At 38.4% G+C, this 288,358-nt stretch overlaps 2 protein-coding genes across 2 annotated transcripts; both read right to left on the bottom strand.

Annotated features, from left to right (window-relative positions):
* Window positions 1-1,964: 1,964 nt before the first annotated feature.
* LOC149138146 (threonine--tRNA ligase, mitochondrial 1-like) lies at window positions 1,965-240,060 on the bottom strand. Its single transcript, XM_089446457.1, is given in 22 exon segments — window positions 1,965-2,387; window positions 2,966-3,037; window positions 48,940-49,011; window positions 53,241-53,338; window positions 53,341-53,461; window positions 53,556-53,648; window positions 80,054-80,146; window positions 87,623-87,709; window positions 118,849-118,881; window positions 119,108-119,202; window positions 148,009-148,093; window positions 148,331-148,417; window positions 148,513-148,609; window positions 148,755-148,843; window positions 149,029-149,118; window positions 149,224-149,352; window positions 149,641-149,715; window positions 185,145-185,234; window positions 189,140-189,199; window positions 189,688-189,813; window positions 235,922-236,033; window positions 239,639-240,060. Coding segments are annotated over 22 exon segments (2,301 nt in total). The 5' UTR covers window positions 240,040-240,060; the 3' UTR covers window positions 1,965-2,291.
* A 17,776-nt stretch (window positions 240,061-257,836) lies between these two features.
* Window positions 257,837-258,931, bottom strand: LOC149138147 (uncharacterized). Its single transcript, XM_089450264.1, has one exon. The coding sequence runs from the start codon at window positions 258,929-258,931 to the stop codon at window positions 257,837-257,839; it is 1,095 nt and encodes a 364-aa protein (XP_089306390.1).
* Window positions 258,932-288,358: the final 29,427 nt, after the last annotated feature.

The following is a 288,358-nucleotide window of genomic DNA, read 5'->3' on the forward strand; positions in this document are numbered from 1 at the left end:
ATCAGGAATTCGGATTGCTAATGAAGTTGAAGAGCCGAATCCAATTGCTCCTATGGCTGCTCTGCCTCCCTCGTCCTCCAGTTCTGAGCAGGAGTTTCTGGTTTTGCAGGATACATACCAGACATTCCGCCTCAGAATTCCCAGCAGACTCATTCGGTCAGATGTGATTGTCAATTTCTCGGTCTATCTCTCGGAGGAGGCACCTGGAGATCCCTCCTCGTCCTCCCCTGCTTCTGCAAGCATCCAGGGCAGCGACATACTCCTGGGGGACATGAATGGCATGGTATATCGTACTCCCCGTCCCCAGGATGCCATGACGCAGAATGTCCAGCCTCAGCAAGTCCTGGCTCAGGAGGGCTCGGCTCAAGCCGCGTCAGTGCAAGAAATTCTGCCGCCTTTCAATTGTGCTTTGGGCAAGGAAGAGGGCCATGACTCCATTCAGCCTGGCTCGGAAGGGCAGCTTCAGAATGGCGATGAGCTCGTCATCTGGCTCGACTCGCCCAGTCCGGAGAAGGGGAAGCCACCAGCGTCTCCCAGCCATCCAGCGTAAGCCTCCACGAGTGCTCTTCTTAAGTCTTTTGCAAAGTTGTCAATGTCTTTGTTGGTGTCTATTTCTGTTTTTTTCAGTCCTAGTTCTCAGCCTTACCATGGCTGCATGTCTCTGGTCAATACAGTAAGCCTGTTAAATGTTAGAGTCAATGAAGTAAACAGTGTCTGTATTTTTGTCTGTCCATGTTCAAAATGTCTGCTGTCCAAGGAAAATCCAAATGGACAAGGTTTTGTAAATCTGTTTCAGCGGATCGATAGTCAGTTCCAGTCGCTACTGTTAGAGGACTGGCCTCGGCCTCCTCGGATGATGTAAACCATGTAAATATTTTTCTTTCCTTAATATAGAAGTAGACTTTACCTAGAAAAAAAAAAATATATTTATTAAAAGACTTATTAACTTTCATTTTTATATAATTAATTAGATTTATTTTTTTTAACCTTATTTGTAAGAGTTTTCTTTACTGCACGAACTTTGATGATACAACTATTTCAAAATGATAGGTTTTAAAGCATTTAAACTACCTACACTAATAAAATAATATAATTTATAATAATGAATTATAAATAACAAGAAACATAATAGTATTAAAACAATAATTTAAAAAAAAATGACCATTAAGTTCACAAATCACCATTTAATACAAAAATTCTGAATTTTGAATGTCTTAAAATAAATTGCTATACCGTTCATTTTTATACTTCATAAATTCCATTTAATTCCATTTTTGTTGTACTTTATAAATAACATTTAATTTAATTCCATTTTTGTTATAGACATTCATTATTATTAATATTTTTTGTTGGGTAACTTCATAAATATTTTTAGTCTACAGTCCCCTATAGACTTTGGTGATATTAAACATTACATAAAACTATACGTAAAGCCAATTGACTGCAAGTATTGATATCAAAATTACCTCTTAATTTACTATAACTCGATAAAATAAAAATATTAATCACGAGAGCTTTTCGCTAATGAACATGAAACCAAGAGACCTCACGTACAAAAGGCAAGGGAAATCAAAATTTTCATTAAGATTAGGCAAATAAAAATTTCCAATAATATTTAGGGACAAATTTACAGCCAGCACTAGCATTTTTCGGATTCAAAATTTAGTTTAAACCATGGAATTTTTCATTCGCAATTCTCTAATGAATGCCGATATGATTATTGGCGCTTCAAGTGTCGAAAACGTTTCATATATAATTTTTAAAAACTTGCGTTTTGAAGAATTTCCGAGGCCCAGATGTGTATTGCTGGTCGATTTAAACTGCCAAACATTATTCCAGTAACCGAAAATTCAGAAAATCAAGGATAGCATTGTCAGAAATCTCACAGTTTCATATTACATACAGCCGAATTTGAAAATCAATGATTTTGGGGGTCCTCTACCAGAAAGAAAAAAATCAGAGACTAAACAAGAATGGCGTCCCTTATTAGCCAATTCAAGAAAAAATATCGGAAAATATTTTTTATATTTCTGTGGTCACTTTACTCATCAATACACAAAATTTCATCAATAAGAACTTTGACTTGGTTCAGGTCAAACCCTGAACCTTGATATACATTTCCTGATCAGAGAACACAGGTTTTTACACTACATTGTGCATTTCTTCACTTCCAAATATGATATAAAATTTCTTTCCAATTCAGGGCAACAAAATTAGCTGAGAAATAAAGACCGAGGAGAATTTTAACTCTGAAATTTTATAATTTTCTAAGCAGCTTAGCCTGCCTTGAGCTAATGAAACGCTTCAATCTCCTCTCTAAACAATTTAAGAAGTTCATCCATACTCCTTACTTCATGTGTTGATTTATCTCGGATGCGAACACTAACCTGCAACCAAGTACATCACACATTAACAGGCAAATATGCAACATGACGCACAACGGTCAATATTCGACAACACAGTCATCTGAAGCAACACCATATCTCAGGGTATACAAGTTCTAGCAGAACATATAAAATGTGGGAATCTTGAAAGCGAAAGCCAGTCCTTGCAAAAATGAAAATCCAAAGTAACTCGAAACTCGACCCTGATATTGTTCCTATTCTTTTAGTTCTGCAAACTAAAAGTTAGTCTCGCATTTCCTTTATCAAATACAAGAAGTTGAAATTTAAGAAAAAATAACCACAGAAAAGGAAAATTTTGAGCTTGAGATTCTTTCACTTTTTACCATCAATAATTATTAATGAACGGACTAGATAAATCCTTAAATGATTCAAAAGTAGGTAACTTGCCTTCATTTCATTACTGTAATGATACAGATAAAAGACACTAGCTTGGAAAAAGAACTTGTACTGTAGCTTACTGCTCACAAATGATTGCAGAACCGAACACCAAATTATAGGAACAATATTTGATTTTATGTCAATCTACTTTAATTTTCAAGTAAATTGAGTGGGGGAAAAACCTGTCCAGTGTTTGCTTCCTCTTCACCAACTACTAAAATATAGTTGTATTGTGCTAGCTGTGCCTCCCGGACCTGCGAAACACCCAATTGTGATTTCTTCCAGCATAAAACTTTAATATGTTTCTGAATACAACTTACATCAGATGGTGTACAAAAACATAAAATATGATAAAATAAACTTCCTATAGTTGTCTTGAGAAATAAATAGCATAAGTTCCGTGACAGCATTAAAAAAAAAATCGATTATTTGCTAAACAGATGGGAACAACTTACAAAATGAAGCGTATCCAGAGAAGAAAATTAAAAAGACATGATTCATGGACAAAAGGTTTTTAACTTGTTACTTAAGTCTCTATTTCTGATCTGGATCATCCCTCTTTCAACCAAAATTGAGCACGTTCCAGTCCAATCCCAGTCTAACCATCGACTGACTTTGGTTCCAGTACCTGTTCTGATACCATTGGTATGGATATTAATGAACCAATCAGTCCAGACTAATCTGCACTCAGCAAGGTCTAAACCCTTTTGAACTGGGTTGTTGTGCTGGTTTCGTTCTGATCTAAACCGGCCCTCACTGACAGTTATTCAACCTGGTTTTTCCACAAATTCCAATCCAGTGTCAGTCTGACCCTCAACTGATTTTGGCTCTGGTTGGGTTCTGATAACATTGGTTCGGAGATTATTGAAACTATTCATCTTTGACTCCCCGACACATTTTAGGTTTTTACCACTATATATCCTAGTGCTTTTGTCAATGCTCATAGGCACACTTAAACAATTGTTGAGCGTTGTTTTCTTTATTTTCTAACATGGTATCAAAGCATGTTTTTCTAAAATCCAGAGGATTAAATGTGAAGTTGTCTCTAAAGGGTCTGTTGCATTCAATTTGTCAAAGTTCCAAGGAAGCGGGAGTGCCAAATTTTTTCAATAAGATTGGATCATCTATCCGCAGTCTACATGTCATTGTAAACTCATTCTGCAAGTTATGTAATGTAAATGAGGCTAGTAAGACCGTGAATGTATGTACCAACCTAGCTAAACTTATTATTTTGGCGAGAATTTCATCCTAAAAAGTTTTTCGTCTCACTGATTCAATTGTGTTTCTAAACACGGATGGTCGGTAGAGTTTTTCCCTTTAGCGTCACCCCAAAGCTAGGGTGTAATTCTTCGTCAAAATCTTAGGTGAGTCGTAGTGTTTTAGTAGAGCCCTATGTAAAAGTGATTTAGAAATAATTTAAGCTAATTAGCGAAATTATTTTATTACAAATCACTTGATCTACTAGCTCATATTGTGTCGCAAATGGGTATGTGTCTTCAGGGTCTAAGCCAAATATATATTTCCCTTTGAGGGTTGTAAATGTAAAAATTTTATGTATCATAGGGTGGAAAAAAATATTAAATCCCCTCATGTAAATTAATTAATTTTTCTGGCAAAATAAAAATAAATTCCAAGCTAGAAAATCAATTAATTAAAGTCAAATTAAGTTGTTTTAGGAAAATTAATTCTCCAAGTGAAAAAATTTGGGTCTTAAAAGAATCAATTTTTAAAGTTCATCCATCAATGGAATATTGGATATTTCAAGAAAATTTGGATCCTAGGACTGGTGGTTAAGTCAATGAAATTTTTGACGAAATTAACTCAAAATAATTAATTTTGAGTTAATAAAAATGAAATTAAATGATAAATTCGAAAATTCTTCAAAAATAAAAAATCAAGGGCCAAGATTAAAAAATAATCAAATATTTTTCAACGGTGTGTTATTTTGACAAGAATAAAAAGAACTAGTCGTTATTTTCCCATTTGGAAGATTGATCTATAAATTAGAGTCATTTGAGTCTCTAGCACAATGATCTCTGGCTATAAAATTGTTGTTGAAACATTCATGTAAACTATTGTCCCGCTGGAAACTATTTTCTCTATCATAATAAAGACTTTGGGGCGCAATTTCAAGGTGTTCCATGTTCATAATTTGTGGTATGTACTGACTACAAGCTTTCCTATGTTGTGTTGAATATTTATAAGATCGGTTTTCATTAAATGGAAATAAAATCATGCTATTGATAGTTTTGAGTTTTGATCTAGTCTTAGGTGGTTTGATTATCCATATGATTAACATATTGTCTTGAAATAAATATAATGTTTGCAAATATTTCAGTCCTTGGTCTCCAAGTTCACAAACTTGGGCAAGAATTATTTTGCTTGGATCCCAAATATTTGTATGGTGGATTTAATCTTCGCTAAGGCTATAGTGTGCATTGGGTTTCTAAAGTACTATTTGTCATTCATCAAAGAAAAAACCACATTTATCTTATTAATAAAATATTATTTTACAAATACTTGTGTGTTTTTTACATTTAAAGCACAAACACTCTTAAGTTTTGTCACTTCAAAGCCAACATTTGGCTTTGAAATATCCACCTTTGGCTCTAATACCAAATGTAGAAATTTTATCAAAGAGAAACAAATTTACTGAGAGGAAAATTTAAACAACCAACAACAAACATAAACACAAAGCATAAATACAATGAACACAATATTTACCTTAGGAAAACTGCAACTTTGGGGAAAAGCCTAAGCTAACGGAATTCCATTAAATCCTTGGTCAAATCTTTGGCCAATCTGGCCAAGTGTGCCTTCACCACTCACATCCCCTGGCCCATTACAAGAGTTCCTCACAACTTTTTAAAGGCTCCATTACATGAATACCACGAGCACAAAACCATGGACAACCAAAAAAACCATGGGCCCAAAACCACTATTGTTGACCCAAACAACTTTTACACTTTCCCCAAGTCAAGTTTACCTAACATTTAGAACATGGTTTGCATAATTTGAGGAGGCATTCACACCTAAGAGACCTCCAATCTAGACACTAGAGTTTATTTTGGTGAGTCACCACCTCTTTTCAACCCTACTAATACCACATATATGGATTCTCCTCACTTTTAGCATAGTGATTGGCATCTTTGTTGAATATTGAATTATTCTTCATGGGAGAGGTAACTTATCATGTTTAGAGGGCATCACTTATATTGTGAAGGGGCATTTAGCACTTTTGGACCTCACATTGACCACCATATTGGGGAAATCTCCTCTATTTTGGGGAAAATATTGTAGATGTGGCACATCTACTTTGCATTTTATGTATTACTTGACCTAGTCTCCTCAGTTGGAAGACAAGACAAATGTGAGATTTCCTAAGATAGATCTAAGGAAATAGAAAATATTATTGAATGGGATGGTTGATGAAGCCCCCTTAATAAATGAGATTCCTCCTCTCATTCTAATTTGCTATTGTGAATGTTCAAGACTACGACAAGCTTACAAGGTCAATTTTTTGAGGGGTAAGATTACTACCTGGACGATGACGATTTATGGTAACTCCACTCATTCCTTTATTAGTTTGATATTGGTTAATTCCTTATTTTGTCTATCCTTGGGATCCCTTTGCCTAGGGCATTGTTCTTCATCTTTGTTTTTAAAAGTGGTCCAAGTCAACACAAACTTAGTCAACTCTGCAAAGTCCACTGGTAGCCATACCGACTCACCCACCTACTCGATTCAAATGGGTCAGTTTGAGCTGGTTGGATACCAAACTAGCCCTACTCGACTGAGTACATACCTACTCAATAGAGTAGACACTAGATCCCACCATGGTATACTCAACTTGTTAATTCGATTTTTTTTTTAATAAAACCCAAAAATCTAACTTCTAAACCCTTCTAAAATACTATAAAGAGATACATCCCCACCCTTATTTGCCTCACACATCTATCATTGAGCATTTGTGAGCATTTGGAGTTTTGGAGTAGAGTTGAAGAATCGTGATCTAATTTCTAATTGTAACAAAAATGATAATAAATAATAATTAATTAAAATGTGTAAAGGTGTGCCTTATCAAAGAGACACATCTCTTCATATGAAAGGACACCCTGCCTAGTATATAGAACGAGACCCCTTAGTGTAACAAATCAACAATTCATCTCTCAACAACCATTACACAAAGCCAATCTGATTCAGCGTTCGACCATCAGCTTTTTGTGAAATTTTTATCTATTGCATCAACTGGAAATTATTCTTCTAACTGAACATTTTAATTATGCAGTTTATTTGCTACGACAAACAACGAATAAAATCACAACTGCAATTTTCACTATAAAAATATTGCGGAAAATAAAACACTGAAAGCTGAGAAATTCTAACACGCACACAAGAATTTTGGCATAGTTATTTTTGGACAATTGTCCCCGGAAAAACCCACTACGGGAAAACTGGTGCAACAAATGAAGGTTTTATTATTATTCTTCAACAACAATTCTGAGTACAATAATTTAGATGCCCAACTGACAATCTAATCTGAGGAAAACATTGGCAAAATTATTGTGAGCATTTTCTCTCACCCCATAGCTACTTTCTGCCACCAAAATTACCTCCCTAGCCTCTACGTTGAGCCTCCTGTGTCACCCTCTGCGCAGAGCTTACGTTGGCCCTATGAGAATTTCGGTCTTCCTTTGCCTCTTCCGAGAACTGGAAACTTTCCTCTCAGAATGTTGATGTCCTCCTCTTCCACTTGCTACTCACCCTCTGGCTCTATCTTCTTTGCTGAACCACTTCTACTAATAAAATTGAACTGCCTAGGCAACTGAGTATCTGCACTGGTGTGTTCTCCATCACCACATCGACCTCTTCTTATAATCGACTATTGGAGCACCAATGACCAAGATCAAAACTTAATCAATGGCTAAGATCATCTTTGAATCGATTTGCGTGAGTTTCTAGATGATTCTCACCTTATCTCAATTAATATTGATTAATTAACCATATTCCCTAAGTTTAGACTTAGGAAATATTAAAAAAACGGTTAATAATCTAATTGAGACACTTCTAAGCGGAATTTCCAAAAACGATTTTTGAGTTTTGGAGATCTCATGTATTCTAGCCTCTCCACCAAATTTTGTGGTTAGAACACATCCGATGCTACAAAAACTAACACTTTTTGACAAATTTGTTGCCATTACGATTGAGGCTTTTAGCCACATGAAGTTTTTTGGAGCTTCTCCATTTTGTTGTCAAGCCTTTGGCCATTAAAATATATATATATATTAAAAAAAGGGAATAAAAAATTTAATTGTATTAAAAAAAAAAAGTCGAAATATATTAAAAAAAAGGGTATAGCAAGAAAGAAATTATCTTAACGTCCACGAGACTAAAGATAGCTTATGGGACAGATTGCTTCTTCATCTGCTTGATGTATTCGACCCTTTTTCTGTGAAGCTTCAAAATAAATGCTCACAGCTTCTCGACAAACCCCTCGCTAAATAGATTATCCAAAGAGCTAGCGACCATCATATCTGCATAACTTTCCTCGTTGTCTTTGAAGGCCTCTGGAAGAACAAAAAATGCATACTCTTTCCTCCCACACTTCCTTTGGCCTTTTCCAATGCCCTATTTCACAACGAAGTTGATGAGAATTAATCCTTAATTGAGCAATAAGAATTTTGGCTCTCCAAGAGATATTGGCCTCTATGTATGCTTTTGGTTGATGACTATGAGTGGGATTAAACACTTCAATATAGTAATTTTTCTTTTTCCCTAGCTCCTTATTCCAAGTACGCTTGTGAAACTTATCCATAACAAAAGCTTTTATCTCTTTGTTGTTTATGAGACACACGTTCAAGCAAATACCCTATTTACTAAACCATTTGTTATTTTGTTGCATCCAAGTTTTTTTGCTCTTGCACAATCTATCATTAAAGACAACCTTAGGCCATCTACCCTATTCCATTTGCTCATTTTTTTTAAATACCTTATGACTCGCACCATAGCAATTGCTTCAATAGGAGCAGTCCCTGTTTCACTTAACAAGATTATTAAAAAAACAAACAAAAACAAAAGTTATAATTAAAAACAAACGAAAAACAATTAAAAACAAAAAATGCAATTGATCAACGAATTCTCGTCATCGCCGCCAAGTTCTCATTGCCACCGGGCTTCTTAACCCAGCCAAGTTTCTCATCGCTACTAGAGCTTTTCTGAAACCCGATCCTCGGCCAATTCATCTATAATTAATCAATTAGTGTAAATTCAAAAAATAAAAAATAAAATGGTTTGAGCTACCTGTAAACGAAAGGTATTACGCTCATGTATCTCCATTTTCTTTGCTTAACATAGCATTCATTTATAGAATTACATTTATAACTCTGAGTGCATTCGACAAACAACATGCTCAAATATTCACTTGGAAGATCGGGCAAATAAAATTTTCCTTCGAGTTTTATTTTGCTTGATGCTTGCTCGTGCCTCATGAGAGAAATAGTTGCTTGTGTGTATTTTGCTTCCACTGCTTCCATACTTGTCCATACAGACTACCTAGCAGTTCATATCGGACCATACATGCTATTGTTCTTAAGATTAAACTACCATATAAAGAGTTTGGACTACCTCTTATCAAAAAACATGTCATACATTGAAAGGCGACATCCGTAAGTTAGCAGGGTTATTTTATTTTAGTTAGGAAGCTTATTAACTCGAATTAGCAAAAATATCATAAAAAGTTTATTTTTAATTATCGGGGCATCACTATTTAATAACGTACAAGCTAAATAAAAGGGTTGACATTCACGACATCATTAAGATTTATTTTTGAAGTTAGTTGAGTCAAAAGACTACTAAATAAAAGACAAAGGGGAGTTTTAACTTAAAAGTTAGAATCTTTAAGTTTCATAGAAGATTATTTAATTGAAAAAGAAAAAAAAAAAGAAGATGAAGTAAATAGGGCAAAGGGAAAATTCCAATTCAAATTATAAAAGGACTAATTAAAAGCTTATTATATAAGTAAAGAAGGGCATTTGTTAGACTCACAAATAATAGACAAGATATGAAAGATAAACGTGAGATGCATTTTATTCACAATGATATGCATTTATACAATGTCTAATGACCCGTGGTTTTCATATTCCAAGTGGTTTGTTGGACTCCAATGACTCTTCACATCCCATTGAAGAGGTATATGTAAGTCCAAGAAGAGAGTTGAAATACAAAATAAAAAGCAAAAAATGCATGGCAACTATTAGCTAAATATGCTCGCTAAAATGATGGTAGAAGGTGGGAAAACTCGAGGTCTCAAATTGTGCTGGTTTAAGGATGACCACCAACACTAGAACGCTTAGTTTCAAAGTGTTGGATTTTTTCAAGGCGCTTCAAGACCCGTTTTGTTCTTGTTGTTGACAAACTCTTCCCAAGGTCTGATGATGGACTTGGGAAATGGAACCTGAACTTTTGCATCTTTATTCAAAACTGCTCCTGAAATGGGCACTTGATTTGAATTAACCTCAGGTTCAATTTCTTGTTGTTGATGGGAGTTTGTTTCAATCTCAAAGAGAGGATGTTCTGAACAAAAACCAATTCAGAATGATGTCTTTTTTGTTGTATCTCATCTTGTTGTAGTTGTGATTCAAATTGTAAAAAATCAATTTTGTCTCGTGCATTTTGTAGACAAAATCTAATTTCAGAAAGAATGTCATTGTTGATGTTTACCATCTCATATCAGTGAAATGTATTATAGTATATAGTAATTCTAATACATCACCCATTCAATCCATTTCACAACAAATGCACCTATAAACACGTAAAATGATAAATAGCTCACACTGCTAAATCGCTGCAATAATATTATTTGTACGAGGTAAACAAATTGTATCCAAACTGGTAAATAACGTGCACCAATAAACAATGCCTAGTGTGCAACAATATTAAAGCATTCAATATGACAATTAGGTTCCTATGTCAACTATTACCAATATCGCCAACCATACTCTTATAATATTCTTTGAGAAATTTAAGAGTGTATTTCAGCATACTTGACATGGCAACATATGCACTGTTGCCAAAATCTAGGAGTGGTCTTAGGAGGGGTACCTAAGGGACAACTACCAGACCAAATGACAACAATGGGACAAAGACCCAATGTCACCTTAGTCAGTGTCCCCTTCTCTTTATGGACTTGCACCGGTGGGAGGAGTCCCGGTATAAGGGAAATCACTTGAATGATAGGATCAATAGCAAGGTATGATGTGATTTCAAAGCCCACTCAAAGGAGAGACTCAAATAATGGCTCAATTGCTTCAGAGAGAAGTTAACAACTCTCCAAGAAAGACTTAATGAGGAGACCTAGACCTAGGAGGAAAGCTTGTTCAATTACAAAGGTTACTCCTAGACCAAAGGCTTCTTGAGGGGAGGCGGGAAGGGGGGACCTCTCTAAGGGGTTTGTAATATGGCTACCATACAAGGGCTTGACACCAATAGAGAGACCTATGGGAAAATCCAAACGAGACCTAAGGCTTGTAAAGAGGATGATCTTCAGTGTGATTACTAGGTCAAGCAAGGATGAGAAGGGTCAACAAATGATTAACTTCCTTCGAGTTTTCAAAAGCACATGACCCTTGAAATGCCGCTAACCAAAGAAGTTCAAGGATAAAATCAATTTTGGAGCTAGGGCTTGAGATTTCTCTCAAACTAGCCACGGGAATTGCTTCAAATTTTAAGGACAGCGAGAGGAAACCACAACTCAATAACCTACCAACTCGCACCCTAAGGAGACCTCTATAATGCAATTCACACTAGGCCCTAGTTGGCCTTCTAGGGTTAGGGCAGAAAATGGTAAAAGGTTAAAGGAATAGGTTTTAAGTTGATCACTTAAGATTAGGATTAGTGCCTTATCAATTGGGAGAAATGGAGTCAAGATGTACTTTGATGCAAGACCTTCACTCTATCAAGGAGACCTATACATCTATTTACTAGCCTTAAGGAAGCAACAACTTGGTTACAATGGGTATTTATACTTCGCTTGGCCGAAAGTGATGGAGATTCGAGGATGCTAGCTGCAAGACGAGCCTCTAGGACCATTCATTCACAATATCTAATGAGAAATGCATATAATACTTCAGTAATTCCAATGTTTCATGAATTCACATCAAATTAGGGCAGATACAAGAATATGATAAGATATTTCATACATTAGTCATGCAGCACTATAAAGAAATAACACTTACAAGATAAAGTGAATATATTCATCCATCACATTTGCAAATAGAAGCTCCAGGACAAGATAGGGAAAATCCCAAACATCAAAATGCATCAACAACTACCAATTTTGTCCATCAATTGCAAGTTCGAATTCTTTTTACAAGAGAAATCCCAATCAAAACAATGATGAGTTACAAATGAGGCTCTCATTTAATTTATATGAGTCTCCCACAAGTTCGAATGGACTAATTAGCCTAATGAAACCCCTAGAAATGTTTTAATGTGAAAAATAACAACCCTATTGGTGACAAGCCCACCAAATAGCTCAAAAGTATAAAATAAACCTTCTTGATGAGGCCGAAATGATAAAATAATGGTGCAATGAGCCAGCAGTTGGAAGGCCAAGATAAGTCCTCCATGTGCCATGATGAAGAGGAGGGCTCCCAAAATGATGACCAAGGGGGTGGCCCCTTGGTTTCCAAGCAAAACATTTGTGGTGCTCCCAAGTGGCTGTGGGGCACAATCAAGGGTCTCATGGGTCTCCAACTAGATCAAACATGTCAATGCTCCATCAATAAGGGCTAGAATGATGACACATGCCCTCCCATGTCTCTCTGGATGAGACAAAACCCCATCTGGGCCCTAGATCAGTTGCCAAGTGTCATGTGCAAATGTGTGGTCGGTTGGGCAACGTGGTCCAAGTGCATCATCTTTGTATGGCTGGGGCACGAACAAGTAATATGTGGTGTTAAAGAAGCCCATGGCATGGCAATCAATGCTTTGTTGTGGTGGAGGCCCATGGCTCTCAATGCTCACCCTACAAGTGCCATTATGACCCTCTGGAGGGCTTAGACCCTGTATAGGGAGACCAAGTCCAAATGGAGACCCACCTGCAATCCTGTATAAGATCCAATGTGTCTCCTCACCTTCCAGTACAACAATCCATTAGTGTAATTGAGTAAATAAGCTTGCTAACTAGGGGCAAAAGTGGACACTTCATAGTGGCATGCCCTTCCAAAAGGGCTTTAGTAGGTACAAGTGTTTATTTGCTCAACAAGAGAGGTTAATAAAGGACCCTATTAAGGTGGTTTCAGCCTCTAAGGAAGTAACAGGTCCATGGTACATCTGTCAAATGTCAGGTGTCATGTGAAATAATGGTGGAACAGAGTGGAACAACAGGGATGGCTCCAAACCACATACCATGGTACACGGGTAGCTATGATGGAGGAAGCCCACATATGGGTATATAGATGTAGGAGGCAACAATCATGGTACACAAGTTACTTCGGCCTTTGTTTTTCCACCCTTCTTCATATGCCTTTTGTCTTTTATTGATTTTTCTTTATTTTAACTGCTCAGGGGCTCCAGGGAATGGGAGCATGACGTGTATGATAAAGCAGTGATTACCCATTAAGGTTGGACAGTTCACTGCCCACCAATAGTTGGGACAATCATGGCTTCCTAGATGATGCAAGGGTCACTCATAAAGGCCCTAGGAACCAGGGTGATGGCCATAATGATAGGGGGTAGAGCTCATATTTGGCTTTTGCCCACGTGCTAGCTTCTTATGTCCCGACCATCTTTTTCATTTTGTGGTATATTTCCTGTTGTAAGTGGCCAAATTATACATGTAACTTTCTTTTTAGCCACATCAACCTTTGGGGTATCGTTCCAAGCCCGACCGAAGGTGTGGACAAGGGGAGGGGAAGGCTAACTCCTTGTGGACCGAAGGGGATAAATGTGGACCCAGATGGGAAAAGTGTTAAAAGGGGTTATAATGAGTGAAGAGGAGTGAGATATGTTGGGACACTAATTTGTCACTATTATTATCACTTTTTAACCTCTATTTCATCCATTTTTACCATTCTTTATCATGTTATTTATCTTAATCTATCATATAATTCCATTTTATAGTTATTTATGCTCTTGTGAGTAAATAATACTTGTTCTCTTTTATTTTTAATAAATTGATGATTATTATGCATGATTTTGCCAATGATGGTTTATTAATGAATTTGTTATAACATCACTCACTATTTTAGCCTCCAAGATCTCTTCCAGATTGTAAATTTGATCTCCAACTCATAATCAAACAACTCAGAAATTCGCTAAGATAAGAAGTTACAATTTTGCATTGGACGTTTCAAGCAAATGAAGATGAATCTTCAAAATCCGAGACATGGGTTTTGTGCAGAACACACCAAATTACTTTTCAAGTGAACAGTTTTCCAAAATTCGGTTTGGATTGAGAGAAATGCAAGGTTCTTTGAAGGTGATTTTCTCAGATTTGTTGTTGCGATCGTTTTCCAAATTCTTCCAATTGCAATACCAAATTCGACTTGTTCCTGCTGAATGTTGGTGGAAAGATCTTTCAGATCTGATCTTGCTGATCAATTTGTTTTGGGCAATCCAAATTTGTAATGGAAATCAGTTTGTAATCAACTTTGTTGTAACTTCCCTTTGCTCTCCGTGTATTTAAATGAAAACAAAGATCAAAGAGGGGGATGGGAGAGGCTGGAGAATGAACAATTGTTGAATTGGAGGCAAAACTAAGAACTTCAATTTTATGTAATTATTTGTAAAAATTTCTGTTTTCCCACCCCGGTTTTCAGTTTCTCCTTATTTCTCCCATGTAGTTAAATGCCCATTCCCATAACCATACATTTAACAGACTGAAAAAAAATAAATATTGCTGAAAACACAAATTCTGGAAATTTTTCAGAATGCTGGAAATTGCAGAATTAAAAATCAACAATCAAAAACAGCCATTAAAACACATTAAAACACTGATATTTTTGGTCAACGTGACCCTGGAAAAACCTCCTACAACTCTTGGGGAAAACCAGTTTGAGAGCTCTTCTTTATTTCTGAAAATTGCCTTTTTACAGTGAGAATTATTCAGCAAAAATCAGCAAACAAATTTACAACTTATCTCCTTTCCTGTGCCTCACAGCAATCTGGAAATTACAGCAAACAGGACAGCAATAAATGCTGTACGGCCTCCGTTTTGTGTGCAGAAAAATCAGCAAACTGATCCTCGATTTTTGTGCAAAAATCTGTCTTTCACTATGTGCTGAATCAGCTGTACAAGTCTGCTCAACTGCTGCCTTGGAATGTGTGCCAAGCTGCTGTCTCCTTCTCCTCCCTGCTCAGAAATCTCTCTTGCTCTCTTGCTCTCCTTCTCCCAATCTGCTCATGAAAGAATGAATGACCTTTTCCTCCTTTAATATAACTCCAAGTGACTTTTGGGTGATCTCTAAATCCAATGGCTGAAATAGATTTAGATCAATGGTTGAGATTAAATGCTCATTTAAATCTCACTTTCTATTTTTTAATTCACCCCACTTTAATAAAGACCCACTTAGTCATTTATTTCCAAAGTCACTTTTCCTTTCTAATTTTTCATTTACTTTAAAATTAGACTTAGTAACTTTATCACTTAAAGTCACTTTTAAATTAGATTTAACTTTATAAAATTATAAAGTCACTTTAGGAGAAAAATTAAATTCTTTTGGACACTTTTCCCTAGGCCAAAGATCAAAGCCTAAGGGAACCACCTGTCCTCCGGTACCAAATTTCAACACTCCCTCTTACCGAGGAAGGTGTTCCTCACCACACCCATCTTGTCTCTGAAGTAGACATGCTTGCCCCGTGGTAAGGCTTTGGTAAGGATATCTGCAACCTGCTCATCAGTGGAAATATACTCAAGTTTCACAACTCCCTTCTGAACATAGTCTCTGATGAAATGATATCTGATCCCGATATGCTTTGACCTGTCATGAAATACTGGATTCTCCGTGAGTTTAATGCAACTCTGATTATCACAGTAAATCACTGAAGGTCTCAACGGCTGACCAAATAAGGCAAACAACATCTTGCGAAGCCAGATGGCCTCACAACTAGCTAGACTGGCTGCCATATACTCTGCTTCCGCTGAACTCAGTGCTACTGACTGCTGCTTCCGGCTGAACCATGACACCACTGCTGAACCCAACCCAAAACAACACCCCGAAGTGCTCTTCCTATCAGAAGCACAACCTGCCCAATCAGAATCAGTGTACCCTGCCAATCTCACTCCATCTCCCTGCCTGTAGTCCAGACCATAATCCACTGTCCACTGCAAGTACCGCAAAATGTGTTTTGCAGCCACCCAGTGAACCTTCCTAGGCTCACACATAAACTGACTCATCGTGTTGAGTGCAAAACAGATATCTGGTCTAGTGTTGACCAAATACATCAAGGAACCAATCAGCTGCCTGTACAATGTGGGATCCACCAACTCGGAATCCGAAGCATGAAGCTTCTTCCAGTTGGTGATCATCGGTGTCGACATGGGTCTACAATCCTCCATGTGGAATCTGCTAAGGATGTCCACAATATACTTCCCCTGCCCCAGGAAGAAATGCCCCTCCTCCTGCCACACCTCCAAACCCAAAAAGTAATGCATCAGGCCGATGTCCTTCATCTCAAACTCCGCCGCAAGATCTCTCTTGCAGTGCTCTATGAGTCTCTCTGCACCTGTAATGATCAAGTCATCCACATACAGCACCAGAATGAGAGGCTCCTCACCAATCACAATAAAGTAAAGGTTCGAATCTGCCTCACTCTTTGTGAAACCCATCCCCTGCAAGTATGTATCTATCCTGGAGTACCAAGCTCTGGGAGCTTGCTTCAGGCCATAAAGGGCCTTCTTCAGTCTGCACACATGGGACTCCTTCCCATGCACCTCAAAGCCCTGTGGCTGCTCAATGTACACCTCCTCCTGTATGAAGCCATTGAGAAATGCGGTCTTCACATCCATCTGGTGGATCTTCCAACCCATCTCTGCTGCTATCGATATAATGGAGCGGATCGAAGTATATCGAGCCACGGGAGCGAAGGTCTCCTCATAATCAACTTCCTCTACCTGGGAGAACCCTCTAGCCACAAACCTCGCTTTGAATTTCTCAATGCTGCCATCTGCAGCATGCTTTACCTTGTAAAGCCATCTGGAAGTAACCACGGATTTGCCCTCAGGCCTCGGCACCACCTCCCAAACATCATTCTTCATGATAGAAGAATACTCCTCTTGCATGGCCTCTCTCCAGACCTGCTGGCTAGCTGCCTCCTCATAGCTAGAAGGCTCAGAGTCAAGGATGCTGGTAACCATCGCCATATAGCTACAAAACCTCTCAGGTGGTCTACTCTCTCTGACCGGCCTCTTCGGCTCAGCAACAGATGTGGCATCTCTCAAGGTGTCCTGAAGCCACTTGGGCTTCCTCTTCCCTGAGCGCACTTCTCCCACCGGAGAATGAAACTCCTCCTCCTCATCATCATCAGTAGCCTGAACTCCTGACTGTCTGTCTGCTGTCCTCCTGCCTGCACCTGAACCTGTAGAAGCTGAGGTACCGTGTGAACTGTCCATCAGTGGACTCCCTAGTGAACTGCTCTGCATGCTGCCCGGAGCACCACCCCTCTGGCTCAATGAGCCACTGCTCACTGACGGACCTGACATCCTCATAGATGTACCTCCTGATCCTTCTGATCCCTGCCCACTGGATCCCTGCGACTGACTCAACTGCTGCTGAGGGTCTGGCTGATCTAGATACTCTAACTCCCGTGACCTCCTAAAGGCCCTGTCCTCCTCGAACTTCACATCCCGTCTGACAACAACTCTCCTCTGTGCAGGAATGTAAATCCGAAAGGCCTTTGAGGTCTCACTGTAGCCCACAAAGATACCCTTCTCTGCTGTGGGCTCTAGTTTGGTCCTCTTCTCCTTGGGTATATAGGAGTATGTAATGCATCCAAAGATATGAAGATGACCAATATCAGGCTTCTTCCCAGAGAAAGCCTCCTCCGGAGTCATGTGCCCCAAGGCACGATGTGGACTCCTGTTCTGCAAGTAAACAGCTGTGTTGCAGGCCTCTGCCCACAAGAACAATGGCAACCCTTGATCATGTATCATGGCTTTGGCAGCCCCTATGATGGATCTGTTCTTCCTCTCCGCAACCCCGTTCTGCTGGGGGTTGTAAGGAACAGTGAACTCCCTCCTAATGCCTGCCTCTGCACAATAGTCAACAAACTCTCCAAGGGTGTACTCTCCTCCATTGTCCGACCTCAAGGACTTGATCTTTCGACCTGTCTGAGTCTCCACAAGAGCTCTGAACTCCTGAAACCGCTTGAAGACCTCACTCTTGGTCTTCAAAAAATAAATCCAGGTCCTCCTGGAGTGATCATCAATGAATAAAACATAGTACTCGTATCCACTCAAGGAAACATGAGACATCCAACCGCTCACATCGGAATGAATCAAATCAAGTATCCCCGTCGCTCTGCTGTCACTGCTGGGAAAAGGGGATTTGGCAAACTTGCCCATCGCACAACCTCTGCAAGTATCAAAGTGATCAGTACTGAAATCTGGCACACCTGTAGTGATCTCCCGCAATGTCCTCAAGGCTCCATGATACATATGTCCCATCCTGCGGTGCCAAATCTCACACAGCTCAGAACTGCTAGCTCTGCTGTCGGTACTACTGCTCAATGCCAAAAGGGGCTGAAATGCAAACTTGTACACCTTTGCATGGCGTACACCTATCACTTTAGCTGAATCAGCTGGAGTGCCCCTGGGATACATCAACACCTGTCCTCCCCTGAACAGTACCTCGTATCCTCTGTCCTCCAAAGCTGAGACGGATATGAGGTTCTTCCTCATCCCTGGCACATAAAGAACATCTGACACTTTCAAGGGAGGTCTGGACTCCCTCTGAAATGTCAGTGTACCCACCCCCACTGCTCTAACAACTCTGTCATCACCGAGTACTACCTCAATATCAGTACCACTCTCTGAAAGCTCTGAGAAGTACTCACGGACTCCTGTCATGTGACGTGAAGCCCCACTGTCCACATACCAGATACCTGTAGATGCTCCGCTAATCGAGGGAAAAGCATGCTCCCTCTGAACCTGTGTGGCAGGTGATCCTGCACTAGAGGACTCACATGTAGTGAACGCAAACTCTCGGTCAAAACGACCAGCAAAGTCCTCAATCTCTGCTGAAGCTGCCACGTCCTGGTTCTTCCCCTTCTTCTTCTTCTTCTCCGGACACACAACTGCATAGTGTCCCATCTTTTGACAATTCCAACACTTCACCTTGGAATAGTCCTTCTGTGTGTTCCCCTGTTTACTTTTACCTTTGCCTTTGCCCCCACCACTGCTTGTGGAAGCCTGCTTCTTTCCTTTGCCTTTCTTGCCTCCTGCCACCAGTGCTACGTCCTCATCCTGCTCAACTGGCTTGGCTGCCCCAAGCTGACCTTTCCTGATCTCTGTCTGAATGCAATCATCCCAAAACCTCTCCCATGTGGGAAGGGTCTCACGTGCACAAACCCCATCAGCAAAGTTCAACCATGAACGGGGAGGCCATTCACTGCAATCCGCACCAACTCAGTGGATGGAATGGCCTCTCCAATCGCTGCCAACTCATCTCTCACATTGGTAATCTTTGTGAGATATCCAGCTGCACTATCATTCCCCATCTTAATGTTCTTCAGCTTCTCCTTCAGGACCATCTTCCGGTTCTCATTGGTACTTTGGTAGAGATTGGACAATGTTGTCCACATCTCATGGGCATTGCTCTTTCCTCTCACATGAGGAATGCAATGGTCTTTGATTCCGTCTAGAATCAGCCTCTTACCCTTATTGTTCTTCTTTTTATACTCAGCCAACTGAGTAACATCAGTGGGCACAACAACAGGGTTCTGTGCGGTATGCACCATGATATCCCAGACTTCTGCCTCCTCAAAGATACTCTGCATTCTCTCCTTCCAAACGCTGTAATTTGTATGCCCATCCAACCTATCCTCCACCCTCAATCCTAATGACATCTTGCTGTCCTAAAACTGAAAAATAGCACTGCTGTGGTAAAGATAAAACTGTTGTTTATGAAAAAATCAGCTTGCTGGAATTTTCTGAGTGAAAAATCAGCAACTGTAATTTTTCCTTTTGCTGTCCCAAACTGCCCTTCAGCACTCAAGCTCTGATACCATGTAAAAATTTCTGTTTTCCCACCCCGGTTTTCAGTTTCTCCTTATTTCTCCCATGTAGTTAAATGCCATTCCCATAACCATACATTTAACAGACTGAAAAAAATAAATATTGCTGAAAACACAAATTCTGGAAATTTTTCAGAATGCTGGAAATTGCAGAATTAAAAATCAGCAATAAAAAACAGCCATTAAAACACATTAAAACACTGATATTTTTGATCAACGTGACCCTGGAAAAACCCCCTACAACTCTCGGGGAAAACCAGTTTGAGAGCTCTTCTTTATTTCTGAAAATTGCCTTTTTACAGTGAGAATTATTCAGCAAAAATCAGCAAGCAAATTTACAACTTATCTCCTTTCCTGTGCGTCACAACAATCTGGAAATTACAGCAAACAGGACAGCAATAAATGCTGTACGGCCTCCGTTTTGTGTGCAGAAAAATCAGCAAACTGATCCTCGATTTTTGTACAAAAATCTGTCTTTCACTATGTGCTGAATCAGCTGTACAAATCTGCTCAACTGCTGCCTTGGAATGTGTGCCAAGCTGCTGTCTCCTTCTCCTCCCTGCTCAGAAATCTCTCTTGCTCTCTTGCTCTCCTTCTCCCAATCTGCTCATGAAAGAATGAATGACCTTTTCCTCCTTTAATATAACTCCAAGTGACTTTTGGGTGATCTCTAAATCCAATGGCTGAAATAGATTTAGATCAATGGTTGAGATTAAATGCTCATTTAAATTTCACTTTCTATTTTTTAATTCACCCCACTTTAATAAAGACCCACTTAGTCATTTATTTCCAAAGTCACTTTTCCTTTCTAATTTTTCATTTACTTTAAAATTAGACTTAGTAACTTTATCACTTAAAGTCACTTTTAAATTAGATTTAACTTTATAAAATTATAAAGTCACTTTAGGAGAAAAATTAAATTCTTTTGGACACTTTTCCCTAGGCCAAAGATCAAAGCCTAAGGGAACCACCTGTCCTCCGGTACCAAATTTCAACATTATTTCTTCCATGTTTTAATGAAGGAAGTTATCCACTGAGTTCTACATCTGTTATTTGTAATCTGATCTGAGTTATTTCTCAAGGCAGAACTAAGTCTTGGGCAGTTCGGCCCACTACCTTGGACGAGGTGCTGCCTTGAGCATCTAAAGTAGTTTAGTTATGTATTTGTTTCTTTGAATTTCAATTGTTGTTCTTTAAAGTAAAATTCCTTTTTTTTAAAAGAATTTGTTGGACGCTGCATTTTCTAGATTTATTGTTTTCCTACAATTTCTAGATTTCATTTAATTCGCTGCTCTGGATTAGCATTTGAATTGTGATTATCATAATTCTTTTCTTGTCATTTACTTTCTGCTTTTTAATTTAGTATTGTTTTTCAAGTCTTACATTTTATTTCTTGTCAAATGAGCTTGATAGTGTAGAACATAATCATGTAGAACCAGTGTTAATTGTTAGTATTTGCTTGCATATATTTCGCCAATTGTCTTGAAATAAAAAGACGCTCCTCCGGTTGATAATTAATGTCTAAGTGATTAGTTGTGTTTTTATTAAGCAATTAATTTTACTCAACATTTTGGCGATGTTGTTGGGGAGGCAATCAAATAGCACTACCACACTAATATATGGTTGTAGATGCATCCCTGACTTCGTGAGAGCTAGATATTGAAGACAGAAAGTAAGAACCTATGCACACATCCTAGGGAACCAATGATGGATCTACCCACAATAGTCAGGCTTAGGTTATATTGCATGCACTGATAGAAGTAGGCATTTTAGAGGTAGAATTTTGAAAAGAAAAAAATCTCATGATTCCACTGAAGTGGTGATGTTAGCACCACCCATTTCACTAACCAATTGACAAGAACATTTGAAGGAGGATCCCCAAAGTAACACATGAAGAACATCTTCTATTTTGCGAATAAATGGCACACATTGCTACTTTTGAATTTCCTATCATAGATTTAGGAGGAGTGACACAAATGCACATCATTTCCTATCATAGTACTTTGTAGAGGATATGATTATTGTACTAATACTCAAAGGTTGAAAAATTTTCCTCTTACTTTAAAAGGAGCAGCTCTCCGATGGTTCATAAGCATTGGTGGGAACTGCATTCAAACATGGGAAGACATGAAGAATGTATTCTTTAAGAAGTATAAAGACTACTGCAAATCCAATGAAGATGTTTTCGATATGTTACAAGGGGAAGATGAAAGCTTGGAGGACTGAGTGGAGCGGTTTTGATACAACCTTCGAAAATCAAAGCATAAGCATTTGGCAAAAGACGCATTGAAAACACTCCTACATAAAGGAATCAAAGACGAATATTTAGAAATCTTAAATCTGATAGGAAAAGGTGATGTTTTTCAGTGATCATATGATGATGTTTGTGAAATATGCATAAGGTACTCAAGAGGAATCTCCAGGGTTGGTAAGAATTCTATAGAACTTTCTTCTTTCTTTTCCAAATCTACTACAAGAACAGGAGACAGAAGAGCTGAAATCAATGTTTTATTTGAAAATGTTAAATATGATTTTATTAGCTCTCTAAGTTCACAATTTGCATGTTTTGTAGGGTCAGAAAAATCAGGGAGAATTTGATGAAGTATTTTGCCCTCATTAACGAAAGAAGCATCCCATAGATAGTCACTCTTCCTTATCTAGAATGGAAGTAGCATATCAAAGAGACGGGAAAGTTGCAACGAGGTCAAAACCATGGAAACCATGGCCTACATGTATAGTTCAAAACACTTCCTCTCCATTTTCTTGCTTGCATAATCCATTACGGAATACACCTATGTTAGGGCAGTCATACCAATCTCAGTATAACCCCCACCAATATTGTCCACAAATTTGGCATGGCTTATCTTATGATTACATGGCTACTTTCCCTCATCTTGTAGCACAAACACATCATCCATATTCTTCACTAGCTCTTCCACAACATCTTGCTTGCCTATCAAAATTATCCACACAACCCAATCAACTACATCATCAAAATCCTCCATGCCCTACACAATTTCCTGCTCAACTCATTCCACACCCTCACAGTAATAAACCAGTACAACATGCTTACAGTGTTGAACTGCAAAATTTACCCACCCTTCCCACCAATTCTATCTCACATGCACCATTGCAGAAAACTTATATTGAGATTAGGAAGGTTTCAAATAAAAAAAATGCAAAAGTTATGGAAGAAAATGGCGTTTCTTCTAGTCTACATCAACAAGCTGTTGAGATCAATAAGACATTAGAAACTCACGAACTTCAAGAAATGAAAACTATGGGAAATCAAGAAAGTAAAAGCTATATTGAAGATTGGTTTCACTCTATCATTTGTTTGCAGCGTCACTCCATACTTCGACAATTCTTAACACCAGCCTTTCAAGGGCAGCTAGCCTCTCATACCCTATTATTTATTAGCATGCATTTTTCAAATTCGGTATCTACATACTTGAGGCCTTATTTCGAAAATGGCTCCATTCGAAGTACTCTTATACATAAACATATTTTATTTTTCAAATAGAGTAGGTTAGTGTAGCAAATAAAATAAATAAGGAGATAAATAAATCAATTTCTTTATATGTAAAAATAGTTGTTTTTGTTGCAACACACTGTGGAAATCAACATCGGTGATAAATGTTTGAATTTATTTATATATGTAGATGTATTATATTGAAAATAACATTTCTACAAACACTCATATTCATTTTGATGACCATTTTGGAAAAATTGTTTGATTATCATATCTTACGACATGCGGGCTTGATGAAATTTCTAGAAACATAGTTAGGACAACCATGTTTTGAGGGACCAATGAGCATATTTTTAAAAGTTGTTTCTATACTAAGTAGCCCTTGATGTCTACTTTACAACCCAACTTGAATTACTCAATTTAGATTTGAAACGAAAAAGTTGTGATCGAAACATTGATAGTGTGTCTAGTAGGTAGCTTAGGGATAGTTGGGATAGTCCATTTTTGAAAACCTAAATGACCATATTTTGAAAACATGTTTCTATGGTATATTCCCCCATGAATCTAGTTTACAAGGCAATTTGAATCACTTGATTTTGATATCTTATGAGAAAGTTATGACCAAAATATTGACTGCCTATCGTAAATCAACATTCTTAAAACTCTGTTTTTCCGGTCGTTCCTTAGCACATTTGACCCATCAATTCTTTTTTTATTCATAACATGTTTTGATTGGAGATATATACATGTATCTACTTTCATTTCCAATTTGAATCAGCTCAATCCGTCATTAAACGAAAATGTTATGCTTAAAATATCCATTGTTGGTCTAAGCTAGGAAATCGAAAATGAATTTGTTATGCAAGTCGTTTTAAGTAAATTTGACACATCATCTCATGAAAATTTTAAAACCTGTTTCTATTGGAGATATCCCTCTGAAATCACTTTCATTTGGCTTTGGAATCACCCAAATCGGATGAAAAGTAAAGAAGTTATGATTAAAACACTGCAGCTTAACATGATTGACCATTGCTCTCCTGCATGTAATAAATTAATTTTACTTTGTTATTTTTTCCATGGATTTGTTTTACAGAGTAACTACTTGTTATTTTTTTCATACTTCTTGAATTAGGAGAGAAGCTTAATCACCTCTCTTTCTCCATGATTTCATGTTTTATTGTAGGTAGACGCTCGTTTTTTTCCAGGTCCCAGGAGAATAAACAAAGTCAATTTATGAACGAGTTATTCTTGAATAAAATGTTAGTGAAATGAGGGAATTTGATCCAAACCCCTGTTAGGAAATTTAATATCATATGATTTTGAATTTTTCTAGGTGTCACGATCTAAAAATATTTTGAAACATAATACTTTGTTACAAAATTGTTCTTGCTCTTGCTCACCAACATGGAGAAAACAACGTTAAGACTTTTTCATTACTTGACAGATTCATAACAGAAGAAATGAAGAATTGATCTCCATTTGAAGATCCAAAACATTGCTATCAAAACATTTTTCCAAAAGATCTTTTTGTTTCCATTCATTCACCATTGACAGATTGTTGTTTTCTTAGGAAACAACATTGTTGCAACCGAAATCACCACTGTTGTAACTTAAGTTATTTATTTATTTATTGTTTTTCAATAAAGTGTTGTTTCTTTTTTGATTTCTCTTATGTTTTTCTGTTTTAGGTATTGTTTACTTCAAAGTCACCTCTTTTGTTTCTTCATCAAAATAAAAGAAGGAAGTTCTTAAGTTTCATAATGTTGCTCCACATCTATCAATTTGTTCCCCAAGTCTTATCAAGTATATGGTTGCCTCATATTTAATATTAGACATTACTATGATAAGTCTTGTCATGAATGATTTACTCTTAATTCCTCATTATTTTGTAAAGTGACTATGACTGTTGGATGGCTAATCTTTTTCCATGTCACCTTGCTAGGATTTCCCTTTGAGTTCGTTTTTGGGAAGGATTGCAACAGTGATACTTGATACTTTATGTCTACAAGCTTAAAATAGTATGGGTAGTTTCGAGGTTGTAACATGCAACAATGGTTTTATTGGATAAATAATCCTCAAATCACGATTGCCATTCCTTTGGGCACAATTGTTATTCCTTATAACTCAGTTGTTCTCTCTTTATAGTACAACCTTTGTTCCTTCCAAAGGTACAACCGTTGTTCCCTTTGACACATATGTTGTTCTGTTAAAAGAAACAATTGTTGTTCCTTTAGTCACAGTTATTGTTCCCTTGGTTGCAGTTATTGTTCCCTTGGTCGCAGTTGTTGTTCCCTCAGTCATAGTTTGTTAAAATTTGCAACTAGGGCAAAACTTCATGTGAGTCATCTTATTCATGGCTGATAATATTTTTATTAGATTCCTCTCGTCGAGAGGTGTATGATTGATATAAAGATCATCCGATTCCGATAAGTATTTTGATTACGGAATTATTATCAAAATGACCTACAACTCATGTAGGCTCAGAAGCCCAACAGTCGCATCTATTCAAACACCAACGTTATGTATAAATATAGTAGGACTTCTCCTCATTTGTATTCACTCATCTCATCACATCTCTCGCTCTCTACTGCGCAGAAAAGAGTCTCTTCTCTGCTACGCAGAAAAAGGTCTCTCCTTCACACATGTGAAGCCGGAAGCTGCGGAAACCGAAGTTGCAACTGCAGAAGTAAAGTTTGACTTACGTGGACTAGAAGATCTCCTCATCTGAACTGTGTTGTAGGTTCATCTGAAACTCCTTTGAAAGCGGCAACTTTTGGTGGTGCAATCAAGTCAATCTGACAGACAGTTTGCAAGATATCGACTGCCCTAGTTTGAAGGAAGCTGCTGAAACTGAAGCTACAACTGCAGAAGTGAAGTTTGACCTGCGTGGACTAGAAGATCTACTCATTTGAATTGCGTTGTAGGTTCATCTGAACCTCCTCTGAAAGCCGCAACTTTTGGTGGTGGAATCAAGCCGATCCGACGGTCGGTTTGTGAGATATTGTCTGCCCTAGTTTGATGATGAAGCCGCTAATGCTGATGCTGCTGATCTAGGGTTTTCTACTGCTGATATAAATAAGATTTATTGTATTATTTCTCTAAGCTGAATTATTGAAGATAAAAGGAGATTTGATCAAAGGGTTTCCCCACACATTGTGGGGTTTGTCCCTGGCTAGCCGCCACATCTTGTGTCTCTTGTCTTGGCTTGTTTTCTGTCGATCGCTTAATGTTCCATCTGCACTTTACTTTATGTACATGTGATTGCTAATCTGTGGAATATAATAAGAAAAAGAAGTAAACTGTCATAAGCATAGAACATACCATAACTTAACATGGAATCAGAGCTGAGGTGAAGACAAAGCCCGAGCAAGAGCAAGAGCAATCATCGAAGAGAAGATTGGCAAGGCTATCCTAAAAGAACTATGGGGTCCTCAACACTCTTTCCTGCCGAAGACAAGCTCCGTGAGAAAGCTGACTATCACGGATGGAAGATGTCTATCGATCTAACCCTAGAAGATCAAGGAGTGTTGGACCATGTAAGAGGCAATATTGTTGAGCCTCCATCAAATGCATCCACTGCTACTTGGAACAAATGGAAAAACGGAGAAGTCAAAACAAAGAAGATCATCCGGGACTCTATCGACAAGCACTTGGTGGCCTACATCTCTGAACTGGACACCTCCAAGGAAATCTACGATAGACTGGTGAGTTTATTTAAAGTTAATGATGCAAATCAAGTTTTGTTTCTTAAAAATACACTGAGAAAAATCAAGAAGGGTAAAAATGAGAGTATGCAAACATACTTCTTAAGAATCACCGAGATCAAGAACGATCTTATATCTATTGGGGAGACTATTACTGACAGAGAAATGGCACTCACGACTATTGGAGGATTACCATCTGAATGGTACGTGTTCAGGACTACTCTTCTAAACAATAATATAATTCCTGGTTTTGAAGAATTAATGGCTAGATGCATTCAAGAAGAAACAAGGGTAGAAGAGCAAGAAATACCCATGCCTAAAGGCCCTCCTGCTGCCTTTTTCTTCTCATGCTAAGAAAAGAAATAAGTCCGGGTCTAAATCGAAAATAAAGGCTGGACCTAAGGGTGGAAGAAAAGGACGATGTTAAATTTGCAATAAAGCAGGTCACTATGTAAGGGAATGCCCTGATAGAAAGGACTCTCACCGTGACGATGATCAAAATCCCTCTCATAGTAATCGAAGGAATGGAAAATTCAATAGCAAAGGTAAAAGGAATGTTGGAAATCAAGGAAGAGGGCAACCATTCAAGAAGGCTAGAAATTCCAGGATGTATTAAATGCACCTGACCTCTGAAAGAACCTGATGTCCATTTCGACAATGGAAGACAAAGGCTACAAGTTAACATTCAGCGATGGCAAGGTACGTGTATCGAAAAAAATAATGTTAAAGAAGCCTTTACTCTTGGGTTTCGTGTTGATTCATTATATCAAGTCGATGGAAGTCCGCTAGGTGTCATGTCTTATGACACATCTCTTTAGTCCGAACTTTGACATCGGAGGTTTGCCCACCTTCATTATAAAGCTCTACTCGTTGTAAGACAAATGGTGACAGGGATGCTCGAATTCCAAGTAGAGAAAGAAGGTGTATGTCCAGGATGTGCCGAAGGAAAGCTCAAAAGGGGACCATCCCCTCAAGCCAAAGCAAGACCTCTGATATATTACAGTTGGTTCACTCAGGCATATCTGAGGTTGGCATTAAGAGGGAGACTACTACACCACATACTCTTGAGCAGAATGGTGTGGCAGAAAGGAAGAACCGCACGATTATGGAAGCTGTCTGGTCCATGCTACATTATCAAAGACTTCCGAAGTTTCTATGGGCTAAAGCTGCAAACACCGCCGTATATGTACAAAACCGATGCCCTCATCAAGCATTGGGTTCCAAGACTCCTGAAGAAAAGTTCACCGGTAAGAAACCTGATGTTTCTCATTTTAGAATTTTTGGAAGCCCTCTATATTTTCATGTGCCGAAAGAGAAAAGAAATAAATTGGATGCATCTGGAAAGAAGGGAATTTTTGTGGGCTATGGTGAAAATACTAAAGGCTATAGAATCTATGTAGTCGGTGAAAGGGAAGTCGTGATTAGTCATGATGTCACCTTTGACGAAGATATGCCTCTCAACAAGGTGGGCAATCTTCCGACTTTGAGGAGCTCTCAAGAAGCCGACACTAGGGAACCGAAAGAAAAGGATGATGAATCAATACCTAATGTAGAAGAACCCATGGATCCGATTGATCCTCCTCCACATGAGCCTTCCTCTTCTAGGAAGAGGCCTTCATGGCTTAGGGGGATACTTGATGATGCTGAAGGACATGCTGCACCCCGAGGAACCTTTCATGAAAGTAAGAAACCTAACAGGTATCAGGGATACCTGACCATCATGAGCACGATTATACAAAATGAGCCTTCATCATTCTCATATGCCGCCAAGCATCAAGTATGGAAGGATGCTATGACCGAATAATATGAGTCTATTATGAAGAATGATGTCTGGGAAGTAGTTCCCAGACCCCAAGACAAGACAGTTGTCACGTCAAAATGGCTTTACAAGATAAAGCATGCAGCAGATGGAAGTACGGAAAAGTATAAGGCTCGTTTTGTTGCTCGTGGTTTCTCCCAGAAGGAAGGTATAGACTATGATGAGATATTTGCACCTGTTGCCAGATATATGACCATCTGCTCGATCATAGCCCTTGCGGCTTCACAATGATGGAACCTACATCAGATGGATGTCAAGACCGAATTCTTGCATGGTTCGATCAAAGAAAAGGTCTACGTGGAGCAACTCGAAGGATTTGAGATTTATGATCGAAAAACTTATGTATGCAGGTTGAAGAAGGCTCTCTATGGGCTAAAGCAAGCACCCCAAGCATGGTATGAGAGGATCGATAGCTACTTGATGAAGCTGGGATTCACTAGGAGTGAAGCCGATCCTAACCTTTACTTTAAGGTTGAAGATGACAAGCCTCTCATACTGGTGTTGTATGTAGATGACCTCTTTCTAATAGGTGCACACCCTCTCATTCAAAAATGTAAGAGGGAGTTGGCTTCTGAATTTGAAATGAAGGACCAAGGACTTGAAGTGTGGCAGAAGCCAAGGGAAATTTTCCTATCTCAAGGAAAATATGTGGTGAAGATTCTGGAAAGATTTGGTATGGTGGACTGCAAGCCTATGACTACCTCGAGGATCTTAACTTTCAGAAGTTATATGGTAGTGATGTCGGACCAGATTTGGGAAATGCCTCTGAGTCTCAAAAACTCATTCGCGTTGATGTTCTTGGTGAACCTCTGTCCGAACATATGTTTTGCAGTTAGCATTGTGAGCTCATATTTGGTTGAGATTCACTAGATTGGTGCCAAGAATCTTCTGAGATGTCTTCAGGACACAATCTCTCATGGATTGAGATACACTGTTGAAAATATGAAACTGCATGATTATTCGAATGCTGATTAGGCAGGTAGTGTGGAGGATCACTGGAGCACTTTTAGTGTTGTTTCTCTTTGGATTCTGCTTCGATATAATAGATGAGCAAGAAGCAGAAGTCGGTTGCCATAAGCACCACCGAGACCGGATACATATCTACGAGTATGAACTCATATGAAGCTGCCTAGTTGGGGAAGCTCTTCAGTGAGTTGTTTGAACACATACCACTATGATTCTCTATAACAACCAGAGGTGGGATTCGATTATTGAGGAATCTCATATTCGTCGATTGCTCCAGCAGATAGACATCATCTGGGATATGGTAAGTCGATGAGCAAGGAGGCTCCATCGCATTAAGATGATGTACAGGTCGATACACCTTGTCAAAGCCCCGAGGAAAGATCTAATCTGTGATTTTTCCAAATGACTTGGAGTCGTCAAGAAACCCTTGTACAAGGGTCCTGCATGTTGCATACATTGAGCTCTGGGAGCTTTGAGGGCTTGCGGTTCTTACTGGAGCAACATACGACCATAGGGTGACTCACCCTCTCCTGGTGGTGCGCACTGGAACAAGATGATTCGCTCTCTTGTGGGACAAGATGATTCGCTCTCTTGTGGAACAGGATGATTCGCTATGATGACCACAAAATTGTACTTAAATATTTCCGTCATTATATACTGAATTGTTCCTCAACCCCAATCTTAACAAAACAAAATATATTTATCAACAATCATTTGAAGGTTATTAGTTTTTGAGAAGCAAAATTACCCAAGTTGAAAATAGTTACTACAAAACTTTTACGTCATCCCTAGCTTTTAAGGAGTTGACTTGTGATCCCATCTATTAAATAATATTTTGTTGATTAACAATAGCCATAGTTGAATTTTAAACAAAAATAGTCAACTGGAGGATAGGAGGTCTCATCACGAGCTGACCTACCATGATCATAGGTCATAATAGAGTGACATTACAACTATTGGTCACCAAGCCAAGGTAATGGCCTTCGGTCATAAAACTGAAGGACAAGAGGTCTCATCACGAGCTGACTTGTTCACTTTTGTTAGCTCCCATGAATGGCATTGTTATTAACTGGTTACCAAGCCAGAACAATGATCTTCAGTAGACATCTAAGTAAATTGAAATTCTTTTGTAACTATATATTTATTTCTAAAAGATGGGACACTGGCATCTCAATGGGCTAAAAAGGCATTCTTGTCGAGGCTATGGACGCTTGCTGGCAGTAGTGGCCATGCCTATGGTATAGAAGTTAATTCAATACTATGATCTACTTGGTTACCATGTTTTCTCAAAACTAATTTGCAATAAAGCTTATTGTTGCATATATAAGGTTTGCTAGAACTTATGGTTCATGAGGTAATATTTCATCAGTTCTTAGATGATGATGGTTATGATTTATATCTATTATTGAGTTATAAATGTTCGCTTTACATGTCAGGGATGAAACTTTTGTGATATTTGATATTTGACATTTTATATCATCTAATCTAGCATTCCTTTATTCTACAAGTTTCATGTCTCTAGCCAAAGATAGTTGCTTTGGCCAATCAGTGGCCATTTATTCCTAGCTTAACAACACTACTAGTATTTTGGGGTAAGAATAAAGAAGCCTAATTCTGATTTTGAATCCCATGTAATTGGTCAGACCTTGAGAAGAAAATATTGAGATAACTAATTCTCACAATTTTTGTGCTCATAGCAACCAAATCTTATGGGTATAAGGAATGATGTTTTACCTTCTGATCCATTATTATCCCATGGCATTCCTACTAATGAGATGTCTTATAGAAATCTTGATGACAAGGAAACTAATCAGTTTGGGGGAAGAAAACTCTGCTTTACTTTGTAATTACTTTCTTTCAGCTTGCATGCCTTCCACCTTTTGCATCACTTTCAACATTAGCTCAGCCTACATCAGCTTCAACAAATGTCAGCCATACATGCCATTCCACATTTTTACGGAGGTAAAATAGCATAAGTTTTTGATTTATTAAAAGTTTAGGAGAATGTCATGAAAAACTACTGAGCATTATTCACTCATATTTTTCAACCATTAGTTCCACTTCTTTACCACTTCCCATTTTTCAGAGACACAAAAGCTTTCAGTTTGGGGGAGTGTTACTTTCATTCATTTATTTATCATGACCATGCCATTAATATTCTTTATCATCCATCGATCTCCTTATTCATTCTCAAAACCTCCCTTATTCGATGTTGTTTTACACCAAGCATAGATTTCAACAACGATTGTAGCAACCACCTCAATTTGTTTTCTCGTATAGCGTGAGTGCATGCTAATTCTCCAATTTGGGGGAGGAGTTGCTATGCATGATGGATGTTTTCTCCTTTTTCCCTCATTTGATGCATACAATTTCATTTTTATACAGTGCAGAAATTGATTTGTATATATCTTTAAAACTATGAACTGAATTCTTGAGATTTTTGGACAACAAAGAGATATCATTAAAATACACAAACCTAGAAAATTTCAAGCTAAATCAGTTTGTAAAATTCCAAAAATCATGCACTGTCACCTACAACCATTTTGCTTATATCTCAAGATCTATGCATCAGAAATATCTTATTTTTGGATTAGAGAAGCATTAATATAGTAGAAATCTACTTGCAAAATTTCAGTAAAATCTGGTTTGTAGTTTTTGAGAAAATGGTTAATGAAGCTTGTTGTTACCTGTATCATATTTTGCTACAACTTCATATACATATGGTTGAAAGTCAATGTGCCAATTGTTATAGCTTCACCCAGCATCACTAGAATTGAATATTTATTATTTTAAAGAAGTATTTGAGGAAGAAGCCATTTGTTCCATCAATATCATAAGTTGGGGTGAGTTTTTTGATTATTGTATTACAACATGGCTAATACAGAGACATTGGGTTGCATGAGGACATGCAACATGTTCAGTTTGGCGGAGATGTTGGGCCACTAATTTGTCATTATTATTATCACATTTTAACGTTTATTTCATCCATTTTTACCATTCTTTATCATGTTATTTATTGTAATCTATCATATAATTCCATTTTCTAGTTATTTATGCTCTTGTGAGTAAATAATACTTGTCCTCTTTTATTTTTAATAAATTGAAGATTGTTATGCATGATTTTGTCAATGATAGTTTATTAATGAATTTGTTATAACATCACTCAATATTTTAGCCTCCAAAATCTCTTCCAGATTGCAATTTGATCTCCAACTCATAATCAAATATTCCAACTCAGAAATTCGTTGGGATAAGAAGTGACAGTTTTGCGTTGGATGTTTCAGGCAAATGAAGATGAATCTTGAAAATCCGAGACACGGGTTTTGTGCAGAACGAACCAAATTAGTTTTCTAATGAGCAGTTTTCCAAAATTCGGTTTGGATTGAGAGAAACACAAGGTTCTCTGAAGGTGATTTTCTTAGATTTGTTGTTGTGACCGTTTTCCAAATTCTTCCAATTGCAATACCAAATTCGACTTGTTCCTGCTGAATGTTGATGGAAAGATCTTTCAGATCTGATTTTGCTGATCAATTTGTTTTGGACAATCCAAATTTGTAATGGAAATCAGTTTGTAATCAACTTTGTTGTAACTTCCCTTTGCTCTCTGTGTATTTAAATGAAAACAGAGATCAAAGAGGAGGATGGGAGAGGGGAGAGAATGAACAATTGTTGAATTGGAGGCAAAGCTAAGAACTTCAATTTTATGTAATTATTTCTCTCATATGTTTTAATGAAGGAAGTTATCCATTGAGTTCTACCTATGTTCCCAGGAAACGTGGGTGCGGGGACGGGGACGGGGACGAGGACGGCATTTTTGGAAACAGGGTGCATGGGTTCGTCGAGTAATATAATAATATTAAATTTTAATAATTATATTTTATAAATTATAAATTTATAATTAATAATATACATGAAATTTGAATTTGTATATTTTTTCAACTTTAAACAAGAAAACTTTAATGATAATCATTTAAACATGCACATTGAACATTCAACATTGACATTGAAATGGTACTCGTGCAACACAGGAAATAATGGTTATCTTTGTGAAATTTTAGAGTTCTCCTTAGCTGGTATCCCAAGTGACATTGCTTCCTCGATTCTGGCCTAAATCCTTGACGATTATGACAATCTGACCGCACCTGGTAAGACGAGTAGCAAATTCCTCAATTGGAGGCAGCTTTGATTCCAAAAATGCAAAAAACCTTGAGATTTTGACTCTGATCCATGATTCCATGACACAAACTCAAGGGAAAAATAATAAAAATATCATAATCTCATAGACTCTAGAAGCATGCATGCTTTTCTATAGTAGAAAGATTCATATAATAGATGGATGACAGGAAATCCCCTTCATGGTATATAGTTTTATGGTTGGTACAGGTGCAGTTTCATCGCTGAGTCAAAGGCCGCATGCAATGTCTTTTCCCTCCATTGAATGAGGGTATAGAGCGACAATTAGTGTAGCTTGTGAGGAGATAATTGTTGATCTGCAAATATCACAAGTTGATTCTACAACACTCCACTATGACAATCATGGTGTACTTAATTGGCAAAGAACCCTATGTTTCATGATTGTAACAAACACGTGGAAGTGCATTGCCACTTCATTTGACTGATGACAGAGAACAAGCAAATTGAGCTTCAATATTGTGCAACCCATGTCAATTCTTTAGGGCACCTTCAACTTCATCGCCTTTTATTGAAAATGTATTGTAGTAGTAAATTTTTGCATTGAAATGCCGATGTTAAAACTAATACGTGGTTTTCACCTAGAAATGTGGAATACAATAATCATATTGAAATTTCTTACTTAGCTTTTTATGGAAATTTCTTGCTCACCTTTTTATAGAAATTGTACTGTGGATTCCACTTTGTCAACATTGTTATGTTTGTTGAAGAAAAAGAACTGGAGCAAGGTTTCCAAGTTATGCAAAGATTTTTTAGAGAAAGAGAACTGGAGCAGGTTTCAAATTTATTGATATGTGGTATACATAAAAAGAAGGAAATTTGTTGGGCTTATTCAGATACGATGATAAACCATCCACAGACAGGCTATTTTAAACACATACCCTGTTTATTTTTTATAGCTGTCTTGTTTAGACCTGCTTTCAATATTCTTAGTACACAGAAGTTAGAATTTGGAATTGTTCAAACTTTTACAAGTATTTTCTTAATCTGGTCAATGTCTTGGTCTTTCTTGTGTCTTGTTATATTGCAACATGTGCTTGAGCATGGCAGACCACATGAGCGCTGTGCTGTAATCAAGAAACTAGCAGGACAAATAGTGAAAATGAGTCAACAAAAGTTTGCCTCAAATGACAACAAATCCAAAAATGGAAGGAATTCAATTTCAGAGTTGTCCTATACAACAAATATCATGCCTTCCCCACCAACAAAATGATCCTAAATTGATTGTCACAAGAAGTATTAATTTGGACTAAATCCAACAAACCTAGAGGACACACATATTATCATGAAACATGACATAGTGAAGCCATATTGAAGAACCCATTAATTTTTTAATGAAGAACCCAAAGAACCCGAAGAACCCAAGAACCCAACCTAAAGAACCCGAAGAAGAACCTGTTAGCGCTTGGAATTTCACCTCAGGCTGAAAAAGGTAAACTCCAAGGCAACATCAAACCACTTAGCCTCGTAGCTAGCCCTACGGGGCAGGAGAGGGCTCTCTCCGGTCTATCTCAGTAAAGATCTTCAATGGGCGAGATGACCAATAGGGAAACACTGATTTTAGGCTAGTAAACTGATCAAGAGGTTTAATTTGGGATTTTTAAAGTTTTGGTGGAAAATTGGGGAATGGCAATTTCGGGTGCGGGGATTGGACACAGTTTTTCGCAGGAAGTTCTTTGGGGCGAGGTAGGAAACAGTATTGATGCCTTTGATAGAGATGGATGGATGAGAATGACTGGTGAGGAGTTAAGGAGAGCAAGCAATAACCTTGAATTCCCCTTAAACAGTAGAAAACATTGATATTAAGCAAACTTAAAAGCAGAGCATGACAGTCATGAGTTCTACTTTAACACTTCATTTGCCTAATGTGCAGAAGGAAAAGTAAGGAAATGATTCACATAACACACTTACAAATACAAAGAGAAACACACCATCAACACATGTGTCCACAAGAATCCCAAAGAGGACTGCAAAACCCTGGTCTTCCTTTGCCAAAAATTGCAGAGATACAGTGAGTAATACAATAAGAGCTTCTCCCTCAAGAGTCCAACCATGAAAATGAGCAAGAAAGTACATAATATAGATCATCTAACCTCTTTCCCTGCCTCCATGGGTCGAGCTCACTATCCTAGGAGTTGTTTCAACCACTTCTAAACTAAGCACTACAAACTAGGCAGTCAAAACAACTTGCCTCTATAAGCTAGGAAACCAATTCATTCATTTAATTTTCACCTTTTTCATGAATGAATCTTCTAGAAGAGGTACATAAGTGTAAAAGTGTCATAAAAGTACATTAATTACATCAAAGAGCATAATAATCCACCCCAAAAAGTCAAACAGGGTCAAACTGCGTTTTTCTGAGCTGTACACTGAAATTTGGAGAAGTTTGCCTGACGGGTCGCGCGCCTCTGGGACCACATTTGGGGCACTTCCAGGTGTCCAAATTGAGTAAGAGTAGGCTTGTTGGAAAGGTCTGTGAGTCTACTTTCCAACCCAACTGGAATTTCTGAATTTGGTGGTCATTTGCCCCTTCAAAATTGCAATCTCCCAAGACTGCTTTCTGTGTCTCAAAAATGTGGCAGAAAGTCAGTTTTTGCTTGTTTTTTGACTTTCTGGAGGCCCAAAACTTCACAAAATCTCTTGTCCATCAATGAGCATGTGTAACTTTGCATAACAAATCTGGAAATGCTGAGTTTTTGCAAAATGGAGTTGCCAAAATGAAGGGTCGCGCGGGGGGTGAGACCCGTTAATGGAGAAAACCTGTAAATTGCCTGAAAAAACCAAAATTTACCCAAAATGCTCAAAATTTCTTGGGATTTGTGCTGTGGCTGAGCTATTTAGTGCCATGTTCCTTTTGATGTGATGCATTCTCAGCCAGAGGTGGAGTGTTGCTTTCCACTCGAGGTGAAGTGTTGTTTTCTACTCGAGGTGAACCACTCTGAATACACCTGTTGACCTCTTCAGATGCCCTATGCAATGGAAACATGTGTTCATATGGAGCTGACACATTTGGGTATGGTCCACCTTGTTGATAGTCATTAGAAATCCCCCGAGTTGCATTGCCCTTCACCAGCCTTGTGTGTAATGTTTGAAAATTTTGTGGCTGCAAGTAAGCATCCTCTACAACCATCTTAGACCGAGAGTCTTCACGTTTTATATCATCCTGTGATATCCTGGTGTATAAAGAAGGATTCTGGGGCCCAATCACAGCATCCACTTGAGCTGCCATTGGTCCTCTAATTTTGTTATCATTAGATGCAGCACCACCTAGAACTTCACCATCCCTACACGACTTCATGAGACGATAAGCAACACCAACACGATCAAAACTTCCAGATAGTGGTGTTATAAGGAATTCATACCATCTAAAATGACACACAACAACTTTGTCTCTTTTGAGGAGATAACCAAGAAATGTCTCAAATTCTAATGATTGTTGCCGATTCTGGCCAGCTGCATGAAAATAAACCCGAGGCAACTTTGATAGTGGAAGCATTGCCGCTGGAGTCATCTCCTTAACATGCAAGGCTACAGGTATCTTCACTAGAGAATTGGAGCATGAAACTTGGCTGATTGGCTTTCCATCTTTGTACAACATAATAAAGGTATTTGACTCATCTTCTTCGGGGACCTTATTCAAATCCATCAACACCATTCTCATCCTCGATTAAGCAAACCTTGCAAAATTTGGCAATTTGTGGCTCCTTGGCAAATTTGCAGGCAGTTTGATATTGAGGGCGCTGACGGGTCGCGCGCCTCACCCAACGGGTCGCGCGCCACTGACGGGTCGCACCTGTGTAAATTTTGCACTGGAAAAGGCAGCCTGATGGGTCGCGCGCCTCTGACGGGTCGCGCGCCAGGCTCAACGGGTCGTGCTTTTTCAGGAGGCTTTTGGAGGCCTTCCTGGTGTCGGAATCGGGCACAGGATAGCTCGTTGGAAAGGTCTTTGAGTCTACTTTCCAACCCAACTGAAATTTTTCAATTTGGAGTTCATTTGCCCTGTCAAAAATCAAATCTCCCAAGACTGGTCAAAATGTGTCAAATGAGGCTGCTTCAAGGAAGAATGCTATTGCAGTCAACTTTTGAATGCCTTCCTCAACCCCAAATTGAGCTCATGATAGCTCATTGGAAAGCTCTTTGTGTCTAGTTATCATTTTACCCATCAAGCAAGTCATTTGGCCAACCAAGCTAGGAGAAAACTTGATTTTCCCAAGGTCACTTCAGAGGTGTCTTTGATTCTCCTGAGGCAACGGTATTCTTAACATTTCTCTCAAACCATGACACCTGTGCAAAAAGTGAAGGAGGTTTTTCTTCCTTGGCATGTTTTGAACAAAAACCTCTCTCAGTTTCTCAAAATTCATCTTTGATTTCTCTAAAACATCTTTTGAGTGAAACTTATCCCGATGTGTGAAACAAGGAATTCTGTCGAAATGAAGCGAAATGAAGGGGATAGGGGGCTTCTAAATTCTTGAGGAAATTTTTGGGAGTGGGGAGGGATGTTAGGAAGCAGGGAAAAGTGGAATCTCAGAGATTGAGTGAGGGGAAGGGATCCAAAAGGGCAAAACACAGGCCAAACCTAGAAAATTGCCAGGTTATAGCTAGAAACTAGGGTTTGTGCGAAAATGAGGAATTTTGGGGATCTAAGGGATGGGAAGCATTTGATAGGGTATTTTAAGGATAGGGGAAGGTGTATGAACATCTGGATACAAGTTTTGTCGATGACTTGACCATCCAAGAGAAATTGGCTTTCAAAACCCTAGGAGAGGAAAATGACCTTACCTAGGCGCAACTGAAGCATGGACAAGGTGTAAAAAGACTCATTAGACACTGAGATGATAATGAAAACCCTATGAATGATGATAGACTCAACTGAATGATGACATGGACTGACATTTGGACAACTTTGGAAGGACCAAATTTTGCTTGAAGACTCACTAAAATAACAAAATTTGACCTTGACACTTCAAAATCACTTTGTAAGAGCACATTTGATCACTGGAGGAAGGCTGGAAAGACTGACACTAACAAAACCCAAGAACCCAAGCACCTGAAGAACCCAAGCACTCGAAGAACCCAAGAACCCAAGCACCCGTCAAAGGCTAAGAACCCAATTTTTTTTTTGAAGAACCCGGTTCTTCATAGAAGAACCCGGTTCGTTTGGGTGCGTCTGAGAAGAACCCGTCCCCGAATCCGGGACTTGGGTGCGGGAACCCGGGACGGGTTCGAGAACCCTACCCCTGGGTGCGGGTACCCGTGCAACACAGAGTTCTACATCTGTTATTTGTAACCTGATCTGAGTTATTTCTCAAGGCAGAACTAAGTCTTGGGCAATTGGGCCCACTACCTTGGACGAGGTGTTGCCTTGAGCATCTAAAGTAGTTTAGTTATGTGTTTGTTTCTTTGAATTTCAATTGTTGTTCTCTAAAGTAAATTTCCTTTCCTTTAAAGTAATTTGTTGGTTGCTGCATTTTCCAGATTTGTTGTTTTCTACAATTTCCAGATTTCATTTAATTTGCTGCTGTAGATTAGCATTTGAATTTTGTTGGGTGCAATAGGTTAAATTTCCAATTCAGCAAGGTGTGGTTTAATTCAGTATTGATTTAATTCATGTGATTATCATAATTCTTTTCTTGTCATTTACTTTTTGTTTTTTAATTTAGTATTGTTTTTCAAGTCTTACATTTTATTTCTTGTCAGATGAGCTTGATAGTGTAGAACATAATCATGTAGAACCAATGTTGGTTGTTGGTATTTGCTTGCATATATTTTGTTGATTGCCTTGAAATAAAAAGACTATCCTCGGGCTGATAATTAATGTCTAGGTGATTAGTTGTGTTTTTATTAAACAATTATTTCCCCAACAAGATATATGGTGTCAAGAAGCGGGATCACACAATCAAAATTAGGGTTTCCCATATAGTGCCACTCATAAAGCTAGTAGCCACTAGAGGAGATCCCACAAGACTAGGATACAAGATTAACTACCAAGTTGGGACAAGGGGATAAGAGTACAAAACATGCCCATTCTTTCCGTCGAATCCCCCCACTAATCCATGTCCAAATGTGTCCCAGAAAAGCAAACATAAACACCTAATTACATGATGAAAAGCCATACCTTCAAGGTTGGAAGGTCCACCTTCAAACATACGATGATAACAGATGGCCAAGTGCACATAATGGTTGGCTTAAGTGGCAGAGAATAGTGGCACATCGAGCTATTTGGTGCTACAAGGGGCTACTGATTGTCAGCTAAAGGCAAATCTAGGATAAAAATTCTCGTATAGGGGTCACCCACTAGTGGTGGGTAACACATACTACACCTTTGAATTCCATTCGAGTATTCATCAAAAACTATCTCAGAGATTTGTGCACAGATTTTGAAAAAACTTGTGGATTATGCCACCAAGTTTTAAATGATAAGGTCAACAAGGTTGTGATAATTGTTCCTGCATATTTCAATGATTCTCAGAGAACAACCACAAAGGATAGAAGCCGGATTGCTGGTTTGAAGTCCTGAGGATTATCAATGAACCCACTGTTGCTTCATTGGCATATGGGTTCGAGAAGAAGAATAATGAAACAATACTTGTGTTTGATCTTGGTGGTGGGATGTTCGATGTCACAGTGAGTGAGGTTGGAGATGGTGTATTTGAGGTGCTTTCCACTTCAGGTGACACACATCTAGGTGAAGATGACTTTAACAAAAGAATTGTTGACTAGTTGGCCTCAAGCTCTAAGAAAGATGAGGGAATCGACTTGTTGAAAGACAAACAATCTCTTCAACGTCTACCTGCAACCGCTGAGAAGACTAAGATTGAATTTTCATCATTTACCCACAAGCATCAGTTTGTCATTCATAACAACCACTACAAATGGGCCCAAGCATATTGAGACAACCCCTACACGGGTAAAATTTGAAGAGTTGTGCTCTGATTTGCTTGACAAAGCTGAAGACTCCTATCGAGACTGCATTGAGAGATGTCGAGTTGTCTTTCAAGGACATTAATGAGATATGTTGAGTATGTGACTATTATTGTGAAATTTGTAACAAGTCCTTTGGCGGTGATGGAGGCGAAATAGGGACAGTGGAGCAATGATGGTATTGAACATAGTGGCTGGAAATACCGATTGATCCCTCGTCTTCCAATATAGTCATTGCAAATTGTATTATGCCTATGAATTTGTAGATCAACATTTGAAAGCTTAGTGTGTGTATTAGAGCAAATGACAAGCTTTCTACTGGAGAGTTTCTAACTATGGAGGATCTCTAAAAATTTCCGCAAGAGTGATGTGGAACTAACCAAAACAAGGATGCAAAAGCTTGGGACTAAAAAGAATGAAATATTGGAAGCCTCAACCTAATCCAAAATCTCATCGTTGTTGAACCGGGAGTCATTTAAGTGGCTACATAAATTCTAGGGACACAAATATGGAGGCGTAGTCTTCTTTAGGACTACACAAAAACAGAGATGACAAGATCAGTGCGTTTGGTAGCCATGATGGACGGGTGTGTTTTTGTAAGACGATGTAAATGTGCAAGGAACGTTTCTTAGAGCTGCTACAGAACTATGCAGAAATCACAACGAGAATTTAACTGATAGGACATTCATGAAATGCAAAATTGATGGCAAAACTGACATGCACAAAGAGGCCACAAAACCAGTTCTTCAAACTTGAGCAGGGAAGGTATTCACTTGCTATGATACCATGTTAAACTCACAAATAATAGACAAGATATGAATGATAAACGTAAGATGCATTTTATTCACAATGGTATGCATTTATACAATGTCCAATGACCCTTGGTTTTCATATTCCAAGTCGTCTCTTGGACTCCAATGACTCTTCACATTCCACACCCAAAACCTTTTGCAGATTAAGTGTCCAACAACATTATAAAAATAATACCCTATATAATAAAGTATTAAAAGTAAAATATTATGGTATTTTGATCAAACGTGAAATGGAGTCAATCATTAAAGAGAAATGAACGGAGTCTAATTTAGAAACAAAGGAAGATTTTCAAAAACTCCATATAACCATGCTTCACTGCGATTTAGAATTAAGTCAACTCTTGCAGGAAAAGAGGTTACTATTTCTATCTCACCTGCTAAAGATAACAATTATATAAACCCTAAACTCGCTAACCAATTGGTCCTTTAGCTAACAATTATATAAACCCTAAACTCGCTAATCACTAGGCTCCTTCAGCGTAAATATGAAGAAAAAACTGACATTTTCCTTCAAAAAGAAAAAAATAACGCTACAAGATGTTACATTAATACCAGATTTAGTAACACCAGAAGAGATTAAAAATTATCTCAGAAGTAATCATTCAAGAAAGTAGAAATTCAATTCAAAATATGCAAAAGGAAGTTGAAAAAATTATCACATACAAAAACAAAGAAGTTAACCACCTCAAGGACCACTATGAGAAGTTACTAATGCAAATTAAGAAAATTAAAAATGATAAAAAATCATTGAAAAATAAATTAGAAGAACTTATCACAAAAGAAGCATTGAAATCTTCAGACGTAATAGGAACGAATATTGATCCAATCAATATCACGACTCCAGAAGATGACCAAACAGTTGAAGTAAAAACATATTCAGATGTTGCAGTCCAAATGATGGAAATTTCAAGTGAAATTTTTGTGTTTAACCAAGCTACTTCAATACATGAAGGAAATCAGAGACTTCAAGTAAACCAAGAAATCACCATGGATAGGATAAGGGGAAATCAAATCACAAGAACTCCTTATCGACGCCCAAATCATAAAAGCAGATATATCAGCCAATGTGCAAACCCATATCACTCAGACCAGAAACATGTGAATATTTGTTTACTACAAGGTTGCTTGGGAGCGAGAGCAGAGAGCGACATTTTCAAAAGCTCCCGAGTCGGGAGCGAATTTTATATAATATATATTTGTATATATTTTGATGCATATATGTCAACAAAAGCATGTAGAATGATGAATTAGTAAAAAAAGGATAAAAACATGGATTAAACCATATAACATCAATCATCTAGTAGTTACAATCTTCATCAACAACAAGTCCACTAGTTACAAGTTTTTATTTATATAGCATGTAAGGGTCCACATAACCAAAATAACATCAAGTGCAATCCATCTCTGAATTGAAAATACATCAATAAACAGGCTCTATATGGGCTCTAGCATCCAAAAAAAAACATGCTACAACAAATACCTACATATCATCAAAATCATTGCCTATCTTGGGATCATTGTCATTAATATCACCCTCTAAGCATTAACATAAGATAGAAAAAATGTAGCATGTCAAGTCAATATTTTGTTTGAGTGATGGGTACATTTTCATTAGGGTTATGATAGAGGAGTTCGACAACCAATGTCACTAATATCAAGGTACATAGAGGGATTGGTGCTCTTGATTAAATACAAGTTTCATACCCTAGTACATGACAAAATCCAATGGAAACATTGCAATCCCCCCAATCCTGAAATCCTGAAAAAGACTGATGTTTATTGGATTTTGAGTAAGATCTAAATTCTACTTTCTCCATATGAAATACAATAAGGTCGGAGTCACTCTCAAACATCCTAAGTCATTTCATGACAATGTTAAAAATTTAAGTAAAATGATGAAAATGAAAGATAAAGGAGAATGTCACTTTTACTTTAAGAATTTAACATTACCATGAATTGCATATCAATACTAGGCCCATGGGCTTGATCATTAGGCTTTTCCACTAAAAAATTCTTGTTTCTTTGAAAAAAAAATGTGTTTGGAATGTGTTTGCAAAAAAAAAAAAAATACGAAAAAAAGTTAGGGAGAGCGCTCAAGTCCCCCGCAACCTTTGTTTACCACACTATCCCAACCAAGTATACAATATGTTCACAACTAAATGATAATATCTCCCTATGTTTACCTCTCATTAAATTGTAGATCTAATATCAGTCCCTTCCACTAGTTTCAACTTTAAAGTATGAACTTTGAATATTAAGAATTTATGATAGGGATTGCTCCTTGCAATGTTATATATTTAAATTTGCATATTAGAATTTTACCATGGCCACCACCCATATAGTCAAAGACCTTACATGGATTATGTTGATCTTGTTGATGAGGAGATTTATTGCCAATATTGCAAGAAATGCATTAAGGGGTTGGCACAGGATTTGTAGGTTTAAAAAACATGTGGCTGGTATAAGAGGCCAAGTTCCCCCATTGATGGCCACATTAGAGTAAATTGGACAGACTAGATTGAAATTGCAAAATCAGTTTGTGAAATTTGAAGACAATGCTTAGGAAAAAAGAGATTGTTGTAGCATTGTTTTTAGACTTTAAAGCCTAGAGGCCATTTAGAGGCTTGTTGATTATGTGTTTTGTTGTTGAAATGTATTACACTCGGTGGAATTTTAATTTTTTTTTATATATTCACCCTTACAGAGCATATTGATGACTAGACTTTGCATATTTTGTCACTAATGGTTTGAAATCTATCAAATATAGGTTTTTTTATTACAATCTAAATATTTTATGTATTTTTTAGTAAACTAAGTCATTGAAACTAGAACAATCCAAGACAATCAGAATCAAAGCCCGAGTTCGAGTTGACCCTCAACCAATTCTAAGTTTGAGTCCAAGTTTAAAAACATTGGTCTTCATAGTTTGTCTTGATTAAATAAGAGTTTGATCTTCCATTTAGGTCTTAATTCTAAAGCTAAAATAAACAAATTTTGAATAGAGGTTTTTGTAACCGAAAAACCCTGGTTGCAATAAGACACTCGTATTCTCCCAACGACCAACCAAAACTAAGAAATCCAAAATTCCCTTTCTCATTTTTTATAAGAAAGAAATCTAAGGAATAAACATTAATTGGATTTCTTTCGTAGTCTAGCACACATTTCATTTTCTATACTATAATAAGTTAGGGTTTGAATTTAATTTCTTATCTTGAAACCCTAAAGGCCAAAGAGGCAATTTGGCCCTTTTGTTTTGTGGCTTAAAGGATTATTTATCTTGAATTGGTTTGATTTTGAAGTTTATTTACATTTGGAAATTCCATAACGATCTACAAACACAATTTTTCATTAACCCTAAGACTATGTTTTCTTCTTTTAAAGAACATATATAACTAGACCTACCATCTATTTCATTCACTAGAAGACTATGACAAGCTTACTTTTTTTTCTCTAGTGGTGAAATACTTATGTATATGGTATTTAATTGCATATCTTTCATTTGGAGATTATCTTGGTAAATTCTACAACTAATCTTGCTAAACCCTAGAAGGCATTTAACTCTCATTTCAAGTTCTTGCTATGTTTCATTGATATATTTATTGTGAACTTGATTCTAAGCGGATTTGGGTTACTAAAATGGTGAATATCATAACACCCTAGCCAAACGCCCAAGACATTGAAGCAACAAAACTTATAGCTTGTCGGTTTTAATGTAAAAATACACAAGAGGTATTTGTAGTAATAATTTATTATATATAAAAATGTATAAGTGATGTCGAATTTTGTAATGAGGACCCGCATATATACTAGGCAGGTGTCCTTTCACGATTGGGCATGTCTTGTAGACATGCCTTTTCACTTAACTTAATGACTATTTAACATAATCAATATTTGATTATTTTATTTATATTATTTATATTAACTTTATTTTATGTAATTTATATTTGTAACATTGTCTTCCCCTTAAAAATACTTTGTCCTCAAAGCATGGGTAACGTCGGGTGTTGTTGAAGGAAACGTTCTGATTCCCAGGATGAATCTTCCTCTGGTAATTTCGTCCGTTTGATGAAGTACTCCCTTCTTGTCTTGGACTGTAGTACCTTCTCTCGAGTAGCAAGTATACCTTCTAGTTCTAGGACGATTCTTCCTTCTTCATCAATCTCTGGTATTTCTGTTTGAGCTACTTGGTTTTTCCCTAGTACTCTCTTCAAATTTCATACATGAAAGGTGTTATGGATTCGACAGTGGTCGGGTAACTTCAGTCCATAAGCCACGCTACTTATTTTTTATTATTATTTGATATGGACCATAATATTTAGGTGATAGTTTATTCTTTCCTTGTTTAAATGACAACTGCTTATAGGGTTGAAGTCTAACAAAGACCCAATCTCCTTCTTCAAACGCTCTTTCAATGCGATGTCTATCGGCCTGTTGTTTCATTCTATTATGTGCCATCATTAGATTCTCTTTTAATAAGTTAATGATTCTTTGGTTTTCTTCTAAGTGGTTTTTTTACTGTTGGAACCATAGAATCGAGTAGTGCAAAATCCTTCCATTTGGTTGGTTCATAACCATAGAGAGCTTGGAAAGGTGTCATTTTAGCCGACGTATGGTAGGTGGTGTTATACCACCACTCCGCCAGGTGTAGCCACTAAGTCCACTTATTTTTTTTATCAATGATGAAGCAACAAAGATATGTTTCCAAGCACTTATTCACAACCTCCGTTTGACCATATGTCTGGGGATGATAAGTTGAACTCATGTTGAGGGATATTCATGTCTGGTGGCAGAATTCCTTCCAAAAACTACCCTTGAACCTTGTGTTTCTATCACTTACTATGATTTTGGGAAACCCATGCAGTTTGTAGATGTTTTTACAAAACATATCCGCAATTTGCTTAGTTGTGTCAGTTTTTTTGATGGCCATAAAATGGGCATATTTAGTGAGTCTGTCGACTACAACAAATATCTTGTCCTTACCGTCAGACACAGGTAGTCCTTTTATGAAGTCCATCAAAATCTCTTCCCATTTCTTGTTGGGAATGTGTAGCAGGTGTAACAAACCCAGGGTTGGGATATTTTCACTCTTATTCCTTTGACAAATATCACACTCTGCAACATATTTCTGAATTTCCTTGCTCATGCCCTTCCAATAGAATGATTGTCGAATGTTGTAGTAAGTCTTATGGAACCCGACATGTCCAGTTTCCGGTGAATTGTGAGATTCTTTTAGAATTTTCAACTTAAATTTGGATGTTGGTGTTAGGTAAATTCTACCTTTGTACCACATTATGTCATTCTTCCACTCAAAATTGGTATATTCACTGATATTCTTAATCATGGAATCACAATCCTCATCCTTGGCATATTAGGCTCCTATTTCGTCCAACCATTCCGGAACAATTATCATGGCGGCACAAGTTGTATTGTCATCATCCTTACATGAGAGTGAATCGACTACGACATTCTCCTTTCCTTTCTTATGCAATATTTCTAAGTCGAAAGCTGACAGCTTCTTTATTCACTTCTATTGTTCTATTGATAGTCTTTTGCTGAAGTAAAAATTGAAGACTGTTGTGGTCGGTTCGGATTGAAAATTTACTCCCAAGCAAGTATTGGTGCCACTTCGTTAAAGCATGTATGATGGCATCACTTATAACATTTTTATAACATTCGACGTCACTTATACATTTTTATATATAATAAATTATTGCTACAAATACCTCTTGCATGTTTTTAGATTAAAACCAACAAGCTATAAGTTTTGTTGCTTCAGACATCCTGCATAAAAGTTGAAATATCACTCTTGGATCATTGTTTCTGTAACTTTAAATCTGGAATTCTGCAATAAGTCATTAATAAAACAGATTTGAAAGTCTAGGACAGTCTTGAGCTTGTCCTTAATCAAACATATGATTGATTGGCACTTAAAATCACATCACAATTAATTTATGCTAGTTGATTTCATCTCTTATGATTCTAATTAGCTTAGTGTGTTTTCTTTTCAAGTGGCACTTTCTAAATTTCATTTTCCTGGGATGTTAATCAATCTAATGAAAAACTAAAGTTATGCGTTCATGAACACTTTACAATTAGATTTGGCATCTATCCATCAGTTTCGAACTTGTAACTCTTTAAGTGGATAATTGTGATTCAATGCTTTGTGTCATTGAAGTGTTATCTTAAGGAAATTAATCACTTGCTGGAATCTTTGTATTGTTACATTGCTATATATTTGTTGGATTCATTCATTGAAGTAAATCTAAGCTTGAGTAGATTTAATTAAGATTTATTATTGATAGATAAGGATAAGCCCTTGGCCTCTGGGACCTGGCCTAAAATGAAAGGGATATTGTACTGAGGTGACAGTGGTGCATTCCCATTTTGTTACCTCAAGGTAGTGTTTTCTTTTCAAGTGGCACTTTCTAAATTTCATTTACCTGGGATGTTAATCAATCTAATGAAAAACTAAAGTTATGCGTTCATGAACACTTTACAATTAGATTTGGCATCTATCCATCAGTTTCTAACTTGTAACTCTTTAAGTGGATAATTGTGGTTCAATGCTTTTTGTCATTGAAGTGTTATCTTAAGGAAATTAATCACTTGCTGGAATCTTTGTATTGTTACATTGCTATATATTTGTTGGATTCATTCATTGAAGTAAATCTAAGCTTGAGTAGATTTACTTAAGATCTATTATTGATAGATAAGGATAAGCCCTTGGCCTTTGGGACCTGGCCTAAAATGAAAGGGATATTGTACTGAGGTGACAGTGGTGCATTCCCATTTTGTTACCACAAGGTAGCCTCCTTTGTTGGACCTTCTACATGGACGCTAGTATAGGCAGTATCACAGCCTATAAATCCTTCAAATGGTGGTTTCAGGTTCATAGGACTTTTCTATTGATTGCTCCTATGATGACATTATAGTGGTGAAGCTTTTTGGCAGCAACAATTTTTATAATATGTCGTATTTAATAGTTAATTTGAAGCACATTTGTAAAAAAGAAAAATACAGAAGAAAAACATTTGTGTACCTTCTTCTGAATCTTTCTGTCTGACGTATCAACATCAACATAATAACCAGCTTGATGAATCTGATCACGAACCTGCAAAACATATAAAGACTCAGCAAATAAGGACCAAACCAAATATGCCACGTCTTGATATCATATCTCCATAAATCTGCTCATATTCGAACACATGTCTAATACATTTCTAGTGGATCATATCATAAGAAGAGGTGTATAATAGCACAGCTGTCAAACATGTTATTCTTCAGCTCTCTTTTAGAGAGCACTGAACCTAGAACCAAATGCAAATAAAGATAAAGGACTCAGGGCCTCACCCAAGGAATATTGATAAGACTCAGGGCCCAAGGAAAGAAAAAATCAATCACAGAGCTTTTCTTGCAGTCATGACAGGAAAAATGCAAGTTAAAATTTTTGAAACTCAGAGTAAGCATTAAAAAGTAGGGATGTAACGATACTAGTAGATGTTGGCAGCACGCAGAATTGTGTAGACATCAATTTTGCAAAGAAATTAACCCTTTTTGTATATCCTACCAAGGATATCATAGTTACGATCAATAATGAATAGGAAGTCAAAGGAGTACAAAGATGGACATATAAAACATGTCAAAATGCAAATAGGGTCCTGCACTCTACCAATTCATGGAATGGATATGGTATTAGGTGTTGAATGGTTGATTTCACTGGGCATTTAAACCACAAATCTCATAGAATAGTTCATGGAATTTAATTGGCAAGGAAAAAATGATAAACTGAGTGTTTAAAATCTCATATTGCAAGCAAATGATTCACAACTAATAAGTAAAGGAAAATGTAACAAACAAAGTTCGTATATGCAGCGGAGAGATTCATAATAATAATAATAATAATAATAATATCCATTTTTAAGGTCACAGCCAAGCCAAACACCAAATTGGTGTATGAGACCCCTTTGTTTGTGGGACAAGGGACCCACCTCCGCGCAGCGATTTGACTGCTAAGTCTACGAAGGCATACATACTCTACCCCCCTCTGGTTTTGAACGTGTGACCTCTTAGGAGGAAACACATGCTCTTAACCATTAGGCCCACTCAAGCTATATATAAAAGTATCCATCATAGGTTAATAAATATATATAATTTTTTGAATACAAAAGAGATATGAGACGATAATTGATGCTACAAGTGAGGGCCCACTTATATACTTAGGCCGGTGCCCTTAGAGACATGCCTCTTCAATATTAATTATTAGTTAATTAATCATTATTCATCATTATTATTATTTATATCATTTTTATTATTTTTGTGTATATTTTATTCATAGCATTGCCTTCCTCTTCGAAAAGCTTTGTCCTCAAAGCTTTTCACCGACAAGGCGTGTCATCTGTTTCTTGTCTTGTAATTTGTTTGCTTCTTTTACAAATTCTTGGATTTGTCATCTTTGTTGATACAAGATGATGGGATCCTTTGAGTGATAAATAAAATTGTCTCAAGGAGAGGGAGAAGGGAGGTGATATAGATATGCAACTGATTGAGTTGTCTCTCTTGTGATTCTGATGACGATAAGGAGTTCTTGTGGCTTAATTTTCCCTTATCATGCATGTGACAACTTCCTGATTTAGTTCAAAAATGGGTGTTGTTGAGTTGGTTCCGGAATCTTCATTTGGATTTTTCATCGTCAAAACTGCAACATTTAAGTATGTTTTTCCTTCAACTGGCTTGTCTTCTTCTTGAGTTGTGATATTCACTAGATCGGTATTCAATTTCATTCCTTTCTCTTCAACTTGAATTTCTACATTTGAAGATTTCAATGTTTCCTTCTCAATAAGGTGTTGTACCTTGTTTTCCAACGAATTCTTGTCCTTCTTAAGCTTCTTAATTTGCGTTAGTAATTTTTCACTATGGTCTTTAAGCTCATTTTTGTCAGTGGTGATTTTGTCAACTTCTCTTTGCATATTTTGTAATACTTTTTTACCTTCTTGAAAAATTACTTTTGAAACATCTTGTATGTCTTCTGGTGTTACTAAATTTGGCTTCAATGTAACAACTTGTAGTGTTATTTTTTTCCTTTTGTATGAAAATGTCAAAAACTTCTTCGTATTTACGATAAAGGTCCCTAGAGTTTCCATCCAAGGTGAACCCAAAGTAATGTCACCTTGATCGTTCCGTAGGGTTTGAACAAAGAATTGAGATGTAAATGTATAATGCCCAATGTTTAATTGTAAATTGGTTATGATATATTGTTTTATGTTAAGACAGTCTGATTTTTCGATTATATTTGACTCAAGAATCACTAATTGGTTTGTGATTTTAGGGTTTATATAATTTTTACCTTCGGTTGGTGAGATAGAAATAATGACATTTTTCCCTGCGATAGTCCCCTTAATTTTAAATAGCACTGGAACGCAGTTAATTATAGTTTATGAAAACCTTCCATTGTTGTTTTCCATTTTGTGCTCGTTGATAATTTTGTCAAATAATATTTTAAAGTCAATGGTAAATGACATTTTTCACACACACACACACATAATTCTTCAAAACTCTTTTTTTTCTTCAACACCTTGTATTATAGGGTTCCTTGAGAAAGAAGGTTTGAGGACAAAGTTTTTTGAAGAGGAAGACAATGTTATGAATAAAATATATAAGATAATGTAAATGATAATAATCATAAATAATGATTAATTAACTAATAATTAATAATTTAATATTGAAGATGCATGTCTCTAAAGACATGACCATACGGGACCCTTAGTTGTAATCAAATCATCATCTCATATCAAATATTTTATACACTATTCAACATATATATATTTCTTATCCTAAATGGATGTCTTCATGTATCATGTGTTCTGAAGATTATTGCAGAATACAAGCCTTGTTCATTACAGAAAAAGAACACATACAAACATGCAACAACAACATCTAAAGACATTGGAAAACCAATTCTAAACTCCTAACCTTAATGAAGGAAGAAGGTATTACACAAATGAGAATTAAAGTTGTGCATTAAACACCCAAGTCAAAAAGAACTTGAATGTTTGATGCACACACTATGAAAGACCCTTGCCATTATTCAATAGCAAACTGAGAACCAGATCAAACCCTGGCAGCCAGATAAAGATAATAACTCCAAGAAAATGTGCTCAGCTGTAGCAAAATCCTATCAATTATGCTTCAAGAATAAAGCATCATCGAAGGGAGAGGCAGTGTAACATAAATAAAGCACATATAAATCATACTAGTACTTAATCATAATAAATCACGAAGGGACATAAGTATAACCCTCCACCTTTGTAACCAATCAACATGTATGTATGTATATCATTTGTATTATCAACAGATCAATCATTATTCAATATAGTCTTATAAATTGCACACAAATCCATACTGATTGCATCATAGCACTATTGTAATTTGTTCTTGTTGAAGCTAGTTAAAGCATTCTATCTTTTCTAGTTGTTAAAGTTATTTCTCCAGTCACAACTCAATGGTAAGGATTACCAATCATGTCCTACATAATTAACCATGACATCTGAAGTTACCATTGCTCAGTTTTACTCCAACTGGTTACTATGACCTATACATTATTATCAACACTTTCCACAAGTTGCAGTATTTAACAGTGAACTAACTATGTTACCTGCAACCTTTTATTAGTCAACAAAACACTCTGGTGACTGAATTACTTCCATCAGTTCACCAAAGAACAGTTTCTGCAGAAAATTCTGACAAAAAATAGCATAAAGTACTATATGGATCTTACATCCTTGCTGAATTACAATACATGACAATCGATCTCAAAGTATTTTGATGTCATCAGCAGAAATGGAAGTGAGACCAAGGCTTCATATCTTACATCCTTGCTGAATTACGATACATGACAATCGATCTCAAAGTATTTTGAGGTCATCAGCAGAAATGGAAGTGAGACCAAGGCTTCATATCTAAAACAGAAAGGCATAGTGGTCCGGTCTGGAAAGATAGAATGCAATTTCAAACACATTTCTTGAGAGTGAAAGGGAGTTTTTCCAAAAGACAAGCATATTCTATTATTTTGAATGTCTAAAGCCTGATGCATGAACAGTAGTACCAATATTTCTCGTTACAATCAGTAGGAAAGATTGGAACACAATCCCTATAATTTGCAAATAATCATTATACTTATTCTCTAACAAGTATAGAAAAGACGTGTGATTAAGGAACAAATGTTGTGAGAAAATGTATATAGAAACATTGTGTCTACTTTCCAATCAACGCATATTCTGAAGGCTTCTACCACCCTCCATTATTTCCTAGAAGAATGATTTAGTAAAATTCAAACATACTTACTCTCAATGCATACTCTGAAGATTTCTCTGACACCGGGCATACAATTGCCTGCCGAGGACTGAGCCAGAAAGGCCATTTCCCTGCATAATGCTCCAGAGTATTGCAAGCATGCGCTCAACAGAACCAAGTATGGCCCGGTGTATCATGACAGGCCTTTCCCTCTTTGCTTCATCCTCAGCTGAGTAAGATAAATCAAATCGAATAGGAAGCTGAAAATCAAGCTGTTACAAACAAGTCCCATCTAAACATTAGATAAATCTTTGATTCAATATGATAACTAAATAGTACAAATGAAACAAACTTCAAAATGAATACCTGAATTGTCGCACACTGGAATTTTCTTTTCAAAGCATCAAAAACGGTGATGTCAATCTTGGGCCCATAAAAAGCACCATCACCTTCATTAATCTGCACCATATTTGTTTCAATCACTGACAAAGTATAATACACTGAAAATCTACAGAAAGAACTACATTGTTATAGCATCCTTGTAACAGAACTAATAGTGGTAGAGCCTAATACTCTCTCAAAACAACCAGTATCCTTGTCTCAATTCATTTGCCTGAATTTAACATACTAATACTTCAAAATTAAATCACGATAAAATTGCTGAATTGCGATTTTTTCGCGTTGCGATTTTATTGGCAATTTAAAAAAAAAAAATCACGATATTATTTTTGTTATCGCCAAAAGCTCACAAGCCGACCTGTAAAAATCGTTGGCATGCCAAGAAGCGACTTAATAAAGGTTTTGACTCATTTTTTTTGTTCATTTTGCAATTCGAGGGCAAGTGAGAGCACTAGGGAACAGGAGGGTTATTCTACAAGGGAAATAAAGGAGAAAACCCACATTATTGAGGATCCCAAGCAAAAAAATAATTGATTTTACACCAATTTCTTCAGCAGGCCACAGATTACAGGCATGGGCATCAAATTTTGCCCCATTTTTTTTGTTTTCTTCTTGTTCTGCCTTGGTTTTCAGTCGCCCATATTTGTACCACGATTTTTGCTTGGGTTTGAGTGTGTTTTTTTTGCCATTATTGTTTCATTGAGTGGAGAAGGTTTTTCTTGGTCAAAAATTGAAAATACTGATTGTTAATTTTATTTTATTTTAATTCTTCTTGTGCCCTAGGTTCAATCTTACATTAACAGTTCAACAAACATGCCAAGATGTTTGGACCCTTAGTGGGAATTTGGTGTACCCGATGGGGAGTTTGATAGATCAAATTTGAGTTACAAATTGTGTGGGAAGCATATGACGGAGGGAGTATTCTGATTGAAATTCCATCTTGCATAAATTCTGGGACATGAAGTAGAACTTTGCCCAACTGCAACTCCAGAAATCATCCGTAGAGCCGTCAAAGCAATAGAAGAAATGGACTCAGCCAAAGTGAACAAGGAAGTTGTCAAGGCTCAAGTGGTGAGGGGTGAAGTGGCTACAGGGTACCTTGAGAGTGGTTCTTGTTGAGATTTGTAGCTTGGGAGGTATTCCAAGCCTTGAGGATCGAGGGTTTGCATGAAGGAGCTCCACAAGGTCATGAGCTCCACAAGTGGCCTTGTGGGCTTGAAACCCAAGCTTGGGGTTTTGTACCCATCGATGTCAGGGCCAAAACCGTGATGAATTTGGCATGTGAGTGATAGAGATGACAGATCTCTCCGAGAGCAACCGGAGGAAACGAAAATCATCAAAATCTGACATGTAGAAATGGAGTTATGATTTTTTCAAGGTTATGTGTGGGCATGGTGGCACAAAGTTTAGGTCGGCCTAGCTGTTAGGTGGCCTAATGACAGTTGTCAAGCCCACATGTGTCATTTTATGGAGCCCTTGTGTTTAGTATAAATACAAGGTGAGTGTGAGGTTATTTTAACACATCCATGGTGCAACATGTCTAAGAGAAGAGCTCTGTTTTGGCCGCAAAAGAGAAGAGCCCAGTGAAGGTGAAGGAAGGAATAGTTTATGCCTCCTTTGAGACTGTTTAGGAACCGAGTACCTATGGGCAGGAGGCCGAGGTTATGGACAACAATTCTGGGCAGAAATAAGGAGAAATACATCTCTGTTTTGGGCAGCAGGTAGATGCTACTTCAGTCAAGGAAAGAGCGGACGTTAGGGTCTCCCTTGAGACTGATTTGGAGTGTGAGTTACCTTGCAGCAAGGCCGCATAGGAGTATCTTGAGGTCAGATTGGTTGTCAACGAACTGACACCAAGCCCCATTTTTGTATTCTTGTACTAGTGGATATTTGAGGGCCATTATTCCCGGTACAGGAGCCCTACACTATTGTATTATTCAATTGGATTAATATAACGAAGTTGGGTTATTGTACAAATTTTATATAAAGTTGTGTATATTTTGTTCACTAGTAGATTTATTGTTGTTTATATTTTGTTGTGGAAAGTAGACTTGTTGTGATACTTGGTTTGGTAGCATCTGTTATCACATTTTATTTTTGAGTTTAAATTTTTTCAAGAAAACGCTGACAATTTTAGTGTCGGCGAAACAATTTGTAATAAACAGGAGAAATGTTGATAATGGGATTATCAATGCTTATTGAGTTCAGAAAATGATTAACAAGAATATGCTGACAATGGGAGTGTCAGCGTTATTTGAATTCCGATTTTTAAAATCGCGTTGACACATTCCACGTCAGCGACACAATAATCATTGCTTAGTCACACCACAAATTATCTGGAGGTGAAAGGTACGTATTGAAAGTGAAGTTTTCCGCCGCCGAAGAGCTATGGTGTGATTTTGTAATTATCGAAGGGTCAAAAATATCATTTCACCTGTCAATCAGTTATTCCGCTTGAAAATCTCATTGTTTTTACCGCATATTATTTTCACCATTGTCATTTGCAAAGTTGTGTTAGTTTAGCATTGGAGAGTTGTTCGTTTCAAATTAATCGGCAGAGATACAATGTTCGATCCCGGTCTCTCATTTGCATCATCGCCAAACCATAGGGATAATTGAGAAGAGCGGAAGCTTAACAAAAATGAACCCAAAGGTCCCGACCTTCTGGAGATTTATCCAGATATTCAACAACAATTCCAGCGGGCTAGGTGGCAAGAACTTTCCACCGATGCACTATTAAAATTTGGGTACCAGAGGACAAGTGGTTCCCTAAGGCTTTGATCTTTGGCCTAGGTAAAAGTGTCCAAATTTATTTTTTACTTTTCTCTTAAAAGTGACTTTATAAGTGGTAAAGTTACATTCTAATTTAAAAGTGACTTTATAGGTGGTAAAGTTACATTCTAATTTAAAAGTGACTTTATAAGTGGTAAAGTTAAATTCTACTTTAGAGGTGACTTTATTAAAATGAATGAAGAATTAGAAAGTGAAAAAGTGACTATGGAAATAAAAGGCTAAGTGTGTCTTTATTTAAGTGGGTGAGTTAAAAAATAGAAAGTGAGAATTAAATGCACATTTATTCTCATCCCTAGATCTAAATGAATCTCAACCATTAGATCTTAGGGTAACCCAAAAGGTCATTTAGAGAATAAAAGGAGAAGAGGAGAGGAAAATATCAATTCATTCTTTCATGAGCATTTGAGAGAAAGAGAAGAGAGAGCAAGGAGAGAATTTCTGAGCAGTGAGGAAGTGAAGGAGAGCAGCAAGAAGACATTATGCACATGAGATGTGAACAGCCTTGACCAGTCTTTACCAGAGCTCAAATGAAAACAGAAAAATGGTCCTAAAGGCCATTAAAATAGCTAAGACTGACAGTGCTACAACATACCTCACAAAGATCACTTCAGTGAGAGATGAGTTGGCAGCTATAGGTGAGATCATTGCACCCACTGAGTTGGTGAGAATTGCTTTGAATGGTCTTCCCAAGACTTGGGAGAATTTTGTGGATGGCATTGTTGCACGGGAAAACCTTCCCGATTGGGAGAGGTTGTGGGATGATTGCATTCAGAATGAGATCAGAAAGAACCATCTTGGGGCAGCCAAACAGGTGGAGGAGGATGACAATGTGGCATTGTTAGCAAGAGGCAAGAAGGGCAGAGCAAAGAAGCAAGCTTCCAACAGTGGAGGCAAAAGCAAAGGTAAAGGCAAGCAGTAGAACAAGGAGAAGGACTATTCCAAAGTCAAATGTTGGAATTGTCAAAAGTTGGGACACTATGTTGTTGTGTGTCCGGAGAAGAAGAACAAGAAAGGGAAAGACAAACCCATGGCAGCTTTTGTAGAGATAAAGAGCTTCTTAGAGAGATTTGATCAGGAGTTTGGGTTCATAGCTTATGAGGCCACTAGTGCAGGATCACCTGACATATAGGTTCAGAGGGAGTGTGCATTCCCCGCTTCTAGCAGAGCATCTTCTAGCATTTGGTATGTTGACAGTGGCACTTCCAGCCACATGACAGGATTCAAAGAGTACTTCTCAAAGCTTTCAGAGGGTGATACTGATATGGAGGTAGTACTTGGTGATGACAACATTGTTAAAGTAGTTGGTGTGGGGACATTGACATTTGATAGGGGACCCAAACCTCCCTTGAAAGTGTTAGATGTTCTATATGTGCCTGGAATGAAGAAGACCCTGATATCCGTCTCAGCCCTTGAGGATAGAGGGTATGATGTGTTGTTCAGGGGAGGGCAGGTGCTTATATATCCTAGGGGAACTCCAACTTCTTCAGCTAGAGAGATTGTTGTGCGCCATGCCAAGGTGTACAAGTTCTCATTCCAGCCCCTGATGGCATTGAGTAGCAACACCCGAGACAGGACCGACAACAGATCTAGCAGTTCAGAGTTGTGTGAGATTCGGCACTGCAGGATGGGGCACATGTATCATGGGGCCTTAAGTACATTGCGGGAGATCACCACTGGTGTGCCAGATTTCAGTTCGGATCACCTTGATGTATGTAGAGGATGTGCTATGGGGAAGTTTGTCAGATCTCCTTTTCCCAGCAGTGACAGCAGAGCGACTGGGATCCTTGACTTGATAAATACCGATCTGAGTGGTCGAATGTCTCATGTATCATTGAGTGGCTATGAGTACTATGTTTTATTCATTTATGACCACTCCAGGAAGACCTGGATTTATTTCTTGAAAACCAAGAGTGAGGTCTTCAAGCGATTTCAAGAGTTCAAAACTCTTGTGGAGACCCAGACAGGTAGGAAGATCAAGGTCCTCAGGTCGAACAATGGAGGGATACACTTGGTGAGTTTGTTGATTTTTGTGATGAGGCAGGCATTAGGAGGGAGTTCACAGTTCCTTACTACCCCTAGCAAAATGGGGTTACAGAGAGGAAGAACAGATCCATTACAGGGGCTGCCAAAGCCATGCTTCATGATCAGGGGTTACCTTTATTTTTGTGGGCAGAGGCTTGCAACACTGTTGTGTACTTGCAGAACAGGAGTCCACATCATGTCTTGGGGAATGTGACTCCAGAGGAGGCTTTTTCTGGGAAGAAGCCTGATGTTGGGCACTTTCGTATCTTTGGGTGCCTTACATATTCCTCTGTCCCCAAGGAGAACGGGACCAACCTAGAGCCCACTACAGACAAGGGCATCTTTGTGGGTTATAGCGAGACCTCGAAAGCTTATCGGATTTATATTCCTACATAGAGGAAAGTGGTTGTCAGGCGGGATGTGAAGTTCAAGGAGAGAGCTTTCAGGAGGTCAGAGGAGTTAGAGTATCCAGAGTCACCAGACCCTCAGGAGCAGCTGAGTCAGTCACAGGGATCCAGTGGTCAGGGATCAAGAGGTACGTCGATTATAGTGTCAGGTCCATTAGTGAGCAGTGGCTCTTAGAGTCAGGTGGGTGGTTCTTTGGGCAGCATGCAGGGTAGTCCACAAAGCAATTCATAGGGTAGTCCACAAATGGACAGTCCGCACGGTACTTCAGCATCTACAGGCACAGGTTCAAGCATGAGGTCAGTTGACAGGCCTTCAAGAGTTCAGGCTTCTGATGATGATGAGGATTCTTTCACTCCAATGGGAGAAGTATGCTCAGGGAAGAGGAAGCCCAAGTGGCTTCAGGATACCTTTCATGAGGCCACATCAGTTGCTGGGCCAAAGAAACAGGTTAGAGAGAGTAAACCACCTGAGCGATTTTGTAGTTACATGGCATTGGTAACAAGCATTGTTGACTCTGAGCCTTCTAGTTATGAGGAGGCAGCCAGCCAGCAGGTCTAGAGAGAGGCCATGATGGAGGAGTATTCTTCTGTTATGAAGAACAATGTTTGGGAGGTAGTGTCGAGGCCTGAAGGTAAATCAGTTGTTACTTCGAGATGGCTCTACAAGATAAAGCATGCTACAGATGGCAGCATCGAGAAGTTCAAGGCTCGATTTGTGGCAAGAAGGTTCTCACAGGTAGAGGGAGTTGACTATGAGGAGACCTTCCCTCCCGTAGCTCGGTATACATCTATTCACTCCATTATATCGATTGCAGTAGAGTTGGGTTGGAAGATCCACCAGATGGATGTGAAGACCGCATTTCTCAATGGCTTCATTCAAGAGGAGGTTTATATTGAGCAGTGGCAGGGCTTTGAGGTGCATGGGAAAGAGTCCCATGTATGCAGATTGAAAAAGGCACACTATGGCCTGAAGCAAGCTCCTAGAGCTTGGTACTCAAGGATTGATACATACTTGCAGCAGTTGGGTTTCACAAAGAGTGAGGCTGATCCAAACCTATACTTCATTGTGGTGGGTGAGGAGCCTCTCATTCTGGTGTTGTATGTTGATGACTTGATCATCACTGGTGCAGAGAGACTCATTGAGGGTTGCAAGAGAGATCTTGCTTTAGAGTTTGAGATGAAGGATATCGGCTTGATGCATTATTTTTTGGGATTGGAGGTGTGGCAGGAGGAGGGGCATTTCTTCCTGGGACAAGGGAAGTACATTGTGGATATTCTTAGCAGATTTCACATGGAGGACTGCAAACCCATGTTTACACCTATGATCACTAACTGGAAGAAACTTCACGCTTCTGATTACGAGTTGGTGGATCCTACTCTATACAGACAGTTGATTGGTTGTTTGATGTATTTGGTCAACACTCGACTAGATATATGTTTTGCAGTTAACACTATGAGTCAGTTCATGTGTCAGCCCAGGAGAGTGCACTAGGTAGCTGCAAAACACATTCTTCGTTACTTGCAAGGGACTGTGGATTTTGGCCTGGATTATAGACAAGGTGATGGAGTGAGACTGGCAAGGTACACGGATTCAGATTGGGCAGGTTGTGCTTCAGATAGGAAGAGTACTTCTGGGTGTTGTTTCGGGTTGGGTTCGGCAGTTGTGTCGTGGATCGGAAACAACAATTAGTTGCATTGAGCTCAGCTGAGGCAGAGTATATGGCTGCTAGTTTGGCTAGTTGTGAGGCCATATGGCTTCGCAAGATGTTGTTTGGTCTATTTGGTCAGGCACTGAGACCTTCAGTAATTTACTGTTAAATCAAAGTTGCATAAAACTCACGGAGAATCCAGTTTTTCATGACAGGTCAAATTATATTGAGATCAAGTATCACTTCATTAGAGACTATGTCCAAAAGGGCACTGTCAAGCTTGAGTACATTTCTACAAATGAGCAGGTAGCGAACATTTTCACCAAAGCCTTACCACGGGGCAAGCATGTATACTTCAGAGACAAGATGGGAGTGGTGAGGAACACTTTCCTTGGTAAGAGGGAGTGTTAAAAATTGGGTACCAGAGGACAAGTGGTTCCCTAAGGCTTTGATCTATGGCCTAGGGAAAAGTGTCCAAATTTATTTTTTACTTTTCTCCTAAAGTGACTTTATAAGTGGTAAAGTCAATTTAATTTAAAAGTGACTTTATAAGTGGTAAAGTTACATTCTAATTTAAAAGTGACTTTACTAAAGTGAATGAAGAATTAGAAAGTGAAAAAGTGACTATGGAAATAAAAGGCTAAGTGGGTCTTTATTTAAGTAGGTGAGTTAAAAAATAGAAAGTGGGAATTAAATGCACATTTATTCTCATCCCTAGATCTAAATGAATCTCAGCCATTAGATCTTAGGGTAACCCAAAAGGTCATTTAGAGAATAAAAGGAGAAGAGAAGAGGAAAAGATCAATTCATTCTTTCATGAGCATTTGAGAGAAAGAGAAGAGAGAGCAAGGAGAGAATTTTTGAGCAGTGAGGAAGTGAAGGAGAGCAGCAAGAAGACATTTCAGCAAATCTGGGCAGCAACATTTATTGGCACGCATCCCAAGGAAAAACCGTACAGCAGGAGAAAGGCACAAAAATCAAGGAAGAGGGACAACAAGTTCTGGGCACATTTTTCGAGGCTGGCCATACAACATTTAATGTTGTTTTATTGCTGTAAAAATTTCTGTTTTGGCTGTTTGCTGATTGGCATGATTTTCGAGGTGGAGTTCAAGCACAAAAATCGAGATAAGTTGTAATTTGTGGTTGCTGGAATTTTTACTGTGTATTTTAGTTTTTCTGTAAAATCATTTTCAGAAATAAAGAAGAGCTCTCAAACTGATTTCCCCAAGAGTTGTAGGGGGTTTTTGCAGGGTCACATTGACCAAAAATCACTGTGTTATTTTCTGTGTGTGGCTATCATAATTTTGCTGTGTTTTATTTCTGCAATTTCAGCAGTTATGAAATCTCTAAATTTGTGCTTTCAGAAAAATATTATCATTTCCGGATTTTAGAATTTTTATCACGCTTGGATTTAAAACTAAATGCATGGAGTGATAAGAAAAACTGATAACCAAAGTGGGGGTCTGATTACCATGACGTTGTGGCTCGAGCATTCGCCCAGGGGTTTGACGGACAACGTGTGGAGGTAGGAGGACTTTCGTTCCTGGTCACAGAGGAACTAATCACATAATTTACAGCCCTGCCTACGGATGGGGAAAAGGTTTTCAGAAACCACGTTCTATCTAGGATTGATGTCCCATTTTCCTGAGGGTCAAGTTCAAGGACAGAAACTGGAAGCCAGGGTTCTAGAGATCCCGACTAGAGGACAGATGGCATGGGCTGCTACGCATTACCCAGTCATACTTCACGTGTGAAGGGCATTTTAACTGGGTAAATCTTTACCATTTTCATTTCCTAGCTCATCTAGCAGGACAAGTAAGAATGAATGATTGTTTTTATTTATTGGAGAGTCTCAAGCACATGGCTGCTCGTTTCCAGGCCAGGGCAGACCCATCCCCTCATTTTGTTTATCACAAGGCCTTAATTAAGTTGTTAATTGAGAATCAGTTGGCCAAAGCTGGCAAAACTTGGAGCCATTTCCTGTTTTGGGGAGGGTTTCAACCCCAGCCCCCTAAGGCCAAACGAGGGAGGCAGAAGGGTACTAAACAAGGTAAGAAAACTCAGGCAGAAACCTCCTCTCAGGGCACCTCCACTGAAACCCAAAGTCGAAAAGAGAAAGACATTCCCTCATCCTTTGATCCTACAATTCCTAAGGTTTATGCCAGAAGAAGTGACAGACTGAAGAAGACCCAACCTACTGCTGAAAACCCTCCCACTGAAAATCTACCTCATTTTGTGAATTCCCCTCATACTGAAAAGCCACCCACTGAGAGTTCCCCTACAGAAACTCATCCACCAGAGCAGACCAAGGGAAAAGAAGTTGAAACTGAACCCCAGGATGAAGAAGAACCCTCTCTGTTTCAAATGTTCAAAGGGGGTAAAAGACCTCACACCAGGCCTTTAAACAAATTAAGGTTGAAGATAAAATTAAAACAAAATCCTGACCTCGCCAAGGAAGTGATAGATGTCGACAATGTCCCATTAAAGGACCTGATAATAAACAAAGGGAAAGTTGCAGGTTCTAAAATGTCAAAGGCCAACGAAACTAAAAGGAAAATCCCTATGGAAACCAGACAGAGCAAGAGATAGAGAATGGACAAGGTGGATGTGATTTTGGAGGCTGCCAGTACCCTCAGCTAGGAAGTTGATAATCCTTTTTTTTCGGGTTTTTGATCATTCACTGCTAAAGTGAATTTTGTTGATCTATCATTGATCACGCACCTATCAGCGTTTAGATACAGAACAACACAAAGGAGAGTTGACATTTCCATTGTCAGCGAATTTTGCACAGAAAGCATTGACATTTCCATTGTCAGTGCATTCTGAAAGAAATAGTTTGGAAAGGGCGCTGACAGTCGACCCGTCAGCAAAACTATCGATTCAGGCAGCTAAAGGACTGGCAACAATGGTATCATCGTATTGCAACAAGGATGACCGAGAAGACAACAACAAAACAAAAACCCGTTTATGGAGGTGACAAGGTTGATCTGCAGCAAGGGGAACACAATCATGATACATTTTCTCAGCCCCATTTTCAACAAGTTATTTTGATTTTTTGATATGTTTAAAAATATATTTTCATATGCATGTACCTAAGATATTTATTCTATTTTCGGATTACTATAATTATTTTTGAGGTACAAACATATTTCAGTTATTGTAATGCTTATATAAGCACAGACTGTCGAAGGAAAAAGGGTTGGTGTTTATTTGAAGATTTAGCATCCTTGTGTATTTTGAGTAGATCATTAATGAAAATAGTCTTTATGAGCATTTGTAGAAATTCTTGTGTTGTATTTCCCTATCTATTCTTTCTTTGTTTTATATTTCCTCATTTATGATAAAAAGAGTATGGGATTGGGATTCGTATTTTATGCTCCTTTTTTCTTTATTGCTCGGGCATTGATAATTGTTGTTCACTTAACCCTTACACTAATTTCCTTCATCTTCTTCTAAATCACTTAAGTGTCAAAGGAATCATTGTTGCCCTGCTTTTGTATTTTGCTCATCGAAACTGTGTTTGTATAAAACCTGATTGGGTTAGACTCCATGCCCAATGGTGGAACTTTCACATAGCCCAAACAAATTTCAATCATTTTTCGACAAAGCTGGCCATTGGACTCTATAGAAACCTTCTACTACAGTGACCTTGAGTAGTTGAGTTTTTAGGGAGAGATCCCTCTCCGGGTCGAAGGGCCATCTTTCAACCTCAAAGGTTTCGAGGTTACCTTAGAGGTTTTCCCGCAGTCAGGTTTCCTCTAAGAGATAACAGCGTCAATGATTTAAGATTCTATCCTAGACACCAGTATCGTGGAAAAACAACAGTGCTTCTTCAGCATCAGCTTCTATAGTCAACCCCATAGTTGCCTCCTCATTTTTTGTTCCTAGAACCACACTTGGCGCACAATCATCTATGGTCAACACTTAAAAAAATGGATAAGGAAGAAGTTGACAAGCTGGAAGATAAGTGTTTTCTATGGAGTGACATTCCCTTCAACATTGCCAGGAACAATCCATTTTACCACCCATGTTTGATGTTATTGTTGTTGTTGGCCCGAGGTACAAAGCCCCTTCCTATGATGACTTGAGAGGGCCTATTCTTCAAAATGAAAAGGTTGATTGCACTAAAAGATTGGAGCAATTCTAGGAATTTTGGGCATAAACGAGATGCACTATGATGTTAGATGGTTGGACCTTTATTAAAGGGTAGAACCTTTATTAACTACTTGGATAATTATCCTCGGGGACAATGTTTATGAATTTATTGATGCATCTCAACATATCAAAGATGCACAATTATTATGTGATTTGTTGGATGTGTTCATTGAGGAGGTAGGGCCACAACATATTGTCCAAGTCATAATGGACAATGCCACAAATTATGTTGCTGCTGGCAGAATGCTTACGTAGAGGCATCCTAACATATTTTGGATACCCTATTTTGCACACTATATTGACTTGATGTTGGAGGACATTGGAAAAATTCCTTTTGTCAGAGATATTGTTGAATCATCAAAAAGCGTAACAAAATTTATATATAATCATGCATATGTGTTTCATTTGATGAGAACATTCACCAATAACGAGGAGTTAGTGCACCCTGCGATTACACGGTTTGCCACTAGCTTCATATGTCTTCAATCCCTCTTGAATTCTATGTGTGGTGTGAAGGGAATGTTTCTTTCAGGGGAGTGGCATGCTTTATCATTTAGCCGCAAACCAGAGGAAGAGGCCATATGCAAGCTAGTCTCATACCGGGAAAGCTTTTGGGCAAGAGTGCAAGAGGTGTGTTTTATTACTGAAACTGTTAGTGTCCTTTAGTCTCAATGATCAAATTTACTCTTTTCATATTGTTAATAGAGTCCTAGGTCAAATTATTATGTTTTCAAATAAAATTTGACATCTTTTGGTTGTACAAAAAGGTTCTGAGTCATTGTCTAGGTGTAATTCTACTCTCATGCCATGGTCATCAAGGTCAATAAAAAAAATCAGGCCCATGAGTCTTTGAGTCACCAAAGGTCATTTTGTAGTGCCCACTCTAGTTTCTTGACCCTAATATGACATTATCTTAGATACTTTAGTCTATGAGGAACTCAGGTTGAGGATCCAGAAACGTGACTCTGTTATTAGTGAATGTGATGGTTATGTATGTTCTCTATTAATATTATGATTACAATATAATTAATGTTTATGTGTACTCTCTATTGATATCATGATGGTGATAGTCGTAAAGGATAGACATGTTTTCTATTGATGTTATAATGATGATAGCTTTGATCTATATGTATGGTTCGATTAAGGTTATGATGATGCTAGCCATGATAGAGGTATCCCCTATGTTAGCTACTTACATTAGTTCTGGTTCACAATGAACAATGATGTGAATGACCAGGTGATGGTAATAATGCTATTATGACAATGACTAACACTGAGAAACCTGGTTACTGATTATTATTGAGTATGGCAGGAAACCACCAGAGGTACTTGCACATAACGAGTTGACGACACTTGGTTTGATGAAAATTTATATTATTTTATCTTTGAAATTCTAAGTCGATTTTGAAAACTGCTATATATGTTTATCTATATTCTGATGATATGTTAATGGTTGCAGGCATAGATTAGTTGCTTGACTGAATGACTCACATATGGGTGATGGGGTTGTACAAGTGGATGGAACTACATGGGAGGGGTGGGACAGTGTCCCTGATCTCACCCACTAGCACTTCCGCCGTGACTTGGGCTGGAAGGGTTGAAACACCTTCGCCTTGAAGATCATGATGCCATGAGGGCAGGTCCCAAAGTTGGGTCACTCATGAGGATTTTACCGGGGGGCGCACATCAAGGCGGATTCCTTGATCCCTGACACCATTAGTCTCACTATAGCAGGCAACATAAGAGATGATAGCGGTCTATGACATTGCACCTATACTTTCCTCTCGTAGTCACTGAATGCTTGAAGGGCAAGTGGTGTGGCACCCTTGGAACTTCAAGGGAAGTTCTTAAAGGGCACAACCAAACTTGGCACCCTTGGCATCACAAATAAACTATTAGGCGTGGCACCCTTGGAACTTCAAGGGAAGTTCTTGAAAGGCACGACCAAACTTGGCACCTTGGAATCATTAAAAATAAATAAATTAATAAATATAATCAAGAAATGAAAACTAGGTAAATTTACATCAAGGGTAAATGATGTTAGAAACCGAGGTAATTAAATCAAGAATAAAACTTGGGTTAAGAGGATCATAGGAAGAAAGAAAATATTTTAGTTTAAAAACTCTACCCTCCCCATGTTGGAAAATATTAGGTAGATTATGTAGTTTAATTAGGTAAAATGGGAAAGAGGGACATAATTGTAAGGATAAAGATTAATCCTAAATTAAACCTAATTAAGAGAAGAGGAAGGTGAATTAAAATAAGAATAATAAATTAAATTTAGAGAGATGTAGAGAACCTCTTTGTGGCAACAACCAACATAAGAATATCCATCTAAGAGATAACTTGAGTTAAATTAGGGGGTAGATAGGGGATCAAATCTTGACTCATTAATTGACTTTAGTAATAAACCCAATTTAAGGAATAAAAAGGGGAATAAAGAGGCAACTAGGAAAAGAAATAGGAATCTTGTTGAGGTGAGGAAAATATTAGTTTTAAATTAAAATTTAAGTAAATAATTTTGGGAGACCCTTGATGAGAGAGTGACACATGGGTGGGTGAATAATCAAGCTATTGAATTATAAAAAATAATTAATTATGCATGACATGCCAAGTGTCACCTATGAGGACTCCTATAAAAGAAGGGGCAAGCCATGAGAGAAAGGACTTTTTGGGAACCCTATAGTTAGATGGATGAGACTATGTCAAAGCAGTGATTACAAAACTATAGTGAGTTTGGTGAGGTAGAGGATTTTAGAGAGGGGACTCTTGAGCCAAGGAGTGCTCTCCTCTACCAGCTATTACATTCCTCCATTGTACAACCCCATTGCAGCTCGGGGGTCCGCGAGGAAGAAGAGTACCCAAGGAGTAGGCTGGGAGGTTAACCGATGGGTCATCGCATTCGGATCAAGTACGTCGTCATTCACTCTCGGAGGTGACCGGCAACAAGGGAAAACAAGTAACGGCAAATCAAGTGGAGTCTCGTCTTCTGGTGAACGGTACATGTGTGTTGCAGTATTATTTTGTATGTTTTCTTTATGGCCTTAGTTAAATGTATGTCAAATTTTATGATATGTTCAGTGCAATGAAATTTAGGAATGTGTTAGACAGTGGCCGAATAAATTTGAATTCCCAATGTTTTTCTCTTCTGTTTGTATTTTATTGTGAGTTATTTAAAAAAATAAAAAATATATATACTTATAGTATAGAACTAGTCCTTACACATTTTTCCTTCATTAAAGGGTCATCATTAAAGAAACTGAAAAGGAAGAGTCATGGTGTCATAAGGTTGATCATCAAAGTGTCATCAATTTCTTGTTGGTCTTGTCTTGTTGGTGTGTGATCATCATATCTCCATTTAAGGTCATATCAACCATCATTTAAAATTAGCAAGGTGTCATGAGAGTTAGAAAGTTAGGAAATAAATTCTTTCAGAAAAAAGAATCAAAGGTACATTCATCTCACATGGACATATATCTTTCCTATTGAATAAACATGTTGCAGTACAAGTCACATCACAAAGGCATCCAATCAAAGTACATATGATGTCATTCTACTATCTAAGATGATAAATCGAATTCTCGAGTTATAAAGGAGCAACCAAGCATATCAAACACTTCATTATATCTTTCCAAGCTTCTAAGAGCTCCTCTCCATCAGTTTTATTCATGAATAGCTATCACAAGGTATAAATTCTCTACTGCTACTATTCACATTCAGTTGTTGTGCTTTTGGAGGTCTTGCTGCATTTCTGGCCAACTTGTTGTGCTTTTTCCTTGGAGGATAAAACGTACCACAAATAGCTCAATTCTTTCCTCAAATTTCTTCCATAGCATCTCTACACCAGTAAATGAAGCTCTACAAACCTTGCATGTTAATTTTTCCCTCAGAAAAATCATCAAAATTGCATGCCTAGGGTTTCTATTGCGCTTTTGCTAGTTTCTCATCCCTATTGTCATTTGATTGTTTTAAAGACAAATTTCCTAGTTTCTAAGTGTAGACATCTCTAATTACCCTAAATACACATTCCCCATCACTCTCCATATTCAAATCCCCTCATCCCATCATTTTTCTCCTCAACCCTAGCTACTCGTTGCGCTTCTAGCCAAGGACTATTTTTTGTCCTTTTTCACCCCTTTTCCTCATCCATTCTTAGAAATTCCACTTCCCTCCTCTTCCTAACACTCATCCCCATCTCCCAAAATTTTCCTACAAATTATTTCACTCCCCTTCCCCTTCATTTCTCTCCCCCAACTTGTTGCACTTTTTCCCTTGTTTTGCAACCTCATTCACTTTCCCTTTCCTATTTCAAACTAGGGTTTCTTATCAAAATCAAAGTCAAAACATGGTGAAAACTAATGACAAAAGCAGATTCAAGGGAGGAGAGATCTCTAGATATGAGCCAACTCATATGCAAGAGATCAATGCATCAGATTTCATTAAGGGTCATTTGAGCAGGTAGGTTGCCTAAGGATAGGCTATCATCATCAGCTAACAAGCCTATTTGCCACCAATTTCAAGAAAGATCATGTCATCATAACAGGGGTCAAATTCTTAGTGTCAAAAGAAGTTATAGCTGCAACAACATCTATCCCTAATCAAGGTGAGGTATGGTTTAAGGGCATGGACTTAGACTTGGAGCACTACAAACTATTTTTGAAGCCTCAATATCAGAAGTCACCCTCTCATATCTTTCCTAGTAGGCAGCTATTGGACAAGTACACCCCTCTAATGAAGACTATCATGAGGTATTTCACTTGTGAGGGTAGGTTCAGTAGGTTGTATCAGTACCACATCAGATTGTTAATGCATTTTACCTCTCAAAAGCCCCTAAACCTACCTAATTATTTGTTGAGAAGCTTAATGAAAATGACAGAGAAGGTGCAATCCAAAGGGAGGAATCATCAAGGCAGCCTCTTTCATCATGCATTGATCAAAATGATAGTCCTCCATCACCTGACACAAATCAATATGTCATGGGAAAACTTTTTGGAAGCAGCTACTCTTCCACCTGTTTCAAGCCACTCAAAGGGTCCAGATACACCCTCATCATCCAAGCCACTAGCAGCTGAACCATCAAGCAAGCCATCAGTGTCAAAACCTCAGCCTAGGGCAGGGATTTCAAAAACATATAAGAGAGGTAAGAGGTTAGTGTTTGCTCCTGAGGTAGATAAAGACATGCCTAGACCTAAGCCTACAACTAGGTCTCAGGCTAAGAAGTTACCCAAGGAGGTTGTTAATGAAGAGACCATTCATGTTGAAACCATGGTTGAGGAAACACCTAGGAGCATACATGATTCACCCATGCATAATGAACCTCCTGCAGTTGAGATGACTAACCTAGGAGAAAAGCATAGTGATGACAAAGCAGTTGATGACATGATGAAAGACAAAGATGCACAGATTAAAGAGTTGAAGGATGATCTAGCAAAAGCAAACTTCATGGTAGCTTTCCTACAGCAAGAGAACAAGCACTTAAAGTTAACCCTAATGCAACAAGGTAAACAACAAGAAGACCCCCAATTAGCAAGCAAGGTAGATCAAAAGGGCAAAGCTCCCATTGATGCTGAGCAATGGAAAGACAAGGAGGCCGAAGACAAGGGAAATGGTTAGGAGAGAACAACAGAAAGATGAACCATCTCCTCCTCAAGCCCAAGACCCCATGGTTGCTGACATTGCAAAGGACAAGGAGTATTGGCTTGAGAGGGTGAATGAGCACTTGGAGAAGCTTTTGAAGAAGGCCAACAAGGACATAACCATGCAAAGACACATGACCAGGCATTACTATGCTAGAAACCTCATTTGCAAGATTAGGGTTAGGAACATGAAAAAGAAACTTAAGAGGACCCTAAAGAAGCTAAAGAAAAGAGATAACCTTGATCTCTTGCATCCCTAGCAGTTTGAAGACAAGGTAAATAACAAAGGAGGCAACAAAAAATTTTGAAATTTTTGAAATTTTGGGAAATTTTGTGCACACAGTGAAAAAGGAGCTACAGAAACGCAACGACTAGTCGATGTACTTCTTCCCTGAGCATCCAAATCAAGAATTTCAAGCATCCATAGAAAGCTTAAGACATGAACATTCCAAAAAAGTACTGGAGGTAGCTTGTAAAGTCTTAAGTTTGCAGTAGCGATCAAAAAAGACCCTTTTTTATGCCTTTCTGCCCCTATTTCAGACCAGTCATTGCACTTCTGGACACATGCTTTTGGAGCAAGGTTTCAAGGGATCTAAAAGGCATTTTTGTGATAATGAATGCTTCCAGGTTGAAGAGGACAGCTTAAACTTTCGTTTTATGTCTTTGGGCAGTTCAAAACCCCATCAAAGTCATCAAAACATCTTGCCAAAGTTCGTTGCGCTTCTACAATCATTTGTTGTGCTTCTATGGAGGAGGCTTGTTTCTGCGTTTTGATGGTCAAGAGTTGACCTTGGTAGATGTAATTTGTCTCTCATTGATTTTACATGATGTAATTAAGCATTCTAGTGATGGTTAGAGTTGATTTCTTTGTAATTAAAGCTTTCAAAGTCAAATCAAATCAGTTAGTGTAAAAAGGGAATTGGTTTCTAACCTCCCTAGTTTTTGGCAATGGTTAGAGAAAATTGTGTAATTAGTTCCTAGGAAGGAGGATTCGATTCGACCCCTGAGAGGGGGAATGTTGTTTTGCATCTATATGTAGTCATAATGAACTCATAGAGAGGGTTGGATTCTTGAAGCTCATCTCTTGGACTAGTGTACTAGACATTTTTGCAGAAATATAACAGATAGTTGCAACTATTTTTATGGGATTCTTGTGATGTGGTTTGTGGCACTGTATTTCTCCAATTTTCTTTATGCATTTGATGATTAAGTATTTCCAGCATCCATCTATATTCTTTTGGTGATTATCTCTTAAGTTTTAAAGAAGATTTCATGATCAATATGCTCTGTTTTGTCTGAGATTTTCATATAAGTGTTTTTTCTTCTAAGAAAATGAATTCATACCTATATGCTCATTTTTCTTCTTCTTTCCTCCAAATCATACTACAATGACAAATTTGTTGGCATTAAGATACAGGTGTTGTCCTTGATGGAAACTCACTCATAGGTCAATTCAGATTTGATAAAAAGCAACTCACAGTGTAACAGGTCAATTCAGAGGTAACAGGGCATTGGTACAGAAGAATAGGAAGTTGGAAGAAAGGTCTACTGATCAGAATCAAGAAGTTGAAGGAAAAGGATGTTTTCATATAGTTTAAGTTGTATATGCATGTTCACCTTGTCAAAGCAGCGTATACATGCAGGTTCACAGAACAAAAAGGGTGTATACGTGTGCATGCACTTTCACAAGAGGAAAAGCGCGTATTGGAAAATCAAGGAAATTCAAGTTTAAAGAATGCCAAGGGTCAATATAGAGTGGAGTAACGATTATTTGATCCCGTCCAAGAATACCACAGCTCTAAGTGTTGTTTTGGTCCGAGGTATTGAGAAAGGCCAAAAACTATATAAGGAGGAAAAGATCAAAGGGCCAAGTGTGCAAGTGAAAGGGTTTCTTAGGAATACTTCTATCTGAAGTATATTTATGCTGCAGGGGCTATGATTATGATCTGAAATATTTTGTGCACCTTGGTAACAATGTTGGATCAGGATCATGAGACCTAAAATGACTTATCATTGTATGATCTGATATTGGTTGGGCTAGATCTGATTGCTTATGCATGTTTTATTCTTTAAATGTCATGATCTCGGTATGTCTGAAGTTTGGAATAGCAGCAAAGTTGTAAGTTAATATTTGCAGATCTATACGTTGGTTCGCCTTGGTAAAGGCGCGTATACACGCAGGTTCAACACTTCCAAGTAGCATATGCAAAAGAAAAGCTTGTTGTTCAGAGATGACTGATCTATTTGATCAGGGCTGTTGTTTTACTATTGTATCTCAATGATGTCTTCTTAGATCTGAAAGTAGAATTGAATGCATAAGGAGATTGAGTCTGATTGATTGATTGATTAAGTGAGAAGGGTGATCCTTGTTGCTGTCTGTTTAGATATGTATCATTTGACAGTAGATCTTCAGATTGTTACTGGTTGGTACAGTTTTGATTCAGAGGTTTTTATGATTCAGTGATTTTGGAGGTATACGCAGGTTTGGTTAAAGGAAGTAGCGTATACACACAGCTGGATTCAGTAAAGTAGCGTATGCATTCTGATGTATGAATTTTGAGGTTGCAATTGGTTCTGAATGATGACGCAGGTTTCTGGGTTCAGCACAATGTTCTGGTGACAGTGATCTGACTGTTCAGATTAATTGATTGTCGGTTGATGTAGTTTGAATTTCAAAGTTTCTAATGGGTCCAGTGTGAAAATTTGATGAAACGTGGCCTTCGTATTGTGTTGTTGTGTACAAGGAGTATCCAATCTGAAAATTTATGGAACGTGGTCCATGGAGGAAGAGAGAAGGTCGTAGCCTGCTGTAGGTTGGCGCCTACGTACTAGTAAACATATCGGCTAGTATAAGAGCTAGGGGATTGTAGCTCCCTTCCAGTAGAAGCTGGCGAACGAGACAAGGTTGTAGCCTTCTACAAGTGGGTGTCGCGTACTGGTACGAGTCTGCACCAGTACAAGATTGTAAATCGTTTTTTCTTTATATTAAGAAGACAGAGACGGCAGCAGCAGGTGGTTTTTCTCCGGCATTGGGTTTCCACCTTAAATCTTGGTGTTCATGTGTGTTTCTTTTGTGTGATGGTTTATTTTGTTATTACTGCACATAGTTACTGTATAATAAGATACTGATTGGGGAAATGAAATATTATTGAATTGTGAACACTGATTCACCCCCCCCCCCCCCCTCTTAGTGTTATTTCCAACAAAATTCACTTTGTGCCACTGATTACACCTATCTTACCTCATTCTATGTCTGCAACTGATCATTTGGAATACTTGGCCTAGTTCCCTAAACTGGTGCTTCTCCATCCAACAAACCCTAATCAAACCCTACTGTGCAAATAATTAGTCCAAAACCCTAATACTCTCCAGTCACTTCCATTAACTACGAGCTTGATATAGAGAGAGCCCTCTCTGATTTGGTAGGGCTAGATACCAAGTCAAAAGTTGGTCTAAGGTTACCTCTTTGGTGTCCTTTCTCAGCCTTCAAAAAACTAAGGAGTGCTAACAAAACCTTTGGTAAAGGTTCTTTGATTAGTTCATGGAGACAAGTCGGCAATAGGCTACTTGTATGGGCCAAAGAATCCATTCGCAGCTATTATGTTGATAAGGGAGACGAGGGGTTTGAGAAACAACGACTGATATGGAGAGTGATTGATGAGTGATTGAACAACAACAGATATGGAGTCTCCACTTCTTTCTCCACCCTCGCTGGTGCTACCTTGGTCTCAGAAGCCTCTCCCTTGCTCTTCTTCCTTGGGCATTGCCTCGCATAGTGACCCAGGTCCTTGGAGAGGTCCTTCTTCTTTCGTTTCTCCTGCTTTCCCGCAGATGTTAGGGCAGCATCCTCCTCTTCCTCCTTTTTGATTTTGACCCCCTTGTCACTGCTTCTCGCCTTGGTCAGCATTCTGATCTCTTCGTGATGAAGAGCCGCCCACATTTCCTCCCAATCTGGAAGGCTCGCCCTGCCCAGTAAGCTCTGGACAAATACCTCCCAATCCTCTGAGACTGCGTTCAGTGCGGTCCTCACCAACATCTCCTCATCCAACATAGCCCCTATGGAAGTCAGCTGATCCCGGATCTCCGTCAATCTCCCGAGGAAGATATATATCTGCTCGCCCTTCTGCATCAGGTATGACCACAGCTGATTTTCTAGAAGCATCTTCCTCTGCACGGAAATACGTTGATAAAACTTCTTCAGGGCATCCCACATCTCATTTGTCATGCCCTTCTCGGCAATATGTGGTACCACATGATCCTTGACCCCGTCAAGAATGATGCACTTAGCCCTGGCCATTGCCTCCTCATACTTCTCATTTTCAGCTGGGTCAACTGGGATCGCTATCGTTTTCAAGGCGAAGTGTTTGATGCGATACCTGTCTAGAATGGACAAGATCCTAGCCTTCCAGACTACGAAGTTCGAAGCTCCGTCCAGTCTATCCTGATCTCTTAGCCCATTCACTGCCATTTCGTTGTTCCTCTTTCAAGTCTCTCTACTTCCCTCCTAGAAGTCCTTTGATCGACTCCGGCTATGTCTTTCCGCTTCTCGTTTAGAAGTTCTAGGTTTGACTCCCTCTGAGCCTTGATTTCCCTTTTGGAAATCCCTCTGCCAATGTCGAGATGCCCTACTTTGATTGTTTGTGCAGTTGCACCATTGATCCGAATTTCTTGGCTAGAAATCCTCAGCAGCAACTCCCTCCTCCTTGGTCTTTCTGTGTTAGATATTGTTCTGACCACAGTACCCCACCATCTTCGCTCCGCAACTTACCCACAGTCTCCTATGCCCCAACAATCTGAAGGTTAGAGCCTCTAGGGTCTACACAATCCCGACACCAACACAATCTGCACCTCTTGGCCATAGCGTCAATCCTTCTTGACTGAGAAAGATGATCGAGCACTGCGTAGGTCAAGTCTGCTCCTCTCTGCCTCAGCGTTGATCCTCCCCCTGGCTCGAACTGATGACGCAGGCTCTCTTCGTCACCCCTTCCTTGCTGCTTTTTGCTAGGAACAACTTCTGTCACTCGGGACAGCTATTTCTGTTGCCTCTGCTCTGCTCGGCTGATGCCTTCAGTTATCCTATGATCTGCAACCACGCTTTGATACCATGTTGGAATTTCTAAGTCTATCCATTAGAAATTCTTCCTGTACTATCTGATTTATTTCTTCCTACTTGTTCAGTTACTTAACAAGTTATTTACCATGTAAATACTGAAAATAAATACAAGTACAGTATCAACACATACAGATCATCAACTGAAAGAAACAAGCACACAAGTGACACTGTTGTTTTTGGACTAATGTCCCCGGAAAAACCCAATGCGGGAAAACCGGTGCAACTATTAAGAGGGTTTTATTATTATGCAATTTTCATAATACAGCCTGGGTGCCAGAAATGGCTCACCCAACAGAGAATGCCCACGGTAGTAATACCTCTCAGTCAGAGACAGATATTCCGGCTAAATCATCGGATGAACGATCCCACAGCAACAATGTTGCTTCTGCTGCTCTGCGTCACTCTGATAGGGACTGCGTCACCCTATCCAGCTCTCCAGCTCCAATCTGTCCCACGAAAATCTCCCAGCGTTGCCTCTAGGGCCTGCGTCAACCTCTTTGGCCTAGCGTCAACCTATCTGGCCCAGCGTCAACGTCTCGAGGCTCTGCGTCAGCCTCTGGAGCTTTTGTGTCTCACACGTTGGCCCTCTCTGGCTCTGCACAACTCCTGGTTGCCTCTGCGTGGCCTCTCTCTAGCTCTACGTCAACCTCTCCCGGCTTCTGCATTGATCCTCCTGGTACTAACTCTGCCTCTCTGCTATGTATTCATTGTCCCTCGACTGCAACTCAAATCACTTCACTCAATTTCCTCTGCAAACCCTGCCTCAAAAAATCGAGTTCTTGATCTCTCCTCCCACTGACCCTCAAGCCTCCTCTTATATTTTTCTCGTTGGTCCATCAACGGCTGAGATTAAATCTCTAATCAACAACTAAGATTAGATTTGGCTTGATCCATGACTTTTGGACCCTTCTAACCTAGTTTTATATTAATACTCATTAATATTTTATTTTTCCTAAGTTTATACTTGGGAACTCCATTAAAAATATTAATTATTTTAATATCTCCCAAACCGGTTAGATTCTACGCAAACCATTTCTGGGTCTTGGAGATCTCGCGTGCTTTAGCCTCTCCACCAATTTTTGTGGCTAGAGCACATCCAATGCTACCCCAAATCAACAAGGATGTAGTGTTTCATCCTTAAATATTAACATCAGTGCAGTACGTTTTGTGACTAAAATCTATGACATGTTCTTTAAAGTCTATGCCAATATTCTTTAACATATGCTGCTCCATTGTGAGATGGAGAGGTGAAAACTTAGGGTTAATGGACATCTAGGTTTTCACAAAGAATATCAGATTGTTGATGGTATACTTGCTCTTCGGGCTTCATTGAGGAGGCAAGGAAAAGCTCTTCTTTGGACTTATATTGCTTTGTTAACTTTAGGAAGGTTTTTGACTTGTTTCAGAGGGTGATGCTTATTCAGACATTGCAAGAGACTTATATACCAAAGACCCCCTTAACGTGCTATTAGGGGACTCTAAAAGAATCTAGAGTCAATCATTGGTAGAATTCAAACATCTCACAATGGAGCACCATCAAGATCAACCAAGGATGTCCTCTTTCTCCTCCCTTGTTTGGTCTTTATATAGATCAACTTCCGAATTCTTAAAATGCATATTAAAGGAAACCATTATTCTAAATGTTGATGATCTGATAATTTTGGCTTCTTGCCTCCAAGGATTGCAATGACAAAATGGTGTGTTAGCTAAATTTTCTGATCCAAATGATTGAAAGTGAACCTTGAAAAAGCTAAGGTTGTGGTTTTCAATTGTTCAAGGAGCTCCATAGCGAAGCATCACTTCTTTGTAGGCAGCAAGATTGAGGTCACCACCTCATATACATTGGAATACTATTCATGGATTTGAACTTGAGTTTGAAGCAAGCCTTTTCACCCAGGCTCAATGAAGGTTCAAAAGTTCCAAATATATTCTTAAGATATTTCTATCAAATGACACCTTTTGTCATGATTATCGAACCCAAGGTGCTATGTGGCACTGAAATCTATCGACCCATACTTCTTTTTATTACAATGGGCCAAAGTTGAGAAAGTCCAATGAGTTATGCTTTAACACATGATTTGTTGTAAGCAGACAATGCCACAAGACACCATCCAAGTCAATTTTAGTGAACATCCTATGCACCTAAAAACTGTTTTCAAAATTGATCTCTTTTCTCCACACGATATGATCTCTAGACTCTGATTCGTGGTGAGAGTAGTGCCCCTTCCTGGCACTTTGTTCCTCATAGGGGATTGCCTTCACTTCAACAGACATCCCGCTGGTAAAAGGACAGTATTGGTTCACTAAGGCTTCGTTACTCCTCCAATCTGTATGCATTTCTATTTATCGCCTCCACCCTTTCAGATACCCTCTCAATGCTCCTGGAGACCTCATTCTTCCACATGTAGGTGCTAGTATTTGAACAAGGGAAACCATAGCATTGTGCATTTACTTTGGAAGAAGTAAGCCTTGGAATAAGTAAGCTGTGAATTATGAACTCCTTAAATAATTCAACCCTCTGGAAATCTAGTGCAAATATTTGTCAATATTTAAAAATAAAAAATTCATTTTCCACAATTGTTGGAGACTAATTACAACAAAGGAATATTCAGGTAATGTGAAAATGCAACACAAATTACGAAATCAGAGGACGAACCAACAAAACATCAACAAAATAAGAAAGTATCACAACAAAAAATTTACAATATCACAAGAAGAATTTTGGCAAGGAATTGTCTGCAAAAGATAAAGAGAATTCTCGATTAAAGAACCATAATCAAATTTTGGTTGCACAAGTCCAAAAATTGAAGAATGATAAGTCACAAGAAGAAAAGAGAGAACTACTTACCAACAAGAAACCATTGATCAGTAAAGAAAAATGACTGACCTAAATAAAATTGAGAGTTATCAGATGTAAAAACCTAGACACTGGAGAAAAGAACTAATACAGAACCAGTCGACATGAAAAATCAAAAACATAGCCATGTTGGAATGTTGTCAAGTAGTAAATCACTTAAGTGACAAACAATGAATGCTCTAGTAAATCATAAGTGACCTATAATTCATAATCATCACATAATCAATTCAGAGTATCCAACTATTTTTGGAGTTATGCATTTGTGTAAGATAGAAAAACGATGTCATTTGCAAACAATAACATAGCAATATGATGCCAAAGAGAAGAAACCATCCCCCACATATCTTGAAGTAAGAACTTCAAATTCATCAATATCCTGTATGTAATGACCCATTTCAATCTATAAGCAAAAGAGTATTAGCATGCATACGATGTATGCATATGATAGCTACATATGCACACATCGCATGTATTGCACTAGTATACTTATTAAATAATTAGAAAAAAGTTAAATGAGTGAAAAGGGACTAAAACACCTAAATTATCAACTTCGTACTTATAAGGTGTTAAATAATATTTATAATTCCAATCATTCTAAGATAAATATTGATCATTATAGAATTTAAAGTTATAAGTTAAATATTGTTAATATTTATGTATATAAATATATATTTATATAAGTCAAAGTTTTTCAATTAATATCATAAACATTTGATAACTATTGAATTTTTTATTATAATTAAAATTTTTATAAAAGATAAAATAATTAAAGTTTAAAAACATGACAATGACTTTAAGATTTATATTCATGTCCTTATCTCATTCTACACGTAAAGTTAATCTGCCAAATAAAATCTGAGGAGGGCAGTGGAAGAAGTCGGTGACCGCCTAAGAAGGTTATTTATCCCAAGCACGCAAAGGCAGAAAGGGTTTTTTCAGGGAAGAGGAAGACTGGAAGGAGAATAGGAGATCTGAATCAGAGCTGGGGTTTCGATTATTCTTGAAGCTTTTGGGCACAGGGGACCGAAATACTCCAATTGGGAAGTATTTTGGAGTTGAGTACCAAGGCTGTGCTCAGCTTGGCTGGGAGGTTTTGGTCTTTTGGTAACGGGAGCAGGAGCAAATTGGGATCGTCTTCAAGCTAATTTCCAGGTATTCCTCTGCACTTAATTTTTCAAATTCTATGTCTGGTTAATGATAAATTCAAGGTAAATTAAGGATTCTGACATAATTGTTAGGATATACGTATATATATATTATGTAAATGAGGACCTTACACTCTGCCAACTCATCTGTCAACCTAGCATTCTACTTCCCCATTTTTGTTGGACTTATTATTATAGTATGAAGATTTTTTTATCTCAACCAAAGAAGATAGCCTAGAATCTCACAATCAAAACAACATCCTAATTGCCCTTCTCTTGTCCATCCCTTTTCCACCCTTCCTATCTCTTTCCTAAAAGAGTTCAGAAAAGACCCTGCAAACAACCAATGACAACCTATTTTTCTAGTAACCCATAAGCAACCAAAACAGATAAAAGCAAAGAAACAATCTTAATATTTAGGAGAAAGAAAGAAAACAACTATTAAGTCATACCAAAATGTTCAAAAGTCAAAGGCCACAACTTTTAGAAGAGCCTTTTGTGAAGGTAAACATATCTTCTAAACTATTTTGATGAACTCCAGAGACTTAATAAAGGTATCAACATGTCTGGAAGAAGGAAATTTTGAAACTATGTATTACAAATGAAATGATCAATGACTTGGGAAACAAATATAAATGATCAATGGCATTGCTTCAATGCATTATTTATTGCAAAATAAATTGAATACCTGCCATGGCTTTCCAAATGCATTCAAGGCTTCAGCTAATGCTGCCTCAGCTCTTTGCCATGTTTCTATATCTCCCAAGTGTTTTTCAGGCATCTGAATTATGTAAATAAGAAATATGTCATCACATAGCTAAAGAAAATAGAGTACCATAATATGTTGAGATGCCTTTTGTTTCAAACCTATATAGGCAAAAATCAATCCCTCACATAAATAGATATATGTATTCTGCAAACAACCTAGCAAATTTCAGCATATGCAGACAAAGCCAAAATGAGACATATGATATATCAAACAAATAGTTATTTTGAACTCTTCCAACCAAAAACATCAAATACTATAGATCTCCCACCTATGGTATGTCAAATAGATTACTTTCTAATATAAACAAAAAAATTAGTTAGACATATGTTTATATATTCTACAAATACACAATATAGGATCAAATGATATGACTTTCATTTTAGTTCATCCAAAAACACATTTTTATGAAAGGGATGCCGAATAATTCATACTTTTCACAATCTACAGTATATTCAAACCCACTAGGATCTTGAACAATTTATGTCCTTGGATGGTCTAAAGTGGACTGTAAACTTTTATTACTAATTTATACTCAAAGATACTGTAATAAATGTCATGTTGATGCACTAAATGAACCATCTTGTGTAATTTAGTGTGATCTTGAGTTATTCACAGTTCACCACTAGTTGATAGCTTATAGCTCATATTTGTTAGATATGAGGTGGCCTTAGTGGTCTCACGTTTTATGGTTTTGAAGGAGCTAATGATTAAGCTAAGCCCTACTCCTATATATTTGAAGGCTTGCATCACTTGTAGTTGTATCACATTATATGAAGTTTGAACTGTTGATTTTTCTACAATAAACACAGTAGAAACCAATTTTTTGATCTGATAATTACTTGTAATGATCTTCAATTAATTTATCTTGAGCCACATATATCATTATGCAATTATACACAAAATCTCAACAGTAATGCAGCAAAAGCAGTAGAAACAAATAAGATCATGAAGAGAGCAATTTTCCCCAGTAAATCCAAAATTGGGAGAAAACCCAGCAACTATTCTTCTAGGAGAAATTCATTTCAGCAAGGTTTACAATAAAATGTCTTAGAAATCTGTGCCAAAAGCCAACTCCAAACTTTAGCCATTTCATCCTTTTTCTGCTCCCACGTGTGTCTTCTATATAAGAGACATGATAAGTGAGTGAAACAAATGAAGTGCCACATAATGTGTGTATATATATATATATATACAAGTCGAATGGGTGCAATTACCCCCAAGGGACACACCCTTTCATGGAGGGGTCGACTTATCCCTTTTGACCCTACATGAAACCCAAAAATAAAATTTATTTTATTTTAGTTCCATAATTTTTCTAGCCCGACTTAGGAGGCCTCTTGGCATGCAGGAATACCTCCCGATGCACACAAAAATCAACATGGACTACCCTCAATGCTATTCATTGATTTATTTGGGCATCAAGAATAGACAACATATCGATATGTTCTACGATGTTCACATTTTCATTGTGTAGACACTCCACTTTAATAGTCACTGTGAACCCAACACTCGGCAATTAATTCCTAGCAGATTATCATAGATCTATTGAATAAAAGCACAACTAGTTTCTTAACAAAATATTAAGTGTAAGTACAATTACACAACCAATCTCAATGACATATGACACACAAATTCTGTCCAATCAAATCAGTTCTTCATTAACTCTTAATTAGAACCTACTTGGGCTCCCGTCTTGGGATAACGGCCCAACTGAGAAAAATACATATACAACATACGTTGGATCTAATCCAGCTGATCAAGCCCTAGATCTATCCTTGATCTGCTTGATCGAACTTGATCTGTTATGTTGCACCCCTGCACCTTCCTCAAACCCAACACAAATGAATATCTCACTCCTCACTTGAGAAAATATATTTCTCAATAATTTGTGGCACTATATAGTGTGCCATTCGACCTCCTTAGCCTTGCTTTTATAGCTTTTCATTGAGTTAAATCCTTAACCCCTATGTTACCAAATCCGCGAGGGGTAGGTTAAGGAAAGATGGATCCCAAATCCAAACTGGATTTGGATACAAATCTGTCTAGATCTGCCAGAGATACAGTTCGAAAAACCTACGAAACGCATCTTTCGTTTTGGAGTTGTTTCAGCGAGTTAATGATCCAAGTGGATATTGGTGGCCACTCAACTATTCCACTTGGACCCCAAACATTGTTTCCTTTCAGTGTCCTAATTTCCAGCACAGTTTCCTATTTCGGCAATTTTCTATTTTTGGCAATTTTTCCAGTCCTGAACTTCCAAAGATGTTTTGAGGCCCTAACCGATGTTTTCTTGAGAAATGGGCAAACAAGAAGCCAATGGTCCTGCCATTTGTAGTCAAAAGTTGTTGTCCTCAAATAGATCTTTCTAACAATGTATCATGTGCGCCAAACGGAGATCGTATGTCAAAGTTACAACCCTGGGAAGTTGACGTTCCAACTAACCCCAGTGAGGCCCACAAGCTTTTGGTGCTTCAACTCCTAGGGTAAGGTTTTTGGATGTTTAAGGTTTTCCATTGTTTCTTGATGATAAAAATTCCTTCGAGACTCATTGTAGCACAGTTCAGAAGGCATGTAGCTATCACATCTCTTCTCAGAGATAAGCTACCATCGCCCAAGATAGTTTGTTTATTTTCTACATGTAAACAATTTTCAGCAGTTGTTATTTATTAATTGAAATTTCGTTTCATTGTATCTCTATGTTTTTGTTCAAATTTGTATTTTATTTCATTCCCTCATCAATCTAAATCAGTGGTATCGAAGCGGCTTGCTCTTTCTTTGTTTTTCTGTGCATGTCCCCAACAAGGTCAGGGTATAAGGAGTTACGACTTGAACTGGTTGAACCCTTGCAAGATCAGTCTTGCCGACCCCGATGGCCTCCCATGTCGGATGAAAAGGAAGACAAGGAAGTAGGAGATCCTTTCAAAATGTTGCTCGACGAGGCCCTCGAGCGACAAAGGAACGAGATGATGGGCAATTTTTCCCAGATCCTTCGATGAGAATTAGTGAGCGACGCATCTTCATCCAGCAGTCACGTCAAAGGTGTCACCCCCCTTAAGGTACAAGTTAACTTTGACATTCATATATTTGAAGGTTAGATTGACGCAGATGCCCTAGATAGATGGTTAAATCTACTAGAACGATATTTTTCGGTCCATACTTTTTCCGATAAGAAAAATATTACTTTTGCACTCCTCAAAGTCGCCCACCATGTCATGGACTGGTGGGAAACTTACTGTGAGCAAAGGGACGAGGAGGAACCCTCACTATTTTTAGTCGCACCCTCTTGGAAATCTTTCTGATATGTCTTCAAGGAACAATATTACCCTGTCAGGAGCTATGAATAAAAGTACATAAAGTAGACCACACTACGACCGAAAAGGGACCAAGCCCTGTCAGAGTTCACAAACATTTTCCATACTGTACACACGAAGTTGGGTATCAAGGACTTTGAGCAGCATCAAATACTCAAGTACCATGGTTGTCTGTGTTACCGCTCAAACTAGCAGGGGTCCTAGGAGGGGATCTTATATAGCAACTACTAGGTCGAGAGCAACAATGGAGAGATAACCCACTGTCACCTCAGCAAAGGCTCCTTGCTCTTCACAAAATTTCACCGATGGGACGAGTCCCAGTATATGAGGAATCACAAGAATATATGTAGTCAATGATAAGATAAGGAAGTGATTCCTAAGTCTATTTGCAAGAGAGACTCAATCAAATGGGTTGCATGCTTTAGAAGCAAGGTGATGGGCTCTCTAGGAGGGGCTAAGAGGACCTTTGACGATAGGGTTCAAGAGTATGCCTTGTTAAGAAAGCCCCTAGTCTCAAAAGAACTTATGGATGCTTGGCTTCTAAGTGATCTTTGTGGAATTGGAGTCAACAAGTTGCAGGACCAGAAAGGGCCAAGTGGACCCAAAATTAGGTTGAGGATATGGAGTTGAGCAAACAAAGATGCACTTGACCTAATTAGGGAAAGGAAGGGGATCAAAGAAGGAATCTTCTTTTGATGATTTGATGTTATGATCCCAACGAGGTCACTAGCCAATGGGAAACCAAGGGCAAGAATTGATCTTCGAGGTAGGGCTCAAAATATCTCAAGATCTCACTATTAGAATTTTGTGAAATTTGGAGGGCTCCTTGAGGACACACCAACGCAGTTGTGGGCAAGAGATCGAATTCTTTTGATGGCTAGATCGTGTGAAAAGTGATGCCATGGGTGGCCTATGGAGGCTAGACCTATAAAAAGAGGGGAAGGTGAGAGGAATTCTCTTTGAAAGTGATCACCTATTGAAGGATCAGTGCCTAATCCTTTGGGGAAGATGGAATCAAGATGAAATTTGTGATTTAGAGGAACTACACCCAATCAAGGAGCCTCCTAGACAACTTTGCATGGCAATTAGGGCATTCGAGCAAATGCTAGAAGAATTTATACTTCAATTTGCAATAATCGATGATTTATCAAGATGTGTTCAATAGAAACAATCTCTAGGAACATTCACCCTTTCACACATGATACATGAGATGATGCAATGCTACAAAAGACTAAATTTCCACAATTTCGCATAAGAAACGCAGTAAATTTCATATCCACTATAGCGAAATCCCAGCAACATCAATGTATTGAAGTAAATAACAAGAATAAACATGAAAAGATCAGTTACATGTGTAAAGAGTATATCCAATCACAAAATTATGCCAATAATGAAGCCAAGAAAAGAGAGAGATATCCAAACATCAAAATTCATCCACTACAACTAAAATCCTCCTCCAAAGGGATAGCGAAAATCTCACAAGAGATGAGAACCCATTCCAAGTGATAATGATGAAAATGAATCATCTCACTTCTATTTATACACTTTCTAATGAATTTGATTTAGCTAAATTGGCCTAATTGAGCCCCTAAAATAAAATAATGTGCATAATAACAATACTTCTAATGACAAGCCCACCAAATAGCTCAATAATGTAGAGATAAGCCTCTCAAGACGACAAAATGATCAACATAGTGAGTCGTTGGGCCTTCGAGGAGGCCTAATGAAGTCCAAGGGGTGCCATGTTGAAGAACTGGACTCCAAACATAGTAAACAAGGGGTTGGCCCCTTGTTTTGCAAGCAAGAACCCGTGTTGCTCCCATGTGGGTGTGGGGGCACAAGGGCATCCTCATGGGTCTCCAAGTGGATTAAAATGCCTGTAGACCATCGGTAAGGGCTAGGATGACGACATAAGCCCTCCCTCTGTGGCGAGAAACATCCTCTAGACCCTGGAACATCTACCAAGTGTTTGGTACATGTGTGGAGTCAGTTGGGCATGGAGAACCAGGTATATAATCCTCGTCCAAAGGGCGTAGCACGAGTAATCAATGAGTGGTGTTGTAGATCCATGAAGTTCTCTATGCTATGGTGGAGGCCTATGGCTCTCAACGCTCATGCTACAAGTGCCAATGTGGCCCTTTGGAGGGCTAGGACCCCGAATTGGAACACCAAGCCCCAAATGAACACCCACTTGCAATCCTGCATAAGATCCAATGCGTCCCCTTGCCTTCCAATATAACAAATCATTAGAATGATCAAGTAAAAGAGCTTACAAGTCACGGATCGATGGGGCACTTCATGGTAGCATGCCCTTCCATAGTGGGCTTTGGCATGTACAAGTGTCTCCAAGCTCAATAGGGGGGTTAACCAAGCACCCTATTAGGTGGTTTCAACCTCTAAAAAGGATGACATGTCCACGGTACATCCCTCAAATGGTAGGTGGGAGATGTTATAATAATGGAGTGAAGTGGGGATCAAGGGAATCATCCAGACCACAAATTCTGAGACATTACAATCATCAAATTTCCATCAAATCACTAAAAGATAAAGATTCTGCCAAAAGCAGCTGTGAAATGTCAAATTGTAAAGGGGGATAAGTGATGGATAGCAAGATTAAATATCGCTAAATCTAACCCTTAAGCTAATTCTCATTAAGCTAAGTCTCTAACCCTAACTCCAAAGAGATGGATAGCAAGATTAGATATCGCCTTACTTGACATCAATATTTCCTATGTTTCTTTAGTTCAATAGCCAACATAATTAATTATGTGCTTTTCCTAAGTTAGACTTAGGCTAAATTACAAAAGCAACTTGCTTAATACTTGAGCAAGTATCCTAAAGAGACATTGGGCAGCTTCTAGACACCTGGACACTTGGGCCTATGCAGAAGTACCTGCCCTACCTACAATCATGGACTAGATTACTGACCCTTTTACAAAACCTATGTCAAAGGCCAAATTTTTGAAGTTGAACACTCTACTTGGCATGAAGTTTTCATCAATTCTTGTCTACCACGTAAATATTAATGAGGGATGTTGGTGTAAATAATCTCACGTTAGTGTACATAATGCACCACCCTGAGCATTTGCTCGTATTCCTAGTGGCCATATAATTCACCTTTCATGTGTAGTGGTTAATGTGTGGCCCCACATTTTATGGGATGTGGATAGCCAATCTAAAACCTACGCCTGTATATTTGAGTCATTGTCTCATTTGTGACACATGTATCACCTACTATTTATGACATCCATTGATTCAACCAGGTATCAAGGATACCTGCCATACTGTTGTGTTCTAGATTGTTCATGTGTCCATTGTGTGGAGACCCTATTTTACATATATTAATCAATAAAATATTCAGTCAAACACATATATACAGATTCTCCAAACAAACAAATAGTGATTCCAATAGTCTGAGCGGCCAGTAAATTTCAATAAAGTTAGCAAAAAGCAATAAGGAATGAATACCAAAACTTTAGATGCTCTGCATTATTTAAAAGACAAGGAATCAAACCAGCACCTTGATGAATCTATGTCCCCAATCTATGTAATCCTCTGTTTGGCAAACGTGTATCAAGTTTTAAGTAATTTATTAAAAGATGTGAAATAAAACTTGAAAAAGAACAAATAGAAACCACAAAAAAGTACATGAAGAGAACTATGCAAGATCCTTAACTATAGAGACCAATCACAATCTATGTTTAGGAATGTAACTCAAAATGCTTTACTACTTGTGGCATCCCCCAGAACCACATTAAATAATCTGTCCTCTGGTGCACATCAAGATCTACAAATAAACTTGATGCCAAAGCCAACTTCAACACGACTTGGTGATACAGTGTCACACACCAGTTCAACACAGAATTGATTCCACAAGTTGTCTCACTCGACAGTCTTTAATAGGAAAATTTCAACATTATGACAACGATGATCATCAGCTCAATCTATAGCTGACATATGTTTTAATTGATTAACATTGAACCTCATTGTATAAATAGTAAACAGCACAAGCTGATTTATTAGACTTTTTTAGTAACTAGACCCTTACCTGTGTCATAGTCACTTTATGCACTTGCGACATAAATAAATGCACAGAGATGAGAGATGCAGTGGAAAAGAATACTCTCCCATTTTATTCATTATTTTTAAAGGTTATTCATGCCAAAAATGAACTTACAGTTGACAACTCTAGTTCAAATGTAAAGCCGAATATCTCATATGCATATTGTAAGAAATCCAGCACACCTCCAACCTCATCTTTGATCTGCACAGTAAAACATAAGCAATCAACATGTAACCCTCAATTATAGGTGTAACATATGTTGTTTATTTATAGTACTTAGTCAGCCATACTTATGCAAATCAATCAAACAGATCATTTAAATGGCAGTTTAACAACTATGAAGGCCGTTTAGTGACATAGCAATCTGTTATCTAATACTGTCCAACAAAATCTCCAAGAGTTCTAAGTCACATAGCATACAATTTACAAACAAAATAACACTGCACTACAAGGCACTTTACTCGAATGATATACCATTTCCCTCATACATAACCTTTCAAGCTTGATTGATAGACACCCATTAATAGCAAGTCTATTTCTGAAGTTAGATCCATAAACAACCATCAATCGGAAATGAGAATGAGCATTGCAAGAAAAAGGCAACAGTTGGTGCATCATCATAAAGCATATGCATGCACAATAAGAATTGAAGTAAGTAGGACAACCTCCATGCTCAATTGTTTATGCATATAGATAATTCTATACAACAGTCACTCTAGTAATTTAAGTTTGGGCATATTCATACTAAAAGAAACCATTTCCAACTTTCATCACAGGTTTATCTACAGGAGAAAAATACCAACAAACTATATCAAATCCAATACATTCCACATCTGGTCCTAATCATGCAATACACAATTTGTTGTGCTAAGAATTATGCTACCACAAAAATCTACACAAGCATAACAACACGAGACGGTTCAATTCCCATTTCACATCTACTACATGTCAACAATATGCAGTTTGAAGCACACAAGCAAAATTTAACAGTTAACTTTTATTCCCAGAACTTATGATCAAGAACAACATAAACTAAAGAGGTGCTTATTATTTTGCACTTTCACATGTGCAAAAGGTGAATGGGGAAAATAAATACAAGTATCAAACAACTACTCGTGGTTCCCATTGATAAATTTTGTCAGTCTAACAGCAAGCAGTAAATCAATACATATAGTGCATAATCTTTAAACTTGGGTCTTTTTCAATATGCACCAATCATATGGATAAGCAATAACCCATGCAGACGCAAATTAATCAATACAATTGCTGCCAAATTGCACCAAGGAAATTGTAAAATGTTTCAATGACAAGAAACAAACAGAAGCATTTTAAAAATAAACCAATGTTCAAGATGACAACAAGCAACCAATAGTACCAAGCAGAAATATTGATTTTTATTAAATTCCAGCATAGTGCACAAGGTCTCTGTCACCTAAGCCTAGCGCATGCAATAGATAAAACAGGGAAACTAAAAGTGAATTCAAAACAAAATTATACTCTCAAGATTGCACCAAGCCTATAAACATCAGAAGTAGTGGTTGGGATCAAAGCTATCAAATAAAAAGACCACTGGATCCAACACCCGCATTTCCACAGATCCGGCATTTTGATCTGCTGAGGATATGTTTCTAATTTGAAAACACCCAAGGACCTGCTCAACATTTGTTTTCCCTTAGGTCGCATGAAATCTTAAAATGGATAAATTACACAATCAAATTTTGGAAGCATTGTAATTTAAAAAATACAAAATATTTAAATATTTGAAAAAATAGATTCATTGTTTTGCAACTTTCAATAAAATGACCAAGATAATAATAATGATTTACATAAATGACAATTTAGGGAGAAGCACCCCTCCCCCCAAAACATCCCCAATCCACTTTCTTGTTTGATGATAGGGACCCAAATGGCTACCTTTCCCACCTCTGCCAACTCCTCCCTTCCCTTTCCCAATTTCCATCTCCTATGTCAACCTCTTCCAAATATAATATGCCTTCCTCAAATATTTGGGATGTGGCCCTCAAATCATATCAACATGTCACCTAATTTCCCTCGTCTCCCAATTCTAAATAATGCCCTATGAACTGCTAGTATAATGAGAAGTTCAAACCCACCACATGTAGCTTTATTATATCCTCGAGCATGATCCCACCTCTTACCCCCAACTATGAAGAAATCACCCTCCCCTCCAATGTCATAAGAAACATAGCTTTGATTTCTAGACAAGAGGTGACCTTGGTGTAGAACTTCTTCACCTTCTAATGTACTCTCTTCCCCTTACATTCACGCACCCTTACAAAAATTGACCCACAAACCATTTTCACTCATCTTTGCATTGTACAATGTACAATGACAACCTCAAATTATGACCACCTCCCCCCGCCCTTGTGCCACTTGTTCATCAAGTCACATATTTGACAACCATAGTAGAAGCTAAACAATACTCGAGAGGCTATAAAGGATGGGTTCTAACCGGAATTCTTCAGACATGGAAAACACCATCTTATAGGTTGCATTGTTGATTTGTTTAACCATGTTATTTGCTATTTCCATAGGCCTAATCCCACCACAACATTCACATTATACACAATCAAGATCCAAGACTACTCCAAACAACTAAAGGATAATCATGGTCAGACACATTATGTTCATGACTAATCGGAGATGGTGTGGTAATACTTGAGAATTAACCTTTGTGCACACATGTTGAGGTTGATTTACTTGTTCAATGGTTAAACTAATCTAATTTATCCATATTAAGGCTAATAGCTTGGGCACCCTACTTCACTAGCTTCCTTTTCACAGTTCAAGAGGTTAATTGGGGGTTGGTTATGGAGGATTTTTATTGGGGGGCATGTGGCATAATTGGATGGCACATGTGGCACATTGCATGCATTTATTTCATCATCTTACTATATTTTGACATATCCTTTGAGGGCATACTTTTAGAAAAAATCCTTTGAGGACATACTTTTAGAGACACTTCTTGCTATTCTTGGAATTGTATATTTATTTATTTCACAGAGTTTTAGCATGATTGAAACCCTAATCTCCTTGGATTTGTTTTGTTGGAGATTTCCCACTTGTTATTCTGGGGAGTTAACCACATCTTTTCTTGTGGAGCCCTCTATCTACTTGGTAGTTTGCACAATGGTTTTAACACAAGCCGGTCCGAATAAGATTCGGCCTAGTCCACCGAGCTAGACCCCTGCTCGAGCCAGCTCGGTAGAAAAGCCGGTTCAACGGTTGGTTCATTACCGAACCGGCCGAGCTAGACACCAACTGGGTCGATTCAATAACAGACCAGCCGGCTCGGCCGAGCCTGTATTAAATAGTCCAAGCTAGTCCGCGGAGGAAAAAGGCAGCAAATCAGACTTAAAAACTCAATTTTTTTTGTTTTTTTTTTCTCAATGCATCTATCCCTCTCCCAAGCCTCCTATAAAATTGACCCAACCCTCTCACATTTCCTCACAGCTATCTCATTGCATTTGTGTGAGCATTTGTGAGGAGTTTGTGAAAAGTTGGAATTGGTTTTTCGAGCAACAGTGAGGAGGTTCTTGGGCAATCATTGGAGCAACATTGAGGAGATGGTTTTTGGAGTAGCATTGAGGAGGCTTGAGGTTTTTTTTTCACTTCTCAAATCTACCCTTGCTTTTTTTTTTTGCAAATCTAGAAATTGATAAGAGTAATTTTTCTAAAAGAAATGAACATTGAAGAATTGTCCTTTTTTCTTTTCATTTTCAGACTTTTGTCCTTTCATTTCCAATTCCAAATATCAAAAAATGGCTCCTAGAATGAAGATGTTGCTTGGGCATATGTTGAGATGATTGATAATGAAATGTATGGCAAATTTTGTCATAAAAGAATTACGGGAGGTGGAGGGGGCATTCACATGCTGAAACAACACTTGGCTACTATTAGAGGCCAAATTGTTGCATGTGCAACACCAATAGAACAGATTGGGGAAATCAGCACGGAGTTGCTAGAAAAAATTGAGAAGTTTGAGGAAGAAAAAGCTAGGCAAAAACAAATAGAAGCTGAAATAGGGAGGAGGAGGAGTATAAAACACATGATGGTTGCTAACCCCAATTTTGATTATGAGGGCTCTTCATTTGTCCCTTGCACTGATGCATCCAACACTTTTGGCTATGTTCCTCCTCTGTGGAGTCTATTCAAGAAAAGGGTAAGGGTAAAATTAAAAAGAAGGATGATATCAAAAGTTATTTCACAATCACGCCCTCCTCTCCCTCTAATAGTGCACATGGTCCTCAAGCTAATAGAGGTCAAATGTCGCCTACTTTAGATGACCAATGGAAGAAAGAATGGAGAAAAATTGCCTGTGATTACATAGCTAAGTGGTGGTATGATGTTGATGTCCCCTTCAATGCTTCCTGTTCACCATATTATGAACCTATGTTTGATGCCATATGTTGTTGGAAAAAGCTTCAAAGGCCCTATTATGCATGAATTAAGGCGATCTCTTTTGCAAAAAGAGGTTATGTCCATTGAGGAATATTTGAAAGATTTCAAAAACTCATGGGTGAAAACAGGATGTACCATCATGTTAGATGGATGGACTGATCAAAGGAACTGTACCATCATAAATTTTCTTATCTTTTTTGCCCATAGGGAACCATGTTTCTAAAATCAGTTGATGCATCTGATAAGGTGAAAGATGCACACTTGTTGTTTCAACTTTTGGATGAGGTTGTTGAACAAGTGGGGGTGGCTAATGTTGTTCAAATCATCACAGATAATGCCTCTACCTATGTTCTTGCTGGTAAAATGTTAGGAAAAACACAAAACCATCTTTTCAACCCCGTGTGATGCACATTGCATAGACCTCATGCTTGAGGATATTGGTAAAATAGATTGGATCAAGAACACTATAAAGCATGTCAAAAGCATAACAAAGTATATCTACAATCACTCATGGACTTTGAATCTGATGATGAAAAACATATGGGGCAAGCAACTTGTTAGGCCTGCCATCACTAGATTTGCAACTCATTTTTTGACATTACAATCTATGCTTTCCCAACATAGAAACTTGCAGAGGATGTTTTCTAGTGATGAATGGAATGGATGTTAATGGGCTCGCAAATAAGATGGCAAAGATGTAAGAAATAAAGTTAATGAAGACATATTTTGCAAAAAGGCAATAGAGATTGTAAAGGTCATTGAGCCACAAGTTAAGGTGTTGCGGTTGGTGGATGGGGAAAGATTGGCATGGGTTTCATTGATGAGGCTATGAATCAAGCAAAGGAACAAATAAAGCCAACATACAAGGATAGAGTGGCTAAATATGGGCCCATTTGGGAAATCATTGATCAAAGATGGAACAATCAACTCCATCACTCTATACATGAAGCTGGGTTTTTTCTGAACCCGAGGTATCATTATAAAGCTCTGCAGGGAGAAGCTTTGACTGGGGAGGTTAGAGATGGATTGATTAAGTGCCTTGAGCGCATGGTCCCTAATGAGAGTGAGCAGTTGGAGATACACCGACGGATCACTTCTTTCAGTAGAGCCACAAGTACCTTTGGCAAGAACCTAGCAAGGATTGCAAAGGAAGCAGATGAGCCAGGTAAACAATTTCAATTTTCAAATTCTTATTTTGTTAAATTGTTTATAATTTGAAAGTTGGATATAATTTGTTGAGCTAACTAATTACACAACAATGTTTTTTGCAGCACAATGGTGGGAGGCATTCGGTAGGCATTGTCCTCAATTGTGAAAGTTTGCAATCCATATTTTGTGTCAAACTTGCAGTGCTTCTAGGTGTGAGCGCAATTGGTTTGTCTTTGAGAGCATTCACACGAAGAAGAGAAACCATTTAGAACAAAACCGGTTAAATGATCTAGTCTATGTCCAATACAACTTTCGGCTAAGACACAACCAATTGCTGAACAAAAGACTTGATACAAATCCCATTGTGTCGGAAGATATTAATCCATCCTCACATTGGGTAGTGGAGAGTCAACCAGCAGAGTTTGACCCTGATGAGGATATTGGTGTTGATATTGATTTAGAGATGGATGCATTACAGATTGGTTAGTTAAATGCAGATTCAATAGTACCAACCCCAAGTCCTCCAACTACAGGCACTTCCTCTACTCAGCTATGACGAAAGTGCATAGCTCGTCTATCTCAATGTGTAGTGGTTGTTAGTGCTACTACTTCTACAGTTGCAGTTGGAGATCTTGATGAAGAGGAGGAGCCATGGGTTTCCTCATCTAACTCCAATTCAAAGTCTAAGGTAGATGATGTTGGTTTTTCTAGCAGTAGTGAGTAGTGATGTTTTGTTGTAGAGGCCATTTAGAGCCTCCTTGGTTATGTGTTTTTGTTCTGATCTCTATATATTACATGTATTGGACAATGCACTGGGTGCCATTTTGATATAATAGATATATTCATGAGCATACTTTGATCATATGTTGTCTTCTCTCTATATTCTAATGCTCTGAGTTTGGAAACATGAATGAAAATCTTTAAAAATATGTTTTTTCATAAATAAATAAAAGTATTTAATGTATTTTTTACAAAAAACGAGTCATTGAAATCAGCTAGGCCGAGTCGATACCGAGTCGGAGTCGACCCTCGGCATGTTCTGAATCTGAGTCTGAGTTTTAGAACTATGATCTAGAGAGATGGGGGATAAACAATCAAAAGAGAAATCCATAGACTGGAGTAATGTGGAGGCCTCTAAAGACCATGAATGACCCACCCAAGGAACATATAAAAGCGGGGATCTCAAAGGAGAAGTGAGCTCAATGTCTACCGAACAAAAGTCACCATGATTTTTGAATGAAAAGGAAAGGGACAAGTTTGATGATGCCTTCACATTGCGAAGAATACACACCAAACCCTACCTAGATGAAGAACTTAGAGACGAGCCACTTGGAAAGAATGATGAAATGCAACATAAGGGTGTACACTCTCTCTCTTTGAGCCTATCCAACATGAGGCAAGCTAGGTTCCCAAACATCAAAACCATAGAAGACAGTAGCCCTAAAGATTGTGCCCAGGTGGTGCGTCTTGGACATGATATCTTGGAAGTGACTCTAGAAAACATTGCTTCAAGAAGGAAAAGGAAACCATATTCCTTGTTGATCCAAGCCTAGAAAATGTGTCTCCAACTAACCAAAGGCCTTGAAAATTCAGTTAATAATTCTAGGGCAGAGCTAGAAAAAAAAAAAAAAAATCTTCAACAAGTAACTACATCAAATGATTATTTAATAGTATTTATCCATAACACTATTATCCATTATATCATCATGCAGTTACATAGAAGAAAATTCAACATTTTAATCATGACATAAGCAGTAAAAAAATAATAGAGGAACAAAGTGACAAGAGACATAAAGAATTAGGGTTGAGGCCAGGGCATAACCCACAAGGGACCAAAAAAATGCTTTCCTTATATGAGAGAGAATTCCATGTCAATCAAAATATCTAGAAACAACATGATAATAATGACAATTGACCAAAACAATATTAAGAAACAAAACTCCACTCTTTCCTTTAATTTTGTCCTCCCTTTTCCTTCAATAGCTCGCAGAAACACAGAGATGATCCTCCAAAAACGAATTGCCAAATGAGGAGAAATTCCTCACATATATATAGTCATCATAGGCAGTGGAATGGGTGCCACAAAGAGGCCTAGCTGACCTGTCCTTTAGAGGAGCCAACTTGTTATTTTTAGGAGGCATAAATATAATTTTATATTACCAATTTCGTCATAATGAAAATGTCGACCATGGCTATCATGTTTCTCAACACTCCCTCTTAGCCAAGAAAGTACTTTTCATTTTCTCTCTCCCCAGATCAATCTCCCCGACTAATTTGTAAGTCTCATGGCCCACAACCTAAGGAAGAGATCATCAGTCTCAACATAAGGAAACACACATAGCATCCACCTCAAATCATCTCCTTGACCAAGTGGTCTCACAACGCACAACATAAGGGAGGAACCAACAATACATCTCTCGGACCACAAGGTCTCACGGCACACAGCCTACAAGAGGAATCAGCAATACATCTCCCGGACAATCAGCAATACATCTCTCGAGCCTCACTGTCGCATGGCACACAGCATACAAGAGGAAACAACAATACATCTCCCTGACCACACTATCTCACAGCACACAATGTACAAGAGGAATCAACAATACATCTCTTGGACCACACAATCTCATAGCATACAACCTACAGGAGGAATGAGTAATACATCTCCGGGACCACATAGTCTCACAACACACAGCCTACAGGAGGAAACAACAATACATCTCCTGAACCACATGGTCTCACAGCACACAGCCTACAGGAGGAATCAACAATACATTCCCGGACCACATGGTCTCATGGCACACAACCTACAAGAGGAATAAGGAATACATCTCCCTGTTGAAATATGTAACTAGGTTCGGTCTTCATGATATGTAATGTACTCTAGATTATTGTATATTGTAAAAGAAGAGAAAATTTATTATTATTATTTTTACAGCATTGGTTTCATGCTCAAGGTCAATTTATTTTAGGTCAAGCACCCATTGTGTGCTTCTAGGGTTTGTAATAGAGTCAAGAAGTCCATAGAGTCATTGTCATATGTAAAAGACCCCATTTAGCATCTTGTGTCATGTCAAAAAAATTATTTTTGAGTCTAAAGTGTCAAATTACCCCTCCAAGACCAAGTCGGCCTGCTAGTGAAGAAATCAACTTAATTAGGGCAATTCATACCATTCGACCTCATTTGGAGCATTCATCACTCACTCATCAAGGAAGCAAAGCACAAGAAGAAAGAAGCCTAGTGAAGGTTACAAGGAAAAAGAAAGTCGAAATTTTTAATTTTACACACTCTATCTCTCTCATGTGCGAAGTAAGGCTAGGGTTTTTACAGCATCAAGGCCGAAGTTTTCAAGTTGCAAGAGAAGGGTCGAAATTGGTAGAAGAGAAGTCAATTTCGTCACCTACAAGCAATAGAAGAGGAAGAAGCCCAAGCGAAGGAGGAAGCCTTAGAAGCCCTAATTCTCCCACATGTGCGAAAATTGTAGTTGTTGCAGGGGCCCGAAAATTTCAGACCTGTAGTGGGGCGAAATCTAAAGTTGGGGGTCACAGTTCTGCAATTGAAAGAGATTTGACTTGATAAGAAGAAGCAAATCCTCCAGAAGGTTTGACTTGGTCTTGGAAGGGTCTTAGTCTTGGTCTAGAGGTCTTGGAATTCGTCATTTGAAGAATCTATAAGCAAAGAAGAGATTTTTGTGGGTTTTCCTCTCTAGGAGAGGTTTTGGCCCTGGCTAGCAACCTACATCTTGTGTCTTTGCCTACTATTAATCTTCATGTTTTGGTAGTTGTTTGATGATAAGAACAACATAATAATAAGAGAAGAAAAAGCTAATAATCAAGAAAAGTAAAAGAATATCACAAGAAGTTATCAAGTCTAAGAGAAATCACTTCAAATATAGCCCTATCAATTTCTCAACACTCCCGGACCACACGGTCTCACGGCACACTTCCTACAGGAGGAATCAACAATACATCTCCCAAACCACACAGTCTCACGGCACACAGCCTACAGGATGAATCAGCAATACATCTCCTAAACCACACGGTCTCACAGCACACAGCCTACGGGAGGAATCAACAATACATCTCATGAACCACACGGTCTCAAGGCACACAGCCTACAAAAGGAATCAACAATACATCTCCCAGACCACACGGTCTCACGGCACATAGCCTAGAGGAGGAATCAACAATACATCTGTCGGATCGCACAGTTTCACAGCACAAAACCTACAGGATATGGTCCATAATATGATGTTATGTAGTTAGTGCTCCTTCTTCAAGGGGATTCCCAGTCATTCCAATTTCTTCACATTAGCAACCAGTTCAAAATCAGAAATGTAGCCATGGTGGATCTAAGCATTCAGTTGTTAATCCAGCTTCAGCCAGGGCTTCTCTCAAAAGAAAATATCAGCAGACAATAATAGACTTCAGCAGTGGCTTCTCACAGAAGCAATTATCGACAACCATAGAAGCAAATATCAATGTCCATAATCGAATCCAACAGACAATAAATGGCTTCTCACAGAAGCAGGTATCAACAATCATAGTAGAATTCAAGAGATCATAATCAAATACATGAAATGATAAGTGGCTTCAGTGAAAACAAACATCATCAAATAGATCAAGGAACCATTCAATATCAAAGTCTTGCAGTTTCTTCAAATCATTCATCAGGAAGTTGTCGATGGACGTGCAGTCCATTGTGCCAACGATATCTTCATGTTTATGCCTTAAAAGCAACTCCCTCTTACACAGAAGTCTTCTACATAGCAGAAAATTCACAAGCTCATCTTTAGTTTATCTAGATCAACATCGGTCTTCGAAACTTCCAGACATCTTTATAAAAATGTGCTTAATCTTGTCTGCTCCTACTGAGTATAGAGCATATCACGAGTCCTTTTGTCACATTGTTCTTTTGTCATTTCCAACAATTGCCACACCTTTGCAGTCTTCAATATAAACCTGCAATCCTCGCTAGTAGGTTATGGAAGAACAAGAACAACCAAGCAAGTCAAGAGATTCATAACGAAATAATCAATAGAAACAATCAAGATAATACTTATCTTTTGAGTGTGTCAACTCCCTCTTGATCTTAGCCTTCTCAAATCAAGTTAATTTCATTACATCATCAAGGATTCCATACCATCATCAAAGAGTTCTCATCATTAAGGAGTTCATGTCACCAAGGAATCCACATTTACATCATCAACGAGTCTATATCATTATCATTTTTAACATCATCAATGAGTCCATGTTATCATCATTAACATCATCATGAATCCACATCATCAATGAGTACTCATCATTTTTATCATCATCAATGAGTTCACATTACCAAAAAGCCTACATCCTTTTCAGCTACCTCTTAATCTTAGTCCTACATCATCATCATATCATTATCAAAGAAACCTCATCTTCCAACATCATGATCATCATTATGTCATCAAGGAGTTCAACCATATTATCAAGTAGTTTAATCTTCGTCTATGTCATCATCAAAGAGTTCACATTATCAAGGAGTCCATATCAGCATTAAGAGATCCACGTCATTGAGAAATCTATATCAGCATTAAGAGATCTACATCCATACTAGAATTAAGAGATTCACATCATCAAGAATTTAGGGTTTCTTCTTTCCAATGAAATTGGTTCTAGGATTTGGTGCATTTTCATCCCCAAGCCCTACCTAGGGTTTATAAACAATCCAATGGCAATGATGATTAAAGTAAGAAAAGAAATAAAAGATACTTATATTTTGAGCTCATGACAACTCCCTCTTGATCTTCAATATTTTTGAATCCAATCTGCAACTCAACCTCATCATCAAGATGTCAAAACCTTTAGAAGTTAGCAGAAGCAATCAATTCTTAAGTTCAATCTCATTTGTTTGGGTAGGGGGGTTTCGACTCCAAACCCTAATAACTCTTCAAAATCAGTGTCTTGCATTCTTTTGAACTTCATCATTTTCAACGCACTCTAGATCAACAATACAATTAAGTAAATATAACTTCTCTATCACTGTCATCAACCTGCAATCATTTCAGCAGTAACCGACTTGTACCCCACACAACACCTTCAAATCATCAAATATGAGTCAAACCTTTTTGGATGGATCCGTCTTTGATCCTTGATTACCTAGCTATTTTTGGATCTCAATTTGAATAACCAATGCTCTTAAAAATCAAAAGTAACCATACTAGACCATGTGCAAAATTAAGTATTCTACATCTTTCTCATTTCAGGCGCTATTCAAATACCGACCACTGAATTCTACTAATGTGCGACAAAATGGCATTTATAAAGTAACCACTAGATTCTGCAAAATATGCAACAAAATGACATTAAAAAAAAACTTCAACTTGCCACCTTCAACCCATACACCAATGTTGTCAATCTAATGTCATAGTTGGGGAAATGTGGTTATTCCACGTCCTACATAACTGAGTCAACTACTCAACAAACTCAAAAACACATGACAGACACGAATGTTACCAATCCGATGTCATAGGTGGGGAAATGTGGTTATTCCATGTCCTATATAACTTGGTCAACTATTCAACAAACTCAAAAACACATGACAGACGTGAAACCATTCTATTTTACCACCATTTTACCACCAGTGTTGATTGTTGTAGCATCAATTGTGTTCTAGCCACACAATTTGGTGGAGAGGCTAGAATACATGTATTCTCCAAAACCCAGAAATTGTTTCTGGAAATTCCACCTAGAGATGACTTAATTAAAATAATTAACTCTTTTTTAATGGTTCCTAAGTCTAAACTTCGGAATTCCGGTTAATTAAAGGGTATTAATTAAGTCGTGGTGAGAATATTCTAGAAGAAGACATGGATCGATTTCTAGTTAATTGTAGCCATCGATTATGGTTTAATCTTGGTCGTTGAAGCCTCAACAAGAGATTATAAGAACAAATTCGATGGGGGTTGGAGAACACACTTGAGTAGTAAGGAATTCGAGATTGCTGGGAAATCGAACACTAGAGTAGCAGTTGTGTGTTGCCGGAAGTGATTCAGTAGTTTCGAAGCAGTGATTTATTTATTCCGTAGTATTGTATTTGTGAAGGTTGCATTGTATATGTGTCGATATTTGTCGTAGGAAAATGCAAGCAATTTGGTTGATAAATTTAACAAATAGAAGAAACATTATCAGTTGTTGTAGTAGGATTTGGGGTTACCGAATTTTCATAACCAATGCAACGATGTCAGAGCCAACGTGTATGAATGCCAAGATTGCAGTCGTGCAATATTGATGTCGGCCCTTTTACAAGGAATGTCAACTTTCTTCTATGTATCGAGCAAGGTTTATCAAAAGTAGCTCAGAATTCAAGTTTTCTCATGGGGATTGGAAATCGTCCTTTGATTCTACCTTTCAAAATTTCACTAAACATTCCTTGATAATATTAATTGAACAAGAATCTTGACATTGATCAAGATTAGTAATATGTTTTTTGAGCGGGCTATCATCGAGGTGCTTTACAATCTAAGAACTTCGGATAGGAAATAAAGTCCTAACCTTAGCTTGGACATGCTTCGGACCCCTTTCATTCCACGAGCTCTAAACTAGTCATTATTCTAGGTTCATTCATACTCCAGACACGGATTTTTGCTCAAATAATTACAATAGTCATATGCTTTAAACTTGAACTTGATTTTCTTGTGCAATCTTGGACAAAACAACTTAGGTCAAATCTCATAACTCACACTTTTGATTTGGGATGCCACAGAGGAAGCTTGGATACTGTATAGTTTCATAGTTTATAGTTCGGACCTCAATGAAATATACCTCATAAATTTCGCATAAAATGACAAACTTAGATGCCTCAGAATGATAGTACAATAGAGATAATAACTAAGCGTCACAAAGCTTAGGTTCCAGAGAAGAAACACGAAGAAAGAGCTCGGATGCCTTCACAAAGCTACGCACAAAAAGGAGTGCCACTGGATCACAATCTTCCACAGAGAATCTTCCTAGCTTGCACTACGAATACTATAGACTTGGATTCATAGAACGTCGTTCTCTCTCGGAAATTCGGATTTATAAAACAAGTCCTAATCTATGCTTTAGAATTAACCTTAATAATTCAGACTATGATTGTAAAGGGAGCTAGAGAGGATCCATGAATATGGGCAGGAATATACAATCTCCTTATCAATTTATAGAGGAAAGGAAGGCAATAATCTTTGGCCTAAATCACAGAGGGAAATGAAGACCTACTTAGCCCAGAACCATGCAAGGAGAATTGGCATTCTTTGCAGAGAAAAATTATTGCTCCTCTAGAAGAGTAATTTGGCCTCGTTTTTTACTTTTCCTCCTCCAACTTGACTCTTTTGAGGTAGACATCCTTTTTCCAAACTACTCTTTGATCTTCCTCGCTCTTATTAGATGTTTAGATTTCTATGGCAGAGCTAGAAAAAAAAAATCTTCAATAGTTAACTACATCAAATGATTATTTAATGGTATTTATCCATAGCATTATTATCCATGATATCATCATGCAGTTACAGAGAAGAAAATTCAGCATTATAACCATGACATGAGCAGTAAAATTAATAACAGAGCAACAAAGAGACAAGACACAAAGAATTAGGCATGAGGCCAAGGCAAAACCCACAAGCGGAAAACCCATAAAATTCTCTCCTTATATGATAGAGAAAATTCAAAGTCCATCAAAATATCCAAAAACAACATGATAATCATGACAACTAACCAGAACAATATTAAGAAACAAGTCTCCACTCTTTCCTTTAATTTTGTCCTCCTTTTTCCTTCAATAGCTCGTAGAAACACATAAGATTATCCTCCAAAAACAAATTTCCAAAATTCAAATGAGGAGCAATTCCTCACATATATATAGTCATCATAGGGGGTCAAATGGGTGCCACAAAGAGGCCCAACCGGCCTATTATTTTTAGGAGGCATAAATATAAATTTATATTACCATTTTCGTCATAATGAAAATGTTGACCATGGCTACCATTTTTCTCAACAAATTGAACCCCCAAATATGTCTATCTTGCAGTGATCATGACTCAAAGATCCTAACTTCAGTGTTTCTTCCCTTATGAGCTAATGCTAGGAGGATATTTTTTACTCTAAGGGCCACTAAATTCCTCACATAACAAGGAAATCAATGAATCTAATTTGTTGATTGAGATATCCTTATTGAAGTGTTAATATTTCCAAGAAGATATTGTTGAAAAACAAGTTTTCCCAAACATGCACAGGGGATTCAAAGAACATAGCAAGTTTACTTCATTAACATTACCAAGCTTAAAGATCATCTCTTGGTTATTAACATGAACTAATGGTTTCTCTCTTGTTTGGTGAGCCTTTGTTCAATATCTTTGTGCTCGAGAAAACCGTTCAACCTATCAAAAGCTCTATGACATCTTTATCCAAGAAGAAACAAGGTAGAAAATATTTTTAGGACAAATAGAAGTGGCCCAAGGCTTTGCACTCATCTGAAAGGTGTGGAAAGATGTGAATAAAAGACCTTCGGAAAGTGTAAGAAGAAGAAAACATCTTCTTCCAACTCCAAAAGAATCAAAGTCATGTTACTTGTTACAAATGTAACAAAAATGGAACAACATTAACCAATGATTATATAGAAGGAAAGGGGAAGGGCAGGAAGCCTTAAAAACAATTTGCAAGGACTGCAAATGCATCTATTCAAGCTTGAAACCACCTTTTCCATGGTTTCATGCATTTCTAATACCAATCTTAGTGTTGATTGGTATGTATAGAGTGCACCATCTTCATGCACCTCACTAATTAAGGAGCTTCTTTTACATGAGCTTATCCTTGATTTGGCCTCTTCAATAGATGATATTGTAAAACTCATTAATGACAATACCATTTCTCCATGAAACCTTTGACTTGTAATTGACTTATGCAAGAGTCCAAGACCATGTGAAAACTTTAAAGCTAAGGGTAACATTAATGAATCATTGTTTGTAACTCCCAATTTTTTCCTTCATATAAATACATGTAATGGCATTATGTAAGGTACTTTTATGGAGAAGGGAACTCAAAAGGGGATTGTAGTATCTAAATCCTAAGTACCCACTCTGGCAAACATGATACAAACCTAGCAAATCACTAAGAATGATGGCTTGATTCAATTGTTGATATGGTTGATATGTGAGTATGTATAATTGTCACTAGTTCCATTAGTTTATGTCCACTTAATAAGTTTTCCCTAATCAAGGATGAGAGGTGCAAAGGATAAATTCAAATGGAAAATGTTTGGATAAATATGACCTATTGAAAAGACACGTCCTTTTGTGAAAAGGAACGCACGCCTAGGTATTCATAACGGGGGCCCTCGTTACAATATTCTTCATTCTATCAATTATTTAACTATTAATACATTTATATAATTACAAATATATTGTCCTCAAATACAAACACGAATTGTTTGTTACATTGGCATTAGAGCCACATTTTCGGTCCTTGCTCATCCATACACCAACCGCACAACAATCTATATAGTTCCATCTCAACACACAGCCACAAAACCCAGCATACATTGTTTTTGTTGCCACTGCATCTCATCCATTGCACTATACATTGTGCTTGACTCGCAATATTTGTTATCGCACCATCATTGTCTGCCCATCACCACCATGTGCTTATCCCTACACCATCGTTGTCTATTGCTTGCTTTTCAGCCTTGTCGTCAACCGTTCAGACCATCACTAACCTTATTTCTACCGCTACTGCCAACCCTATATCCTTCATTGTTGGCATCCACCTTAATTCCTTGTCGTCAATTGACAGCCCCCGCGTCACCATACATACCTCTATTTAGCCATTTTTCACCACCTAACTTTTCCAAAACATTGTGTCTCATAGTAAAAGCAACTATATATATATATATATATAAATCAACTTTATACATAAAAAAAATAAAAATAAAAATCACTAAAAATAAAAGGTTAACAACATAAGATATAGTCTCAGCAACGTTGAAAAGGCATAGAAAGAGTTGGGGGGAGGACAAAAGGCATTAGCTGATAAAATTAATCAATTATAGAAAAAGGAGACATAATTGATGGAAAAATGCATAAAGAATGAGAAATGACAAGGATACAACTTTCACGGCAAAAAAATTGACTGACTAATCAAGAGAGTAGATGCATTAATTGCAAAACCCTTAACCTATTAAGAACTAATATCAAGTCCACAATCACAAAATAAAAGCAAGCAACAACATCAAGAAGCACCTGAAGTAAATTTTTTGGGCAATAAGTATCACAAAAGAGTCTTATATAGAGGATTATTAATAAATAAAAAAGGAATTATGAAAATTTAATCATAAATACCATAGGGGAGCAATCAACTAGGTCAACAAACTAGATGGAATTTTTGAATCAATCCCCCGTTAGGTGAACGAGAAAAAATAATGACAACCTCCAATAACTTAAGAGAGGAAGCTTACTACTGGTTTTTATGATGGACTAGAAAATGTGACACTTGTACCTTTCATTAGCAAAGATTCACAATTACCCTATTAAAAAGGTTCCATGAGAAGGAATATGGTGATCTGTAAAATAAATTTGTTCATCTTAAACAAAAGGGAAATGTGAATAACTACACGCATGAATGGGAAGTTCTCACCACAAAATAAAACAAATTCACGGATGAACAATTACTAAAATTGTAAATCTGTGGATTCAAGGATTACATCCCTAGTGAAATAAAGTTATGGAACCCTGAAACAGTTGAGGATGTTATATATGCAGTGAAATTAATTGAATGAAAGAACAAGTTCAACAATCCATCATTCACCAGGAAGGATGAAAATCGACAACCGAATTATGATAGAAGAGAATAAACAAATGTATATATTGTGGAGACAAATGGTTGCCAAGATACAAATGCAACAATAAGAAAGTATAGAGTTACAAAGCAGAAAGGACTCACGCACATATTGTTGAAGAGAGTGTAATTAGGTTCGGTCTTCATAATGACATGTAATTATGACTGATGTAAAATGTAATAAAGAGAACAAAATATATTTATTGTATTCCTTGCATCATGGGTTTCATGAGCAAGAAGTGTTATTCATAGGTCAAAGACTTCTTGATGTTTTTAGGATTTGTCATAATGAATAAAAGTCATTTTAATATTTATAAAGTGATGTTATACTTGGAAGAAGCCCTCCAAATGACAAGCACAATCCTCTTCATCACATCAGCCTGCAAATGAATTAAAAAGACAATCATGTTGGCTTGCATAAATGACACATCTCTTCGCTGGTTCAAGTCGGCTTAATATGGAGGACATACTACTATTTATACCCAGCTAGGGTCTACGCAAAACAGAGGTACAGAGAACTCGGATCACCTGTAATTTCGGATGGTACAGGAAGCCTGTAATTTCGGATGGTACAGGAAGCTCAGAATTTCGGATGGTACAAGAAGCTTAGATTTTCGGATGGGTACAGGTCTAAGATCTTCGAATATACACCTCTGAAATTTCGGATGCCTCTGCACCTTCGTAGGTAATCACAGTAAGTTACAGTCTCGACATAGGTGTGATAATAAAGACCTTGATGCAGGGAGAAAAACACAGTCACAGTCTCAGTTGTGATGATATTGATCTCAGTGATCCAACAGTGACACATTCAGTTTTGATATACATTCAAAATGCAGTTATGATCAGTGTTTTACGAAACGGCCGTACCGAAACGGAAACGGCCGTTTCGTTCCGTTTCAACACAAAAAAATGTGACCCGGCCTTTGACCCGGCTCGGCTGGCCGAGTCAGCTATGACTCGGCCGAGTCAGCCAATGACTCGGCCGAGTCATAGCTGACCCGGTCAACCCGGCCGGGTCCTGTCATGACTCGGCCGTTTCGTTCAAGTGCGGCTGGGGCAGCGTAATAACCAAAAATAAATGACTTTTTTGCTGATTTTTGCCAAGGATTCAGAGGGAGATGTAATGTTTTGATGATGTATGTCCATCAGATAAGGATCCTCCCATTTTCAAATGAAAGAGGTAATTTTAAGATGTAAGATCTAGCTTTGTTTCTAAGTGTCAAAGGTCTGGTAAAATTCAACAGCTATTGTAGACTACACACAGGGACATTGGGGTATATCTGTATCATACATCACATTTAGCTGCCACGCAATGCTTTTGCACTAAACAGAATATTCTTTAATGTATACCTCTGTTCTAGAGGCGAATAGTAAAGGATCAGAACCGTGTCATAATCATAGAGTTGTGAACCACTGTCAAAACAATTTCAGAAAACCAACGATTATGCCCTCAGAACAAAATGACTAAAACCTGCAAAATATATGTTGAACGAACCCAGGGAATCCCAGAACTATAAACCACAAACCCTTATACAAGTTCAATGCTGTTACAGATCAAAGGATGTCCGAATTATCTTATCTCTTTTGGAGAGAGGATGGGTGCGTTTAAATAGATTTGGATAGGCTTTCATGACAGGCAGTCTACTTGAGTATTTGGGAGGGAAGCCCAAAAATTTAATTTTTTAATTAAAACAAGTTTTGGAGCCAAGAATCCCACGCTTAAATGAGGCCATTTTGTCCTCTATTTTGGACCATAGTATGATTAAATTTCCTCGTATATTTAATACATTTTCAAATGTTAACCTTAATCTTTTGACAACCTTTTGGTCCAGCAAGATATTAGAAGGTTCAAACTTCAATTTGGCATTTTCAACAATTATTTAGCCTTTTAATATGCTTCCATATTATCAACTTATTTGGGGCTTGTGACCACATAGTGGGTGCACCAACTTAAGTTGGACATATCTTTCAAACAGTAAGGAGTCTCGCAGCGTGCTATATATCCTTAGAATCGTAATGACGAGGAGAATCCAATAAAGATGGTCAAGCAATAATGAAGCGGAACATAAAGATGAGTCTTTGATCATGTATGACAGAGTCCAGACTACAGTTGACTATGTATTTACTATTGCCATTGGGTACACCGTACCATTTTGATATAATGGATTGGTTCATGAGCCTACTTTGATCATATGTTGTCTTCCATGTATATTATAATGTTGTGTGTTTGAAAACTTGAATGAAAATCTTTAAAATTATGTTTAAAATTATGTTTTTTTATAAAAAAAATAAATATTTAATGTATTTTTTACAACGACCGAGTCATTGAAATCGAGCCGGCCGAGTCATTGCCGTTTCCGAGTCCGAGTCCGAGTCGATCCTCGGCCGAGTCCGAATCCGAGTCCGTTTTGTAAAACACTGGTTATGATCTCAGCATAGATATTGATGGAGACATTAGTTACAAGGGTATGATCTCGGTGAAGGTGCAGTTATGGTGGAACAGTCATGATCTCCAGTGGATCTAGGTGCAGCTCTCATTCATATATATACATATCTCAATATGGAGATCTCATTGAAGACCTCGGTGAAGGTGCAGTAATGGTGTTGAAGCAGTAATGAAGATCTCGGTGGTGCAATAGTGATGGCCTCTATGGTGCAGCAAAGATGATGATCTCAGCAGTGACAAAGAAGAGGATTGGTGTCTTGGTCTTGGAGTGGCTTAATAGGTCAAGGGTCATGGTCTTGATATTCGTCAATTGGAATCTCTATAAGAATAATTTCGTGCAGGTTTTACTCTCAAAGAGTGAGGTTTTGGCCCTGGAAAAAAAGCCAACATCATGTGTTCTTGTCTCTTTTGTTTTTGGTAACTATTTGATGAACTAAGTAGACACACTCTAATAATAAGGAAAGATTGTACTATTAAGAAAGTTAAAAGAACCTCACAAATAGTTATCATGAGAAGAAGAATCTTACAAACTCCATTTGCGTTAGATTCTTCAACACATCTAGTAGTAAATCCAAAAAAACAGGAAAAGAAGAAAAACATTTGTCATTAGTGTGGAACAAATTGGACACTAGGACATAAATGTGAAGATGTCCTTATGCTACTATAAAATTGTGGATGGAATGCAAGTAGAAGTAGAGAAGCCAGATGATGAAATCACAGTAGCATACAATGCAAATTCAGACCATGACAATACACCAAAATCATCACTAGCTTCAATCTCATGTGCTCAGCCAAATAGAAATTAAGATAACAAGCTTCAAGGAGAGATAATTACTCCAAAATACCAATTAGATCCACCAATTACAAAATATATTCCACCACATCCTAGAGATGAAAGGATGCAATATTTAAGAAAAAAATAAAACAACCCTACCGTTCTGTGAACAACCATGATAGGGCAACCATAACTTAAGATCCCTGAAGCGAGTCATAAAAGATAGAAATATCAAAATACTCGTAGATTCTGGCAGTACTCACAATTGTATAGAAATTGTTGTTGTTAAACAACTAAACCTTTTTGTGTACCCCACCAAAGGCCTCATTGTGACAGTTGCTAATGGACAAAAGGTCGGAGAATTAGCAAAATATTATAAGGTTTCAATTCAGATAGAAAAGTTGGAACTACAAATAGAACTCTACACTCCATTGCTTCAAGAGTTCGATATACTTCCAAGTGCAAAATCGTTAACACAGTGGGGAAGTCATACTACAAACCTTGAAGAACAATTCATGGAATTTAATTGGCAAGGACAACACTCCAAATTATATGGTGTTGAAGCTTCCACTCTCAAGAAAAAGAAAACCACACATAGGAACCTCATCAACACTCAAAGCGAGAACAAAGTCAAACCCATAAAAAACGATAAACATCATTTCACCATGGAGACATGCCCAACTAGATAAAATTGTGTTTTACAAAGCATTCCTTGAGAGAGTAGCAATGTTATAAACATAATAAATGCTAGTTAACTAGTTAGTGACAGACATGTCTTATCGAAAAGACACATCATTGGTGAAAAGGCACCCTGCCTAGGTATTTATAATGGGGGCCCTCATTGGTATATTCATCACTTTATCTATACATTAATACAATTACAAATATATTGCCTTCAAATACAAACAAGAACTGTTTATTACAATGGGCCTCTCAAAATGCAAAGAATCCCAATTCTTCAACAAGGTTATTAGCACTATCAATATCTACTTTATCCTCAACAAAGGCTATATTTGTTAATTCTTTAAACTTTCCCTCAAGAAGATCATTGGCATGGCCTTTTCAATTAATTGTTGTATGACATGTTTTTTTATGAGTATAGTGCAGCTTTTCGGCCAAGAATCTCCCGCAATTGCTCTCTTGCCTTCAACTAAGACAGTTGTAATCATGTCTTCTTGAGTTTGTGGAGACATCTAACTAAAAGTAAAAAATGGCATTGTTTTTTTAAAGGCACAATGTTTAAAAAAATGTCTTTGGCATCATCTTCCTCTATTGTAGCTTTGAATTCAACTAGATGTCTGAAGGGAGATCTCAGATTGCTTATGTCGCTAGACTACTAACTACATAAAACACTTGAAACTAAAGAACTAAAGCTTTAGAGAAGACTTTGCATTTATTGCTTTTGCTCCAAATAGTCTATTCAAATTCTCCCAAGTTCCCTTGTATGATTTTTCCACGAGTGATGAAATTCAAAATCTAAGAGACCAAATCTAATAATAGCTTTGCCTTTATCATATTTTATTTGCCATTCCAATGATTTATCTTTATTTAGAGGCAGTTGCTTATTCCCTTTTACTATCCTCGCAGACTCTTGTTGCTAAAATTGGCAACTAGGGCCAAACTCCATGTTGGTCATCTTATTTATGGCAGCTGATATTTTTCTTAGGTCCCTCTCATCGAGAGGTGTAGGATTGATCTAAAGATCATCTGATTCTGATAATTATTCATGGAGTTATGAATTTATTTGTGTTAATAGACAATTCGCAAAGGTCGGCCAGCAACCAAATAAACCCCACATGTGCTCAATGTTTTAGTATAAAAGGAGATGACTTGAGAGTCATTTTACACGCACTTCACTCTTGATTTCTCTCCACTTGTTCTAGGTTTTAGTGGAAGAGAAATCTAAGAGAGGAAGCCCTAAAACGCAGAAGATAAAGGAGCCCTAGTATGAAGCCCTAAACGTAGTCTCTACAAGCCCTAACGCAGTCCTAAGGAGGATGCCCTAATGTAGTCCTAAGAAGGAGGATCTACGCAGCTATGGAGGAGATCTTAGCAGCCCTAGCCGCAGTCCTAGCAAGCCCTATCCTATGACAGCTCTACGCATCCATGTGTGGATATATATCTCTAAGTATAGCTCTGAAATCTGCGTGGAGAAGGAGGCTTCCCTAGACAGCGTGGAAGGGTTGTATGAACAGCGTATTTCTGAGGTAAGTTTAAGGGTTAGACAAATATGTTTGGGGTTGTTTCAAGTGCATATTTAGAGCAGGGATTGCAGGAGTTTTAGCTGCAGTTTGAAGGGCCAAAGGGGCAGCTTGGGGAGCTTAAAGAGCAGGGTGGTAATTCTGTGAAGAGGCCAAGTAGTTGTAGGTTACAGTGGGCTGCTTTGAGGCTTGTTTGAGAGTCGCCTTGGCTGCAGATTGTTGGGCAAGGAAGGCCGCAAATCTGAAGGAGAAAACAGTGTTGTTTAAGGGTTGTTTGGGTGGTGTATAAGGGAGCTGCAGCTACAACTAGTTGTTGGGCTAGGCCGCAAGCCATAGCGAGCAGCTAGAGGCCATCTACGTGTTGTGTTTGAGGTAAAACAAGCAGACAAAGGCAACATAGGAGTGGAGGCATACTCCCTTGGTAAACCACAGTCTTTTGGAGGGATGATTGTTGAGTTGTGTGAAGGAATAGGGTTGTAGGTGATGCCCTAACCAGAGAGCAACAGTGCAGCAGTGTAGTGTGATGGGACAACAGTGCTAGCAGCAATGGCATAGTGCAATGATGGCACAAATGGGATAGCAAGTTGTGATGGGACAGCAAGCAAACATGGAATGGCAATGTCACTAACAGTGGGACAGCAGTATGCCACATGGGACAGAAGTGGCTAGCATGGTGCAATTATGGCACATGGGACAGTTGTGGTAGCATGGTGCAGCAATGGCACATGGGACAATTGTGGCAACATGGTGCAACAATGGCACATGGGACAGCAGTGGCAACATAAGGTACAGCAGTATGATGTGTGCGGCATGGTTATGAGGTCCAGCATAGTGATGATGGGTGCAGCACAGTGAGGTGCAGCATAATGACAAAGTGCAACACAATGATAGGTGAAGGAGTCACCTTGGAGAATCAGTGGAAGCAGCATGTCTTCAACTGAGTTCAGTTATTTCATGTATCATCTTCTTAGGATGATCTATGCTCTTATTTAGATAAGTCAAAGTGTTGACTTCTGTTGTAATTGTACTATCTCTCTCTCTCTGTTGAATTATTGAAGAACATATAAGAAGAATTGATCAAGGGTTTCCCCACATTGGGGTTTGTCCCTGGCTAGCGCCACATCTTGTGTCCTCTTGTCTTGGCTTGTCTTCTGCGATCTATATTTATGTTCTATATGCAACTTACTTTAATGCTGATGTGATTGCTAATTTGGAAAAGATATTGAGCTAACTATGAAAATTGAAATAAATTGCTCTAAGCACAGAACATACCTAAAATTAATATGGTATCAGAGCTAAGGTGAAGACAAAGCCCAAGCAAGAGTGAAAGAGCAATCACAAAAGACAGTTGGGAAAGGACAAAAGGATCAATGGATTCCTCGTCCCTCTTCAAATTCGCCAAGGGTGAAGTCGAAGCAGAGAATATTATCAGAATGGCGCAGCGGAAGCTTCTGATGGCCTACCTAAAAGATCTCTTCAAAAGGAAGTACAGATCTAAGGGTGGAAGGAAAGGCAGATGCCTTACTTACAATAAGTTCGGCCATTATTCGAAGGAGTGTCCAAATAGCAGGGACACATCACTTGATGAAGATGACAATCATTCCAGGGACATCCTCAATGATAAAAGGAATGACAGGTAATGCAGGTCATCAAGGAAATGGCCGACTCTTCAAAGAAAGCAAGGAACCCCAGGTATGAAGAATCAAATGTTGTTTATGATAAGATAAAGAAGTGTTATCTTGTATTGGCCCTCTCCTTCAGACTCTTTGGGAATCTTGTTTATTGATTGTAGTGCTTCAAGGCACTTTAACGGATAGAAGGGTGCTCTCTCTAATTTGGTAGAGATGGAAACAATCATAGGATTATACTTGGAGTCGATGCCACCTATCCCAGAAAAGGTGTAGGGAATGTTACCCCTCAATTGAATAAGGGTAACTCGATTCATTTACAGAATCTCTTTTATGTACCTGATTGCAAGAAGAACCGGTGTCCATTTCGGTAATGGAAGTCAAAAGTTTCAAGGTGGCACTCATCGACGGAAAGGTACGTGTTTGAAAATAGAAATGCTTTTACTCATGGGTTCAGGGTTGGCAATTTATATCAAGTTGCAGGATGGTCCATTGGGGACCATGTCAGTTGACACATCTCATCTATAGCACCGGAGGTCTACTTATGTGGCCCTATAGACTCGGATGCCTGAATTCAAGAAGAGCATGAAGGTACATGTCTGAGATGTACCGAAGGAAAAATCTTACAAGGGGACCATTCCCCTCATATAGCAAGTCCACAGGCTTGGAACAAACCAAGGGGTTTGAGATTCATGATCAAGAATCTCGTGTATACAGGTGGAAGAAAGCCCTCTATGGCTTGAAGCAAAACATCCCGGGCTTAGTATGAGAGGATTGATAGTTGTCTAATGAAGCTGAGATTCACTAAGAGTGAAGTCGATCCAAACCATTGCTTGAAGGTTTTGGATGATAGACCTCTCATACTGGCACCTTTTGAGGACGACCTCTTTCCGACAGGTGCAGACCCTCTCATTTGCAGAAGTAAGAGGGAGTTAGATTCCGGATTTGGAATGGTAAACTTCAAGCCTGTGACTACCTCGATGGAGCGTAGCTTTCAGAAGTTATGTGGTAGTAATGCCAGACTAGATTTGGGAAATGCCTCTGAGTTTCATAAACTCTTTCGCATTGATGTTCTTGGTGAACTTCCGTCCGGACATATGTTTTGCAGTTAGCATGATGAGCTCATATATGGTTGAGCCTCCCTATATTGGTGCCAAGAATCTTTTCAGATATCTTCGGGGCATAATCTCTCATGGATTGAGATACACTGTCGGAAATGTGAAGTTGCATGATTATTCAAATGTTGACTCGGCAGGCAGTGTGGAGGATCGTAAGAGGACTTATGAGTGTTGGTTCTCTTTGGGATCTGCTTTGATATCATGGATGAGCAGGAACCAGAAGATGGTTGCTTTGAGCACCGTTGAGACCAAATACATAGCTACGACTATGGTCTCGTGTGAAGCTGCCTGGTTGTGGAAGCTCTTCAGTAAGTTGTTTGTACACATGATGGATACCACTGTGATCTTATGTGTCAACCAGGTGGGATTCGATTGTTGAGGAATCTTGTATTCTATAACTGCTCCAATATATAGACATCAGATACTACCTTATCTGGGATATGGTACGTCGATGAGTGAGGAGGCTCCATCACATTGAGATTGATGTACAGGTCGCAGACATTCTGTCGAAGCCCCGGGGAAAGGTCAAATTTGTGACTTTCCCGAACGACTTGGAGTCGTTGAGAGACCCTCTTATGAGGGTCCTGTATGATGCATTCATTGAGCTCTGGGAGCTCCAAGGGGCTTGGGGTACTTCTTGGAGCAACAAGCAACCATAGGGCGACTCACCCTCCCCTAATGGTGTGTTGTGTACAGGGTGAATGGCTCAGCCTTCCCCTGTGATACCCCGTGGTGATTTAGGGACAGGATGAGCGGTTCTCCTGTTGAGGCATCCTACCCATGCAGTATGGGACTCATAGGAAGTACCTCTCATCTGGCCAATGAGCAAAGAAATGGGGTTAAGGACCATAGTAGTACTATCGATGGACGCATCATTGTATCTACCGTACTCCCTATGCTAGGATGACCTTCAGTGATCTAGGATCAATGAAACTGATCTGGGATCCGTATGAGTGGTTTGAAACACTCTCTTTTAATATTGATCTGGGATCAATTGGAACTAACTTTGGGTCAGTAAGAGTGATATGACTCACTCTCTTGGAACTGATCTAGGATCAGTAAGAGTGGTATGACACACTCTCTTCACATGAAACTGACTTCGGGTCAGTGGAGAATGGTATGAGACATTCTCGATCAATTCTTCTTCTTCATGGTTCAGCAGAGCAGAGCCAAGCAGTGCAGGGCACAGTTGACAAAGATAGTACAGTCTGGCCGATTGATCAGCGGATGGAGTTCTCCCTAGTTGAGAGGGAGTGTTAAAATTGGCAACTAGGGCCAAACTTCATGTTGGTCATCTTATTTATGGCAGTCTCCCTAGTTGAGAGGGAGTGTTAAAATTGGCAACTAGGGCCAAACTCCATGTTGGTCATCTTATTTATGGCAGCTAGTATTTTTCTTGGAACCCTCTCATCGAGAGGTGTAGGATTGATCTAAAGATCATCCGATTCCGATAAGTATTCATGGAGTTATGAATTTATTTGTGTTAATAGACAATTCGTCAAGGTCAGTCAGCGACCAAATAAACCCCACATTGCTCAACGTTTTAGTATAAAAGGAGATGACTTGAGAGTCATTTTATACACACTTCACTCTTGATTTCTCTCCACTTGTTCTGGGTTTTAGTGGACGAGAAATCTAAGAGAGGAAGCCCTAAAATGCAGAAGGTAAAGGAGCACTAGTATGAAGCCCTAAACGCAGTCTCTACAAGCCCTAGACGCAATCCTAAGGAGGATGCCCTAACGCAATCCTAAGATGGAGGAACTACGCAGCTATGGAGGAGGTCTTAGCAGCCCTAGCCGCAGTCCTAGCAAGCCCTAACCTATGACAGCTCTACGCATCCATGTGTGGATATATATCTCTAAGTATAGCTCTGAAATCTGCGTGGAGAAGGAGGCTTGGAACCGTGGTTAGGAGGCTGCCCTAGACAGCATGGAAGGGTTGTATGGACAGCGTATTTCTGAGGTAAGTTTAAGGGTTAGACAAATCTGTTTGGGGTTGTTTCAAGTGCAGATTTAGAGCAGGGATTGCAGGAGTCTTAGCCACAGTTTGAAGGGCCAAAGGGACAGCGTGGGGGAGCTTAAAGAGCAGCGTGGTATTTCTGTGGAGAGGCCGAGTTGCTGTAGGTTACAGCGGGCTGCTTTGAGGCTTGTTTGAGAGCCGTCTTGGGTGCAGATTGTTGGGCAAGGAAGGCCGCAAATCTGGAGGAGAAAACAATGTTGTTTAAGGGTTGTTTGGGTGGTGTATAAGGGAGTCGCAGCTACAGCTAGCTGCTGGGCTAGGCCGCAGGCCATAGCCAGCAGCTAGAGGCCATCTATGTGCTGTGTTTGAGGTAAAACAAGCAGACAAAGGCAGCATAGGAGTGGAGGCATACTCCCTTGGTAAACCACAGTCTTTTGGAGGGCTGATTGCTGAGTTGTGTGAAGGAATAGGGCTGTAGGTGATGCCCTAACCAGAGAGCAACAGTGCAGCAATGCAGTGTGATGGGACAGCAGTGCTAGCAGCAATGGCATAGTGCAATGATGGCACAATTGGAATAGCAAGCTATGATGGGACAGCAAGCAAACATGGAATGGCGATGTCACTAACAGTGGGACAGCAGTGGCTAGCATGGTGCAGCTATGGCACATGGGACAGTTGTGGTAGCATGGTGCAGCAATGGCACATGGGACAACTGTGGCAGCATGGTGCAACAATGGCACATGGGACAGCAGTGGCAGCATAAGGTACAGCAGTATGATGTGTGCAACATGGTTATGAGGTCCAGCATAGTGATGATGGGTGCAGCATGGTGCAGCACGGTGAGGTGCAACATAATGACGAGGTGCAGCACAATGATAGGTGAAGGAGTCACCTTGGAGAATCAGTTGAAGCAACATGTCTTCAACTGAGTTCAGCTATCTCATGTATCATCTTCTTAGAGATGATCTATGCTCTTATTTAGATAAGTCAAAGTGTTGACTTCTGTTGTAATTGTACTATCTCTCTCTCTGTTGAACTATTGAAGAACATATAAGAAGAATTGATCAAGGGTTTCCCCACATTGGGATTTGTCCCTGGCTAGCGCCACATCTTGTGTCCTCTTGTCTTAGCTTGTCTTCTGCAATCTATATTTATGTTCTATCTGCAATTTACTTTAACGCTGATGTGATTGCTAATCTGGAAAAGATATTGAGCTAACTGTGAAAATTGAAATAAATTGCTCTATGCACAGAACATACCTAAAATTAAGTTTTAACACTTGTTCATCAATTGCATCTGGATTTTTACCATCCAAGTTTGGAAATTGAGATCACAGTAGAAAAGTAAAACACTGTGTAAGCCCTGTAAAAAAAATAAAGATAGTGCTTCCTAACAATAACAACCTACCCGGATGCGGGTGCTTCCTCCAGGTTTCAATGACTTGCCGCACTGAACCGACAGTTGGCTTCATCGCTGGCAGAAGGGCGTACTGTTTGGTACAGGAGGCAGTTATGATTTATAGGCTCAAGGTGGTCGCATTAAGTATGGAGCTCTCTCGAAATTGGTTAGTGTTAAACCCAAGCATGGCTACCAGGATGGCGCATGAGCTATGGGTACTGCAACCGAGTTACAGCATTTATGGTCCAGCGATCTTTAATACAATGCCGGGTCTGCCTTGGAGCATAGTCATTTGTGTTTGGAGCGGGAGACGTCGGAAGGTCCACAGAGCCCCCTCTGTTCTGGTTCATTGGCACTCCATTTGCCTGCAGCCTTTTTCTGCGCCCGCTTGCAAAATGCGAAGGCGTGGCATTCCTCGGCGGGGTAGCAACTATGGCAATAGGGGGGGTCGTGCTCATCCTGCACCCCCGGTAGTCAATCCTATTTCCTCAATTCCGCCTTCTCCTCTGTCGCTTGATTCTGAGAGGGCTCGTCCGAATAGTTCGTTTCAGACTTCTAGTTTTTCTTTTCAGAGTGAGGTCAACAAGCCTATTATTACTGTCAATTTCACTATTTCGGTTGCTGAAGTAGAAGGTAGTCCCTCCAGCTCTGTTCCCTCTGAGAATGAACCTTCTCAAGATGAAGGCATACTGCTTGGGGATTTAGCCGGGCGGGTTTATCGCGCGGAACGTCAGCTCGATGATCCTGACCGTCAGCATGATGCTCCTGAACAAACTCGGCCTGTGAATCCAGTTCAGGAAGGCGCTCAGCATCAGAGTCCGAACTCAACTCCAGCTCAGGTTAATGCTCCCCCCTGTGGTCCCTCTCGCCGACCCTCTGGATTCCTGCACCTGGTCACCCATCCCAACGGTGAGCCAGTCCTGGATGAAGAAGGCTATGTCACTTGGGTAGCATCCCCCAGTCCGGAAAAGGAGGAAGCGCCACCGTCCCCGAATCATGCCGGTTCAGCTCAGTAATTTCTGGCCGGGGGGCCATCCTGCTCTTATTTTTTGTTTTTTTGCTCTTACGGCCCTGGATAGGGAGTTAAAAGTTGATGACTGGTTCACTCTGTCATTTGATTTTGTCAATGTCGGAGATTTTTTGCTTCGGGTTGTTATTGTAGGTCTAGAAATCCACAAGCATGCTACATCTTGTCTGCAGGACCTCTATGTATTTTTGACTGAAAGGATCTATTGCAAAATCCATGCTTTTACAGCTGAGGATTGGCTGAGGCCTCCTCTCGAATTGTAACCTCTATGTACATATTTTTACTTTTTTAATAGAATTAGCTTTTACCGAGAAAAAAATAAAAAAAAACAATAACAACCTGCTAGAACAGTAACAGGAAAAAAATAACAATAAAATACTATCTGTACTATGCCCCTTAAAATTTTCAGAGAAATAGAAATACATTATGCTTTCCTTTATTGTGCTCTTCACATATCAATGGGCTTTAATCTCCATTTAAAGCTTCAGGCTCTAAAGATTCCCTGTCAAGTTTGCAAGGGGGGATACTATGATGGAATTTCCAAAACTTCAACAATTGCAGACATACTGAACCATTTGATTGAATACCCTGTAACCTTTAGCAGAAAGATATGATGAGAAACTGATCTCATAAATTGACCTGTGTTTCTCCTTCAAAATGCAAAGTACACAGTAACGTGGCCAGGGCATTTCTCATCATTGTTTTCTCTTCAACAATGACTTCACTCCTTATTCATGGTGGTTATAGATGATGACTTATACTATTCAAGCTTGATGATTAATAGCAGCTCTTTTGACCTGAAACATGGCAATGAATACGCTCCCTCAACCTTACAGGTGATGATAACTACGCAGTTCCCATTGGGTGATGGTAACTACGCAGTTCCCATTGATTACCTTCTTTTAATTTGATATCATGGCTACATCTAATTTGAGAATGATGGCCAGTGCTTCCATTGGCTATGCAATCCTTTGATGTATGATGACTGAGATCCAGCAAACTCTTTATAGTATCTGTTGCTCAGATACATTATTATGAAACGAGATAGATCGCTGAATGCTAAAACCCTAGATAGGGTTAGTCGCATAACTGAGCACAATAACACACTTATATTATGAAAATAATGCAGACAGTTACAATAGGATTCACGGTTCACCTCTTATATAGACTGAGAGGTTATATTTACTCAAAACTGTAAGAGCTAATAATAATAATCAGAAAACCTATCCCTTAGCCTAGATCACGAAAGTCATTTTATCACAATGTAAGCTGTATATTCTAACAAAACTCATCCAATACCAATATAAAATCACCAAATTGAAGTATATTGCAATGGCCTCATGATTAATATAGCAAATTCTATAATTCGAACTTTCTTATACCTGAGATTCCTTGCAAAAGATATGTGCATCATCCTACAATGGTAAAAAAACAATGTTACAACCATGTTTTGTAATCATCTGAAGAAAAGATAAAATATATACTATGTAATAAAACCTCTATTAAATGAGGGCTAATTATCATCTTAATCTGTGTCCTTCCACTCTTGAGTTACATAAACGAAAATAAAAAAGTGTGGGTAACCTAAAAAAGTTATATGTTGAAACATCACATCTAGAGTTGTATGACAAGCCCTTAAACCTGTTGAAATCGCCGAACACGAGTCAGCCCAGTCAACGCACCACTAAGTTCGTTGCGATGCAAAACCCCAAAATCAGCCAAACGCAATGGTAATTCTGCCATGATATCACAAAGTACATAGACACTTCAATATGTATAAACAGAATATCCGAACAGAATTATTCATGAGAAAAGAGAGGTCTAATAAATCATAAATTTCACTGAGTATTATCCTAGATCCATGAGGCTAGTCAAGCAAAAGAATTTGGCATTTGAAAACTTTAGTACACACTTTGCAATCCCTAAACATTAATGTTAATTCCATTGACAATCAAAACCAAGTGCAGTTTGAGTTGGTACAACTAGAGCAAAACAAAGCAGGCTGACTACCAACAAAAAAAAGTGTTAGCCTAACAAACAAATAAGAGCAAAAACTTCAATACTTGTTATTACATGACATCATTGCACACAACTAACATTTATAGAGAGATACCTGGAAAGGTTTCCAATCCAAAAACCTTAACCCCAGAAGCGAAGATCCCAATATCACCAATGCTATGATAAGAATAGTAGAGCAGCTAAATCAATTATAGGACAACTTAATTAACAGAGCTCATTATAAGAAAGTTATGCATCGAACTGCGGTGTCTGAAGAACTTGGGCCAACATCAAGAAGTTGCAGAAGAAGTGAACCATAGAGTGGTTAAAGTATAATTGGATAAGAGTCGTCAAAATGTCGTAGAAGCTACTGGATTAAAGGTCAACGCTGGTGAGTTGACCCATCATGTCACGGAGGAAGGGATGAACAGGCATATTTGCAGAAGTGCCAATGTGAAGGTGGACACAACCATTTTTGACAGAGACTATCAGTCTATTTTTCTTAAATAATTTTAAATCCTAATTTAAGAATTTGTGGTAGGTTTTGGCTTCATCAGGAATTTTTTGAGGTTTGAATATAATTTCCAACTTCTAAGTTTCAGATTTGTAGACAAAAAGTTCGTTATTGTGTTTCTAAGCAGTGGTAGGGTTATCGTTGATATTCTCGATGTGTGGAACGACACTAGGGCTGTAATTTACAGTTCTTTGGCATATTTAAATGTTTACAAAAATAACAAATTAGATGCTGAAGTGTTGAAAGAAATTGAAATGTCATGATGGTGATCAAGGAACCTATGATTAATGATATCTTACCTGAAGTGGAAGGCAATGTTGATGCATTCAATATTTGGGACCACTTTAAAAACTTACATTAGACGTCAGATGAAGGTAGAGATTTTTATTAAAGAAATTGTTATTTTCAAAAAATATGGAGGAATATGAGCCTCTTTCAAGAACACACATTCAAAATGAAATGGTTAAAAATCTGTAGAAAGTCATCAATAGAAAAGTTAATGAAAAAGACGTGGTATTAATTACATTAAAAAACCTACACCCTTCATATGAAAACTTAGAAACCTGCAATATAAATTATGGAGATGGAAATCTAACATTTGAGCAATAGAGTAATAAACTTTTACAGAAGGGACAGGTTGAAGAAGAAATCTACTAGCAAGTACTGTGAATGGAGGATCAGAAGCTGCCTTCAAAACGGCAACTCAAAGCAAAGGCAAGCCTGATGATGACAGCAAGAGTGGGAAAGATGAGAAGTGTTTTTATTGCAGCAAGCACGAACATCAAGCCAAGTTTTCAAGGAAACGGTTGTGGGATAAAAACAAAAACAGCAGCTTTCTTTTGAAGATCGGCTTCTTTTGAATCGGTATCAAAAAAACAAGCCAATGTAACTGAATGTAAACAGAAAAAGGAATTTTATGGCTTTGTGACGAGATATAAAGGAATCATTGAAGACAAAACATGTCGGTACATTGATTCAAGGGCCTCGTGACATTTTACTAATCCAAAAGATTGTTATGTTGATTTTGTGGATTTCTACAACATACTAGGTCTGCTAACACATTTGCTTTCCATCAGTAAGCATAGCTCACACTTGATGTTGTATTCAGTAATGAAAGATGTTTTATTGTCAACAAAAATAGCAAAAGGGTAATTGCTTTGGGTGTGAATGAATATGATATGTTTCAGGTCATGGATGGTTGTGAGAAGTTCATTGCAAGAGAGAACGTGAAGAAACAAAAAGGTAAGCAACAGATTCATTATGGCTTAATTGTTGAGTTTCCTAAAAAGAGGAAGACCCTTTCTGTTATGAACATAAACATAAAATAAAATAAATAAGAATAACTTATAATTAATGAAGAGACATGTCCCAACTAAAAAAGACGTGAATATTAATGAAAAAGCACTCCCACATAGCTATATATGAGGCCCTCATTTGCAAAATCATATCATTCCTTCGTGTATTAATTTATTCATTATTGTATCTTCAAAGGATACTTTTATATTACAAGTATTTTGGATATTTTATTGGTCATTTATATTTTCGCTATCATACCTGGTATCAAAGCATCATCTGTTTCAGCCATTGGCCAGACTTATTTATCTAATCTGGCATGTTGCCAGACAAAACTTCAAAGGTTTTTTGCATCTGATCTTTGACCTCACAATGGTTTTGGCCATCTACGTTCAAACATTTTCTTAATAGAAATTGTGTGAATAATTATTCCACTGTCAAGAAATGGAAATGGTGAATCTATAATTTAGTCATAAAGTTAATTATCTAGCACCAAGAAGGTGTGTACACAGAGTTCCTATGTAAACATTACAAGGGACTGATAATTCATCGTCAATCCAAGAGTTTTTAAAGGAAATCTCCTGTAAAGGGAATCGAAGGACTCTACCTTGAGAGTTGCGTTGAGTGTTTAGAACACTTGAAACTCAAAAAGGAAGATGCATGGATCTTTAAAAAAAAGGGCCACTTAATGCTGACTTCAATCATGATTATTCAGTAAAACCTTTTCTATCATACAATAACAAACATGCACCACAAATATCCGACCAGGCATCAACACTGGTTAATTGGAATAAAACTCATGTCAACTTGTAACTGTATTGTATCGTGTAGCCATCAGTGCATATTGGAAACTCATTGGACCAACTGGGAAACCGCCTTGGCAATAATTACTGTACTCGCCAGGTCTAGACCGCGTAGCCTAACACATCGTTCAGTGAATCGAGTCACTGTCTGACTAAAGGTGAAGACAATCACATGCTACTATAGTATTCCAGGGGTCCCAAAAGAAAGGTGTTCATACATAAAAGCTTTTTAAAAGCTTTAAAAAAATTATGATGAATTATATTACGACATAAAGTTTGAAGAAACAAAAAGTGAGGAGGTGCACCTTCTTTTATCATTAACACTACCTTGAGGTTAGAGATATCCCAGCCAAAGAAAAGAAAAAAGACAGAGGAAAGAAATTCATAAAGTTATAAGTTCCACAGAGCAAGGGGATATTGTAGAGGATTTAATTAAAAAGATTCATGTAAGGTGGGTATTCATAAAAGTAGAAAGGTGTTCATACATAAAAGCTTTTTAAAAGCTTTAAAAAAATTATGATGAATTATATTACGACATAAAGTTTGAAGAAACAAAAAGTGAGGAGGTGCACCTTCTTTTATCATTAACACTACCTTCAGGTTAGAGATATCCCAGCCAAAGAAAAGAAAAAAGACAGAGGAAAGAAATTCATAGAATTATAAGTTCCACAGAGCAAGGGGGATATTGTAGAGGATTTAATTAAAAAGATTCATGTAAGGTGGTTATTCATAAAAGTGCAAAGGAAGTAATTAAGTTATTTAAATATAACTATATAACTATTTAAGGATATAGTACTAAATTCTCAAGTGAATTATATATTAAATCACCAGGTACTAACGTAAAAAGGGGTATAATCAAATAATCCCTAAAAGCATAAAGTATCAGATTTAAGAAATTTTTCATGAAAATTTTGGGCAAAAGCAAAATGGAGTCTAGTAATGAAGAAACGGAACGTTTCCTAAAACTTCAAAATGTTGTGTTAGTACTACTTAGATCAAGGAGACACTTGCAAGGAAGTATCTTACTATTTCTATTTCTCCCACTGAAAATAATAATTATGTAAGTCATGGATTCACTAATTAGTTAGTGATTCCAGAGTCAAATATAATTGAATTATTAGACTTTTGGGACAGGAAACAATACAACATAACTGATTTACAACTAAACAATGGGGATTATACGTTTGTATCACAATTCATTGTTAGATCTTTATGGAGTGATCATAGTGACATATTTCTGGGTTCACCCTCAATGGAAACACTAGGGTCCTTCATATTAAATAAATAAAAAGAAGTTTTTAAAATTCTCCTACAAGATTTAGATTCAAAAACACCAAAAAGATATCTCAAAGTTAATCTTTCACAGAAATCAAAAGTCAATATAAAATATGCAAAATGAAGTTGAAAATTATTGCAGATAAAAATGAAGAAATCTTTGGACTTGGGATGTCAAATCATGTTACAGTTCAACAATCTTGCTCAACACCTAGAAGTTTGTACCGTCTTAGATCATCAACCATGACAACATCAAAAAACAAAGAATCAAGCGAAGATATTACAAGTCAAAGTAAAAAGTGTAAAGCCTTTTCATCAATATGCTTTGAAGACAAAGCATTTCTAAGGGGAAGGCAATGTCATGAACATATTAATATAACTCATAATTAGATAATAATTTTTAAGAAATGATGGGATGTCCCAACCAAAAACACATCACTATCAGTGAAAGAGCACTCCCGCCTAGCTATATATATGGAGCCCTCATATGTAATATCATATCATCCTTTCAAACATTATTCTATATATTATTGTATTGTCAATGGATACTTTTATATTCCAAGTATTTTTTATTATTTTATTGGTGAGCCATATTTTGGTTATCACACTTTCGTTAGCTTTTGGAGTTACTCTGAAAGTGTTTACACAATGCTTGGGGTACAAGATGGGTTTGGTGATGCGAAGTACAAGATGCACTAACTACCCTTGCTTGTACCTTAGCAAACATACACAATGGAGATAGCTTACTCATCAATTACTATACCTTGACTTGATGCTTATGTTATGCACCACTTCCATAGGAGGTAGGAGACCTACGTTGAATTATAACATTCTTAATGGGCGCACATGGAGGGTTTGATTGCCTGCTCAAGACAACAACATATTTGGAGAAGTGTTAGGCATTTAGGAAGGCATTGAACACTAGGTACCATGCACTCACTTGGTTGCTTACAAAGGGGCTTATGCTTGACTTGAGGAGTGGTAATGGAGCTATGATGACCTAGGAGGTGCACGTGGCTTAGAAGGCAACATTGAAGCACTAGGCACCCTTGGAGGAGAGTTGGTGTTATGAATAAAATATAGATATAAATAATAACACATCATAAATAATGATTAATTAGTAATTAATTAATGAAGAGGTATGTCTCTAAGGACATGACCTTCCATGAAGAGGCACTTCCCTAGGGTATATAAGCAAGCCCTCACTCTCATTTGTATCATCATGATCTCATTCATACATTTTAATATATATTCTTGTATCTTCCATGGAGATCTTCATATTCCAAGTGTTTTGGAGTATTTAACCTATGTCTATACGAACCTTGTTCATTACGTTGGTATCAAAGCATACCACTGAAGTATACAAACTTTGTTCGTTACATTGGTACTAGAGTTGTTCGATCCTCTGGCCGCTCAACCCATAGAGCCAGTATGATCCGGCCTTTGGACATTGATCACAATCAAAGCATTTTGCTACACAACCTTGGAGTTTCTCCATTTTGTCACTTTCGTCATTTAGGCCTTTGGCCATATATAATATAAATAAATAAAAGAGTAAAAAAAAAAATTATATATAGGAAATACGAAAAACAGGTAAAAAAATTAAAAATTAAAAAGAGTCAAATAGACATATTAAAATATATATATAATTGATTAAAAAATCATTAAAAACTAAAATAAACATATAGAATATAATAAGTAAATTAAAAATAAAAAATAAAGAAAAATAAAAAAGAAAAAAAGAAACTTACAAGTCGCTGCCCGGACGAGTAGCCACTCCTGTCAACCGCCATTGCCACATTTTGCACAGCAACCAACGGCCCAAACCAGCCGCACTCTCATAAAAGAAGTTAAAGGTATTAAAAAACAAAAGAACAATCAATCAATCGGGGCCTCGTTGACCCTACCTTGTTGCACGCAACAGGTGTCGAAGCCAACGTTGCATACCCGCTGCTCTTCGATTCTTACCGCCACTGTCGCCATCGACCAAAGGCACTTGTTGTTGCCACCAGGCCGATTCCACCTTGCAACAGAATTTGGCTGCCTATCCCACCAAACAGTTGCATGTCCAGCCAAGATCCTTTTCCGACGCCACAGTCGAGTGATTCCCCAGTCGTCGTTTGTCTTAAACACTCCACCATTTTTTCTTAAGACACTGCTACCACAATTTGTTCACACCGCCGGTGCATGCCACCCCGCCCTGTTACCACCATTAAAACTGCAAACACACCACGTTGTGTACAATGCCTGTGGACAATCATCCTCTGATTGGGTAAACTTGTGTCAATTTCCATACATATTGTGTTAATTACAAAACAATTGCCACCGTATTTCAATAGTCACGACCTTTCAAAAAAGTTAAAAAAAAAAAATTATTAAGAGGAATAAGCTAAGTCCATATTCATAAACGGGTTATTGTGATGTTTATTATAATAATCAAGTTTATTTTAAAGACTTTTTATTAAAGGGTACTAGTTATAAAGTTTATATTCAAGTAATAGAGTTATTTAAATACAAAAAGATGTAAACTATAAAGCATCATTTTATATATATATATATATATATATAGGAAAAAGGAGGTTGTTTAAAAAAAAAACTAAGCTCATTTCGACCAAACAAAATGGAATCAATCACTACCAATAAAGAAATTGAGTCTCAGTTAGAAATGAAAGAGGGAATATTTCCTAAAACTCTTAGTACATGTGTTGGTGCACTATTTAAAATCAAAGGATCACTAGCAGGAACTATGTTAGTAGTAAATGTGCTAACCAATTAGTGATTCCTAAATCGAATATAATTGAAACGAATTTTATTGGCACAAGTGACAAACAATACGACATAAGCAATCTACAACTAAGTATTGGAGATTATACTTTTATCTCACAATTCACCGTGAAAACCTTATTTTTTGACAATAATGACATTTTTTTGCTCACCCTAGATGAAATCTCTAGGGTCCTTCATCCTAAATACGAACAGAAGTTTTTAACATTTCCCACAAAAAGAAAAAGCTAACGCTACAGGGCATTACTTTGAAGCAAGATTCAGTGACGCCAAAAAATGCAAAAAATACAAAAAATGCAAAGGGAAGTTGACAAAATCACTACTGACAAAAACAAAGAAATTACTTGTCTTAAGGACCATAGCGAGAAATTACTCACTCAAATTAAGAAACTTAAAAATGATAAGAAATCGTTGAAAAATTAGAAGAACTCATCACGAAAGATGTATCGAAGTCGTCAGATGTAATCGTCCAAATTGAAGATAAGAGAACAAATACCGATCTAGTCAATATCACAACTCAAAAAGAGGGCAAACCAGTTGAAGGAAAAAATATTCAAACATTGCAGTTCAAATGATGGAAATTCCAAGTGACAATTCAGTAACCAACTCAACAGCAACACCTAGAGTAAATCAAGAAATTGCCAAACACATGATAAGAGAAAATCAAATCACTAGTATTTCTTATCGACATCCGAACCACACGAGCAAACATCCCAATCAATCTGCATATCTATATCACTCAAAACATAAACAACAAACTCATGTTCTGAAGAATAATGATGTCGGCACAATCCAAACTGACGATAACAAATTGTCCCAGCTATCAAGTAATTGCCAAGTTTCACAGAAGATTAATTTAGGATGGTCTGATCCCTTCTCAGTTCGGCAATTTTATTTATCACTCAAAGGATCATATCATCTTGTATCAACAAAGATGACAGTTTCGAGACGAGAAGACATTCAAAACATAAAAACAGATCAAGCTCATTCATCAGTAAGCTTTGAAGACAAAGCTTTTTGTAGAGGAAGGCAATGTTATGAATAAAATATAGATATAAATAAGGTAAAAATAAATAATAATAACATATCATAAATAATGATTAATTAGCAACCAGCTAATGAAGAGTTATGTCTCTAAGGACATGACCTTCCATAAAGAAACACCTGCCTAGGGTATATAAGCAGGCCCTCACTCTCATTTGTATCATCATATTCTCATTCATACATGTTAATATATATTCTTGTATCTTCAAATTCCAAGTTTTCTACAGTATTTAACCTTTGCATATACCTTGTTCGTTACATTGATATCAGAGCATACCGCTGAAGTATACGAAATTTGTTCATTACAGTTGGACATCTCTTGTGGAGAGCTCTCATTTTGAACCTTGCTTGAAGGACATACATAAATTGGTTGGGTAAGGAGTGATATTCAACTCAACACTTATCACCTTGGTTGGGCAAGGAATGATCTACAACCTAGTTTTGAAGAAGACAACTACCACGTCACTTTTTTCATCAAACCTTTCAATTACATTATTAAATATGATGTTATGTCTATGAATTATGGTGGGATTACTCCTCCATACATCATATTAAAATCATTATAAAGCTTTAAATCACACCTAACACAAAACTTACAAGTTAGACACAGAAAATAAGGAAAACAAAGTCAAATATAGATAATGGAGATCAAGTCAATCATATTTCTCAAAAATTTGTCAACTCTCTATACTTTATCCCCTTGGTTGGATTAAAAGGGTATCTTCAACAAAGTTTTATGTAAGGAAAGTAACATGTCACTTTAGTCTCCAAACCTTTCATCAACATTCTTAAATCTGATGTTATGGCAATTAAATGTGGAGTATTCCAATCTTGGCACACCATATTACTATCATTGTAAACTTGTATATGATAGTGACCACAAAAACTTATATTTGTATAAGGATAATAAGTAGAAAACCACATCTTCATTTGTCACTTAATACGTTTCCAATGTTTTTTCCCTTTACCTCATCGAAAATGCTAACGCAAACCACCAAACTTAATATTACACAAGCCTTTTAATTGTTCTACGATAGAGTTTGTTCTACACCAATGCCTACATTTCTTGGCATATAATAGTGTTTTTCCATATATATTATTCTTAACCAAGTAGGACATCCAATCCTTTATCAATTCGACACTCTTCAACATGATAAATTTCCACCCCTAGACCAAGGCAATCCAGATTTTCTAACTTGCTCAGCGTAGACACATTGCTCCATATCAAGACTGGGAATATACATATAGAAACAAAAACTACATGGAGCGAGAAATCTATTATATACATAGTTCAAAACAAAGCTCACCCACTAAGCAATTTTGCCATCTTCAATAGGCATCTTCAATAGGAAATGGCCACAATTAACTCTAATCAAAAAGGACGTGATGAACAAAACAAATATGTTTTCAAATGTTTCTTTGCCAAAGCTATATTTGGTACTCCTAAAGTGGGAGTTTACTTTTTCCAAGACAAGTTATATCAAGTTTTCATTATAAAAACACAAAAGATCTATTTTTAACTTTTGTCTCCAATTTTCTCTCACTTCGCTATTATAAATGTGGACCATCGTGTAATGCAAAGAGAGTTAAAAACCAAAATTCTTATTAAAATTGCATGTGCACATTAGTTCAAGGAACACAAAAACTTCTACAATTTATATACTAGATACGTCCAAACATAGAAATTTTTTAATGACCAGTACATGGAGGAAAGGAATAGAGGTATGCACTATTTGTCCTAAAGCTTAAATATAAAGTTGCAATATAGTGGGTTATGAAAACGCATCTATCATATTTTCCTATTGTAACATACATGAAGTATGTATAAAATATACTCACACTTGCATAATAATAATAATAATGACAAATCAACAAGGTACATGACACTTCACCTTCACAACCGATTAATGTAACTATATAACATCACAAAGCTTTTGTAATTTCATTATTGAATCATTTAAATATCTATTTCGAAGCATGTCTCTATTTATTTGGTAATACCACCATTGCCCCTTTTACATTGGTATCAAAGACAATGCTAGGTTGCTCCCACTATGACAAATGCATAAATTCAAGGGATCATGTTGCAAACATCAAGTTCAAGGACAAAGTTGTTCTGTGGTGAAGAGATTACTAATATACTACAAGTTCATTACATCCACGCAGCCATATTTCCCAATCATTTTGTGCCTATCCATCATCTTAGAAGCCACCATATCCTTCCACTATTGATACCATAACTCACATTGTCTTACCAATTACCATACTTCCCATCATCTTCCCAACATCTTTTCAAACCAAACATACATTTCGACATTTTTCTACAAATGAGTCATTATTTGCTATCGTTGATCAACCATTAGCATTGATCCCTTCTCACGCTATCCGCCTTTGGTTACAACCATGTGATTCCTCCTCCATGACCACAACAATCTTCATAACTTTTGAGATTGGGTAGCATCGGGAGGTACTTTCACATGCCCTTGGTGCTAGGCCTATGAAAGAGAAACATCCACAAAAAGTGATGTATGGGCTTTCCACCCAAAGTTGGGGTTTTGGACCCATAGTGATTGGGCTTGGAACCCAGGACCATTTAATATTATAATTTATTGTTAAGGTTGTGTTATAGATCTTGTTATAGATCTGACCTAAAAATATATGATAATATAAATAAACCCAAGAAATAACAATATCTGAATATACATAGAAATGCTTCTTTATTGATATCAAAACCCTTAAGGTAGGGCAACACCATACATTCACTCCTTAAGGAAGGAGAACACTCCACAAGCCATATGCTTGTTCATACAATAATCCTTTGACATCTCTCAATGGGGAGTCTCTAGCCTCTATATAGGCCTCATACATACAATACCATGGGTCATTACCATGGTTCCCTTAATACCATCTATCTAATACAATGAGCTTATTACATTATTGCTAACTACTTGTGGTCTCTTACATGATACGGGTTAACCACTTTATTTATTACTATGGCCCATCTCATTATTACATTATTCCCTTGGGTACCTCCCTGTGTACCCCATACTATCACCCTAGGTATACTACAAGTTGAGTTGGAGGGCTCTTGAAGGAAAGGAGGGCATCCTAAGAAGACCTAAGGGAAAATATAAATAAAGCCAATGGAGAGGATTGATGACAAGAGAAATTAAGGAAATTATGGCCTAAAGGAGAAGACTAAATTCTAGGGCAGTTGGACTAGTTTTTGTGCGCAGGCCGCAAGTAGAAGGGGTAGGGCAATCGAGTTAGGGTTTTTCTTGGAAAGTTAAAGGAGGTTGCAACCCTATGGTAAGCTACCCACAGGGATAATTGTGGCTAGTCAAATGACAGAAGTTGGTTGCAAGACAAAAACTAGTCATAGTTGTATTAGGGCAATCGTAGCCCTGTATGTTGTTGTGCAAGGAGTGTCGATGCTTAGAAAGACAAGCCAAGACTACAACAGCAAAAATGAGGTTGGTTGAAGCTAGAATGGAAGCTTGTTACACTGGAATAGGAGGCCATAGGAGTTGTGTTATTTGAAGGTTAAAAGGACTTGACCGCAGCAAAGGAACAGCATTTTCAGTGGTCTAGTTGACTTAAGGAGCTAGTTGACTGAACAAAAAGACTTGCAGAAGGCCAACAGTGTTGGTTGCAAGGGACGGTAAGCCAGTTGTGGAGGAAAACAGGGATAGTAGAGGATCATCAGCTAAAGGAGCATGCTCAAGTATGTAAATTACTATTTGATGATTTAAGGTGGGAAAAGGACTACCACAGTCTTGTTTTTTGGGAAGAGAGTGCTTAGAGGACAAAACCTCATCCCTAGGAGTTTAGGTCAAAGGATTGACTCGATTATTTGGCATTGTACTAAGATATAATGTTGAGATTTATAGCTTGGGAGGTACTCCAAGCCCTAGGGTTCGGGTTTTGGAGAAACTGGCACCACAAATCGACTTGTGGGCTAAGAACCCAAGCATGTGGGCTTCGCACCCAAGCTTGTGGGTGTGAAACCACTAGGATTTTTGGACATGTAACCCTTGGAGATTGTAGAGGACCCTAAAAGGAGCTAGGGGTCACAAAGAACACCAAAAGAGGAGCTCTATAATGCAAGATGTTAATTTTTATATATTTCTAGTCGGCTTGTGGCATAAAGGACAAGTCGGTTAGGCACCCAAAGAGAAGAGTATAAATAGATAAGGCGTTGAGGCTCAAATGACACATCTAAGTGCAATCTTGTTAAAATTGGCAACTAGGGCCAAACTTCATGTGGGTCATCTTATTCATGGCTGATAATATTTTTATTAGATTCCTCTCGTCGAGAGGTGTAGGATTGATATAAAGATCATCCGATTCCGATAAGTATTCATGGAGATATGAATTTATTTTGATTATGGAATTATTATCAAGCAGACCTACAACTCATGTAGGCTCAAAAGCCCAACAGTAACATCTATTCAAACATCATCATTTGTGTATAAATACAAGAGGACTTTTCCTCATTTGCACTCACTCATCTCATCACATCTCTCTCTCTCTACTGCGCAGAAAAGAGTCTCTTCTCTACTGCGCTAAAAAGGGTCACTCCCTCACACATGTGAAGCTGCAACTGTAGAAGTAAAGTTTGACCTGCGTGGACCAGAAGATCTCCTCATCTGAACCTCCTCTGAAAGCCGCAACTTTTGGTGGTGGAATCAAGTCAATCCGACGGATGGTTTGCGAGATATCGACTACCCTAGTTTGAAGGAAGCTGCTAAAACTAAAGCTGCAATTGCAGAAGTAAAGTTTGACCTGTGTGGACTAGAAGATCTCATCATCTGAACTGCACTATAGGTTCATCTGAACCTCCTCTGAAAGCCGCAACTTTTGGTGGTGGAATCAAGTCAATCCGACGGACGGTTTGCAAGATATCCACTGCCCTAGTTTGAAGGAAGCTGCTGAAACTGAAGCTGCAACTGCAGAAGTAAAGTTTGACCTGCGTGGACCAGAAGATCTCCTCATCTGAACTGCGTTGTAGGTTCATCTGAACCTCCTCTGGAAGCCGCAACTTTTGGTAGTGGAATCAAGCCGATCCGACGGTCAGTTTGTGAGATATCGTTTGCCCTAGTTTGATGATGAAGCCGCTAATGCTGATGCTGTTGATCTAGGGTTTGCTACTACTAATATAAATCAGATTTATTGTACTATTTCTCTCTGTTGAATTATTGAAGATAAAAGAAGATTTGATCAAAGGGTTTCCCCACACATTGTGGGGTTTGTCCCTGGCTAGCCGCCACATCTTGTGTCTCTTGTCTTGGCTTGTTTTCTGTCGATCGTTTAATGTTCTATCTGCACTTTACTTTATATACATGTGATTGCTAATCTGTGGAATATAATAAGAAAAAGAAGTAAATTGTTATAAGCATAGAACATACCATAACTTAACTAATCTTCATAAGCAACGTAAGTCTGAAAAAGGCCGCAAACCTTGGAGCTTGAGTGAAGGAGAGAAAGGAGACATTTAGGGTTGTTTTCTCAAGATTGTTGGGCAAATTCAAGGAGGATGCAAAAGGGGTTGTTTGTACGAGGTTTTGTGTGGTATCTTTCTCAGATTTGAAGGTCGCAAATTTCTATAGTCATTGGACAGAAGGCCAAAGTCTTTAGCAACTAATTGGAGGGGTCGGAAGGCCTAGAACCAAGAAAACTCAGCGTTCAAGTAGCAGCGAATGGGAGCAGCTTACAAAGGGAGGAGAGTTTCAATTTTAGAGGTTTTTGCAGCAGATTGGGAGGGCTAATGTGGATTGTAACTGTAACCTAACCAAGTTGCATATCTACAACGGAAGTACACCAGCTTATGAGGTATGTTGTTGTGTTGAGTTGAATGATTGTTAGGGGATAGATTGTCCTAGTGTAAGACAAATTTGAATAGGGCATCTTAAGATTGTTGGAGGGAAACAAGTAGTTGCTCAAAGTAGCCCTAGATTAATTGCCAAGAAGGACATTAACAGTGGTAAGGAGGGTGAAGGTTAGAGGCACTAGTGTTGACACCTTGAAGAACAAAGGACAGCTAAGTGAGTCAGCCCAAGCTCATTGTTGGAGAATGACATCTTGCAGTGATAGGTGGCAGCACTTTGGTCCGAAGTTTGCCTTCGTTACAACAGAATAGGAAGGCATTGGAGGGAAGAAGTCCCAAAGGAGCTGAGGAGCAGCAATGGGCAGTTGAGAGTTGTTCACAAACGGAGTTGTGAACAACTCAACAAAAGACCCTAAGTGTTGATGCATTGATGGACGAATGATCAGCTAGAGGGCAGATTTGTAAGTTGTGTTTAGTGACCTAAAGGAGCAAAACTGTTGATAGAGACAGAGCTACAAATTGGGAGCAGAAGGACCAGTAGGTGTGTTCAAGGTACAATCAAGGTTGTTGTGATGTTGCACAATATCAACTAGATGATCAGTGTATCTTGTTCAGGGTAGTTTGGTTGTCATAGTTGTTGACAACAAGCCCTAGTTTGTATTCTTGTATTAGCGGATGTATGAGGACCATTATCCTTGGTACATGAGCCCTAGACAATTGCATCACAGCTTGTTGGGTTGTTGAAAATTGTAAAAGGTTGCCTATATTTGTGCACGTGTTGATTTACTGTTGTTTATATTCCACTTTGCAAAGTAGTTTGTTGTGGTATATTGGATTGGTAGTGTCAGTGATTCTCAGACCCTAACCTAGATTCCAGTAGCATGGAAAAACAACATATAAAGGGCCATTATCCCTAGTACAGGAACCATGTGAGTTTTCTTGATAATGGATTGATAAGAAACAAGTTTGGGCATATACCTTGTGTACAATCGTTGATCTAATTGCTAGGGTAATTTCCTATGTGCAAAAGTTTGAAGTTAGGCACTTTCAATGTGTTTATGTTTTATAGATAGATCATAGACCAGACCTAGGGTGCATCGATTTCTAACAGTAACCACTACAATCATCCTAACTGCTGCCATTATCAACAATTGTCCACAACAACAGAATTTTTATAATAGTAATAAGTTAATCCCTTGTAATTTGTCCACATTCCACTTCTAGAAGAAATATACAAACTTAGAAGTCTACATTGAAACCTTATATATATAATACATTAGTTTAGATAAAAGTGAGTACTCAGAAAGGAAAACCAATGAAATGGTTAATAATGATGAATTATAAGTAGAACATTGTTATTATAGAGATGAAGGCACAATCTTGATAAAATTAGGAAGGCACAAAAATTTGGGGACAAATTTGATAATTGAAAGCTCATCTTACAAGCAAAGTGATTCACAACTAATAAACAAAGCAAAAAAACATAGACAAGCATTCAACAAATACATCAAACAACAATGGTAAATCAATTCAAAACCTCTACCCTTAATGAAGGAAAAAAGTAGTATACAAATAAGATAAGATAAATTTATTGAAGTCCAACAAATGACCATAAAAAATCCAAAGGGATTTCCAAGCACATCTTTGTCGATCCAAAGCAGAAGTGGAAGGACAACTCCTATAAAAGCGAGAGAAAAGAAAATCTAAGCTAAGATCTAAGGTCAAAAGCCTAGGTATCCAAAATCGTAATGTCAAGTCATGAATCATCATGTTGCTAGGAACACACAATCATAAGGCCAAGAAGAGAAATGTCATGCACAAGGAAACTCAACAGTCGGATCTCAACATGTCACGATGTTGTTGGTGTCTCTTATAAAAGCAGGCACACACAAATCTCTCTAGTGCATAATCACGAGATTAACCAAGTCCTCTTCTTCTTTATAGAATCGAACTAGCACCTCAACTCAAGCGCACTGGTTCATTGAACTCAATTCAAATTGGCTACTTGAACTCAAGTCGAACTGGCTCCTTGATCTCAAGTAAAACTGGCTCCTTGAACTCAAATTGAATTACCTTACTAAACTCAACTCGAACTGAGAATAAATCTCCATGCATGCTAAGTTTGATTTACTATTTTTGACTATAGGAAAATTAATGAATTTTCCTAAAGCCTAAACTAAGAGAATAGAAATTGTGCCTTAGCTTCACTTGTGGGTTCCTCTACCAAATTTAGTGCACTTCTAAATCTAGCAAAACCCTTAAGTCTCTAACTTCAATTAACACTCTCTTAGAGAGGAAGGTGTTTTGTACTACACCCAGTTTGTCTCTGAAGTAGACGAATCTGCCTCTTGCCAATGCCTTGGTCAAGATATTTGTTGTTTGCTCCTCTGAAGGTATGTGCTGAAGTTTGACTTTATCCCTCTGAACAGAATCTCTGATTTGGTGATACCTGATCTCGATGTGTTCGGAGCAGTCATGCAACTTTGACTATCACAGTTTATGATCATGGGCTCCAACCTCTAACTGAACAACCCGACAAGTAGCGTCCTCAACCAAATAGCTTTGCAAGCTACCAAGCCGACAGCCATGTACTTGGCCTCAATTGACCTCAATGCCACTGATCTATGCTTCCTGCTGAACTAGGAAACAACTGTTGACCCAACACTAAAAGCACTACCTTAAGTGCTCTTCCTGTTTGTTGAACCCCTGCCCAATCTGCATCTGTGAATCCCTGAAGACTCACTCCATCAACCTGCCTTATAACAACCCATAATCTGATGTGACCCTCAAATACCTCAACACATGCTTCACAGCAACCCAATGCACTTTGGTCAGCTCAACCATAAACTGGCTCAAATGGTTAACTGCAAAGAAAATTTATGGCCATGTGTTCACAAGATACATCAACGACCCTATGAAATATTCGTCCAACACCCTACCATACCTCCAGCCCAAAGAAATAGTGCATCAACCCTATATCCTTCATCTCAAACTCCTCTGCAAGATCTCTTTTGTAGTCACAGATGAGTTCCTCGTCCCCTATTAATATCAAATCAACAACATAGAACACAAGAATGAGAGGTTGTCCCTCAACCACAATGTAGTACAGATTGGAGTCAGCTCCACTCTTGGTGAAGCCCATAGTTGCCTATTTGAGCATAGCATGCCCTTGGTGCCTGCTTGAGCCCATAAAGAGCTCTCCTCAGCCTGCAAGCATGCTTGACTCTGTTGAAGAATCTAGAGTAGGTGTTTGTTAGGATTCTTCACTGCTTGATAACAATTTGTGAAGCACTTTTACAATTATCTTAGCTTGATCTTCTTCTTATTATTAGTGTGTGTGTTTCATCAAACTGCTACCAAAAACATAAAGACAAGAACACAAATGTTGGCTCTCTGCCAAGGCCAAAACCTCTCTCTCTTAGAGAGGAAAACCCTTTGGTAAGTTTCTCTTATTGAAGCTTCTTATTGATCACTGCCAAACCCTAGACCCTTGACTAGGATGTCCTCCAAGCACAAGTCAAGTCCTCTCCTCTTTTCTGCACTTTGTTCCCCGGCACATAGACTTCCTCCTTTTGGCACTTTTCTCCCCAGCACTTCATCCTCCTTCTTTGTTTCTTGTCTAGAGATAGACCTTCCTTGAGTGAGCCTTCTAGATGAGATGTTCCTCTTCTATCCTTTCCTCAAGTAGACTTCTTCAAACGAGATCCTTCTTGAGATATGGGTGTATGACTGTACTGTTGTTTTGTTGCCCTAGTTTTCTCACGTGTGGAGGGTACCCTTAGTGAATTAGGATCCTTTCACCTTCGCTAGGGAGTGAGACTCCTTTGCTTGACTTGGGAGGCCTTGTAGGCCTAATATCTAGCCCAAACACCAACGAATCTTGCACTGAAACGTTATTATTGTTATATCCCAATATGTCCTCCTTCTCCTTCTAGCCCTAGAAATAGTTAGCTACCTTCGTTGAATTTCCTCCTTCCTTCACTGCACTTTTGGAGACCCTTTAGACTTGCTTCACCTTACTTTTCTCGGCTTATCTCTTCGCTAATTTCAGAGCTTGCGTTATATCCTTTATGAGGGAGTGGACAGCCTCTATATATAGAGGATTGTCCCTCCTCTAGGCCGACATTAGGCCGACATTTTCTCTTTCGGTCGACTTGACCATATCTTCATTATTTTCTTCGTTTTAGCTTCTTGTGGAGGAGGACGGCGTTGCATGGAGAGTACTTGCACTTGTCTTGGAGGTATTCCTTTGACCTTATACATAGTGTAACATGCCCTCAAAGGGTCTTACATAAATACATTGACTCTTGACTTTCTAGAAGCACTTTAAACATGTGCTTGACCTAATTCAATGAGCAAGAAACTAATTGACAAATATCATAAAAATAATTTCTCTTTTCTTGAATAAATACAAAAGTCAAATTTACATTTATGAAGACCGAACCTAGTTACACTTCCTTCAAAAGTCTTTGCTAAAGGACTCAAATCCCTTAGGCTACTCAACATAAATCTCTTCCTCAAAATCTCCATTAAGGAAGGCGGCCTTCACATCCATTTGGTGGATTCTCCACCCCATCTATGTTGCAATCACCAAAATAGTCCTAATGGACGAATATCGGGCCGCTGGTGAGAACATCTCATCATAGTTTATCCCTTTGACCTAAAAGAATCCTTTGGCCATGAATCTAGCCTTACACTTCTCCACACTCCTATCAGTTGCATGCTTAATCTTGTACACCCAACGTGATCCCACAACTCATTTGCCAACCGGTCTTGGCACAATCTCCCAGACATCATTCTACATGATGGAAGAGTACTCTTCCACCATAGCATCACACCAAACCTGCTGAGAAGCTTCCTCCTTGTAACAAGAAGGCTCTGAGTCTATCACCTCAGTCATAAGTGCCATGTACCCTGTATATATTTGTGGTTGCTTGCTCTTTTCGGACATGGAAATAGGGGCTCCAACTCTCTCTTGAGCCTCCCTAATCAACAAATTTTCCCACCTGGATCGTCCCCTCCCTGCTCTAGGAATCTCTCACTGAGTGGGCTCCACTCACTCTGCTCTCTCCTCCCATTCCTACACTTTCTAATCAACTGTGTGTTGGTCGGCCTTCCCAACATCTAGTTGTGATGACTACTGAGCAACTAGTTGAGCCTACTGCTTGGGAGCCTGTTGCTCCTCCTCCTTTGTTGCACCCTGCTCACGCTCCAAGGACTTTGAAAGAGCCCTTCCTTCCTCAAACTTCACATCACGTCTGATTAGTGTCTTTCTGAGTGCTGGAATATACACCATGTACGCCTTAGTTGTCTCACTGTATCCCATGACAATCCCTTCTATGTTGTGGGCTCCAGCTTCTTCCAGCTATCTGAAGACACATAGTAGTAAACAAGACTGCCAAAAATTTGGAACTGACACGTCAAGCTTCTTGCCTATAAAAGCCTCCTTTGGTGTGACTCTACATAGCACCATATGTGGACTCTTGTTCTGTAAAAAGACTGCAGTGTTGCATGCCTCTGCGCAAAGAAACATTGGTAACTCCTTGTCATGCAACATAGCCCAAACTGTTCCAACAATGTTATGGTTTTGGTGCTCAGCTGCCCCATTCTGCTGATGGTTATGAGATACAGTGAGCTCTCTCTTGATGCCCTCCCTGGCAAACAAATCCCTGAAAGCGTTGATGTACTCCCCACCATTGTCTGACATCAACACCTTGATCCTCTTACCAGTTTGGTTCTCCACCAAGGGTGTGAACTCCACGAACTTCGAGAAGACCTTATCTTTATTCTTCATGAATAAAATCCATGTCTTTCTCGAGTGGTATCAACTAAGGTGACAAAATGTCTATATCCCATTAGGGATGGAGAGGAAAATGGTTTGCATACATCTGAGTGTACTAGCTCCAAGATACTCTTGGCCCTGTTATCTCTACTGGAAAAGGATGTCTTGCCATACTTGCCACGTGTGCAACCCTTGCACACGTCATGTTGATCTACATTGTACCATGTTAACCCTGTAGCAAACTCCCTCAAAATATTTTTAGAGCGCCATGGTATAAGTGACCCATAAGTCTATGCCAAAGCTCCCAAAGGTCACATCTTTACGCATTGATCTCTCTGTTGCTCAAAGTTGTGATTGTCTCAAACTATATCCTGTAAAGGTTCCTCAACCTACCTCCAATCTACTTAACTGCTCTAGAGTTGAGAGGCATGATGAAGGCCTTCACTCTCCTAAAGATAACCTCATACCCTTTGCTCTCTAAGGTTGAGACTAAGACCAAGTTTTTCTTCAACCTTGGGACATAGATGACATCTCCAAGGTAGATAGATTTTTCGAACACCCTCTCAACCCTGACTGTACCCATGCCCTGCACTAGGTACCTGCCATCATCTCCCATCTCTATATGAAACTGCATATCCTTCTTTGTTAACTAGCTAAAATAACCCTTGTCTTGGTCATATGAAAGGATGCTCCACTATCAATATACCACATGTTGCTATCCACTAAGCTTACCATCCAAGCTATGAGCTAAAATTCCTCAAACTGAGAAGTGAACTCCTCCACCTCTACTGATGCTGCCATGTGATCCTTCTTGGATCCCTTCTTCTTGTTTGGACACTTGGTGGAATAGTGCCCAAACTAATGACAAGAGAAGCACTTCACTTTATTGAGATCTTTCTTCTTCTTGCCTCCTGAACTAGACTCGGCCCCTCCTGGACTTTTCTTGCCTTTGGCCATGACCCCTTTGCCAGTTAGGGAAAAGTTTTCTTCTTCCTCGGTCTTCGAATGAGACCCAAATTTAGCTTGCTTCCAGATCTCCTCTTGCACGCAATCACTCCATAGGTGTGCCCAACCTAGCAACTTTTCTCTGCCACTCACTGCATAAATGAAGTTTTCCCATGACTTGGGAAACCCCAATAGTGCAAAACCAACAAGGTCTCTATCCGAGATTGTCCTTCACTTGGGTGAATCTGGTTAGGTAAGAGATCACAGACTCAAACTTGGACATCTTGATATTTTTGAGCTTATCTCGGAGTATTATCTTCATGGCCTCACTCATACCCTAGTACAGCTGTCCACATGGCCTGAGTTATCTTCTTTCCGGAAAGGTGAGGTATGATATGATCCTTGACTCCTTCAAAGATTATTGGTCTGGCCTTTTCGTCCTTCTTGTTATGTTGGGCTAGTTGCTAAGGATCTGTTGCTGCAGTTGGTGGACTCCACAAATTCCCAAACTCCCTGCTCCTCCAACACTATACCAATCCTCTCCTTCGAAGAATAGAAACTCAAGGCCCCATCAAGGCAGTCTTCAAATCTTAGCCCAAAATATGCCATGTTGCTAGTTTGAACTGCTCAAAAAACACTTGCGCAAACCATACTAGGAGAAAACCCTAGCGCATTGATTTCTCAGGAAAGAGGGCACTCTCTTTATTGTCTTTGTCACCTACTCATAAGGAAAATTTTCTTGCTTTCTGGTCTTCAATTAGAACGTAACTCTGATACCATGTTAGTTTTCCGATACCCAGCTACTAATTTAACAGGTATCTTGACATGCGAGAACTGAATACTTAACCGCAAAATTCACTTACTAAAGATGATGAGTATTCTAACAAATAATAGCAGCGGAAAACAAAATTATGAAGACACAAACACTTAATAAACAATACATCAAAAATACCCAGGAAAGCATAACTAGGGAAAACCTACCAACTTGTGTGTGTTATTGATTTGCTCAACAAAATCTCACAAATTGATTACAAAATACCGGGAGAAATTCCCTTCCAATTCTCTATTCCTCAACACACCAATTTTCACACTGTTGATCTACTCGAAATCCCTCATGCACAGTTGTATGGATTGTACAGGCTAAGACTGCCTCTTGCGCAAGCCAACTCAGGCTTGAGGTGATGTGCTCTGGCTCTAGAAATCATTTGAGGCTATTCGGCCCCTCTCTTTGCCTTAACGGGTTGATCTGGAAACTCCTTGTTGAGCTCACAAACACAAATCTCTCTAGTGCATAATCATGTGATTAACCAAGTTTGTGCCCTTCTTCTTTATAGAATTGAACTAACACCTCAACTCAAGTGAATTGGCTCCTTGAACTCAAGTTGAACTGGTTACTTGAGCTCAAGTAAAACTAGCTCCTTGAACTCAAGTCGAACTGCCTTACTAAACTCAAGTGGAACTGAGAATAAATCTCCACACATGGCTAAGTTTGATTTACTATTTTTTATTATCGGAAAATTACAGGATTTTCCTAAGTCAAAACTAAGAGAAGCACACTCACCTTAGCATCACTTGTGGGTTCCTCTGCCAAATTTAGTGCATTTCTAAATTTAGCAGAACCCTTCTGTCTCTTACTTCAATTAACAATACTCCACCCCAAACTAACCAAACTCAATAGAGACTTGCCCACGATGTATACTTGACATGCCATGTGGACATTTTGGCTAATTAAGAGGCATCACACAAAAATCACTCCTCTAAGGTGGTCCTAGCCACGTGGGAGGTAAAAATGCCAAAAGAAGGTCATTCCTTGACATGCTGCAGGCAAAACCCAAATGTTGGAATCCCCCAATCAAGCAATTTTCATCTAGTTCCAACGAAATCAAAACAAAATTAGAGTCACATCAACCCTCTTCCTAGTCGTTCGGTCCAAGAGATGGAATGTTGAACACATGAGTCAATCAGACCACATGTGGGGCAATTCCACATCATATATATGCATCATGTTAAGCTTATATCATCCATACATGGGGTCTTAAGTAGGTCATAGTACACTCCCAGCAAAGTAATGACCCTCTTAATGCAGTCACTAGCACTTCCACTCGAACTTTGGCTAGTCAAAGGTCAAACCAAGGCTCATGAGGGGTTAAAGAGAAGATCGTGAGCTTAGAAAAGGGAACATTGGGTTGACAAAATGGATCAAACGTCTCTCAAGCAAACCCATGAGTGTTTCGTGTCGGCCAAGTCTCCTCAACAGTACATATCGGAGTCAAAGGGAATAATCGAGCTAGCAGTTAGGAGAAAATGTCAACATTTGGTGATTGGTTTAACTATGCAGCAAAGTCTACACCCAAACTAAGCCAAATACTTCATCCTAGTCAATTTGTGAGCATTCAAGTCAAAATAGTTGTTATCTTTGGGATTGGAGAGAAACTAGTCATTACAAAGTTTTCTATATAAGTCCTCCCATTTTGGTTGTTGAACTGTGAAATCATAATATGCCATCCAGAAGTTTGTGCCTTTGTTGATATTAGAACAATATATTTAGAGGTTTGACTTTGCTTGTTGCTCTACATTTTTCTATAGTAAATCACTATGTGCCATTTGGAAACTTGTAACTTTGTTGATATTAGAACAATATATTTAGAGGTTTGACTATGCATGTTGCTCTACACTTTCTTGTGTTAAATTTTCATTTCCAAATCAGTAAGTTTAGACAGTTAACTCCTACATTCACCTTAGATATCAATACTAGGCACTGGTATACTCATCTAGGGTGAAGTTTCTTGTGTATGTCAAGGAAGTTTCTTGTGTATGTCAAGGAAACCTCCCATAGCCTTTAGTGGAATTTGGGCTTAAATGGGAGTTGGTCAATCTGAAATGCCACCTCCAAATGGTTGCTCATAAAATGTTCCAAGTCCAGCCATCACCTCTTCTTTCTTTTGCCCTTGCACACCCAAAGTGCCCAACCACCTTTGGAGAATTTTAATAAAATTAAGAGAAGGAAGGAAAACCATGCAATGACAAGGTTTTGGTACTATATTTCTCTCGTTTAACCTTGCAAGCTCTCAGTTTTTTAGTCTGTAGTATATGTTATTGTAATAGTTAGCCATGGAGGCAACACCACTTCATATAATGCACTCAAGGACAAATTGTTAGATGAGTTGTAATCTATCAAGAAACACTTGCAAGGGACTAAATGTTCATGGGAGAGCACCAACTACACCATTATTTCATACAAGTGGGCAATTTGAAGGAATAGAACAATCATAAATTCCCTTGTAGTATGCCCTGAACGACCATGTACATAAAATTCATTGATGCAGTATCACATGTAAAGGATACTGCAACATCAAATTAGTTGCCAGAACAAAAAACTACCATCTCATAAATCTAATGCACTCAAGGACAAATTGTTAGATGAGTTGTAACCTATCAAGAAACACTTGCAAGGGACTAAATGTTCATGGGAGAGCACCAACTACACCATTATGTCATACAAGTGGACAATTTGAAGGAATAGAACAATCATAGATTCCCTTGTAGTATGCCCTGAACGACCATGTACATAAAATTCATTGATGCAGTATCACATGTAAAGGATACTGCAACATCAAATTAGTTGGCAGAACAGAAAACTACCATCTCATAAATCTAAAGCCATTTTGTAGACCTCGTGTTTTCAATTGCATAGATCTGATCTGTGCCTCTTCGACTTCCCTCATGACAGTTTTACTTCCTATGACTTTTCGACTTTACATGACTCTTCAAATTCATATGTGGGTCTCTTGGACTTCCACTTTACATTACATTGATTACAACAAGTATGGCCCATAGTAGTGATGTGGCCGAGACAACTCATGACACAACTTGACATGACACTGCTGACATGTACTAGTTGACTGTGGTGTTTGTGTCGAGCTACTGTGTTGCTGAGTGATGATATGCTCTTAGTGTAACATGTCTTCACCTCCGCATGGCAAAGTGTGCGGGGTCTTTGATGGTCTTGGTCTTTGCTTGATGGTGCATGTGAATGTGTCCCTTTCGCTCGCTTGCTTGATGTGCTTCATGTGTTCATTCGACTGCGAGCAAGTCTTCTAGCATGCACCTCTTCTCCATCCCGTTCGTCGTCGCGCCATGTTTCATCGATGTACCTGTTCCTGCAATCACTCATGATGAGACGACATCAAATCCAAAAATCTCCTAGTCTAACATGATGCATTGTTTTCTATTTCGGTGCAGGTGATCAGGAGAGGGACAAGGCAATGAAATTGTGCAAAGCATAGTTCACGCCAGGATGCGAGGCTCTAGAGCACTGTTGGGAAAAACTACGCAAATGTCACTGGAAGGCAGATTTGCGCAATTCGGGACAGTAGTGACAGCTGCGGGGCAAAACCCAGCTGGGAGGCATAATTGCGAAGTCTGGGACAGTAGTGACAGTTGCGGGGCAAAACCTAGCTGGGAGGAATAATTGCGCAGTTTCCGGGAGGAAGGCCAGGCGGGGTGTCGAGGAACTGTTGGGCCAATCTGCGCAATTTTCAAGGGGAGCACTGGGTAGGTCATCCAACTAGGATCTGCGTAGTTTCTCCGAGGAAGACAATGCGAGTAGCAGGAGGCACTGGCAGAAAAATCTGCGAAGTTTTCCAGAGGAGGACAAGATCGGGCTGCAGGAGTTGCTGGTCAAAATCGCTGAATCCTGGGAGACACGCCAGGCCCAGACATGACTGCATAGTTTTTGGGTTGATTTCAAAGTGGGGAAGAAGGGATGGTGACATCTAGATCTGTGCAATTTTCTGGGTGAGAGCAGAGCAGGTTAGCAGGGAAGCCTGCGTGACAGTTCTGCATAGTTTTTGGGTTGATTGCAGAGCGGGGAAGAAGGGCAATTGAAGGACAACTCTGCACAATTCCTGAGTTGATTGCAAAGCGAGGAAGAAGGGCAGGTAAAGGACAGCTCTGCGCAATTCTTGGATTGATTGCAGAGCGGGGAAGAAGGGCAGGTGAAGCACAACTCTACGTAATTTTTGAAATCAATATAGCCTTGGGTCACAGCTCAAGTCAGTTCTCTGGTTGACCAACGGAAGGCTTGATGGGAGATCTTGCAGGAAGCGCAGACTACAGCGAGTTCTAGGACAACTTCTGCACAGTTGTGGGAGACAGTCAGCTAGCTCATTTCTAGAATTGCGCAGTGTCGGCTGCCCAAAGGACAGCCTCAAGCTCTGCGCAGTTCTAGGCAGCAGTGCAAGCTCACTAAGATTGGGTCTGGTTGACAAATTTTCAAGAAAATGACTAAGTGTGAAATCAAGTGTACTTGTGCATACACGACAATGTGATCACACACTTAGCACGACTCGACGATAATACACCTCAAACCAACAAGACAACCATGTGCTCAGTGAGATTGACTCAAAGGTTAAGAGCGACAAGTGTGATAGTTGAAATATGTCTCTGAATGACCGTGACGACACTTGCATGACAATGCTTACAACTTTGTGTGTGAGTGTGACCGGTGTCGACAGAGTGAAAACAACTCATGCACACAAAGACAACCTTCAAAATGCCAAAACAAACTCGCAAGCATGACATAGCAATCAACATGCCAAAAGACGACCGGTGATCGATCAAACAAAAAAGGTGTGAAGACTCAACAAGAGCTCATGGGATGAGCCCGAGTATTTGCGACCATCAAGGGGAAAAACCATGGAAGGCTTCGAAATTTGGATGCAGGCCAAAATTTTGGAGGGTGTTGCAGCCGCTACAACAAAACACTTTACCGAAAATTATTGATTCCAAATGGAACAGAGAGATACATTCATTGTTGCATGTAGCAGGAGAATATTTCAATCCCAACATGTTCTATAATAATAAGGTTGGTATTCAAAGAGATCTTGAGGTGATAAGAGGTGTGATGACATGCATTCAGAGATGTACCTACAACCAAAAACTCAAGACAATATCTATATACAGCATGATTTGTTTAAAGCTTCCGCTGGAATTTTTTTTTGTGGTTCAACAAAATAACTTGGGGGCAAGAAAATGCCAGGAAATATTTTAGTTCTAAATTGCTAAATTATACATTCATGGCTTTCTGATCAGGATTCGCACCACGAAAAATATAATCTATATTTTGTAATACCGCACTGCTGGCTACATTGTAGCACTGGCACCAAAGCTACAAGAAATTGCCATTAGAGTTTTGAGCAATGTGGAAAAAATCGAAGTCGGGATTAAATCGGAAAGGGTCCAGAAGTTGAAAAATTCGTTGAAGTTGAGAGTTTTTTGAAAAAGTCGGCAAAATTAAAAAAAAAAATTACAAAAATATTCATTTTTTAAAAAATCTATACTTTTTCAATAAAATCCCGATTTTTTCAACAAAAAAAAATAAAAAATTATTAAAGAAACTACCTCATTCACGATTATTTGGAAAAAGTCCCGATTTAATCCCAACTTTTTCAACTGGTAAAAAATCGACCGATTTAATTGGCCAGCAAAAAAAATCACGTTTTGGGGATTTAATCCCGACTTTTTCCACACTGCTTCAATGGTTTTAGTCAACGTTATAACACTTCAATTTTCAAGCAAAATTCTACAGTTTTCTATGATATCAAGACCAAGAAGCACATTATGTTGGAGCACAAATTAAACAAGCTGGTCTTCATTTACTACAACCTTTGCCTTCTCACAAAATAATTGAAACCAAAGAATATAGACCCAATTGCAATGGATAAGAATGAGCAAAAATCTGATTGGGTCGTGGAGGATAACTCTGTAGATGATTTCGGCTGGCTTGACACACACAATAGTGATCTCTCTGGCATTCTAGTGTTTGACACACCTGACAAATCAACATCTCGCCTTCAGCAAGAAACAAGCACCGCAAGCCCTAGCTCTTTCAGGGTAAATTGTTAAATTATAATTTCATAGTTTTCTTATCGAGATTCGCACTAGAAGAAATGCACTCTCTTTTTTGTAACAGCTCACTGCTGGCTAGATTGTAGCACTGACATAACAAAGCTTAATTTGTCATTACAGTCTTGAGTCAACATTACAGCACTTCAATTTGCGAGAAAAATTCAATAGTTTTTAACGACATCAACACCAAGAAGCACAAGATGTTGGAGCATGAGCAGCTAAACAAGCTGGTCTTCATTTAATACAATCTTTGCCTTCTCACAAAACAATTGAAACCAAAGAATGTGAATCCAATTGGATTGGATAAGATTGGGCCCAAATCTGATTGGGTCATGGAGGATGACTCTCTGGATGATTTGGGCTGGCTTGACACACACACTAGTGAACTCTCTGGCATACTGGTTTTGACACACCTGAAACATCAACATCTCATCTTCCACATGAGACTAGTGCTTCAAGCCCTAGCCCTTTAAGGGCATATGCTAGATGTCCACGACAGCAACAAATGAGACTAGTTCAGTAGTTGAATTGTTAAAACATGAATTTGGTAGTACTTGGTCACAATGAATTGCAAGCTATTTGAAATTCTGATTTATGTTTTACAGTTCAAAATTTTAAGAAAATCTTGAAATTTTGAAGTGTAATTTATATTATCATATTTGATAAGCTTAATTAATAGATAAAGTAATGTCTTATTTGTCAATTGGGTTTAGCCCAGGCAGTTGAGATGAGAAGTGTTATCCTCTCTACCCGGGTTCAAATCCCACAACTGGCATGTTTAGCTCTTAACGAGTACATTGTTGACAAAGCTTCGAGCTTCTACAGAATCTGGTTTACCTTAGGTACCATCCGGTAGGTTCCCACAGGATGGAAACATCAGCATTATTTCTAGCAGAAAAGTTCCTATATTTTGAGTTATTCTATATTTTTCGAGTTTCACGCATTCTTCAGCAAAGTTTTGTCAAGTCCCAAGATAGCTCACTGATTTTTCTTTGCAGAATTTTGTATTTACTTCTTAATAGCACTATTCTGCTTGTTACATTATGTCTCTTGTATATACTCCAACTTTCATATAGGTAGCGTGCACAAAAGTGTTAGTCACAAAGGAACTGTTATAACCAACACTTACTGGCATAATGCCGTCTCATCACATTCAAAACATAAGAGATGTTATTTAGTCTTCGTTTCCTGCTACAAGGCCTTAAACATAGTATCAATGATTAAAAGATGTCCAAGGAAGGGCAAGTAACCAAAAAATGAGACCAAAACATAATATACCATCTAAAATGTATTTTGTTCTCTCTCATATTGTTAAAGTGAAAGCAGTGCATACAATAGTACACAATGAAACAACGTATGGGTAGTTACCTCTGTATGATCGCACTCTATGTTCAAACATCAAACAGTGCCCTGGACAATTCATAGGCTTAAGCCCAAATTCCTGTTTCTCAACCTGGATAACTCAACAATAGTATAAATAAAATTTAGATCAATGGCGAAATCATTAGGATATAAAACTATTATCTCCAACTAGAACTTGATTGCCAAAAAGAATAAAAGAGATTACTTGTGAGAATATATATGGTAGCTTTAGTTCCCTCATAAATAACAATAGAAATCCTTACATTGTTTGTGATCAGCTTTATATATATGAAGTTCAATGCCAATAAAGAATGGAAATAAACATAACCTCAAAGACAAACATGTTTTCTTTGTAATTAGCTGCATGCCCTGATTTTTCCCAGAGTTGCATATTGAACATGTTTGGAGTTATCACCTGCATACAAACCATTGTATAAAATTCAGTAAAACAAAAACATCGTCCCCTTTGAACATCAAAGAAAAAGCCAAAAACACATAACAAAAACATACCTCATGGTAACCCCTCTTCCTGTATTCATTGCGTATAAAATTCATCAATGTATTGTAGATTCTTGTACCATGAGGTAAAAAGAAGCAACTACCAGGGCTGCAAAACAATAAAGATTAAGTGTACAAAAACAATTAGCAACAATTAGGGAACCATCTGGAAAATTCATAAGAGGAATGCTAACAAAAACATTATATTTTAGAGAAACTATTGGAACAAAGAAGAAATTGAATGTTCTGGGGACCTAAGTGGATGAAAAAAGAAAAGTTCTTGATTCAGCCCCACAACCCTGTGATCACGTTTCTTAGCTTCTTCTAACTGCGTAAGATATTCCTACAATTCAATTCCAAGTTTGTATAAGTTAATATCATCTCATGCACTGGTATGAACATCTCAAAAGTTACAAAAATTATGCAAACAAAGAAATCAATGTACAAAGGTTCTATATAATATACATGTATGAATGTCTGCCTGTGTGTGTATGTGTGTATTAAATTATAAAAACAAAGTACACATACTTTCAGCTTTTTGGAATCCGGGTATGAAATTCCATAGACCCTTTGGAGACTTTCACGATCTGATTTGCCTCTCCAATAAGATGCTGAAGCCTAAAGGCGTGGAAAATAACATTTTAAAGATAGTTGAAAAAAAACAAAGCAAGACAGGCCAGAGATTAAGTCAATTTTACTATAAAAAATGTTTAATGCAGTCACCTTGAGACAAGCAAAGGCTTTCACATGAGACGTATTGGGGATGTGTGGCCCACGACAAAGATCTACCAGAGGTCCACATCTGTACACTGTTATTGTTTTATCCTCAGGCAGTTCCTTTATAATTTCAACCTGCATGATAATTTAAACCAGACTAGTCAATCAAAAAATATAATAAGAAACGTCACTCTCTTTTCCAATGATATATAGCAGCATCTTGGATGCCAACAAACAGTTTTAATATAGGATCAAATATTGTCAATGAAATAAAATAGTTTACCAATTCATAAGCAACAATTGCACAACTGATAAAACACAGATGCCATCTAACTATGATTGCAGGAAAAAAGAGCATACAAAAAGTTATGTTAATGTTTGCTTCAGCCTAAAAATCATAAGAAATTGGCAGCAGGATTTTACCTTGAAAGGATTATCAGCGAACATTTCAAGAGCCTGCTGCCTTGATACTTCTATCCGTTCAAATGGTTGTTTTTCCTGAAAGTTCAAAATATATAAGAGTACATCATTATTCAAGTTCATTCATAATAAAGGAAATAAAGAGGCCCAACACAAATTGCATCAACCCAACAAAATATAGTGACATTCCACTAATCACCAATGCAACATGACAAATGCATGGCTACCATCTAAGAAATGAAAAAATCAACTTTTACAGCACTAAATAGAAATATGCTTATAGGTAACAGGGAAGAATGTAGTTATATGAGTGTCCACAACTCAGGGCAAATAATACATGTTAATGCATACACTTTAAGAAGGACACAAAAAAGTCCTGGCACCATGGAAAAATTTCCGTTTCTGACGCATTTTCCATCCGTAAACACCAGAAATTATGTGTTTCAAAGAATAAAAATTAAAAATCAAATAAATAAAGGTTCCACAAAGGGATTTGAACCCATGCATGCCCTGTTTGTGGATAAACTCTTAAACAGGTTAAAAAACGGTAAAATTTCCAAAAAATAGAAAAGCCAAAAGTTTTAGAAACTGTGAATTTTTTGGATGTTTATTTATTAAATATTTAAAATATTTCAATGTGATTTCTGTGTTTCATAATTTTGAAAAAGACTATTTTCCAAACCGAAAAGTTTCCTCGTTTCATGTGAATTTGCAGCTTAGCAAACTAAAGTTTAAACACTCAGGGAATCTCAAAGTCAAAATTTTGCCTGGACTTTTTGCATACAAAACACAAACCAATTGTCTTGTCGATATAAAATTAACCTATGATGCAAAGTAAAATATATCTCATAGTTAGGTACTAAAATGAATGATCTGTAGTTGGAAATCAAAATCAAAATTCATGAAATTATATTAATGTACACAAATGACCAAAGAAAGTCAATGGATTCAACAGTACAATCAAAGTCAGCACAAGGGGAGCACATAAAGCATCTCGCATGTAAAACTAGCAATATGGAAAGTGAAATTATTACCAAACCAGAAATTGCAAGCAGATAAACCCTAACAACTTAACATATCTAGATGTAGAAATATAGATGCATGTATCCTGTCTGCTCAGAGCAGTACGCAGCAGGCAGAGGTCCAGGCCTGCCCAGATATCAAATCAGTGAGAATACATATCCTCTTGATCCTCCCCACTCCCTACACACCCAAACAACCAGTCAAACAACTTCCACAAGAACTTTTAGGAGCCCTTGTTGCAAACACAGCTACAGCAATAAACAAATGAGCTCTAGGAGGGCCTAAAGCCATACCTCCCACTACATAGAGTTCTACTCTACTGGTTCTGTCAGGAGGTCAATCGACCATTTGATGATCACTCCCGCCAATCTAGATTCTTGGTAGTAATAGACCAACATGTTCTACAACTCCCCTCCAAGGTTCATCCCAGGTTACACAGCCTAGCTCCCTAGACTCCGGCTACTCTCCAATGCATCAGCCCCTTCACAATGAATGACCCAATTGAGGATCCTTCTTCTTTCTCCCCTCTTCTATCACACCTTCACAAAGTCTTGTCATGGCTCTGCTTTTTGTTAACCCCTAAATTTGCCCCCTGCAAATTTCAGAGTTTAAAAACCAACACATTTCATTAGGCTGAAGGTTCAGAGAAAGAGTTTTGCTTGGGTTGGTGATTGGTTCCCAAGGACACTAGTTGCAAGATCAATACAATGATGATTCAGACACATTTTTACACAGATTGGAGAGAGTTACATGTTTTAACAGATCCCCTACTTTGTGGGAGACACAGTTCTTGGGCTTGTACAATAGTACAGATCACATATCCTTATGAACACAAGATTCTAGTGAGGCTTCTTCGGGTGACATGCATGGCAATTACTATCTTTAACAGGTTTCCTTATCTGTTCCAGACAGCTTCTACTTTCACCTATTTCTAAGTTGGCATGTGTATTTATAGTAGGGTGATATGGCAGTCTAAGGGATTGACACATGGTGGCTCATGGACAAGACAAGTGGCAGGATTATAGATGAGTAATCAGTGATATGGCAAAGCACACGGGAATCACATGGCAATAAAGAAACTAATTTTCCTCCACCATATTTTTCTCTATCCTAGTGCATTTTGGTCTCCTCCTTTCCCTCCTATTTCCACTCCTGTTTTCCGTCCACCTTTCACTCTTTTGTTAGAAATACTGGGGGGGGGGGGGGGGGGGGGGGGTTGAATCAGTGTTTCTTTTTACAATTGTTATTTCTACCAGTTACAATCACTTGGATAAAACACAAAATGAACAATAACAAGATAAATAATTTTATTATTAAGATTGACGAGGACTCCAATCCTTTTTACAATGAATCAACTACAATAATGTTCATGGCTCCAACCCTCGATGAACACACCAATCTTCAATCTACCAGGCTCCAACCTGTACTTTGCCAAGCACCAACTTGATCTTCTTGAGGACTCCAATCCTCTAGGGCTCCAACTCTCTCAACTGGTTCAGGCTCCAACCTGGTCTTCCATTAGGGCTCCAAAGTCCAACCCACTCAACTTACCTAGGCTCCAACATGGTCTTCTATTAGGGCTCCAACCCACTCAACTCCAAGACAATATAAGGTTTTTAGTGAGACTTCCAAATTATCTCAACGAGTCTCTAGCATAGTTTTCACGAGTCTCCAAGAGTGTATTCTCCAATGATGTCCCCAAGAAGATCTTCAAGAATGACTTCAATCATCAATGACAACTTTAACAAAGCACATCTCCAATACTCTTCATTTTACCCAAACATCTTTTTTATTAAATCTTCAGTCTGGCATTAAGGTCTTCAAGACAACTTTCAGTACTAGCAAGATTACAAGTCTTCCAAGATACTCTCCCAAGGTCAAGTGGTAGATCTGCTCTCAAGTACTTCAACAACTTCTTCAGAAATTGCTTCAATAAGGATTTCTTCAGTGATGCTTCAATATGTCTGCAACTTTCAACGCCTTCAAAGGGTATCACTGTAACTCCACCATAACACCTGGTCTCAAAATATGCTAGAGGTTATTTCAATCTTGTTCCAACAAATATACAAAAGTCCAGCTAAAGATGTGATATAGATACATGCTCCTTTGCTATAGAGAGGATTGATAAGAGGTCTGATCCAAAGAATGCCCAATATACTCCTCTCATTGCCACAGGTCCAAACAGTTACTGCTTAAGCCCAACACAAAGCCAAAGTGCAGATCTAAAACTCCACAGTGAGGCTGAATTTATAGTGCCAAATTGCAGGTCCGCAAGTATCAGAGTTGCAGATCTGAATTTGGTTGCAGGCAAATTACAAAGATGAAAACTTTAGGCTGAATATTGCAGGTGTAGGGGCTGAGAAATTTCAATTGTATCTTCTGTTTTTGTGGACTATATTTTTCTTGTATCTCTGTTCTTTTTATTCCCATGAACAGGTCTCCTTTCAAGTTTCAACGAGTGATCCTGACTGGTGTTTATATTTGCAATGAAATTGTTCTATATCTTTGTTCTGCCTCTGTTCTATCCCGTGTCTGCTGCAGTGGAATACCTCAAGCGAATGATCATAGTTGTATGTTTATACAGTTTGCAAGTTCATGAAATGTCGTGACTTTTTAAGAGGAAGCCAACCTGAAGCAGTTGACCTGTTGTGTTGAAGCCAACCCTGCATTTAAATGATGACAATTATTTTTGAAATGAGAGTCTTCAGGTGATGTGAAATCAGCTGTGCACTCCATTTGCTCATGCTCACGCCCATACTCATCCTTTGTTTCTGATATGTTTGTTTTTCTTTTTTTTCAAAAACATTCTAAAATGTAGCAACATATATTCATGGCCTTCTTCACTTTGGGCTCAACCTTACAATGTTTCAATCTAGCCCTTATTCATTCCATGTTGCAATCCCTTGGTTGATTCCTGAAGTATCTCAATTACCATGCCTGACATGTATCTATTTTGAACTCCATCGCATCTTATGTCAACAACATTAAAGCCATTTTGGCTCAAAACATGAAGGATATAGTCTTAGGATATGCTTCAACAAGAGTTAGAACCAATCATATTGGGTTTATCAATCTCTATCTAGTGTTCTACAATTTACCAAGATAGAGAAGAGATGAGTTTTTTTGTGCACAAGGGGTTAGGATTTCATCAATATACTTTGCGTTTACTTAGGGTTTCATGGCTTGCATTAGGGATTTAGGGCTAAATTCAATTGGGGCATCATGCAAGCTAGAGTACCAAACAAATGTATTTAGGGCTTTGTCAAGTAGATCTTCTTAAGGTTTATTTATCATTAACAAGGGCTAGGGCGTCTTAGGGTTAGGGATACTTTCAACAAAGCATCTATACACAAGGGCTTGCTTAGGGTTTGATCAGGGCAGCACTATAGACTAGGGTTTCTTTTAGCTAACCATAGGACAAAGGTAATGCTCTATTTGTCTTCTAGGATTTGCACTTTTAAGATTAGGATTACAAGACTCCATCAATAAATTAGGGTTTTCACTTAGGGTTAGTGTTTTCTCAAATTTAGGTTTAGGGTTTTGCTTAATATTGACATCAGTTAGGATTTTTAAATCTTCAACAATGCTCATATTGATATCAATGACAACTTTGACCAACAATCTCTCCCTTTGTCATTGATGGCAATATTCTTGCCCTTTCAGCATTCTATCCCCCTTTGACATCAATGGCAAATGGGGTGCTTTTCTTGTCGATATCTTCCCAGCAAGTGTTCCCCCTATGATGCTTCGCCTTGACATGTTTCTCCCCCTGTCATGCTTTCCTTCTATTGACAATCTAGCACAAGAGAGATGCCCATAGTCTGCATCAACCAGCTCCCCCTACCTGCAAAACCTCCTCTTGCTCTGCTTTTTTCTTATGAAACCCAAGAAATAATTACTACTTTGTGATCAAGTGAAAGGCATCTTCAACAATGGTCCATCGGATATGTATTGGGGACAAAGGATCATATTCTTCAATGGACTTGCTCCCCCTAACAGTATGCATGGTCTCTCTATTTGGCAGAATCTCATCATCAAAACTTGAAATATCATATCTGCTAAAGATGTACTAATCAAATCAACAACATTAGTTGATGCCTGAGTGTCCAAGACACTTTCTGATTTAGTTTGCTTCCTTCTCCAAACTTGTGTAACTTTCTTTTCTTGCTTGGTAGTCATGGTTTTAGCTTGTTTAGGAACCCAAGTCAAGTTTTAATTAGCCATATGTCCAATGTTATGGCATTCGAAGCATTCCAACATTTTTATCAATGAAGAGGCAAGAATTCTTCTTGCAAAGTTGCTTTTAGGAGGCTGATGAGGGCCATTATATTTGTCCTTATTGTATGCCCTATAATCCTTTGCCATGTGCCCAAAATTTATAAAAGAATAGCAATAACCAAAAAATATACTTTGGTACCTAAGGATGGAGCTTGCCATAATGAACTTCTGAATTCTTTCTGCCTTGAGATCCTTTAATCATATCCATTGCCTCTTGCAACAATAATAAAAAAATATACTTTGGTACCTGGAGGATGGAGCTTGCCTTGATGAACTTCTGAAGTCTTTCTGCCTTGAGATCCTTTGATGATATCCATTGTCTCTTGCATTCTTGACACCTTTTGCACACCTTCTTGGAGTAGGGTTTCTTTTAAGGTTATCTTGATTAATCTCCTTGCTTTTGCTGGAACTAGGGGCATCAACATTTCTTCCAAGCTTCTCCACATCCTTGTTGTTTGATGCTAATGGGTTTGTATTTTTTTGCTTGAGAGTTCACCTGCATAACCAAGACCTGATTTATCAAGGGGGATCTTTGATGACTTAGGATGTCATCTAGGGTTTGAGAGCTCTTTAGACTCTTGTTTAGTTGATTAACTTTTTTCCTTAGGATATCAATTTCTTCTTTCAACTTCTTGCATTTGTCATCCGTCTTTGTTAGATGGTTCTCCATTTCTTCCTTCATCCTTGTCGCTTCACATGTTTAGGTCTTGTGAGAGGTGACATCTGATTTTAATTTGAAGATTTCTTCAAGTTGGTATACCATGGCATTCCTTTCCTTTTCTGCTTCACCAACTTGTCATTCTAGTAAGGCCAAAGCTTCCATCTCCTTTTTAGCTCCTTGCGCTTGTTTCTTTGCTTCTTCCAGTTGAGATTTAAGGGAGGAGGCCCCTTCCTTGTATTGACCAATTTTTGCTTCAAATTTGTTCAAGTCCTCATGTCTTTGTTCAAGATGGCTTGACAAAATGGAATCCCTTTAATTTGCTTTAAGCAACTAATATGTCATGTATATGACTTCTTCATGATGCCTTTTCTTGTTTTGACGCAATTCCTCCTTAAGCTTGGTGAGCTCCTTATCTCTTTCTTGTACTTGAAGCTTGAAGAGGTCAAATTCCTTCCTTGTCTTGTCAAAGTTATGGTCACCATCTTTTGCATGACTTTTGAGTTCCTCATTTTCTTTTTCAAGTTTCTTATTTCTTCTAAGGCAACTACAAGCTTTGTCTTAAGATCTATTTAAACTTCTACTTCAAGGATTTCTCCATCATCATCTTCCTTTATACAATTGGTCCCTTCATTTTTGCTTTCATTTTTCTTCTTTTGTTCATCTTGGTGCTCTTTGTCATCATCTTTTGGATCAGATATTATGACCAATAATCCTATAGAGTGAAGATCTTGAAGCTTTTCCCAAAGCTCTTTTGTTGATGAACAATTTTCCATTCTGACCTTTATAGGATTTGGCAGCCCACTCAAAATTGCCTTCATTGTGGTTGCATTATGCACTTTGGATTCTTCTTCCAATGTGCTTCTAGAAATCACTGAATCCTAGACTTCAAAGCCTTGAGCCATTAAAAAATTCTTCATTCTTACCTACCATATTTCAAAATTTGTTCCATTGTACTTGGGAGCTATGCACAACTGATTGTCTTCTGATTTCTCGACTGAAAAAAGAAACATTTTCACAAGGTTTGGAGCCTTTATTCCTTGACTTTGCCATTTGTGTTCTGAGGATCTACCTTCCAACTGTTAGGCTGAGATTGAAGGTACTAGCTCTGATACCAATTGTTGGAAATGCTGAGAGGGGGGATGAATCAGTATTTCTTTTTACAATTGTTATTTTTACCAGTTACGATCACTTAGATAAAGTACAAAATGAACAATAACAAGATAAATAATTTTATTAATAAGATTGATGAGGACTCCAATCCTCTTAACAATGAATCAAGTACAATAATGTTTAGGGTTCCAACCCTAGATAAAACACCAATATTAAATACACCAGGATCCAACCTGTACTTTGCCAACCACCAACTTGGTCTTCTTGAGGACTCCAACCCTCTCAACTGGTTCAAGCTCCAACCTAGTCTTCTATTAGGGCTCCAGAGTCCAACCCACTCAATTTACCTAAGCTCCAACATGGTCCTCTGTTAGGGCTCCAACCCACTCGACTCCAAGACAATATAAGGTTTTTAGTGAAACTTCCAAATTATCTCAACAAGTCTCTGCATAGTTTTCACAAGTCTCCAAGAGTGTATTCTCCAATGACGTTCACAAGAACATCTTCAAGAATGCCTTCAATCCTCAATGACAACTTTAACAAAACACATCTCTAATACTCTTCATTTTATCCAAACACCTTTTTTATTAAATCTTTAGTCTGTCATTAAGGTCTTCAAGACAACTTTCAATACTAGCAAGAATACAAATATTCCAAGTTACTCTCCCAAGGTCAAGTGGTAGATCTGCTCTCAATTACTTCAACAACTACTTCAGAAATTGCTTCAATAAGGATTTCTTCAATGATGCTCCAAGAGATGTCTTCTATAGGTCTACAACTTTCAATGTCTTCAAAGGGTATCACTATAACTCCACCATAAACCCTACTCTCAAAATATGCTAGAGGTTCTTTTAGTATTGTTCCAACAATTATCCAAAAGTCCAGCGAAAGATGTGTTATAGATACATGCTCCTTTGCTATAGAGAGCATTGATAAGAGGCTTGAGCCAAATAATGCCCAATATACTGCTCTCAATGACACGTCCAAACTGTTACTGCTTGTAATGGTTGTGAATATGTTAAACTAGCACAACCAAGAAGCGTAAATGACTAGAATAGTGCAAGAGCTATTTGAGATATTATTTACATTCAGGTAAAGAAGCAAATTCTAAGTCAATTTTGAAACCTGCTATATGTGTATATCTATATTCTGATGATATGTTAGTGGTTGCAGGCACAAATTAGTTGCTTGGCCGAATGACTCACATATGGGTGATGGGGTTGTACAATTGGATGGAACTGCATGGGAGAGGTGGGGCAGTGTCCATGATCTCACCCACTAGCACTCTCGCCGTGACTTGGGCTGGAAAGGTTGAAACACCTTCGCCTTGAAGATCACGATGTCATAAGGGCAGGTCCCAAAGTTGGGTCGCTCATGGGATTTTATGGAGGGGTGTGCATCAAGGCGGATTCCTTGATCCCCGACACCATTAGTCTCACTATAGCAGGCAACATAAGAGATGATAGTGATCTTTGTCGTGGCACCCTTGGAACTTCAAGGGAATTTCTTGAAGGGCACAACCAACTTGGCACCCTTGGCATCACAAATAAACTGTTAGGCGTGACACCCTTGGAACTTCAAGGGAAGTTCTTAAAGGGCACGACCAAACTTGGCACCCTTGGAATCATTAAAAATAAATAAATTAATAAATATAATCAAGATATGAAAAACCAAGTAAATTCACATCAAGGGTAAATGATGTTAGAAACCGAGGTAATTAAATCAAGAATAAAACTTGGGTTAAGAGGATCATAGGAAGAAATAAAATATTTTACCTTAAAAACTCTACCCTTCCCATGTTGGAAAATATTAGGTAGATAATGTAATTTAATTAGGTAAAAAGGGGAAAGAGGGACATAAATGTAAGGATAAATATTAATCCTAAAATAGTTAAACCTAATTAAGAAAAGAGGATGGTGAATTAAAATAAGATTAATAAATTAAATTTTAGAGAAATTTAGAGAACCTCCATGTGGCAACAACCAACATAAGAATATCCATCTAAGAGATAACTTGAGTTAAATTAGGGAGTAGATAGGGGATCAAATCTTGACTTATCAATTGACTTTAGTAATGAACACAAATTAAGGAGTAAAAAAGGGGATCAAGAGACAATTAGAAGAAGAAATAGGAATCTTGTTGAGGTGAGGAAAAATATTATTTTAAATTAAAATTTAAGTAAATAATTTTGGAGATCCTTGATGAGAGAGTGACACATGAGTGGGTGAATAATCAAACTATTGGATTAACAAAAATAATTAATTATGCATGAAATGCCAAGTGTCACCTATGAGGACTCTTATAAAAGAAGGGTCAGGCCATAGGGGAAAGGAATTTTTCTTTACCCTATTGTTGGATGGATGAGACTATGTCAAAGTAGTGACTATGAGCTATAGTGAGTTTGATGAGGTAGAGGACTTTAAAGAGGGGAATCTTGAGCCAAAGAGTGCTCTCCTCTACCAGCTAATACATTTCCTCCATTGTACAACCCCATTAAAGCTCGGGAGTTCGCGGGGAAGGAGAGTACCCAAGGAGTAGGCTGGGAGGTCAACTAGTGGGTCACTGCATTCAGATTAAGCACGTCAACATTCACACTTGGAGGCGACCGAAAACAAGGAGTGCAAGTAGCAGCAAGTCAATATCGAATATCGTCTCCTGGTGAACGGTACCTATGTTATTATAACGTTCTTTTATATGACTTCATTATGACTTTAGTTAATAACATGTAAAATAGATGCTATGTGTAATGCAGTGAAATTCATGAATGTTTTACATAAGTGCTTAATATTTTTGAGTTCCCAATGCTAGTTCCTTTTGGTTATATTCTTAGTTAAAATGGATGAAAAAAATATATATATAGGGTTGGTCACTACATTAGAAGCATGTTGAGGTTATTCTCAATATTGTCATTATTGAGTCCACTCATGAGTGGACAAGAGGGGGGGAGCAATCCCTTCCTACAAGGCTACAGTGACTAGGGATAACGGCCTAATCAAACTGGAGAACATATGACTAAAGGATCAGGGACAAGGCAAGAGAAACATATTCTTGGGGCACAGTGGAAATCTCATCTCAAGGGGATATGCCTTCCAAAAGTTGCAGCAAATTCAAAGTACATGATCCCAAACAATAAGCTGGAAGGATATCATTCTAAAAAATTTATAGGGATCTAGTTGATGGAGCGAGGTTTAGTTAGATGGATTGAGAATAAATGGCAACCAAAGGGCCATATTGAGCTGAAATTAAGACCCAAAGGTTTTTCAACGGTGATTTTCTCGAACCTAGTGAATAAAACCCAGGTCTTTGAAAATGGCCAATATTTTTTTAACAATGATGGGCATTTTATGTGATACTGGGAGGAGTGTTATAATCTAGATCAAGAAAAATTCATGCCAGCTCCAATTTGGGCGAGGTTCTTTGCTTTGCCTACAGATTTTTAGGACCCTAAGATTTTAGAAGGGGTTGACAACTCCATTGGTACTTTTGTCAAAATGACTAATAGCACTAAGAGAGGTCGATATACCTCCTAAACCTTTCAATCTGTCCCGTAGCCTTCGCCAAGGTGATCCATTATATCCCTTTCTCTTTATCCTAGTAGCTAAAGGATTGGAGAGATTCCTCAAATATGTTAAACATCAGAATGTTCTAAAAGGACTAAGACCTTTTGGTGATCACTTGCCTATTACACATCAACAATTTGTAGATGATATTTTGCTCTTCTGTCACGTCTCCTTGCGAGAAGTTTGAGATGTTAAATCCATTATTGTCGACTTCATGCATGCTTCAAGTACTCTGATTAATGGAGATTGCTGAGATTGGTAGCTTGGGAGGTACTCCAAACCCTAGGGTACAGGGTTGTGGAGGAATTTGCACCACAAAAGTCATTTGTGGGCTAAGTACCCAAGCGTGGAGTTTTGTACCCAAAGGAGTGGGCACAAAACCAAGATGAATATTGATAATTTGACACCTACAGAATATGGGGCACACTTAGTGAAGTAAGGGGTTGCGAAGAAAACCAAGCGAGGTTTTGTCATTTGTGAGTACTATTTTTTTTATTTATGTGTGTGGGCTAGACTTTAGGAGAGCTCCAGAACAAGGCTAGATGTTGCCACACAGAAACATATAAATAAGGATTTGAGACCTAATTGATAAAATCCAAAGTGCGAAAACATCAAGGAGATGACCTATGAGGCTGTCGCAAACCATAAAGGCTTAGCGAAGGAGAGGAAGAGGATTGTTTTGGGTCCAAGATCCTTGTGATAGCAGGCTGAGATTGAGAGGAGTTGCCATCGAGAAGGCGAAGCAAATATGGGCAGATCTTATGCATGGTTTTGGCGTGTTTTCTTTGTTCAGGCCGCAGATCCTTGTGTGAGAATTACAGGTATATGGTTCATCTTCCAGAGAGGGTCGAGAGACCTAGTAAGTGACGAGACCTAGCAACCACAGGAAATGGCAGGGCAGCTGTCTTAGAGAGTAGCAAAGGAGGGAGCCTACTAGGAGAGGGTAAGTTGCAATCTTTTGGGAGGAGTTAGGTCAATTTTGTGGGGCTATAACAGCTATTACAGAAGCCCTAATTAGAGCATCGAAGATCTCAGAAGCAAGCACAAGGCCAAGGACAAGAAGGGTAGAAGTAATCTGTTGAACAAGGTATGTTTAGCCTTCTTGTATTGATGTTTTGCTAAGTGGATGAGTAGTCCTAGTTTGGACATTTGTATGACAGTCAAAGTATAGTAAGTAGGGTTGTTAGTGACTGTCATAACAACCCTATATCAACATCTTATAAAGGATTTAAGAGTTGTAAGTGAGCACACATTGAAGCCCTCAGTGAAGCATCTTGTGAAGGACTACAATGGCTACTAGAAGAGCAGATGTGTTGAGCCAAAGGAGTTGGTCCTTGAAGGGAAGAAGAGCAGCCAAAAGGGCTAGTGAACAAGCCCTAGTCTACTGTTGAAGAAGAACATTCTTCAGTAGAAGTTGGCAGCATTTGTGCCCTCAACTTGTCTTCATCATAGCAGCAAAGGAAGGCAGAAGTGGGCAGCCAAAGAGTTGTTCACAAACAGAGCTACGAACAGCTAAAAGAAGTCCCTATGTGTTGCATTTTTTAAAAACAAAGGAGCACCTAAAAGGCATTACTTCTTCGAGTCGTCACCTAAAGGATGTGTGATCATTGATAGAGGCAGATTAGTGTTGTTGCAGATTGGGAGCCAAAGGACTGGCAGATGTGTTCTAGACACGTGGATTGAAGAGGTGTGGAGAACTACATCAGCAAGTAGGTCAAGTGTTGTTTTGTTCAGGGTAAATTGGTTGTCCAAGGACTCACAACAAACCCTAGTTATATTCTTGTATCAGTGATTGTATGAGGGAGTGAAGTTGGGTTATAAATTTGTAAAAAGTTGTCTATTATGCACTAGTTGATTTACTATTGTGTTTATTCCACAGTGCAAAGTAGTTTGTTGTGGCATTTGAGTTGGTTGCATCAGAGATTGTAAGACCCAAACCTAGATTCTCTAGTGTCATGGAAATTCAACAGAGATAAGTCAAATATGTTTTTCTTTAACACTAACCCTTTGGTTCAGGGACATCTTGCATGCCTTCTTGAGTTTCAAATATGCAGTCTCCCGACAAAATACCTGGGAGTCCCGCTGGTTGGAAACTCCCTGAAAGTTGCATGTTGGCAAGGAGTTGTCCAAAAGATCTCCAATAAACTTGAGAGTTGGGCATTTAGATCTCCCTTAATATTGTCGAACGTCTAGTTTTGCTTAAGTCGATCCTTCAAGCAATTCCTATTTATAAGTTATATATCAACGCAACTCCTAAATCGATATGTAGTAACATCAATTCTCTTTTCCAAAATTTCTTATAGTGGGGATTGAAGAATGTTAAGAAATGAGCGCTTGCAGAATGGCAAGAACCTTGCATTCCCAAATTGGCAAGGGGACTTGGCCTTCATTACACGGAGTTGTTGAATAAAGCCCTGGGAGCAAAACTGTGGTGGTGATCACTGCAAGGAGGGTCAGACCTTTGGAAGAAAATATGGATTCTGGAATAGTAAGTACAGCCCTCCTACTCCCAATTAGAGAAGTTGAGATCTACGAGTTTGCCTTTCGGATCCTCGATTTAGAATCTTGCACGAGCAAATAGCAGTCTCATCCAGATTCATGCCTTTTGGGAGATAAGTAATGGATGCACAACTCGTTTCTGGCAAGACTCTTTGCAACAATCACCAAACCTTAACAATCGAGAAGATTTCAGGGATTTGAGAGCTTTCTCTATGGAAAGGCAATGCTTTATAATGGCTAACTTCTGGAGACCGAATGCGGCCAAAACCCCGTGGCGGACTTGGAAAAGTAAGGAGAATTGGCCAAATTCTCCTTCCTAGCTCTTTGGCCTACCCTTGCTCAGGGACTACAGAAAAGGCGAATCGACATTGACAAAACACCAGATACTTCGCATTGGGGATACCAATGGAAAGGCATGTTTACTCTAAACGAAGCTTAAGCCCTACTCACGGAGCATCAAACTATGCCTTGGTAACCTCAATGGAGAAAGGTTTAGGCGAACCGATTATGGCCCAAGGTGGTCAGTTTTCTTTGGTTGGTGGGTCATTGAAAGATTCTGACATGGAACCATACAAGCAAAAAAGGTTTTCAAGGTCTGTCATTATGCCCTCTTTGTAGCCAATAGGAGGAAACAATGGAACATCTCCTAAACACTTGTCAATATATTGTCTCAAGCTAGCAGAAGATTATGGATCTCTTTTCCCATTTGGATCGATCACACTACAATGTGATAGAGACCCTAGAACAATGAAGACTCAAATTATTTTCTAGTCCATTGGTAAATAGAGCACGGTTGCCTGCAATGGGTTTTATCACAAGGGTTTTACGAAAGGAGCAGAAAAGGTGAATCTTTAAAAACCAATAGGAGTTAATGGCCAAAGTTTGGCAAATCATCAAACAAAACAACTGTAAAACAATTTTGGCCAAAAGTTGGTATAACGATGATTGGAAGGTCCATCTTCAAGAAGCAAATATTCTAAGTACGCTTGATCTCTCTCCTTTTATACGCTCCTCAGCCTCTTTTAAGAATCATGCTTCCCAGTTTTCCTCTCCAGTCTATAAAATCTCTAAAAGCTTAAGTGTTAAGTTTAGGTATGTTCTATGCTTAGAGCAATTTATTTCAATTTTCATAGTTAGCTCAATATCTTTTCCAGATTAGCAATCACATCAACATTAAAGTAAACTGCAGATAGAACATAAACATAAATCGCAAAAGACAAGCCAAGACAAGAGGACACAAGGTGTGGCGCTAGCCAGGGACAAACCCCAATGTGGGGAAACCCTTGATCAATTCTTCTTATATGTTCTTCAATAATTCAGCACAAAGAGAGAGAGAGAGAGAGAGAGAGTACATTTACAACAGAAGTCAACACTTTGACTTATCTAGATAAGAGCATAGATCATCTCTAAGAAGATGATACATGAGATCAATTGAAGACAAGCTGCTTCAACTAATTCTCCATCATGCTGCATCTCATCATCATGTCGCACCTATTCACTAAGCTGCTCTTGTCACGGAAATGCAACTAGTCATGGTTGTACCCATCATGATGCACTATGTTGCACCACTCACAATTGCACCCATACATGTTGTTGCACATACTGCCTCCACTATGTTGCAATCATTACAGTTGTACCTATACATGCTGCTATACATACTGCCTCCACTATGCAACAGTTGTACCTATACATGTTGTTGTACATACTGCTTCCACTGCAACAGTTGTACCTATACATGTTGTTGTACATACTGCTTCTGTCCCATAATATGTCCAGCATATCATACCCAAACATGGCCATGTTGTCACCTACAGCAACAGCAGCTAGGTGACCTTACACGACAGCAACCAACTGTAGTATTGATCCTAAACTAGGATCCAACACCCCTACAAAACATCGTTGCACTGATATTTGTCAAAGTTTGTGACAGACCTGGTTAGGGCAAGTGCTGCAATCCTAAACCCTTATGACAGTCCACAAACCAACCCTCAAAGGTTTGCAGCATTCCTAGTGAAGCCTCCTCTTTGTCCATGCTGCCTTCTGAGGGGCTAGTCCACCTTAACAGCCCTCTACGCAGCTCTTTTTGTGTGCTAAGGCCTGCCGCCTAGCACTGTCATGAGACAGTCCCTATGCATGCCCAAATGCACTTTCTTCTTTAGCGTTTTGTCCCTCTAGCTCTTCGGCCTTCACTAGCTAGCAAATCGGCCCTTGAACAGCGACTCGGACTTGTCTTGATAGCCCTCAAACAGTCCTAGGACAGTCCACAAATCAACCCAGCAAACTGTCCTCTTCTTGATCCTCTCTTGCTGCGGCTAGGGCATCTTCATACCACCCTTAGGTAGGGCAGCGTAGGGCTTCCTCTAGCTGTGGATTAGGACCTTCCCTTTGTTGTGGATTAGGGCTCCCTTTAGCTGGGGATTAGGGCTCTTCTAGCTGCGGATTACGGAGAGGTACTTCCCATGAGTCCCAGACTGCATGGGTAGGATGCCTCGACAAGAGAACTAATCATCCTGTCCACAGTCCCCACGGGAGAACTAATCATCTCGGCCCACAGGAGAACTAATCATCCTATTCCATAGTTGCCACGGGAGAACTAATCATCCCGGCCCACAGGAGAACTAATCATCATGTTCCATAGTTGCCACGAGAGAACTAATCATCCCGGCCCACAAGAGAACTAATCATCATGTTCCATAGTCACCACGAGGTATCACAGGGAAAGGTTGAACCTGTCACCCTGTACATAGCGCACCACCAGGGGAGGGTGAGTCGCCCTGTGGTCGTATGTCGCTCCAGTAAGTACCCCAAGCCCCCAGAGCTCCCAGAGCTCAGTGCATGCAACATGTAGGACCCTTATACGAAGGTCTCTCAATGACTCCAAGTCGTTCGGGAAAATCACAGATTTGACCTTTCCCCGGGGCTTTGACAAAGTGTCTGCGACCTGTACATCAGTCTCAATGCGATGGAGCCTCCTCGCTCATCGACTTACCATATCCCATATAAGGTAGTATCTGATGTCTATCTGCTGGAGCAATCATCGAATACGGGATTCCTCAATAATCGAATCCCCCCTAGTTGTCACAAAGAATCACAGTGGTATTCATCATGTGTACAAACAGCTCACTGATGAGCTTCCACAACCAGGCAGCATTACACGAGATCATTTATTCGGTCTCAAGTCACGGGCTTGCAGTTTACCATTCCATATCTAGAATCCAACTCACTCTTACTTCTGCAAGTGAGAGGGTCTGCACCTGTCAGAAATAGGTCGTTTCTCAGAAGGACACAAGGTGTGGCGCTAGCCAGGGACAAACCCCAATGTGGGGAAACCCTTGATCAATTCTTCTTATATGTTCTTCAATAGTTCAGCAGAGAGAGAGAGAGAGAGTACATTTACAATAGAAGTCAACACTTTAACTTATCTAGATAAGAGCATAGATCATCTCTAAGAAGATGATACATGAGATCAATTGAAGACAAGCTGCTTCAACTGATTCTCCATCGTGCTGCATCTCGTCATCATGTTGCACCCATTCACTGAGCTGCTCTTGTCACGAAAATGCAACTAGTCATGGTTGTACCCATCACGGTGCACTATGCTGCACCACTCACAATTGCACCCATACATGCTGTTGTAAATACTGCCTCCACTATGCAACAGTTGTACCTATACATGTTGTACATACTGCTTCCACTGCAACAGTTGTACCTATACATGTTGTTGTACATACTGCTTTTGTCCCATAATATGTCTAGCGTATCATACCCAAACATGGCCATGTTGTCACCTACAACAACAGCAGCTAGGTGACCTTTCAAGACAACAACCAACAGTAGTATTGATCCTAAACTAGGATCCAACACCCCTGCAAAACACTGCTGAACTGATATTTGTCTGCGTTTGTGATAGCCCTAGTTAGGGCATGTGCTGCAACCCTAAACCCTTGTGACAATCCACAAACCAACCCTCAAAGGTTTGCAACATTCCTAGTGAAGCCTCCTCTTTGTCCACGCTGCCTTCTTAGAGGCTAGTCCACCTTAACAGCCCTCTATGCAGCTCTTTCTGTGTGGTAAGGCCTGCAGCCTAGCACTGTCATGAGACAGTCCCTACGCATGTCCAAACACACCTTCTTCTTCAGCATTTTGTCCCTCTAGCTCTTCAGCCTTCACTACCCAACAACTCGGACTTGTCTTGATAGCCCTCAAACAGTCCTAACCAGTCTGCAAATCAACCCAGCAAACTATCCTCTTCTTGATCCTCTCTTGCTACGGCTAGGGCATCTTCATACCACCCTTAGGTAGGGCAGCGTAGGGCTTCCTCTAGCTCTGAATTAGGGCCTTCCCCTTGTTGTGGATTAGGGCTCCCTTTAGCTGCGGATTAGGACTCTTCTAGCTGCGGATTAGGGCCTCTTAGATCTGCGACCAGATCTCCTACAAGTCTGCAGCTAGGGCTCTCCTAGATGACCCTTCTTTGAGCTGCGTAGAAGGCATCTCCTCTAGACCTCCTCTTCCACCAAAAACCCAAAACAAGTGGAGAGTGAGATTACAAGAGATGAGTCTAAATGACTTGAAGTCCTCCTTTATTTATACTAAAACGTTGAGCACAAGTGGGGTTTATTTGGTTGTTGGTTGACCTTGATGAATTGTCCCATAACACTAATAAATTCATATCTCCATGAATAGTCTCCCTTCAATCCTGCGCTTGATGTTTAGAATTGTCTTCTAGCTCTCAATAACTCGCAACCTTTTACAACTCTGTCCTTTTATATCTAGATTTTTTGTCTGAGCCCTAATGCAAGTTTGAGGTGGGTGGTTATTGCTTGGTCTTGGTTGTAATACCTTTCTTTCAATTGTACTCGTGGTCTGGCGCTCCACTCTTGTGGTGAACCTTTTGTTTTATATCCCTCTAGTCGTTATATTCAGTGTAGTCCTTCTGATTGTGGTTTATCCCTCCTACCCCAGTGGCTCACCTTGACTCGGTCATATGTTCGGCCCCGTACCCAGGGGCATCTGGCTATAACTATCCAGCTCAGACACTTTTATCCCTGTGCAGCTCACTAGTATTGCCTACTCCTTGCTAGATATGCAGCGACAAAGAAAGCGCGATAGACGAGGCGGGTGTGGTCACAGCCCCCAAGGTTGCAAACGAGCCCAGCAACAAGCTCGGGGGTGCTGCAAACTATCACTCAATTGCCCCCAGAAACGAAGAATGAAATTTCCAATTGGAATCCATTGAAACAAGAGAGAGACAAGCTTTTTCAGACTCTGAAATCCCAAGAGAAATTTCCACTTGGATTCCTGACCCTGGCCACATCAGGCGAAGAAGGAAGCAATACTTTCATGCCTAATCTCTGTATTGGAAAATGAAGACCATGTTGGGTAGGTTCCTGAAGGATAAACAAGAAGAAAGATCCAATATCTTAGCCCGTCTAGAAGATGTCAAAAGATTCTAGAGGAACAAAAGGATAAGTTTAGAAAGAGTGGATGCATAGCTTGCCCATATCGAGTGCCACCTTCATTGTGATCCTACTCCTCCAGGATCCAGTGCCAAAGACCCAACACCTACTACCTCTTTCAATTTTTTGTTTTACATTACTATAGTGGGCACTTTAATCATGTTAGAAATGTTAAAATTGTTAGAATTTTGGAACTAGTCAATTGGTAGGTCATCAAAAATAGATGGTTTCTCGTTGGGTAGATTGAGACCACCTACTAAGTGACATGTTTATGTTGGTTGATGGACTGATGTATCAGATTTGGATGCTTATTTGAGGTAATACAATTTTAAATTACAAAATAAAAAGCATTAAACTTACAAAGGTCTCGAGATTGGCACTTCTTTCAATCCCAGAATAACATCTCCATTCCATCAACAATATTAAGCTTTTAGTCATGGCACAAATAGGAACCCTACTTTATAAATTCAACATCCAAAGAATCAATAATAAAGCATTAAACTTACAAAATTCTCTACAAGTGCACTTCTTTCAATACCAAAATAACATCTCCATGCAAAAATTTATTCCACAAGAAAGTTGCGCCACAAAAAGATCACATCTTGCCCATAGTAGTGAAAAAGACTAGCCCGCACTCCCTTAGAGAGGAAAAGAATTAAATGTGTGATGATGAAATGAAATGAGTGGAGTCGATTTATATGAGACTTATCTCTTGTTGACTTTTCAAGTGCAATAGATACAAGCACTAATTTCTTAAAACTGATATTATTTCTAATGATGTAGATATTCTTTTAGCACTTCCACTTTATCATAAAGCAATTACACTTCAAAAATTCAACCATAAATGCACAAAGACGATAGATATCACAATGCACAAAGATAACATAACATTTACTCTGGAAAAACCCACTTGGGTAAAAACCCAACAACCTTAGAGAAATTCTTCAGTTCAACAAAAGAAACAACTAATTCTGCTAGTCAAATATGACAGTCAAACTGAGCAACAATGCTATGCTCAAACCTAGTCAAACTTCCCTCTTGTCAAGCTCAACAAACTCGGCCCTGTCAGATATACCTAGGCCGAAATTCGGCCTCCCAGAAATTGCCAAGAAACAAAACCCTTCTGCCGAAAATATGCTGCCCAGAATTTTGGCCCTGCGGCTCAAAAACTATTGACCAAAATTTTAGCATTGTTGCTCAGAAACTATTGCCCAAAAGTTTGACTTGTTTCCCATAATATGCCCAGAAAGTCGCATGTGCAAAGTCAAAGAGATAGATAAGATGCTAGCTACAAAATTCAACACTCCCTCTTAACTAGGGAGGTATTCATAATGACTATTAGATGTTCTCTTGTTGGCAAATTTCTTTAGTAAAGGTTACAAAAATTTATCATCAGCATCAGCATCATTCAATTACCATAATCCTAGTCAAAAACTTTGATGCATGGTAAAAATCTTCAGCATCATTAAGTACCATAATTATGGTCTGTACCTCTAACCTATCGTGTGTCATCATCATAATATTGGTCAATACTCCTGACACACGGCACATCATTAGCATCAACTTGTCACCATAATTTTGATCCCCCTAACACATGGTATACAGACTAGTCTTGGTCCACCATCATCCCAGTTAATATCTTTGACTCATGGTGAAGATCCAAAGGCCTCACTCTTCATGAGTAATTCTGGGCCTGATGCTAAATGTGCTCACTCAACCTATCTGGAGAGGTTAAGCTTGATCTTGAAATGCACCCACTCAACTGAGTGATTCTAGGACTCTAAGACCATTCTTCCTAATTTCGGTCAACATATTTAGGAAGAATGATTGTCCTCTACCAGACCATTCTCCCTAATTCCAGTCACACTTGACACAAGGAGAATGTTTGCCCCTGATGTTATCTCATCAGCACTCCCTCTCACTAAGGGAGGTATTCTCAACAAGTCTAATATTGTCCCTGAAATATACAAACTTCACTCTTGACAGAGGCTTTGAAAGAATACCAGTTATCTGCTCATCAACAGAAATATACTAGAGCTTCACTGGTCCCTTTTGCACAATGTCATGAATGAAGTGGTACTTGATCTCGATATGCTTCAACTTGTCATGGAAAACTAGGTTATCTGAAAGCTTCACACAGCTTGGATTGTCACAATATATCACATTCGGTTTCAACACTTGATCAAATAATCATGTGAGTAACTTACAAAGCCACACTGCTTCACAACTCACTAAACTAGCCCCAATATACTCATCCTCAACAGTGTTGAGTGCAACAGATGTTTGCTTCCTGCTCATCCACGAAATCATAGTGGAGCCCAAACTGAAGTAACCTCCAGACGTATTCTTTCTGCCTTCTGCACTCCCTGCGCAATATGAATCTGTATACCTTACAGTTGTATATCGTCGTTTGAGACATATCTCAAACCATAATCAACTGTACCACATAAATAACTCAATACATGTTTTGTTGCAATCTAATGATCGTGTCTCGGTTCCACTTGGAACTGGCTCAAAGTGTCCACTGCAAAGCAAATGTCCGACCTGGTATTAACCAAATACATCAAAGAGCCAATCAACTTTCGATACAAGGATGGATCTACCAAATTTGACTTAAGTCTCTCAGCGTCTTCAATTTAGTCACCAAGGGAGTTGTCATAGATTTACATTCCATCATTCCAAACTTTTGAAGGATTTTGCTAATATACTTTCCTTGACCAAGGAAGATTTCACCAGGCTTTCACCATACTTCTAGTCCTAAATAGTAATGCATCAAGCCAAGATCCTTCATATCAAACTCAAAGGCCAAGATCCTTGACCAAGGAATATTTCACCAGGCTTTTGTCATGCTTCTAGGCCTAAATAGTAATGCATCAAGCCAAGATCCTTCATATCAAATTCAAAGGACAACTAGAGTCTCTCAACTTCCTCAAATTAGTCACCAAGGGAGTTGTCATAGATTTACAATCCATCATTCCAAACTTTTGAGGGATCTTGATAATATACTTTCCTTAACCAAGGAAGATTTCACCATACTTTGCCATACTTCTAGTCCCAAATAGTAATGCATCAAGCCAAGATCCTTCATATCAAATTCAAAGGCAAACTCCCTCTTACACTAATTTTACCTAATTCCAGTCACACTTGACACAAGGAGTATGTGTGTCCTTGATGTTATCTCATCAGCACTCCCCCACTAAGGAAGGTATTCTCAAATCTCAACAAATCCAACCTTGTCCCTAAAGTATACAAACTTCGCTCTGGACAGAGGCTTTGTAAGAATATCAGTTATTTGCTCATCAATAAAGATGTATTGGAGCTTCACTGCTCCCTTTTGCACCATGTCACAAATGAAGTGGAACTTGATCTCGATGTGCTTCGAATTGTCAGGGAAAACTTGGTTATCTGAAAGCTTCACACAGCTTTGAAATTAACAGTATATCACAATCGGTTCCAACACCTGATCAAATAGTCCTGTGAGTAACTTTCGAAGCCACACTGTTTCACAACTCACTAAACTGGTTGCAATATACTCAGCCTTGGCAATGTTAAGTGCAACAGATGTTTGCTTACTGCTCTAGGAGTTTGCTTAAGTCCATACAAGGCTTTTTTCAATCTGCAAACGTGAGATTCTTTCCCATGATCCTCAAAACCTTGAGCTTGTTCTATGTACACTTCTTCCTCAATCACACCATTGAGGAAAGCAGTGTTTACATCTATTTTAATGAATTCCAACCCACAAAAGAAGCAATAGAAATAATAGATCTAATAGAAGTGTATCTTGCAATTGGATCAAAAGTCTTATTGTAATCCTCTCCCTCTTTTTGGGAGAATCCTGTAGCCATAATCTTGCCTTGTACTTCTCAATACTGCCATCCATTGCATGCTTAATCTTGTATACCTATTTAGAGGTCACCACTAACATCCCTTCAGGTCTAAGCACAATCTCCCATACATAATTCTTCATAATAGATTGGTATTCTTCCATCATCGCATCCTTCCAAACTTGTTGGCTAGCTACCTCCTCATAATTTGAAGGTTCAAAATCAATGAGATTAGTCATCAATGTTGTGTATCCATAATACCTCTTTGGTCTCTTGCTTTCCTTGAAGGTGTCACATGATGTTGCATGTCCTTATGCTTCTTGCAAGGCAAATTTAAGCCCAGTTGGCCACTTCCTAATTTCAGAAATAACAATTGGATCCATTGGTTCACTAGGCCCTTTTAGCTCTTCTTGATGATCTAGGGGATGTTTTGTTGAATTGGAAGGACCTCGACTCTCTTCCTTGGGAGCTTCATGTTCTTCATCGTCATCAAAGTCCATGGAAGCTTCTTTGGATTTCCAACAGGCAACATTCTCATCAAAGGTAATGTCCTTGTTAACTTCAACTTGTCACTGCCCTAGAACATAGATTCTATGAGCCTTTGATGAGTCATTGTATCCAACGAGTATTCCTCTAGCCTGAAGACTCTAGTTTCTTCCTATTATTTGTTACGAATAAATATATATAAATAATATAAATAATGAGGATAATTGTAATAACGACTAGTTAATTAGTAATTAATACTGAAGAGGCATGTCTAAATGGGACATGACCTTCCATGAAGAGGCACCGCCTAGTATATAAGCAAGCCCCTTACTCTCATTTGTATCATCATTCTTATTTCATACATTTTATATATATTCTTGTATCCTCAATGGAGATCTACATATTCCAAGTCTTCTAGGGTATTTAACTTGAAGAACAAACTTTGTTCGCTTCATTTAGTATCAGAGCAGTTCGATCCTCTGGTCGCTCCACCATTGCACAGAGACGCGCTCTTCGATCCAGGCCCTTGGCCATCAACTCTTCATCAACTTTATTGTTGTTGCAGTTCAAGCGTTTCGCTACACTTTGGAGTTTCTCCGTCTCGCCATCAAGGTCTTGGCCATATAGGTAGATTTTAAAAAAAAATACGAAAAACTAAAAACTAAATAAATAAATAAAAGTGAAAAGAAAATTCAAATAATGAAAAAAAAAAAACAAAACAAAACAAAAAAAATTATATATAAAGATTATTAGATTAAAAAAGAATTAAAAAGGAAAACAATAAAATTAATATTGAAAAAAAAAACAAAAAAGCAAAAAACAAAAAACGATAAACAAAAACTTGCGGTCATCAACCGCCATACTTAGAAGACCGCCACAGCCGATGGGCCGCACATACTCAGAAGACTGCCACACACAAATTGTAGCCGCTCACGACGGCGACATTGCCTTTGCGAGCCACCAACTGTAGCAGCCTCTACAGACGCCGCCAAGCAGCACCCTTACCACTGACGACCACCACGAACTCCGCCATCGTCGTTGTTGAGAATCCACACTGTTGCACACAGCCACAGCCTCGCGGAAAGACAGTCGTTGCCGCCAGTTTTGTGTGTCATTGACCTTACCCATCGTTACCACTATGTACCAGCCCCCCTGTTCCCAATTCAGAATCACCATTGTTCCAACAAACTGTCACTCTCGTTGACTATCATCGTTGCCTCCTAGCCGCATCCGCTGCTACTACTAACATTCTGCACCACAGTAGTCTGCCAACTAAGCCCTGCCACATCCTCCACCGCCAAGCTATTACGCATTGATTATGCCACAACCATCCCCTGTTGTCCAATTCGACCAACAGTAGACATTTCCCCTGTTAGTTGTGATCCATCAGTCCACCATAGTGTAATTCGTATAAGTTATTTCAATTCGCACATAATTTACTTTTCCTAAGGGAAACACGTAGCTATGAGAAAAAGGGCACGACTCTATTAATTATGAGGTGTGACTTTATAAACAAAACCAAAAAAAAAGAAATAAAAAATAAAAGGGTGATTTATAAAAAGAAGGAAAAAATAGAAAAAAATATATATAATTGAAGTTCCCTTTAAAAAGATAAAGGATTCTCAAGGATTCATTACCGAGGTTTGAAGGAGTAATAGAATTTTAACGGTGATAGCCATAAAAACAAAATAAAAATAAAATAAAAAAATAAATGGCATCTAATTTAGAATTGAAGGAAGATTTTCAAAAACCTTACAATTATGCTAAAGTACTATTTAAAATTAAAGGAACTCTCGCAAGAAAAGATGTCACTATTGTTATCTCCCTCGCCGAAGACAAAAATTATACAACGCCTAAATTTGCAAACAATTAGTAGTTCTAAAATCAAATATAATCGATAAATTAGATTGCTTCAAAAAAAATACGAAATAACTTATTTACAGTTAAACATTGGCAATTATACATTTATAATGCAATTCTTTGTTCAATCCCTATGGAATGACCCAATTGACATTATTTTGGGATCACCATGGATGGAAACCCTAGGTTCCTTCATCCTAAATACGAAAAAAAGTTTTTGACATTTTCATACAAAAAGAAAAAAATAACACTTCAAGATGTTACATTGAAGCCAAATTCAGTAACGCCAAACGACATACAAGATATTTCAAAAGTAATTTTTCAATAAGGTAAAAAAAATTAACAAAATATGCAAGGAGAAGTTGACAAGATCATTGCTGACAAAACTGAAGAAGTTTCTCGGCTTAAAAACCAAAGTGAAAAATTGCGGACGCAAATTAAGAAGCTTAAGAAGGATAAGAAGTCATTAGAAAACAAGGTACAACAACTTATCGAGAAGGAAGCATCAAATGTAGGAATTCAAGTAGACAAAAAAACAACAGATACTGATCCAGTGAATGTCACAACTCACGAAGAAGACAAGCAAGTTGAAAAAAATACAAACTTAAATGTTGCAATTCAGACAATGAACATCCCAAGTGAATATTTTGTAACCCAATTCAACAACATCTTCGCCAGAAGAAAATCAAAAAATTGCAACATGCCCAATAAGGGAAAGTCAAACCAAAAAAGTTCTATATCAACATCTGAATCACGAGAGTAGACAATTCAATCAAGCTACGTATATGTACCATTCATAACAGAAACAACAAATTGTGTATGTTCCAAAGAATATTGATGTAACCTCAATCCAGTCTTGTGATGACAATTCGTTACAAAATTCCAGTGATCAGAGTATTCCACAGAAGATTAATCTTGGATGGTTTGATCCCTTTTCAGTGCGACAGTTTTGTTTGTCACTTAGAAGATCGTGTCAACTTGTATCAACGAAGATGACAACGCTGGGATGAGAAGACATTCGAAACCAAAAGAAGAGATCAAGCCTTTTGCATCAACAACCTTTGAGGACAAAGCTTTTTTGAGGAGAAAGACAATGTTACGAATAAATATATATAAATAATGAGGATAATTGTAATAATAGTTAGTTAATTAGTAATTAATACTAAAGAGGCATGTCTAAATGGGACATGACCTTCCATGAAGAGGCACTGCCTAGTATATAAGCAGGCCCCTTACTATCATTTGTATCATCATTCTTATTTCATACATTTTATATATATTATTGTATCCTCAATGGAGATCTACATATTCCAAGTCTTCTGGAGTATTTAACTTGAAGAACGAACTTTGTCCACTTCATTATCTTTGGGTACATGAATGTAAATTGGACAACCAAAGATTCTCAAATGCCCAACCGTTGGTTTCTGTCTGGTAAATGCTTCTTTAGGAGTCTTATCTTCCAAGATTTGATGAGGACAACTATTTTGAATATAGACTCTTGTTATGGATGCTTTGCTACATAAGAACATTGGCAAGTCTTGATCATGCATCTAGTTTCTTCCTCTTATCTTTGGGTACATGAATGTAAATTGGATACATGAATGTAAATTGGACAACCAAAAATTCTCAAATGTCCAACCATCAGTTTTTGTCTGGTGAACACTTTGTTAGGAATCTTATCTTCCAAGATTTGATGAGGAGATCTATTTTGAATATAGATTGTTGCCATGGATGCTTTGCTACATAAGAACATTGGCAAGTCTTAATCATGCATCATATACCTCTTCGGTCCCTTGCTTTCCCTCATTCTAGGAGAATCCTCTAGCCACAAATCTTGTCGTGTACTTCTCAACACTGCCATACACTGCATGCTTAATCTTGTATACCCATTTGGAGGTCACCACTAACTTCCCTTCAAGTCTAGGCACAATTTTCCATACATCATTCTTCATAATAGATTGGTATTCTTCCATCATCACATCCTTCCAAACTAGCTCGCTAACTTCCTCCTCATAGTTTAAAGGTTCAAAATCAATCAGATTAGTCATCAGTGCTATATATCCATAATACCTCTACGGTCTCTTGCTTTCCCCGAAGGTGCCACATGGTATTGCATGTCCTTTTGCTTCTTGCAAGTGTAGATCTAAGACAAGCTAACCTCTTCCTAATTTCAGGATCAACAACTGGATCCATTGGTTCACTAGACCCTTTTGGCTCTTCTTGATGATCTACCAGATGTTTTGTAGAATTGGAAGGACCTAGACTCTCTTCCTTAGGAGCTTCATGTTCTTCATCATCATTAGAGTCCATGGGAGCTTCTTTGGATTTCAAACAGGCAACATTCACATCAAAGGTAACGACCTTGTTGACTTCTCAACCTGTCATTGTCCTGGAACATAGATTCTATAGGCCTTTGATGACTCATTATATCCAACGAACATTCATCTCTTTCCTAAAGGCTCTAGTTTCTTCCTCTTATCTTTGGGTAGTTGAAAGTAAATTAGACAACCAAAGATTCTCAAATGTCCAGCCTTTGGTTTCTGTCTCGGGAACGCTTCTATAGGATTCTTATCTTCCAAAATTCAATGAGGACATCTATTTTGAATATAGATTGTTATCATGGATGCTTTGCTACATAAGAACATTGGCAAGTCTTGATCATGCATCATTGCCTTAACAGATTCTTCAATGGACTTACTCCTTCTTTCAGCAACTCCATTTTGTTGTGGATTGTAGGGGACTATCAACTCCCTCTTAATCTCAGCTTCTTTACAAAAGGAAACGAGTTCCTTGGAAGTGTATTCTCTTCCATTATTTGGCATCATAATCTTGATTTTCTTTCTTGTCAAGTTCTCTACTTCAGCGTTGAATTCTTAGAACTTGTTGAAGACTTCATCCTTGGTCTTCATGAGGTAAATCCATGTGTTGCAAGAGAAGTCAGCTATAAAAGTTACATAGTACTGAGAGCCTCCAAGAGATTTAACTGGCAATGGACCGCACACATCCGAAAGAACTAGATCCAAGATTTCCTTGGACCTATTATCACTACTTGGAAAAGACTTCTTAATATTTTTCCCAAGCACACAACCTTTACATACTCCTTCATGCTCCATCTAATATTCTGGAACACCTGAAGCGATATTATTTAAGGTTGGCAAAGTTGTATAATGAAAGTGAGCATATCTTCTATGCCATAGTTCACATGGATTAATATCATTGTGCACTAATGCTTGAGTTGGTTGTTAAAGAGTCTATACAACTTTCTTTCATGAACTCCAATTATTCTATCAGAGTTTATACTTGAGTTGTTGGACCATACAAGGACTTGACCATCGACAAATGGTACTCTAGATCCTTTTCCTTCCAAATATGAAATAGAAACCAAATTCTTTTTCAAACCTAGTACACATAGTATGTTGCTAATATGAAAGTTTTCAACTGATTCCAGCTCAACACATGTCAACCCGATGTGTCTTACATAATTGTTGTTATCTCCAAACTCTATCTTTTGAGATGATCTCCTTTCCATCAGACTTGCGAGATTGTCACGATCTCATGTCATATGTATTGAGGCACCACTATCTACAAACCACAAATCATCGTTATCTGAAACAATACCTATAAGAGAAAAAAAATAGAAGAAATGTTTGTCACATGAATTTTCATTATTGGGTTTCTCTAGATGCTCTTAAATGTCCGATGTGGTAGCATGTTGGTTCCCCTTTCTCTTTCTTTCATCCGATATTTTAGGACAATGGCTTCTATAATGACCAAATTTGTGACAATGATAGCATTGAATCTTCAACATATTATTCTTCCCTTGAGGAGCAAGTCTTCTACCTGCATTTCTACTCTGGAAGTCAAACTTCTTTCTTCCTCCAGCCTTCTTGGATCGTGCTGCAAATGCTTGAGAGTCACCTTCTTCAGCTCTCTGAATCCTTTCTTTTGCCATAAGTCTAGATTCTTCTCGAGTACATAGGTCCACAGTTCTTCAAAACTTGGAATTTCCTTTCTGCCACATATACTAGATGCAAATGACTCTCATGGGTCAGGAAAACCATTAAGTGTGGTAGCCACAAAGTTCTTTATCACAAATCATTTCATCAATTGCTTGAAGTTGATCCCATAATTGAGAGAGCCTCGTGAAATATTCTTGACATTTTAACATTACAAAGCTCATTCTTCAAATTCATTGCTTGACCAATGTTGTTGATGGTGTATAATCCAACTAAGGCATCATACATCTTTTTTGAAGTGTTAAGATTTGTGACATATGGAATTAAATGATCTCTGATAGAATCCAAAACAATACTTCTGGTTGTGATGTCATCCTTTTCATATTTTGCTTCCCCTTCATTATCTAAAGGTTTAATGACCTTGCCCTTCACAATATCCAAGACATCATTCTTTGCAAGAATGAGGTCAATCCTTGTCTTCCAAGCCCTAAAATTTGAAGCTCCTTCCAACTTGTTCTCTGACTTCAAAGGGGAACCCATGGATATGGACAAACAATCAAATTGCAGATGTAAGTCTCTTCAAGAGTAATCTTCAGTGCCCTTTCTCTTACCAAAGCTCTTCAAGAGTGATCTCAATGTCCTTTCCTTCACCAAAGCTCTAATACCATGTTGATTTTTCAAGTGCAATAGATACAAGCACTAATTTCTAAAAACTGATAATTACTTCTAATGATGTAGATATTCTTTTAGCACTTCTAGTTTATCATTAAGCAATTACACTTCAGAAATTCAACCATAAATGCACAAGAACAGTAGAGATTACAATGCACAAAGATAACACAAGATTTACCTTGGGAAATCCCACTTGGGGTAAAACCCATCAACCTTTTCCTTAGAGAAATTCTTCAGTTCAACAAAAGATGCACGTAATTCTGCAAGACAAAAATGATGGTCAAACTGACCAATAATGCTATGGTCAAACCTAGTCAAACTGCCCTCTTGTCAAGCTCAACAAACTCAACACTGCCTAATTTTCCTAGGCAGAAATTCAGCCTCCCAAAAACTTGGTCCTTCTGCCCAGAATTTCGACCCTGCTACTCAAAAAATATTGTCCAAAATTTCGGCCCTACTACTCAAAAATTGTTGCCCAGAAGTTCAACTTGCTACGTAGAATATTCCCGGAAACTCGCACATGCGAAATCAAAGAGAGATAGATAAGATGCTAGAGATACCTTCGTCCTTCTTCTGTCTTTCTTCTTCTCCTTCACTTGGATGCCCAAAGGATACTTTGTTATGTGTATGATATAATTGTGTCTTGGAGAGGTGGTCGAGTGCCTTATATATAGTGTTCTAGCTAGGTTGAATGGGTGTCTCTTCACTAGGGCTAACTTGACAAGTTTGGAGCCAAAAATTCAAAATTTAAAATTCTCTTTTGAAACCAACATGAAGAACATGTCTTAAATTTATCATTTCAAGAGCTACCCAATAAAATGAAATGAAGAATATGTCTTACATTTTCATTATATATTTCAAGGGCTAAAGTATTAATTATGAAGACCAACCATAGCTACAAAATTAAACAACTTGCTCATATTTACAACAAAACAAGTAAGAAGCCCTAAGTATAAGTTTCCTTCAATTGCTCTACAGGAGAGAGGTTACAAGCCAACCTCATAGCGCAAAAACATAACATAAAATGCCATAAATGCCCACACGTGCAAGAGAAACACCTCCACTATGACGTCATCCTCTAAATGAGCTCTAAATCCCAAAAGTCAGTGTCGAGTGGGCTAATGAGTGCTCCATACTCCAAGTTGTAGCTCTAAGATAATGGGCATGCCTCCAAAGTGCCTCCACACAAAGATTCCATCTCCATGGTGCCCAATGTCACCCTCTAAAGAGCAAGAGGGGTGACATCGCACTCTTCTACTCAAGTGTTGAGGCTAATAAGAGGTGTGCAAGCCCTCACCCATTATCTCAAGGATAACCATCATCATTGGGGCTCTGGAATAAGCAACACCCATAAAACAGGGTCAAGGCCAGCCTAGGGGTGTCCTGGGTCCACTAGGCACATCGTCAATATCTCTAACACTAACCTTCATGGGCTCAATGTTTCAGCATCTAGGGGTACATCGAAGCATCAAGTACCATGTGGAGTCATCAAGTAGCCCAATGTTTCAGCATCTAGGGGTACATCGAAGCATCAAGTACCATGTGGGGTCATCAAGTAGCCCAATGCTTTATTCTAGATAGGCAACGTTACATCAACAAGATCACATCCTCTCTCTTCAATGGGTATCACTACCTCTACAAATGCCACTAAGAAAGGAAAATTATCATTTCTCAAGAGGCCTCTGCTTCAATGACAAAACCACCTGGAAAAACCCTCTTGACATCAAGTGAAAATCAACAATCATTAAGTAAAATAACCATAAATGCATCATAGTAATTGTTACCCACCAAAACGGGTAACCCCATAGGAGAAAAAAAATTCTCCTATCTTGGAAAGCTAGCCAACCAGAAACCCTCACATTGCTCAGTGATGATGATATGCCAAATTCCCCCGCCATTTGCACAAGGCATTCACCTATCACCATCCAGTATTCCCTTCAATGAATGTGGGCTACCACTCGGCAAATACTTTGACCATTTTGCAATCAAGTGTTTTTAATAATGTTTTGGGCATTTTAACATGGATAATGTGGTGATCTGGATGATTGATCGATCTTGACTGTAAACTTGTTCCCTCACCTAACTCTGGGAGGTAGTCATTAGCCCTATTCCAGTGAGACCTCCATTAAAGCAACTTCATCTCTCAAAAAAAGATATTTAATTGGAATATGCTTTGTTTTGGAATGCATAACAAGATTTTTTGAAATGCTAATTGCACTAGTATTTTCACACATAATAGGAATAGGAATATTGTATTCATCCTTGATATCCTAGCCCTTGATATTCAACACTAGGTCAATTTGTGCCCTAGCCCTAGCTAGCGACTTGACCTTAAAGGGGCCGAAAAATCAAAGTAGGAGAGAGAAAATTATATTTATGGTGAAATTTGTATGTGATCAACAAAGTGACAAGGCCAGTGCCTAATCCTTGGGATGATGGAATCTACAAGAATGAAAATTTGGCTAGATCTTGTCCACGAGTAAGGGAATATTGAAGCCCTAGCTCCAAACCCTAACTATTACTTTTTTGAGGGATCAAAATCACTTGGCAGAGCTAGTCTAAAGATACAACAAGGGGCCATTCACATTCTACTAATGAGTAACGCATACAATGCAATTACCTAGATTCCATACATTGATCTTCAATAATAACTAGCACAATAGAAAACTTAGATAACAAATCACTCCATACATTAGACACAAGAATAAAAAATTATCAAATCCAAGGTTTACTTACAAGGTAAAATGCATGTGGAATCCTTTAGTGATCCAAAGTAACATCTCCAAGACCAAAGAAATAGCTCCAAATAGCGAAGTGCACCATAGAGTCACATCTCCACAAGAATTCAAGAAGGTCAAAATTCCCTCCAAGAGGACCAAAATAGTCACAAGTGATAATGATCCAATACAAATGAACTTACTCTATTTATATAAGGATTGGGACTATTAAGTAGCCTACAAAGCCCCCAAAAACAAGTTTGATGCTGAAATGAGCTTGTATTACAAGTCAACCCATTAGCTTTATGAAAATATGCCCTATTTAGCCCACATGTGTGAGTCGTAAGCTTTCTAGGGCTGACATCATTCAATGTAAGTGCTCTAAATGTCATTTCCAAGGGTGATGAGGTGGTCTAGAAGCATGTCAAATCCATGATTTGAGGTTTGGCCCTCAAATTCACCCCATAACCTCATATGAAGTCCCAAGATCCATTTGGGACACCACAAAGTGATCTCCTTTTCCCTAGTGTTAAGGGCTTCTTTGGTGCAACAAGCCCTCCCTAGTCTCTCATGGTGAGACCATCCTAATCTGTTGCCCATCAAGTTGTGTCAAGGCCAGACTGGGGGCATGTCGAGCCCAACTGTGGCACCCTGAAAAATCATCAAATCTAGAACGAAGTCAACCAACATCATGGGTGTTGGAGATGTTGTAGCACATGTGTCATCCAATGATGTTGTTAGGAGGCCCAAGATTCTCAACACTTCACCTGTTTATGCCAATATACTCCTCTAGAGGGCTTGGGTACCCGGGGAGTAGGTGCCCAAGACTTGGGTTGTTGAACCACATGACAATAACAACATGGACTCTAGTGAAAGAAACCAGTCATTAGCGATCCCTTCCAACAAGGATCCCTTCCAAAATCAGGACCCTAATCTCGCAATGGTGTTTTCTCCCTAGGTAGGGGGTGGCTAAAGGTCAACCTCATTAGGTGTTTCCAAGCCCTAAGGGTAAGTAACGTTTCTCGGGTCCACTCTTCAATTGATAGATTTTAGTGAATAGTAATGATGGTAACATAGGGGATAAGACTTCATGGTCAAGTGCCATCGTCAAAGGGGCCAACGGATGGGGATGTCCACATCTCGAGTGTATAGATGTGAGAAGGGAGCATTCGTGGAAGCATGAGTTATCATCTCAGTGTTTGTTTTTCCACTCCTCTTGTGCGACTTTTACTTCTTCATTTTTCTTTGTATTACTACTTATTGCTCAAAGGTTAGAGCTTTCTTTGTATGATGTAGCAATTGTATTATCCCCTTAAAATGCGTCAGTTTATTGCTCATCAGTGTTGGGACATGCAAGGGTTCATTTTTGATGTAATGGAGCAACATGTGCTAAGGAACCAAGTGATGTCTATATGAGTGAGGTAGAGCTCATGCTAGGCTTTTGCCCATGTGCTAATCTTTATGTCCCTAGCCATCTTTTGCATTTTAATTGTTCTTTCTTTGTTTTTTTGTGGCCATGATATGTTCTTTTAGTTGCATCAACCTCCCAGGGCAAAGCTTTAGGGCCCTACCCAGGTATGTGGACATATTTGTGTCAAATCCCAAAGAACCAATGATAAGTTTTACCCGAAGAATGGAGGTGAGATATGGGCTTATAATGTAATATGGACGGTGTTGATTATGACATATGAGAAGATGGAATTGTGTTATCTCAATCAATGCTTCCCAAGTATTGCCCCTCCTATACCCAAAGGGCCTTAAGGGAAGTCCCACTAGACTAGGATAAAAGATTAACCCCCCAAGTAAGGTAAGAGAACAATATCACAGTTAAACTTTGTCAATCTTCCATATCACCCCATACTCAATACTAATGCCCAAAATCAAACAAGTACAAGGACCTGATTGCAAAATTATCAAAGTACCTTTTGAGTTGCAGCCCACTTTCATTCAAGTGCTAATGTAGAATGGGTAAGGAGCAAATGGCTGATGCAAGTGGCGTACATATATGGCATATGATCCGCTAATGGTGGCTATCAAGGGTTGTTGGCAGTCCAATGTAGGAGAAATTTTTTCTCCTATAGGGTTACCCATTTTGGTGGGTAGCAGCATTATCACAATAAGCGTAACATTGGCTAGGACCCTTGAAGAGCAATTCAGTTAAGAAACTAAATAAAGCTATATACAATATTGTTAAGGATAGGGAATGTTAAAAAAAAGTTCATTCTCAACCACCTTTATATCATAAATTTTACAAATTCGTTGATATTCCCACTGAATACCAAGAGAAAACAAAAGCAAGGAAAAGAGAAAAAATGGTCCCAGTCCTTGATTCTCCGCTTTTGAGTCCTTAAGTGGACAGCTATCATGGTTCATGATTCAGTATTCACTCTGATGTATCATTTTTTATTTGGCATCCACCACATCATATATATTAGTGCTTTCTATATATTTATGTGCCAATGTGTTTATCTGATGTTGTTGTTGCTTTATATGTTTAAAGTTTTGAGAAAAATGAATACATTTTGTATTTTTTAATGTTTTACCCTGTTTTTCAAATTTTTTCACCAATGTTTCCGAGCGGATGTTTTCCAGACCCTTGACAATTTTTTACCAATGCCAATGTTATCAACACTGCCTTCAGCACACATACCTTTAATGGGATGGGCATAAATTAATATTTCTTGCACTCACACAATCACTAGCCAGAAGAGAACTACCGCAGAAACTAATTTTGATCTCAGCCTCTCATCCTTTGCTCAACTCAAAACTATGACAGATTGACTCAGAGAAAAGGCACTTGAAAAGAAGATACAGCTGGGTGCCAACCCACAAGCATGTGATGGCAAGGACAGATTGCCTGGACTAATCTAGCAAATCTGGAAAACCATCAAACGGGTTAACCACTTCTAGCCCAACCTCATTAAATACCCTGGCACTTTATCTGGATGTAGTCAAACGAACATAAAACAAAATCGCCACTCAGTTATTGTGTAAGCTTGCAAATAAAAAGGACATGACAGAGACAACAATCACAGCCTCAGAAAAAACCAAGGGCTCTATCCAAGAATATGCACCTTCGAGTCCATACTGTCTTTGAAACTGTGGCTGAAATAAATTATTCATTTTCCTTCACAAAGATTAAACACAACTTCAAAAGCAGATGTTCTGATAGGTCATTTAGCAACCGAACCAACACCCAATGCTTTGTTTTAAGTTTTATCCACATCAGAGTAAGAAGAGAGAGACATGTAAAAACACTAAATACACCAAAAACTAGAATTATATCAGAAACAGAAAGTGAAAACCTGCCACTGTCATTATAAGCAAATACTATTGCAACAAAATGCATTTTAAAAATTTCCCAAAGATATGAAGTTATAAACAAGAAAGGCATGTGCATATTACCATAGCAGCTTTTGTAGCCTGAGCATGAATCTTTTTGAACTCATCATCGTTCAAGGTAACATCGTCATAGAAGGCGTCGTAATAAAATCCCTGTAAAAAACAAATTTTAGAAATTTACAAACCAATGCATATATGAGTTACAATATCAAATAGAACATGACCATTGCTCACTCGAATCCTATAAATATATACAAGGCATCGTCGTAGAATCCCTGTAAAAAATAAATTTTCGTAATTTACAAACCAATGCATATATGAGTTACAATCTCAAATAGAGCATGACCATTGCTCACACAAATCATATGTATATATCAAGGAAAACCTAGCCCATTGGATTATTTCAATTGGTTCAGAGTTCAAACAGACAATTTCAAGGCAGAGTTTGCTTTGAGGTCCCTGTTCTAGTCCTGCTGGGGTTAGAGTCCAGATGGGTCCCTCTAGGTTACCAGTCACTATTGTGGCTGGTGGTTGAGCTGCCATCCATCCAGATATTCCAGGGAGGAGGGGGGGTCCCATGAGGTTTGCCTTGGCACCAAAAAACAATTGATATATATATATATATATTTCAATGAAAACATATTGTAGCTATCTTCCAATACGGGATAATCAACATTTATAAACACAGCTTTCCTAAAACCAGAATAACTATAGGTGTTTCAGGTTTAAGCCTGGTCAAATTGATTGATTAAAACACATTAGATAAATTCCATTCACCCATTTATGATGGTCCTTCAATTATTTGCTCCTTTAAGCTAATTGTCCTCACTTTCATTCTTTCTACAGAAATAGCCCAGTATAATTTCAGATTACCATATCAGCATTTGCCAAAGAGCCCAACATGCAAGGGGGTACTGAATTCCCCACAGTGACAGCACAAAACTAATTAATGGAATTGACTAGGAGACCATGGAGTTTCTTGACACTGAGTGGAAAGGTTTCCTACGCATCTCAAGTGACATAGACATTTATGGAAACCAACAGAAGAATTGATTTATGGAGTATGTTATGAATAAAAATATATATATCATAATATAAATAATGTAAAACTATAATAATAATAAATAATGATTAATTAGTAACTAGTTAATGAAAAGGTATGTCCCTAAAGACATAATTGTTGGTGAAAAGGTACCTGCCTAGGGTATATAAGCAGGCCCTCACCCTCATTGAAATCATCTCATATCTCATCAAATTTTATATAATATTTAATATACAATTACTATCCTATTATGGATGCTTATGTCTTCCAAGTATTTTGAAGATTACTCCACTACGTATATGAACCTTGTTCGTTACATTGGTACAGAGCCACGTTGGTAGATCCTAGCCTTTGGCCATCAACTTGTCGTCGCAACTAAAGCGTTTCACTACACGAGTTGGAGTTTCTTCATTTTCGGTCAGGCCCTTGGCCACTTTCACCGAAAAAAGGCCCATTGGCCATTGACATTTTAATGATTTTAGTAAAAAGAAAACAGTCCAATGTAAATTTTGAAGGAGAACATTTATATATATAAAAAGGTTCTACATTATTGATAAAAAGTGCATGTTAAAGTCAAAAGGGAATCTTTCCAAATATCTTTAAAACTATACATAAGAGAACGAAGTGTAAATGAGATTATCTTGATTCTTCATTAAGTGGTTGACAAGCTCATGGTTTTAGCAACCCATGGTAATTGCCCATGGTATTTTCAAGGTGAAAGAAGAACAAAAGGAATACAAATCTTTTTATGTGAATGGTGAGTTTTATTTTTTACGTGGAGAAAATTCACCGAGTCAAAGGTACATAAGTGGACATATATTTTATATTATACCCCAAAGAGGGGAATAGCCACATTTCACTAGGGTTATAACTTTTCAAAGAGAAAAAAGAAGGAAAAAAAATTATCAAAACAAAATAAAGTTAAAAAAGAAAAAGAAAAAGAAAGTTAAAAACAAATTATTAAAAAAAAAAAAGAGAGAGAAAGGGTTGAAGTAAGAAGAAGTAAGGGGAAAATTCCAATTCAATTATAAAATAATTAAAATAAATCAAAATTAAGGAAGCATTTTTCAAGAGTAAAGGGAGGAAAAAAACCAAATTATTAACTAATACAAATAGAGTCAATCTCTAAAAAACAAAATGGAGCCTAATTCAAAAATAAAGGAAGGAATTTTCTCCCATAAAGGTATCCCAATTGTAGATCTTAGATTATTTACATCCTGTTAGCCACTGAGGACTGAAGGAGACAGGGAAATCAGAAAACCAAGCCTCCCACGAGATTGTCGGGTCAAAATAATACTGCATCTGACACTCCAGAGTCCAGCAGATGCATCACTTGGGGTCAATGTTAGATATTTGGGCACTAGACTTAGTGCACACACACCAGATCTGGTAACGGTCTCAAATTAACTTTAACCCAGCTAATTAACTGAAACACACTAATGTGCCTAACCAGAAATAAATTTTGCACAACAAAATATATAAAAATAGCAATTAGAACATGCACAGTCACATATTACACACAAGTTTTGCCAAATCAACAGTTCATTAAATTCTTCCCGAACCTACTCAGGCTCCCTTGCTGGGATAATGGCCCTCGAAGAAATTACCATACAAAAATTACCCTGGATCTGATGCAGCCTATCAAGCCCTAGATCCATCCTTGATCTGGCTGATCAGTATCTCCTTTGCTGCTCCATGCTCTTTCATAGGACCCGGCACAATTGAGCATCGCACTCACAGCAAACCTGTAATATTACTCATGCAGATCTCTTGCTTACTTGAGAAAATCTCTCTCTCAATGTCTCATACCCCTGCATGTCTGTGTGCTCTGCTCGGCACTCTTGCCAAGCCACAAGAATGAAGCACTTGGCCTTGTACTTATACTTTTCCAAAGGCTGCAATAACATGGGTCTATAACATGGGTTATCAGAATACCATGGGTCATCAGGTGCAAAGCCCCATCACTTAGCCCACTTCCTCTACACATGAGAATACTCCTGATGCTACCCAAAACATCAACAGTCAATGGGACCCTAGCAGGATCATCTTAGTCTGTAAAGCCATGGTATGTGAAAGTCATGGAACTTTGTTGGAATTATGTGGGAGAATGGAGAAAAACTTCAGAATTGCCAGACCCCAGACACTCTCAAGGGAGAAGTATTTTCCTGTTTGAACCTGCATATTTACTAGAAATCCATGAGTTGCCGAGTGGTCTTGACTCTTGGCAAGTGCATGGTGAAAATAGAAAAGGATAAAGCTGTGGCTATAGCCGTACTTGAGAAATTTATGGCTGAGATCAAGGAATAAATACAGAAATCTGTGGACGAATGTCTATGAGCTGAAGCAGAGTGCAGGAGAAACCAGAGATCTCTTTCAGACCATTTCAAATAGCTGGCAGAGACCCAAGCCAAATCCAGTTGGAATTCATGTAGTGACTTAATATGGAAGCTAATGGGATGGCGGAGTATAATTCAATTTTAGATTATGCTGGGTATTCTGTCACAACCAAGAGGCAAGTCAAACTTGGCATTGGCCTGCTATTGCCCTGCTTCCTTTTTCGTTTGAAAAGGAAGATTGAAAGAATTATAAGAGAAAGAAGTGCTTGGAAGCCTCCTTTAAGGAGATGCCTAATTTGGGAATGTCCCTGTTTTCAAAGTGGATAAAGATGCAGATTTGGGTAGCAAAGACAAACAGTTGGAAGGCAGAGCATTTTCTTTCCCTGTTCTCATAGGCTGTTTGTCTTCTTTGATAAGAAACAATATTTCTCTTTGAACTATGGGAGAACTTCTATTATATGTTTGAAATATTTGGTTCACAGATCTAAATCTGAGGACGCTCATCCTCTGCTATGTACTTTCTGATCTTCTATTAATATAAATGTCCATTTTCCCAACGAAAAAATCAGCATAAGTTTCATAGACTGTTGTTAGATTTAAACTACAAAATCTCCAACTCATTTTCTTCTACCCATAAAATTAGAAGTTATTCTAATCTATTTTTCTGTACATGGCATTACCTCTCCTCGAGTTGTACAGGGTCCAATACATAGTTTGCAGCCATACTCCATTTCAAGAGACTGCCATTAACAAAGAAACAAATTTAGATTAGTGAAACAGGAACACCATGAATATTCTTGAGATCAATCTCAATTTAGGTTACTAAACATGTATTAAGCCTGAAACATTTTGATTGTCTAGGATATTCATAAGCCTTATCAAAACATAAAGCTTATCCCCTTTGCAATAACTGAAGCATTTAACAGATTGAGTTCAGTTCTTGCACTCAGGCCTCCAAAGCATCATCTATGACATAATTTTAGTGTTTCAAGTACCATATATAGCAAGGAAATTAATAGATGGATGCAAATTCAGTCTCCCATAAACCCATATTGACATGATAGCTAATCGGTTGAGCATTAGAGACAATACACCAAAGTCTAGATGCAAGCATTGTTTCTAGGTTAAATCAAAGAGATTAAGACAGACAATATGATAAAAACAACAGAGCTAATAATAGTGTTTGTCCATATGGAGCCAAACATTTGATAACTCATGCAACACCTACCTCCCCAAGGATGTGAGCACTAGAATGCCAAAATGTATCACGTCCTTCATTGGTGTCAAATGTGAACAATTTCAATTGACAGTCTCCCTCTAGAGGCCTCAACAGGTCCCAAAGAGTTCCATTCACCTACAAAACCACAGACAAACAGTATAAACAGAACTAAATCAAATAATGCAACGCAAAGTTTAATACAAAAATACTGGGAACAATAATGCAACCACTTCTTTTGATTTGAAAAGATTGAATTCCATGATACTGTAACATAGTATTACACAGGGACACATTTCCAAGGATGGGGTGCACAGTCACCGTACTCCAAACACTCCCAGGAATTAAGGTATTCCAATGGAAATGCACGGGGGGCTTTTCATGGGAATGCAGGGAGACAATACGGAACACTCACCCTAGAATAGGAAACACTTCCCAACAAAACAGGGCCACCTGGACACTCCCTTTGACACCATTACATGTATCATTTATAATTTATTATGTATGTTGATTTATTATGAATGTTAATGATGCATTGTTATGGGTCAGATTTCAGTTTTGTGAATGATTCAATAAATAATCATCGCCATGTTACATTACATATAATTTGTCTCAGTTTTCATAGATTTAAATTTTAATTTTTTTGGTATCTGGGCTAGGTCCCCTATGTTGGAGCTCCAGCTTCTTCACAATTCCAAAAACTTGGTGGAACATTGGCGTAAAGATTATATCATTAGCTACTGCCAACATTCTAACCTTCATATTTTGACTCAACAATACTTAGTACAATTAACTGTACACATAAGGAATGATTGATTTGCACTAGCAATAAGTGGCAAGGCTTGGTTGGCCCTGGTAACAAATGTGTTCACACGTCTTCCAGGTTTGACTGTCACTTAAAATACAGCCAGCAACCAGGTTCACACTTACAGGAGCCAAAAGCAGAGAGACAAAAAATAAGCAAGTAAAATTTACACATAATAAGTTGAATGCGGGCATCAATGACAGAAACATACGAAGAACAAAAAAGATTCAGAAGCTTGATAAATATCACCTAAGAACGCAAGGGAAGGACAACGTCCCTCTAAAAGTGTAATTCCCATCCATAACTGAATTGCACTGCCCATCAAACATCACATTCTGCATTGAGCACAAACTGCAACACAAGAGAAGTACCCAAAAAGCACAAGCAATACTAATGCATGCACAGCACAGACAATACAACAACAAACTGCATAAACCCTATGTGCAATATTATCACATACAACTCCACAATTAGTACAATAACAAGATGCAAAGCACAAAAGAAACGTGCAGACAGCACATGAATACAAATTGCACAAACAACACCGGTGCAGCACAAATATGTAGGAGCAAGATTTTGAAAGCCATAAATAACAGTGACCAGTAACCTCAAGAAATTTCACTTAATTGATCATAAAAGGTAAACAGACATATAACAAACTGTAACTGACAAAGCCTCTGTAACTGACATTTGTACATGCATGAATTGCAGAACATAGGAACCCAATACATCATCATGACAATCAACCAATTAAAAAGAAAAAAAAAATGACCAGAATAGGTCAATGGGAGATATAAATCAAATAGGTCAAAGTAAGGGATACAGCCATGCAGACTAGGAGATAAAATGAGGTGAATCATATAGAATCGAACTGAGCATTATGTATCTTCCCTTTTTAACATAGGAATCATTTATTATTGGGTATTCACTCTCTATGTTTATCCAAAACCTTCGATGTGACCGCAATTGTCAGATTCATGAATTCAAATTGAAATAAAATTTACAGCTTCACAAGTATTGCTAACAAAGCAGATTATTGAGACGACACAAAATGGCATCATAGCAACATTCACACAAAATCCAAATATTTTGGTATAAAAAAGTGACACAAAAAAGGAAGGACACATGGTTGTCTGGAACAGAGGGAAATAAGATAAATGTATCAATGTAGAAATGACCACAAAAGTAGCTCAATGGCACTAAGTACATCCACTACATGTAATAAGTGGGAGTACCAATGAATCTCCTAAGTCAAGGTTCAAAGCAAAAAGATATTAATTTCTAAGAACAGGCTAGAAACCAATGCTAAATCTCTAGCTAAGAGATTATAATATAAGGATTTGGTACTTGAAACTGATAATCACAGTATTGAGCAAAACAGGGGGGATGTTGAGGCCCACTAGAGCTAGTGGTCGAGGCCAAGTGAGGGAACCAAAATAAGGGCCCAACATGATCAGAATCATCAATCATTGTTAAAGGGCTGATGCAATATTGGATGATATCCTCTAGGGAGTGACGGGGATCGAGGGGAAATAATTAAATGATCCTCCAAGGAGCACAAGAATGAGGGAGCCCAGCTCCTCTAACAGCCAAGGTTCAAGTGATGAATCTCCTCTTAGAAACCTAGCTACTTCACTAAACAAAAGTAGTATTCTAGGGGGGAGCCCAACTTTAAAAATCTCCTAGAACTGGCTCGTCTGCTAGTATGGTGGCATTCATCTTGGGACTTGGAGCAAGAGATCCTCATGCGTCTCAAAATAGCAAATCAACCCTTTGAGGGCGAAGGTTAACAGGAGACACTAGACCTCACTGATCCAATTTCTGAGATGTTCTAGCTCTCTATTTGTAATTTGCTGCTCCAATTGGACCGAGCAAACAAGTTATATGAAGTGATCCTCCATGAAGCCTCCAACCAAATCAATATCTATAAACACTAAGATCTCTACTTGAGCACCTATCTCACAAAGAGAGCAAAGCATCTCTAGTCAACATAGTGAACGAAGTTGAAAAGGTGGGCCCAGCATCCCAAATTATGTAATAATGTCTACCTTTGATTTCATAGTATGAGGGGCACCAAAAAATGAGATATATCGTCTTTAATTCACATAAGTGGCAAAACTAGTAGATCTTGTTCAACTATGGGATGACTAGTCTCTGCTCAGAGCATGTGAGAATCCATTCAAAACTAACCTGGGGACTCCTGAAGACATTCACCCAACGTCTAGCTGTCTATGGAAGATGGGCAATAAGGTTGCCCCTCAACTCCAAAAATGCTCCAAATAGAAAGTCATCTTTCAGCCAAGACCCTCAGAAGGTGCAATCCAAGTGGCTTAGACAAATTGTCTGTAAATGTCCACTCTAATAGCCCATGTCCAATTTAGACAGCAAGGGGAGTTCTTGTGTGTCTAGTGAGTACATGCCAAAGGGGGGAGTTCTTGTGTGTCTAGTGAGTACATGCCAAAGGGGGTCAGATGACATGATTACCTCAAAAGAATAAAGTTTACAAAGAAAAATATGTGTATACTAAAGACAAAACTGCTGTACCAAGAATTATGTAGAAAAAGTTGCTATTGCTTGAAGCCAGTATGACAAGAAAGAAAAAAAATGGCTAAGAAACACAAAAATCACACGAAAAATCAAGAGCCAAAGGATATATCAACTCAAGAAGGATCTAACCCAATTCAAACATAACCCAAATGACAGGTCATCTAAATCATGCATATATTGTAGAATTAGGATCAAATGAATTATAATAATCTCTACTACAGACCAATAGAATTGGAAAGTGCAACATACCAAAACTCTGACAAGGGAACTCATAGGTGCCAAAGTCATCTCCCAAGATAAGATAGATAAGATAATTTTATTAATATCCCCTAATGACCAAAAAAGTAGTTCAATGATATTAAAGTAAATATTAGTTTAATAATAGTCAATTAGGTAGTAGACTTGGGGATCAATAAAGTCGGTTGGAGCTCTCATTCATGTACACATTTCATTACGTCATTGCATTCTTTCCTTTTCGAACTAGCCACTTAGCTCTTTATAGCTTTGTTCCTAGATCTTTGATTATTGATCCTTTGTCATTACTTATTACTAGCTTATAAACTTAGAAGCTACTAAGGCGCTCCCAGTTTGTATTACACTAATGGTACACTTTTTAACCCATTGACGTACTTTTGTGGTCATTTTTAGGGCATTAATAAAATTATCTTATCTTATAAAATGTTTTGTCAAAAAGAGCATAAAAAAGAAAATCGAATCACAAAATGTTCAATTTTATACTTTCTATAATACACTATTTTCAGAAGAATACATTTGAGTTACAAGAAGGTTTGCTTGATTGCTAAACATGATTTAGCTTTAGGACTATCGATGAATATCCCTCTCTTAGTGTGCTATGTGCTACTGTCGACGTGTAAGTGGAACAACACTAGCAATAGTAACCACAACAAATAGGCACATTCCAACATGCACAAGGTTGAGTGTTGGATAGGCATAGTTGTGCTTAGATCAATTCATAGAACAAATCTCAATTAGTTGAAGAAATACTACTCCATAATATAGACAACCTATATAGATCCTTGCAACACTAACTTTGCAAAACCAAGGATACAAGGTCACATCCTTTTGTGATTGATAAGATTTTGCAACAAGCATGCTTCATTAGTCAAAAGACTAATGCATATTGAGAAAAACTCAAGTTTTGATTAAGTAGAAGATCCATCATACAAGATACATAATGAATAAGCAGATTGATTCACAAACACACTGGCAAAGCGTGCAAGCAAACAAATTAATTTATCCGCTTTATTTTTGAACTAAAATATATGAACTTCCCTTGAAATTGAGAAACAAAATTCCAACACTAAAATCAATCTCAAATAATTTCCAATGTTTTGCATCCATTATTAGTACAAGTTATTTATATAATGACATGTCTATAAATTACGATGACTTTTTGCTAAAAAGATTTGATTTTCATTACAAATAATTGCTTCTATTACAATCTCCTAAATTGATGCCCATCGTTGTTGCAACAATTTCCTTTTTCTACAAATGAAGGAGCACTCTGTTGAGTTGACTTGTCAAGTTGATGACAAGCTAAAGTGTTGAATTACCAAGCTGTCAAAGTCAACGTAGATTAGTTTGTCAAACCACCAAACCAAGGTGAAGCATACCTAGGTGCCACTTTGTCAAGTCACAAAGCCCAATTGAGAGTCAACTTGGGTATTACGTTCTCAATCAAGTTATCTCCATCAATATCCACCAAGGAACAAATCAAGTGGCCCCTATTTTGAAAAACAACATGCTTTCATGTTTTAAAATAGGAAGTTGTCCTTGAAGTTGTTATCTCGTAAGACATCCATTGCATCAAGGTATCATCCCCTGACACCAAAATGGTGGTAGTAATTTTCATTGCCTTCCTCTCTTCAACTTGCATCTTTTTTTTTGAATAAGGGGTGATTGTTCATCCACATTTTTGGATGACAATGACTAACCATTCTCAATAACTCAACCATATATGTTCATTTGCTTCGTAATCGTCTATTCTTGCTCAATCCTACATCCACGACTGCCTATAAAACATGTTCCAAATAATAACAATTTGTCAGTGGAGCCAACATATTTCCCAATTGTAACTATATTGAATAAAGAGCAAATGTTCAAACGCATTATTGGAAGCCTTGGACTGTACATTCTTAACAATTGAACATCTATTCAATTTAGCACCCCCATATGTCCATCTATTTGCAAGTTTAATCTATGCTTTTCTTCAACTTGGTATCTGCAAGTTTCAATAGAGGACACCAAAATTGGCTAAGAAATCAACAATACAATTTGTTAGATGTCAATAGTTTGAGAGTGATTTGTTTCTTGATATTGTCTGCCATTTTGCTACCATACCAAAGCTATTGGCACTACTAAAGAAAATGGGATACATTGACCCTAGATTTGGCAAGATGTGCCAGAGAAATAAAAACCCCATTGAAATTGAAGCAAGAAACAATTATGCAACTCTTGGTTATATGAGCAACCATAGAGCTTGGGGAGTGCTCTAATGCAACTAAAATAAGATGATTCACAAGGATAAAGGAATCCAAAGTTCAAACCCTTGCCACGTCAAAAGGTGCATGATCAAGGTAGAAGCACTAGAAACCCAAATAAGGAAGAATTTGAGCCAACCTCGCCAAGAAGTCACTCTTTCAAAAGAGGAGAACACACATCCCTATTATTAAATTTCCTTGAACCTAGACCCTGGTATTTAATTCCTAGCAAAAACTTACTGAATAAACACACAACTAGGTTCCTAACAAAAATATTCATCAGAAGCAAAAAACAATTTGAATCAAAATGATACACAGATTTTTGCCCAACAACTTTTTCATTAAGAAAACCAAACTTACATGGGCTCTCTTCTTGGGATAACGGCCCACCTAAGAAAATATAAATATAATAACCTGGATCTGATCCAGCAAATCTACCATAGATCGGTGCTCAATCCCACTTGCAAATCTAGGTCTCCAGCCTCTCCACACTCCCTCGAACCCAACACACCTCTCACTAAGATGCCACTCGTTGTTGTTGTGTGTCTATCTTCTATACTTAGCCTTGCCTTTATAAATTAGCATTGAGCTAAAACCCTAACCTCAAAGTGATTGACCCAGGGATTAGATCTTGCCTCACTTGGGATCAACGGCTAAGATTAAAACTTACTAAAGTAAATTAGTTTACTTTTCCTAAGTTTTTATTAGCTCAATAAGCCAATATATTAAGATGTGTTTTTTCCTAAGTTAAACTTAGGCTAAGTTAGATTAGGAACTTGCTCAACCTAGAGCAAGTGTTCTAAGCAGATGTGGGCGACTTTGCACACCTAGACACAAGGCCTATGCAAAAGTACCTGCCCAAGCTACAAACTCAACACTCCCTATTAGCTAGGGAGGTACTTCTAGAAGAACCTCCTCCACCTAGATTTCCCTCCAATCCCACCATGTCATTCATTGTTGTAGTTGCTCCCTCTAAAATAAAAGACGCCGCTGTTACCTGCTTTGGAATTTGATCTGATGGCTTGTTTCTTCCAACCATGCTCCTAGGATGCTACTCTTGAACATCCATCAATGTTAGCTCATACCAATTTATCCTAACAAATCCAGAAGATGCCTCCTGCACATCTTCCAAATTAGAAAACTGAGACTCGGTCACAACTCAATCTTCAAAGCCTCCTACTCAATCTTTGTCACTAACATCAATCCTCGATCCAAGATCCCCTTGGATCTACTTACAGGCTAGCCCTACAAGTTGTACAACTTACCTTTCCTGACACCAAGAATAACTACTATGTATTGTGTAGCTTCCTCTAAAAGTATTAATACATGTCCTTTTTAGATGTCAACACCATACCCTTCATCCTCCAAAGCTGACACTAAGAGCAAGTTTGTCTTTAGCTCTGGGACATATAACATTTATACCACCTCCAGAGATCCCCCTGATTCTAGCTGGAATAACATTGTTCCAACCCCTTTCATTGCATGTATGGTACTCATACCAACTTTCACATGCATGTCTAAATCTGTCTCTAAAACACTAAGGAACACTTCCCTCATTCTCGTCATATGGCGAGATGCTCCACTATCTATGAACCATGCATCTTTTGTGATGGTTTTAGAAAGGCGTGACACCAAGGCAAAGTTCCTCTTGAACTTCTCAGCCAACTCATCCATCTATGCAGTAACTATCGTGGCTATCTTTCCCTTGCCTTGGCTCGCATAATGGTCTGCCTTGTGACATGCAAAGCACTTGACTTTGTTCATGTCCTTCTCTTCCCACCCTTGGAGGATCCTCCCTCTCCTTTGTTCAATTTGGCAACCCCCTTGCCCTTTCTTACATGACTTGAAATAGCAATTTCTCCTCATCCCTTTCACCTTTAAATTGGTTGCCATGAACAACCTCCTCACGAGTGAATTCATTCCACAACCTATCCTAGGTTGGGAGATTCTCCCATGCCACAACTCCTTTAATGAAGATATCCCATTGCTCTGTGAACCCATTCAGAGTTGTCCTTACTAGTTGAGTCTAACACTTTCTCCCCTACTGCAACAAGCTCAACTTGTACTCGAGATATTTGAGTGAGATAAGAAGAACCGATCTCATTCATGGACATCTTGGTGACCTTGAGCTTCTCTCTCAACACCATTTTTCGGTTCTGATTTTTTCTTTGGTATAACATGGTCAATGCCTCAACATTTCTCTGGCGGTTTTCTTCCCAGATATATGAGGAATAATGTGGTCTTTCACTCCGTCCATGATAATCCTGGCTTTCACATCCTTCTTATTATGGGAGGCCAAAAGTGTTACATCAGTAAGGCGAATCTGAGTTTGTGATACAAACTCCCAGATTTCATTCTCCTCTAACACCAATGCAATCCACTCCTTCCAAATGTTGTAGTTAGACAACCCATCCAAGCAATCTTCAAACCTGAAACCAGTTGCCATCCTTGTCCAACTAATCAAACCTTGACAAAAACAATTTTCCTTGATGGGGAAGAAAAAATGCCCTTCCTCATGTTGTCTACAGCTACTCAAACTCATGGAACTTCTTGCCCAAGAGTTGTAGTTGTTCCTACTCCCACAAATCCACCATAGCCACTACCCAATTGCTGCAACTCTTGCCTAGCTCTGCGCACACCGTGGAAACCTCTGCCCAACCTGTTGTTGGCCTGCCCCGCGCACTGCGAACACCCTGCTACTACTATATTCTAGTGGACTTCGCTCAATCTTTTATCAGTTGCCACTATAACCATCGCCCCCACAGCTCATCTACTCCTCTATGTGTCTCCACTAGGCTACTACAACCTCAATTCTCTTCCACGCATGTGTCTTGAGAGTTGGTCATTAGTTGAGTCTATCAGACGACTGGCTATTAACGTGGCTATGGCTTGCTCTAATTGAACGGCCTCGTCCCTGCTATGTTTATCACTCCAGATTATTTTAAAGGTTTCTCTCAAAAATGATGGACACCCCTAAAATGCACCATGAATTAGGAATGGGGCTTAGTTTAGCCTCCAAATCTAACTTCTTAGCACTCAACATTGTAGTGCGGACCTTCTCATATCCAAGGCTCTTGTACCGTTTTGGGGCTTCATTACTGCTTTGATCATCTTTGTCCAATAAGGAGATCACACAAGGTTAAAAGGAAGGCCATTTGCATAAATGCATTGACCTATAGTTGCATTTGCCTTCTTTCGAGCATCATTATTAAAAGTCTTTTCAAGTGATCCCCAATTAGACCAATTTGAACCAGGGTTGCCAATTCCACAAGAGAGAAGTGGAGGCTTTGATGAAGATGCTCCCAAACTTGTTGGTTGTTTGAATTGAGAGGCAAGATTTGCCTCATTTGCTTTTGCATATGCCTCGTATTGTTCTTTCTGATATTTTGCACGTTTTTCCTTGCTTAAACCTTTTCCATTTGTCCCATCCGCTTTAGGTGGGCCAATGCATATTCGAACCCCATTGCCTTTTACCCAAGTAAATGTGCTTTAACTAAGGTGTATAATCCCTTAATCTCCTTTTTACATTCACTGCAAACCCATGCCAATGGTCCCCCTCCTTGGATCTTCCCAATAACAGTTACATATTTCCAAATTGGTGACTTTGGATCAACTTTAGGGGCAGATTCAATTTCATGTTCCTTGCCTCACGAATGGTTGAACTTAAAATTGCCATGATGATGAAACTGACAAATATGTATTTCAAAACAAGTCTTGAAAAAAAACAATCATTATCAAAACACACTAAAGAAAGTATTAAACAAACTTATAAGATAAAGTAGTTGGATAATCAATCTATGATTCTACGTAGAAGATTCACATTTGGCACAAAATAATTTATAATTCCTGAGGAATTTGTTTCAAATTTAAATGGGGAATTTCAATCAACTGAGAAATAGTACTCACATTGATCCTAATTATATCGAGACAGAAAAGCTAAAGCATTTTGTCTCACAGTTTTACCTATTTTCATTAAATCGAGATAGTTTTACCTATTTTACTCTCAAAAAACAATAAAGCATAATTAAGTGAAAAAACAAAATTTCACTAAAAGCAACATTTTTTATTCCAGAAAGAGACAATCAAATCAAGATAAAATAAGGGTGGCACAGCACAATAGATTCAAAATTTCAAACTCTCATAAGGATATGAATGTTTTATAAGAACAAAAAAAAAACTGTTAAATATTTTTCAGCATACAATCGTGTCATTAATTTTCAAACACTGCTACAAAATATACTTAATTAATCAAATCAAGATTATTTTGAATGGTAACCTTTGGCTAGTTCAAGCAACTACAAACAAGCACAAATTTCTGGACTATTTAGGCAAAGAAAATGCACAGAACTGTTTTATCATTCATGTAACTTATCAGCATAGAATGGGATGACTAAGGTAAAGTAAAGTCCTTCGAAAATAGAAAATAATGCCCCTAGTCAACAGGCCATCATATTAAGGTGATATAAGTATGATGGACCACAAAGGGGAACCAATGGAAATCTTAATAAGGCAATGTACTTCACAAAGGCTAACTTTACAAAAAGTTAAAACGTTCAAGAGAGGACTACTAATTAAACAGGATGTTTGGAGCATCCCACGACCATAGATGTTGTATGGCTTTTCACTCACAAAAACACAAGGGGTGATGTGGGGTAAGACTTGCAAAAGCGAGGCAAAGACATCAAGAAGGCTCTGCTGCCAGACCTTCATTTATGCCATCAACTAATAACAAGCTCAAAACATGACTATTGGGTGAAAATGCATCCCTGATTATCTTGGAAAGGGAAGACTTGAAACAAGCTTGAGTGTGGTAAGATTCTCTATTACAAAGGATGGATGCATAGATATCCAATGCCTTCTAAGTTCTACTACTCAACATCACTGTTTCATCTTTGGCAAGTGCATTCTTCCCACCAACAACTGATTGTATTGGAAACTGCAAGGATTCAACTTTCTAAGATTCTTTGGGACAACATATAGTACACTGGATCCTCCAATCTACCTCGAGTAATCACTATAGTATGTGCCTTTTGGACCTTGTTTTGTTGTTTGAAAGAGGATTTCAAAAGTGTAGACTCGGCATCGGCTCCTCCAACTCCAGGTGGTGGTGACGGGTCACGGCAGACAATCCCAAGTGGCGCACTCGCAAACAGTCCCAAGTCGGCTCCTCCTACTCGGTGTCAACTCCTCCAACTCCAAGTTGTGGTGACTCACGGCAGACAGTCCTGAATGGCGCACTCGCAAACAATCCCAAGTCGCCTCCTCCTACTTGGCGTCAACTCCAACTCCAGGCAGTGGTGACTGGTCACGATGGAAGCAATGGTGCACTAGCACTCATAGGCTCCTCCAGGTGGAAATGATAAAATGTAAAACGTGACCGGCTTCCCAAAAAATATTAAAAGCAATACCAAAAACCTAAAGCTTAAAATTCGTTCCCGACAATGCATCAAGGGATTCATTCCATGATAATTAAAATTGATACCATATACCTAAATCCGTTCCCGACATCCAAATCAAGGGATCTGTTTCCAAATGTTGAAAGTTTTGTTTTCTTTGCCGGATCCATTTCCAAAAACAATGATACGAATCAGGTTTTCTAGGAAACAGATCATTTGTCCAAAAACTTTCGCCAAAACATTTCAAATTTTTGACTGGTCGTTTCTGAAAAACTGAAACAGGTATGAAATGTATCAAGGTCGTTTTGAAGTCGTTTCGTACCCATTTCAAGATTTGAAACGTCAAACAACATATCTGGGAAATTGGGGCAGCATTTTCGGTCACTTAGTTCGACTAATTTACTTTGGCTCTAAAAATAAAATTCACTCGTACGATTGTGGCCAGACTTGGCCCCGATAATTCAATACAAACCTAGCACATGCGATTCCTCAGAGCTCCTACGATGATACCATGTTAGATTTCCTTGAACCCAGCACTTGGTATTTAATTCCTAGCAAAAACTTATTGAATAAACACACAGCTAGGTTCCTAACAAAGATATTCAGAGGAAGCAAATAACGATCTGAATCACAATTATACACACAAATTTCGTGAGCTCTTGTCTTGGAATAATGGCCCACCTAAGAAAATACAGATAAAATAACCTAGATGTGGTTGAACAGTGTTGTCATTGATGCCAACGTCCGTTAATAAATGCTTTTAATTTTTGTCTAGATTGTATTAGTTGGAAGCTTCAATAAAAGGATGCCATAGTAGAGGTTTGTAGAATTTCTTCTTTAACCTTATATCTCCAGTATTGTATAGTGTCTAATAATCGTCTGCTTCAAACAATGAACATTTTGAAGCAATCTGAGTTTACAACTGCACTAAAAGTTGGTCTCAATTTTGCTCATTTTGGTCATATCCAAATTGGAATTCAGCCACTACATAGAAAAGGTCAAGACGTTGTTGTCTTCTCTTGTGTTTTTGATTGCCGATGAAAAACTTTTCATAAAGCTTTAATTGGAGGATGTCAAGGAACATTAGCCTACGGTCCAATTTCTTGGTCCTGTGTCCCTGATTTTTTTATTTCCTTAGATGATCCTAATGCCATCAATGCTCTAATGCTCGGCATCCAAACACATGGATATGATGATTTTGAAGATAATAGCAATAATGTTGCTATTCATTGGCGATGTGTCGTCAAATTTTATAAGAAGACCACTCCTTCTGTTGTCCAACAAGTTTCTGAAACCTCTGAGTTCACTACTCTAATCACTCATGACTATGGCTTAAATCTTGTTGCTCCTCAAATGATATCTCGTCGAGATCTTAAACCGCCAACAGAATGGGTCACAAATTGGGCTTCTATTCATACTTCTCCCTGTCCACAGCCTATCACTGCTCAAACTTCTATTCGAGAAGATAATGGCCTTGTTCAAACTCATTTCTTTCCCTAATCAGAGTGTGCACAGTCTGAGCATGGTGGACCTCCTCCTCCTCTTGTTATACAAAACCCTGTAAAATCTGAAATCGCAGTAAGACCACAAATGTCCTCTATTGCATCTATTCCTGAAGGATCACCAAGTCCTTCATATGATCTTACTTCTGATCCAAACTTCATGCATATGTTATCAAATATGATTGCACAAACTCTTCAGTCTCAGCATTCAAATATTGTTCCTCCTAGAACAATTAATATGCAATCAACATTCCAAATTCCACAATTTCCACAACCATTTGTATGTAATCATCCTCATTGTTCTCCTAAATTTTGTCAGCAAACTCCTAGTCTTCCAAAACCCCATGAAAAAGAAGAACAGGATAAAGACAGAAGAAGAATAAACATGATTCGTTTTGTTCCAAGTTCTGGAAATCAAACACAGGAATATACAAAGTGTACTCCTTTTTCAGCTCATGAAGAAATTTTGCTTCAATCAGTAGGAAAATCTGCTACAAAAGGCTTAGGATATCCAGAAGAAATCCCCAGCTACAGATTGGATCCTAGGAATAAGATTCCTAGTAAAATACAACTTCCTTCTGATGAAGAAATCATTCAATTTCTTAAGATATACAAAGGAATAAGTCCTTATGATCCCTCAAATGAATGGTATAAGAAAATGTTTAACTAGGATCTGTATACTCATCAGCAAGAGTATAGATACTGTGAAGAAATGAAAACCTATTCAAAGAAAGATAGGTCAACAATCAACAAAGTCAACAATGAAAATTGGAAAGCTTGGATGGAACAGAATAACCAATGGATTTCTTTTTATGAATTCTATTATCCAAGTACAAACGAAGTAGAAATGGCTTTGGTTAAAAAATTCAAGGATCTATCTTGTGAAGATATAAAAACAAAGATTAAGGAAAATCCAGTTGAAATTCCTAGACCTCTTATCATCCCTCACATAGATGATAAATATAAAAATATGTTGCAAAAATCAAATGTTCCGAAACATTTACAGTCTGTCAAGATGAAAGGGCAGCTTTTGTTAGAACACATCTATCAAACCCTTAGAGTGAATATGATTCAAGGGTCAACCTTACAGACAGAAGTGCCACAACACAAATGGGAATTAATAGATGGCACTATTCTTAGCACTGAGACAGCAATTCCTCCTTGGAAAAATCTTGTTATCAGACAAGATGATAAGATTTTTAAGTTACTTCCACTTCAGTCTGACCAGTCTCATCTTTCAGACAGGGAATCGGTTGCAGCAACACACTGGAAAAATCTTGCTCTAGATAGTTTGATTAAACATCTAGAAATAAATCATCAATATGCAGCCAGAGAAAATAAAATGCTCCAAGAAATAATTGATAAAATTCTTCAAAAGGTAGATTTTACCAGAGATCAATTACTAGATGGAATAAAAACTCTTGGATCAAATGATTTGCATATTGCTAAAACTATTGATGTTTTAGAAAAAGGGATTAATGATAATTCCAAATGGATTGGAAAAGTACATTCAGTAGCAGATAAGAATTAGGATATGATGACAACCTTAAAAACATCACTTGAAGTAGTAAAGAAACAAGTTTGGGTTGTCTCTACTTCTATTGAGAGTCTGAAAAAGAAAAACACTCCCGATCCTACTTTTAAAGCTACTACTTATTTCTCAGATCCTCAAGATCAATTGCCTTTCCATGTTGTTCCAACTTCCTACTACTCTTTAATCAAAAATGAAGAATCCTGGTGATATCATTTTTCCTAAACTAGAAACTACCTTTGTTTATGCTCCTATGGCTAATCCTGGCATGTTTTCCAGTCTAAACTCTTCAAGCCCTGGACATAAAATGACAGTTTTTGAGTGGTTGAAATCAGGAGATGATCCTGATAAGCCTTCCAGTTCTGATACAGTACTCAACAAATTTGAAGCAGCGCCCTCTACTCCTACTCTAGAAGATTTAGAGTTTCTTGTGAATAATTTTTCTCCTCCTGATAAAGAAACTTTTCAGATAGCAAAAGACATTCTTGATCTGATTTCATTTTCTGATGAAGAAGAACCCAAAGATACAATTGTACATAAAGTTACTGATAGAAGTTCTTGGAATTCTTCTTGGTCACCTGCTCCTGATAAAAGGGATGTCATGAAATCAGAATATCATAAAGATTGGTCTGCTTCTTCCACATATTCATGGAATATTGACAATTGTTCTGAAGCAGAAATATTGTCTACATTGAGTTCCATGTTGGTCTGCTACCGCACATATTTAGCAGATGACATTTCTCCAATAAATGCAACCAGGAAAATCATCAGTGGATTCGAAGGACTCCTTGATTCTTGGCTTAAAGCAGAAATTCATTATGATCCTGTCCTCATTCCTTCTTGGGAAACATCTGTGGTAATGAACCCAGATAATACTACATATATGGATCCACAGACTTCATTACCTGTGAATAACATGATTGGTTGCCTAATGCATGGCATTCTTGTCAATTTTTGTGGTTATCCTCAGATCAATAATGAACTTGCTGCAGTCACACTTACATCCATGAAGCTTACTAATATGCAGCATTTTGATGAATATTATCCTCAGATCAATAATGAACTTGCTGCAGTCACATTTACATCCATGAAGCTTACTAATATGCAGCATTTTGATGAATATTTTATGGAATATCTCCATCGTCTGCATACTCTTTCTTCTGACATGATTCTAGATCCCAAATGGAAAGAAATCTTCATTGCTTCTTTACCAAATTGGGTAACTACTGCCATTTTGAATAAGCTTCCTGGAAAGATTGGTGCCTATAAATTTGGTGTTATAAGACAAGCTATTAAAGTTGTCATTGTTGAACTCTGCTCTCAGATGAAAGTTGCTCGAGCTGCCACCAGCTCCACTAAACCACATGGCTATCAACAACTATGTAAACAATGGCATTTACATGGCTCTAAAAGTTTAGAGCAACGACGATCATATCCCCCTAAACTTTTAGAGCCATGTAAATGCCATTGTTTACATAGTTGTTGATAGCCATGTGGTTTAGTGGAGCCAACAATGGCATTTACATGGCTCTAAAAGTTTAGGGGGATATGATCGTCGTCGCTCTAAAAAGAAAGCTTACTCTAAGCAAAATTTTAGATCCGCAGAAAACAAAAAAATCATTCATAGAAGGCCTCCCAGAGAATACAAAAAAACACGCCAGTTTCATCAAAGGCCAAAACAGAAGCAAATATTTTGCTTCCATTGCAATGAAAAAGGACATATTGCTCCAAATTGTCCAAAAGTGAAAAAAGACAAACAACAATCTGGTAAGAAGAAACAATTTAGCTATAAGAATAAATCTGGCAAGGTAAATATTATTGATCTCCCTTCTAGCTGTGAAGAATTAACAGATTCAAAAAATTATTATGATCTAAATGACCAGATACATGCTGTTTATGAAGAAGAAGATTCTGAAGTTGAATATTGCAAAGATCCACATTGTAATGAATGTTTTCAAGAACTCTGTGAATGCACTGATCCTGACATTTGCAAATGTAATGCAGTCAGGATGTTCAGACCACTATCAAATGAAAGCTTAGATCATGATGAGCTTTCTAGAAATTATTTTACACAAATGGTTAATGTTGATGATCCAAAACTCAAAGAAATGTATAAAGGATTGTTGATGACCCATCTTCAACAGTCCAAGTCACAGCAATATCAAGAACAGCAAAAGACACAGATAAATCATCAACATAGCTATATTCCTTCTGCAACCTTATTTTCAGTTGATGGTCTAACAAGACAATTCAGACAACAAACAATTGAAGATGATCTTCCTCAAACACTTCTTGCAATTAGTCAAGCTATCAAAGATCTCAGAAAAGAAGTCAAAGAGAATAGAAGGCTATGCATTGAAGCACATCAGGGGCACAATATACATTCTTTACATGCACAACCCACAAAAGGAGAATCTTCACAAACAGAATAGAAAGAACCAAAAAGACAGCCTGATCCATATCATGATCCAATGAAAGGGATTTTCAAATCTGAAGACTTTGAAATTCCAGATGAAGAATTTGAAGATCCTAGATCTGGATTAGGAATGAATGCAATGAACGCAAATGTAATGTACTGTGTAAAAATGAAAATCAGAATTGGTTCTTCCATAGAATGGTGGAAGGTTCTAATTGATACAGGTTCAAGATTGAACATAGTAAGCGGCACTGTAATTCCCTATCCTCAAAGACAAAAGACAAAGTGTCCAGGAGTTGTTACTGCAAGTGGAGAAATCAAGACAACGGAAGAAGCTATAATAGATGTCTTCGTTTCTCAATCTGAAGGAATTCAAGTTCATGCTCCATTAGTCACAGGGCTTGATTGTGCTATGTACTTAGGAACTCCTTTCCTGAGCAATTTCAGAAGACATGGAAGCACTTATGATGAAAAATCACAGAAATGGGGATATTTTCTTCTCTTCAAAGGTATAGATTATTTCTATCCTTTTATTCATTCCAATTCTCCTAATAGATTGAGCAGAATTGACAGGTTACAGAATACCTTGGCAAAGATGGAGAAGAAGAAAGAAATGCTCAAGATTGATGAAAATCTTCTGAAAGGCAAATTTGAAAAAGAAATAAGTGAGATCTCTCAGAAACTAAAATCTTGTTGTTCTGAAGATCCAAATGCCTTTTGGCATATTCATAAACATGAAGTAGAATTGCCTTTGAAAAAGGAATTTCATGGAAAACTCAGAAGATCAAAAGCAATACCGATGAATTCTGAACAACTCAGGTATTGTAAAGAAGAAATAAAATCCTTACTGCAAAAAAGTTTGATCAGAAAATCTCATAGCCCTATTGCTTATTTTGGATTTATGTCAACAAACACTCAAAGATTATCAGAGGAAAACCAAGATTGGTAGTAAACTACAAGCCTCTGAATAATATTCTTGATTATGATGCTTATCCCTTGCCAAAGCCCTCAGTGCTTTTGTCTTAGATATCACAGTCGAAAATCTTTTCCAAGTTTGATTTAAAGTCTGGTCTCTGGCAAGTAGGGATTAAAGAAGACGATAAGTGGAAAACAGCTTTTTCAGTACCAGAAGGACATTTTGAATGGAATATTATGCCCTTTGGACTAGTAAATGCTCCATCCGCCTTCCAGAGGATTATGGATGAAACTTTTGAAGGTATGGATGATTTCTTGAAGAAATATATTGATGATGTTCTAATTCATTCTGCAGATATTCCCTCTCATATATAGCATGTTAATATATTCTACAAGAGAGTCATAGAAAAAGGTATAGTTTTATCAGATTCAAAAATGAAGTTATTTCAGACTATGATAGATTTGTTGGGATATGTGATTCAATATGGATCATATTACATTATGCAACATAGTCTTGATTTCATAGATAAATTTCCAGACAGAATCATTGATAAAACTCAACTACAAAGATTCTTGGGTAGTTTGAATTAAATCTCCAAATTTGTCAGACATTGTGCCCAAGACAGAGTCTTATAAAAGATTGCAAAAAGATCCAATTCCGTGGACAGAGGATTTAACAGAGGCAGTCAGAAGAATTAAAGGAAAAATAGGAATATTTCTCCTTTAAGCACAATCAATGAAGAATGGCCTAAAAAACCATCATTACAGATGCCAGTGATATCGGATTGGGTGCAATTTTCTGCCAACATGATCCTAATAAAAGGAAAATGAAATATGAAATTTGCTAGTATGCCTCTGGAATTTGGTCAACTACACAAAAAAATTGGTCCAACCTAACGAAAGAACTTAGAACTATCTGCCTTGGCATTGCCAAATTCAAAGATTTTGTGATCTATAAACATTTTACAGTCAAAACAGATTGCCAAGCCCTTAAGTTTGCTATCCATAAATGTGACTTTGAAGATGCAGCAATGGTTAGATGGATAATGACATTGGCCCAGTATCGTTTTGATGTAGAGTTCATTTCTGGAGTTAAGAATTCCTTCGCAGATCTTCTCAGCCGGGAATTTTTACAGAGAAATGATGTAAATAATCTCAGATGTAACGTCATAAGAAGATTAGAAAATGAGATTCACATTGAATGTGCTGATGGTTCTCACACTTTGAATCTGCAGAAACCTCTACTCGATTATCAAGCAGATTGGTTTCCAATGAAAGAAATCAAATATCGGCATGGAACTGGACAGCATTATTTCTCATGGGATGATCAAATGCAAAGAAATGATGAAGCTTTTGAAGCTTTAAGTTTTCTTCAAGATTTGAGAAATCTTGATTTCACATTACACAAAGATGCAAATGAAAATCTAATCTACTATGAAATCTACATTGATCGCCTCCTATTGCCACCCAACCTTCAAAACTCTGAAGATCATGAATGCCAAGAGAAAGCCTGGTATACAGGTATGTGTTTTGAAAATAAAACTAACTCGTTTTTCTATAATGTGCAGTTTTCTTTTAGATATCATGGGATGCAAGTTACACAAATTGAAGAACAAGACCCCACACCTGAATGGTTTAAAAAATGGCGGAACATTTATGGTATCAGTCCTCTATGTTTTAACCCATTCTCTCTCCGGTTATTACAACTTCCTGGATTTACAAAACCACGGGCACATCAATCAGGAATTTTATACAAAAGGATTTTGGATATCAGCAATATCACCAATTATCACATGCTTGCAGCACTCCGCGCCAATGGATCCTTTCATTGGTTTATTACACGAAATATTTTCTTCAGAAGATTCAGGGGAAATATGAATGGCTCTTCACATGACTATGAGTCATTTCATGCCATGACAGATCCATATTTAAATCCTTTTGGCCCACTACTTTTTCAGGACGAAGTACCAGAATATGCTGAAGTACCAATTTGCGAATGTGAGGAAGAAATTTACTGTTAAATAATGAATCCATACAGGTGATGATGGTTTTAGATAGAGGAGGAATGACTTGTTACAGAGTTTTGTGAACCCAACGTTTCGGACTGCCAAGTGAGTCCATCATCAGGGGATGCGACAATAGACTCACTTGGCATCCCGAAATCGCATCCCCTGATGATGGACTCACTTGGTAGTCCGAAACGTTGGGTTGACAAAACTCTGTAACAAGTCATTCCTCCTCTATCTAAAGAAATTTACTCACAGTATTTTAATAATGACTCCTTGACTAGGTTCAGAGAACATCATTATTCTCGTGAACAACTAGAACATTTTGTCATTTTGTAATGTCTTTCTGTCCGACTTTGGTGGCAGACAGGTTTTTCGTAAGGTTCCCTGAAAAAGAATCTCTTATAGTGTAATCAATCCGACATATATAATTAAATAAAGGGATAAGAATAAATATAAAATATTTTATGATTGAATCACTGTGCAGATGTCCTCTGGGTTACCCGAAAGCGGGATTCTCTCATATCTAATGCAAGGATTTGATTTTGATGTAAAGTAAGACACTGTGCAAATGTCCTCCAGGTTACCCGAAAGCAGGATTCTCTCATATCTGATGTAAGGATTTGATTTTGATGTAAAGTAAGATTCTTCCATATTCGATATGGAGGTATCAGCAAACCCAGAACTAGGAGGATCTATAAATAGATGAAGACTAGGGAAGAGAGGCATTCGAGTTTTGGAGAAATTTTTGCTGGAGAATTAACTTTGTATTGCTTGAGAAGCAACTTTGTAATACTTGAGTTTTGAAGTTCATCAATAAAGATTCCTCAAGTTCTGTAAATCTATGTCTCCTTTGTAGATTGTTTTGGATTCTATTCTCGAACTTGTATGAGCCTTGTTAAGGTTGAAGAAGTTGCAAAGTTGCAAAAGTAGACCGTTGGGACAAAATTCGTGTTTCGGCACGAGGATATTGTTCAGAAGAATTGTCATATATTGGAGCGATCAAGCAAACCTGGTATTTATTATGAACTAATACTCTTGTTGGCATTCGTATTCAAATATATTCAAAAACAGATTCGTGATGCTAGATTGCGCAGTAGAGGAGTCTCTTCCCTCTCTGTGATTAAAGTATCAATCACGGATCTTGTTTATTTCCGCATTCTCACTTTTGTTGTGTGCAAGATGTCGGCATTGATGTCCTCAGTGCGATGGTTGTCATGGATGAGATGATGCAGTGATGAAACCCTAGCTCTAGTGCTTGGATTCCCGAGACAATGCACACACCACGTACTTGTTGGAAGTTTTCGCTGATGCAAATCATTGAATTTGTCTTGGAGATCCTTGTCATTGGATTCTCCTCATCGAGCTGATTGCAGTGGTATGTGGCATGCCCTGAGAGCCCTCATGGTTTGAGAGATATCCTTGTTTGAAGATGAAGGACACAGTTCGTGGGTAGAAACCCCAAAGGGCGTTGAGGTGACAGCATCTCTTTGGTCAAGACACATGCACAAGCAACAAAGTTCTTCTCAAAAGATTAAAATAATCGTATTTATGTCAAGGTTTCAAATCTATTGTGAAAATCAAAAATCAAAACAAGGTATTTTTGGGGTCTTAAAGGCATCAAATTTAGAAACCCCAAAGGAGCTTCTCTCTCTACTATTGAATTTAAAATTCAAATTCTCCCTCCAAAAAGGGATTCAGTTGCCTTCCTATGAACCCCCTTCAATACTCATAAAAAGAGCTCTAGATCTCACCTCCATGTATCATTTTTTGGAAATCAACTTTATTGATCAAGCTCTGCAATTTTGTCTCCTCCCTGAGGAGTATTGCTAGATAAGATGAGTGGGCAGTCTTGAGAGGTTTGTAACTGCAATTATCTCAAGGAATTCCATCCCTCTACTAGGGCATGTTCTCTGCGCATTGCATACCTAAGGATCAGCCAAATCTGTTGGGGTTTGTGGCTATGCTTCTGGTATATGGGTTTCGTTCTCTTTTCCTTGCAGGTGGCAAATAAAGCTCTGAAATGGTGAACAATTTCTGAACTTGAACTCGCTGATTAGTACATCTGCTCTGAGCATAATTGACTTGGGTCTCGGCCTTCTTTATTTCTGTGCAGGAAGGTTCTCTATGGCTCCTTATTCATTGCTTCTCTACTGCCTATAAGCACATTGTCTCTGTACCAGCGAATTGTTCTAACTTGGTACAGGATTGCCACAAGGCTATTCGGCCATCCTTCTGAAGAGAACCATAACTTGAAGAAGACCTCTGTACATTCGGCATTACTGAAATATCTTTGTCTTCAATTTTGGCACTCAGAACCATTGATATTTCTTGCAGGTCTCTGGTATTACATCCGGTTTATCTCTGAAGGATTGAGGACTACCATCCATTGGTGTGATAAACCTTGAACAAATTCCAAAACAGGATTCATTGGGCAAGTTTGGTATCAAGAAAATGGCTCTCTGAAGTTGCGGCCCAAATGAAATACTAGAAATCATGAAGGGCATCATTTTCGGAGGATTGAATACAGTGACAAACCTTTGAATAGTGAGGTTTTGCGGCTTCTCATAAACCAGCAAGGTCTCCTGATTAAGATTTTACAATAACTCAGATATGATGCACAGAAGTGAGGTTTTTGATACATTGTGACAGTCTCACGCAGCTTGACCAAGTCTTCTCTGATCTCGTTGTCCTGAAAAACTCAAGAGATATGACAATGACTTAAATATATACATGTCTGTGGCCTTACCAAGGGAAATGAAGCCAACTTTGTAACGCATTGAAGCAGCTACAATGGAAAGTATCGACCTCAATACACTAAATTGATTTAGGCTTCAAATCATTTGTTTAGCAGTGCTCAATTTCCTGAAGTCAGATGTTGGTCAATAATGCACAATTCTGAGCAGCAGTAAAGTTCTAGCATTTGCAGCAGACTGCACGGATCTTACTGTTTCATCACTTTGCTAGAATCTCATCTGAAGTCCGTTAGCATCTTATCATTGTTTGCAGCAGTAACTTGAAAGTCTGGATTAAGCAGCAGTAAAGGTTGAGCAGATCATGTGAAATATGGTATATATATAGTGCAGGTGTTTCACATCTATGTATAGTGAAAAGCATAGAACAGTGACAGTGATATAAGACTCTTGACTATGACTATTGACACCATAATGATATGACTGTAGCATAAAATATGACAACAATACTTGTGATGACATAACAGTGTGATATTAGTATGATATATGACAGCGAACCTATGGTAGAGCAATCACAGTAATCTCACCTTGATGTATACAGTATCATAGTCATCCTGTGATATGACAGCAACCTTGATGTGAGTCACTAGGTCATGAGAAGAGATTTACGGGTTTTTCCCTCAAGAAGAGGGGTTTTGGCCCTGGCTTGCAACCTATATACTGTGCCATTGTTCCTACTGTTTTGGTAGTTGTTTGATGTATCGCACATTGTAATAATAAGGAACAAAGCTAATAAGTAAAACTGTAACACAAACAGTGATCAAGTTAAGAGAATTAACTTACTGCCCCATTGAATTCTCAACATGGAATCAGAGCTAAGGTTATCTAAGGGCATCATGAATATCTTCTCTATAGTGAAGAAGTTCATTAAGAAGATTGCAAGCTATCTCAAGAAAGGCATTAAGGAAGCATGGAATTTCTTATTATCTAAAAAGAAGGTATCAATCAAAGAAAGGGATGAAGGTCTCTTCCCGACTCTCTCTGGGACATTCCAAGATGAAGACATTTGGTTAATTGACGGTGGTGCATCAAGGCACCTGACTGGTTACTCCAATAGATTGAAGACCTTATTAAAAGGAAAGTCCGCTTATTCAGTGGAACTTGGAGATAATGAGAGCTACCTCATAAAAGTCATTGGATCAACCTCCATAAAGCTGGAAGACAGAAGCAACATCCACCTCAACAACATTCTCTTTGTTCCAGGTTTGCACAAGAATTTACTTTCTATTTCAAGTCTAGAAGATAAGGGTGATAGAATAGCCTTCATTGATGGAAAGGTCATTGTCTGGGGAAAAGACTCAAGTATAGATCAAGCCAAAGTTATAGGCATTCGAGAAGGAAGACTCTACAAATTAATGTCTCCTGTGGCTCAAGCCCTAGTCCACATTGAAATTAGCCCATGTGAACTTTGGCATCGAAGATTTGGTCATCTACATTTCAAAATCCTTCCAACCCTAAGTTCCATAGTAGATGGAATTCCTAATCTGAAAGAGGATCATGAAGGTGTCTATAAAGGATGTGCATTGGGTAAGAATACCAAGAGACCATTTGGAAGCAGTGCTTCACGGTCAAAAGAAATCTTCGATCTCATTCACTGATGTATGTGGTCCTATGACTCCTAAATCACTTGGAGGTCACTATACTATGTCACATTTATAGATGATCATTCAAGAAAAACAAGGGTTTACTTAATGGAAACCAAGGACTTACAAAATTTCAAGAATTCAAAGTTGAAGTGGAGAAACATACAAAAAGAAGAATCAAGAGAACCTTACAAAAAGAAGAATCAAGATACTAAGATCTGATAATGGAGGAGAATATACATCCAAAGAGATTATAGCATTTTGTAAGGAGTCCGGGATTAAGAGGGAGTTGATAGTCCCAAATAATCCTGAACAAAATGGAGTTGCAGAAAGGAAGAATAGGTCCATTGAAGAAAGTGTAAAAGCAATGCTACACGATCATGATCTACTAAGTTTTTGTGGGGAGAAGCCAAGAAGAGAGTTGTCTACATTCAGAATCAAAGTCCACACAGATCTCTAGACAACAAAACTCCAGAAGAAGTATTCACTGGAAAGAAGCCATTTGTAAATCATCTTTGGATCTTTGGGTGTCTTGTATATGTCCATATACCAAAGGACAAAATAAAGAAGTTGGATCCTTCAAGCATGAAAGGGAACATTTTTTGGGTATAACAACTCATCAAAAGCTTATGTCATATTTGATGAGAGCATAACATTCAAGAGATCAAAGGAATTTTCCATAGATTCCGATCATGAAGAACTTCCGATATTTGAGGAGGAAGTTGACCAAGGAAAAGAAGAATCACACCATGAAGAAGAAGGTCCTTGTGAACCTGTTCAACCTGTGGTCATCCCTGAAACAAGGAAAAGACCTAATTGGTTGAAATCTACACTACTTGATGCAAAAGGTCATGGAGCAGCAGGCTCATTTAGAGAAAGCAAGAAACCAAAAAGATATTCTAGATATGTTGCATACATGACAAAACTGATAGAAGCAGAACCATCATCTTTTGAAGAGGCTGTAAATAATCGAGAATGGAAGGATGCCATGAATGAAGAGTATCAATCTATAATGAAGAATGGAGTCTGGGAGATCGTGCCTAGGCCCGAAGACAAATCTATGGTTACTTCTAAATGGATCTATAAGATCAAACATGCAGTTGATGGAAGTATCGATAAGTATAAAGCAAGATTTGTGGCAAGAGGCTTCTCTCAACTTGAAGGCATCGACTATGAAGAGACATTTGCTCCAATAGCAAGATATACAATGATTCGATCATTAGTCTCTCTGGCAGCATCAATGGGATGGAACATCCACCAAATGGATGTCAAGACTGCGTTTCTGAATGGCACAATAGATGAAGAAGTCTACATAGAGCAACCCTTGGGATTCAAAGTCAAAGATAGAAAGGCATATGTTTGCAAACTGAAGAAAGCACTATATGGCCTCAAACAAGCACCAAGGGCATGGTATGCTAGAATGGATGCATACCTTCAAAGGATAGGCTTCACAAAAATCTCTACTCCTACAAACCTATGACTACTTCGATGATCATAAACTTGAAGAGACTAAGGAGTTCTGAATCTAGCCCTGTGGATCCTTCCAAGTATAGGCAACTCATTGGTTCATTGATGTACTTGGTGAATACTCGTCCAGACATATGCTTTGCAGTAAATGTACTCAGTCAATTCCAAGTGGAGCCAAAGCATGATCATTGGGTAGCAGCAAAACATATTCTGAGATATCTACAAGGAACCATCCACTACTGTCTAAAATATGATAGAAGGAATGATGTCCAATTAGTTGGATATACAGATTCTGACTAGGGAGGCAGTGAGCAGGATGGAAGAAGCACTACGGGAGGATGTTTTAGTTTGGGATCCTCCATGGTCTCATGGATGAGCAGAAAGCAAGACTCAATTGCTTTGAGTAGTGTTGAAGTTGAATATGTTGCAGCCTGTGAAGTAAGCAGAGAAGCAGTATGGTTGAGGAAGCTACTATCTAATATGTTTGAAGGAACGATGAACCCTACAATGATACATTGTGATAACACTAGTTGTATACATTTGTCTGAAGATCCAGTGTTTCATGGAAAGACAAAGCATATAAACAACAAGTATCACTATATCCGAGAGCTAGTACAAAATGGTGTGTTGAAGCTACAATACATCTCCACTGATGAGCAGGTAGCTGATATATTGACGAAGTCACTTCCAAACAAGAAGCTTGTATATTTGAGGGACAAGCTTGGTTTGGTAGATGTATCCTCCCTAATTGAGAGGGAGAGATAGACACTACATTCTTGTCTTCACTTGGGAAGAAAGAATGGAGGATTGGGTAACCATCTAGCATTCGATACTCTTTGAAAATGTGGTAGGGCATTCAAGACAAGAGTAGTCATGGACCGATATTCTTTGAGGGCTAACTATCCAAGATAAGAATAATCCAAGGGAATTTCATACTCTGTGAACACCCGGGTGGAGTATGAACCTTGTGAGACAATGATTATGGTGTCTATGAATCATTGGTCTCACCAGCATTGTGCTCTAATCATGTGGATAGAGTTGTTAGTCAAGGCCTTGCTATGTAAACAATGTTGGTTGATATGATGCTAGACAAATGGGTTACCAATCCAACTCTTTTTATGAGATCTCTTCAAATTGAGAATGACCATGTACCTCTTATGAATACCTCCCTAGTTAAGAGGGAGTGTTGAAGAATGTGTAACTAGGTTCGGTCTTCATAAGTATGAAATGTATTCTTGTAAATAATAAAATGAAAAGAAATTATTATTGGAGCATGGGTTTCATGCTCAAGTTCTTTTATTTTATAGGTCAAGCACCCATTGAGTGATTCTAGGGATTGTAGAGTCATTGTCATATATTGAAGACCCTATGGCACATTGTATCTTGTAAAGAAAAAATTATTTTGTCTTTGAAGTGTCGAAATACCTCCAAGATCAAGTCCATCTAATGAGCTGTCAAGTCGACCTACATGAAGAGCAACGTCTGCCCCTTGGAAGAGCCTATATATATTGAGGAACTCGTCCTCCATTCTACACATCCACTCATCTCATTCTATGCAAAGAAGAGGAAGAGATGAAGTCAAAGAAGAGGGTACAAAAAAGACGAAGTCGAAGAAGTCAAAGTGCTTGGGCTAAATCTCCCTCTCTTGAGAAGATCGAAATTAGGGTTTCTGCGTTGGGACTATCTCCGTTTCGATCTTGGAAGAGGAAGAGAAAAGAAGGCAAGCGAAGGTCTCTTAGGGTATCTTAGTAGCCCTAAGACTCAAGGAAAGGCAAGCGAAGGGAGGAGAAGGCTATTCAAGGGAGATCGAAGTCTCCAAGAGAAGTAGCAGCAGTTGTAACAGTTGTCGTGAGCCAAAATTTCGGATCTACAGTGGGAGGTCGAAGTCTCTACAGCCGGAGGCCGAATTGATCTTGATCTTGATCTTGGAGGGTATTTGTTTGAATCACTAGATCATGGTATTCGTCAATTGAAGAATCTATAAGAAGAGAAGAGATTTACAGGCTTTCCCCTCAAGAGGAGGGGTTTTGGCCCTGGCTTGCAGCCTATATACTGTGTCACTATTCTTATTGTTTTGGTAGTTGTTTGATGTATCGCACATTGTAATAATAAGGAACAAAGCTAATAAGTAAAAAGGTAACACAAACAGTTATCAAGTTAAGAGAATTAACCTACTTACTGCCCCCATTGAATTCTCAACAACATTATCGATTCTAACTTCATTGTCATATCTCGAAATGTGATCATTGATCATCTTTCCCTTGTAAGAAAAAATAAAATAAAAATTATCTATGTTTAACATGAAAATACCACATTCTTTAAACCAAGATTGACCAAGAATTATGTCAATCTCTCTGTCATACATTTTTATAACACAAAATTGAGATATGTACTCATAACGATCTACCATTATTTGTAAATCATTAATTTCATATATTTTTCCAAAAATATTTGTTGTTTCACCTAAATTGGCATATGAAATTAATAGTCGATTCGTCATATTAATATTTATGTAATTTTCATCATTGCTTGTACTAATAGTGATATTAACTTTTTTCCCTTGGATGTTCCCTTTTAATGTAATTAACTCGTGATGTGTGATTAAAATACCCTTATAAGAAAATCATCCTTCCTTCATTTCTAAATTAGACTCCATTTTGTGTTTATCGAGATAAGATTAACTTCTTTTTAATTTTAATTATTCCTTTTTTTATAACTTCTTGAAGTACCATTTTATATAAAACCCTTCACTTATTTAGTCCCTTATTATTTTAATCAAATAAGATTGTAATTAAGTAATATATATATAGCAATTATATAGTAAATATATTAAGGTTTAATATGGATGGAAAGCACCATGTCTGGGAGGATAGACGCGGCCCGTGGCGTTTCAGTGTGGTGAAAGGGCAGGGTGTTCAGTGTAACGAATGGACAAAGCGTTGAATAAGTCACGGACGACGATCGTACAATGAGGTGGTAATGGCTAGAAGCAATGCAAGCTGAGATGGTGGCAGCAAGTTTGTATTCACAGTGGTTGCAGACAGCGCGTGGACAGTTGGCGTTAAGTTACAGCGAATGGGACAGGGATTAGTGGTGGCGATTGCTAAATCAAGATAGCGGGTGGAGGCAGCTGCAAACGGTGGTGCAAGGGTGGGCCAGTTTAGCGATGTAAGGTGGCGACTACGAAGTTGGCTTGGTCATTCTCGGCAGTTGTTCTGGTGGTCGGTCGGTTGTACCAGAGGGAGCTTGTCGGAAGTTGGGTGACGAGGCGTATGGTGTGGATGGCCAGCATTTGTGGCAGAGGAAGCTTGTCGATGTCACAGAGTATGCAGTGAAATCAGTGGGTGAGGACTCCGGATGCGGTTTTTTTTTTTTTTTTTTTTTTTTTCGGCATGTGTTATATATAACGAACAAGGTTCGTATACTCAGAGGAATGCTCTAATACTAATGTAACGAACAAAGTTCATATACTTAGAGGAATGCTCCAATACCAATGTAACGAACAAAGTTCATATACTTAGAGGAATGCTCTGATACCAATGTCACGAACAAAGTTCATATACTCAGCAGGATACTCAGAATATCTAGTATATAAGAATCAAGTTGTCTTTAGTGCAACTTTTTGGAAGCTTTTCCTGTGGGTTTTTTTGGTCTAATTTCTCTAAAATCCGGCAAGAATTTATTGAAATTACAAGCTTGATGGGTAATCCATGCATAATAGAAGTTCCCTAGGGGTTTTTGAAGGTGTTGAATCCATATATACAGTCAAAAAACCAGTGTAAATAACACAAATCAAATTTTCACCTCAAATTTTTCCATCGGATTTCGGCACCGAAAATCCAAAAAGTCGCACTAAAGACAACTCCTATAAGAATGTCCATCATGGAACAGAGAGTATATTATATAAGAATATTTGAATACAAATGAGATGATTACAAGTGAGGGTGAGGGCCTGCTTATATAGCTAGGCATATACCTCTTCACCAACGGTCATGTCCTTACGAACATACCTCTTCATTTACTAATTACCGGTTAATTAATCATTATTTATTATTATTATTGTTTACATTATTTGTATTATTTTATATATATATTATTCATAACAATCTCCAAACTCTCTGCACTCCCTCAAACCCAGCACACCACTAACTAAGATGCCACTCTCAATCTTCTAATGTTGTTGTGTGTCTATATCCTCTTCTCAGCCTTGCTTTTATAACTTTACATTGAGTTAAAACCCTAATCCTAGCCCTAACCTCAAAGTGATTGACTGCCAAGATTAAATCTCACCTCACTTGAGATCAATGGGTAATATTAAAACTTACTAATGTAAATTACTTTACTTTTCCTAAGTTTTTATTAGCTCAATAAGCCAATATATTAATATGTGTTTTTCCTAAGTATTTTTAGGCTAAGTTACATTAGCAACTTGTTCAACCTAGAACAAGTGTTCTAAGGAGATGTGGGCGACTTCTACACACCTAAACACAAGGCCGATGCAGAAGTACCTGCCCACAAGCCAAGGCCTCCAAACAAGCATCAATACATCCATGTAAATAAGTACCCATACAATTCTTCATCTAAAGTTTACAATTTTTGTGAAAGAATTACTCACACAACCAACCAATTCTAGACTTTGAAGTTTACATGCATGCAACCTCTATGTGAAAATCAACCATAGCTTAGCTACAAGTTAGGATAAAACATCCACTAGTAGAAGCCACAAATCTCAAAGAAGAGGCAAGGAATTGAGAGTCTTGCCAAGGACAAAATCTCCATCCAATGTGAGTCAACTTTGACTAAATGACTCTACAAAAAAGGAGCAAAGTATTAACTCAATTAAAGGGCTTGTAATTTCCAAAGACCCCCATTGTTACAGCATCTCTTTGACCCAACAGACATTGATTACAGCTTTAGCAGGTTTGACCTCAATTTCCAATTCATAGCAATTGTGATTATCACATCAACATTGGTTCACTTAAGATGGGAATTGCAATGTTCATTCAACAACATTCTGCATACTACTGCAAGCAAAAGGGACCCAAACACATAATATTTTTCCCTACGCTATGTTGTATCCTATTTGATAAGGTTAATTACACATTCAACAAAACTAATTACCCAAAAGATGATTAAAAATTATATTTTTTATTATAGAGAATATTGTGTGGCAAGATAATATAAAATCATTTCGCTAAAAATTTAAATTGAGCATTTCAAGACAAGAATGAGTTAACTAGCCAAAATTTGTAAGTCAATTTGGTAAAGTGTGGGTTGAATATGGGTTAAGTGTCATTTTATAGGTATTATGTTTTGTCATTAATCCTTTTCTTACATTTGAATTAAATGTAATTCTCTAAACTATTGTAATAAAATATAGTTCAATAGATTTACAATCTATCATTAAATGCAATTTTCTCTCGTAACATTCTCAAAGGAGCAAAATAAGGAATGAAAAACAATGCCATGCATTGTTAGTTATGAAAAAGCTGGTCTTAAATTATATTGGACAAAATTTGAATTAACAAATTTAGATAGAAAATTAGACGCACGGAAAAATAAAAGCATACATTTCATGTAATTTCAATCAGTCTCCCTGTAGGTTTACAAAACGTTTCAATTGTGGGTAATTGTTGGCCAACGAGTATAACACCTTATACTTTTAGTAAACTTATTGGAAAATAAACTGAAATTACATGAAAATATGCTTCTATTCTTTCTTCAAAATCATAGTATGTTTTAATTGTTTTTTTCAAACAAACAAACAAAAAATAACCATATTGTCTTATTTTCCTTTATTTTGATTTGAAGTTTATAGAAACACAATCCTACTAATGAATTTTTTATATTATTTTTTAATTTAACATCGTAACTCTACATTAACATCAAGTTACATGGAAAATAGCAATAATGAGCAAATAAAGTTCTGCATGAAATAGATAATATTTTCAATCTTTCTTGATCTGGTTAGTGTAATTATTTTAATACTTTCCTTCGAAGGCCAATTATAAACCTCAATTCCCCTATAGTAATGTTTAAAAATGTCAAAATATAAATGATTGTTCAAATCTTAAAACCCTTCATTCATGTGCTTTCTCAAAAAATTCAAGATGGTAGGTTAGCCCCACATTGTTTATCAAGAAAAAGATTATAATCGAAAAAAGTTTTATAGGACAAAAACATGTTTGACTCATTAGGTGATTAATATTGCTAATTATTCCTTGATATCGTTGATGATCCTAGTCTTATTTAGCATGCATTTGGGTGTTGGTAATTTCTTTTACATCCTTGTTGCAACTCCAATATTCCTTTTAGCAACAGAGGTATCCAGTTTAAGGTGCTTCCACTAAAGAATCCTTGTGCACTCAATCATGTCCTTCAAAAACCAAGTTAGAAGAAAAAGTACATAGACATCTTCATATTCATATGGAATAGCAACATCCATGGGAATATTTTGCAAGCCTTCAATTAGTGCATACAAGATTTGCATCCTAAGAGAAGAAATCAACAAGGCATCTACAACAACCTCTCTTCTCACCGTCATACAAGCAAGACTACCCTTGGCATACAATATATGCATCCTAAGAAAAGAAATCAACAAGATATCCAGCACCCCCTCTGTTCTGTTAAATTGGCAACTAGGGCCAAACTCCATGTGGGTCGGCTTATTTATGGCAGCTGATATTTTTATTGGAACCCTCTCGTCGAGAGGTGTAGGATTGATCCAAAGATCATCCGATTCCGATAAGTATTTATGGAGATATGAATTTATTTTGTTTATGTAATTATTATCAAGCCGACCAGCTCTTATGTAGGCTCTAGAAGCCCAAACGTTGTTTCTATTCATCATCTACACGTTAGTATAAATAGATGAGGATTTGATGTCATTTGAAGACACATTCTTGAGTGATCTCTTCCTCTCCACGTCTTGGGTTTTTGGAGAAGGAGTGAGACACCAAGAGTGATACGCTGGTTTTCAAGTGATGCCCTGATGCCCTAGCTGCTGTACGTTCCCCTAAGCCACAGTCAACGTGAGAATCTGCTCCTGGAAGAGCCACAGTCATAACGCTAGTCATTAAGACCTACATGCAGATTATGAAGACATCTACACGCTGGTCAGACTATGAAATACGCTGGTCATAAAGACCTACACGCAGGCAATGAACATATATATGCAGGCAATGGAGATACAACGCAGCTATATTTACACGCTGCAATGGAGATACCCTCATATGCTGTCTAGAAACCCTAAACGCAGTTAAGGAAGCAATTATACGATGTCCATAAGACCTGTTCACGCAGTCATAAAAACAAAACTCACGCGTGGAAATATTCCGATGGTTTCGCTGTAATAAGGATTCCACTCAGACATGGAAACTCATGCATATATATACTCTGTCACACGCAGCATCATACACTGTCACACGCAGCATCATAGACGTTGTCATACGCAGCAACCCTTACACGATGTACGCATAACATATACACAGTCATATGCTGTTCATGAAGACTGATGGAGACAGTCATTACATGCAGTCCATGGAGATAGTCAACGTGATATCTAATTCGTTGTCATAAAAGGAACAACTGCGATCATATAAGGAACAGCTGCGATGGAGAGCAGGCATAAATGGTTGCAGCTGTAGATGGAAGAGCTGCAAATGGATGCACTATAATACGTTGTTCAAGCAGCTCTATTCACAGTCAATGGAAACATCGAAGAGCATCCAGGAGACCTGCTTTGTTGTAGGTGATAGCATGATGTTAAACCAGCACAATGATGCTACTGATAAATGGGCAGCATGATGATAACCAGCACAATGATGCATAATGATAAATGGGCAACATGATGATAAACAAGATCATGAGCAGCTTGATAAGGCCATGGAAGAAGCAGAATGATGTATGAATGAACTGCATGATGTATAATGATGCATGATGACATGGAGCATGAGAACATGGACATGGGCAGTAGTTGAATGAGAACTTGGACATGATGCACAGCAGCATGATGATAATACACATCTGTAAGGACAGCAGCATGATGATGATGCATATTAGTATGGGCAGCATAATAAGATCATGAACATGGGGGGGCATGATGATTATCATGATTAGTGCAGCATGGTGCAGTACACAGTAAGGTGCAGCAAATGGACGAGATGCAGCACGATGATAGGTGAAGGAGTCACCTTGAGAATCAGTTGAAGCAGAATGTCTTCAACTGATCTCATCATTATACGAAATGATCTATGCTAGATCTAGATAAGTCAAAGTGTTGACTTCTGTTGTAAATGCACTCTCTCTCTCTCTTTCTCTGTTGAACTTTGAAGATAAAAGGAGATTTGATCAAAGGGTTTCCCCACACATTGTGGGGTTTGTCCCTGGCTCGTGCCATATCTTGTGTCCTCTTGTCTTGGCTTGTCTTCTGCGTTTTATATTTATGTTCTATCTGCAGTTTATCTTAATGCTGATGGGATTGCTAACTGTGAAAATTTAAATAAATTGCTCTAGCATAGAACATACCTAAACTTAACATGGGATCAGAGCTAAGGTGAAGACAATGCCCAAGCAAGAGTGAAAGAGCAATCACCGAAGACAGTTGGGACAAGACAGAAGGATCAACGGGTTCCTCATAATTCACCTAGGGTGAAGTTGAAGCAGAGAATGTTATCGGAATGGCGCAGCAGAAGTTTCTAATGGCCCATGTAAAGATCACTTCATTGGGAAGTTCGGATCTAAGGGTGGAAGTAAAGGCGGATGCCTTGTTGAAATAAGTTCAGCCGTTATGCGAAGGAGTGTCTGAATGGCAGAGACACATCTCTTGATGAAGATAACAATCATTCTTGGGACATCTTCAATGATCTAAGGAATGACTGGTAATGCAGGTCATCAAGGAAATGGTCGACTCTTCCACGAAAGCAAGGAACCCCAGAATCTCTTTTATGTACCTGATCGCAAGAAGAACCTGGTGTCCATCTCAGAAATGGAAGTCAAAGGTTATAGGGTGGCACTTATCAATGGAAAGGTACGTGTTTAAAAATAGATCTTTCAAAGATGTTTTTCAGTTCAGGGTTGTATCAAGTTGCAGGAAGTCCACTGGGGACCATGTCCATTGACTCAGCACTGGAGGTCTTTGAGTCAGATGGTGACTAGGATGCCTGAATTCAAAAAGGAGCATGAAGGTACATGTCTGAAATGTACTGAAGGAAAATATTATAAGGGGACCATTCCCCCTCATGCAGTAAGGTCCACAGGCTTGGAACAACCCGAGGAGTTTGAGACTCATGATCAGGAATATCATGTATACAGGTGGAAGAAAGCCCTCTATGGCTTGAAGCAAAACACCTCGGGCGTAGTATGAGAGGATTGATAGCTGTCTAATGCAGCTAAGATTCACTAGGAGTGAAACCAATCCAAACCATTACTCAAAGGTTGTGGATGATAAACCTCTCGTACCGGCACCTATGTCTGACAGGTGCAGACCCTCTCATTTATAGGAGACAGAGGGAGTTGGATTCTGAATGTGGAAAGATAAGTTGCAAGCCTGTGACTACCTCAAGGATCTTAACTTTCAAGAAGTTATATGGTAGTGATGTTGGACCTGATTTGGGAAATGCCTCTGAGTTTCATAAACTCATTTGCGTTGATGTTCTAGGAGAACCTCCGTCCAGACATATGTGTTGCAGTTAGCATGGTGAGCTCATATTTGGTTGAGCCTCACTGGATTGGTGCCAAGAATCTTCTAAGATATCTTCAGAGCACAATCTCTCATGGATTGAGATACACTGCCGGAAATATGAAACCACATGATTATTCGAATGATGAGTGGACAGGCAGTGTGGAGGACCACTAGAGCACTTCTCAAGTGTTGTTTCTCTTTGGAATCTGCCTCAATATCCTAGATGAGCAGTAAGCAGAAGTCGGTGATACATTGCTGCTAGTATGGCCTTCTGTGAGGCAGTTTGGTCGCTGAAGCTCTTCAGTGAGCTATTTGTACACATGATGAATACCACTATGATTCTTTATGACAACCAGAGGTGGGATTCGATTATTGAGAAATCCCGTATTCGACGATTGCTCCAGCAGTAGACATCAGATACTGCCTTATCTGGGATATGGTAAGTCGATGAGCAAGGAGGCTCCATCGCATTAAGATGATGTATAGGTCGATACACTTTGTCAGAGCCCCGTGGAAAGATCAAATTTGTGATTTTCCCAAACGACTTGGAGTCGTCAAGAAACCCTTGTACAAGGGTCCTGCATGTTGCATACATTGAGTTCTGGGAGCTCTGGGGGCTTGCGGTTCTTACTGGAGCAACATACGACCACAAGGTGACTCACCCTCCCCTGGTGGTGCACATTGGAACAAGATGATTCGCTCTCTTGTGGAACAAGATGATTCGCTCTCTTGTGGAACTTGTGGAACAAGATGATTCGCTCTCTTGTGGAACAAGATGATTCGCTCTCTTGTGGAACAGGATGATTCGCTCTCCTATGTAGCAGGATGATTAGTTCTCTTGTGAGGCTTGGATTGATGTGTTCTCCATGGCGATTGTAGCAGGATTGATGTGTTCTCCTGTGAGGCCTGGATTGATGTGTTCTCCATGGCGATTGTAGCAAGATTGATGTGTTCTCCTGTGAGGCCTGCATTGATGTGTTCTCCATGGCGGCCTGGATTGATGTGTTCTCCATGGCGATTGTAGCAGGATTGATGTGTTCTCCTGTGAGGACAGGATTGATGTGTTCTCCTGTGAGGACAGGATTGATTAAGTTCTCCTGTCGAGGCATCCTACCCATGCAGTCTAGGACTCATGGGAAGTACCTCTCATCTGATCAATGAGCAGGGAAATGAAGTTAGGGACCATAGTAGTACCGATGGACGCATTGTTGTATCTACCGTACTCCCTACGCTAGGATGACCTCAATTGATCTGGGATCAATGATACTGGTCTGGGACCAGTGGTAGGAGTTGTACATACTATGACGCTGACTTCGGGTCGGCTGAGACTGGTCTAGGATCAGTGGTACATACTCCGAGACTGACTTCGTGTCAGTGCAGAACTGGTCTGGGACCAGTGAGAGTCGTACATACTATGACGCTGACTTCGGGTCGGTTGAGACTGGTCTGGGACCAGTAGTACACTCTATGAGCCTGCGATATTGGTCTGGGACCAGTGGTAGGAGTTGTACCTACTATGACACTGACTTCGGGTCAGTTGAGACTGGTCTAAGACCAGTGGTACATACTCCGAGACTGACTTCGTGTCAGTGCAGTACTGGTCTGGGACCAGTGAGAGTGGTACACACTATGACGCTGACTTCGGGTCGGTTGAGACTGGTCTGAGACCAGTGGTACACTCTCTGAGACTACAATACTGGTCTAGGACCAGTGGTAGGAGTGGTACTTACTATGACGCTGACTTCGGGTCCGTTGAGACTGGTCTGGGACCATTGGTACGCACTCTGAGACTGACTTCGAGTCAATGGAGAATGATATGACTCATTCTCGATCAATTCTTCTTCTTCATAGTTCAGCAAAGCTAAGTTGAGCAGAGCAGAGCTTAGCAAAGCCAGCAAAGCTTAGCAGAGCCAGCAAAGCTGAGCAGAGCCAACAGAGTTGAGCAGAGCCAGCAGAGCTAGCAGAGATAGAGCAGTGCAAGGCACTAATGGCAGAGATAGTACAGTCGGACATATAGATCAACGAATGGAGTTCTCCCTAGTTGAGAGGGAGTGTTAAATTGGCAACTAGGGCCAAACACCATGTGGGTCAGCTTATTTATGGCAGCTGATATTTTTATTGGAACCCTCTCGTCGAGAGGTGTAGGATTGATCCAAAGATCATCCGATTCCGATAAGTATTTATGGAGATATGAATTTATTTTGTTTGTGTAATTATTATCAAGCCGACCAGCTCTTATGTAGGCTCTAGAAGCCCAAACGTCGTGTCTATTCATCATCTACATGTTAGTATAAATAGATGAGGATTTGATGTCATTTGAAGACACATTCTTGAGTGATCTCTTCCTCTCCACGTCTTGGGTTTTTGGAGAAGGAGTGAGACACCAAGAGTGATACGTTGGTTTTCAAGTGATGCCCTGATGCCCTAGCTACTGTACGTTGCCCTAAGCCGCGGTCAACATGAGAATCTGCTCCTGGAAGAGCCGCAGTCATAATGCTAGTCATTAAGACCTACATGCAGATTATGAAGACAACACGTTGGTCAGACTATGAAATACGCTGGTCATAAAGACCTATACGCAGGCAATGAACATATATACGCAGGCAATGGAGATACAACGCAGCTATATTTACATGTTGTAATGGAGATACCCTCATATGCTGTCTAGAAACCCTAAACGCAGTTAAGGAAGCAATTATACAATGTCCAAAAGCCCTGTTCACGCAGTCATAAAAACAGAACTCACACGTGGAAATATTCGGATGGTTTCGCTGTAATAAGGATTCCACGCAGACATGGAAACTCATGCATATATATACTCTATCACACGCAACATCATACGTTGTCACACGCAGCATCATAGACGTTGTCATACGCAGCAACCCTTACACGATGTACGCATAACATATACACAGTCAACGCAGCAACCCTTACACGATGTACGCATAACATATACACAGTCATACGCTGTTCATGAAGACTGATGGAGACTGTCATTACATGCAATCCATGGAGACAGTCAACGTGATATCTAATCCGTTGTCATAAAAGGAACAACTGCAATCATATAAGGAACAGCTGCGATGGAGATCAGGCATAAATGGTTGCCGCTGTAGATGGAAGAGCTGCAAATGGATGCACTATAATACACTGTTCAAGCAGCTCTATTCACAGTCAATGGAAACATCAAAGAGCATCCAGGAGACCTACTTTGTTGTAGGTGATAGCATGATGTTAAACCAGCACAATGATGCTACTCATAAATGGGCAGCATGATGATAACCAGCACAATGATGCATAATGATAAATGGGCAGCATGATGATAAACAAGATCATGAGCAGCTTCATAAGGCCATGGAAGAGCAGAATGATGTATGAATGAAGTGCATGATGTATAATGATGCATGATGACATGGAGCATGAGAACATGGACATGGGCAGCAGTTGAATGAGAACTTGGACATGATGCACAGCAGCATGTTGATAATACACATCTATAAGGACAGCAGCATGATGATGATGCATATTAGTATGGGCAGCATAATAAGATCATGAACATGGGGGGGCATGATGATTATCGTGATTAGTGCAGCATGGTGCAGTACACAGTAAGGTGCAGCAAGTGGACGAGATGCAGCATGGTGCAGTACACAGTAAGGTGCAGCAAATGGACGAGATGCAGCACGATGATATGTGAAGGAGTCACCTTGAGAATCAGTTGAAACAGAATGTCTTCAACTGATCTAATCATTATACGAAATGATCTATGCTAGATCTAGATAAGTCAAAGTGTTGACTTCTGTTGTAAATGTACTCTCTCTCTCTCTTTCTCTGTTGAACTTTGAAGATAAAAGGAGATTTGATCAAAGGGTTTCCCCACACATTGTGGGGTTTGTCCCTGGCTCGCGCCATATCTTGTGTCCTCTTGTCTTGGCTTGTCTTCTGCGTTTTATATTTATGTTCTATCTGCAGTTTATCTTAATGCTGATGGGATTGCTAACTGTGAAAATTTAAATAAATTGCTCTAGCATAGAACATACCTAAACTTAACATGTTCTCATTGCTCAAAAAACCACAACCTGACTCTTCATGCTATGGAAATTATTTTGGCTCAACAACAACTTGAATGGTGATACATGTGTATAGACATAATCTAGGATACCATGGCTTCTACATCTAACGACATGGCTATTGGTTTTTATGACACATATGGTTTTCAAATTTTCCCACGATCCAATCAACTTCTACATCAAATTTTTGGCTCTTCCAATTTATTACAACATTGGCAGCTTTTCAGCCTTCACATCACAATTTGGAGACTTATCTCATTATTACTGTGACTTTAGCAAGCTACTAGTCACTACACAATGTTAACCATGAGCAATCACAATTATGATACCAACTCATGGAATTGTGAAAATCAAATGTTGTTGTTCAACAAACAAGTTATGCACCTTTGTTCGTTTTCAACAAGATATTTTCAGCTTAATACATTTCAATGCCACTTTACAAGAAAGAGGCTTTCCTTCCCTCTAGGATCATTGTATTGTAGTTCAATTTTATACAAAATTAGTTCAACAAACTTACAACTGAAGTAACCTATTTGCATAAAAAGGTAATTAGAACCATTGCTACCTCAGTGGGCAAGTCTAATCCCAATTGCTAACATTATCAACACATGATCAATGTCAACCATGAGGGAGACTCAAATGAGTGAACAAGGTCTGCCATAATAGCTAAAAAACTCTTCACACTTGCATCTTTTAATTTAAAGTCTTGAAGGTTTTTTAAAAGAGTGCAAGAGAGATGGTACATGAAAGGAGGTTGCATGAGTGAGAATGCACTTCCTTGTGCCTCCATATCCCTAATCCTTTGAATGACATCATTCGTAGGTTCCTCGTATGGAGGTTTCCATCCTAGCAAAGTTTGATAATAGGCTTCCCCTCCACATTATGCATCTCTAAGGAGACCCAACGTACAAGCACTCCATCAAGAAGAAGGATGATGCTAGCAGTCTTTGTCTTACCACATCCAAATGGAACCTACATAAAGCAATATAGCATTTGAGAGGTCTCATCTAGAGGCAACTGTGTGTCTTTACATCCTAGGCACTCACATCCCATATGGATCACACCCTTGCACACATGGGAAAGATCAAAGCCTAAAAAAGGAGGAAAATTATGTCAATTATGTCAACCAAACAAGTAGGTTATAACATCTTAGCAAATGTTGCATAGGAAGCATGTTATAAACATCAACTCCACAACCACTACACATATATGTACATAATGGCAACACATGTCAATGTATAGCATTTCCACATCAATATACAAAAGTCTCCACAATACTAGATTAAACTCTTGGCCTCCTAGGTTGTAAATAATTCTTAGCATAAAGACAAGTATTTTCTATGACTAAAATAAGGCATGGAATAAGATAAGGTTAGATTAGATAATTTTATTGACATCCAACAAATGACCACAAAGCTAGGTCAATCGGACCAAATGTATTGGCAACACATGTATGTATACAACTCCTAAGTAAAGCAAGAAGCAAAAAGAAAGAGAAATAAAGTGAGGTGTTGCCCTAATTGAACAATTAAAACAGAGATATGGATAAGTTAGGAATAGATATGGAGAGAAATGGACCCAAAATCTGGAATATAAATAGAGATAGATAAGATAATTATATTAATATCCAAAGAATGACCACAAAAATAAGTCAATGGGGCTACTAAGTACAATGATGTCAATACAAAGCAAGACTACTAAAATGTATTCTAAAACATGAAGTCTACATGCTAAAACATGAAAACTCCCTCGAAATTAAGTGTGGGCAACCATAAAGGGAGGGAGCTATACTGAGGGAAAGGATCTAGGGACTGCATCATGGTCCACTAGATCTATCTCTCCTAAGATTTATTGATGGAGTAGAGGAGGAAGGGTTCTACTTGCCTAGGTGCCAAGGCTAGCAAAGGTCCCAGAAGACAGTCACTTACTAAAATTTTAATTTAATTAACTATTTCCTAAAGTTGTACTTAGGAAAAAATTAAATTCCTAAAGTCAACTTATGATTTGATCTCATCCCTTCATCAAGTTTTAATCTCAGCGATTGAGAATCACTGTGGGGCCCGAGTCGAATTACAAGAAGGAATAGGGCGCGAGGTGGCCAAATCAATTTAGCACAAGAGTGTGTTTTATCTCGGCAAATATGACGAGGGTTTTCAACAAATAGTAGAGATTCGTCAACCAAGGAGTGAGAGAGAGAGGGTTCAATAGCCCTAACTCAGTCAGCTTCACTGTGGCCATACGATTCACACAAGGGCGCAAGGGGTCGAGTTGCGCATTTGTACAACGCGTATAGGGCGTAGGAAGGTTGTACTGCGCAGCCATATAGCAAAGCGAGTGTGCGGGACGATGTTTGATTTTCCTTGTGGAGTTGATCAGTAGTTTCCTGTTGTGAAAGGGAAGTGTCCCCTTGCTATAAATTTTTCTAAAGATAACCTTTTGCTAAGATAATAGAGAACACACACATTTTCCAGGTTTTCCCTGAAGTTGGGATTTCTTGGGTATTCCTGGTGTCTTATGTGTTGAATGTGCTTTGTCTTCAGCGTTATTTATTTTTGTTGTGTATGTCATAGTTAAAAAACTCAGTTTGTTTGTGATTTAAGTTCAGAAGAGCAATTTGAATTTTATTTCTAGTTACGAACTTAGAAAATTACAAATCATTTGTTGGGTTTTAAGGAAAACTAACATGGTATCAGAGTTGGCCTTTAATTGAAGACCAAGCATGTTTTTATCTTTAGGAGCAGGTTCTGCAATTCAGAGGGAGCAAGTTCACCAATTCCACTTGGCTGTTAGGGTTTCTAGACAAAGCAAAATGGCAGTATGGCATATCAGAGTTTGCAATTTGAGAATAGGTTGGACGGCGCGTCCAACTTCTGCTCATCGCGTGAGAGAATTAGCGTGGGGTTGGAGGAACAAGGGGTGTAGGAGTTTGTGGATAATGTCCTAGCTACCCCCAATGACCTTCAACAGTTGGCTCAGCATAACAAAAGAGATGCCAAGGCAAGGAGAATTATCTTGGAAGGAGTCCAAGAACACAACATCCCTCACTTGACCGGGAAGAAGTCAACCAAAGTTATGTGGACTACCATTATTGGCCTCTATCAAGGTTCAAGTGAAGCCAAAAAGTTAGTGTTGAAGGATAAACTTAGAACTATCAAAATGACCAATTCAAATATTGTGATGTCTTATCTCACCAACTTTACCCAAGCTAGGGACAAGCTGGCTGGTGTGGATAAGGCAGTGTGGGTAAGGCAATTCCAGATAGAGACCTGGTGAGTTTTGCCCTGATGGGTTTCACCAAAAGCTCGGGAGACCTTTACAAATGGAATATGTGCCAAAGAGAAGCTTCCAGATTGGGAGCAATTATAGGGTGATTGTGTCCAAGAAGAACTTTGCAAACATGCTCAGTCAAGTTCCCACACCAAGACTGAAGATGAAGAGAACCTTGCCCTAGCCAGCAAAGGAGGCGGGTTGAAGGGCAATATGAACAATGATGGTGGTGAGTCGAGCTCCAAGGGAGAGAGGAAGAAGAAAGATCTCAAGAAGATCAAGTGTTTTTCATGCCACTAGTTTGGGCACTATGCTACTAATTGCCCCAACCGGAAGAAAGGGTCCAAGAAGGACCAACAAGCAGTCTCTGCAAAGATAGACGAGTTCTCTTCTCATTTTGAGAATGAGTTCTCACTTACTGCTTGCATGGCAAGCTTAGTGACTACCAGTTTATGGTATGTAGACAACGGAGCATCCTGTCACATGACAAGGAACAAGTACCACTTTAGCAAGTTGAAAGAGAAGGACATGCAGTTTCATATTGAGATGGGAGATGACAAGAAGTATCAAGCTAAGTGTGTTGGTATAGTTAGATTTGAGAGGGAGTCTGGAAACCCTTTGTTTCTCAAAGATTTCCTTTATGTTTCTGAGCTCAAGAAGAACCTCATTTCAATTTCAGCATTGGAGGATAAGGGGTATGAGGTGACCTTTAGACAGCGTAGGGTGCTTATAAAACCCTCAGCCCCCAAGGTAGCTAAGCAGATTGGAGTCAAAAATAAGAACCTATACAGATTGTAGTTTGAGACGGTCACAGCATTGACCAGTTCAAGGAGCAATGACTAAGGCAAGGAGCTTGGGGAGCTATGGCATATGCGCATGGGGCATCTGCAGCACATTGAAAATTCTCAAGGAGATAGCAACAGGGCTACCACAACGCAACGTGGACCAGCTTGAGGTGTGCAAGAGCTGCACACTTGGCAAGTATGTCAAAACCTCTTTTCCTAGCAGAGATAGCAGGGCCCGGGGCACCTTGGACCTTGTTCATTCAAATGTTTGTGGTCTCTTCTCCTCAGTATCCCTCATGGGGTACAAGTATTATTTCACCTTCATAGATTATCACTCAACAAAGACCTAGATATTCTTCATGAAGGAAAAGGAAGAAGTCTTCTCGAAGTTACAAGAGTTTAAGGCCTTGGTTGAGAACCAGACTAGCAAGAAATTCAAGGCGTTGAGGTCAAACAACGATGGGGAGTACACCTCAAATGACTTCAAGGAGTTTTGTACCAAAGAGTGCATCAAGAGAGACTGACCACCCGATATGACCCTTACCATATCGAGGTGGCAAAGTGCAAGAACGGGGCAATAGTTGGAGCGGCCAAAGCCATGTTACATGACCAAGGGTTACCCACGTTTCTTTCGGTTGAGGCATGCAATACAAAAGTTTTCTTGAGGAATTGGAGCCTACACAGAGTGATTGGGCGGGTTACATCAGAGGACACATTTACAGGCAAGAGACCGAATGTGTCACATTTTCAGATATTTGGCAGCCTAGTGTATTGACATGTACCAAAGGAGAAAAGATCAAAGTTGGAGCCCACAACAGAGAAAGGAATCTTAGTGGGCTACAACGAGACAGCTAACGTGTACAGCGTATACATACCAACACTCAGGAAGACAACCATCAAGAGAGATTTGGAGTTTGGGGAGAAAGAAGGCTTTCAAGAGTCCTTAGAGCAGGCTACAATGCTTGAGGAGGAACAGCAAGTTCCCAAGCAAGAGGCTCAACTGGCACCTCAAACTACAGTTGTACATGTTGATGGGCAGGCCGACCAGCATGAGGACAAGGGGTACACGCAGTTGGAGGAGAAAGTGGAGACCACTCAGGTTGTAACTCCCAACACATGGAGAAGGAGAGCGAGATGGGTAGACCAATTGATCCAAGAGGTGCGAGAGCAAGTTGGTGCTCCTAGCACATCAGAATTCGACAAAGCAAACAACCATGGAGGTACACAAGGTATATGGCACTTGTGATGGAGTTGTTAGATTCCGAGCATTCCAGCTACCAAGAGGCAACCACTCAACAGGTGTGGAGAGATGCCATGGTGAAGTATGCCACCATCATGATGAATACATTGGAAGTCTTGAAGCCTTGAAGACACCTTGAAGAATTGAAGCAAAGTGAAAGGGTTGGGGCCCTAGAGGATTGGAGCCCTCATACAAGGTTAGAGCCTTGTGGAAAACCATGTCAGAGCCTGAACTGTTGAGAGGATTGGAGTCCTCAAGAAGACCAAGTTGGAGCTTGGCACCGTACAAGTTGGAGCCTGGTTTGTTGAAGATTGGAGTCTTCATCCAGGGTAGGAAACCTGAAGAAATTATAAGCCCTATTGTACAAATTGATTGATGTAAAAAGAGGATTGGAGTCCTCGCCATTTCTTGTTAATAAAATTATTTATTTTGATGTTGTTCATTTTGTGTTATGTTCTTAGGTGATCTTAACTGGTATAAAATAACAATTATGAAAGTAAATATTGATTCACCCCCCCCCCCCGTATTTCCAACATTAACATGTTCCACAAGCCATATTGGTTTAAGTGGACGATAATAAAATACTTTAAAAACAATCACCAATATACTCATAGTACCTTTGTTTAGAGACTAATAGTATTGTATGGGTTTCCACCACCCATCTCTACCATGCATCCTATCTAAACAATTTTATGTCTATAGGTTTATTTTTCTGTCTATAGGTTATTTTTCTTGTAACAATTTTATATAGTAGTTTTTCTCTTTAAAGATATACCACCCTGTCATCTAATCATCTCCTAATGCATCAAAATATAGCAACCCTAGTAAATAATAAACCTAGCATTATAATATAACCTTGACCTAAGTCACATAGCTCAAGTTCATGACCATGGAATGCAAAAAAAATTGATAGTGCAAAACTATCAACCCTATTAACCAACATTCGATAATAACCAATATAGATCCATATTAACTTTGTTATCAAGCACCAAGAGGGATCAAATCCCTTTGATATGCAAACTTTTTTACAATGGAAAACCTAGGAAAACTTGTTCAAAATTTAAACTTGTTCAAAATTTAAAGTTCAACTTGAAGTTCAGTTGAAATTTGACTTGAAATCTAACTAGGGTTGAAATTTTCAAATTTCAAGATAAAATTCATCAAAAGCTACAACCAAGGCCTTAACCATGTGTCATTTAATAAAGAGACATTTTTCACTCAGTTGTTGATATATATTCTAAAAAATGTCACATTAATAAGGGAGTTTAACATATGTATTGTGTTAATTAGGCTCTATTTATGGCTTAACCTAGTGCTAGATGGTTATGGGAGTGGTTGCTGCCATCCATGAGACTATGGGTGATGTTTTTAAATTGCATACCTCAAAATTAAATATCATGCCCTATTTAGGATTTGCTTACATAGTTTTAAATTTCAATGGTACAAAATTCAGCACTAAAGTCTAAAACTCAGTTGCAGATACCCCTAGCATCTAGTCAATGCTTTAATCAAAATTTACATTTTTTAAAATATTGAAGTTTTTGTGTGCTAGCTATGCCAATAACAATACATAAGCATTCACACACATTGAAGAACTTAAAACAATCACCCAGATGTGAGTTTTCTTTAACATAAGCAGAGAAGAAAAAGATAAAGTATCAATTTCAACTGAAAATCTCAAGTGACTATAACCTCCTCGAATATCACATTGACATCAATAGATGATAAAGAAAGAGCAAATGAGAAACTACAAAAGAAACTATAGCAAATCAACACCCACCTCTGATATTAACGCTGATGCAGCCAATCCTTTTGAAATTTCCTTAGCAATATCCATAGGTGAAGTAATCCATCTTTTCCCCTCCTTGACTTGACCATCTGGAAGAGTAATCCTACAAAAACAAGCAAGAAATAATTGAATATATATATAAAAGATCAAACCATAACACCATTTAAAGATTCAGCCCATAAAATAATTTTCAATTACAAAGAATGAACCAGGAAACTTAAGCATTGCATTTGTAAACGGCAAATGTCCTTCCAACTTATATTAGCAAGTTAAACCTTGTCAGTTAAAACAAAAAAATGCCACTTCACCCAAAGACATACCATATCCACCAAGATGTATTTTCCAAATGGTCACCTCAATATGTAACCAATCAAACGAAAATCAATTCAGTGCATGAAAATGCCTACATTAGATTGATATTACTACTCTAAATTTACATTTAGGTACAATCCCCTCTCTCATAGGCACTTGTCGAATTGATGCATCTTGTTGCTACCAATACAATATCTTGTTGCATATCGGTCCTCTTTTGCAACCTCATAAATTGTTGTGTTTTCAAGCATGGACAACTTAACCCGCAATCTTAATCTTTCCTTCTCTTCTTCTGGCCTTTTGAAGATTATCCCAACATAAAGCATCATATGATTTCAGTTTGGCCACCACAATTTTTACTTTCCTGGTATCATCTTCAATGTTTTCTATGTCAAAAGATCTCCCCAATTGTTGTACCCAAACTATAAAAATCTAAGTTCATATCTCGTTTAAATTCTAAAACTCTGCCCCATAGCCAATATGGATGACTCTATCCATTGAGAGTTTTCCATGGTCATTTGCGGACATTAACAAAATTATCTTATCTAACTTTAGTTTCTCCAAGAAACCTTCTATTCCCTGTGCCTCTCCATCCTCACCTTCCCAATAGATTTGGAACCCAATCTGGACCACCTTTGTGGTCATTGTTCTAGGAGTTTATTTGTGCTCCCGCATTAAACTTTAAGTTGCTGGATGATTTTCAGTCTCAGTGACCTACTTTTGTGGTCATTTGTTAGACATTGATAAAATTACCTTATCTTATCTTATCTTATCTGCCCTACTCTTTATTTGGACAAATTTCACTCCTAGTCAGCTTTATATATCTACAGAAGTGATCAGTTAACGCACTGCTCTGCCCTACTGTCCATCTGGCAATGTTGTCCTATGGAATTGAGTCTATAAATCTACCAAAAAAGATTAAACAAGATCTACTGCACAGGAGTCAAAATAACAGAGGAATTAAACACACACAAAAAGACAGGCAGCAGTCCTCTGTTGGAGCATACCCAAAAAAACCTACAATCACGCAATGTGGTTCCAGAAAAAGCTTCTTGCACTGAAATCCTAACACACACAGTCAAGACTCAAGACACATCTTATTATGTGATATCTGAGCAGTCAGGCTCAGGACACATCCTATTATGAGAAACCTGGGCAGTCCATTAAAATAAGTGATTGAGTAAAAGAGAGGTTACTTCTCTGAACTCCACTTCTAAATCTCTTTTCTTTATTCAGTGATTCTCATACATCATTAGAGAAAATTTTCTTCATTGCTAACACCTATTGGATATTTTTTAAAAACAGAACCATGGGTTCTACAACTGTCCCTAAAATGGCTCAACAAGCAACCACTACTTTCTCTAATTGAGCCTCTAATTAATCTAGATTGTAGGCATGCCCAGGGCCCCTAAAATTTTGCAAAAAGTTTCAGTGCCTGCCACGTGGCCCATAGTACATGCTCTTACATCAACTTAGCTTAAGTACTAATAACTTGCCAGAGGTTCATGCTCTTCTAAAGGGATTGGAGATCACAAAAAATAATAGCATAACTAAGTTGGAGATGTAGGAGATTTAAACTTGGAAACAAGGACAATGTAAAAGCAATGTATTCCTTCGTGCAGCGATTTAGAAGTGCCTTGAATCAAGTAAATTAACACAAAAAGCACTTTCCTCGGATGGAGTTTACACACACCCCACATAACCTTGATGCAAAATGGGACAGTTAGCAAATTAACAACTTGTTAGAGAAGCAAGATATCACTGTTTATCATCACTTAACAGACCTGCACATTGCACAATAAATTTCAGTAAATTGTCCTCAATTTCAGCATACTGTAATCTCAGCAAATTGTCCTAAACCTCAACAAACTGGATCATTACAATTCCCACCTTTCCAACATTATTGTCCTCAAGCAAAGAGAAAGCAAAGTGAGAAGGAATATTCAATTATTCCCAAGATGCATCCTCCTTAGGAACCCCTTCCACTTGATAAGGTACTCATTCAACACCCAATGCCTTAAACTGCACTCCTTGGTTGCCAAGAATCTTCCAGGTTCTAACATGATCTTTCCTTCTATCCAATGATGGTAGTTCTCCAAAGACCATTGTCCCCCACAAACTTATTCAAGCAAGAAACATGGAAAACATTACGAATTCTACTCCTCGGAGGCAGCTCAAGAGCATAACAAGTAAAAAAACCACTCCAATATGAATGATCACCCTGCATGGTCCAAAAAATACGGCTTAAGTTTGCCTGCCCCTCTCATTGTCGCTGTCACTTGGTTATATGACTGTCATCTAAGTAAAACCAGGTCATCAACCTGAAATTCCCACTCAGAACAGTGATTGTTTGTCTGCATGCATCTTCTGTGTAGCCTCTGCCAACCTCGAGTTATCCTTATACCCACATGTTATTCTTCTTTTTTCAACATTACAATCCCTAATTGCAGACAACGTTGCATCCTCCAATCTGCAATCAGTTAGTGCAGGTGCACCCTAACCATAAGGTAAACTTACTGTAAAGGGAGGCATACCAGTGGAAAGGTGATTATTGCAATTAATTTACTCAATTTTAGCTATATTAACTTGAGTTAGTTCGAAGTTCTCTTTAAAGTTACTTTAATTTTGTCTGAAAACAAGTCTGGGTACTTGAGCATCAAAATCAGACTAGGGATCATTTGAATAGGTGTTACTTTTTCCGCTTTTGATAGAGTAGCAACAGGAGCTGCTACTGGAACTGGATGTACTTTGTGGCCCCATTGACCGACTTAGTGTGATCATTTGTTGGACATCAATAAAATTATCTTATTTATTATGTCACTGTAAAATTATTAAGGACAATACACAATACTCAGTTAATTTACAATACGTAAAAATAACAACTACTCGACAGGTATTCAGCACAATTTAGCTTGATTTGTCCATGGAACCTCGTAAATGGTATCCATGCAAATGCGCAAAGAAATCAAACAAAAATAATTTTGTGCAAAATGGCTGTACATTAAAGTGTGCGAGATCATCATTTATATGATTTTTTCGCAGCTGTGCATTGCATTGAGTTAATAATAACTTGACGTCCTCTGGTTCTCCGTCCTTGCAACGGGGAAATTTAACATTTAACAGAAAACGAAAGTTTTTGAAAGCTTGCCTTCGGCAAAATGCTTCCGCCTGTCAAGGACTTGAAAGTTCCTGAGATATTTCACTCAATCTGAAAAATTTTGAAAGTAATTTCAGCACAAGGCTGGAGCGATCGAGGACTTTAACGCTTTCCGAAATTTTTAAGAGAAAATGAAAGCATTTAAGGGCTCACAATTAGCGCAAGGTTCAAGCTTTCGAAGTTCAAGCGTCGGAGAAATGTAATGACTGTCGACATAAATAAAAATTAATAATACTAACCTTATAGGTTCTCCTCCGATCTGTAGACGGTGAAGCTGTTGCTCTGCCTGAATTCGCTCGAACATTTGTATGCGCTTTGGGATGACGACTTGCAGGTAGGCATTGCCTTTCAAGGCTAGCTGGGGCGATACGGGAGAAGCAGCGCCGTCGTCGCCCATGTTTTCCCTCTGTATGCTGCCAAAGCAAAAGCGTATTTGACGTTCCGCAGGGTTCGAAGCGTATTTGACACTGTGCACGGGTTTTCGCTTACATAGAAATGAAGATTTCAGCTGCGTTGCTGCGGTTTTATCGTTGATACGTGGACTGGGGGGTATGAGTCCGCTTTGGAGAAGCCAGGTCCAGTGCTTGGGCGCCAAGCCAACCCTAATAGGCTGCTTTGCATGAACGCGGACGCTAAACATGGTTTCGGGTTCGATCCCCTTGCCATGTAGACTTGTATAGTATTACATTTGTATTTCTAACTTATTATTAAGTTTAAGATAAAGTTAATTAGTGAGTTTGGTCTTCTTTGCTTTCAATTTGCCCACAAAGGCACTACGGGTTTATTTTAAAAATAGAGATGGCTATGTAGGGTGTTACATTGATTGATTTGGACCTCGAAAGGAAATTTAATTTGGACATAGAAAGGAAAGGAAAGGAAAGGAAAGGAAAGGAAAGGAAAGGAAAGGAAAGGAAAGGGAAGGGAAGGGGAGGGAGGGAGGGAGGGAGGGAGGGAAAAGCATTATATGAGGAAAATTTAATGTTCTCGGCAATCACTATCAAAGGGCGAGATTCTTTTAACACAAGAAAAGTGTACTATTTTTACGACAATGTTAAGAGATTAATTCAGAAGGAGAAAAATGGTTTCAAAAGCTTCAACAGTCATGAGTTAACAAATATAATTCAAAGTGCACTTGAGAAGTGCAAAAGAGCAAAAAATAGGAAATCGAAATCAAATTGTTTTCCTGTAAATACTTGTTTTGATGAGGAATGCAAAATGGCAAGGAGAACCTTGAAAAAGGCAAGCAAGGAGAAGATGAATGTAAAGTTATATAACAGATACTAAAAAGGAAAAAAGATGAGTTTATGCAAACAAAGCGAGAAGAGTTAATATATCTAAGCAAGAATAACCCAAAGCTTTTCTGGCGGGAACTTCAACAGAGGAAGAAGCAAATAGAAAATAATATTATAGCCAATCAATGGTTTGAATATGCAAGACAACTCTATTAGAAAGAATCAAAGGTGGAGCCTCCCCCCAGGATCAAGACAACTACAAAGCTCTTCACGTTTTAGGAGGTGGGATTGGAATTAAGAAGCTAAAAACAGGAAAGGCAGAGGATTTGATCGATCTTCAAGCAGAGTATCTAAAATGGGGAATGAACACTCTTGCACCGCACATCATGGAAATATTCAACAACATCATTCAGTAAGGATTCCCAAGAGACTGGACAACTAGCCTAGCAATACCCCTTTTTAAAAGTGGAGACATTAATAATCCTTCCAATTATAGAACCATTATGATCAATCCTTTGTTTGCAAAGCTTTTCGACAGCATGGTACAAAATAGAATCAATAAGTGGGCAGAAGTAAAAGAAAAGAGGGCAAGAGGACAAGCGATTTTTAGGCCAAAGCATTCTACAGTGGATCATGGTATCACGTTGAGACACATTGTTTAAAAGGTTTGGGAGGACAAAGAAGAAGTATTATGTTGCTTTGTTTACTTCAAAAAGGCATTTGACACAATCCCTAGAGATAAGTTGTGGCGTAGAACGGAAAAACTTGAAATTCCTTTGCATTATCGAATCATTGTCCATAGACTTTATGAAGACGTGAAAGTCAATACTAGCAAGACCAAAATAATGATTTTCTCTAATAAAAGGAAGCAGAGCCAACGTACGTTCTTCTTTGAAGGCAGCATTCTTGAAGAAGTAAATGAGTACAAGTACCTCGAGATTGATTTCAACAACAAACTTAATTGGGAGGAATGCATAAAGAAGAAAATTTTAGGAGGGTAGAAAGCATTATATGTTCTTCAATACAGATGTTGAGAGGCAGAGTTTGGTATTGGAAAACAATTAAAGTGCTTTTTGGATTCCTAGTTTGTCCAATGATGCTATATGGGTGTGAATTGTGGGCTAGCAACACCTCCGTCTCAAAATGGAAACAAATTGAGAAAATTCAAAAACACTTGATCATGAGCAAGTTCAAAATAAAAAATAAAAAAAAATGGGTACCTTATGAGATAATGTTGAGTGAAACAGGAGCAACTCCCATCAAAGCAATTGCTATGGTGCAGCTCATAAGATATCTAAAAATAATTGAGCAAATGGGAGTAGGTAGATGGCCTAATGTTATCTTCAATGAAGGCATGAGTGAAAGAAAGAAAACATGGATGAGACAAAACTACACATGGATGCAAAAATGGAATATCTACCTCAATGTCTATCCCACAAATAGCAAGGAGCTAAAGAATTTTGTTATGGAGAAGTTTCGTAAACGGGTATGGTTTAAAGAGTTGGGTATAAAGAAGAAGTACTACATTGAGGAATTCAACCCTACGTGTGATTTACAACAAAAAGAGTTCATTGGAGTTAGCATTATGTGGAGGGTAAAGGTTCTTATTGCTCAATTAAGAACCAACTCGCATCAACTTCGGTGTGAAACGGGGTGGTGGAAAAGGCCTAAAGAAGCTTGGGAAGAATGGGTGTATACATTTTGCATGTCTGGGGCAATGGAATCGAAAAAACATTTCATTTTGGAATGTGATGCATTCAAAGACATCAGAGAAAGTTATGGGAATATGTTAGTAGTGGTTTCTTGGCATTGTCTTTTCAGCGACAAGATTGTTGGAAGGTTGGGCCAGCTCATCATCAATTTGAATAAGAAAAGGATTTAATTGCAAAAGGTGAAAAGCAGGGAATTGATGGTCCCATAGACTATTTTTAGTCTCGTGGACGTTAAAATATCATTTCATTTCATTTCCTAATAACAAAATTGTAATATATGTTGAATCTTATTCAAGGTTTTTTAGGATAAATGGAACGAATGTTAAATTAGTTTTTGGGGTGTTTGTTGTATTTTTTGTTATATCATTTACTTCTTCCTTACATTTTATCACTCAACCTTATTATATATTTTTTAAATTTTTTCTCAAATGTTAATCTTATGATATGTGAATTCTACTTCTTAATTTGTAAATATGTTAGAAAATGTAGGAGGAAGTATTCTTCAGTTTCCACTTTCCCATTTCTTAGTCATTGTAACTTTTCCTCCCACTACTTCTTTAGTTGTTTACATGTGTGGTGAAGTTGTTTGTGTGGTATTGTTGTTTTCTTCTAACATTCTTTATTTGTTTTATCTTCCTATAACATTCATATCCATGACATTTCAACTTTTTTAATTTAATGGGTGTCTTTCTTCTTTTATATCCCACTTTTCAAACAATTTTTTCCATTGATAGTCACATGATTTCTTCCCCTTTTTTGGTTCCTTCGGTTTATTTTCATTGAAAACCTTTCATTGTTCTTCATTGTGATTTTGTCTATACTAACCCAATTTTTTCAATGGCTTCAATTCTATTAGGTGTGATCAGACTCTCTCATAAAGGCTAGTGTTTTTTACTATTAGACAATTTGTTACTATGGATTTTTGTGCTCACTAATTGTGATTCCATAGGTATATGGATGCACTTGGTCCCCATAGTTCAAATCTATAAAGGAGTATCAAGGGTATAAGCTTTTGAAAAAGGGAGCACACCATTTGTAGCCTTGAACCTTTGATGGCATGGATTTATTTTGCTACAAGAAAAGATGCATTCCATCCTCATAATATTTTCCTCATGCATGCATCCTAGGTTGACCCCTTATTGAAATCCAATCCCATGGATTTACAAGTTTGTATTATCTCTAGTGTTTAACCTTTGGAGTTGATTTGTCGTTGCTTTGTTCCTTTTATCAGTAAGAATATTAATGTCTTGGCTTTTCTCATGTTCACATCTATCCCAACCTCCATACAAATGAGTTTGAGGCTTCAAGGTGAACATTTAGGCTACTTACTCTCATGTTTTTCATTGTCACAATATCTACATACAACAATATCGTTATGATCATCTCCATTATGTTACACCTCCCCATACATACAATAATATATTTATGATGATCTTCATTATATTCCCTCTCCCATACCTTTTTGTTGAACCATTGCTTTAGCTTACCTATGTAAACCTTGGATACTGCGAAGGGAGTAGTGGCAACCTTGTTTCACCTCGATGTCATTGTTAAAGATCTTTGAGAAACCTTTACAATGGCTAATAAGAATTATAAATAAATTATAAAAAGGAGAAATGAGTGTTTAAAAATAATAATAATATTGTTCGGGTAGGTGTGAAAGAAAGAGTATGATCTCACAAATGTTAATGCAAGGGTAGTAAATGTGTCTTAAAGGAGACATAAAATTTAAAACCAGTAAATATTGATGTAATTAAGGAAAATGATTAGGTAGATATTTAATGAATTATACATCCACCTTCTCTTAAATGATCCAAGCACCTGCATCCAAGTATAGTACCACTTTCAAAAATCACATCAACTTCGTCGTTTCTTTTTTTAAGCATATGTTGAAAAGAAGACTTGATTTTAACTTGTCTAAGCAAGTCATATCTCCCCATAAGTAGGTTGCAAATAAATATTTTTCTAATGAATTGTTACATCATCCAATTTGACACAACCAAGGAGTTGTCAAAATTCAAAAGATTTTGGGGATCTTTTTAAATGGACAACTTTAAGGTCACCAATGCTACAAGGTTATTAGTCTTGCTACCCAAACCAACTTTGAAAATAATAATGTAACTCTCCCACTCACCCCCTTGGTTTTTCTTAGGTTGTGGGAGGTATTACATGTTCATTTTAACCCAACCTCTAAGATCTGTTATGAAGATGGGGTTACCAAAAACTCCATTTTTCAAACTATGAAAAAATTGATTATGATACCATTGTTGTGATCGTCTCATCGAGAGCTTTTCAGGTGATATAAATTTTATCTCAATCTGAGTCCTTGATCAAAAGTTATGCCTGATAGAACTTTTGACTTATTACAAGAAGCCATGTCACCACAAGGGCGCCACATGGCCTTCACCTAGCCTTGGTGGAAAAGCCATGTTGATACACTGGAATGGCCACTCCTTGTCATTTGATGAATTGTAGGTTAACAAGTCACCAATAACCTGATAGTGGGAGAGCTCTTGATGGGCAAGGTTCCCATGTTGGAACCACAGTCAAGTTGGTGTTAAGTCGACTTTAGCCATACAAGTGGTATCGTGGGCCCCTCAAAAGTAGTTTCAAATTTAGGGAAGGGGGACCCCACAATTAATCTCAACCATTCATCAAAGATGAATGGATTAGTGCTAATCCCAACCGCGACCCCCTTGCTTGTGAAACATTGACCATGTGGGGGCCCCATCAATCGATCTCAATCGGCAATCTCAATTGTGCAAAGATTTCGCCTAGTTAACTTAAGGTTCCACATACCTCCCCTTCATGAGTTTGGCCATTGGCCACCATAGTTAGTGAAGGCTTGGCGCAGATGAGACCTTGCTAATTCAATTATGATAACCATCGAATGATCATGTCAACTAATGGATCTATTCTGATTTATGTTTCTCGTCGATTAGCCATCGACCATTAAAGGTTAGGAAGAGTTGGTCAATTAAACCTTTGGGTTTCGATCTAAAGAACACTAGGAAGTTTAGTTTACTAATGACCCCGATAGACAAGATATTCTATGGCAACTGTAGGCATGACATACCGCCACCGCCTTACAACAAAAGTGTCAAAGGTCATGGAGCCTTGACAAGCATGAGGCGTTTTCATTAGTTAACAATTTCTACTAACAATAATTCTTCAAAACAACTATCGTCTATCATTGCCACCGGCTAAATGCTGGAGTGTTAAAAGTTACAAGTGCCAATAAGCATTAAGGCAGTTCTGATAACAAACAGGGCCGAAAAACATGAAATCTCATAGTAATTGTAATTTCTACTGCCGCCACCCTATTCACCGCCTCAAATTAAAACGAAGAGAGTGCCAAGAGTTGTGAGGAAGTCAACAAGCCTAGCACCTTTGGTTTTGGGCCTTGGTTACAACATTGATCCTATAGACTGTTCCTCTTAGCACTAGTGTTGGCAAAATTAGGGACAAATGAGAATATCGACATTAGTAATTGATTTAGAGAGTTGGGAAAGTGCTATATAAAATTGAACATCGATCCACAATCTTGATTTAATATAGGAATTGTGGGATTCCCCCACCAGAAAACATGAGGGTATAGTGAATATACGATAATAGCAGAGATTTGGGCCACCATGCATGAAGAAAGTGGGATGCATTAATATCACTCTTGAACAAATTGAGTCATTATTTATAAATCAATATTGTCATGAAAAGAAAAAGAAGCATGGACACATAGTTTGTTACTTCCATCGTGAACATAGCATTAACTAACACAGTGCATAGACTTTATGTCTACTATAAACAGACAAGACATCTATAATTTTCAAGTATGGAAGAAATCTTCATAATTAAAGCATTAAACACAACTATAAACTTATAAGGTGACTTGTCAATCTGAAATTTAACATGAAATTTAGGCAATCAATTATAAACATTTAAGGTGTCCTGCAATCATGCATCTGATAGTGAACTACTTAGTTCAAGCATACAATCTATATTCATGAACACATTAAATAACTAGCCAATTGTTAGCATAATAGTGAGCTTCAAGCATTCACTCGTGGACATAGAAGATTAAATGTTAATCACAATCACAATAAGGAATATCATAGTTTATAGTCTAACATGCATAAACGAGTATACGTATCTATGTGAGTTAAGGTGGTTGGTGAGTGAAGGAGGGACTTGCACTCTCCACCCAAGCATAGCCCAACTACACCACAACCTTCTTGCAACCGACCACCCCTGAGCCAAATCCAAAGTTCGAGGGGTTGCTTGCTTAAGTGAAACTTCACAACAATGGCTTGCCAAACACTCAGAGATGGAGTCGATTTCCTAGGTGGTTTATTAACTGCCCTCTAGCAATAAGCACCACATTGACCCTTTTACTCTTTTGAGTTTAATTACAAGGCTTCACCCACGGTCCAAATGGGGTATTTCTTAATCCAAGAGGCTGGATCCACTATCCAGGTAGTTTATCAACTATACAGCAGGCGCCACAGTGATTCTATCATCCACTAAGCCTCACATTGACCATTCCAGGCACGTACACATGGTCCAATGGACTCAAACACAAAACACATGGAATAACACCTAAATTCACAGAGGACAGGGCTTAAAATTAGCTCTATAATTGCCTCGGCTTCCTTCTATCGCACTCCACAACTCCACGTTGTATGCACCAGCCTTGAATACTCCACATAACAACAACCAACCAACCAAGAAGAAGTAGAAGGAGAACCCGATAAAAAAGAATCCCACTCGCTTCTTTGTTGTGTGTGTATATACTTTCCTCTTGTCCCTTCATTTTCGAAAGGAGTGTAGTCTCTCATAGTTTCTTCGCCTGCAAGGGAAATGGACAACACCTTATGTTTCCCCCTCCATGTAACAACCCCTGGTTGAATTTCCATGTAAAAAATATATATATATATATATATATATATATAAGACCAAGGTCATGGGACACGTATTCCAAGTTAAATGGTGGGAAAAACATCCTAGTGGGTGTTCATTTTGGTTTATTATGGCTAAGGAGTTTGGCAAAGGCATTCACAAAGGCTTTGAAAAGGAAAAGAGGCATTAATTGGTATTTATTAATGAAAATAAAGGAAGATGGGAGAAAAGGAAGGTGAAAGGTCACAAATTTGCATGAGGAGGAAATTGAAGGAAAAATAGAGTGAAATGAAGAAAATAGAGGCCTCAATGATAAAAAGGCTTCTGAGGATTAGTTCATCGCTCTTGTTGGTTGGCCTTTTGTCAGTTCACTTATGGCGCTCTCTTATATTCTCTCATTCTCTCATACTTTTGTACACTTAGAGTATTCTCAAAGCATTCTTGGAGCACTTTGGCATACATTGGATTTGGAGAAAGAAGGCAATGGAAAGCAGGAAAGCGCAAGGGGGTAGCGGGATCAACAACTACAGTTGGATTGCTTTGCAAGTATTGAGTTGCATATATGGTTTCCTTGCTAGTTTTGGAATGCATGGTACATGCATGTGGTTTCTTGGTTATGCGTTGTCATTAGCATGGAGGATTTCCTGTATTAACAATGGTTTTGCCTAACCTTGCCATTTCTTAGATAACCATGGTGTTGTGGGTTTTCCCACCTGATTGTTTTTTTATTGGTGCTCATGTTCCTTATGGTTATGGGTTGAGTTACTAGTTCTTGGAGCTTTGGTTGGATAAATGCTCTGGAAGCCCTGGAACAACTTGGGTTGAGTTACTAGTCCTGGAGCTAGGTTGGAACAAACACTCTGGAGCCTTTAATAGCTTGGGTAGAGACCAATCTGGTGATGGTTAGTGTTGTCCAATGGTGAGGTGGAATCACTAGTTGAGGGTTTAGGTGGTTTGGCCTTTGGAAGCCCTGATTTGGTTTTGTTTTGGTTATTCCACGAGATCCCACATTCATGCTTCGAATATGGCGCGAGGGTGATTGGTTGAAAGAAAGATTTGGTTTAGCCCAATCTATGGTCGGGTGGTGCGTGGAAGTCCTTGAATTAGCTGGCATTTTCATATTTTAATAAGAGGTATTTTCTATTATGATCTATGAGCATATGTATTGATTATGATGGTGATATTATGGCTGAGTTGCCATGATTTATATGTTGGTTATATGATGTATAATCTCTATGGCTCTTGAATTTTTTTATGAATATATGAGTGGTTGATGAATGCATGGACTAACAAATGTTATTGCAACTATTATGAGAGGGCATTAGACCTTCTTGGTGAATCTCAGATAAGTTTCAGACCCTTATGTTTAGATATGCATTCATGACCTATAGATTACATGTTTGTCATATGTTTGACGAAATGTCTATCATGGTTACGCTTGGTTAGGTAAAGTCCGTGATCAAGTTTTGTATTAGAGGCTTTGTCTTTGTGTCGTTTGTTGTTTTGTAAAGTCTCATTAAGTTCTGTGCAATGATATGGAGACTAGCCTTGAAAAGGTGGCATAGATCTTGCTATTGGAGGCTCAAAATTTTGAAATTGAGACTGCAGTCGCTACCTTGCAGGCTTATGCATGTGACTAGATGCCTACAATCGCATGGAATCAGGCTTGTGTATGCAACTAGGAGTCTAGGTCAGTGAAAAATGTTGAAAATGCTACAAGAAAAATCCTAATTTAATTTTCCCTCGAATTAAACTATGAATAAAATTGTAATTCCACATCACAAGACAACTTGTACGAGTTAACTAAGTTAATTTGACTTAGTTGTCTCAGTTAATTGTGGGTCTAACTAGAGTCATGTAGAGATTCTCCTACTTTATAGGAGCCCTGGTTGAGTTTATTTTGAGTTGTAATTAATTAATTCAGTTTAACTGAGTTAAAGTCAGTTAAACTAGTTCCAATTGATGGAGGAACTAGTAGGAGGTTTAATAGTGGGGTGTTTATTCATGTGTTAAACCAGTTAACTGATGATTCAACCATAAATAACTCATGCATGTCAGATCTGAGAGTTACCCATTTGACATTGGAGTTCAAGGGTAGTGTACTATTAGTTGTATAATCATCCAAATTGTACATGTGGCGCATGGAGTCAAAGGAAGGCATATGACGATTGCGCAATTCTAATTGAGAAATTTCCCTAATTAATAGGGGGCAAATTCCCAAGGAAACATCACAAGGTAATAGGGACTTGGGCAAGCAAAAAATTGGTTAAGTATTGGCCTAGGCTTGTCTAGGAAGTTGCGAGACAGATAGAGATAGTGCAGAGGTTGCTCAGGCTTGAGAAAAGCATTGTAATCTTCTTATATTTTCTAACTAATGCAATATATAGATAGCAGGGGTTTTTAGATGTGCCATTCTCCAAGAAATCATTGTGTAATGTGTTGATTGAATTCTTTCTCTTATATTCTTCATGATTTCTCGATTAATTAATTGTTTCTGCTAATGAGTATAGTAGAGTAGATTCAAGTCTTTTGTTTTAGAAAATTACATAAGCAGTTTGAATATTCAAGGAATTTCTACATGGTATCAGTGCAGAAAACACACTAGAAGAGGAGAATACGAGTTTTTCTTTGCAAGGTGAAATTGAATTTGCAGGATCATTCTTCAATGCCAGCAGGATGTCGTTCTACGGATTGAGACTTGAATATACCCTCGAGAGTAGTTCAAATTATATTGCTTTGAAGGACATAATGGAGGTAGTGTTGGAAGACAAAAGGTTGAAGGAATTCATAAACAATGATATTCCTAAGCCTCCAAAAATAGATGCTCAAGATCTAGCAGAGTGGAAGAATTGTGTTGCAAAGGCGAGAAGGATCATACTAGAAGGTGTTTGAGATCATATTTTCTCGAACCTCCATAGGAAGGATACACCATCTGCAATGTGGCAAGGTTTGACAGACTTATTTCAGAACAGCAGTGACCACAGGAAGCTAGCACTGAAGGAGAAGCTTTGGAAGATCAAGATGGAGAAGGGAGACATAATACCACAATACTTGAGCAAGTTCACCCAATGTCAAGATGAGCTTGGGAGCGTTGGTATTACAATTGTTGAAGATGATTTGGTTAGCCTAACACTTCTAGGCCTTCCCAAGAGCTGGCACAACTACCAGGATTCGATAAATGGGAGGGAGCATCTACCAAAGTGGGAGTGTTTGTGGTCCGACTTGGTGCAAGAAGAGATAAGGCAAAGCACTAGAGATGGAACCTCATATAAGCATGATGATGAGGAAAACCATGTCTTAGCTGGAAAGGCAAATAAAGGGAAAGGAAATAAATTCCAATTCAAAGGAGATTCCAGTCAGGGTGACAAGAAGAAGTAATTGTCGAAGATTAAATGTTTTCACTGTCATGAGCTGGGACACTATGGCACGAAGTGTCCGCACAAGAAGGTCGGAAAGAAGCCCTTAGGAGGAGCGATAGGTGAAGCTCTTGCTTCACAATTTGAGTTGGATTTCACCCTCATTGCATGCATGGTGACATCGGTGATGGGTAGTGTGGTATCTAGATAGTGGAGCCTCATTCCATATGACGGGAAATAAAGAATTTTTCAGTGACTTAGAGGAGAAGGACCTCCTGATGCACATCGAGATGGGAGATGATGGAAGGTATAGTGCGACCAACATCGGTATTGTTACTTTTCAAAGGGAGTCTAGTTCTCCTCTCACATTAAAAGATGTCATGTATGTTCTAGGTCTGAAGAAGAATTTGGTTTCAGTTGCTATGTTGGAGGACTGTGGCTATGATGTGATATTTAGCAAAGGAAATGGTTTCCTTCATTACATAAACATAGGACAAGTGAAGCAGATTGAGGTTTGGGTTAAGAACCTCTACAAATTGGATGTAGAAGATTGTGTTGCTTTGAGCAAAAAAACAGAGAAGGTGCAAAGCTAAGACATTGGTGAATTATGGCATAGAAGATTGGGCCACTTGCACCATGGAGCTTTGAAGATCATGCAACAGATTTCTACAGGACTTCCCAAGGGTGCACTAGAGCAGAGAGATATATGCAAAGGGTGTACAATGGAGAAGTACACCAAAGCCACCTTTCATGATAAGGACAGTCGAGCGCAAGAGATCCTTGAAAGAGTTCACTCAAATGTGTGTGGACCGTTCTCAATAGCCTCCATGGCCAAGCACAGGTATTATGTAATATTTGTAGATAATTTCTCACATAAGTGTTGGATTTTCTTCATGCATAAGAAAGATCAGACTTTCTCTAAATTTTTTGAATATAAAGCACTTGTTGAGAAAGACACTGGTAGGAAAGTGAATGCTCTTAGGAGTGATAACGATGGAGAATATGTGTTAAATGAATTTAAGAACTTTTGTGCATATAAAGGAATCTGACGGGAGTTAATAGGAACCCATAATCCATAGCAAAATGGGGTGGCTAAAAGGAAGAACAGAAGTATTGTGGGAGTTGCACGGGCGATGTTACATGATCAGGGCCTATCGTTGCACTTGTGGGCTGAAGCATGCAACACAATTGTATATGTGCAAAACAAGAGTCCTCATCGAATTCTCGAGATGAGCAAACCAAAATAAGAATTTTCAGGTAAGAAGCTAGATCTGACACACTTCGAGATCTTTGGTTGATCAATTTATTGTCATGTTACAAAGGATGCAAGGTAAAAGCTAGAGCTGACAATTGAGTTGGGCATATTTGTGGGGTACACTGATACACCTCACAACTATCGTGTGTACCTGCCATCTCATAGGATGATAGTTGTTCGTAGAGATGTGAAGTTCGATGAAGAGAAGGCCATGAGATGTTCCCTTGAGAGGGAGCTTCAATTGCATGCAGACGAGGAGCTTTTAGCTCTAAAGGAAGAACCTTAGGATGATGTGGAGCAACCACATGCAGAGGATCAAAGAGTGGAAAAACCCACTCATGCAGAGACATCCAGAGATGGAAGGAAGCGCACTAGAGAAGCTGACAAATTGATGCATGATGCCAGAGAGAATGTGGGAGCACCCACGTCAAAACACAGGCAAATGAGGTCACTAGATTGATACACTAGCTGCATGGCTCTTATGTGTGAGAGTGTAGAGACTAAGTAATCCTCATTCGAGGAAGAAGTGCAGCAACCAGTGTGGGTGATGCCATGGTATAGGAGTATGACTCCATTATCAAAAGCAATGTTTAGGAAGTGGTCCCAAGACCAACAAACAAGTTAGTGGTGAGTTCCAGATGGCTTTACAAGGTAAAATAAGCAGTAGATGGGAGTGTCGAGAAACACAAGGCCAAATTTTTGGCTAGAGGGTTTTCTCAGGTGGAGGGAATTGATTACGAGGAGACCTTTGCTCCAGTAGCAAGATACTCTTCAATCATATCTATTCTAGCACTTTCAACGCAAATGGGATGGAAGATACATCAGATGGATGTGAAGGCAACATTGCTCAATGAAGTGATTGGGGAAGAGGTGCACATTGAACAGTCGGAAGATTTGAGACCTTCAACAGAGAGTCGCATGTGTGTAGACTTAAGCGAGCGTTGTATGGATTGAAATAAGCACCTCGTGCTTGGTACACTAGGATCGACAATTATTTCACAGTTTGGGCTTCACCAAAAGTGAAGCAGAGACAAACCTTTACCATATTGTGGTTGAAGGTAAATTATTGATCATAGTATTATATGTTGATGATTTTATTCTAACAGGGGATGAGAAGCTGGTCAAATCTTGCAAAGAGGATCTTGCAAGAGAATTCGAGATGAAGGACCTGGGGCTCATGCATTATTTCTTTGGTATGGAAGTATGGCAAGGGGATGAGGAACTGTTTGTCCCTTTGGGCAAGCATGCCAATGAGATACTGAAGGAGTTCCACATGGAGAGCAAAAAACCCATGGAGACTCCTCTAGCAGGGAATTGGAGGAAGGAAGATGCTACTTCAGGTGAAGTAGCGGAGGCTACTATTTACAGGCGGCTTGTGGGTTCACTTATGTATTTGGTGAACACATGACCAGACATATGTTTTGTAGTTAACCAACTTAGTCAAGCAATGGTTAAGCCAACCAAACTCTATTGAAAGGCAACTAAACATGTGTTGAGATACCTCAAAGGCACCACTCAGTTTGGTCTTTGGTACAAACAAACAAAGGGAGTGAAGCTTCAAGGCTTCACAGATGTAGATTGGGCAGGGAGTCCAACGGATAAGAAGAGCACATCAGGGGGAATCTTCAGTATTGGGTCAGTAGCAGTTTCTTGGTACAACAAGAAACAAAGATCAGTTGCACTCAATTTGGCAAAAGTAGAGTACATGGTTGCTAGTCAAGCATCTTGTGAGGCTATTTGGATGAGGAAGATCCTTGTTGGGTTATTTGATCAATAGATGGATCCTATATTGATTTACTGTGACAATCATAGTTGTATCAAATTATCTGAGAATCCAAATTTTCATGATCTGTCCAAGCATGTCGACATCCGATATCACCAAATACGAGATTGTGTGCAGAGGAGAATCATGTTGTTGGAGTACATTCCAACAGAGGAACAAGATGCAAGCATCTTGAGTAAGGCACTGTGAAGAAGCAAATATGAGTTCCATAGAGGTAGGATTGGGGTATATGATAATCCCTTTCTCGTTGAGAGGGAGTGTTGATTATAGTATTATATGTTGATGAAATAATTCTAACAGTTGATGAGAAGCAGGTAAAATCTTGCAAAGATGATATTGCAAGAGAATTTGAGATGAAGGACCTGGGGCTCAACCATTATTTCCTTGGTATGGAAGTATGGCAAGGAGATGAGGAATTGTTTGTCTCTTAGGGAAAGTATGCCAACGAGATATTGAAGAAGTTCCACATGGAGAGCAACAAACCCATGAAGACTCCTCTAGCAGGGAATTGGAGGAAGGAAGATGTTACTTCAGGTGAAGTAGTGGAGGCTATTATTTACAAGCAGCTTGTGGGTTCACTTATGTATTTGGTGAACACATGACCAGACATATGTTTTGCAGTTAACCAACTTAGTCAAGCAATGGTTAAGCCAACCAAACTCTATTGGAAGACAACTAAACATGTGTTGAGATACCTCAGAGGCACCACTCAGTTTGGTATTTGGTACAAACAGACAAAGGGAGTGAAGCTTCAAGGCTTCACAAATGCTGAGAGATATAATTATTATGCTTTTGAATGATTTATTTATTTTTTATATATAATAATTTTTTTTTTTATAAAAATATAATTATATATTTTTATGAAAAATATTTATTTAAATTAAAATTATATTATAAAAAATAAAATTTAATCCTAATCACAAGCGCACTCAAAGCTAAAGGTCAAAGCCTATGGCCCACCCCAGTTTTTTTTAACTGAAATGGTTATGTTTTATTTATAGAGAGATTTTTATTTTTTATTTTTTAACTGAAACGGTTATGTTTTATTTATAGAGAGAATCAGGTTGGGCTACACCAAACAACCAAAATATATTCTTCGGGAAGTCAGAAGTACAACCTTCCCACTCAAGGGATTATTGTCTTGATCAGGGAATCAACATTTGTACTTATCATCCCAATTTGCAACATACATCCTATGTTTGCCAATCTGTCCGCTTCCTTGTTTAAACCCCTGAGAATATGGTAAAATTGAACCGAGGGAATTTCTCTCAGAATTCTCTTTAGTCTTGTTAGCAACTTGTTTAGCACCGGATCCTTTAGTTCTTTCTCACTAATGAGCGCTTTTATCAGCACTTCCGAGTCTCCAAAGACTAAGATTTCTCTTGGATTTTCCTCTCTCGCCATTTGACAAGCTTTCAATAAGCTGAGAATTTTTGCTTGGTTGTTGATTCTCTGACCAAGCCCCCAGCTGAAACTATCTTCTTTGTTCCCATTTGGTGAAAAAATCACCCCGCCTGCTCCTGACTTTCCTGGGTTGCCTTTTGAAGCACCATCGAAGAAGATTGTGCACTTGCCCTGGGATCTCCACCAATGTTGAAAGTTGTCCTCTGAATCTCGGATTTGCCATCTTTCCTTTTGAATTGGGTGAGAATTTGCTTTGATTTTGACCTTGTTGGAATAAGCATCTAGCCATGTCCTTTCTTCAATTAGAAGGGAAGTGTCATCTTTGACGGGGAAATGATTCAAAGTTTCCAAGAGCAGGCCCTTTGCTTGCGTAGCCACCATTGCTGGAGACCAATCTGTATTGTTGAAAATGATATCGTTCCTGGCGAGCCAAAGCTTCCAACAAACATATTTCGGGGTAGCAATCCACACTCGGTGGCAAAGAGACTTTCTAGTGATGTTATGAGGATAACTGTCTTTCAAAGAGGTAAACATGGAGACAACTGAGACCTGAGACGGAGGGTAAACATTCAGCCCATGCAAGAAAAAGGACCAGACCTCTTTCACGAACTCGCACTCTATAAATAAGTGATCAGAAGTTTCCTTTGTGCATTTGCATAACACATAGCGATGGGGGCCTACTATATTCCTTTTGCACAAGTTTTCTTCGGTCAGAATTTTCTTGTGCATCAAAGTCCAAAAGAAGAAATTAATTTTGGGGATGCTGAAGCTATCCCAAATCTGCTTCCAAAAAGATTCCTGGTGAGTCGATTCCTTCCTAGTTTGCATCTGAATGTAGCCTTGAGTTGCCGAATAGACCCCAGTCTTGCCCCAGCCCCAGGAATCTTCTTCTTCCTTGTGGACCGGTGCGAAATCAGAGATTGCTTCAAAAAGAATTTCCAACTGCATTTGTAAATGTTCTAGAGTTCTAGGAAACTTCCATCGCTGCCAGTTCCCATGGCTGTCCCATTCCGAGATGTCTTCTATTTTCCTGATTCCTTTCGCATGTAACCATGCTCTTAACTCAGAGATTTCGTTAACTTCTGCAAGAGGAGGATGGCCCATAATGTTGTCTCTCCATAACATTGTGTTTTTGCCATTGCCAGGAATCCGATACAGGTAGGATCTAAAAAATTCAATGCCTCTGCTACACAACTTCCAAGCCAAAGATCCTTTTGGATTTTTCTCCACCGTGAATTGCCTCAATGACTGATTGTTGAGATATTTAAGTTTGATTAATTGGCTGACCAGGTGGCTAGGCTCTGCGTGGATCTGCCATAATAACTTGCATCCCATTGCTAAATTGGCATGCGTGGGGTCTCTAATTTGCAATCCACCTTCCACGATAGGTCGCTTCACCATGTCCCAGTTTATTAAGTGAAATCGGTTATTGTTTCCACGGCCTCCATTCCACAAGAAATCGCGAATGAGCCTTGAAATCTGATCAGAGATTGCTTTTGGAGCCAACATTAGAGAAGCCTGGAAAGTGGGCAGTGCCGAAAGAACAGATTTGATTAAAGTGAGCTTGCCTCTTGTGGTGAGCCAAAAACCTCCCCAGACAGTGATTTTCTTCTTGAATTTTGCTATAACTTCCTCCCACAATTGGTTTCTGTTGGAACCCAACGTTAGAGGAAGGCCTAAGTATTTTATTTTTTCCCAGGAAATGTGCCCAGCAAAACCTAAATGGTTTGCAATTTTCTCAATTGTGTGTTGATTTGTGTTCCATCCAAACACAGCGCTTTTCCTCTCACTTATAAGGGCTCCCGAGATGCTACAAAATTTTTGGAGGATGACTTTAAAAGAATTTTCTATTCTCAGAGAAGCTCCTCCAAGCATTAAGGAGTCATCTGCGAACAGAGCATGGTTCACGGGTTCAATTCCTTTTACTATTCGAATCCCAAGAATGCTGCCAGCTTGTTTTTCAAAAGAAAGCTTTCTACTCAAGGAGTCTGCCATCAGAATATAGAGGAAGGGGGATAGAGGGCAGCCTTGCCTCAATCCCCTGGTGGCTAGGAAGTAGTTGGCAGGCCTTCCATTTACCAAAGGCGCGATCCAGATCTTTTCTATGCAGGCTTTGATGAGATTAATGAACTCCTGACTGAAACCAAAGGATAAAAGAACCCTGTACAAAAATGAACGGTTAACTCTGTCAAAAGCGTTAGACATGTCCAGTTTGATCATCATACCTTGTTCTTTTCAAAAATGGCTGGAATGCAGAGCTTCTTGGACCTGAATTACATTGTCCAGGATGTGCCTTCCTTTCACGAACCCCCCTTGAGCTGGAGAAATTAATTTTTGCAGCAGAGGTTTGATTTTATTCGCCAGGAGTTTAGCCAGAATCTTGTAGGAGGCATTGCATAGTGAGATCGGCCTATATCTTTCAAAAGACCCAGGGTTTGCTTCCTTGGGAATTAAGGCAAGGAAGGTGGAATTTATTCCACCTTCGACCTTAGCTTTCCTCAGGAATTCATGAATCATTCTCAGAAGGTCTAATTTAATTATCTCACTGCATAGTCTATAAAAATGAATTGAAAAGCCATCTGGCCCAAGAGCTTTGTCGGGCTCCATGGACCACACTATTCTAGAGATTTCATTTTTCGAGATGGGATTCAACAACATGTTATTGTCATCTATGTTAACTAGGTTCGGGATATGAGTGAGGAAATCATTTATGTCCTCTTCGCACCCATCCCTTGCAGCGCTGAGAAGAGTCTGAAAGTGGTTCCCAGCTGATTCCTTTATCTGATCAAAACATTTGCACACCTACCCACTAGAAGTGGTGATTTTAGCGATGTGGTTTCGCGAAAGGCGAGCCCTATACTGTTTGTGGAAGTATGCAGTGTTTCTGTCTCCAGCATTTAACCACAAGCTGCGAGACTTGATTCGCCAATATTCTTCTTCTCTTTTGAAGTAACTGTAAGTATTCCTTTGAGCATATTTTTCTTTGTCAATGTCTGACGAGGAGATTTCAGTCTTTTCCAAATCAAATTGGATTTCAGCCAACTGTTGGACAACTTCTTTCCTTTGGCTGGTAGGAGTTTTTAAAGCCTTCTTTATCCAATCTTTCAAGGCATACTTTGCATTTTTTAACTTTTGCTCCCACACAAAGCTTGGGGAGCCTGTTACTTCTTTTTGCCAAGTTGTTTGAACTGTTTCGAAGAACCCTTCTCTTTCAGCCCAGAGAGGACTAAATCGAAAAGGAAGTGGGCCTAAGTCCTCTTCTTCTTTCAAACAGAGAAGTATTGGCTTGTGGTCCGAGGTTAATTTTGGAAGAATCTTGGAGAAGATGATTCTTCTATCCATCATGATTGAACTGTGGGTGAGAAATCTGTCCAGCCTGGCTGAGATATGATTCTCCCCTATTCTATTGTTGGTCCAGGTATATTCTCCTTTCACTGGCTTGAAATCTACCAGATCCCATTGAAGCATGAGGTTTTCCACTATGTAGAGCATAGGATCCCTGGTATAAGAACCTCCTCTCTTCTCTTTGGGATCCATAATAATGTTCAGATCTCCTCCTATGACAATGTTCTTTGGATTATGAAGTTCTAAAAAGTCTGAGAGTGACTTCCAACACTCTCTCTTTTCAGCATAGTGTACAGGAACATACAAGTTAAAGAGAGCTAAGATGAGATTGCTTGAGGTATGTCGAAGCTCGGTGAAGATCCAATGCTGTGTCTCATAGGATCTTTCTAATGAGAAGATTTTTCTAGACCAAAAGGTGCCTATTCCTCCAGTCGAGCCTCTAGCGCTTACTGCCTTCCCATTGTCAAATTTCCATTTTGTGCTGCTTGTATTTAGAAGGAGCTCCCCTTCTATTTTTGTCTCTTGGAGCATGACAATGTCTATGGGTTCCATTTTCAATGTCTTTAATAGCTTTTGCCTTTGAAGGATTCCCCAGTCTCCTGCAATTCCAAGAGACCAGCTACATTACTTACTGCTTGTTGGGATGGGTCCACCTCCCTTAGGAGGTCTGGTTCTGATGCTTTTCGCGAGAGTCATCTCGATGGTGGCTTGGCTCCCTAGGGTTTTGTCTTTCTGCTTCTTCTTCTCTAGTTTCCTTGTGAGTTCTCCTTCTGGTTCTCTTTGAGGGCCTCTCGAAGGTCTCATCCTTCGAAGAGCCAGAATTCTCTATGGTATATATATATATATATATATATATATATATATATATATATATATATATATATATATATATATATATATATATATATATATATATATTATAATGTCTGCATATGACGGAGAGGAATTACTACCTAGAACCAGACTTGAGGGAAGGATTTCCACATTACTTGAAACCGGAGAGGTGAAGTCATTCGTCTGGATGAGTCCTTCTCGATCTGCTTCTATTGGTTATGGAGGAGTGTTGAGAGGTTCGAAGGAGTTTTTTATCTTCCTCGGTGTTGTTTGGTTCCATGCTCCCTGAGATTTGAGGGTTTCCACTGTCTTGCCCGGATCTTTTCCCTGTCTCTTTGCCTTTGGATTTATTATTCTACATGTTGTGTGCTGGTTTCTTTACTTGCTTCCATTGTTCTCCTTTGTCTTTCTCTGTTGTCTCCTCGCTCTTCTTCTTGTAGTACCTTGCGAAATGCCCGTACTTGTGGCAGTGTCGGCATTTGAAGGGAAGCTGTTCGTAGTCAAGCTCTTGGATGTGGGTCCAATCTACAACCGAAAGTTTGATGGCTTCAAGTAAACCAACTTCCAAGTCAACTTCGACACAGATTCGGGCACAAGAGTATTAGTCTTTTCTCACTGCTTGGTCTATGTATTTGCCTAGGGCATTGCTTATATACTACAGCGATCTCTGGTTCCAACAATGAAGAGGGAGATGAGGAAGGCGCACCCACACTGGAACTGCTGTGGGCACATCCTATGCCGGATCGAAATTTGGTGACCATTTATTCAAATAAAGCCCTTGGGGGTCCATAAAATATGGCACGTTCTTGAAGATCAGACTTCTATCTTCCACATTGTCAAACACAAAGACGAAGAACCCTTTGCCAACGAAGTGACTTTTAATTCCTTCTGAAACCAACGGAATCCAGTTTCGTTTTACCCATTCTTCTACTGCTTTCGGGGATGGCCATAGCCCTGTGAACTGGCCAATAAGACCCCTTTCGGCTAGATTCAACGCTGATCTGCAAGTTTCTTCCACCAGCAATACCACCGTGGGGATATTATCCAGTTTTTTCACAAACTTCTGCTGTGATCCGGAGATCTTTCTTTTTCCAGCTACTGCTATTAACTTCCTGAATGCTTCGACTTCAGGAGACGAGGAAGGAGCGGCCTCATAGCTACCTCCAAGATCCATTGCAGCGAGGAATCGCTCGCAGCTAGGGTAGCCGCAATCCACCCATGCGTAATTTTTTTAATCAAGGATAGTATTTTTTATCATGGCCCACCCTGTATTTAACTAATTAAACTCCCCTTATCTTTCATGCCTCGAGATATGGGTAATTTAATCCAACGTTTAAAAAGTGATTTCGAAGCCCCTTGGCCATTTCCCATTAACATAGAGGGAGGGGTTCGAAAAGCAGTTTTAATGGCAGACTCCCAAACCTATGTGTCACCATCTCATGATTTCAGACCCCCCAGGTTCAAAACCATTTACCACTAAGAAAGGGGCCTGAAAACCATACCACGTATTAATTAGAATTTTATATGGCGGGAATACTATTATGAAATAAATTTATTTCACCATGGAAGGCAAAGTGGGTAAAATGGAATTACAAGTTAATGTGTTACAACTATAGGTAAAATAAATTTTTTGTCCATGAAAATGAATAAAGGGAGGCTTTGCAATCATATATTGATGAAATTAATGTACAAGAGAACAAAAAGATATTTATGTCAATACATGTGAAATTGAAGTCAGAGTTACAGAAGTAAAAATAATTTACCTGAAATCAAATTACAGGTGTGAAATCAGATTGAGGTGAAAGTAAAAGAGCAAAGTAAAATACTCTACCAACCACAGAAAACAAGACATGGATTTACAAAACCACATACTGCCAAAATTTTGAGTGTTGTAACATATTTTGGCACACTGAAAATTTAAAAAAAATTCAGTGAGAAATTGCCACTTTCCTTCTGGGCTAAATGCTGAGAAATATAATTATTATGCTTTTGAATGATTTATTTATTTTTTATATATAATAATTTTAATTTTAAAAATTATTTTAATTTTTATAAAAATATAATTATATATATTTTATGAAAATATTTATTTAAAATTAAAATTATATTATAAAAAATAAAATTTAATCCTAATCACAAGCTAAAATCATAAGGACACTCAGAGCTAAAGGTCAAAGCCTATGGCCCATTCTGGGCTAAATGCTGTGACATATAATTATTATGTTTTTGAATGATTTATTTATTTTTTATATATAATAATTTTAATTTTAAAAATTATTTTAATTTTTATAAAAATATAATTATATATATATTTATGAAAATATTTATTTAAAATTAAAATTATATTATAAAAAATAAAATTTAATCCTAATCATAAGCTAAAATCATAAGGGCACTCAAAGCTAAAGGTCAAAGCCTATGGCCCACCCCGCATTTAACTAATTAAACCTATGTGTCACTATCTCATGATTCCGGACCCTCCAGGTCCAAAACCATTTACCACTTAGGAGGGGCTAGAAAACCATACCCTGTATTGATTAGAATTTTATATGGCGGGAATACTATTATGAAATAAATTTATTTCATGATACAAGGCAAGGTGGGTAAAATGGAATTACAAGTTAATGTGTTACAACTACACGTAAAATAGAGATATTTACGTCAATACATGTGAAATTGAAGTCAGAGTTACAGAAGTAAAAATAATTTACAGGCACAGTGAAATCAAGTTAGAGGTGTGAAATCAGGTTGAAGTGAAAGTAAAAGAGCAAAGTAAAATACTCTACCAACTACAGAAACAAGACATGGATTTACAAAACCACACATAGTTTTGTAAATACATGAGAAATAAAAACACGACAAAATTTCAAATAAGTGGATGAATTTATCCATAAATTTATTATTTGAGGAGATATTTCTGAATTTATTTAGTAAATCCATGAAAATATCAAATTTATTCAGGGAATATTTGAAAACATTTATGATTTTGAAATTAGTGAACCATTGTTAAAAAGTGACATAAAAGCATTCCAAACAGATGTTCAGCAACAGCTTCACAAACCCCTGCACAAAAATATCAGTTGAAAGGCAAATGGTATAAACAACAGCTCTAGATTTTAAAGGCATGGAGATATCAACATTCAGAACATCAAAAGGTCAACAGATTGAGGGTCATTCTGTAGATTTTCAGTAGTCATTCAACCAACTCCAAATTTCAAGGCAGATACTTGCAACAGTTCCAGATTTCCTACAACTAATAAGGAAATATTATTTATTTTTAATATACAGTTCAGAATTTCATTCCAGGATTATTGTAACACTTTAGGGGATATTTATTCTATATATTATTTTATTTGTAATAAACAAGGGTTGGATTTTGATGCCAATGCTCTTAAAATATGTAATAGCTTCTCTTGTAGAATTCTAATGAAAACCTTATGGCTCCAGTTATGACAGAATTTTGTGTTTCTCGTATGTCTTTCTAGTGTTTCATATCTTATTTCTACACATGTTCAAAGCATTTATAGGAAGGTCTGGGTAAGTGTAGATTGAGTATTAGTCTATTCTTAAATCCCCTGCAAAATCATAACCTTTAGAAAGAGATTTGCTTATTGGAATGTTTGTCCAAGATAACTCCTCTTTGATTGGCTTTTATTTTATGCCTTCTGATAGCTATTAAAAGAGATTAGCTTATTGGACTATCTGTCTGAAATAGCTCCTCTTAGAATTGGTTTCAATTTGGCCTTCTTCAATGTGTTTTGTTGGGCTGTAGAAATCTTCTACACGCATCCAAATTTCCCTAGTTATTAAGAAGTTTGTCTGACTGCTCAATTATTAGGAATCCCCTTACATTCTTCTACCATAATTATTGAAAAAGTTAAGTCATTTTATCAGGTTGGAAGCTAACACTTTCAGAAGGGACCCTATGAGAGAGGCCTTTAATCATGATAAGGGATTATCATTGATCGCCAACCATCCCCAATTAAAACCATAAATTTGTACATTGTGCTTCAAAGGTTGTTGTTCAGTGACAGATGAACATCGTTAAACAAAGCCTCATAACCACTGAGGGAGCCCCCTCTGGTTCAAGGGACAGCTTGAACCTAAAGGCTAGTTGAGTTGGTTTCCTGGCGTAGTTTTACAGCCAAGGACTACTTACGGGAAACAGGTACAACAGGGTCAATATCAGTTTCTTTGTACAATAGGAAACAGAGATCAATTGCACTCAATTTGGCAGAAGTAGAGTACATGGTTGCTAGTCAAGCAACTTGTGAGGCTATCTGGATGAGGAAGATCCTTGTTGGGTTATTTGGTCAGCAAATGGATCCTATAGTGATTTACTGTGACAATCAGAGTTGTATCAAATTCTTTGAGAATCCAATTTTTCATGATCAGTCCAAGTATGTCGACATCCAGTATCACCAATTACGAGATTGCGTGCAGAGGAGAATCATGTTGTTGGAGTACATTCCTACAGAGGAACAAGATGCAAACATCTCGAGTAAGGTATGGTCAAGAAGCAAATATGAGTTCCATAGAGGTAGATCGGAGTATATGATAATCCCTTTCTTGTTGAGAGGGAGTGTTGAAAATGCAACAAGAAAAATCTTGATTTAATTTTCCCTTGAATTAAATTAGGAATAAAATTGTAATTCCACATCACAAGACAACTTGTACGAGTTAACTAAGTTAATTTGACTTAGTTGGCTCAGTTAATTTGAGTTGAGGGTCTAACTAGAGTCATGTAGAGTGTCTCCTACTTTATAGGATCCCTGGTTGAGTTTATTTTGAGTTGTAATTAATTAATTCAGTTTAACTGAGTTAAAGTCAGTTAAACTAGTTCCAATTGATGGAGGAACTAGTAGGAGGTCTAACAGTGGGGTACTACTTCATGTGTTCAACTAGTTAATCGATGATTCAACAATAAATAACTCATGCATGTTAGATATGAGAATTACCCAGTTGAGATTGGAGTTCAAGGGTTGTGTACTATCAGTTGTCTAATCATCCCAAATGTATAGGTGGTGTGTGTAGTCAGAGGAAGGCCTATGAGGATTGCACAACTCCAATTAAGGAATTTCCCTAATTAATAGGGGCTAATTCCTAAGGAAACAACGCAAGGAAATAGGGACTTGGGCAAGCGGAAAATTGGTTAAGTATTGGCCTAGGCTTGTCTAAGAATCTATGAGACAGATAGAGATAGTGCAGAGGTTGCTTGGGCTTGCGAAAAGCATTGTAATCTTCTCATATTTTCTGACTAATGCAATATACAAATAGCAGGGGTTTTTAGTTGTGGCTTTCCCTGGGAAATCACTGTGTAATGTGTTGATTGAACTTTTCTCTTATATGCTTCGTGATTTCTCAATCGATTAATTGTTTCTGCTGGTGAGTAGAGTAGATTCAAGTCTTTTGTTTTAGCAAATTACATAAGCAATCTGAATCTACAAGGGATTTCTACAAAAAAGCAGTCTAACTCAAGGTCTGGGCACCTGGAGTGGTTGTTTACCTCTTGGGGGTCTTGTAACTCCTGAGGAAGGTTAGTAAGGTTTCGGTTTTGTTAACCTCACTCTCTTAAAAATCAATAATAAATCCAATTATTAAATTAAATAAATTAAATCATGAGAATTCCTCAAACTAAGGAGTCTAGTTTGGATGCAAGATTCTCTCCAACTAGCTCTCCTAAATTAGTGTGTAAGTTGAGAAATTGTCTCAACCAAGTGAGTCTAAAATAGACACACTATCTTAAGACCACTTACTCATGTATTTAAATGTATTATTAATTTTTTTGAATAATGTGAATTACATGAGCATGAGAGACCACATGATGGCTCTCTGCCTTTTCCGCCAGTTTAATTTTTGTGTGTTAATTTGCTATGCATATGGTTATATGGCTTTGTGACTCTTCTTCATGTGGCATCAGAGATGTAGCCTGTTGAGGAATCGATTGTGCATTCAAATACTATGTATTCTCTTTCAGTGGAGTAGTTTCACTGTCTTGTGCGTTGAGCCACAGAACTGTGGAAAGATCCAAGCCACTTGACCAGTGTGTGATGCTAGTGAAATCGCCCCTGAGTTCCACAACACTAGATGCTAAGTCAGCCTTTTGAGAGAGATCGTGGATTATTTTGGAGCCGCGTGAGGGCAGCCAGGCGTGCCTCTGGATCTGCGGAGTCACAGATGTGTGCAATCGACTACGAGAAATTTTAATGTGAGTATGAAAGAGCAAATATCATGCCATTAAGCACTGCGTTTATGGCGAAACATTTTTGTTGAATATTTTCAGAGCTCTTGGTGTAGTAAGCTGGAGGAGTAGCGTGCAGAGGCCTACATTGAGCTTCGAACGGCGACATGGATCGAATGGGTGTACAAAACAATTGGTATAAGCGGATCGAATGAGGGCGCAACTATTAACTTTCGATGTGTATACTGCCTCTGTATGATATGTATATTCAGTGTGTATCCTCTGTTGACTGAGCTATAGTCGTCAATACCCGGACCACAACGGTGCTGCTGAACGAGATCGCAGGCCTTCAATAAGTGCCAAATCCGATCCTGTGAGAGGAGATATAGAGGCATGACATGAATTAGCACTCCATAGCTCAATCACTCCTACTCAATTACCGTCTTCATCATAAGCAGCACGACTTTCTAGCCTGGAATGACTTCTATAGGTATAAAACGGTTTAGACTTTCCAAAATATTCCTGTAAAAGATCCACAAAAAATTTCCCTGTTGCCCAATCTTCCAATTGACAGGCCAATTAAACCATCCGCTCCCCTTTCCACCCAATCCGTCGAGCTTTGCCGGAAAAGGCTGCCATGGGACTGCTGCCTGTGTGTCTGCAAGGGAACCTCAAGCCTTTCTTCTTCGTGAGTAGGAAGAACAGGCTGTGACGAGAAGAGAGACTTACTGTTTTCATCTTCAAGAGACTTCAACTTCAACCTTCGCCTATCGCCAATACCGTCGTAACCTGACATTGCTTGCAAACGGTGAGCAGAACACCAATCCTAGCGGAAAAGTAGCCTAGGATTAGGATTCGCATGTGACTCATAATAATTCCTCAGTTCCTCTTCAGGAGTTAAACTCCCCATTTCTCCATTATTCGCAAAATCTGACCCAAGAGCGGAATTTAAATTGTTTTGTGAGAATACATCCCCAACAGAGGCCAAGGAACCTTCCACAATAGGAGGCGCACTGCCACTTTTGTAGAAAAGATATTCTCGCTCCCTTTCGTTCATCTCGTAGCGAGGCTAGCTGTCTTTAAGCAGTATTTCGAGCTCTTTAGCGATCTCTTCCGCACAAAGCTCCTAAATGTCGCCATGTCTGGTTTCTATGTTTCTGAGTGTTTATTTAATTAAGTTTCCTTCATGTGCGTGTTAAGTTTCTTGATGTGGTATCAGAGGGATATTCAATTGGTATCAGAGCTGTGATTTGATTTATCATCAGAATTTGATGCTGGGACATCATTCCTTTGTTGCAACGCAACTCCACCGGATTCTCTGAAAGTATCCTCATTGGAATTAACCGAAACTATATTGGATCGCAGATCCAATTGCAGTTTTCATGTGACGTTGTTTCACACTTGGATCCTCGATAAGAGCTGCTCTTTTCGTACTAATCGTACCCTGCACACGGTGCAACAGAGCACAGTTATCATTCCGTACACATGCTTCCTTCATGAGCCCTCAGGGATTTATCATGGCTTCCTCTCTTGAATGCCAAAAAGGCCTTATCGCAGTCTGCCTTAATCGAAGAAATATCCAAACCTGCTCCTGCTTTCGAAACTGGGCAACTACAACAGAACGCAACTGAGAAGAGGTGAAAGCGATGAAAACGTTGCTGCCTGGAGAACATTCCTGATTCCTGAACGTTGCTACCCACGCTGGTGTCTTCGAGTCTGCTGACGGGAACTGAAACGGACTGTCACCATATGCAGGATTCACAAACACAGTTGTCGATGCCACTGTGGTTGCTAACACCGCGCTATATAATTTAGCAGCCATTGTTACAGGAAAATTGATGAGCTAGCTGTCCGTATTTGAATGAACTATGGTGTGGGAGCTTGTTATTCTACTCAGTAATGCAAGGATACGGAATGCCGTTCGATGATATTACAGAAAATTATTGCAGAGGCGGAAGTTTTGTTATGGGTTTTTATTGGTTTTAATGCATCGGTAGCTGTATTTGTGCCAGATCCCATTGTTTCTTCTGGATGCCTTTAATCTGAGAGAAGTGATTGGAATTCGATTTCAAACACTCTTCGGCACTGTAAAATTCTTCACGGTTGGTGAGTCGATAATGGTAAATAGGGGTGTCGTAATTGAACGTGCCTCTGCTCTAAAAATTGCGGAGACGTGAAACCCGTGTAGTGTTATAAGAGCCCTTTGTATTCATTTCTTGCACGCTAAATCTGCACAAGCCTTCAAGCACTACTGTATAGATGACTCTTCCACTTGGCTTCTCCAAGTCCTCATGCTGTCTCGGTGTTTTGCCAGCGTTTTCGTAGCAGTGATTTTGTGATAAAGAACACTTCGTCGCTGCAGCTATAAAATCAAGTTCACCAGAGGGGGTACGAACTTAGTTCATTAGTCATTATTCTTTGCCCCTGATAGGATTTTTTCAAGGCCCAGAAAACAAATGGCGTAATGAAATTCTTTTTGTACATTTTGGAGGGATAAGGAGTATTTCTAATTTTTTGGAGTCATAAGTGATTTTGTGAAGTTATAATATGCATATTCAGTATTTGGAGTGATAAGTGAAAGTCATTATTGTAATTCAAAGTAATGTTTTATTTTGAGAGATTTAGTCCATGAACATCCATATTTTGAAGACAAGTTGCTTCAAAGGGTTGCGAGCTTGGCATTATCATTGTTTTAGAGTCAGTTTTTGAAGCCAATTTGACGCCAAGGAGTTCTCAGTCTGTGCTTGAGACACCTCACTGAAGACATTGTCATGATGATGTATCTTGAAGGTTAATAAAAACATATCTTTTGGTGGTGAACGTGTCCTAGATCTGCCCGAAATTGAATAATGGGATCATAGGCACACTCTGTGTCATGAATGTGTTTGCATGATTTGAGTCGAATTTGTAAAACACTCTCTTTATTATGCTTAAACAAAACAACTACATGCACATAAGAAAGTTTACATATACAAGTCATTGATCAAGCTCCTGAAATCAAAGTTCCCATAATCAATTAAGTTCATAAGCACAAAGCGTCACATCATCGACTTGATAAAAGTAATATTCTGCAACAACATTTCACAACAGCTAATTCACGCCATCAAGTTAAGGACGCTACAAATCAAGCACTTCAAGCCTAACGACATCAACATCATCAACACTTTTTGTATCACTTGCAGATAAACTTTTTTGAATTGTATGGGTGCATTTTCAGTTGTAACCGACACCCTCATTTGATTTGTTACAGTGCATACATTAAGTCAAGTCAGTTGTCACTTGAACATTTATCATTTGGGTGCATTTTCAACAGTGTTCAACACCCATCATTTTTTTAGCACATTCAGTGCATCACTAAGTACAGTAATCACACAAGAGTTCAAGACAACAAGTATTTCAAGCAAGTGAGCGTGTCAAAATCAAATCTACAACGAGCGAGCCTGTGTAAAGTTCATTAAATCATTCATAACGTTTCAGTCAAGCAAATCGATCGTCATCAAGCGAGCGTACAATCAGTAGTTCAAGCAAGTGTTTAAAAGCATCAACAATCAACAACCAGTACAAGCGAGCGTGTCATTTCAGTGATCGACTCAAGTGAGCAATTTTTTCAAGCACGACTTCTACGACAAGCGAGCCTGACTTCAAAGTAAGCAAGGAAACATGGTGACACACATTCAGTTGTCCCAAATTATTAACAATTTAATGTTATCATCAGCCGGTGACATGGTGCACATCAGCAAAACCACTCTTGCTGACATTCAAGTGCATATTCAACATGCACATGAAACGATTGAGTTCCTTCAACTGGAGTCGTAACTGTAGAGAAATGAGTTACAAGAGAAGCGTGTTGCTTCCAAGTCTTTGACCAATCCAGAGACAGTTAATCATTCGACTTCATTCATCCAACCAGTTTCAAGTGTTGAAGTTGTTCCAGTTCAACTTTCTTCCAAACCCATCATCAAGCCATGGGAAGAAATTCAAATTAATCGAAATCAACGCAGCTTAGGATATGTCAAAGATAATGACAACTTACATATCCCTGATTATTCAAAGCCCATTCAGTTTGTCAGTGCCAGATTACTTGAAAAAATCACCTCAGCAAGTTCTCAGCAACTTGCAGACCGACGTCAATGCACACAAACTGAAGTTACAGACAAACAAAAATGCACACAAACTCAAGTTGCAGACAAACTGAAATGTTCTCATTGTCAAAGAACCGGTCATCTGGAAGATCAATGTTTTGATCTCCATCCTTGTCACCATTGTGGCAAGAAGAATCATACATCAGAGAAATGCTGCAACCAACGACAGTCAGCCAGATTGAAGATAAATTATTCATGGATTGATCCCTGGGAATGGTCATCCACAACCAGAAGATTGTCCAAGTTTTACAATCAGATTCACTCACACATATTGCAGCCAACAGTCAAATGAAGATGGTACTCTCGTGCAGTTGAACAGGGGAGTACACCAGTGAAATACTCCTCCACCTATAGGGGGGAGTTCAGATATATTTTGGAGAATATTGCCTCTCCTTTCAGCTGACAAAGGGGGGAAATGTCAATGAAATTGACAAGTGGTTGTCAGACTGAAAGTCTCGACAACATCAGCAAAGCAGCCAGTGGGCATCTCCATCAGCCAGTGGGTGATCATCATCAGCAAATACGCCAGTGGGCGTTCATCAAATTGTGTCAATGGACACCGGATGTTGTTTTCAAGCAAAGGACAGTTGGATCCTTTTGTGGCTTGGCACATGATGGAGTTGTCAAGCGACATTCAGAGATGAATCAGTCATGCAGCTGACTCATGGTCTCTTCATGTTATAGTTTCTTCAACATCTAGCTTTGGTGGTTTTTCAGGCAAATGTTTTTTGAGGATCAACTTGAGAACTTGGAAGATGGTTCCTTGTTCGTTTTGGATTTATCAGTGAGGGTGGGAATGTTAGCCTCACTCTCTTAAAAATCAATAATAAATCCAATTATTAAATTAAATAAATTAAATCATGAGAATTCCTCAAACTAAGGAGTCTAGTTTGGATGAGAGATTTTCTCCAACTAGCTCTCCTAAATTAGTGTGTAAGTTGAGAAATTGTCTCAACTAAGTGAGTCTAAGATAGACGCACTATCTTAAGACCACTTACTCATGTATTTAAATGTATTATTAATTTTTTTTAATAATGTGAATTACATGAACATGAGAGACCACATGATGGCTCTTTGACTTTTCCGCCAGTTTAATTTTTGTGTGTTAATTTGCTGTGCATATGGTTATATGGCTTTGTGATTCTTCTTCAGGTTTGTTAATTACACTTCCTTAATTGTACTTAGGAGGTTGAGTCATATCATAGTAACCCATCGTCACATATTTACCTCGGTGGACCGGTGAACTTGTGTAAGTATGGGAGGAGGGTGTTACAAAGTGGTATCCGAGCTCCCAGGTTCAACACTTAGACTAGATGGGCATAATGTGTTTGTTGTGCATGCAAGTTAGTTGTCTATGTGATTGTTATGCATGCATTGGGATAGTCAGTGTTGCAGTTTGTGCCATCGTGATGTTGTTGGTATGTTATGATGCTAGTGTGTTGACTGAGATAGAGCAAGAGATGCAAATCATTAGAACGAGGTTGCAACATTGGACCTCAGGGTAAGAGGAGTTTCTCATATAGGTATTGTATGTTTGGTATGCAGGTATGTTGGTTAATTGTTGTTATATGCATTATGGTTATATACATGTTTGTCATTCTATTATAGTTATGGTTACATGCATGATAGATGTTAGTTAATCAGTGCGGTCATATGCACATCCTTAAGATAGCCATGAATGGCAGTAACTTATCATTGTATTCATTATGGTCATATGCATGATGAGTATGGTCCTTGCACTTAAGATCTTGATGTTATATGTGTCATGTTAATATGGATTGGCCTGTGCAAATGGTTGTAGTTATGATATCCAGGAATGAATTGATATACTTGTGATATTGTGTCATACTAATCTAGACTGACCTGTGCAAATGTGATAGCCTCCCCTGAGATACATTGAGGTACGAATGATTATTTTGTCTATTTGATTTATCTAACATGGTATGTTTACAAGTTGTTTGAATGTTTGATTAATTGCATGATATGAGTATGTGTTTATAAGATTGCATGAGGAATGATCTTGTTTTAAGACTGTTGTACTAACACATTATATGCTGAGACAATTGATATGTACTTGAGTGTAAGTGGGTACTAGTTGTAGTATTGTGACTAATGATTGTGAGTTGACTATTGATTACGACATGGTTGCTAGTGTTGGTAAATGTTAATTTCAAATTAATATATATGATGCCTTGATCTTTGGAGCATGTGACTAACATTTGTGAATAGTTGCAGCATAACATGCTTAGTATTAGCCTGAGAAGGTAACAATTGATTTGTTTATATAACTAACAGTAGGGGTGATGTGATAGCACATAATAAGACTCAATTGCAACAAGGTAAATGGTAAAAGAAAGGATTTGGGTGAGAATTCCTTTAACTATGTTTAGAAACCACAATTCCAAATGAACGAGTGCTTTGCATGAATACATGAAGTCTTCTTAACCTTGATCTTGCCTGACATTATGTGGATATATGATATATTCATGAACATTTATTTGACAGGTATAATAACTGATTTCCAATGATGGTTGGATCCATAAAGGGAATTGAAGCCCCTTGAGAGATGGCATGGATGTGTTCAGTTACAGGGCAACGTGCTTGGGACAATAAGGTAAGATATCTAGTATATTGGTATATTCATTTATACACTGACAATTATGTATTTATGGCAGTATGATATAGGAAATTGCATGGAAAAAGAGACTCTCATGAAATCTTGAAGAAGGCTCGGGTTAATCATTCCATTGAAAGCATTGGGAATCCATGGGGTTTGAGTCATGGTGTATGTTGAGAGTTTTGTGCTTTTAGCGTTTTGTGAGTTGTTTGCGCTTGATTTATATTTGTGTTTATGTATAGTGCATGGGCATGCCACATTGGTTGTGGTGTCATATTGCTATTGGTTTTTCATGGTTTTCTCCTTGTTTGTTTATTGTTATTGGCTTTTACGTGTTGAGAGTCTTTGGAATTGGTTTGGGAAAGAGGAAAGTTAATGAAGCTCAGTGCATGTATAAAAGCAACTGAAGGCAAGAGTATGACAGTTGGTTGAGTTGGTTGGGTCCATTGGGATAAATGGACGGTGACAGGATAGTCATGAGGAAGGTAACCAAGAAAGGTAAAGTGAATGGATTTCAGGTGTCATATGCCTTGGCTATGTTGGGAACTATTGTTCGCCATGTTTTGCATGTTGTGCACGGATAAAGGGAGTTCTCTCAACCTTGGCCTTATGATATTTGGTAATTATGTTGTGATTGTGATTACGATGATGTCTATATATGTATATATGTATGTTGTTATCTAACCAGGTTACCAGGGATCATGATTGCTTTATGCTAATAATTATATAAATGTATGTATGTATGTCATTGTCTGAAAGGGTCGTTAATGTTTGCTTATGCAAGTGAATGACATGAAATGGGTTCTTGGTTTATGAGGAATCAAGTGGGCAAAGTAGCCCTGATAAATATATGAGGTTAGTATCATGTGGATATGAATTGATATTATGTGATTATACTATGTCTATGTTTATGTTATGGATAGGTTATGCTAAGGGATACATCAGCGGAATGAAAGCAGTGAGATCTGCAGCATGTTAGAACAAGCATGAATAGTGGAAAGACACTAGAAGTAAGGTTTCTTGGTAGAGTCAGTGTGTCGTCTTTGAATGTGCAGTACTATTGTTGTGTATCTGTTGTACATGTTGTACCTATAATGTTGTGCACATGTTGCATATGCGATACTATGTACATATGGTGTTGTGTGCATGTTGTATGTGCGGTACTGTGTACACATAGTGTCGTGTGCATGTTGCATATGTGGTACTGTATACATATAGTGTTGTGTGCATGTTGGATATGCGGTGTCGTGTACATATAGTGTTGTGTGCGTGTTGTATGTGCGACGTTGTGTGCATGTTGTATATGTGGTGTTGTGTACATATGATGCGGTGTGCATGTTGTACATGTGGCGCTGTGTGCATGTGGTGCTATGCACATGTGGTACATGTGATGTTGTGTGCATGTGGTGTTGTGTACATGTGGTATTGTGTACATATCATAGACATTGTGTTGTATACATGCGGTACTATGTTATGTGTATTGTGTAGTCATTATATCGTGACATATGTATTCGTTGTGTTGTACTTTGTGTACGTATATGCATTGTGTTGTACACCAAGTGTAGGTGTACGTGTTGTGCGGTACACTGGGTGTAGGGTTATGTGTTGTGTCGTACACCGGGCGTAAGTGTATGTCTCGTGTTGTGGGGTACACCAAGTGTAGGTGTATGTGTTGTATGGTACACCGTGTGTGGGTGTATGCATGTGATGTACATTGTATGTATGTGTACGTGATTGAAGAGAAGAGAAGGTATTGGGTGCTTGTCGGGTTTGGTAATCGATCCAGTGTGTGTACAAAAAGGAAAAATTACAAAGGCAAAAGCAAATAATTATTTGAAGGATAAGTATCAATATTTTATTTCAGTATTAATTATACACGTGATTTATGATGGTTGCGTTTTGGGATAACTGGATGTGATATGTTTATACATTATGATTTCATCGAAGAGATAGTTTGGCTTGTTGTGACAGGAAATGAACAGAATTGCAAGTGTGTCTTATTGACGGGCCACTGATGAGGTATGATGTAAATTTATTTCAAGTTATTTTGAATGTAATGGAAATTATGTGCTTCGTACAAGAAAGCATGAAAATGCCAGGTTGGGTAATTGGAACTAACTGCAAGAATGTTAGCAGCAACAGTGAAAGGAATTGGAATAGGCAATAATATGTTGGTAAAGCACTTAAAGAGTAGGGCCATTGTGGGGCACTAGTACCCAATAGTGTCCATTGATTTCCATGAGCATGCTATGACTAGTATGATGGTTTTGAGGCAGGGATAAGCCTTGGTTTTTGGACCTTTCGATGTGAGGAAACCTTCCCAAGGGAGGGGTCACTCGAGGGACTGTGTAACAGAGAAGGGGATGCCCACGAAACTTGGAAGGTGTGTGAATGCACAGAAGAGGGTGACTAGATTGCCTGAGAGACTTTGTAGCAGAGAAGGGAAGGTCGGGGAATACCTTGAAAATGGTCATTAGTATTTCTAGATGGAATCAAAAGCACATTAGGAGTGTGCCCTAGAACAATGAGTCAGTAACTATTCGTTGAGAGAACAAGTAGCACACATATTGTAGCACTGGACATTGCATGCAGATTTGACTTTGGCAATGGATTTTGGACTTCCTGGGAAGGAGGTGAATCCTAGTACTACTTTTGAGGGTGGAGGTGTCAGCCTCTAGATTCCCTTGTTGCTGATGTGAGTACCGTATCCTTTTATTTGTTGGTTAAGCAAATGTGTATATGTGTATATTATTGTAAATACTGTATTGAGCTAGATTTACAAAGCTTCATAGACAATATGATTATTTTTTGGTTAAAGCAAATTTGCATGAGTGTATATGTGGTTGTTATTGTAAATATCGTAATGAGTTGTGTTATAAAGCTTTAGTAAGCGATATGTTCGTCCTGTTTTAAACAGTTGGTTATTGTAAATATTGCAATGAGTTGTGTTATAAAGCTCCATAAGCAATATGTTTTTGTTGGTTTATAAGTGTCATTGAACACCGAGGATAGTGTTCCCCTAAGGGGGAGGGTTTTGTAACAACCCCTGATTGAATTTCCATGTTAAAAAAATGTAAGACCAAGGTCATGGGACACGCATTTCAAACTGGATGGTGGGAAAAACATCCTAGTGGGTGCTAATTTCGGTTTATTATGACTAAGGAAATTGGCAAAGGCTTTGAAAAGGCAAAGAGGCATTAATTGGTATTTATTTATGAAAATAAAGGAAAATAGGAGAAAATGAAGGTGAAAGGTCACATATTTGCATGAGGAGAAAATTGAAGGAAAAATAGAGCAAAATGAAGAAAATAGAGGTCTCAATGATAAAAAGGCTTATGAGGATCAGTTCATGGCTTTTGCTGGTTGGGATTTTTTCAGTTCACTTATGGCTCTCTCTTTTATTATCTCATTCTCTCATACTCTTGTACACTTAGAGTATTCTTGGAGCATTCTTGGTGCACTTTGACATACATTGGATTTGGAGAAAGAAGGCAAAGGAAAGCATGAAAGTGCAAAGGGACAGCGGGATCAACAACTATATCTGGATTGCTTTGCAGGTATCGAGTTACATGTATGGTTTCCTTGTTAGTTTTGGCATGCATGGTACATGCATGTGGTTTATTGGTTATGAGTTGTCATTGGCATGGAGGATTTCCTAGATTGTCAGTGGCTTTACTTAGCCTTACCATTTCCTGGATAGCCATGGTGTTGTGGGTTTTCCCACTTGATTGTTTCTGATTGATGGTCATGTTCCTTGTGGCTATGAGTTGAGTTAATAGTTCCTAGAGCCTTGGTTAGACAAATGCTTTGGAAGCCCTCAAACAACTTAGGTTGAGTTACTAGTCCTGGAAGCCTTGGTTGGACAAATGCTTTGGAGCCCTTAGTGGGTTGAGTTACTAGTCCTGGAGCCTTGGTTGGACAGACACTTTGGAGCCCTGCGACAACTGTGGGTTGAGTTACCAGTCCTAGAGCCGGGTTGGAACAAATGCTTTGGAGCCCTGGACAACATGGGTAAAGACCAATTTGGTGATGGTTAGTGATGTTCGACCATCAGGTGGAATCACTAGTTGAGGGTTGAGGTGGTTTGGCCTTTGAAAGCCCTGGTTTGGTTTTGTTTTGGTTATTCCATGAGATCCCACATTCATGCTTGGAATATGGTGCGAGGGTGATTGGCTAAAAGAAAGATTTGGTTCAGCCAAATCTATGGTCGGGTGGTACGTGGAAGTCCCTAACTTGGTTGGCATTTTCATATTTTAATAAGAGGTATTTTCTATTGTGATCTATGAGCATATGTATTGATTATGATGGTGATATTATGGCTGAGTTGCCATGGTTTATATGTTGGTTTCTATGATGTATAATGTCTATGGCTCTTGAAATGTTTGATGAATATATGAATGGTTGATAAATGCATGGACTAACAAATGTTATTGCAAGTATTATGAGAGTGCATTAGACCTTCTTGGTGAATCTCAAATAAGTTTTAGACCCCTATGTTCAGATATGCATTCATGACCTGTAGGTTACATGTCTGCGATATGTTTGACGAAATGTCTGTCATGGTTAGCCTTGGTTAGGTAAAGTCTTTGACCAAGATTTGTATTAGAGGCTTTGTCTTTATGTCATTTGTTGTTTTGGAAAGTCTCAATAAGTGTTAGGGTAGTGATCTAGAGACTAGCCCGAAAAAGGTGGCATAGATTCGCAATTGCAGGCTCAAAACTAGGAAATTGAGACTACAGTTGCTACATTGCAGGCTTATGCATGTGACTGGAGGCCTACAGTCGCATGGATGCAACCTTGTGCATGTGACTGGGAGTTTAGGTTAGTGAAAAAGCAATCTAGCTAAGTGTCTGGGCACCGAAGTGGTTGTTTAGCTCCTGGGGGTCTTGTAGCTCTTGAGGAAGGTCAGTAAGGTTTTTGTTTGTCGATTCCACTTCCTTAACTGTACTTAGGAGGTTGAGTCATATCATAGTAACTCCTTGTCACATATTTACCCTGGTGGACCGATGAACTTGGGTAAGTGTGAGAGGAGGGTGGTTACACTCCCTAGTCCAAACACATAATCGACTGATGATTAGTCAACTCTTCCCTAATCGCATCATATGCAAAATCGTCTGATCGTGGCTTCAATTGACATGCAATTGAATTCTAAATTTAATTATGCCGACTTCAATATTTAATTTTATTAGATTCATGACCTTTCAAAACACTCAAACTCACAACCCCTCAATTCGTGGATCTGTATATCCCTTCCTTCAGGCCATAATAAAAAAATAAAAATAAAAATTTCAAAAAATATTTTTAAATGTTCCTAGAAATTCAACTTTATTAATTTTCACATGAGCTTACACAATCATAATAATTAATTTTACAAAAACAAAGAGAAGTAAAAATGTTACAAACAACATATATCTCAAGAAGAGTTTCGGCGAAAATCACATGAAGAAAACCTTTGTCGACGCGTTTCGAACCAACCAATTTTGTTCATCGTCAGGACAAGTTGAGGAGTCAGATCATGGCTGCAAAATAAATAGGGAGAGCAGATCTTCAAATGGCTAGGTTTACCATCAATGGCTATATAACGGCTAGATTATATATTGTTAATAAGTCAAAAGTAATTACTTCTAATAATAGAATAATATCCTAATTTTGGAGAATAATAACTAAAATATTAAATTAAATTATTTAATTCCTTTTTTAATTTTTAATTTATTTAATCATATAAATACATGAAGGGGTTTTTTATTTTAATTCTAATTATATAATAGAATGCTATAATATTAATTTAATTCAATATTGAATTATTTAATTATAACTTCAATTTAATCCAAAAAAAAAAACCAATAAATAAATAAATAAAAATAAAAATAAAAATAAAAATAAATAAATTAAAGTTTTATTCAAAAATATGTTATAACATAAATTTCAATTAAATATTTGGGAAAAAAAATAAAAATAAAAATAAAAATACAAATACAAATAAAAAATAAAATAATAATAATAATAAATAAAGTTCTATTTATATTTTTATGTTATAGTATTAATTTCATTTAAATATTGAATCACTCAATTCTAATTTAAATTAATCTAATGAAAAAAAAAAAGTTTTTTAAATAGAAAGTCATTCTAAGGGTTTATAATAATAAGGATTTAATGGGATTAATAAAATATTATTGAGTATTGATTAAAATTAAATTCTAATTTTTAATTTATTTAAATTTTATTCATATGGTCAAGGAAAAATCTTAATAACAAATAATATCAAGAAAACTTTAAAAAGGAAATAGTAATAAAAATAGAACGAGCAATAGAATTTAATTAATAGAAGGACTAGAACCGGAAAATAAGGGAAAACTTAAACAAAGGAGAAACCTAAGGAGGATGGAAAGGGTAGCACAAGGAAAAAAAAGGGGAACCTCGAAAACTGAAAAAGGGGGAGGGGAGGGGAAAAGGGAGGACTAAGAAGAAAGGGCAGGGATCCAGCAACTACTGATCTTCCAACCGTCATCTCTATTGAGATTGTTAGGCCTTTTTTCAATTTCAATTGCCTCCCTGAATTTACGGTGATGGAATTGCGCCACCTTGGTAATAACCTTGGTCTTTTCCGCATGCTCCGCTAACGCTGAAGACTTGGTTCTCCCATGTCTTAGGTCGGCTACATATTCGCTGATCCTTTGATGGATAGAGTGCCCTGTTTCCCCGATATAGGGGTCCCACAAGAACAAGGGACTAAGTAGATGCTCTTCATGTCCTTAGGGTCATTGGGATCTTTCACTGATCGAAGGGATTTACAAAAGGTATTAAGGAGTCTAAAGGTTGAGGAAATATTATACTTATTAAGGATCCGAGCAATCTTGTCTGTGGTTCCCTGGACATAGGGAAGATGGACACCTAGCAGGCGTTCTTTAGGTACTTTTTTAATTACAGAATTTTTAGATGCTTTAAGGAAAGCCTTCTGACCTAAGCGCCTACTATAGCCATTCTCCACAAAGACATTAAGGAGATGGGATTTCTCCTTATCGAAGCTCTTATTATCAGAAATCCTAAGGGCACGAGTAGCGAGGGTGTTAAGAACACCCAATTTTTGAGCGGGGAAATGATGAGAATCGGCATGAAGATACTGCTCAGTATGCGTTTTCTTCCGGAATACTGAGTGGGAGAGGGAACCATCCTGGTTTTTAGAAATAAGAATATCCAGGAAGGGGAGGCAACCATCGACTTCTTTTTCCATGGTGAACTTAATGGCAGAAGATTGACAGTTGAGGTGATTGAAGAAGAGATCCAACTCCTCCTGGCCATGGGACCAGATGACATTAGTGTCATCAACATATCTTTTCCATAGCTTGGGAAGGAGACGGGCTGAGGCTAAAGCTTTGGCTTCGAAATCCTCCATAAAAAGATTCGCAACAATAGGGGAAAGGGGTGAGCCCATGGCAACACCACAGGTCTGCTCAAAGAATTCACCCTCGAAACAGAAAAAGTGGAAGTGAGACAAATCTCAACCAGCCGAGCGGTATCGAGATATGTTAGAAGATAGATCACTTCTAAGGCCTCCTTTATAGGGATGAAAGTGTAAAGGGAGACCACATCGAAGCTGACGAGGATGTCTTTAGGGTCAAGCTTTATGCCCTTAAGATCATTAATGAAGGAAGCAGAGTCTTTCACGAAGGACTCTGTATGACCAACTAGGGGCTTAAGCTTGAGGGCAAGGAACTTAGCCAGAAGGTAGGTCGGACCACCAATGGTGTTGACAATAGGCCTCAGGGGGGCCCCTTCTTTATGAATCTTAGGTAACCCATAGATCCTAGGAGTAATGGGACTGCTCTCAATGAGCTTATGGCAAAGGGAATTCACAGAGCTACTGGACTTGATGGCAAGAGCCACCGCCCTAGAAATTTTCTTAAGAGGGTTCCAAGAAGATGTTAGATCATCTTCACAATAGTGGCAGTTATAAAAAGCTACCCAAGAACCCTCTTAAGAAAATTTCTAGGGCGGTGGCTCTTGCCATCAAGTCCAGTAGCTCTGTGAATTCCCTTTGCCATAAGCTCATTGAGAGCAATCCCATTACTCCTAGGATCTATGGGTTACCTAAGATTCATAAAGAAGGGCCCCCCTGAGGCCTATTGTCAACACCATTGGTGGTCCGACCTACCTTCTGGCTAAGTTCCTTGCCCTCAAGCTTAAGCCCCTAGTTGGTCATACAGAGTCCTTCGTAAAAGACTCTGCTTCCTTCATTAATGAACTTAAGGGCATAAAGCTTGACCCTGAAGACATCCTCGTCAGCTTCGATGTGGTCTCCCTTTACACTTGCATCCCTATAAAGGAGGCCTTGGAAGTGATCTATCGCCTAACAGATCCCGATACCGCTCGGCTGGTTGAGATTTGTCTCACTTCCACTTTTTCTATTTCGAGGGTGAATTCTTTGAGTAGACCTGTGGTGTTGCCATGGGCTCGCTCCTTTCCCCTATTGTTGCGAATCTTTTTATGGAGGATTTCGAAGCCAAAGCTTTAGCCTCAACCTGTCTCCTTCCCAAGCTATGGAAAAGATATGTTGATGACACTAATGTCATCTGGTCCCATGTCTAGGAGGAGTTGGATCTCTTCTTCAATCACCTCAACTGTAAATCTTTTGCCATTAAGTTCACCATGGAAAAAGAAGTCGATGGTTTCCTCCCCTTCCCGGATATTCTTATTTCTAAAAACTAGGACGGTTCCCTCTCCCACTCAGTATTCCAGAAGAAAACGCATACTGAGTAGTATCTTCATGCCAATTCTCATCATTTCCCTGCTCAAAAATTGGGTGTTCTTAACACCCTCGCTACTCGTGCCCTTAGGATTTCTGATAATAAGAGCTTCGATAAGGAGAAATCCCATCTCCTTAATGTCTTCGTGGAGAATGGCTATAGTAGGCGCTTAGGTCAGAAGGCTTTCCTTAAAGCATATATAAATTCTATAATTAAAAAAGTACCTAAAGAACGCTTGCTAGGTGTCCATCTTCCCTATGTCCAGGGAACCACGGACAAGATTGCTCGGATCCTTAAGAAGTATAATATTCCCTCAACCTTTAGGCCCCTCAATACCATTCGTAAATCCCTCCGATCAGTGAAAGATCCCATTGACCCTAAGGACATGAAGGGCGTCTACTTAATCCCTTGTTCTTGTGGGACCCCCTATATCAGGGAAACATGGCGCTCTATCCATCAAAGGATCAGCGAACATGCAGCCGACCTAAGACATGGGAGAACCAAGTCTTCAACGTTAGCGGAGCATGCAGAAAAGACCAAGCATCAGGTCTATATTGCGGAAAAGACCAAGGTTATTACTAAGGTGGCGCAATTCCATCATCGTAAATTCAGGGAGGCAATTGAAATTGAAAAAAGGCCTAACAATCTCAATAGAGATGACGGCTGGAAGATCAGTAGTTGCTGGATCCCTGCCCTTTCTTCTTAGTCCTCCCTTTTCCCCTTCCCCCCCCTTTTTTAGTTTTCGAGGTTCCCCTTTTTTTTCCTTGTGCTGCCCTTTCCATCCTCCTTAGGTTTCTCCTTTGTTTAAGTTTTCCCTTATTGTCTGGTTCTAGTCCTTCTATTAATTAAATTCTATCGCTCGTTCTATTTTTCTTACTATTTCCTTTTCAAAGTTTTCTTGATATTATTTGTTATTAAGATTTTTCCTTGATCATATGAATAAAATTTAAATAAATTAAAAATTAGAATTTAATTTTAACCAATACTCAATAATATTTTATTAATCCCATTAAATCCTTATTATTTTAAGAATGACTTTCTATTTAAAAAACTACCTTTTTTTTCATTGGATTAATTTAAATTAGAATTAAGTGATTCAATATTTAAATGAAATTAATATTATAACATAAAAATGTAAATAGAACTTTATTTATTATTATTAATTTTTTTTTCAAATATTTAATTGAAATTTATGTTATAACATATAAATTTGAATAAAACTTTAATTTATTAATTTATTTGTTTGTTTGTTTTTTTTTTTTTAATCAATCAATTAATATTATTTTATTTATTTATTTATTGTTTTTCGTTTTTTCTTTTTTTGGATTAAATTGAAGTTAGAGTTAAATAATTCAATATTGAATTAAAATAATATTATAACATTCTATTATATAATTAGAATTAAAATAAAAAACCCTTCATGTATTTATATGATTAAATAAATTAAAAATTAAAAAAAGAATTAAATAATTTAATTTAATATCCTAATGAAAATATCTTAGTTATTATTTTCCAAAATTAGGATATTATTCTATTATTAGAAGTAATTACCTTTGATTTATTAACAGTATATAATCTAGTCCTTAAGATCTGCTCTCCCTATTTATTTTGTAGCCATGATCTAACTCCTCAACTTGTCCTGACTATGAACCACATTGGTTGGTTCGAAACGCATCGACAAAGGTTTTCTTCATGTGATTTTCGCTGAAACTCTTTTTGTAATTGTTATGGATCACAGAAGCCTCAATTCAATAAAATATATCTCATTGAGATGTATCACATCTCCTACCCACATACTAAGGGGTCCCCTTAGTATGTACATCAAAGTATACCATGCAACTCTCTTATCAATCTATTTTTTCATCTGAAATCCGAGGAATTTTTTATTTATTTATTATTATTTATTTATTATTTTATTATTATTATTATTATTATTATTTTTTTTTTTTTTTCTAACATCATCGGTTACTATATTACGTTTCGAAAAAAAGAGGAGAAAATGAGACTGCTCTCCTGCAATACATGATTGTTCGCCGAGTGGTGCTGGGAGTGAAAGATTTACAACATCCTCCTGATTCCCGCCACTTAGGCTTTAAGATGAAAGCTAAGCTACTGTATATCCTGACAAATTGAAAAACTAAAAAGCGACAATTGCAGAACATTTTCACTTAATAATAAGGTGATTGTTATGCCTGACTTTGATAGATAAGAAGAAGCCTGATTTGCCAAAATGATATGCCTGACTACTCCGCACTAATGGAGAGGTGGAGCCTGAGTGTTTAATTATAGATTCTGGTTGATCTGCGACAAATCTGGAAAAGAGAACAATTCCTGAGTGGACCGAGGCTTGATCCTGCTGCGATGCCGTGGGTACTCTGCCCTTGATGCTCTGTAATTGAAGGATGTTGCTCGAGTAGAGAATCCATGCGGGAGGGGTGCATACACCGAGCATATACCGAGCGTTATTTTGAGCAGAGTAAGAGAAAGGTGGGACTGTGTCGAGAATGCTGAAGCGGTGGGTTCTGGTGGGGCGACCGCCTAGCTGGAATCTCGTTCCCTTGATTTTTTGAGCGCTCCTGAATCCTTTGTCTGTCTTATTCACAATGAGAGAGTTAAGGTTCTTTGATCCTTCCGCTGCGTCTGTCCTTATTGGTTTGGTGCAAAGCTGATTGAGAGAGATGCTGTAAACAGTCATGGCAAATATTGGATAGTCTCCACTCCGTTGCAAACTAAGCAGCCCTGCGATCTGGCACACGCCTTATTAGCCTGGTTATCTGCATCTTTGTTTAAGCTGCGTAAAACATGGTGGAAACGAAGATCTTTCATATGGTGAGCTAGACTTTGACAGCGGCTTAAAGTCTGCTGAAGGTGCACATTGAGGGGTTCTCTCTTCTGGGCCATGGAACTGATGACCATTGCTGAATCTCCAAAGATGGAGGCTGCTTTGATGCCTAGCTTCCCGAGCTGAAGAAGACCCTGATATAGTGCCAGGGCTTCTGCCCTGTTATTGGAAATATGTCCTAAACCCCATTCATATGATAAAACAGTTTCTCCATTTTCATCGAGGATCACTCCTCCAGCCCCTGCAACCCCTGGATTCGACTTTGAAGCTCCGTAAAAAAAAAGACTGTACCTTTTGGAATGTTGAATCCAGGCAGCGAACTCATTTTCTTTGAGCCTTATTTTCCAGTTCTGATGGACAGCGTTTTGTCTGTTGCTGATTATGCTACCTGTGTGCCTGCTGTTGTGTATGTCCAACAAGGGGCCAATGAAACTTCGTTCTTCCACACTGAGCTCGGTGATGTCTATTCCCCTCTGATTTTTGGCCGATATGATTTCAAGGGCGAGACCCCTTGCTTTACTACAAAGGCTTCTAGCATTCGATCCCTTGTCCTTAAAATTTTTTCGGTTGCGGGCCAACCATAAATTCCATAACATGGTATAAGGAAGGAGGTCCCATACCCTCTTCGTTGTGCTGTTCTTCCTTCTCTGCCAGGGGAAATTCTTTTTCCATTTGTGCAAGATTTCGCCTATGGTGGTTTGGCTGGTCCAAGAAATCTGGTTGCTCTGATATAAGTTTCCCCAACATTCTGTAGCAAAGGGGCAGCCAATAAAAAGGTGAGGTATGGTTTCCTCTACAGCCATACAATTGGGGCAGTAAGAAGGGCCGATGATGCCCCTCCTTTGCAGATTTTCAGCGGTGAGAGTCTTGCCTTTAAGTAGAGTCCACATAAAAAATTTGATTTTTGGCAGAGCCTCGGACTTCCAAACAGCCTTCCAATGATTCCAGATCGGCATCGGGTGGTTGCTGCTGCAGAGGAGATGGTGAGCAGCCTTAATGGTGTATGAAGATCCGGTAGGGTCCCAGCTGAAGCCATCTAAGTCATTTTTTTTTACAGGAGCTATGCTATGCAGGTGAGATTGAAGAGCTGACAAGCTGACTTTGAGATTGTTGGGAATAGCTGGAAAGGACCATCCAGCCCAAAGATGGGTTGAAGGATCCCACTGAGAGATCTGATTCAAATGGTGGATACCAGATCTTTCGAAAAATGAGAGGATGGGGTTGACTCCTGCTTGCATATTGATGGGTTGTTGCCCCATGATTTTGTCCACTCCAATGTTAATGCTGTCTCCTCCCTTAGGAATTTTGGAGGTATTTTGAGCGATTATGGGAATTGCTTTCTTACATAAGCACCAGATTTTGGTGGAGTCTCTGTTGGGGATGTCTTGATCGAGGAGTTGATGCCTTGGATAATTTAAATATTTTATTTCCAGGACCCTTTTCCACCAAGCAGGTAGACCAGTTATGAGTCTCCAAACAATTTTGCGTCCAAAAGCTAAGTTGAGAAATAGGGGATCTGATGCCCAGACCACCATGGTCCTGGGGCTGAATTACCTGCGTCCATCTGATCAGATTGATTTATTTTTTTTGCTGCTTCCCTCCTTGCCATAAAAAATGTCGAAGGATGCCTTCCATTTTGTGGTGAAAGGAGGCTGGGGCTTGGAGAAGAGTGAAATGGTATAGAGGCAAAGAGGATATACCAGATTTGAGAAGGATGAGGCGGCCAGCTGGGTTCAACCACATTGAGCCCCACTGCTGGACTTTCCTTTTCATCTTATCGATTATAGTATCCCAAGCTTCTGCCCTTAAGTGCCCTGCGCTTACAGGAATGCCCAGATATGAAAAATGGGACCAGTCATATTTGCATGAGACCCCAAATGTTGCTGCTATATTGTGGAGGACCTGCACTGATGTGTTCCAGCCATAAACACAACTTTTTTGCTGGTTAACCAGGCCGCCAGAGTAATCCATGAATTTGTCCAGAAGGACTTTGAAGCGCCTAGCTATTGTGATGGAGGCCCCCCCAATTAGCAGGGTATCGTCAGCAAATTGCGAATGATTGATATTCTTGACTCCATTCCCAAATTTTATTCCTGTTATTAGACCAACTCTCCGATGGAAGTCCAACAATTTGCTAAATGATTCAGCCATCAGAATGAAAAGGTAGGGTGAGAGAGGGCATCCTTGTCTAAGGCCACGGGTAGATTGGAAAGCTTCTCCTGGTCTGCCATTGACAAGAGGGGTGATCCAAGGTCCGGTAATACAGGCTTTGATGAGGTTCAGAAAGCCAACGTCAAATCCCATCTTCTTCAGGACTGCAAAGAGATAGGAGTGCCTCACTCTATCAAAAGCGTTGGCCAAATCTAGTTTGAGAACAAATCCTTTCTCATTCCTGGATTGGCTCGAATGAATGGCTTCTTGTACTAGAAGGATGGAGTCAGTTATGTGGCGGTTTGCTATAAACCCCCCTTGGTTTTCAGAGATGAGGGATGGGAGAAAGGGTTTGAGGCGGGAGGCGATGACTTTGGACATAATTTTGTAGGAAGAATTACAGAGAGATATTGGGCGGAATCTGGTAAATGAGGAGGGTCTGTTTTCTTTGGGAATAAGGGCCAGATGTGTGGCGTTGGTGAATCCCCCTACTTTGCACTTTCGTTGGGTCCACTTTAACATTTTTATCAGATCTCTTTTAATGATTCCCCAGAACGTTTGGTAAAAACATATGGGGAAGCCATCTGGACCTGGGGCTTTATCAGGTTGAAGAGCCCAAACCGATCTTTTGACTTCTTCCTCGTCAATCTCTTTGGTTAAACTGTCATTTATTTGTTTGCTAATCCCCACAGGCAGATGTTGTAGAAGCTCATTGTAATCCTCCTGATCTTTGGTTTCTGTTAGAAGGTCTCGAAAATGCTCAGTTGTTGTCCTTCGAATGGCCTCCTGGTTTTCTTGTTTGTTTCCTTCAACATCTATAATGTAGCTTACACTATTCCTTATCTTTCTAGCAGTTGTTTGTTTATGGAAGAACGTTGTATTTCTGTCTCCTTCCTGCAGCCACAATTGCCTAGATTTTAACCTCCATTTTGATTCCTCTGCTTTTTTAATTCGGCACAGTTGTGAATAGAGGTCGTCTTCTTGTTGTTTGCTTTCTTGGGTGAGTCCAAACTCTTCTATCGCCTTTTGCGTGCTATTGAGATTATTTTTAAGCTCTTTTTTTTCCTCTTCAGGTTCTTTATAGCTTGTTTTGGCCCATTCTTTAATGGCCTGTTTGGTTCTTTTTAGTTTGGACTCCCAGATGAATCCAGGGGATCCTTCGACATGCTGTCTCCAGGTTCTGAGGACGATTTCATTTACTGCTGGTATACTGTTCCAAAGAGAGCTATACCTGAAGGGTATTGGCCCCAAATTGCTGTGTTTTTCCAGCGTGAGCGTGATGGGAAAGTGATCTGAAACAGGGCATGACAGAATGCTGGCATACCCAACCGAAAATCTGGAAAGCAACGAGACGTTGATTAATATTCTGTCTAAACGTTCCATGATGTTGCCTGCTCCAAACCGGCGGTTGCTCCATGTATATCTCCGATTTTTGGGAACGATATCCATTAGATCGTATTCCTGCATAATGTTTTCCAAGCTGGTTCTGTGGTGATCTGCCATGAAAGTGCCGCCTCTCTTTTCATTGGCGTGGAGGATTAGATTGAGATCGCCGCCCAATATGATGTTAGAGCACTCTTCTTCGTCAATATTAGACTTCAAATCGCTCCAGCAACGATCTTTGTCTCTGTAATGATTGGGCACATATATATTGTAAATAATTACAGTTTGCATGTCTTCTTTATTTTCTAAGACTGATTTGATCCAGTGTTGGTTGATGGTTTCCGACTTGCTGTTCCATATGTTATGATTCCACATAGTGGCTATACCACCTGAAGCTCCTCTTGCTTCACTGAAACTTCCTTTAAACTGTTTCTGCTGTTCAATGATACCATTCATTTCCCGCTGGCCTTGTTTGGTTTCCTGCAGCAAAATAATTCCAGGCTTCTCTTGGTGAATGAGATCTCTGAGGGCAACTATCTTGGAGGGGTGCCCGAATCCCCTGCTGTTCCAAGACAGGATTTTTATCATTGCAGGTGTGATGTCCGGGGTGGTGCTCGCCCCCCTTGTTCCTTATTGACTGTTTCTTTGTCATGCTGACTCAGGATGAAGGATTCTATGGGTGTCTGGGTTCCCATAGCGATGTCTTTCTGCGCGTTCTCGTCCCGATGCTGCTTGGCAGATTTCCTGCCCGGACCAGGCTTCTTGTAAGTATCACTCGATCCTCCATGATCTTTAGAAGAACTTCTGGTTATTCTGTTTATAGGAGGATCCTGAAGGGGCTGAGTGGAGGTGATCAGGGGCAGGGAGGATTTAGGAGGGCTTTGGGGGTGGCTCTCATGGGAGGGAGGGTCAAGGGAATGGCCTTCAGGGAGAGAAAGAATTGAAAAGGGGTTAGATGAAGGGGGCGGAATAGGGGAGCTGGGGGGAGATTTGGAGGGTGCATGAGGGGAGGAGGGAGGATGGCCTTCAGCTGAAGTCGATGGGCCTGCTTCATGTGTGGCTTTGGCCAGGGAGGCCGATTTCTT

The sequence above is a fragment of the Pinus tabuliformis genome, chromosome X (assembly GCF_031772625.1).
Source record: "Pinus tabuliformis cultivar Carrire ecotype Pingquan chromosome X, CPIR1, whole genome shotgun sequence".
Lineage (NCBI taxonomy): Eukaryota > Viridiplantae > Streptophyta > Pinopsida > Pinales > Pinaceae > Pinus > Pinus tabuliformis.

Coding starts and splice junctions, on each gene's coding strand:
- LOC149138147 (XM_089450264.1), bottom strand. CDS start 258,931: ATGGAACCCATAGACATTGTCATGCTCCAAGAGACAAAAATAGAAGGG.